At 52.7% G+C, this 276,610-nt stretch overlaps 15 protein-coding genes, 1 long non-coding RNA gene and 1 other non-coding gene across 34 annotated transcripts; 4 read left to right on the forward strand and 13 right to left on the reverse strand.

Moving 5' to 3' along the window:
* On the reverse strand, positions 2,236-26,996 carry EML2 (echinoderm microtubule associated protein like 2). 6 transcript variants are annotated; one of them, XM_018062613.1, is made up of 23 exons: positions 26,671-26,996; positions 26,394-26,460; positions 23,831-24,049; positions 23,615-23,738; positions 23,326-23,433; positions 21,239-21,267; positions 20,908-21,037; positions 16,961-17,110; positions 16,144-16,213; positions 15,919-16,029; positions 14,399-14,494; positions 13,369-13,503; positions 12,498-12,597; positions 11,565-11,719; positions 11,122-11,247; positions 8,858-8,989; positions 6,003-6,070; positions 5,643-5,731; positions 5,311-5,408; positions 4,691-4,778; positions 4,157-4,252; positions 2,957-3,087; positions 2,236-2,656 (listed from the first exon to the last, which is right to left on the reverse strand). In XM_018062613.1, exons 1-23 carry the CDS (start codon positions 26,863-26,865, stop codon positions 2,531-2,533), a joined length of 2,643 nt encoding a protein of 880 aa, XP_017918102.1. In that variant the 5' UTR covers positions 26,866-26,996; the 3' UTR covers positions 2,236-2,530. The 6 variants fall into 6 exon arrangements, with proteins under 6 accessions (XP_017918102.1, XP_017918103.1, XP_017918104.1 ...); XM_018062614.1 differs by lacking the exon at positions 26,394-26,460 and having other exon boundaries at positions 20,908-21,040; positions 26,671-26,902; XM_018062615.1 differs by lacking the exon at positions 26,394-26,460 and having other exon boundaries at positions 26,671-26,842.
* Positions 21,424-21,531, reverse strand: MIR330 (microRNA 330). The gene has a single exon (NR_129705.1). It is a non-coding gene; the product is annotated as a microRNA 330 (primary transcript).
* GIPR (gastric inhibitory polypeptide receptor) lies at positions 35,585-46,813 on the forward strand. Its single transcript, XM_018063190.1, has 14 exons — positions 35,585-35,751; positions 36,592-36,856; positions 37,289-37,388; positions 37,885-37,992; positions 38,648-38,751; positions 39,600-39,703; positions 39,890-40,034; positions 41,416-41,575; positions 41,786-41,846; positions 42,172-42,241; positions 42,361-42,449; positions 42,529-42,667; positions 44,700-44,741; positions 44,834-46,813. Exons 1-14 carry the CDS (start codon positions 35,585-35,587, stop codon positions 45,038-45,040), a joined length of 1,761 nt encoding a protein of 586 aa, XP_017918679.1. The 3' UTR covers positions 45,041-46,813.
* On the reverse strand, positions 48,874-51,752 carry SNRPD2 (small nuclear ribonucleoprotein D2 polypeptide). Its single transcript, XM_005692647.2, has 3 exons — positions 51,642-51,752; positions 50,111-50,290; positions 48,874-49,140 (listed from the first exon to the last, which is right to left on the reverse strand). Coding segments are annotated over exons 1-3 (357 nt in total). The 5' UTR covers positions 51,644-51,752; the 3' UTR covers positions 48,874-48,965.
* Positions 52,241-61,476, forward strand: QPCTL (glutaminyl-peptide cyclotransferase like). 3 transcript variants are annotated; one of them, XM_018062623.1, is made up of 7 exons: positions 52,241-52,667; positions 53,143-53,286; positions 54,023-54,304; positions 55,920-56,072; positions 56,173-56,272; positions 56,804-56,920; positions 59,823-61,476. In XM_018062623.1, the coding sequence occupies exons 1-7, from the start codon at positions 52,458-52,460 to the stop codon at positions 59,825-59,827; spliced, it is 1,011 nt and encodes a 336-aa protein (XP_017918112.1). In that variant the 5' UTR covers positions 52,241-52,457; the 3' UTR covers positions 59,828-61,476. The 3 variants fall into 3 exon arrangements, with proteins under 3 accessions (XP_017918112.1, XP_017918110.1, XP_017918111.1); XM_018062621.1 differs by lacking the exon at positions 59,823-61,476 and adding an exon at positions 57,375-58,145 and having other exon boundaries at positions 52,256-52,667; XM_018062622.1 differs by lacking the exons at positions 52,241-52,667; positions 59,823-61,476 and adding exons at positions 52,715-52,880; positions 57,375-58,145.
* On the reverse strand, positions 61,647-77,444 carry FBXO46 (F-box protein 46). 2 transcript variants are annotated; one of them, XM_018062620.1, is made up of 2 exons: positions 77,372-77,444; positions 61,647-64,617 (listed from the first exon to the last, which is right to left on the reverse strand). In XM_018062620.1, exon 2 carries the CDS (start codon positions 64,509-64,511, stop codon positions 62,694-62,696), a length of 1,818 nt encoding a protein of 605 aa, XP_017918109.1. In that variant the 5' UTR covers positions 64,512-64,617; positions 77,372-77,444; the 3' UTR covers positions 61,647-62,693. The 2 variants fall into 2 exon arrangements, with proteins under 2 accessions (XP_017918109.1, XP_017918108.1); XM_018062619.1 differs by having other exon boundaries at positions 61,647-64,588; positions 77,372-77,442.
* BHMG1 (basic helix-loop-helix and HMG-box containing 1) lies at positions 80,886-101,038 on the forward strand. Its single transcript, XM_018063191.1, has 14 exons — positions 80,886-80,956; positions 84,521-84,581; positions 85,981-86,148; positions 90,602-90,713; positions 91,949-92,083; positions 93,102-93,347; positions 94,704-94,812; positions 95,664-95,764; positions 96,712-96,867; positions 97,284-97,357; positions 98,285-98,449; positions 98,540-98,781; positions 99,599-99,688; positions 100,293-101,038. Exons 1-14 carry the CDS (start codon positions 80,886-80,888, stop codon positions 100,456-100,458), a joined length of 1,896 nt encoding a protein of 631 aa, XP_017918680.1. The 3' UTR covers positions 100,459-101,038.
* On the reverse strand, positions 101,079-105,581 carry SIX5 (SIX homeobox 5). Its single transcript, XM_018062624.1, has 3 exons — positions 104,368-105,581; positions 102,612-103,408; positions 101,079-102,354 (listed from the first exon to the last, which is right to left on the reverse strand). Exons 1-3 carry the CDS (start codon positions 105,168-105,170, stop codon positions 101,738-101,740), a joined length of 2,217 nt encoding a protein of 738 aa, XP_017918113.1. The 5' UTR covers positions 105,171-105,581; the 3' UTR covers positions 101,079-101,737.
* Positions 106,068-116,703, reverse strand: DMPK (dystrophia myotonica protein kinase). Of its 6 annotated transcripts, none has more exons than XM_018062626.1 (15): positions 115,464-116,703; positions 113,262-113,353; positions 112,916-112,999; positions 112,730-112,825; positions 112,290-112,438; positions 112,068-112,161; positions 111,561-111,767; positions 111,231-111,479; positions 110,451-110,536; positions 109,024-109,132; positions 108,088-108,245; positions 107,902-107,999; positions 107,695-107,741; positions 107,288-107,373; positions 106,068-106,952 (listed from the first exon to the last, which is right to left on the reverse strand). In XM_018062626.1, the coding sequence occupies exons 1-15, from the start codon at positions 115,621-115,623 to the stop codon at positions 106,793-106,795; spliced, it is 1,875 nt and encodes a 624-aa protein (XP_017918115.1). In that variant the 5' UTR covers positions 115,624-116,703; the 3' UTR covers positions 106,068-106,792. The 6 variants fall into 6 exon arrangements, with proteins under 6 accessions (XP_017918115.1, XP_017918117.1, XP_017918114.1 ...); XM_018062628.1 differs by having other exon boundaries at positions 107,288-107,377; XM_018062625.1 differs by having other exon boundaries at positions 111,216-111,479; positions 115,464-116,702.
* On the reverse strand, positions 116,975-124,118 carry DMWD. 2 transcript variants are annotated; one of them, XR_001919524.1, is made up of 5 exons: positions 123,480-124,118; positions 122,045-122,227; positions 118,752-120,020; positions 117,871-117,945; positions 116,975-117,528 (listed from the first exon to the last, which is right to left on the reverse strand). It is a non-coding gene; the product is annotated as a dystrophia myotonica, WD repeat containing (long non-coding RNA). The 2 variants fall into 2 exon arrangements; XR_001919525.1 differs by lacking the exon at positions 117,871-117,945.
* Positions 124,722-150,114, reverse strand: RSPH6A (radial spoke head 6 homolog A). Its single transcript, XM_005692787.3, has 6 exons — positions 149,331-150,114; positions 141,753-141,987; positions 133,659-134,423; positions 130,751-130,895; positions 129,881-129,998; positions 124,722-126,244 (listed from the first exon to the last, which is right to left on the reverse strand). The coding sequence occupies exons 1-6, from the start codon at positions 149,987-149,989 to the stop codon at positions 126,007-126,009; spliced, it is 2,160 nt and encodes a 719-aa protein (XP_005692844.2). The 5' UTR covers positions 149,990-150,114; the 3' UTR covers positions 124,722-126,006.
* SYMPK (symplekin) lies at positions 150,311-183,570 on the reverse strand. Of its 3 annotated transcripts, none has more exons than XM_018062631.1 (28): positions 183,401-183,570; positions 179,626-179,782; positions 179,297-179,420; positions 179,106-179,171; positions 177,819-177,872; positions 177,651-177,724; positions 175,814-175,940; positions 174,940-175,189; positions 173,449-173,619; positions 172,014-172,253; positions 170,168-170,322; positions 167,685-167,835; positions 166,313-166,517; positions 165,322-165,472; positions 164,149-164,384; positions 163,043-163,124; positions 162,778-162,891; positions 161,425-161,572; positions 160,203-160,363; positions 158,615-158,723; positions 158,183-158,283; positions 157,510-157,600; positions 156,334-156,435; positions 152,681-152,868; positions 151,599-151,775; positions 151,278-151,373; positions 150,722-151,048; positions 150,311-150,557 (listed from the first exon to the last, which is right to left on the reverse strand). In XM_018062631.1, the coding sequence occupies exons 3-28, from the start codon at positions 179,399-179,401 to the stop codon at positions 150,420-150,422; spliced, it is 3,819 nt and encodes a 1,272-aa protein (XP_017918120.1). In that variant the 5' UTR covers positions 179,402-179,420; positions 179,626-179,782; positions 183,401-183,570; the 3' UTR covers positions 150,311-150,419. The 3 variants fall into 3 exon arrangements, with proteins under 3 accessions (XP_017918120.1, XP_017918122.1, XP_017918121.1); XM_018062633.1 differs by having other exon boundaries at positions 179,297-179,417; positions 183,401-183,546; XM_018062632.1 differs by having other exon boundaries at positions 179,626-179,882; positions 183,401-183,546.
* Positions 184,330-190,980, forward strand: FOXA3 (forkhead box A3). 2 transcript variants are annotated; one of them, XM_018062634.1, is made up of 2 exons: positions 184,330-184,523; positions 189,311-190,980. In XM_018062634.1, the coding sequence occupies exons 1-2, from the start codon at positions 184,455-184,457 to the stop codon at positions 190,283-190,285; spliced, it is 1,044 nt and encodes a 347-aa protein (XP_017918123.1). In that variant the 5' UTR covers positions 184,330-184,454; the 3' UTR covers positions 190,286-190,980. The 2 variants fall into 2 exon arrangements, with proteins under 2 accessions (XP_017918123.1, XP_017918124.1); XM_018062635.1 differs by lacking the exon at positions 184,330-184,523 and adding an exon at positions 187,876-188,978.
* On the reverse strand, positions 198,369-202,567 carry IRF2BP1 (interferon regulatory factor 2 binding protein 1). Its single transcript, XM_018062637.1, has one exon. The coding sequence runs from the start codon at positions 200,535-200,537 to the stop codon at positions 198,783-198,785; it is 1,755 nt and encodes a 584-aa protein (XP_017918126.1). The 5' UTR covers positions 200,538-202,567; the 3' UTR covers positions 198,369-198,782.
* Positions 202,919-210,758, reverse strand: MYPOP (Myb related transcription factor, partner of profilin). The gene is given in 3 exon segments (XM_013971557.2): positions 202,919-204,401; positions 204,404-204,877; positions 210,188-210,758. Coding segments are annotated over 3 exon segments (1,212 nt in total). The 5' UTR covers positions 210,687-210,758; the 3' UTR covers positions 202,919-204,162.
* Positions 217,548-218,766, reverse strand: NANOS2 (nanos C2HC-type zinc finger 2). Its single transcript, XM_005692650.3, has one exon. The coding sequence runs from the start codon at positions 218,697-218,699 to the stop codon at positions 218,283-218,285; it is 417 nt and encodes a 138-aa protein (XP_005692707.2). The 5' UTR covers positions 218,700-218,766; the 3' UTR covers positions 217,548-218,282.
* Positions 237,280-266,689, reverse strand: NOVA2 (NOVA alternative splicing regulator 2). The gene is made up of 4 exons (XM_013971571.2): positions 266,532-266,689; positions 255,854-255,997; positions 250,685-250,851; positions 237,280-241,844 (listed from the first exon to the last, which is right to left on the reverse strand). Exons 1-4 carry the CDS (start codon positions 266,614-266,616, stop codon positions 240,762-240,764), a joined length of 1,479 nt encoding a protein of 492 aa, XP_013827025.1. The 5' UTR covers positions 266,617-266,689; the 3' UTR covers positions 237,280-240,761.

The raw sequence follows: 276,610 nt of genomic DNA on the forward strand, positions 1-276,610 counted from the left end.
GTAGGTGCTGTCAGTCCCAGGTATCATACATTAACCCCTTCCTAAGCAAAGAGATGAGCAAATGACCCAGGCCTGGCCAATCACATGACCCTAGCCCCTAGGCCGGGGATCCCCAACCTCTGGGATCTAATGCCTGATGATCTGAGGTGGAGCTGATGTAATAATAAAATGCACAGTAAACGTAATGCACCTGAATCATCTCCAAACCACCCCCCTACCCTGGTCCGTGGAAAAATTGTCTTCCACAAAGTCAGTCCCCTAGTGCCAAAAAGGTTAGGGACTGCTGCCCTAGGCCATAGAGACTGGGCACAGGATCCAAGCTGAGCCAATCTGATTCCCCTGGAGACAGGAACACTATGAGGGAAAGACTTCCTCTGCCTTTGTTATCATGTGGCCTGGCAGAATGCCTGCAGTCACGGTGTCTGTGTTCTCAAGTGTAAAAATAATCAGCCAACATTTCTAGAAGGCTTTTTATGTGTCAGGCCCTGTCCTAAGCTTGCCGCAGGTATTTAAGTCATTTTCACAGCACCCCTAGGGGGCAGTTGCTATTATTAACTTCTATTTTATACACCAGGAGACTGAGGCCTTGAGAGGTTAAGAACTCCGCTCCAGGGGAGAAGCCAGATCCCAAGAGTTCATGAAAGTGAAGTCGCTCAGTCGTGTCCGACTCTTTGTGACCCCGTGGACTGTAGCCCACCAGTCTCCTCCATCCATGGGATTTTCCAGGCAAGAATACTGGAGTGGGTTTCCATTGCCTTCTCCAGGTGATCTTCCCAACCCAGGGATTGAACCCAGGTCTCACTGCATTGCAGGCAGACGCTTTAACCTCTGAGCCTCCAGGGAAGCTCATACTCTCTGATTTAAGTTCATACGCTCTGATTTAAAGCAAAAGTGGGCAAACTATCAGTACCACTGTGGACCAAATTGTATCTACTGCCCATCTTTGTATGGCCCATGAGCTAAGATGGTTTCACACTTCTAAACACAATGAGACTAAAACAATGGTATCTCATGACACAGCAAAAATGTTGCGGAACTCAAGTTTCGGTATCCATAAATAGCTTTATTTGAACACTGCCAAGCTCATTCATTCACGTGTTGTCTGTGGTCACTTTCACACGGACAAGGTCAGAGTTACTTGGGACAGAGACTGGGTGGCTTCTTAAGTCTAAAATATTTACTAACTGGCCCTTTTTGGAAAGTTTGCTGACCTCTGATTTAAAGTTCAAAAATGGGTAAAAGTGTTCTATGGTGTGAGGAGTAGGGTAGTGATTATTGAGAGGAGAGGGGAGCAAGGACTAGGAAGGGACTCAAGGGGGCTTTCTGGGGGCTGGGGATGTTCTATGTCATCACCTGGGAGATGGCTGCATGGATGGGATCCGTTTGTTTTTGTACATTTATGATGAGGGTACTTTTCTGAATGTAACGTATCAACACATCAGTAAAAGGTTAAAGTTCAAAATTTGCTCAAGATTACAGATTTAAAAAATTGAGAAATCCCCGATGGGAGAAACCCAATTACCACAGTCCAGCTAGACCCCTCCTGGACTACTCAGTTTCATGACCTGGCAATTGCTTCTTATTGTTTCTGCTGGATGAAATTAGGTTTCTGTCTTTTGTAATGCAGAACGCTCATACCTCATCCACCAGATCTCTATAGTGTCATCACTCCACTTCTCTGAAAACTTTCCTTGCCCTATTTCAACCCTATGGTTCAAATGAGGCTTCCATGTTTTTAATGATTCCATCTTCCTGGCCACAATCATTGGTCCAGGACTGGTCGGCAAATAAGTAGAACTAGCCAATCACAGTAGACCAACCAACAGTCCAAGTTGATTGATTTGCAGATGGGCCAATCATAGCCCTTCTCTGGGATTTTTGGGCTTGGGGTTCAAGCTGCCGGGTGCCATCCTTCTATTGAGTGGAGACTACTGTTCCCAGAGGAAAATGCTGGCTTGCAGAAGATCAGAGAAGGTATGGAATACCTTGATTGCCCTCAAACCCTTGGTTCATGGGTCCTGAAAGCCAGAGGGGACAACTGCCTTTCCTTGTTTGGGTATGTCGGCCAACTGGGTACTCCTTTGGTTTAAGTTAGAGCTAGCTTGGTTTCTATCAAGCTTAAAGACCAATTAAGACCTAATAATGGTCTCTCATCACAAACACTAATACACGCACACATACTTATAGACACACTCAATCTATGGATACGCCCATACACAGACCCTGAAACTCCACCTCAGTGCACATGTTTTTATTTCTGGATGATATAAAATAATAAACTTAAAAAAACACTCTGAACCAAACACTCTAATGGCTCCCCCAAATCAATGTGACCCCTCTTCCCACCCTGATAAATAGAGACTTCTGTCTGTCAGTCCACCCACCCACCCCCATAACCCCCTTTGCTATAGACATACTCTGGGTATATATTACTCTACTCGGCAATAGACATCTCCCGAAAATAAAATTGCAGCCTCACCACCTGACTCTACCTGGGCCCCATGTTCCTGGGAACCCCACCCTCCTCAGTTCAGACCACCCGCCACTGTAGCACGCTGGTGTCCTTGCCCCCCGTGGTTAGGGCCATGCTGTCATCCCACAAGAAGGCCACGTTTGTCACATGGCTGCTGTGTCCGCCGTATTTGTGGCTGAGGGCCTGTGATAGGGGAAGAAGGAAAGAAAAGGAGTCACCTGTCTTGTCCACTGCTGTATTCCGTGTGCCCCAGTGTATAGTAGGTACTCAATAAATATTCCTTGAGTTAACAGGATAACAGAACCAAAGGTTTCATAATGCAGATGCTCAGAGCTTTAGCACTACAGACTCAGAAATTTGTCAAGTTTCAAGTTAAGAAAGGCCTTTGGGATCAAGTCACTGCCCTCTTTGTATAGATGGGAAACTGAGATCCGGAAAGGGTTGCTTGGTACCTCCACCCTGCCAACCCCCACAGGGACTCACTCGAGGCTGACAGCAGGGGTAGCTGAACAGGTGGACTTTGCCAAAGTCATCAGCTGAAGCCAGCAACTTCCCATCATGGGAGCGGGCCACAGCATTGATGTCAGTACCATCCGCTCCCTCGGACCAGATCCCTGTGGAAAAGATTGGGGGTGAGTGGTGATGGTAAGATGTCAGTTGGGGCCAGGAAACCCCAAGGCAAGCAGGCCCCAGCTGCAGCCTCCCTGCCTTCCTCTCATCTAGCCTGTCTCTAGCCAGGGATGAGAGTTGGAATAATCTTTTGGAAATGTGTATCTGACCCTATCTTCCATCATTCAAAACCTTCTCATGGGGAATTCCCTGGTGACCCAGTGGTTAGGACTCCATGCTGTCACTGCCAAGGGCCTGAGTTCAAGCCCTGGTTGAGGAACAAAGATCCCATAAGCCACACAACGTGGCCCAAACAAAACAAAAACCCTTCCACTGTCCAGGCTTCTCACCATGACTCCTGTGCTCTGCCAGGCCCCTCACACTGCTCCAGCCTTGCCCTCACCAGTGCTTCCCTTGAACTCTGCAATGACTTGGCCATTTTCTTGCATTTCTCCAAATAGTAAGCTCTGTCACCTCTGGGCTTTTACACATGGCTATTATTCCCTTTGCCTAGAGACTGCTTTCCTTCTTCACCACACTGGAATGTAACTCCTCATCCTGCAGGGCCCAATTTGGATGTCCCTTCCTCCAGGAAGCCCTCCCTGACTCCCTCCTAGACTGGGGCCAGATGTCCTCTCTGGAGTTCCCTGCCTCCGACTGATCTATTCTGGGTTGTCTGGGGACAGGTCTATCTTGCCCACTGGATTGTGAGTCCCACGATGGCAAGGCCAGGGCTATCACGGTCACCACTGGGTCTCGGCACTGCCCAGCTGTGCAGAGAGGTGCTCAGGGAGTAGGTGTTGAGTACATTAATGCCTGAATGAACTCATGACTGGGACACAGGCCGTGCAAATCTCTCTGAGCCAGGCGCCACCTCTCACTTGTTCTCATTTCATTACAGCTACCTTGAACAGTCATCTCACCCTCCTCTTTCCTCTGACACAAATATGTCTGCTCACATGGGTAAAGGAATGAGTTTCCCAGCCTGGTAATAAGAGGCTGCAAAAACCACCAGTCAGGGATATTTCTCAGAACTCCTGTCCTCAGCAAGACTCTGTCCATTCCACAACTTACCAAACACCCCAAACCCTAAGACACAAGTAGCCGTGGCCCATTCCACATTCCTCACAGTTTCAGCAGTAGTGATCTGCTTACAGGTAGATGAATCCCCTGGGGCAGAAAATGGAGAAGAGATGTTCAGAGCATAAAGAACTACTGACAACACACCCATTTCACAGACAGTGGACACTGAGGTCCGAGACAGGAGGTTAAGGTCCCAGGGCTTATTCTACCTCTTCAGACTGGCTGAGGGGACTAGATCCTGGGAGGTGATGACACCCTAAGGCCAGAGCAAGGGTATCTGCTTAGAAAACTGTACCCAACCCATCCAACCAGGGAGGGGAGGAATTGGTTAAAAGCTGGGTCCACCAGGGAGGAAACCAGAAGTCAGGAGACCAGCCCAATAGATCAGCCCCTGAATACACCAGCCAAAGGAGAGGGACTTGAATGCCCTGCCTTTTCTGCCAGAACCCAGGGAAGGCTATGCAAATCGCACATGCGCAGTGGAGAGGCTGAGGGAGGCGTGCCTTTGGGTTTCAGAGAACTCACAGTACAGAATCTCGTAGTCCCCAGAGTTGGTGACAAAGCAGCTGCTGTCCTGGGCCCAATCCAGGTGGGTGATAAAACTGGAATGGCCCTGCAGGGGAGGGAAGGGATGGGTTAGAGCTGGAGAGGGCAGGATCCGCCCAGGATGGGGGGAAGGCAAAATATGGAGGTAGAGTGAAAACACGAGGGGTCTAGAGGAAGGGTACACAAGCCTTTGGAGTGTGGGGCCAGACTACCATGGGCAGGGGCAGACCGTGATGGGCAGGGCTAGACAAGGAGGGCTTCGAACACATGGGGAGTTTAGAACAAGTGGGCCGAGCTAGACACAGAGGGGGCGGGCTTTGAATGCAAGGGGCTGGGCTATAACACAGAGGGTGTGTTTAGAACGTGAGGGGCGGGGCTACACGAAGGGGCGGGCTTAGAATGTGAGGGGCGGGGCTACACAAAGGGCCGGCTTAAAACACAGGAGAGGGTAAATGTGTGTGTGCCCGGCTAAGACTCCTAGACGTAATCAGGGCAGTCAGTTGAGTGTTGAAGCTGCGCTCCCTTGAGGTAGAAAACTGGTTAATCCTGCACCCCCCGGACGGGGTGGCGGCGCGGGCTGGGGGCCATGGCCCACTCACCGAGCACTTGCCCAAGCGGCTGACCTTGCGGCCGCCTTGGTCCACCGTGTACACGTACACCAAGTTGTCGTGGGAGCCCACGGCCAGGTACGCCCCGTCTGGGGGAGGGGGAGGGGGCTATGAGGAAGCACCCAGGTTCTACCCCCTCCTCTCTCAGATTCAGCCCCCCCACTATCCCAGACAACTCAGTAGTCCCGAGCTCCATCCCTACCACAGTCCTGGCCCCACCCTTAGGCCGGCGCCACACAGGCTCCAACCCTTCCTCCTGCCTGTAAACCAGCTTTTCTGTTCCCAGGCCCTGCCTCTCCAGCATCCCCAGTCGCGTTCCTTACCGGGAGAGAAGCTGACCACTGAGATCTGTTCATTCCCATCAGTATGGATGGCCACCAGGTCATGGGTCTCCGTGTCCAGCAGCAGCCATCTTTAAGGAGAAGGCGTGGTGGGGGGAGGAGGGGTGAGCTGATCTGGTAGAGAGGGGTGGCAATCTGTGGGGGCCTTGAGGGAGGGACCCCAGAAAGACGTGGGAGAAAGCGGACTCCCAAAGAGGAATGATGGGAGATCAAGTCCTGGCAACCAGCTGGGACCTAATTATCGTTCTCTGTAGGCTTTGGGGCAATAGGGAAGGAGGGGGGAATCAAGGGATAGTTCCTGGGGGAGCACAGAAGCCCACCCCAAATGCCCATCAGTGTTACCTGCCAGTCACTGTGCCGACGGCCAGGACAGAGCCACTGGGGTGGAAGCCAGCAGAGCGGGCAGGATCCTGAGGAGGGAGAGAAGAAACGGGGCTGGAAGCTGGGGTCCCCATCCATCTGGCCCACCTTCCCGGCCTCGGAGCCTGCTTAAGGGCTCTCACTTCCCTCTGCTGCCCTCTGGTAACCCCCTGCCGCAGACACTTAGAAAACACTCTCCTTCCCTTTAACATGTTGGCTCGAACAGAAAACATTCCTCCTATCACTGTGGACTCTGGATCCTTTATCACTCCTGTTCTAAATTCCCCCAGTTTTATTCACCCAAGATGATCTCCTTAGGGACTTTTCTAGACATGAGACTGTTGGGATCAAGACTGTCCACATTCCTAAGACTTTTGATATATCGTGTCAATCTGATTGCCATAAAATTATATCAGCTTATCACCAGGTGTGTCTGAGTGCCTGTTTCCCCGCATCTTTATCTCTAGCAAAAAAATATTTAATTGGGGTGTGGGTATGGGGGGGATTTGGTTGATTTACAGGCAACAGAACACCATGGAATCAGACCTGGCTTCAAACAGTGGCTCTGACACTTCCTAGTATGTGACATCAAATAGGTTTCTCCACTTTGGCTGTGGTCGTCTCAAATGGAGAACATAAACACACACACTTCCCAGGACTGTTATAAGCAAGGTGTAAAGCCCTGAGAATGGTAAGCAAGATGGCCCACAGGAAGCACTCAATAAAGGTCACCTATGATCGTAATTTGAGGAAGGCAATGGCACCCCACTCCAGTGCTCTTGCCTGGAAAATCCCATGGACGGAGGAGCCTGGTAGGCTGCAGTCCATGGGGTCGCTAACAGTCGGACACAACTGAGCGACTTCACTTTCACTTTTCACTTTCATGCACTGGAGAAGGAAATGGCACCCCACTCTAGTACTCTTGCCTGGAAAATCCCATGGGTGGAGGAGCCTGGTGGGCTGCAGTCCATGGGGTCGCTAACAGTCGGACACAACTGAGTGACTTCATTTTCACTTTTCACTTTCATGCATTGGAGAAGGAAATGGCAACCCACTCCAGTGTTCTTGCCAGGAGAATCCCAGGGACGGGGGAGCCTGGTGGGCTGCCGTTTTATGGGGTCGCACAGAGTCGGACACGACTGAAGCGACTTAGCAGCAGCAGCATGATCATAATTACACTTGTTGATGATTTTACCTTTCTGGGCCTGTTTCCAAGTGAGGATCCATCATTCCTACTGCCTTGTGGAGGTTGGGGGCGGAAGCGGTTAAAAAGATGATGTTATCTGCCAGCCTGGATGGGAGCTAGGTTTGGGGGAGATTGGATACATGGATACGTATGGCTGAGTCCCTTCGCTGTTCACCTGAATCTACCACACATTGTTAACTGGCTATACCCCAATACAAACTTAAAAAAAAGATGATGTGGGTAAAGTGCTAAGGTAGTGTCAAGCATGGTAGGGAGACTGCCTGAATCAGAATAGCCTAAGGGAGCTTGTTACAATCTGCAGAATCTGGGACCAAACTCAGACTTCTTGAATCAGACTTCCTGTGCTTGGAGCTCACGATTCGATTCTTTGTTTCTGACATCTCAGGTGGTTCTGATGCCCTGGCTAGAGAACTGCTGTGCTGAACATGGAACCTGGCATATAGCAGGTGTTCAGTTAGCAGCCAAGGTGAGGATCATTACATATGGCCCCAGTAATTTCTAGGACACACCATCCCTGACTCCTAGAAGTTGAAAGGCCATCAGGTGTTCCAGGATCACAGGTAACCCTGGATTCCTAGAGCAAAACCTCAAAAGGTGGTGTGAAGACTATGACAACTGACTTTCTACTCTCCCATACTGCACAGGCAGGGGAGCTTAAAAACTACATTGCCCAGAAGCCCATGCGGCTAGGGTCAGCTGTGATTTGCGTCCAACAATCAGTTACACTGCTGTGGGCTCTGGAAGACGCAAAGTAGAGGCCCCACTCTGCCACTTCCGCTGATCAGTTAGGTTGTGAAAACATTTGCTGTGCAGCTGAGCAGTCACTAGCCTTGAAAGGCAACGGCACAGAGGATCTGCTTCTGGTCAGTGCAAATATAGCCAGCACTGAGTCACTCTAGATCTCCCCACTGTCTTGCTAGACAGTGCAACAGAACTTTCCACGACGATGGAGATGTTCTGTATCTGCACTTGACAATTTGGTAGCAACTAGCCGCATGTTTTGGCTCAGCAGGTAAAGAATCCGCCTGCAATGCAGGAGACACAGGAGATGCAGGTTCGATCCCTAGGTCGGGAAGATCCCCTGGAGAAGGAAATGGCAACCCACTCCAGTATTCTTGGCTGAAGAATTCCATGGACAGGGGAGTTGGACATGACTGAGCAACTGAGCATGTACACACACATGCAGTCACACGTTTGGAATGTAGTTAGTGCAAAGGAGAAACTGAACCTTTCACTCGTACATTTAAAGCTAATTTAAGTTGGAATAGCCACATGTACTAGACAGTATAGCTCTCGAGCCAACACTCGAGTGACCACAGCATCCTGATTCCTGGATCGCAGTTATGAGGACAGCATTTTCTTGAACCCAGTGGTTCCTGACTCCCCACCTTCCTGACTGTGGAAGAGGCAGCAGCTCCTCAGGCACGTCAGGTCTGGGGTGTTGTTCTAGGCTTCCTTCCGGTCAAGAACTCACTCCCCCCAGCCCTCCCAAGTGAGTTTGTAAGCACTCAATTCCCTGCATTAAATCTCCTTCTGCTGAAAGACACTGGGTGTGGTTCCTGTTTGATCCCTGACACACTGAGACAGGTGGTCCTGTTAGAAGGGCGTATCAAGTCCCCCAGTCCCTTACCTCGATGGTCCTACTCCAAAGGGGCTGGTGGGACTCCACACTCCACAGATGCACCAGCTTATCCTGCCCACACGTCACAAACTGTGCCCGGCTGGGATGTGTGGCCAGGCCCCACAGCTCTTCCATGTGGCCCTGGCAGGAAGGAGAGATTATAGCATGGAGATCACCGATCCAGATCTTTCCTCCGCATCCCCCACCTCTGATGCCAGAAAGAAGTGCTGGACTAGCCTCAGCAACACACTCTCCCCACAGGTGACCCAGGGACGACGCTTTGCCCAGGGTATCCGAAGGAGGCAATGATTGGGCAGATCCCTGCCCCAGTGGGGGGCTCCAGGCAAATGTGCCCCCTCCCCTCAGACCTCTGCTTTCCAGTTTGCACAATGAGAAGAGACGTGGTGCGTAGGAGCTTGATCTTAGGAGTCAGATGGTGCCCAGAAGGCTGTGGGAAACCATGGAGGGTACTCAGCCTGGTGTCTGACCACATCTCACTTATTGACTATGGCAGTCACCTGCGCAGGTGACTTCTCCTTGAAGCCTTGGTTTCATCTTCTGTAAAATGGGTCCAATCACTGTATGTGTCTCATGGCATTCTGCTTACTCAAATTGTGGATGGAAAGTGCAAATACAAGAAGATGGATGAGGCTGGTACAAACTGCTCATCAAATGAAAGTGGCTGACTATTATTGGTAATAATAACATATCCTATTAATATAGTATTAAAATAATTAACTATGATAATCAACAGAAGTGTAATTATTGATAGCAGCATAATGATCAATGCTAAATAATACAATTCTAGTAATATACTAATCATATATAACTTGGGAATTCCCTGGTGGTCCAGTGGTTAGGACTCCGCTTTCACTGCTCAAGGGCACAGGTTCAATCCCTGGTTGGGGAATTAAGATCCCACAGGTGGCCCAGTGTGGCCAAAAGAATAAAAAATTTAAAAATATGTATAACTAATATTGTAAAACATTGATGCTATTATTAGGGGTCTTTAAGGTCCCTTCTGGCCTTGGGACACCTAAGAAATCTCTCTAGCCCTTGTTTTTCTTCATCTTCTTCACACACGTGTGTGCTGAGTCACTCAGTCACGTCCAGCTCTTTGTGACCCCATGCACTCTAGCCTGCCAGGCTCCTCTGTCCATGGGATTTCCGAGGCAAGAATACTGGAGTGGGTTGTCATTTCCTTCTCCAGAGGATCTATCTTCCTGAACCAGGAATTGAACCCATGTCTCCTGTGATGCAGGCAGATTCTTTACTACGGGGCCACTGGGAAAGCCCCAAAGAGCCAGAAGGGGGAATATAAACTCAGTTGCATGGATCTCAGCCACCTTGTAAGAGGGAAAATGCATGTCGGGAATGAAGGAAGGGGAAAACCACTGAACAAGGAACTTTTTTTTTCTTTCTCTTTTTGGCCATGCCATGCAGCATGGGGGATCTTAGTTCCCAGACCAGGGATCGAACCTGTCCGTGCCCTCTACAATGGAAGGTCAGAGTCTTAACCACTGGACCACTAGGAAAGTCTCAGCAAGGAGCAGTTTTGGCCAAGATTCTTTGTGCACTTACTCTGTGCCAGGCATCATTCAAAACGCTGTATATGAATTGACTCACAGAATCCTTATAAAACCCTGTGAGATCAGTTGTGTTACTCTCTCGTTGCATAAAGGCACAGAGAAGTTACTCATTTGCCTCATATCACACAGCGAGTGAGCGACAGGGTTGCCTTTCACCCCCAGGCAGTCACTCCCCAGAATTCATATTCTAAGCCATCCTTCTAGACCACCACTTGGTAGCTGGGCTCTTTAAACTGGATGTGGGGTCGGGTTGTGGGAGGAGGGAGGCATGGGCGTCTGAGCAGACTCGAGAGGGCTTTCCTGAGCCCTGGAGCCAGAGACCTGCAAGGTGTGTGGCCCGGGGCCTGTGGGACAACCTGCCAGGGCACTTACAGAAACAGCACACTGCCCTGACCAGCAGGGGGCAGCATAGCTGGAGCAAGGTCCTGGGAAGCCCCTGCTGTGCTACCAGTTAACTCACTGCTGGGCCATGGGGTGTTCTGGGGCAGGAGTCCTAGGGCAGGGGTGGGGTTACAGGTCACAAGCAGGTAAAAGGAAGGTAAGAGGTGTTAACTAGGCCAGAGGATAAGGAATGGGGCAGAGAGGTGAGGAGAAATGGGAGTGGTAAGAGAGAAGTGAATGGTGCAGAGGAGGGAAGAGAGGCAGGTAGGGTCGGAGCGGGGCAGGTGCAGAAGAGATGCTCACCTGGACCAGCAGCGAGAAGCCGGTGTGGACAGAGCCCTGCAGGATGGAGTTGCGGGTGGTCCCCACGTACAGCGTGTCTCCCCGGCCCTCGGCCACGGTGCGCACGGGGCCGAAGTCCTCAGGGACCTGGAGGGGGGTGGCGGTGGGCAGATGTTTAGAACACACATAGAGGTGGGGGGTGAGATGGCTAGACAGCACCAACGATTCAATGGACATGAACTTGGGCAACTCCAGGAGATAGTGACGGACAGGGAGGCCTGGCATGCTGCAGTCCATGGGGTCGCAAAGAGTCGGATGCAACTTAGCGGCTGAACAGCAACAACAGAGGTGAGGGCAGGGTGGGGATGGGGGACACAGGCTGGGAGAGCAGGGTCTAGTGTTAGGAGCCCTGGTGCAGTGGTGGGAGATTCCTCACCTTTGTATGAGCCTCTCCCCCTCCTCACCTCCACCTCCTGCAGCTTGCTGTAGTCGGAACCCCAGAGGACCACCCGCCGATCGCGGCCCCCTCCGGACACCAGCGTCCCGTCCCGCAGGGCGCAGAGCCCAAACACGCCGCCATCATGGGCACCCAGCACTGCCTGCGTGATTCGGTTCCCACCTGCGGGGTGGCCAGGGGAAGGGGTCAGCAGGCAGAAGCTGCCCCACACTGACCCCAGAAAACACCTTAAACTCTCACTCCCACATCCAGCCATTCACTCACCTTTTCTTCTACCTGGCGTCCCTTCTACCCAACCACCCTACCATCCGTTCTAATAAGCCATCTGGAAAGACAGTGTATTCATTTACTCATTCTTCTATTCACTGAGTAGGACAACCCCTACATTCATCCACTGCCTTATTCATTCATTCCTTTGTCTGGAACAAACCATCTTTCCATCCGTCTAACCTGGGTTAACCCATTCATTTACAGTTCAAACTTGATCACCACCAAGGGGTTTGCAGGGGACAAGGGAAGGGATACGTGAAGCTTTCGTGCAGGTGGGGATAGAGCTGAACCTTGATGGAGGCATTAGACTTGGTCAAGTAAGGATTTAACCTGTTGTATCATACCCAGGGCTTCCCAGGTGGTGCTAGTGGTAAAGAACCTGCCTGCCAGTGCAAGAGACGTAGGATAAGTGGTTTGGACCCCTGGGTTGGGAAGATCCCCTGGAGGAGGGCTTGGCAACCCACTCCAGTATTCTTGCCTGGAGAATCCCATGGACAGAGGAGCCTGGCGGGCTACAGCCCATAGGGTCGCACAGAGTTGGACACGACTGAAGCGACTTAGCGCGCACGCATGCACATCATACATTCCAGCAAGGTCTGAGGAAGGAAGGCACAGCCAAAAGGAGTCAGGGAGGACTGGGTTGGGGACCAAATGGTGGGGTGACACTGACCTTTGCCCCAGACATAGAGGTTCCCCCCAGAGTCCCCGGTGACCACATCGCCACCCTCCAAAAAGGTCACACACAGCACGTACTTCGGTTTCTCGTATTTCTAAGGTGAGGGGAGAAGGGGATGGTATCAGAGGGTCACTGAAGCCGGGTGGCCTCCCCGAGCTCACCCACCAGCCAGGACCATGGTCCGGGGGACGTCCTCCCTGCTTCTAGGTGCAGCCCTGTGAGGAGCATCCTTGTCTCCAGTGTACATCCATGGAGCATCACATCACCGAGAGTTTCTGACCCCACTGTCTCCCTTCCCCACCCCAGATTCCCTTCCTCCCTCCTCTCTCTCATCTTGACTTCTGTCCCAGTCTCTGTCCTCAGTTTCCCCTGCGGTCTTCCCCTCTCTGCCCCACCCCTCTCCTCTCCTTCCCTCGCCTCTAGGTCCCTCTCCCTGCCCTGCCCCACCTTCTTCTCAATATCTCCATTTCACCTCCATCTGAGCCTGGTATTCTCAGGGCCTCCTCTGTTGGGGTGGAAGACCCAGCTCTCACCAAAGGCAGGCCTCTGGTTCCTGCTGTTTTTCTCTCTCTCCCGGTCACCAGGCTCCGACCTCTCTATTTATCCAGACTATCAACAACCACAGCAACCCATTTACCCAGCATCCCCTATCTGATAGGAGCTGCTATACTCTTCATCCCATTGAATCCTCAAAACTTAAGAGTTGAGGAGGACCATCCCGGGTATGAATAAGGGAACTGATGCCCCAGCAGGCAATACCTCAGCATCCCTACACATTCCAGCCTGTGGGGTGTCTCCAGCTGTCTGGGGGGGTCCCTGCCAGCCTCCCTCAGGGCCAGCCAGTCCTGGGACCCCTGGCACTCACCTCAAAGAGGCCCTGCCGCTTGCTCAGGCTGCCCCCCTCCAGGTTCCAAAAGTAAATGTGGGATTTCCCACAGGTGATGAGCATGGTGGGATCTGTGGGGTGGAAGGTAGCCACCAGCACGGCCTCGTTGGAGCACTTTAAGGGGTGGAGGAGATTCAGAATGAGGACCTCAAAGCCACCAGGACCACCACACCCATCTCAGGAAGGACTGCCCTAAATACAGCTGTGTGGGTTGTGTACTGCACAACTGACTTGCCTGTATCTCTCCTATACAGGCAAGCTAAAGCACAGGAGGCAGGGCCAGTGAAGCTTTATTGCCTTCTTCACCAACCTAATGGCAGACACGTGGAGAGCCCTTACTTTGCACCAAGCTCCGTGCCAAGCCCTTTACATCCATCAACTCATTTAACCCCACAGCACCTTATGAGATAAAGCTCATTAGTACCTCCCATTACAGATGACAAAGTGAAGCTCAGAGGGGAAGTCACTTGCCTAAGGACACACAGCCAGACTCCGTCTGGAATCAAATCACTGGGAGCCCAGCCTCTCAACTACTTCTTCCCCAGACCATGGGCCCCCCATTCTAGGTCTCTTGCCCCCAGCCCAGAATGAGCATGTGACCTTGGGCAAGTAGCTCTCCCCTCTGCCTCGGGTTCCTCATCTGTAAAACCAGCCAGAGATGCAAGTCAAGGTCTATCTTAGACATCACAGAGCAATTGAAACAGCAGCAGCCACCTTGTACTGGTCCTCCTGTTTGGCCTGGTCTGCCCACCCCATATCCCAACATCAAAGCCAAATTTTCCCTACAGGGGAGATGCTACCATAACTCCCATTTTACAGATGAGGCAACTGAGGCACCGAGAGGGCAAGCCACTTGCCTGAAGTCACATTGCTAGCAAATGGCAAAGCCAGGACTTCAAGGTGAGTCTGACTCTGGACTCATGAACACTGAGATCTGGCCACCACAGAGGGACCCCAAGGAATGAGGATTGAAAAAAAAAAAGGGGGGGTTACAAGGGGGTTACTTCACCTTGACATCCACCACCTTGGTCTCCTTGGCCCAGTCCCACACAGAAAGCACGTGATCGTTGGATTCATCTACTGCACACAGGAGGTTGCCTCCATTCTAGGAAGAGGAGAGAGGATTGGGGAGGGGCAGACAGCTCTGGGCCTACCCCGCCTCCCCGCTCCCAACACCAATACCTTGCCCACTGGGGCATTAGCCACTCAGGCCTGTTTCAAGATTTTCAAAGGCCCTGGCCCAAGGCATATGGAACACATTAAAATACACTCCCCATCCAGGGCCACACACATTTTAAAGGCTGTTTATAGTTTTCCTTTTGAAATGACTAGTCCCTAAGAAATTCACCTAATTTCCCCTCAGCAACAATTTCTCTGCAACCAGCACACCCTCAGGGATTCTCACTAAGAGCATCTAACCTGCCTCTTTATCTGTAATGACTTGTATGACTATGAAGTTAAACAACTAATAAAGTTGGGACAATGCTGCTGTTTTATATCTTTAGTTAAGCACAGGTTAGTTTTGATTTTACTGGCAACAAAATAGCTTTATTTCTCCAAAGGTTTCAGAAAACCTGTGAGGCTTTTAAATGGTAGGTGGGAGGACCAGTTGTTTTTTATTTCCTGATTCGCTGCAGCCACTACTTTGGTGAAATGTGATAAAAATGTAAAATATGATTTTAGGAAAAAACCACCAATCACACACTTGGATGTGTGGGAATGTCAAATTGCTCTACAAGTCACTAAAGCCTTACTCTTGATTTTTGTGCTTACCTCCCCCATATCTGCCAACACCCATGTTCCGGATGGTACTAGGAGCAGGGCTGCGGTAGACACAGGGCTTAAAATGCCTACAGATAAGGATCCTTCCAGGATGAAGTGAAGTCGCTCAGTCGTGTCCGACTCTTTGCGACCCCGTGGACTGTAGCCCACCAAGCTCCTCTGTCCATGGGATTCTCCAGGCAAGAGTACTAGAGTGGGTTGCCACTTCCTTCTCCAGGGGATCTTCCCAACCCAGGGATCGAACCCAGGTCTCCCGCATTGCAGGCAGACGCTTTAACCTCTGAGCCACCAGGAAAGCCCAGAACGGAAGGTGGTGTGAAAACGTGAAAAGCATTACCTGATCTACAAAGGACCACTGCGGAGTCTGTCTGGGGGCAGACATGCTGTTTTACTGTTGTTTCATTGCTAAGCCGCGTCTGACTCTTGCGACCCCACAGACTGTAGCCTGTAGGCCCCTCTGCCCATGGGCTCTTGCAGGCAAGAATAGTGGGGCAGGTTGACCACTTCCCGACTCAGGGATCAAACCCACATATACCCACATAGGCCAGCGAATTCTTTATGATTGAGTCACCAGAGCAGGCCGGTGAGGCTGCAACTGCGGGCACCCAGCCTGGAGGAGCAGGAGGGCCCGGAGTTTGGCCGGGGGCGTGTCCAGAACCCGTGACGTCACGATGAAGGCGTGGCCTCCAACCCAAAGAGGAACCAGGGGCAGGAGAGGGCCCAGGGCCAGGCCTGCACAGGACTTACAGATTTAGAAAAACCCACACAGCATACAGCTCGGTCAAACACCCCCAGGCCCAGCACGTGTAAGGTGGAGAGGGACACCGAGTCCCAGATGCGCACGTGGGGCGGCAGCGGCTGCAGGAAGGAGAGAGGCCAGTTACCTGGGGGGCCTGGCTCCCTGACACCCCCCACCCCCCACCCCAACAACTCCATCCCAGCCTCCAGGTCCTGCCCGCTTCACTCTGTTACCTTCCCCTCCTTAGTGGTGCCTGCCACCTGTCCAGTGGCGATGGTGACCATATCAGGGTGGACAGCCAGGCTGAGGAGAGAAGGGCAGGTGGAGGAGACTCAGGGAGTGAGGTGGGGGGCAGGGATGACAGCAGCCCAGAACCCCTCCAGCAGCAGCCACAGTCATGATGCCTGATTATTCATTCCACGGGTGGGCTCAATGAGCTATTTTTAATCCAGCAGTCCCCAACATTTTTGGCCCCCGGGACTGGTTTTGTGGAAGAAAACTATTCTTCAGACGGGGAAGAGGGAGATGGTTTGGGGATAATTCAAGCGCACTACATGTATTGTGCACTTTATTTCTATTATTATTACATCAGCTCCATCTCAGATCATCAGAGATTAGATCCTGGAGGTTGGGGACCCCTAAATTAGTCAATGAACATTGATGTAGTTCTTCAATAACAATTAGAGAACACTCTCTGGGTACCCTGGCTCAGAAGCAAGACTCAGTCCTCTGGCCTCTAACTCAGGGGCCCACAGGGCTCAAGCCTGAACCACAAATGGCCAAGAGAACACACTCATCGAAAGGGTGGCTGCCACCACAGGATTCCAACACACTGCAGGACTGTCTGGTGTATCTGCTTGAAGTTTTCAAAAGAAGTAAAAAGTCCAGGTATCAGAGTGAATTCACCGACATCTGAAGTACTGATAATTAATCCACGGTGTTTTCCCCCGACTTCTGCCTGAATTCAGGCCAAGTGAAGACGTGGCCCCACCCACCTCCCCTTCGATGCCCTGTGCTGGAGATATTTGGCACCCTTCTCCCTGGCCTCACCACTTGATGTCATCGTTGTGTCCCAGGTAGTGCCGCTGCCTCTGGTCCTCCACACTGTACAGAACAGCCACGGAGGCCACAAAGTACACTATCTCCCCCGTGGGCAGCAGGTAAAGGTTAGCTCTGCAGTCTCGGCCACGGTAACCATAGCTAGAGATGCCCCGGGGCCAGTTAAGGAGTGTTCTTTTCATTGCAGCTATTGGCTGACTCCCAGATGAAGGTCATGGGAGCTAGGTTTTCCTGTTTCCACTCTTACCCCTGCAGGAGGTTGAATAACTGCCCCTCCCCCCAACTAAAATATGTCTACTGTGGGACTTCCTTGGAAGTCCAGTGGTTAAGACTCTGAGCTTCCAATACAGGGGATGCAGGTTCAATCCCTGGTGAGGGAACTAATATCCCACATGCCACCTGGCCAAATAATGAAGAAAAAAAAAGTGCCCACCAAAATATTACCACCTGGAAACTGAGAATGTGACCTTACTTGGAGAAGGAGTCTTTGCAAATGTAATTAAGGATCTTGAGATGAGATCATCCTGGATTATCTGGCTGGGCTGTCTAACTCCAATGACAAATGTCCTTGTAAGAGGCAGAGAACAAAAGGACACTGACACTGGGTGGGATAAGGCAGTGTGAGACTGGAGTAGATGGAAGAGCTGAAAGGCTGTCAGCAGCCACCACAAGCTAGGAGCCGGGGAAAAATTCCCCCAGGACCTCCAGAGGGACAGTGGCCCTGCTGACACCTTGATTAGGGATTTCTGGCCTCCAGAATTGTGAGATTTTTCTGTTGTTTTAAGCCACCAAGTTTGTGGGCATTTGTTAAGAGCAGCCACAGGAAACTAATCTGTCTACCCTTCTTCCCCAGAGGGATCCTGTTAAAACCTATTATCACTAAGTCAGTTTTCATGTGTCCTCTGCTCAGGCTCTCTACTCAACTGTCAGCTCCTTAGAGAGGCCTTCTCAGCCTCTCTTAAATAGTTCTGAGATATTTAAAACTGCAAACCGGAATTCCCTGTCGGGTTAGTGGTTAGGAGTCACACTTTCACTTCCGGGGCCCAGGTTCGATCCCTGTTTGGGGAACTAAGATCCTACAAGTCTTGCAGCATGACCAAAAAGATCCTGCAAACTCAAGACTTCTTGGCAAGCCAGTGGTTAAGACTTCCCCTTCCAATGCAGGGGGTTCGGGTTCGATCCCTGGTCAGAGAGCTAAGATCCCACATGCCTGGGGTCCAAATAACCAAAATATAAAACAAAAGTAATATTGTAACAAATTCAATAAAGACTTAAAAAAAAAATGGTCCATGTCAAAAAAAAAAATCATAAAAAATAAAGAAAACCCATACACCCTCAGTGCCCCCATCCCCCTTCCCTCTTAATTTTCCTGCAGTACATTCATCAGCATCCCACATGTTCTGTTTTTGTTTTCACCACATCCCAGGGCAATTCCCCAACCAGGGATCTAACTTGTGCCCCTTGCATTGGAAGCACAGCGTCTTAACCAGTGGACCACCAGGGAAGTCCGTCTCTTTAACTTATTGTGTCTCCCCAACTAGAGTGCCTGCTCCAGGAGGGCATGACCTCTATTTATTCTGTTTACTGATGTACCCCTGGTACACAGCAGACATATGAGTTCAATATTTGTTGAAGGAATGTGACCCCTCTTCTGTTCAGAACTTTCTGTAGCTCCCCAGTTCCCCTAAGAGGAAGTCCAAGCTCCTCTTGCTGGCCTTGTTTGCCCTCCCCTGGTCTTAGCTTCTGCCCTCTGACGCTGGATTTCCCCAAAACACCATGATCATGACCATCACCCAGGTCTTGGCACTAACCGTTCCCTTTGCCTACTACACGCTTCCTGCCACCTTTCTCAGCTGTCACATCCTCAGAGCAGGCCTCAATCTCACTTCGTCTGCTGGACTCATCCTACTCATCTGATCAATGTGGTAACTGCACCTAGCCCTTGATGAGACTGTGAATTGCATGGCAGCCAAAACTGGGCTGTTTTGCTCTCTTCTGTAACTCCTCCTCCAGGAAGCCTTCCCTGATGCCCAGGCTGGGTCGGCTGCCCTCTCTGGGTTCCCCCATCCCAGCTTTGCCCGCTCTGAGTTGTCATTTTCGTAGATTCTGTCCCCACACTGGACTATAAGCCCAGGAAGGCAGGTTGATACTAATTTGGGGACTGTTGGACTACTTAGTCCAATAGAATGTCCTTAGTCCCAGAATGTTCACGAAACATTTGAATGGATATCAATATGCCTATCCCAACCCCATAGAAACTGCTTCACCTTGCAGCCATTTTAGGGCTGGGGAATGAGGCCCAAATGGACTTTTGCTGTCTCAGCTGCTTTTCTCCTGATGCTCACTTATCAAGCCAAGCCTGGCATAACAGCATGGTATTCTTCAATTCCTGTGAATATTTCCAGCTGCCTTAAAGAGGTTCCAGGCTCCAACTATTCCTGCCTCCTCCAGAGAAAAAAACCAAGGCCAAGAGAGGAGGACAGGGAGTGGGTCCCCAGGATGCTAACCCCAAACCCCAGTTTGTGTTTTGAAAAAAGCTGCCGTGCAATTGACAGTCTCATCAAGGACTAGGTGCAGTTACCACACTGATCAGAGTCAGAGTTCTGGCCTCAGCTCTGCTCTGACTCCCTAGGACAGGGCTGGGACCCCTCTCGTGGCCTCAGTTTTCTCATCTGGAAAGTAAGGGTAATCATTCCCAACCTGCAGGCCTCAGAGGGCTCTTGGAGAACACTGGCTATAAAAATATATTCTAAACCCTACAAAAGAAAAGGATATTATTCGATGTATTTATATTGAAAGAACTTTGAACAGTGCCTGGCATACAATAAGCACTCAATAGGGACTTCCCTGGCAGTCAAGTGGTTAAGACTCCACACTTCCAATGCAGGGGACGTGCGTTCAATCCCTAGTCAGGAAACGAAGATCCCACGTGCCATGTGTCAGTATGTACTCACTAGTGATTAGTTATTATTTCAATCAATTTGTTTATAGGGCACATATTATGAGCACATTGTTTCACAGTCTAATGAATCTGAGATCATGACACCCACTTTTCAGAGGGGGCTAATCAGGTACAAAATGGCAAGGTGATTCGTCCAGGGTCACAAAGCCAGCCAGAGGCTGGGCTGGCATTTCAACCTATTTCTGCCAGGCTCCAAAGACAGGGTTCTTAACCAATGCCAACATTGGTTTCATTTCTCACATTCACCAAACTCACTCTGGCCACAGAGTCCTTGGACCTGCCGTGCCTTCTGTTCTTCCCGTGAAAGTGAAGTGAAACTGTTAGTCACTCAGTTGTGTCTGACTCTTTGTGACCCCATGGACTATAGCCCACACGGCTCCTCTGTCCATGGAATTTTCCAGGCAAGAATACTTGAGTGGGTAACCATTTCTGGGGATCTTCCTGATCCAGGGATCAAACTCAGGTCTCCTGCATTGGAGGCAGATTCTTTACCATCTGAGCCACCAGAGAAGCCCTGGCCCCTAAATGTTCAATTCTCAGCTCAAATGCCCCCTCCTCAGAGAAACCCAGTTACTCCTCTCACTTGAGCTTAGGTTACTGTATGACCAGCATTTATTACTTAGCTGAAATTATCTTATTTGTTGACTCCCTGGCCTCAGTCTCCCCCACTTTAGAAGGGAGCTCAGGGAACCTAGCCTGTGTGTAGAAGAGAATCTGATAGATAGAGGGCACTCAGCAAATGTCTGGAGCTCTAATGAAGCATAAAAGTCACGTGAGCTAATCTGCCTCCCTTTGCTCCCTGCAGACTCCAGGCTCTTCCTGATCCCTCATTTCACAGATGCCTGAGAAGTCCCTTTTCCGTACAAAGACCCTCCCTCTAGCTGCCGTCCCAGGGAAGGGCTTCCGTCCCTTCCGGATTGGGGGGGTGGGGGTGGGGGTGGGGTAGCGGGAGGAAGAGATTTAAGTAAAAGGATACACCCAGTCCAACTTGAATCGGCGCGAAGGCAGCTCAGAGCGCGTGTCCAGGCTGTAGGTGGGGACCAGCTCCTCCGGGATCAGCATGGGTACAGGGCGACCCCTCAGGAACATTTTCACCGAGCCCTCCTCTGCTAGGATGCATATTCCCAGGGGTCAGGTGCTGACACCAGCCTGCAACCCCGTAACCTCTCCCCTTCTGACTTCACTTTTTAAATGTATTTTAAGTAAAAGAGGGAAGGGGTTGGGGGTGGGGATGAGGTCAAAGAGGTTTCCTGACCTCCAGCTCTGGCCTCTCACCCCAGCGAGGCCCTCCCATTCTCCCTACTTACCCATGCTGAAGATAACTTCTTTGGTTTTGCTGTCAGGAAAGGATAAAGAAGGGGCGGGGCGGGGGGAAGAAAGAAAAGAAAGCCCTAATTAGCAGGCAAGTCAGAAACTGGAAGAAACCACTTCCCCCACCCCACGGCTCTCCCGAGGTCTTTAATGAGTAATGGGGGGATGGGGGGCGAGTAAGGAGCGGAGCGCTGCCTCTCTGCAGGCCGTGTGCTTTGCTCGGTTGATCTTGCAGAGCCTAAGACACAGGCCCAGAGAGGCAGTGATCGCCAAAGATCACACAGCACGAAGTGGCAGGGACGCGATCCTGGAAGCCGGGAGTCACAAGGTACCCTTCCCTCCTGTCAGCACAGTTCTCCCAACGCTCTCCACCCCCAGTCCCACAGCGCCCCAAACTTCTAACAAAGGGACGAGGTGAGGATTTAAGGGAAGGGGCGTGTCTCTACACTCCTTTTTGCTGACCGAAAGAGGTGATGCCCGCGGGTCTGGGTCCTGCTAGTGCAAGGAGGAGGGGGTGTGTACAAGAGGGTCTCACCCAGGTCCAAAGCTACTCATGGCGGCGGCTGGCGGCGCTTCTGGGCTGGGGGTGGAGCCGGGACCAGCTCCGCCGCTTCCGGCCCTGGGAGGCGCCCGCGCCGCCGCGCCCTGCCCCGCCCTCCGCGGAAGACCCCGCAGCCGGAGGTTCGTATTCCGGGGCTGTGGGGGTCCTGACACCAGGGTCTTTTGTCGGGGGAGGGAGAGTGTTTTTTGAGAACACGGACTCGAGGACGTGTCTGCCTGAGTTCAAACCCAAGCTTTGCCAGTTCCCAGCGTTGTGAACAAGTGGCCAAACCTCTGCCTCGTTTTCTTCACTTTTCACTTGGGGATAATAAACCTCTCAGGCGATTGTGAAGCTTCAATTGCTTAATTCATGTAAAGTGCCTTGTGTAGTACCTGGCACATAGCTCTGTGTACGTGTTTGCTATTATTTCAGTGGGGTGAAATGTGTGGGTTTTTGACTCCGGTCCAGCCTTAGTCCGCCCCACGCCCCAGCCTTGACCTCGCCCACCGCATGGGACTCCACATTTAGGTTTTTACACCGCCTAGACATTCAGTCTGGCCCGGCCTCTGGGAACTTGACCTCTCCCAACATTCTGATCATAGTCCCACCTCTCCTTCTGACCCTACCCCTGAATCGACAGCTCTCCCATGGAAACTCCTACCGTCTTCAGGTCTGGACAAGCAAGCAGACCAAGATAACCTTTACCCTTAGTCCCTGCTGACATACTGAGGTCTGTCCACGTCCACCTATGACCGCAGTTCAATTCAGTCGCACAGTCGTGTCCGACTCTTTGCGGCCCCGTGGGCTGCAGCACGCCAGGCTTCCCTGTCCATCACAATTCCCGGAGCTTGCTCAAACTTATGTCCATCGAGTCGGTGATGCCATCTAACCATCTCATCTTCTGTCGTCCCCTTCTCCTCCTATGACCACACCCAACCTTCAAATTCAAACCGCGCCCATTTCCACCTGGCAGCGCCCAGGCTCCCCTCATCCCTGTTTCTTGCACCAGACACTGCTGCACATGATCTCAGCCCGTTGCTCTCACCCCAGGTTCTGATTCTGCCCAGTTTACCCTCTGGCCACGCCCTCAAATTCCTTTCACGCTCGTTCCTCTGATTACCCCCCTTTCCTGCAGAAACTCCTCTTAGAGCCCTGACCTGGCTGCCTCCCGGAGGCTCAACGCGGATTCTCCCTTCACCTTAATAGTCACGCCCACAATCCTGGCTCCTCCCTAACTTCTACTCAGGCTCCTCCGAGAGACTCTGACCATCCGTGCCTCCTACGCTCTAGTCCAGCCTCTAAAGCTTTGACCACGCCCCTCAATGTTGGCTCCGCCTTCCCGTGCCTTTCACTACTACCAAGCTGTTTCAAGATTGGTCTCTCGGATCCTCCCGCACCGTTTCCGCTTTCAGAACTAGATGACCATGCTTTAGATCATTACCTCGTGGCCTGGGGCATCACCCTAGTCTCCCCATCGTTTTCTAAGCCTAACTGAGGTCTTGGTCCCACCTTTTGCTGTACGACCCCGCTTTGGACACTTACCCTTCCTTTTTGGCGCTGCAGTTGCTGCTAGAGGATGTGGTGCGGCTGCGGGGGTCCTCGCGGCGCACCGAGGCGAGGCGCTCTGGTGACAAGTAGCGCCGGGCACTGCTAATAGAGAGCACACAGTTAGGGTCAGAACCTGCGAAGCCAGCAAGCGAGTGCCAGACGCGGGCGAGAACTTTTCAGGACCTTCCCCTGCTGATGTTCAGACACCCGAGTCCATCCCTTTTCATATAAACAGCCTCCGAGGTCTTGGAAGAGGCTATGGATCCCGATTTCCGCGCCTCACCTGCGCCCAGAGGTCGCCTCCTTTTTGGGGGAGGATGGGGATGTGGCATAGCCGCCCACGCGCCGCGGGGGTCCCGAGCCATTGAGGGGCGTCCTGGTGGGAAGACCTTTCAGGAGCTGACACACTAGAGAGATGGAGTTAGAGGACAGAAGAGGATGAGTGTGAGGTCCAGGCCCCAGCCCCGACCACCTCACCCCTCTAGCCTAGTGAGGATACCGGAGGCAGTGGTGCCTAGGCGAGGAGGAGCCCGGCCCTTGGGGGTGCCCCGCGCGCGCAGCGCTGCGCCTTGCTCTTCGCATGCCCGCAGGCGACGCAGCGCGTCAGCCAGCGCCGCCTTTAAGACCGCCAGCTCATCTTCCTGCAGCTGAAGCCGCTGCTCCAGCGCCGACACGCGGTCGTCCACTTCCATCCCGCTCGTGCCTGACAAATTGTCATCTGGAAGGCAAGAGATCACTGCGAGGGCCACCCAGGAGCTCCAACGCCCAAGGGGAAGTGTCCCTCCCACCTGCCCGGGGCTAGGTCTGGGGCAGCCACGCCCCCTTCATCTCCCGCGACCTGGGGCTGGAACGCCTGGATGTGGGCCAAGAAGAGGGGAAGGAAATCCCCACGGCTCTCAACCCTTGCCTGCACACTCCTCTCTGCCGCAGCGCCCTGGAGGCGTGACCTTAGGGAAGTCCCTTCCTGGCTAACTTTCTAAGAGAGTCTACAAATCAAGAGCCTCTCGACTCTGGTTTTAAGATTCTATGACTAAGATGCTAAATACCTATGAGTGATATCAACATCTTAGGGATGACATCAACTTTTCCCGAATGACACCAACATTCTAGAATTGATCCCCAATATCCTCTGACGAATATCGAGATTTTTTATCACGGGTACTAACATTTCCTCTCTGTTTCTAACACTTTTCAAGCCAAAAAGGTCTGTGCCTGGTTCCTCTCCGCTTTCTCTCCTCACCGAGGGGTTCGACCCCAGAGGCTGCTGCAAGGACAGAGTTTCTGCGGCCCCTGGCGGCAAATTTGGGAGTTGCAGGCAGCTCCTCGAAGACCCGAGATTCGCGCAAGAGAATCTGACACCCAAACTAACTTCCCCGACGCAAGCTTCTCTCCTCTGATCCTCTTATAAAATGTAGCTTCTGTACTCCCACGCCCCTGACTCGGCTCTCCCTCTCCTCTCTACATGCAGCCAAATAACTCCTCCTCCATCTCCCGCGGTCCTCATTTTCCCGAAGTGGGAGGGGCAGAGTACCAAAGTGTTCCCCCCTCCCCCTTTCGTCCCAGACCACTCATACCCAGACTCATTGCTGGCAAGAACCAAGAAGCCCTGGCTCCCAGTCCGGTGGAAATAAAGGTGGTAGCCTTAACAGGAACGGGGCTTGGAAGTAGCACCTGCTATCCCCCGTCCATAGGATGCCCCGCCCGTCCGCTGGGCTCCGCAGTGCAGCCATCGGTCCCTCCCCTCCCTCCCCCACCCGCTGCGGCCCAATCGCTTGCCTGGCCTCGCCTGCCCTGCCCCCCACCCAGCGCCACTCTGGTCGGGTGCCTGGACCTGCATTGGAAGGTGGGGGTTAGGTCTGAGGGAGTGAACTGTCAGGACTCGGAACTCATAAGAAAAGCAATCTCAGGGGCCTGTTGGCATTGCGTTTTGCAAAAGAGGAAACTAAAGACGGAGAATGGGGATAGTACAGAGATCACCGAAGGTCAAACAGCCAATAGGGGAGGTGCAGGAAGGCCTGATCACCTCCTTGTGCCAAGACCCCTCTTACTTACCATTAATAATACTACCCCCCAAAATGAGATTTGTCACACAGAGCTTACACGTGCAAAACACTTAGCATCTCACCTGGCTCTGGTATGTGCTCAATAAATCCAGAATATTATTAAATGTTATTATGGTACCACACTGGAGGAGGGCATGGCAACCCACTCCAGTATTCTTGCTAGGAAAATCCCATGGACAGAGGAGCCCGGTGGGCTACGGTCCACAGGGTCGCAAAGACTTGGACACGACTGAAGTGACTGAGTACATGGTACCCAATGTCCCAGCAACTTTAGTAGCTCTAGTATTATACCCATTTTAGGAGGCAAGAAGATAGATGGGGATTGAAGCCCAGAGAGATGAAGTTATTCGAACATGGACACACACCCTTTCAGCCCCAGAACAGGTATTTGATCCAGGTTTAGGCACCCTGTCAGCCTGCCTCTCAGAGGGGCTGAGGAGGACAAAAATGAGCATTCTGGTCCCTGACACTGGGGTGTATGCCCAGAGGTAAGCCTCCAAAAGGGAGTTCCTTCTCAGGGCCTCAGAGTGAAGTGGAGGAACTGTTACTTTGCCCCTGCAACACCCATCCAGGGAGCCAGCTCATTCTGAGGCCTTGACCTGCCCACCCACCCCTCACCCACCATGACTCAACTCCTCGGTTCCCTCCTGCCGGTTCATCCCCCCACCTTCAGCTCTTTGGCCCAGAGGGCAGCCCCCACTTCCCACTTCTCCCCTCTGTCTCCAGCTCCCTTCATCCGGGTCTGACACACACAGTGGCGTTTCTTTTTCATACCCATTTGTCTAGGGAGAACGGATGAATCCTAATGGGCGGGAGGGGTGGGGCCTGAGGACTTGGGGGGTAGTGTGGAGGCAAAGTCCTCTGGTCATCCTGCCTGGTCCCACACCCAGCCCACAAGCCAACACCCAATTCCACTCTCCCTCAATCTGCCCCTCTGCTGAGGAGAAGGGAGAGGGTCCCGGAGGATTGAGAGGAGATGGAGAGAGCAGAGTTCCACACCTCCAGGCCTTCCCTCCTTCAACCCCAAGCTCCTAAAGGCTCTGCTCTCTTCTCTCGGTTCAGCCACCTGGGGAAAAAGCGGAGGGTGGAAGAAGGTGGGGGACTGGGATCAGGGCTTTGGGGATCAGGCACCTTGCTCTGGGGTCAGGGTCCTGCTAGGGGAGAAAGGAGAATCTTCAGCTAGGGGCGAGGATGGGGACTTGGAAGGAGGTTGGGGTAGAAGGAGATAGGTCCAGCCCTGGGCGGGGCCAGGGTCGGAACTGAGGAGGGGTCTCACCGTTGCAATATTGAAGCAGCGAGGACGTGTCGTAGAGGCCGCAGAAGGCCGGGCCGCGCTCCGCCATCGCCCCGCCACATCCACCGCCGGCCCCCCCGGTCCCAGCTCGGGCCCGGTCTCCCCCCACAGGCCCTGCCTCCCGTTGCCATAGCAACGCCCTTCGTTCCAGCATCCCCGGCTCGGCCCGCCCGGCATCAGGCGGCCGACGCCGGGCCTGGCACCGGGGTCATCCCCCAGGATGCCCAGAAAGGGGGAGGGGGTCGGGACACCCCCTGCCAGGCCCCCCAACACAATCCTCGGGCCAGGATTGGTTGAGCCGAGATCCCTCTCGGTACTGTCTGGTACCGCCCACAACAGGCGCGTATTCTCTAGACCCCCTCCTCGCCTGTTCAGGACCAATGAGAGCCTGTCGCGCAGGCCCCCTCCACCAATAGGGATGCAAAAGGATTAGAAGGGGCAGGGCCTTCTCTGCTCTTCAGCCCGAAGCATAGCCCCCAGCTCTTAGAGAAAGGTAGGGTAGAAGAAGACACTCCCACATCCCCCCGACCTTCCTAATCTTTTCCTGGGTTTTCGAGAAGCCCCCTTGCAAGACCAAATCCTGGAGCCTCAAACCCGCCCAGATACCCACAAGCTCCGCCTTGGAACTCTTATTCTAGCTCATTTCTTCGAGCTCTTGTTTATTCTATCTATACCAACCCTCAGGGCTCTTAGCTCCACCCCTCCCCGCACCCCGTGGGGGGAGCTAAAGTTCTAGTCCCTCCCTCAGAGCTTTTGGCATCGCCCCCTGAGCATCCCAGGGCCAGAGCCCTAGACCCAGCCAACCGATAGGATTGGCTCCACCCTTGAAGTTTAAAGCCCCCGACCCAGTCTGTTAGTCCCGCCCTCACCTTTCCTTCCACTTTCCTATTGGCCAGCCCAGGCCCTTAGCTCCTCCCCCACAGGCTTCATCTCCCACCTTATTATCCAGTCCGGGTTTTGACAAAGGCCCAGTTGTGATGCTTGAACGGCTGGCGGTGTCAGTCGGAGCTGGCTCCGAAGTTGTTGGGAGAGAAAAGGGAAGAAGACCTAACAATGGATTTAAAGAATACTGGACCGCCTTCTCCAAGTCCCCATTGAGAGTCAGCCCCTAGAAATGACCCAGACCATGCTTTATAGTGGGGGGCCAGATACATAGCGACATATGTATGCCAGCCAGCCAGTGCGTGCTCAGTCGTGTCAGATTCTCTGCGACCCCATGGACTGTAGTCCCCACTAGTTTCCTCTGTCCATGGAATTTTCCAGGCATGAATACTGGAGTAAGTTACCATTTCCTTCTCCAAGGGATCTTCCTGACCCGGGGATCGAACCCGGGTCTCTTGTGCCTTCTGCATTGGCAGTCTGATTCTTTACCAACTGCCCCACCTGGGAAGTGACCATAAATCAGAAGATATTTGCTTCTGGACACAGGCAGGCCTTGAAGCTCAGGGCTTTGGAACCAAATTGACCTGGGTTTGAGTCCTGACTCCACCAGGGTCTGATTGTGACTCTGAGCCTCAGTTTCCACATCTGGAAACAGCGGGGAAGGGGGGAGTGGAGGTTATATATCGAACCGACTTCTTTTATTCATTAAAAAATGTTTACTGAGTGCCTATCATATGCCAAGCTCTGTTCTAAGTGCCTGACTTAAGCAAGTCACCCCCCAGAATTTGCCCTCATGGACCCTGCAGTTTGCAGAGGAGGTTAACCCACAATACACAAAACAAATAAAGAGTGTTAATAATAGCTAACATTTACCGAGCACTTCCTATGTGCCAAGCACTCAGTTATCTTCACTACAAGCCCTATTTTCATCACCATTTGATAGATGAAGAAACAGGCACAGAGCTTGTAAGATCATTTCAGCTCTTGGCATTAGAGAGATAAGACAGAGTGATATTGTCAAGGATGGGAGGCTGAGGCTAATTTAGAGAGTGTGGCCAGAGAAAGTCTTTCTGAGAAAGTGACATTTGAGCTGAGATGTTAATGACAAGCAGGAAGCAATCACACAGGGGCAGGGGGAAGGGGAGTGACTTTCCAGGCAGCGGGAACATGAAGTACCAAGGTCCCGAGGTAGGCATGAGTTTGGCAACAAGAAGGCTGTTGATGATGGAACTGTGGAGAGCTTCCATGTGAAGAGGAGAGCAGGAGGTAGATGGCATCAGGAGATAATGGGAGCACCAAATCTTGTAGGACCTCGAAGGCTGTGGCAAATGTTGGCGATTTGTCACTGTATTCTCCACGAGCCCCAGGGAGGCCACATTGGTAAATCTCACAGGAGGACAGTGCCTGGCACACAGTAGGCACACGTAAAGGGCAGCAACCCCTGTTCGTGTCCCAGTGAACAACTACTATGTGAGGTCAATAGGGGCTTACTTCCCTAAGACTCCACGCTCCAAATGCAGAGGGCCTGGGTTCGATCCCTGGTCAGGGGACTAGGTCCCACATGCTGCAATTAAAACCCGACACAGCCAAATAAAAGTAAATTTTAAAAGATCAATAATACGTTCCAAGTGATGACCAAAATAGACGTGGGCCATTATCATTCTATGATCACAGCTAATTTTCTTACTGGAGAAACAAAGCAGGAACTTGGATTTCTTGCCTTCCCAACTCCCATTTCTCCCAGCCTCACCTCTCTGAGCTCTGATTCTAGGAAAGGGGAAATCAGACTCCTACATACAGAACGATATGCAACGGGCTGAAATGTGCAATGTGCTAAGGGCTGTTACTGGAGTGTCCCCAGAGCATGGAGGGAGCCCAAGGGACTTCAAATCCTGCAGTTGGGGAAGGGGAGGGGAGCAAGGGTATGAATGAAAGAACCACAGGCAGAGGAGTTTAGGCTGCTGAGCTGTTGAGGGTGGGGTGGGGCAGTAAGGATGAGATACCATGATGTCAGGATTTCCCTGGTGGTCCAATGGTTAAGACTCTGAACTTCCACTGCAGGGCACATGGGTTTGATCCTTGGTCGGGGAACTAAGATCCCATATGCCTTGCAGTTTAGGGGGGAGAAAAGCCTCTGCTGAAGGTCTATTATGAGGATCAAGTGAGATACATGCATGTAAAATGCCCAATCTGGTGCTTATTAATAAATATGGTACCTATTATTATTATTTGTTAATTAGTAGTAGTAGTTCTGTGGTGCTGGAGAAGACTCTTGAGAATCCCTTGGACAGCAAAGAGATCAAAGCGGTTAATATCAAAGGAAATCAACCCTGAATATTCACTGGAAAGACTGAAGCTGAAGCTCCAACACTTTGGCTACCTGATGGGAAGATCTGATTCATTGGAAAAGACTTTGATGCTGGGAAAGATGGAAGGCAGGAGGAAAAGGGGGAGACCGAGGATGAGATGGTTGGATGGCATTACTGACGAATGAACATGAGTCTGAGCAAACTCTGGGTTACGGTGAAGGACAGAGAAGCCTGGCATGCTGCAGTCCGTGGGGTCGCAGAGTGGGCCACGACTGAGCAACTCAGCAACAGTAGTAGTGGCAGTACCTCTATTTCTGATTTGGGACTGTGTGTTTTTTTCTCTCTCTCTCTCTCAGCGTCTTTTTTTTCCCTCTGTCTTTCCAACTCTTTCTGTCTTCCTGTTTCTCTTTCTACCTCTCCTTCTGTTTGTTTAGGTCTATGTCTGGGTGGGGAGCTCCGTGAAGGCAGGGCAAGAGCTATCTTGGCCATCGGGGTCCCCAGCATTGTCAAGCCCAGGGCCTGATATACAACAAGTACCCAGTGAAGGAACCTCTTTATGCTGGTAAAGTAGTTAAGACTCTGAGCTTCAGGTTTGACCCCTAGTCAAGGAATAAAGATCCCACATGCTTCACACGATGGCCAAAAAAATGAAAAAACAAGTACCCAATAAAGTAAACCGAACCCAGCTCTGTGCCGAACCAGTGTTGGGAGATGCTGAGGACCCAGCAGTGACTGAGACAGCCCCAACCCTACTTCCTCAGAGCTCACGATCCAGGAGAGGAAATCATTATTTGTTGAATGAATGAGCTAATTTTGAGGTGAGCTTGGAAGACTGGACTGAAATTGGGTGGAGGTATTTGAGGCAGAGAAAACTGCTGGGACTGAGGTAAGAGGGGGTGGGAAAGAGTCTGAAGAGTTGGGAAGTGATGGAGAGAGGGCTGGAGAGCTCAGCAAAGGCCTGGAAGGCTGTGGAGAGGAACCTGAGCTTTCTTCTCTTGAGGGCACTGGGGAGCCATGGCAAGTTCTGAGCAGGGGAGGGACCACGGCAGGTTTGTGCTTTAGCAGGACCACTCTTACAGCCTGGCTGCCCTGGCGAGGTCGAGGCGGGGGGTGATGGATGGAAGGAAGAAGGACATGACTGGGGCAGCAGAACGGGGGGCCAGAAGCGAACTGGATCAGAGTAGGGGCTGCGGGGAGAGGGAGGAAGAGCCAGATTCTAAAAACCAGGACAGGAAATTCGCTTTCACTGCCGAGAGCCCAGGTTCAATCCCTGGTCGGAAAAATAAGATCCCAGAAGCCCCGCGCGGCCAGAATAAAATAAGTAAATAAATAAATAAATAACCAGGAGGAAAATGTCTCGGTCAGCCTGCTTTCCGTGATGCCAAAAAATGGGCTTGACGGCTCACGCACCACCACCAGGGGGCAGCCGGGACTTCAGGTTTGCATATCCCAGCGGCTTCTCCCCCGGGGAGGGGGGAAAACTGCACCTAGATACCGAGGTGTGGAGAGGTTGAAGTTGTCTTCCCGGCCCCAGCTGAGAGTCCCTCTGCTTTCCTGCTCCACCCCTCAACACACACACCGATCCTGGCCTCTTGGTTCCCTGGAGCCCCTATCCCACCAGCAAGAGATTATGTCAACACAGTCCGGCTGATTCTGTCCAGGACAATATTTGCCCTTAGGATCTGGGAAAGTTGCTATGGAGACTGGGGACGTGCTGCGGGGCGGGGGGCAAGGGAGGAGGGAGGAGAGGCAGAGCCAGAGGGAGCACCCTCCCTCCTGGAAGAGGGTGAGGGGAGCCAGGCGTCATCTCTGCCTCACCTCTGCCTGATCGAGCCTTGGGGAGTTGATCCATTCCCACTTATCTGCGTTTTCCAAGTCTTTCCCCCCCACCCTCTGCGCTCTCTCTGGACGTCTCTTCGTCTCTATCCGATTATCTCTCTGGATACCTCTGCTCTCATCTCTCCGAGTCTCTCTCTCTGTCCTCTTGCTTTCTCTCTTTGGGTCTCCATCTCTATATCTCTCCACGTCTTTGTGTCTCTCTAGGTATTTGTCCTGTCTCTATGTCTCCATCTCTCTGGGTCTTTGTCGCTCTCCAGGGTCCCGTGCTTTCGGTGTTGGCCTCTCTAGGCCCTCATCTCTGGATCTCTGTCTCTGGGTCCCTGTCTGTCTCTGGGTCCTCTGTCCACCCTTCTCTCTCTGTGTGCCCCATCTCTGGAGCCCTGTCTTTCTCTGGTCCTCTGTCCCCCTTCTCTCTCCGGTCCCCATCTCTGACTCTGTCTCTGGTCCCTGTCTGTCTCTGGTCCCTGCCCCCTTCTCTCTCCGTGCCCCTCTCTGAGCTCTGTCTCTGGTCCCTGTCTGTCTCTGGGTCCTCTGTCCACCCTTCTCTCTCTGTGTGCCCCATCTCTGGAGCCCTGTCTTTCTCTGGGTCCTCTGTCCACCCTTCTCTCTCCGTGTGCCCCATCTCTGGAGCTCTGTCTCTGGGTCCCTGTCTGTCTCTGGGTCCTCTGCCCACCTTTCTCTCTCCGTGTGCCCCATCTCTGGAGCTCTGTCTCTGGGTCCCTGTCTGTCTCTGGGTCCTCTGCCCACCTTTCTCTCTCCGTGTACCCCCATCTCTGGAGCCCTGTCTACTTGTACCTCACCAGATCCTGTGTCACTCCTAGGTCCCTCTCTGAATCTCTGTCCCTCCTTCTCTCTAAGGATCTCTCTATTTTCAGCTGCGTCTTTCTCAGTCTCAGTCTGTCTCTGACATTCTGAATCTCTTTCTGTTTGTGCGTGTGTGTGTGCGTGTGCACGCATGTGTGTGTCTCTCTCTGAGGCCTTGTCTCTCCGCAGTCCTGAATCTCAGGGGGCCATCTCAGCCTCCCATTTCTGGCCTCAGTCCCTATGGGGCCCCCCTCTCCCCATCTCTCTCTGCCTCATTTCTCCTGCACCATCTGCCGGCACTCCAGGCCCCCGCCTGCTCCCTGCAGGCTCTTCTTAGCTGGGCAGCCCCATGGGGGGAGGCACAGCCCCCCCAAAATTCCTCCCCACCATGGCATCCTGAGGTGTTGGTGGGGGCACACTGCCTGGTGGTCATGGCTAGGGTGGAGGGAGCAACAGTCTGGAGACCCGGGACCAGGGGACATGGAGAAAGGGAAACAGACAGACACCCTGAGAGGCGATGGGAAAAGAGGCATGAGAAAGGAGAAAGCTTCAAGACAGGCAAGAAGAAACTGAGCTGGAGGATGGAGTGAGCAAGAGAAATGAGGAGGGGGCAGAAGGAAATCCGGAGGGAAGAGAAGAGAAAAGACAGCCCAGCCAACAAGGGAGGAAGATGGAAAAACTGCACGCAGGCTTGGAGGAAAGGAGAAAGAAGAGATTCTCGGATCAAAGGGACTGAAGGGGGCATGGAGAGAGACAAAGGGCAAGGGGAGAGGGCATGGCTGCTTCTCTACCTGCAGCTTCCAAAGCCCTCAGCGTGGAGACTGGAGAGGGCCCGTGTGGCTACCCCTGAGGCCCTGTTGCCTCCTCCCCAGGCCCTGGGAGAATGTAAAAGCCCCCAGGAGGGCTGAGATGAGCAGGGGGCCAGTCGGGGACCCAGACACCCCTCCTCCTGTCCTCCACGCCCACCCCAGACCCAGCGCTCTATTCTGCCCAGAGGGACTGATGAGGGAGGGGCCAGCCCGCTCATCCCCAGGCTCCTGGCCGGGTTGTCTCTCCTCAGGGCCCATCTTTACAAACTGTATCTCTTCTTTCTCTCTCCCTTTCTTGGTCCATTTTGTCTTCCTTGATTTTTTCTCTCTGTCTCTCTCTTTTTGTATATTTCTCTCTACTTCTCTGTCTCTCTTGATTCTTTCTCTCTCTTTCTCCTGGTCTCCCTCATCTCTGCCTCTTCCTGTCTCTGCTCTTTCTTGGTACTTGGCTTTTTTTCCTGTCTTCCTCACCACCTCAGTTCCTCTCCCCTGCCTCCCCCTCCCACCCCCAGTCTCTCTCCTCCCACTTTCCAGCCTCTCCCCACCTTCCCATCCCCAGCAAGTGACCCCAGACCCTCTTGGGACCAAGGAGAGGCTCCCTCCCAACCCCAGCCTCTTCCCGAGGTGCCCGGCATTCTCAGACTCCTCTCCTCTCCACTCCATGAACCAAGCCTTTCCCAGGACCCAGAGGGCGCCAGGAATGTGGGGCAGAGAGCAGGAGGCCAGCTGGAGGTCAGGAAGCCAGGAGCCCCCATGTCACTCCCCCTCCCCGAGACTGGTTTCCTTCCAGTCTTTAGTGCTGGATCTCACGCCACTCCTTACTCTCTGCCCCTCCTGGGGCCTCTGAGCCTCAGTTTCTCCCCTGCAAAATGGGCAGGCTCACCTCTGCCCCATTTATCTTCCAGCTCCCCGGGGACTGTGTGCTCATGAATGCTACTAGCGTGATTAATGTGCAGGAATTGGTGGTTTGCATTCAAGGGGGAAGTGAGTGCCGAGAGCCGGGATTCAGTTTCTAAGCCAAATATTTTCCATATTTTAGGGCAAAGGAAGAGACTGGAAGTGGAGACTCTGAGGAGGTGTGTGATTCAGTGGTGACTGTGACCCGGAGACCATGTGAGGCTGTCGGTTCGTGCATGGTGGTAGGAGGATAGTGTGCAATCCTGTGCACAACTGTGTGACTGCAGGTGGCTGTATACAACTTGTGAGTGCAAGTGAGGCTGTGATGGAGTTGTGAGTGCAAGTGAGGTTGGATGGTTTTATCCGCAGCCAGGAAAGTTTGATAAGGTCAGGTTCCTATCCATGATTTGAAAACGTTTTGAGCTGGGAGAGTGGGAAGTCCAAGAGTCAATTCGAGCTACATGCCCTCCTCTCCAAGGTGGTCACCAGGTTCCCTCGAGTCTCAAAGACAAAGAGGCTGTGATGGACAAACTGAGCCCCATACTGTGATGGACAGTATGTCTTAGCACTGGGCGTGAGTAAGGATGACAGTGTAACATCCAGAGCTCATGGGAGTGTGTGCCTTAGTGACACTTGGGGAACATGTGTCGTTGGAATGTAACTGAGGACTCTTGGTAATTATGTGAAGTGTGTGAGACGTTGTGTGAGCATGTTAATGAGTGGAATTGTGTAACATTGTATATATAACTTTCAGACTGTCATTAAAGGATCGTATGACAATCGCCTATAACTGTTGGCCTTTCTGTCATCAACAGCCTCTGCTCTAGGCTCCAAATTGCGCTGAGTGACACTGGGGCCCCAGTGGTGACAGATGCCTTCCCTGTCCTCTTGGGGGCACTCAGGCCAGTGGGGGCAGACAGACAGTATCTGTCTGACAGTATGAGTTAATGATGGCGTGAACGTATGTGTGGTGGACAAGCATCATGGGAACTGTAGCAAGCTGTGATTGTGTTGCTGTGTGAGTGCAGGAGTCTACGCCCAGAGTGCATGGCTGGGTGTCACTGTGGACGACTATCAACCTGTAGGGGAGAACCTGTGGTTCACGGGGTGTGACGCTGGATTGTGGGACTCTGAATGAATATGAAGAACATGTTCGGTGAGGCGCAGTATTTAAGACTCTGTGCCTCTCGGCAGCTCAGTGTATGGGATCGTGTGTGACATGGCCCTGCGTGTGGTGGCTGGGTGGGACAGGTGGGACAACATGAGAGGCTGTGCGTGCTGGGAGAGGGGGTCCTCGGGATGCTCACTCTGTGACTCTGCTCCCCCACTGACCCTGAGTGGCTGTGATACTCAGAGATGACTGGCCCCCTGCGCCAGGTCTCTGCCCCAGCTCCCCGCTCCAGTTCCTTGGCCCGGCCTGGCCCCGCCCCCTACCCCTACCCCAGGCTGTCACCTCCTGCGGAGACCAGGCGAGGCCGGCAGCGGCGTCAGAAGCAAGTGCTTGAGAGGAGAGCTGGGAACAGGTGAGGGCTCCCCCATCTCAGCCATTCCCCTGCCCCTGTCCCCTCACATCTCCAGATCCCTCTTGCTCTGTGCCTTGGTCTCAGCGTCTCTGTGCCCACGGTCTATGTCCTTCTATCTATCTCTCAGTATCTCTGTCTCCACATCGCAAATCCCTGTTTAGCTGCAAGTTCTATATCTCCATCTCTTTCCCCCATTCTCTGTGTCTCTCCATGTCTCTACCTCCTCTCTGTCTCGGAGCCCACATTTTTGTCTCTGTCTTCCTCTCCCTTTTGGTCCCTGATCTCTGGCCGTGTCTCATTCTGTCTGTCTCTGTGTCTCTCCATTTCTATGTTTGTCTCAAGCATTTCTGACTCGTGTGTTTCTGGGGCTCCAACCGACATCCTCCTGTTTCCTCCTTTCCCTGCATGGGGCCAGATGTGGGGTGTTGGGGGTAGACTGATTTCCAAGCATCTGGGCCCCTCATCTTCCTAGTCCCTAAGGAGAGCCATTGTCCCATTAACTCTGGGTTTTACCCGCAGCCAGGAAAGTTTGAGAAGGTTGGGTTCCTATCCGTGATTTGAAAACCCTTTGAGCTGGGAGAGTGGGAAGTCCAAGAGTCACTTCGAGCTACATGCCCTCCTCTCCAAGGTGGTCACCAGGTTCCCTCGAGTCTCTAGGTCTAGACTGCGGGTGACCCTGGAGTTTCCCTTCCAGCGCAGCTCTAAGGCAACCGCACCCTCCGCAAACACCCCCCTTCCATCACCGCTGCCCCAGCAACAGCCGGGGGCGGGCCGGGGAATCAGGTGTTGGAGATCGGTCTCCGCCCACTCCTCAAGGCTCACCCCCCTACCTGGCCCCAGATCATCCCTCGTAGTTGTGGGGGGCGCTGTCTCCGGGGTACGTGATTCCCTGAGAGGAGGGCGCTGGCGCTGGGAGAGGAGGGCGCTGGCGCTGGGAGAGGAGGCAGAGGCTCCTGATTCTTCCTCGGACCCCCAGACCCGGCTGCCCTCGCGTGACCGGACCCTTCGTTCCCCATGCCCTGCTGCCTACACGATGCCCACCTGTCCACCCTGGTGGCTGCTGCTTCTGCTCTCGCTGTGGGAGCCGCTGCTCCGGAGCGCGGAGGTGAGAACCAGAGGAGCCAAGGATCTCAAGGCTTGGAGGGATGTTGGGGCCGGTTTTAAGTCGTATCCCACCGGGAAGATTGTTTCAAGACTCCCCACCAGCCCAGATTCAAATTTTGATGGTTGTTTCTAGTCCTTCATCTTCCCCCACCCCCCACTCCCCTCAAATCCTCCTGATAATTTCCAGCCACCTCTGTCTCATTTTCCTGAAGGTTTTTAGTTCCCCACAGCAACTCCCCTGGTGGTTTCTAGGCACCCCTCAAGACTTAAAAGAGGTTTCTAAGCCACCCAAGATGCCTGAGCAAAACAGGACAGCCGCTTCAAGTCCCTCCAGGGTGTCTCTGGCCCTCAGTGATTTTGCTGCCTGGGAGCTGGGGTCGGGGCGCGGGCCGAGGTGTGGGGGTGTGTGGTCCTTTCTTTTCTCTTTTTGTAGGCAGGCTCTGAGGGGCAGACAGCGGGAGAGCTATATCAGCGCTGGGAGCGGTACCGCAGGGAGTGCCAGGAGACACTGGAGGCCTCGGAGCCCCCAGCAGGTGTGACAGGGGTGGAGGACTAGGGGCAAGGGAAGGGCTGGGGCTCAGAGGGATGGGCTTGAGGCCGGCTTGGGACTGACACGCCGCCGAGGCCTGAAAGAGAAGTCTGGGGGTCTGGGGTAAAAGTGGGCCACGTGGGAGAAGCCAGAGATGAAGCTTGAAAGGGGAGGTGTCTTGGGCGGGGCTTACACTCGGTGGGTGGGACCTAAAGTGGACGGTGAAGGGGGCAGGGTTTGGGGTGGAGTCTAGGAAGGGCCTTGCAGACTGGGAAGCATTTGTTGCGGGAACTTGCTTGGTGGGAGGAACCCAGAGCAAGGCTCGAAAGATGGGCGGGGCCTCGGGCCTGGTGGGAGGAGCTAAGAAGGAGCTCCTCTCCAGGGACGCGACCACTCCAGGTGGGCGGGGCTTGTGCGGGTCTTGTGTGTGCGGGGCAGAGACTCCTTGGGCTCGAGTTATCCCAGGTCTGTCCGAACTCTGGCCCCCACGCTCACCCCAGGCCTCGCCTGTAACGGGTCCTTCGATATGTACGTCTGCTGGGACTACACTGCACCCAACACCACTGCCCGTGCATCCTGCCCTTGGTATCTGCCCTGGCACGGCCACGGTGAGCTGCCGGGTGGACCCCAGGCCCACTTCTGACGCAAAGATCTCCCTCCTAACCCTGGTCCCACTCCCCGCAGCTCCCCTGGTCCTCTTGGGCTGGGTGTCTCTCCACATAACGTCCCTTCTCTGTCTCTGTATCTCTCTGACGGCCACCAGGTTATTTTTTTTTCCTTTTCATGAGTCTGTCTCTGCACATCTTGGTCTTCCTTGCCTAACTAGCAGTGTGACCTGGGGTTGTTGTTCAGCTGCTCAGTTGTGTCCGACTCTTTGTGACCCCATGGGCCGCAGCACGCCAGGCACACCTATCCTTCACTGTCTCCCAGAGTTTGCTCACACTCATGTCCATTGAGTCAGTGAGGCCATCCAATCATCTCATCCTCTGTCATCCCCTTCTCCTCCTGCCTTCAATCCTTCCCAGCATCAGAGTCTTTTCCAGTGAAATTTCTTTATGCCTCAACTCCTCATTTGTGAATTGATGTTTATGACAATACCAAGTTCATAGGCTTGTTATGAATATTAAATTATTAGATGTAAAATGCTATATTATGGTTTATCATCATCATCACTGGATCTCTCTCTCTGCCTTTGTCTCAGTTTGTCTTTCTGTCTCCATCTCTGTCTGTGTGCCTCTGATTCCCTCCCTTGTTTCCCCTCAGTGGCTAAAGGCTTTGTCCTCCGCCAATGTGGCAGTGATGGCCAATGGGGACCTTGGAGAGACCATTCTCAGTGTGAAAACCCAGAGAAAAATGGGGTTTTTCAGGTAAGAAGAGGAGAGATTTAAGGGTATGATTTCCAGGCAGCAGTAGAACAGCTCAGACAGAGCCTGAAACCCCTTGTACCATTCAGGACTCTGGGTTCCAAGTGATAGCAATTTCAACTCCTTTCTTGAAGGAGAAAGAAAAATATATTGGCTTTTGTGATTGAAAATTATAAGGCTACAGCTTCAGGTACAGCTGGATCTAGGTGCTAAAATGATGTAGTTGGGAATCTCTCTCACCATATTGTTCTTCTATTTTTCTCTATGATGGTGTCCTCTTTTGTGTGTGTGTGTGGGGGGGTGGTGGTGGAAAAGGTGGCCCCCATCAGTACCAGGCTCACATTCCACCTGCAAGCAATGCTATAGGCAGACTGAGCTTTTTTCTCAATAGCTCCAACTTAATGTCCCAGGACTGACCGTCATTGGCCTGATTTGAGTAGCATACCTGCCCTTGAGTAGTCACTCTGTGTGTGTGTGTGTGTGCGCGCGCGCGCGTGTGGTGTTAGATAGCATGCTTTGATTCTTTGGTCACATGCCCAGCCCTGGGGTTGAGGGGTGGAATGCCCCACTCAAAAAAAGGTTGATAGATCCCCCCAAAAATTGGGGTGCAAATATGAACAAAGAGCAGCTCCTTTATGGCCTGAGGGCAGGAGTTGAGCTCTATTTCTTTTTAAAATGTATTCATTAATTTTTGGCTGCACCGGGTCTTCATTGCTTTGTGCAGGCTTTCTCTAGTTGTGGTGAGCGGGGTCTAGCTGCGGCATGCAGGCTTTTCGGTCCGGGCTCAGCCATTGTGGCTTGCGGGAGCTGAGCTCTATTTCTGTATCCTCTTCCCCCACCTCCACCCCCAGGACCAAAGGCTGGCCTTGGAGCGGCTGCAGGTTGTGTACACCGTGGGCTACTCCCTGTCTCTTGCCACACTGCTGTTCGCCTTGCTCATCTTGAGTATCTTCAGGTGGGAACCCCCAGCCCTGAACAGAAGCAGCAGAGACTGGGCTTCAGTTTTCCCAGAAAGATGGGGTAGTCAGGCTCCACCGGCAACAAGTATCCAATGGTGGTTCTGTGGGGAGGGCTGGGACGTAATATAAGGGACTCTGTGTGGCCAAGGACAGGCCCCCAGACTGCCTCCCAAATCCCTCAGGCGGCTGCACTGCACTCGCAACTACATCCACATCAACCTGTTCACGTCTTTCATGCTGCGGGCAGCTGCCATCCTCACCCGAGACCGTCTGCTTCCTCCCCCTGGCCCCTACCCTGGGGATCAGGTCCTTACCCTGTGGAACCAGGTGAGCAACATCCTTCTCTTTCTCAAATTGAGATCCTGCCTCCTCTGGTAGGGCCAGAGGGTTCCCATTCCCGGCTTCCCTTGTGGCTCAGAACGTAAAGAATCTGTCTGCGATGCAGGAGACCTGGGTTCGATCCCTGGGTTGGGAAGATCCCCTGGAGAAGGGAAAGGCCACCCACTCCAGTATTCTGGCCTGGAGAATTCCATGGACTGTATAGTCTATGGGGCCACAAAGAGTCAGACATGACTGAACAATTTTCACCCTATCAACCGGGCTTGCCTGGTGGTTCAATGGTGAAGAACCTGTCTACTAACGCAGGAGACATGGGTTCGATCCCTAGGCCGGGAATATCCCCTGGAGAAGGAAATGGCAACCCACTGCACTTCTCTTCCCTGGGAAATCCCATGGACAGACAGAAGGGACTAGTGGGCTACAGTCCACGCACAAGGAAACAACAAAAAGAACAATAATGTTATCCATGGTTAATCTCTCCAGACCCTTCTGACACAACTAGAGAGGGACCCTCCCTACTCAGCCTCCCCCATCATTGAACTCTCTCATCCTGTTATCTCCTCTACTGGAACATTTCCATTCCTTTCTCTCGGTATCTCACCCGTCATTGGAGTTTTGCACCAATAAGAGAGGCCCCTGCTAGAGGCGAGAAAGAAGTTGGCAGGATGGGAGAAAATAACCGATGGGGGGATTTGGCAGATACCAATTTGTTCCAGGGAGACAAGGTGGGAGAGACTAGGGGCGGGTGGGGAGAGAACCTGTCGGGCAGCAAGTTGGGCCATACCAATTGTTGAAAGCGAAGGGGGTGGGAGAGTCCACGTGCTGGTGGGTGATGAGAAAAACGTTTTGAAAGGTGTAGTTCAATTCTCAGGAGATGGGGTGGGAGAGTCCATATTCAGGGGAATCTGGGGGGAACTCATGAAATTCTCCAGGCCGGAATACTGGAGTGGGTAACCGATCTCTTCTCCAGCGGATCTTCCCGTTCCAGGAATCGAACCAGGGCCTCCTGTATTGCAGGCTGATTCCTTACCAGCTGAGCTTCCAGGGAACATAGATAGATAGTGAAGTCGCTCAGTCGTGTCCGACTCTTTGCGACCCCATGGACAGTAGCCATCCAGACTCCTCCGTCCATGGGATTTTCCAGGCAAGACTACTGGAGTGGGTTGCCATTTCCTTCTCCAGGGAAGATACCAATCGTTAAAGAGGTTAGAGTAGGAGAGTTCATGTAGGGAAAGAGAACAGAGTGAGTGAGGAGAGGATAGCTTTATCATCCTTCGGTGATACAGAATGGGAAGAGAATATTTGATGACAAGAGATGGGCTTGGAGGGGACCCTGACTGCCCCCTCCCCCTGTCTGGTCACCCCCTAGGCCCTAGCTGCCTGTCGCACGGCCCAGATCGTGACCCAGTACTGCGTGGGTGCCAACTACACGTGGCTGCTGGTGGAAGGCATCTACCTGCACAGTCTCCTCGTGCTCGTGGGAGGCTCCGAGGAGGGCCACTTCCGCTGCTACATGCTTCTCGGCTGGGGTGAGCCCCGACCCTGCCCCCTGCCCTGCCCAGCGCGCTTCCCCTCCCGCAAACTACCCAGCTGGTCTGCCTGAGGGGGTCTCCTCCCCTCTCTAGGATTTTCTGTCTCCCCTTCCCGGCGGGGGAATTCCGCGGGTCTTGGGCCTGGCAGGGCCCGTGCGCTCTCTGACAGCTGCGGCGGGGTGGGGGGCGGGGGTTGGGTCTGCACAGGGGCCCCCACGCTTTTCGTCATTCCTTGGGTGATCGTCAGGTACCTGTTCGAGAACACGCAGTGAGTCGCGGGGCCTGGGGGGGGGGTCGGGGGGCGGGTCTGGGTGGGCGGGGCTTTGAGGGATGTGGGCGGTCCTTGGAGGGACGTGGACGGGGTGAGACGGAATCGTGGGGAGGTTCTAATTGCTTCTAGGAGCCTGGGAGGGTGTCTAAAGGAACCAGTCGCTTAGGAAGATGGGTTCCAGGACTACTGCAAGGGGCGGGATGAGGGCTGGGCCTAAATAGTAGAAGTAGGTGTGGCCTTAAAGAAGGTGGGGAAGTTAAGTGCTCAATTCTGTGAGTCTAGGGTATTCTAGTCTATCTCAGCTCTACGCCCCCTCCTCCAGGTGCTGGGAGCGGAACGATATCAAAGCCATTTGGTGGATCATACGAACCCCTATTCTCCTAACAATCTTGGTACGGCCTGTCCCACCTCCTCCAGGCTGGTCTCAAGAATTTCCCATCCTGGGAAGCCAAGGTGGCGGGGAACTGGCTCAGTCTCTCTCTCTCCCCTACCCCCCCCCAACCCCCCGCAGATTAATTTTCTCATCTTTGTCCGCATCCTTGGCATCCTCGTGTCAAAGCTGAGGACGCGACAGATGCGCTGCCCGGACTACCGACTGAGGTGGGGACGCAGGGGAGGGTGACTGCGGGCAAGGTGGGGGACTCAGGCCCCCGGCACCACTGCCACCCTCTACCCGCAGGCTGGCTCGCTCCACGCTGACGCTGGTGCCCCTGCTGGGCGTCCACGAGGTGGTGTTTGCTCCTGTGACTGAAGAACAGGCCCGGGGTGCCCTGCGCTTGGCCAAGCTCGGCTTTGAAATCTTCCTCAGTTCTTTCCAGGTGCCTAAGTGAGGTGCAAGAGCTACACCCTTTGAGTTCGGGTCCTCCTACTCAGAGAGGAACGAGGGTTAGAGTCATCCTCTGGTGCAACCGCAGAATGGGCTGCGAAGATGGGATTTTTTTTCATTCATTCTATACTTCCGTCCTGACTGGGGAAGCAGGGAGAAGGCAGCAGACCCGGCAGCCGCAGCAGTACTGCCTCCTGGTTAAGATCGAGGGCTTTGAGATCAGCCAGGGCTGGGACCAAATCTGGGTCCTCACTTCCCAGGTCTGTGACCTTCACCTCAGGGCCAGGGAAAAGGTGAAGCATATGCAGTGCCTAACATGCCAAATGGAAAGAGATGTCCACTGATATTTAAGGTCAACCCTGCCCGTGCTTGTCCTACCCTAGCCTCCATCCTGCTTTACCTTGTTGGGCCTCAGTTTTCTCATCTCTAAAGTGGGGACAATACTAGTTTCACTTTAAAAGGCTGTTCATTTATCAATTCAGCAAAAATGTATTGAACACTTACTATACCAAGCACTTTTCCAGGCTTACTATGGGGATATGGCCAACCCAATGGTCCCTCTCCTTTAGTGGGAGAGACAGATGCTAAAGATGCTATATAAGTAAAATACACAGAATGTCAGATGGTGAGATGTGCCTAAAGGAGGGAGGGATGAGAAGGCAAGAAAATAGAGATGACAAAGAATGGGATAATGGACAGGGGTCAGGGAAGGCCTTGCTGAAAAGACACTAGAGCAGATACCCGAAGAAGATGAGGGAATGAGCCAGGAAGATATTGGGGGAAATGTTCCAGGAAGAGAAATGCCAAGTGCAAGATCCCTGAGGTGGGAGAAAGTACCGATCACGATGGCACTCTCGCGGCCAGCAGGCCTGAAGCAGGGGGTGGGTGGGTAGGACAGAGGCGACATACCTGGGTAGATCCTTGGGCCTAGAGAGGACCTTTTGCTTTTCCTCTGAGTCAGTTGGGAGCCATGAGAGCACAGGAACGTAATCAGAGCTGGATTTTAATGGGATTGTGGAAAGTGATAATAAGATAAGCGATATCTTACTGCATGCTTAGTCAGTTGTGTCCGACTTTGCCAGGCTCCTCTGTCCTTGGAATTCTCCAGGCAAGAATACTGGAGTGGGTTGCCATTCCCTTCTCCAGGGGATCTTCCCGACCCAGGGATTGAACCTGGGTCTCCTGCATTGCAGGCGGATTCTTTACCATCTGAGCCACTAGGGAAGCCCTTGTCTTGCATTAATGTATCAATTACTTTATTAATTATAAATACATTTTATATGTATCTAAATTTCTAAATTATTATAAATATAAAAATAATTTCAAAATTAATTTTTTGGATGTGCCTATTAAAGTTTATTATTATGGAATTTCTTGGCACTACAGTGGTTAAGACTCAGCACTTTCACTGTCAAGGGCCCAGGTTCGATCCCTGGTCTGGGAACTAGGATCCTGCAAGCCCCGCAGCACGGCCAAATAAATAAATCCAATATGTCATGTAGTAAGTTATGATAAGATTTAGAAAAAGGTTTAACTATGTCCATGCACTAGAGCTTCTTGTATAGTAATAATACCTTAAATCTCAGCTGCTAAGTCACTTCAGGCGTGTCCGACTCTGTGCGACCCCATAGACGGCAGCCCACTAGGCTCCCCCGTCCCTGGGATTCTCCAGGCAAGAACACTGGAGTGCTGTATTATTGTTCCATTTTCCAGATGAAGAAACTGAGGCACAGAGGGGTTAAGCAGCTTGCCTAAGTGGGGAAGAAAGTGGGAAGCCGTGATCACATCCAAGCAGTCAGCCTCTGGGGTTACATGTTCTTAATCTCCAGTCCTGATGGCTCTGCAAATTGGGGAGGGCAAGCGGAGGGGGAAAGTCAGGAGCCAGGGAAAGGGTGACTGCAATAACCTAGGACCGTTGTGGCGACGGGCGAGGTGGTTTGGGCCTGTAAAGGATCAGAGCTCATTGAGGGGTGTTTATAACCCTGCCCCTGCTCCCAGTTTAACCCCTGCTCTCCCCACGGCAGGGCTTCCTGGTCAGCGTCCTCTACTGCTTCATCAACAAGGAGGTAGGGAGAGCCGCGGCCCGCCGCCCGCGCCCTCTGCCGGCTGCGCAGGGAATGGCGCGCGCGCCGCCGCCTCTGAGCGCCTTCCGTTTCAGGTGCAGTCGGAGATCCGCCGGGGTTGGCACCGCTGCCGCCTGCGCCACAGCCTCGGCGAGGAGCCGCGCCAGCGCCCCGAGCCCGCCTTCCGGACCCTGCCCTCTGGCTCCGGTCCGGGCCAGGTCGCTGCCGGCAGCGCTCTGTGCTCGAGGACCCTCCCAGGTCCTGGGGGTGAGGCCAACGACGTCTTAGAAAGTTACTGCTAGGTAGCGGGATTCTTGGGTCCACGCAGCATGTGTTTATTGAGCGCCTGCTGTGTACCAGGCTTGGCTTGAAGAGCGCTGGGCAAATGGCGCGGATTTGGGGCTGGGGGCGGGGAAGCAAACAGAAAAGCCCCTGTTCTCCTAGAGATTACAACTGAGTGGGGGAAACAGGAGGTGAGGCCAAACCAAATTAGACTATGTACACTGTGGAATGGTTTAGGAAGAAAGGTTAGAAGGGGACCTAATGTGGTCCAGGGCTCTCTGATGAAACGACTTTGAAGTCATGCCCAAAAGAGGTGAAGGAGGCAGCTTTACAAAGAATTGGCAGGCGAGGTTTTAAGGCAGAAAGAACACCTGTGAAGGCCCTGGAGCAAGAAGGAGCTTGGCTGTGTCAGGAAAAGAGAGGTGACCTAGGAGGCTGGAGCGGGATAAGTCAGAGCCCACAAATGGGGAGAGAGAACCAGGTGGGGTCAGAAGAGTGGGCATTTTATTCCAAGTTCATGGAAGATTCTTTGGAGTGCCTCCTAGTGGAATGGGCTAAAGTGTTAACAGACCGCTCCATCTGCCCTGTGGGGTGATGGATTATTAGGGGCTATTGGGGCAGCTGGGAGCCCAGTCAGGAGTCTGATAATGGTGGGAGGTGATGTTAGCAGGACTGGGGTGGCAGCCACATAGGGTGTGAAATGGTTGGATTCTAGAGCTAGTTTAAAGGTAGAACTGAGAGCATTTGCTGAAGGAGAGACTTCAGGGATGACTTCTCAGTTTGGGATGGAGACAGGAAAGAGGGAGATGGGGTTTGAGGTGGGGAGTACCAGGAGTGCTCTCTGGACTTGTTAAGCTGGAAATAAGGGTCTGGAGCTCACAGGAAAGGTTAGAGATAGAAATGTGAGTGGGCACTGAGGTCCAGAGAGGATTCTGAGTGTGGAAAGAAGCAATTTCATGGCAGGCATCAGAGCTGAAATCTACAATGGGAGGCCAGGCCCACTGCCACCTGGAGACATACCCACCTTTTTCGGTAGCCCCTGGGAACTATGAGATTTAGGAGGGAAGCCAGCAGCCTCAATGTGGCCGGGCCACATATATATATATACACACACAAGACTCTCACTCCTAAATCGCTCCCCACCACAGACACACACTTAGATTCAGTTAGCACCTGGGTGTTGATTCGCTTCCTTGGGGTCCCCAGCTCTCTGGACAGATATGGCTCACAGCCGCTGAATTCAATGTGCTTTGAAGCATGCGGCCCTCCTGGGCCTCTCTTGTGGGTTCTGGGAAGGTGAGGGCCTGAGAGCTGTGTCCTTGTAAATAAAGCATGAGAAAACAGTTGTTTTCGGGGTGGGGAAATCTTGGCCAGGCCATAAGGGAGATGACAGTAGGGAGGGCAGGCTGTGTGGCCAGGTGCCGGTGGTGGCCTTGTGCCCTCTGGAGAGCAGTGCTGCCTAACTTCCAAGAGATTCAAGAGTCACAAAGAGATCATGGACACCATGCCGCCACCATTCTCCATGCCTAAAAGAAGCCCCAACTGGGAATGTTCCTGCGATCTCCTGCTATTCAAACTATTTGTAGTGTGTACGATTAAAATCGTGCCCATGATGATCATGTTCTTTTCTTTAAAAAATTAATGAATTTGTGACTGTGCTGGGTCTTCGTTGCTGCACGCGGGCTTTTAGTTGCGACAGCTGCGGGCTACTATCTAGTTGCAGTGTGTGGTGTCCTCACGGCAGTGCTTTCTCTTGCTGCAAAGCTTGGGCTCTAGGCACACAGGCTTCTCAGCAGCGGAGGGCTTCAGTAGTTTCAGAATCTTCCCAGAGCAGGGATTGAACCCATGTTAGATTCGGACACAACGCAAGTGTCCCCTGCATTGGCAGGCAGACTCTTAACCACTGGACCCATCAGGGAAGTCCACAGACCCAACATTTTCTGAAAGCTGCTTCTCTAGGAAGATGGTGGAGGAATACTAATGCTGCAGGAACCAGCCTGGTTCAAATCTTAGATTGGCTACTGTTTAGCTGTGTGACTTGAGGAAAATTCCTAACCTCTCTGTGCCTCAGTTCACTTCAGGAAAATAGAAATGATCACACGGACATCCTAGGATGGCCTGCAGTTCCTGAGAGGATCTCACCAGTGCACAGAACACATTGGGCCGGTTTGCCTACTGCTTTTCCTGCAACCTGTTGTCACTTTCATTCACTTGAACTGGAAGAGGGGATTAGAAACTATTTGGGCAGATGGTTGGATAGCGATGACTGATGACAGGCAGGGTCAGCAGTTCTAGCCCTAGGCTAGAATCTTTGCTGTCAGCCTGGCAAAGCAGGGAAAGGACCTGCTACTTCCTGGGGAAGACACGAGGGATGTGTGACCGGGACTCCAACCCAGGACTGTGACCCCAGGGCTTGTGCTATCCCAGGCTCTGATCAATCACCAAATCCAGGGGGAAGGTTTCTGCAGCAGCACTGTCCCCAACCCCCCGGCCCCACCCCGGCTTTATAAGTTAGGATATCATGGCTCCATTCTGCCCCCCTCCCAGTCACAGGGTCTGGCTCCCTGGGTTTGAATTCGGCTCCACTGTTTCCTGAGTGATTCTGGGCAAGGCGCTTACCCTCTCTGGGCCTCCGCTGTCTCATCGCTAAAATGGGATGGCTCTGGTATCTATCCCTCAGATGGGTGTTTCCATTAGATATGGACGTGCGCCCTTATAACTTCACAGCCACCGCCCTGTGTCAGGCCTTCTTCTACTGCAGGGTCCTCAGCTCTGTTGCTGATGGGCTCTTGGGATAACTCAGGCTGTGCCTTCCAGAGCTCAGTGTCAGACATCTCCTTGGATCCTGACCTCATGCCTGGGAACTGCACCAGCCTGGCACTTGGCCCTCTCTGGAGAATACAGAGGGAGATGCAGAGACAGAACTCAGAGAGAGATGCGGGTGGGAGGAGCATAATGGATATGCTTCAGAGAAAGACTAAAAGGATTTCCCTTAATCCACCCACAATAAGCCAGGACCACCTTTCCCACCTCCACCTGTCTACATGTGTCAGAGAATTTCTCTCAGGGCTCATGAAGCTGTGATCTGAGGACAGCAGAGTTCAGGGGTTAAGCCACTGGCTCAGGAACAACAGGGGTTTGAATCACGGCATCACCACTTTCGGGCTGGATTCCCCTGGGGAGGCACCATCACCACTCTTTGCCTCAGTCCCTGCCCCTGGAATTGGAGGTGATGGATCACAGTGCCTGCTCAGAGGTGTACAGACGTAGGAGCAGACAGAGCCTAGGGCCTGGCGCTCGCATAGCTCAGCAGGTATCAGCGACAAATGCCATCAGTATTGAGTACTAACTGCTCTAACTTCTGCAACCCACTCCAGTGTTCTTGCCTAGAGAATCCCAGGGACAGGGGAGCCTGGTGGGCTGCCGTCTATGGGGTCGCACAGAGTCGGACACAACTGAAGCGACTTAGCAGCAGTAGCAGCTGCTCAGTGAGGGCAGATTGGGGGCTTTTCTGGGCCCTGCTGTGTCCCCAGCATGGCAACACAGGGCTGGGCACAGACTGTTTGAACAAATGGGAGAAAAAAAAAAAAAGAGTGAAAAAAATTTTGAGTGAGAATGACTTACTGAGAGGCGGGGAGGAGGAGGAGAAAGCAATGAGAAAGTAGAAAAAAGCTAAAACACAAAAGACCGCAAGAGCTCTCTCTGCCCAAGATGGGAACATTAAGGCCTGGAAGGGGCAGAGACTGGGCCTCTTCACCTGTTCAGAGAGGCCTGAGCCCATGCTTGGCCCCACACCCTGCCACCCCTCTCTGGGGTCTGTTCCGCTCTCTAGGCCCTGGGAACAGGCAGAGGCTGCTAGAAAAAACGCACAGTTTTATTATTTCAAGTACAGAGGGCAGGTCTTCGCAAAACCAGGGGGAAAGTGCTGACAGCAGGGAGGAGGCCCTACTTGCCAGCAATGAGCGGGTTCCTCAGGACCACGATGACAGAGTCCCCGCGCAGGAACATCTTGGAGATGTAGCGGTCCTTGTTGACTGGCTTGGACTTCTTCTTGCCCTTGCCGCTCTTGGGGACCTCCGTCCACATTTCCTTCACATTCTCCAGCACCATGTTGCAGTGCCTGGTGGGGACGGGGAGGCAGCAGGACTGAGTGAGGGGTGTGTCCTGACCCTTCCTCTGGGCGGCACTGCCTCTGGGAAGGGGGAGAGCCAGGGCTCCGAGGCTCGGGCAAAGGACTTCACCTCCTGTGCCTCAGTTTCCTCTTCTCTAAACTGGAGACATTCATGGTGCCTGCCTCCTATGGCTGTTGTGAAAATTAAGTGACTCAACACACTATTCTTCTTATGGGCATGTGTGATGACAGTGTGGAATAGCTCGGTCAACAAACGTTTACAATGATCAGAGCCATGAAAAAAAAACCAGGTAAGAGCCCTGTCTTCATGGGCTCTGCAGGCTAGTGAAGGGAGAACACGAAGCAGGTAAACAAACACACCTGTAATATACTGTCAGGTGGTAGTAAGTGCTATGAAGAAAAACTAAAGCAAGGTAAAGGGATAGGGGGCTTCCCAGGTGGCTCTAGCGGTAAAGAACTTGCCTGCTAATGCAGGAGACATAAGAGATGCAAATTCAATCCCTGGGTTGGGAGGATCCCCTGGAGGAGAGCATGGCAACCCATTCCAGTAGTCTTGTCTGGAGAATCCCATAGACAGAGAAGCCTGGTGGGCCACAGTCCATAGGGTTGCACAGATTCAGACACAACCAAAGTGACTTAGCCCTCATGCACACACACAAAGGGATAGGAGGATACAGGGAACTATGACTGAGTGAAAGAAAGAAAAGAAAAAAGTTGGGAAAGTTCTGTATCTTGCTGTATAGTAATCTACAGTGAGGAAAGCACTTCCCAAATGCTAACTAAAGGCTGCATGTGTTTACTGAGCATTTATCATGTGTTAGGTACTGAGCCAAGTGCTTTTCATACATAGTATTACTGAAGGCTCGTTACTGTTCTGAGGGATATTATTATGATGCATATTTCACAGGTAAGGAAACTGAGGCCCGGACAGCATACCTCCCCAGACCCTGGTGCTCACCTGTCGAAGGCCTTCACGCGGCCCAGGAGCTTCTTGTTGTTACGGCAGTTGATGAGCACTTGAGTGTTGTTTTTGACTGACTGCGTGAGCACGGAGAGCGGCCCCGTGTTAAACTCCTCCTCCTCCCGCTTCTGCAGCTCCTCTGGGGTCATCTCACTCTTGGGCTTGTTGAGGAGACTCCTGAAAAGACAAGTATGGAACCCAGAGGTGAGCAGGCCCATAGCCTGCGTGCTCATGGCCTCTCCCTCGGTGTCTTCCCGACACATATCCCTCTCTTCGTACTCAGTCCTCTCTCTTGCCATCACCACTTGGATGCCTAAAGGATATTTCCAACCCTCGCATGACCTAGACTGAACTCCAGACCCCCCATAACCCCAACTTACACTACCCACAGCCTTCCTCATCTCTGTCAGTGGTGACTCCATCCCTCTGGTTCTTTGAGCAACTTGACTCTTTCTTCTCTCACATCCTACATTCAATCTGTCAGCAAATCCTGCCATCTGCCACTAAAACCTATCAGAATCTGAATTTCTTACCTTGGCTTAAACCTCCATCATCTCTTTCCTAGGTCTTCTTGCCTCCACCCACGCTCCCCAACAGTTTGCCCTCCACAGAGCAGTCTCAAGGGTGGTGTCAAGAATCATCCCACTCTTGAGTACCCTCTCAGTGTAAACAGTAAAGCCCAGCTTTTACCCTCACTCTGTTCCAGGCACAATGGCCTCTTCAGTGGTTCTTGAAGCTATCAAGCAAACCTTCTTGGGCCCCTCTATTCACTTTTCCCTCTGCCTAGGTACGTCCCCAGGTACCTTTGCAGTTTGCTTTCTCACTTTCTTCAGGTTTTTGCTCAAGTATTGCCTCCTTCATGCGTTCTGTCTCTCACAAGTGACATTCCACGCTGTTTTACCCTGCTCTGTTACTTCTTTATTCAAAACCCTATTCCCTAACACATTCTAGAATTTACGGATTTATTACCAGCACGTTTCCTGCCTGCCTCTTCCCATCCCGTAAGATGTAGAAGAGGATTTTTTTTCCCTTGGGGAGAGTGGAGTAATTCAGTGATATAAGCTATGCGTCTAAAGCAGCCTAATACAAACACTCAATAAATAACTGTTGAGTGAATACATAAGTAAAATCATCCCCATAACTCGTTATCCATACCAATGGCGGATGTGATCGAAAAGCCAACTGTCTCCAGCTAAGCCTCTTACCTTAAGACCGCTTTTCCTACAAGTCCGTACTCCTCATCTCCCAGGTTTTTAATTCGTAAAAACGCTTCCTCTTAAAATTCACTTCAATAAGATTGCTTATTTGGGAAAGCCCAGCCTGTTATCTGATAAAGCTGTCCCCGCTCCCGAAGTCAGGATCCGTCAAAGGCCCCACGTCCCTTCGCAACTCATCAGTAGAAAGATACGCCACCTTACACCCAAATGTTTGCTTCCGCGCCCATTTCTGCCTACCCCCTTCAACCGGTAAGCGGCCAAACTTACACCCTCAATCCCACTGCCGCCACCCAAACCCAGCCCGGCCTCACATGATGATGATGGTGACCGCGTTTTCAAGCCACTACCGTCTCCTCCGTGGTGTGCCTCCCGAACAGAGAGCCAGAGGCGGGACTTCCTCTTCCTACGGCCCACTTCCGCGCGCGCCTGCGCAAACCCAACCAGCGAGTGGGGCGTGGCCCGTTGCTTTAGCGATCTCCGCCCTCGGCGGAGGCTGCCGAGTAGAAGCATTACTTAGTAAGTAGCTCCAGGCCACCATTCAAGACAGTACTGGGCAGATATTCACGACCATGGAGAGGAAAAGAAGGCGGGACTGATTCAAACCATTTTGTTGCAGAACCGCATAGGTTGAAAGAGGGGAATACTAGCCATTTCCAAATGCCCGCCCGCTCTGCCTTTGGGGGCGCGGCCTTCGCGAAGCCAATCCCCTCCTCGCTTCAGGGATGGGCACCTCCCCTTTCGTTCGGGAACTGTTGATTTACGTGTATATTGGTTTTTCTGGACCGGGGAGAGGGTCCATCCGGGAGCGGCGTGGATTTGCGCCCAGTAAGGCTAATGTTTTCGGTGATCAAACGCTTCTCATTGGCTTCCCCTCCTGCGCTGAGGCGGCGCCTACTTCTTACGCTCTCCCTTTTGGGTTGTGCAACCCGGGGGAACCAACCCCCAAAGCTCCCTGAAGACAAGGAGCCGCGTCCTCAGGCCGAAAGTCCCATTGGCTTTACTGCTCGCGGGAGGGCGGATGGTGCAGCCGCTCTTGTTGTTCATTGGTCTGGCTATTTCATGGGGCGGGACTTGGCTCGGCCTTAACTCTATCCGCCGTCTCCGACCGGTTTCAGGGCCAAGCTGCCATGCGTTCCGGGGGCCGCGGGCGGCCCCGACTCCCGGTCGGGGAACGCAGCCTTTTGGAGCGACCCTCACCGCCCAAGCGGCGCCTGATACCGCGGGCACAGCTGTTGCCCCAGCTGCTGCTGGCTCTGACAGTAGCCTTGGTGTTCTATACCATTTGGAGCAGCTGGCATAGCCAGACTGAAGAGCTGCCGCTGGGCCGGGAACTGCGGGTGAGGACGGGCGGGGACACGGGCACTGCGGAAGCCCTTACTCCTTGCCTCCCCTTCCCCAAGGTCTCATGGGGAAGACCCTAGGTTGGGTTGACCTGGCTTTGTCTTTACCGTATGGCCCTAGCTGCAGGTGCCGCCGTCTCCGTTCTTAGAGCGCATACCCCTTTCCAACGCAATGAGGCTTCGGGCTTGTTTTGTAATAGCGGTTACCCGGTAAGAGAGTCTGGAGTAGTAAGACTTGGAGTTCTGGGTTCTAATCCTAAAGTCAGCTATTTGGAAGAGTCCCTTCCTCTCGCTGGGCCTAGATTTCCCTCATCAGGATTGCCGTGGGCTGCGCAGGATGGGTTTGGAGGGACTTCTAGAAACCTCTGATGCTGGAGGCTGCGGCTAGGAAGAGGAGGGCAGCCTCCAGGATATGGTTGGAATGAGGGTCGTTTTCATGCTCTGCTCTTCTCTTCCCTACCTGCTTCCTCAGGGCCCTTTGATCGGAAGCCTCCCCGAAGCTCGGGTGCGGAGGGTACTGGGGCAACTGGACCCTCACCGTCTCTGGAACACTTTCCTGCGCCCTCTGCTGGTTGTACGGACTCCGGGCAGCCCGGGCAATCTCCAAGTCAGAAAGGTAAAAGGACCCCACCTCTAACCGCTGACCCCACAGCCCATCAGTAAATAGGAAATAGGTATCCTGCCCAAGTGGCAGAGCTGGGGGTCTGCCTAGAGCTAATAGGAGCTCTATTCTGCTAACCACCAGACCACTGCCCTCTATACTGCACACCCCACCCTCAAATCTTATTATATGCATCAGCAACAGCCCTATGAGCCTAATAAGGTGGGTACCAATCTGATCTTCATTGTGTAGATGAGGCAACTGACACCCAGAATAGTTAGGCATTTTGCCCAAATCCCACAGCTAATAAATGGTATGCTTTCAACCCAAATGGCTTGGCTCTAGAGCTCTATATTGCTCCCCAGAAGGCATTGAAAGTCTTTTGAACACTACATGACTTCAAATCCACCTCAGCCACTTGGTATGACCTTAAACTAATTTCAGCTTCTCTGTGCCTCAGTTTCTTCATCTGCAAAATGGAACCATTGTCAGTCCCCACTCCATAGGGGTTCCTAGAACCAGGACTGGGCACAGAGTGAGTGCTCTGGAAGGGTGAGCTGTGCTTCATTTGGGCTTCAAGAGATGGGGGCACTCCATGCCTGGCACTTAGTCGGTACTCAGAGTGTCTCAAGGGAACGATTCAACCAAAGTGGTATTGGTGGGCCAACCTGACTGCTCAGCATGGTTCACATGGCCCTTCTGACCTTCTCCCCAGTCCCCACCCACCCTCCCTCTTTTCTGTTGCCACTAGTTCCTGGAGGCTACACTGCGGACACTTTCAGCAGGCTGGCATATAGAACTCGACTCCTTCACTGCCTCCACACCCCTGGGGCCATTGGACTTCGGCAATGTGGTGGCCACGCTGGACCCTGGGGCTGCCCGCCACCTTACCCTTGCCTGCCATTACGACTCCAAGCTCTTCCCATCTGGCTCAGCCCCCTTTGTGGGGGCCACGGATTCAGCAGTGCCTTGCTCCCTGCTACTGGAGCTGGCCCAAGCCCTTGACCAGGAGCTGGGCAAAGCCAAGGAGAGGGTAAGGAGAGCAGGGGTAGGGTGGGGGTGGGTGAATGAGGGATATCTCTTCCTTGGTCCATACCGCCACTCTCCCTTGCCTGGTCTTATCTTCCTCCACTCCACACCAGAGTCCAGGGGGTCTTTGCATTTCCCGAATGTCAGATTCTGTCCCTTCTCTACCTAAAACCCTCCCATGGCTCCCGCGTCATTCCGTGAGTAAGCCAGAGTCCTTCTCTTAGCCCATGAGGTGTGCCCTCTCATCTCTCTGGTCTCCTCTCCCACCCCTCATCCCTCACTCCCTCCATGGTAGCCTCCCACCTCCTCTGTGGACCTCACCCTCAACCTCAGGGCATTTGCACTTGCTGTTTGCTCTGCCTACAGTGTGCTTTTCTCAGATACCTTCCTGACTGGCTCCCACCCTTCATTCAGGGGTCCACTCTGATGTCAAAGAGACCTTCCCAGCCACTATAAAATAGCTCCTTGTCACTATCCCATGCCTCATGGGGCTTTAGGTTGATTTGTCTGTCTCCCAAGCTCAAATAAGCTTCGGATAGGTGAGCCCTTGGCTGTGTTTATTTCCTGTTGTATTCCCTGAATACTGCCCAGAATACTGCCTGGCATAAAGTAGGATGTCAGTAAGAATGTATGGAATGAATGGAGACACCTCATGCCTCTATCCTGCTCAGATCCCTTCCGTGGCTGAAACCCCAGTGCCCTTGTAACAGAGCCCAAGCTCCCTGGCCCTTGCTGGGCCCTAGGGCCTCTTCTCAAACCTCTCTGGCCCCTTCTCTGTCCCCAGTCCTGGTCCATCCTGCTGTCTCACCGGGGAACACGCTTCCCTCTGCTCCATTTTGCCAGGCCAGGTCTTCCTCAGCTTCAGTGCAAACATCCCTTCCCAGCAGACCCAACATTTTCCCCAGGCCAGGTTATGCACCACCCCCTTGGAGGACGTTTCAGGACCCTGTTATTCTTAGAAGCGTTTGCCCAACTTCATTTCATGGTTTGTACAATTATTATTTGTGGGTCTGTCTCTTTCGCCAAATGAACTTAAGGAATGGCTCTTACAATCAGAGCTAATCCTTATTTAGTTACTCTGCATTAGGCACTGTCCTAGGCTGTTTTATTGTTGTTGTTGTTCAGTGGCTACGTCCTGTCCTACTCCTCCCAACCCCATGGACTATAGCCGGCCAGGCTTCCTTGTCCATGGGGTTTTTCAGGCAAGAATACTGGAGTGAGTTGTCATTTCCTTCTCCAGGGGATCTTCCCAGCCCAGGGATTGAACCTGCGTTTCCCACGTCTCCTGCATTAGCAGGTGGATTCTTTAGCACTGAGCCACCAGGGAAACCCGTGCTGTCTTAGGACCTGGGTTCAAATCCTACCCTGTAAAAAGTGGTATTAACTCTGTTTCTACATAAGGAAGTCGATGCTTTGAGAACTTAGTAACTGACCCACTGCTGCTTGGCTACCGAGCAACCCAGCCAGGATTTAAATCCAGGCAGACTGTACTTTTGGCTATCCGGTTCTACAAGTGAGGAGACTGTTGGCCCTAGTCAGCTGTGCAAACAGGCAGGAAATGTGGGTGCATTGAGGTGGCAGGCTGGCACTGAGCTCGCCCTGACCACTGGCCCCCACAGGCAGCCCCAGTGACCTTGCAGCTGCTCTTCCTGGACGGTGAAGAGGCACTGAAGGAGTGGGGACCCAAGGACTCGCTTTATGGCTCCCAGCACCTGGCCCAGCTCATGGAGTCTACACCCCACGGCCTGGGCTCCACCAGGATCCAGGCTATTGTAAGACTAGGGCCCTGCTGGGTGCCGGTGAGGTGGGAGGAGGGAGGCATGAGGTTGGCAGCATCCCGCTGGGCTGTTCAGTCCTGGCTTCTCTCCCTAGGAGCTCTTTATGCTTCTTGATCTCCTGGGAGCCCCCAACCCGACCTTCTACAGTCACTTCCCTCGCACGGCCCGCTGGTTCCATCGGCTCAGGAGCATTGGTAAGGGTGAAGGTATAGGCAGACACCTGCCTGGGATGCTGGAGAGAGGACCAGGCACCTGGCCTCTGAGGGGCCATCCAGCTTTCCCTCTACCTCCCTAGCCTCTCCCTAAAGCACTGGGGCAGAAACACAAAAAATCCCATAGCAGTCAAATGAAGTGATTACAGACAGGGGTTCTAGGGTCAGAGAGCTCTGGGTTCAGATTCTGGCTTTCCTTCTTACCGGCTGTGTGAGCTTGGGCAAGTGGTCTCCTCTCTCTGAGCCTGTTTCCCACCTATAAAATGGGCATGATGCTAATAATGGGAGTGTCTGCCTCCTTAGACTCGAAGGGATTAAATGAGACCAGGAACATAGTCAGCCTGCAGTCTGGGTAACTAACATTATCCCAGAATGATGAACTAAACATTCATCCTTATTGACATAATCAATGCTTCACCCCCAAGGCCTCCCACCCTCCTCTGATCTGTGAGCAGGGGAACCTTTGACCCTTAAGGGGCTGACCTTCTGCTTTCTAATCCCTACCACATCCAGAGAAGCGCCTGCACCGTCTGAACCTACTGCAGTCTCATCCTTGGGAAGTGATGTATTTCCAGACCGGGGAGCCCCCTATCTCTGTGGAAGATGACCACATCCCCTTCCTCCGCCGAGGTACCTGCTATGGGAATTGGGGGGCAGGGAGGCCACAGGTAGGACCTGGCCCCTTCCTAGATTTGGGGACTAGTGGCAAATTGCTTAACCTCTTTGTGTCTCAATTTCCTCATCTGTAAAATGGGGATAATTAACAGCCCCCCATCTCAAGAGTTGCCAAGGGGACTGAATGTAAAGACCTTTGACCAGTGCCTGGCACTAGCGAGTGTTCAGATCTTCTAGTCTTTTCATAATCCATGAAGTTTTTAATTTTTTTGATTTGTGTTATGAATATATTGGATGTGTTTTTTTTTTTTTTTAACGAACACTTACCCTCACACACTTAATTGTTCAGAGTTCTTCAAGTGGCACAATGTCGGGGGCGGGGGAGAAGGCAGACTTCCCCAGGCGTGGGCCTGGGCTCCTGGGTCAGCTGGGGCCACACATGGGCCTGTGCCTCCTCTTTGCCCTGCAGGAGTTCCTGTGCTCCACCTCATCTCCACACCCTTCCCCTCTGTCTGGCACACGTCCAACGACTCCGAGGCCAACCTGCACCCACCCACGGTACACAACCTGAGCCGCATCCTGGCCGTGTTCCTGGCTGAATACCTGGGGCTCTAGCCTGCCCAGGGGATGCTCTGAGGGAGAAAGGCCCAGCAGGAGACAGGCCCAGGCCCTCCTGGGCTGTGCTGGCTTGCCCTTTTTAACCCCTTCGGCTCTGTTTGTGCTCTGACCAGAAGATGCTCTTTCTCGATCTCAACCTGCCACTCCTCAAAGACGTGGAAGAGAGAGATCACTGTGGGGTGAGAGCCAAAGGAATGAGCCCGGCCCCTGCCCTGAGGAAACGCTCGGGCTGCGCAGCTACAGGGGACCGAGTGCCGTTCGCAGTTTTAATCAGCAGACGGTGGACTGGCATCTGGACCAGCAATACCCTCGACCAAATGAATTCTCTGTGGCTTCTGTTTCCGTGGCAGTTCATTCTCCAGAATGGCAGCCTTGCTACTGCACCAGTCCAGACCTAACTCCCACAGGAATGTGGCATGCGGGGTCCACCGAGGCGCTGCTCATAAGCAGGGACAGAGGAGGGAGAAGCCATTCCTTGGGAACTCCAGATTCTGCCACCTCCAATGGGTGATAAACCAGTGTTTCTGCAAAACATGTTCTGCACAACTAGCATACATAGGTGTTGCATGAAAAAGGGGACCAAAGCAGGGTGAGACAATATTAAATGAATTTCTTCATTTCATGGTGTGCCATTTTCATACAGAGTAAGAATGCAATGTTTCCCCCAAGGATTTCACCACGGAACTCCTTTATTGGGAAGCACCTCACAGAATCTGGGTACCTCAGAAGATACGTTGGGAAACATTGGGTTTTGATTGTTTGAAAGTGCTTATGGTAGAAATGGGTCTGATCCAAAACTCACTATAAAATAGTTACAGCAAACCATCCTTTCCTTTTTGGCTGTGAGCACAGAAGCGAGAGACGACATGTGTAACTGTAAACTCTAGTGATGGCTCAAGGAATTATTTCCCAGGCCTATCTAATTTTCAGATGCAACTGGGGTGCTTTTTGAAAAATACGGGGAATTCTGTGGCGGTCCAGTGGTTAGGCCTTGGTGCTATTACTGCTGGGGCCCCTGGTCAGGGAACTAAGATCCTACCAGCTGTGCAGCGAAGCCAACAACCAAAAAACAAAAAACAAAAGGATTTAGAGGCTGGGACTGTATAAGCACCTGGGGAATCTTCACGATCAGCACTTTGGGACATGCTGTCCTTAAGGATATACGTTTGGTGCATTTTAGCTGCTTAGCAAACCTGCTCCAAAGAAAGCCTAGGAGAGCACTTAGGCAGAGAGTGTGGTGCTCAGCTCTGTGCCTGCTGACTTTGTGACTTTGAAGGAGTCTTGGTAGGCCGCAGGGAGGCCAGGCCAGGGTAGAGGGTTAGAGAGTGAAGGTGGGGCCCTCCCTGGTGGTCTAGTGGTTGGGACTTCACCTTCCAATGCAGGGGGTGCAGTTTCAATCCCTAGTTGAAGATCCCACATGCTTTAAGACCAACAAACCAAAACAGAAACAGTATTGTGAGAAATTCAATAAATGGTCCACATCAAAAAAACCTTAAAAGAGTGAAGGTGAACATTGGCTTTCCCAGACAACTCAAGGCTGACGCAAGAGGACTGACGCAAGAGGCTGAGGGACAATTTTGGTTCTCATTTTCCAAATGAGGCAGCCAGGGCTGAGAATTACAAACTTTTGTTTACAGAGTTCAGATCCTCACCCACAGCTGTGCTCCTAAGCCCGTGTCTCACCTCTTTCTAAAAATCACCTGTGCTGGTGCAACAGATGGTTGACCAAAAAAGTAGCTCCTCCTGAGGCTTTTATTTGGCTGCAAGTTACAGTGAGGTTTAGAAGGGCGGGGACTAACAGCCTTTTAGAAGTGGAATTGACAGAAGTCAGAAAGGAAATTGCCAGATATCAACAACTAGGGTAGTAAGAGGGTCTCAAATCAGAGAGTTCCTGTTTGTTCATTTCATGATGCCAAGCACTTAAAACTACATGTCTCCTTATCATCACAGCCATCTCAGAGGTAGGTGAAACCATCACCTCAGTGTTAGATGAAGCAGTGTGTTCAGTTCCATCCTGGGCCTCCAGGCCTCCCTGTAAGTCATCTTGCTGAGTGCACCATACCCAGGCACTGGGCAGGGCTTTCCACTTGAATCTGGGGTCAGGATCATGAGCCCATTTTACAGATTAGGCTGCTGATGCTTGACAAGTTAATGCTTTCCCCTGCTCCCATCCGTCCCTGAAAGGCAGCCTCCCCCAGCTTCACACTATGAAGGGCCCAAGAGGGGTCTTTGATGGGCACAACTGGTGAGCACTCTAGTGTATCAGCCTTCTGAGGAACTGTCCAACATTCTTTTTCAGATTAAGAAACTGAGGTTCAGAGAAGTCAATTGCCGAAAATCACAGCTGGACACATTCATTGCATATGTCTAGGTACTTGTTTCTAGATTTATTGAGATGATTTATCAATAAATCACCTGCCTGTGATTCATTGCATGTACCCATCTTTTTATCAGTCTGGAATTTGCAGTCGTTGTGTCTTGACATACTATCATTGCACTGTTTCATTTTCTTTTCTGATTCTAGGATGCCAGTTAAATGTGTTAGACTTCCTCTATCCTCCAAAACCATTTACATTTTCTTTTTGGTCTCTCTGCCACTTTTTCAGACCTTGCTCTAGCTGAATAACTCTTTCATTGTGTCTAATTTGTTTAGCCTAGTCTCTGATTTTTTACTTTTGGTTACTGTATACCTTTGTGGGTTTTTTCCTTTCATTCTGGCTAGGCCATTATCAGGTCTGGGTTCCCTGCATGTATTTCCAAGCTCTCTTTTTTCTTCTAATCTTGACTGATGGGTCCACCACCTGCAGCTTTTGTGGGTCTGTTTTTGCTCTGTGGCCACAGCTGCTTCTTGCTGCTGCTGCATTTCCATGTGTGTTTGGTTATTTGGCTCTTACTGCTCATTGGTGGGGATTCTAGGTGTCAGCTCCTCCCACCAGAGGATTTTTCCGTTTCTGCTAGACATCTTAGTACCCTGGATCACAACAGGTGATGCAAAACCGGGTTGCCTGTGGCCGCAGATTCTCAGGGTTCATTCCCCCCACCCCTTTCCTTTAATTTTGTGTTTCCTTCAGCATTTAAAACACCTTCTCTGCAGTGTTCTGGGTCAGTCTTACCTGAGCTTGTAGTTTGGTGGGATCCCAGCTCCTATTATATTCTTCACCTTGGGCAGGCTTTGACTTCTGCTGGCCTGTCCCAAAAAGGCTACAAATTAGAAACCCAGGGTTGTTAACATCGGCAAATGCCCTCAGAGCAAAAGTGGCTTTAGGACCCCTATGGACCTTTCCCTTAAATTTTTGGCTTAGTATATCCATAACTGTGTTTTATTGGCTATTTGAGGCTTTCCAGATTTTACTTCCTGTTTTCAGCAGGATAGTCCAAATAACCCAGCCTTCTCTTTACAGGAATCCAAAATTCCACAAAACCAAGCCAAGTTATAAATCCAGGTCTCTTTGATTCTAAAATCTAAGTATTAAATAACTACTCTGACATATCCCCATCTCTGGAAATTTTGATTCCTTGGTAAGAATGTCAGAGACTGTTAGCCACTGTTCAATATCCATTTTCCCCTCTTCTGTTAGTTAATAATTAGCTGAATATCTTAAAACTTTTATTACAGGGATCTTTATGAGTTTCTGTGTGGGCATAATGCATCTGGCTAAGCACCTGCATTTCCCAGTCTCCCCTGCAGTCCTTCCATGTGGCTAAAGTTCTGATCAGTGAGCTGTGCATAGAAGCATGGTATAGTATTTCTGAGGATACTCCCTTCCCCACAAAATGGTAATGGGTGGAGCTGTGGCAGCCATCTTGGACCATGAGGCTGAGGGCCAAAGGCAAAGAATAATGGAAGAGTGGGCTTGAAGGAGTCTGGGCTCCCAGTGACTTCAGGGCCACCATACCTTCCCAATACTGGGTTTCTAAAGAAATAAAAGCTACCTTGTTTGAGTTTCTGTTAATACTATTTTGAGATTTTTGAGTCCAAACTGACACAGAGTCAAAAGTCATCTCAGTCCAAGGGAATTGGCTAAGGATTCTTTCAGCTTTTTCCATCTCACCACGAACTGGCCCATGACTTCCTTCTCTTCCAAACAGCTTCCCTTAACAACACACAAACCAGTCTGGGCCCAGCCTTATAAATATTGATTTTATAGAAAGGACCAATTCAAAATTGGTCAGATGCCACACATTAGAAGCTTTCCAGAACCACAAGGATGAAAAAACAAAACCAAGAAAAAAAAACCCCAAACAGAACAAACAAAAGTACTCCAGATCAAACTGCCTGAAAGTCAAGGTCTTGGTTCACTAAAGGAATCTTTAAAAAAAATATGTGGCTGGGAGATGGAGAGACCTCTAACACCCGAACAAGTACCCAGAGTGGAAGGAAAAAAACAGAAATTGAAACCCTTAGTTCCCGCCCACCGCCAACCCCCCCCACGCTGTCCAGAGAGAGGCAAAGGGTTTCACAGCTTTTTTTGTGGGGGTGGGGGTGGGGGTGGGATGGGGTCATGGCAATAGCTTAAATATTGGAAGAGAAGTTTTGCACTTCAACTTTTGTTTTCCTCTTGGGGACCTAGAGAGACTGATAGCTTGAGGTTATGGAGAAAACTGATTTTTATTGTTTTAATGGGGAAAATGTCTAGAAATGGCAGGTGGCCATGAAAAGTGTCAAAATGTGATCAGTAATCTGATGGCCCCCAATTCCTAAAGAGGTGAGCCCTGGTGTAGCAGGTTAGGAAGGGTACCAACGCTGGGTGCTGCGGCCTCTTGGGGGAAAAGAACAAGTCCAGAGAGAAAGAACTGGGGGAAGGGATGCAAGGGGGCCAGAATGGGGGAACCCTTAAGTAGTACCAAAATTAGCTGCCGTCTGCTCCCTGCTAGTGGGTCCCTGGGGTATGGAAGGTGGCAGGGAGGGCATTGGGACTGAATGGAGAGGAAATTGAGATGCTCATTAAAAAAAAAACACCCAACTTGAGGATCTGAAGAGTAGAAAACCAGTAGGGGTCAATCGGAGTGCTTTCTTGGTCACCCCCATGAACCCCATCTTAGTTCTGGAGGGGGATCCATGCTGCCTGGGCTGGGGGTATGGGCTGGTGACCCAGTCCTGACCCTCGGCTCCCAGGGGGAGGGGGTGGGTGTGGGTGTGGTGGGCTCTTCCCCACCCCCTCCCCCGGCTTCACCTCCCCTCCTCGCGGCCAGCCCGGCCCCCACCAGTGCCCGGCCCGTTGCAGGGCAGCACCCAGTTGTTATCATGCAGACCCAGGCGGCAGCCGGGGGTCTCGCGATCGGCTCGGCGGCAGCACATCCAGTAGGAACGTCCGTAAGGCAGGTCGTGGTGGTAGGGCTTGGGGTGCCAGCGGCAGAGCGACACATCGCCCTTCTCGTATCTCTTGCGGCACTGCTTGCAAGGGTCATCGCGGTAGAGTGGGTCGCGGCTCCAGCGCGAGTCTGTGGCCCGCACGCCGAATGCCTCAATGATGCCCTTGAAGTGGTGGCAGGTGCACTTGAGAGCCGCCAGGGCCCGCGTGGGCAGGAAGCTGAAGATCTTGACCAGCACGTGCTCTGGGAGCACCAGCATGTACTGCCGCGGCTCCAACAACCGCTGGATCTTGAAACGGATCTCCAGGAAGTCGTGGGACACGTGCCGGTACAGGCGGCACAGGGAGGTGTCGGCCGTCCCCTCAGCATCGTCCGGGCCTGGCGCTGTGGTCGGTGAGTCGGCTGGCGGAGGCTCGGGGGGCCCGTCCGGCCCCCGGGACTGGAGGAAAAAGAGCTGGCCAGGGGGGGGTGGCTCCTCGGGGCTGACAGTCAGGCACACCGTCTCCTCTTTCACGTTTTTGGTGCTGTCCTTGCCAAAGAAGATGCACTCGTCCACCACCCCTGTGACCACCACATCCACGTGGAAACCTGACGCTCCGCAGTCCCGGGCAGGGGGTGGCGGGGGCGCTGGGGGAGTGTCCTCGGGCCTGGCAGGGGCGGGGGTCTCACCCTCACTGGCTTCGTCTGCCCTAGCCAGCAGGAACTCCACGTTGCTGGGGAGGGCGTCCCGAGACGGGCTGATGAGCTGGTACAGGTCGCAGGTGATCTTGTCCTTGGCCCGGGCTCCAGGACCTGGGCTGCCAGGGTAGGCGCAACCGGGCCGGCCCCCGCTCCCATTGGGTAAGCTGCCATCCGGTGCTCGGGACTCTCGGCCGTTGGAGATCCGGAAGGCGATGCGCACCTCCCCGGGGCCTGGCCCAGGCCGCTCCTCCTTGCGGAGGCCCTTGGCCGGAGGGTTGTCCCGCTGGGCCTCAAAGTGGGCCACTGCCTCGGCTACACGGCTGCAGTCCCCGCCGCCAGACCTTCGTTCAGATCCCAGCCCCTTGCCAGGCCCACCCTGCTCAGCCGACACGAAGACCACAGGCGCTGGGGTGCTAGGGCGCGGGTAGCTCTGCAGTGCCAGGGCGGCCCGCTGTTCCACCAGGGCCACCATCTCGGCCACAGAGAGCAGGTCCACATCCTCGCCGGTGGAGACTGGGGCCCCCTCCGCGGCAGGGGGCCCGTCCTGTCCCCCTGGGTCGGGCGGAGCCTTCGTAGACTCGAGACAGCGCCTCCTCCGCTTGGCCTTGGAGCTGTCACTGCCCCAGTGCCCCTTGACCTTCATGGAGCTGGCCCGACTGCCCCCACCACACTGGTGGGCCACAAAGAAGGCCACCTTCTCCTTTGTATTCCCTGGCTTGATCACATACCATGTGTCCAGCAGGACTCGACCCTCGTCGCCAGCAGCGGCTGCGGAAAGGAGCGGGGCAGGCTGGGAGGCAGGAGCATCGGAGGCCAAGACCGGGGGCGTGTTCTCAGAGTGGGCAGGGCCATGTTCTGGCTCCGCCCCACCACCAGGCTCGGAGCAGGCTGAGGGCTTGAGAGCTGCAGAAGGCGGGCGTGGCTGGTTCTGGGAGTAGGTGCCAAAGGGCCGAGGGCACCAGAGCTGGAAGGGCAGAAGGCCACCTCGGTCCATTCTGGGAATGGTGGCAGACAGGCGAGGGTTCACCACATCGCAGGGCCTGGATGGCGGTGGGGGGCTCCACAGGTCACCTGGAGACACGGAAGAGGGGGTGGGGGAGCTGGGGAACAGCCAGCCCTGTCAGTTCCTCTCTGACCTCAACCTCTTGGACCTGAGGAGACAGGCCAGGCTATACCACTCAGATCCTGTTCCCGCCCCGCCCTGACCCAGATGAGCAAATGGAGGGCTGCAGAGAGGTTGGGACCTGCTTCTGTAATACCCCGAGTGTGACAGGAGCTGGCAGTTTGCTCCAACCCTCCACTGCCTGACTGGTTTTACTCACGATCCACAGGCCTTCTGCTGCCAGAACTTTAAACAGAATTTAAAGTACCAACTGATGGAAAGCTCCTCCTTTTTCTATTTGATCACCCAATAATAAGTTCCTGAAAAGAGAATTCCCAGCCCTGCCCACAGCTATAGGAGCCTGAACCCATGGAGGAAGGAACAAGGTGGGCTGGGCAGGGGACGATTGGAGGTAGGAGACAGAGAGGTCCTTAAGAGTGGAGCTCTTCACTCGGTTCTGGTTGTGAGGCTCTTTGGGGATCTATTATAGCTGTGGATCCTCACCCAGAAAAATGCACACACTTGCAACAAGACTGCAGGTTAATTCCTTTAAGCAAATACATTGACCCCTGGCATGAGAAGGCCTTTCTAGTCTAGCTTCTTCAAGCGGTTCCCAACTTGCTGAGTTTGAGGCTCAGAGTGGGGAAAGTTTATATGTTGCAAAACCAGGCCTTCAAACCTGGTTTCCAGATTTCTCAATTTAGGGCTTATAATAGTGACCGTTTTATTTTGCAATGACTTTGTGTGCATGACCTAATCTGGAGGCAGTCTTGCTAATAAGCCTGACCCAACTATGTTCTGGGCTTCCCTAGTGGCTCAGAAGGTAAAGAGTCTGTCTGCAATGCAGAAGACCTGGGTTCGATCCCTGAGTTGGGAAGATCCCCTGGAGAAGGAAATGGCAGTCCACTCCAGTATTCTTGCCTGGAAAATCCCATGGATCGCGGAGCCTGGTAGGCTACCATCCATGGGGTCACAAAGAGTCGGACACGACTGAGTGACTTCACTTCAACTATGTTCTACTGCAAAACTAACAGTCTCAAATCCTCAGTCTTTCCCTGGGGCATCTCCCTCCAGATATCTTAAAACCAAGACACTCTTCAAATGCCGAAACTTCCACATGCTTACAGACCAGTGAAAGCAGTCTGCTGACTCCTGGTTGTACTATTTTGAGCCACAGGCCAAATCCAGCCCATTGCCTGTCTCTGCAAATAAAATATTATTGAAACATGTTCCTTTGTTCATGACTACTTTTATGCTACTATGGCAGAGTTGAGTAGAGGTGACAGAAAATATATGGCTTGCAAAGCCTAAAATACTGATTATCTGGCCCTTTACGGAAAAAGTTTGCTGACCTCGGCAGTATATATGGTTCCTCTAAATTGAGGCAATACCACAGACACCACTAAATCACCATTTATTTCATGGCCCTATAGCTTTAAGATCTAGACAGCCTCCAAGCACCTCCAAGCACTCACAGATACCAGAGTCTTAATCCTAAGAATCCTTGCCCCCCATAATTCCCAATCCCACCTACTACTCCTAACACAGCCCCTGCTGAAATCTCTTTCTTGCTAAAAAAAAAAAAAAAAAAAAAACAAAAAAAAAACCCATACAGCCCCTAAAACCTATAGATAGCTAAGTTTACCAACAACTAACACATCTAAAATGTCCAGGAACAGGGTTTCCTTGGTGGCTTGATGGTAAAGAATCTAGAGTCTACCTGCCAATGCAGGAGACACGGGTTTGATTTCTGATCTGAGAAGAACCCCCATGTCTCGGAACAAGGAAGCCTATGCACCACAACTTTGAGCCTGTGCTCCAGAGCTGGAGAGCCACAACTACTGAGTCCATGTGCCCTGGAGCCTGTGCCTCGCAACAAGAGAGGCCCCCACAATGAGAAGTCTGTGCACCGCAGCAAGAGCGGCCCCTGCCTGCTGCAACTGGAGAAGGGCCTGCACAGTGATGATGACCCAGCACAGCCGAAAGTAAATAAACAAGATTATAAATAAATAAAATGTCCAGGAATAGAAACTACCACAGCAAAAGCCACTCATTCTCTATAGATGCAAATATATCCTGACCCAAAACATCCAGACCCTCTCAAAATCTTAAAACTTCCAAACCTAAAAATATACCCTCCAGCTCAGAAAGCCTCAATCTCAATGTAGACCCACACAAATCCCATGCCTACCAAGAACTCCAACACACACAGCAATTTCCCAACCTCACAGATGACCCAAAAGACCAGTTTTCTGAAATTCTATACTTAGCTCAAACTCTCTCTAAACCTCCACGTGCATTACCTAATCCCACAGAAGGGCCCCCGACCGCAAAACAACTAACTAAAACATCAATGCTTCCTAATACAGAAAACTAATACAAAACCATTTATTTCTCAAAGTCAAAAGAAACTCCAAAATTCTCCCAAAGAAACCTCACAAAATGTTAATATGCAGACATGAGCTTATGGCACGCTCACTGGCAGTTTACTGGGTACTGTTTTAACAATTCCTGCTAATTCTCCCTCCTCCCTAGGAAGCAGGGAGTGTTATTTGTCCGAGTCCAGATGAGGGGCAGAAAGGTTAAATCCCTGTCCGGAGCCAGACAGGGAGGAAGTCGGGAGAGCTGAAAGCGTTTACATTCTGGGTGCAGACATGGGACTCTGCTTCTAAGTCTCTCCGTGGCTCCCCAAATCCTATACCCACCAAACACCCAAACCACATGGGCGATTCCCTACAATACATTCGAATCTTCCACAGTACATAGGAACCCAAACTCAAATCCCAAGGCACCACCTAAACTCAAGAGAACCCCAAAGTATTCCCATACCCACGAAAAATGTCCCCACTCCCTCCCATTACAGCTTCCCTGGCATTCGCCAACCTCTAAGGCTACTCTCGAAACCTAGATACGCCCCCTCCAAGCGCCCCACCAGCGCGCCGCGCCCCCTGCGGGGAGGAGGAGGCACCCACGCGTGCGCAAGAGAAGAGGGCCCCGCCCCCTCGCTCCTTCCCTCCAGCTGTCGCGCCTGCCGGGCACCCAGCTGGTTTCCCTCCGCCCCTTTGTTGACAGACGTGCGCGTGATGGCCCCAGCCAATGAGCGGCGGCCATTCGGAGCCATGCCCATATAAGGCAGGCCTTGGCGAAGGGGCCCAACTTCGAAAGAGGGTGGAGTAGGCGAGAGGTGACGAACGGGGTGTGGAAACAGTCAAGTGCAAGAGAGTGTGGAACAATTCCTAACTTCCTGCTAAACGGAAGAACAGGGCCAGCACCCAAGCCATGACAATCAAGGGAAGGTTTATTACGACGTTTCCTCTAAACCGGAGCCCTGATTGACAGCTGAGATTTAAAGGGCCAAGCAGTTCAGGGATTGAGACTCCAGGTCCGGAGGAAAGGAAGGGGGCAGAAAGATCTGGAAGTGCCTAGCTTTGGTAGGGAAACCTGGAGGGAGAGATTTCCCGCGGGAGAAACGGAGCAGCAGGATCACCTCACCCTGGAAAACAAATGGGCAGAACAGTCGTCACTAGTCCAAGCCTCTGGGCCTGGCATTCAACGCTCAGGCCGTGTGGCCAAAAGGACCTCTCAGGCCTGCCCTTCCAACCAGGCACCGCAAATAGTACAAGAAAATAATATACTTTAATAATTTTTAAAAATATTGGCTACCTGTTAAAATGAGACTATTTAGGATATAAATGAGTTAAAATGTTTAAAATTGACTTCATCTCTTTCTTTTGACTTTTTAAATGTGGCTACTAGATTTTAAATTACATGTAAGGTTCACCTTTTTTCTATTGAACAGCACTGGCCTAGATCCTTTCAGTGCCAGGCCGGCTCAAGAGACACTCCACTCCTGGCATCTGTCCATTCCCACCACGCTGTCTGCTACCAGCCATCCTGCACATCAGAGCCAGAAGGGTATTCTCAAAATATAAACCTGACTTTGTCCCTACCCTGCTCAGAACCTACCATGACTCCCCAGTGCCCCTGGGGAAAAGCCCAGATACTCTCTAACTCTAGCCTCATCCTTCCCCACTTTCCCATGCCCCCAGTGGACCCAGGTAAGCACCTGCTCTGGCCTACAGAATAGTTAGAATACTGAGGCCTTCTCTGATCTTCAGGAGGAGTGGTTATCTCCATTGTATAGATGAAGAAACTGAGGCAGGTCAGGTTGCCTAACTAGCTCAAGGTCACACGTAACTGGTGGGACTTAGAGCAGGGATGGGAACCCAGGGAATCTGATTTTAGATTGCTGTGCTCTTTTGTTTAATTATATATTCTCTGGGGTTTCAGCTCAGCCATCCTCTCCTCCAGGAAGCTAACCCCCTAAGGCTGGGTCAGGCTCCAGCTCTGGGGTTCCACACTGGCCTCCTTGCTGGATATTCCTCAGAGTCACCAAGCCCTTTCCTCCTATGTTACCTCTGATTGGCATGCTTTCCCCTCAGAAAAGAAAGAGCAAGCCCATATGGTTCTATCCGTTCTATCATTTGGGTCTTAGTTCAAATGTAACTTTCATGGGCCTATATCTTTAACCAGGAGGCCTTCCCTGAGCTCCCTTTCTGGAAACCTTCCACCTGCCCAGAGAGGTCCTCTGGGTTCCCCAAACCTAGCCCTGTCCACTGTCACTATTGAGGGATGGATCCGTCTGCTCCACTGAATAGTGAACCCATGGGAGGAAAGGTCAGAGTTATCATGGTCATCATGGTGACCCCAGCAACAATGCCCAGCACGGGATGCAATGGATCAAAGTTCCCTGCCCTAAGGCTCCATGTCTCAAACTCTTGGAGGCCTGGCAGTGTAAACTCTCTTTCACACCCAAATATTCTATCTGGGTCAGAGGTTACTAGGGCAGAATTCTCTAACTTCCCAAACACGAAGCTCCGAACAAGGCCATACCCTAAGGCAATGCTCCGTGAAGATCCACTTATTGAATCTGGAGCTAAACAAACTGAAAATCAAAAGATGGAAAAAGACTGACCAGGCAAATAAGAACCAAGAATCAAGTAGAGAGGCTTCCACAGTGGCTCAGTGGTAAAGAATCCGCTTGCCAATTCAGGAGACACGGGTTCGATCCCTGATCTGGGAAGACCCCACATGCTGTGGAGCAACTAAGCCCGCGTGCGCCACAACTATAGAGCCTGTGCTCTAGAGCCCAGAAGCCGGCACTACTGAGCCCATGTGCCTTACAGGGCTGTGCTCTGCAGCAAGAGAAGCCACCACAATGAGAAGCCCGTGCACCACAACTAGAGAGCAGCTCCCGCTTGCTGAAATTAGGGAAAAGCCCCTGCAGCAACAAAGACCCAGCACAGCCAAAAAAAAAAAAGAGTCAAGTAGAGAAGTGACAGTGCTGATTAAAAAAGACAGTTAACAACTGACAAAAGGAAAAAGGGATGATTAGGGACAAAGAATGTGACAAAACAAACCGACCCACTATACACAAAAGTTCTCAACATACGTGCTCCTAATACTATGGCACAAAACAGACAAGGCAAAAAGCAACAGAATGACAGCTTGGCAAGTCCACCACTGTAGTGGGGAACCTTAATGTATCTCTTCATAAGACAGTGGTTGAAAAGAAAAAAATCAGTAAGGACCTGGACCACACAATCAACACTCTTGCTGGAATACCCACAATTAGAGAATCCAGCTTTATGTCCCTCATCTGACATTCTGAGGTCCTCCTGTGTGCGGGCCCTGGGTTGGGTGCTGGAGCTACAGAGATGACACAGAGATCACCAGAAAGAGCTCATGGGAAAGGGGGCAGGCATCCAAAGAAACAGTCATGGCCAAGATGAATGTATTACAGAGGAAATGATGATCACAACAGCAGTTAACACTGGAGCTCTCACCGTGAGCCAGGCTTTGTTCTGAGTGCTTTATAAATATTAACTCGTTTAATTCTCACATCGTTTTACTACTTTTTAATCTCATTTCAGATGTTAGAAAGTGGGGGCATAGAATGGCTAAGTAATTGCTGTCGGACACAGCTTTGTGGCCAAGCTTTGAATTAGAGTCTGGCTGACTCCAGAGTGCAAGCAGCTCCTTCATGGAGTATACGGAGCGATTTTCCTGGATCATCTTGTTCTGTCTGCAAAGCCTTTGCACTCTCTGTTCCTTCTGCCTGGAATACTCTTTCCCAGGTATCCAGAGGGCTCACCCCCCTCCTCAGATCACCTTCATGAGACCTTTCTTTTTAAATTTATTTTATTGAAGCAGTGTCGATTGGGGCTTCCCAGGTGGTGCTAGTGATAAAGGACTCGCCTGCCAATGCAGGAGATTCGGGAGACTCCAGTTCAATCCCTGGGTCAGGAAGATCCCCTGGAGGAGGGCATGGCATCCCACTCCAGTATTCTTGCCTGGAGAATCTCATGGACAGAGGAGCCTGGCAGGGTACAGTCCATAGGGTCTCCAAGAGTAGGACACGACTGAAGTGACTTAGCACGCGTGGTTGATTTACAATGTCATGTTAATTTCTACTATACAACAAAGTGATCCAGTTATACATATATATACACTTTCTTTTCCATAATGGTTTATCATAGGATATTGAATATAGTTCCCTGTGCTATACAGTAGGATCCTGTTGTTCCAGAGAACATCTTGATTGAAAACTTCAGTCCCCGCCACAGACAGACATACACACTCTCCCTGATTTTTCTCTTTAGCATGCATTACTATCTACTATACTATAAACTTTATTATTGTCAGCTCCCCTCACTAAAATGAAAACTCCCCCAGACTGGTATTTTTTGCCTAGTTTTTCCTTCCCCACCTCTGCATCCCCAGCTTTTAGAATAGCACCCAGTGGTTGGGTACTGTGAGTGTGGTCCTCAGAGCAGCAGCTGGAGCTGGAAGTGTATTAGAAAGGTAATCTTGGGCTCTCCCCTACACCTGCTGAATCAGAAAGTGCACATCAGCAAGATCTCTGGGGGACTGCACGATTAAGTTGGAGAACCTACGCCCAGGCACACTGCAGGTGTGCAGCACTTGTTGGTTGGAACAAACCCCTAACACTGCCTTACTGTCCGCCTTCGGCACAGATGCTACCGGGGACCTCTTGTGAAAAATGAGCTGGTCCAGCCAAGTCCAGTGGTGGAAATCCTGCTCCCAGGACCAAGGCAGGAGGCCACCTCCTCCAGGAGCTGTGTTGGTGCCCTCCTAAGCCACACAGGGTCTCTTCCTCCTGAGGCCTCCTCTGGCTACACCTGTCATCTGTCCTGGCTGAGTGACAATGACCTGGGTTAGGGCCTCTCTCTCTTCCCTCCATCCTCTGGGTTTCTGGAAGGCTGGATTCTCTCCCCAGAGGCACAGCTGCTCCAGCCTCCGCACTTGGCTCCCTGGCCTGGTTTAGTTCTTCTGGCTCCATCCTTTTCATGGTAGCCAGAAAGATCTTCCTAAACACCAATCAGACCACAGAACTCCCCTGTTTAAAAATCCTTCTATGAGAGGTGCAAGTTGGCAAAACAAAACGAACGAACCAACAGAACAGGCACAGGAACCCTTTTTCGGGAAGCTGCCAAAGGATTTGCTTCACAGAAGGAGTAAACCAAGAAAACGGAAGCTATGAGATCAAGGAGATAAGATGCAGTTCAGAAGAAAGACAAAAGGAAGGACTCCCCAGATGAAGATAAAGGGAGCTCCGAGGACAGCTGTGTAGCAGGTTAAGGGAGAACCTGCTTCCATAAATGCACAGAGAAAGGAAAAAGGCTGCTAATTAACAAGCTAAGCCTTGGACTTCAGAAGCTGGAAACAGGAATTCCCTGGCAGTCCAGTGGTTAGGACTCTGTGCTTTCAATGCCAAGGACTTGGGTTCAGTCTCTGGTCAGGAAACTAAGATCTTGCAAGTTGGAGAGGTCAGGGTCATGCCAGGACAGGGCTGGGCACAGAACAGTGCCCAGGGAGTGTACTTGCCCATTACTACAACAGGCATTGGTGGCAGGACCCTCATGGCACTGCTCCTGGTCTTACTCCTTCAATCCTCCACTCTCTCCACCCTGTCACCCCCCTCTACAACTGTGTCCACAATCCTGATCCATCCATGCCCCTCTATTGGTTTTTTTGCACTCCGGGTCTGCTGGTCTCTCTCCTCCTCTTAAGTTTTCCTTTCTAATAGCTAGTCAGAATCATACAAATCCTCAGCATCTAGAGATCCAGGACGCAGACAGAATTCAGGCAGCTTTCTCACTTTTAGGGCTATGACTACAGGCAGGGTCCTTATCCCTCCATGCCTCAGTACCTCCCACCATAAAATATAGATAGTAACAGTACCCATCAATGGGTTGACTGCTAATTCATTGAGATCAGATCAGTAGAGCGCTCAGTGCCAGTGAGGCACCAAGGAGAGGTTCAGTATGAAGGGACCAGGATTATTAAGAAAAGGTGAGACATGGCTTCCCCGGTGGCCAGTAGTTAAAGACTTCTCCTTACAATGCAAGAGGTGAGGATTATATCCCTGACTGGGGAGCTAAGATTCCATATGCCTGGGGGCCAAAAAATCAAAACATAAAGCAGAAACAATATTGTAATAAAATCAATAAAGTCTTTAACAACAGTTCACATAAAAACAAGGTTTTAAAAAAATAAAAGGAAAGTAAGAAAAGGTAAGACAGGGAATTCCCTGGCGGTCCAGTGGTCAGGACTCTGAACTTCCACTGCAGAAGACAGGGGTTTGATCCCTGGTCAGGGAACTAAGATCCCATCAGCATGGCAAAAAACAAAAGGGACCACTCAAGAGTCTGACAACCACTTGATGGAGTCAAAGACTTCTTCCCTGTTTATTTTACATTCTGAAATTAAACTGGTCCTATTCCCCCACAATAATCAAAACGAGAGCCATTACTTTGTTACTGTCTGATACTGGCTCTCACCTAGTAATTAAACAGCATTCACAGAGCAGTTAGTATGTGTCAGACACTGTTCTGGGCATCGGGGACATGCAGGACACAGGAGACAGAAATCCTTGTCCTCATGGATTGGAGACAGGGTAAATTTCACAGTGCTACAGGAAAACAAATATAGTAAGTGAAAGGGCTCAAGAGTGTAAAGTGGGGATTATAATCTTAACTTAGGGGTCGGGAGCAGGTGACAAGCCAAGTCTTTTAGAAAACCTGGGGACTTCCCTGGTAGTCCAGTGGTTAAAAATCTCCCTTCTTATGCAGGGACACTCAGGTTCGATCTCTGGTCTGGGAACTAAGATCCTACATGTCACAGGGCAACTAAGCCCAAGTGCCTCAAATACTGAGCCCGTGTGCTCTGGAGCCCATGTGCCACCACTGAGACCTGACACCACCAAATAAATAAATAAATATTTTTAAAAAGAAAAGAAAACTTGCATTTTTAGGAATAATGCAGCTTTACCAGAGTTTCTAGCAATATACCACTAGCAATAGTTAAAAAAAAAAACAAACAACTATATATATATATAATTCTGCACTAGTACGCAGTTCATGCGGTCACAAAGAGTCAAACACAACCAAGAGACTGAAAAACAACAAAGCTTCAGATAAATCCAGGTTGGAAACACATTTAAGATTTGAGGAAAAGGCAAAGTAACTTGGAAAGCAGACACATTTTTGAAGACAAACAAATAAAGGAAGGAGGCAGGGGAAGCACTGCATCACCAGGGGGCGCCCAGATGTGACAAATGGGTACAAGGAGGAGAGGCTGGCAACTTTTCCCTAATCCAGCGGGGTTCCAGATCCTTCATTGCGACCTGGAAACAAAATGTTAAAAATCCAAGAAAGCTGGGAAAGATTGAAGGCGGGAGGAGAAAGGGACGACAGAGGATGAGATGGTTGGGTGGCAGCACCGACTTGATGGACATGAGTTTGAGCAAGCTCCAGGAGTTGGTGATGGACAGGGAAGCCTGGTGTGCTGCAGTCCATGGGGTCACAAAGAGTCGGACACCAATGAGCACTGACTGAACTGAACTGAATGACAAACAGGCAGAACTGGCATGAGGGGCTGAAAATGAATCAGGAGTAGAGTAACCCACACCAGAAAAAGGAGCACAGATGCCACCAGAGATGCAAAGCTGCCCCAGAGTTGTGACAGCCGCAAGCACCCCAAGGGGAGGGTGGCAGCCTGTACCTGGGACAGGTGCTGGCAAATAGTAGGTGCTCTATCAACACGGTGGATGAGTCAAGGGATGAACCTCCATTTTCCAGAAGAGGAAACTGAGGTCCTGGGGGGTTAAGTGCCTTGCCCAAAGTCACAGAGCTGGTGGCTGATGGAGCCAGTGTTCAAATCTTGGTGTTATGGTTCTGGAGCACATGCTCAATAAATTGTTCTGGAAAGAATAAAATTAATCAAAATACATCACACTTACAAAGAACTTAATATGCACTAGGCATATTATACACAAGATCTCATGAACTGACAAGAGTTTCATGGTTGGAATGTGGCCCATTTTACATATGAGAAAACGGAGGCCCAGAGTAGGCAAGTAACTTGGCCAAGGACACACAGCAGCAGAGGTGGGGATGGGAATGTGGGCCTACCGGACGCTGATGCTTTTAACCATAAGCTTTCCTATTAGAGCCAGACAATTTAGGGGATAAACTCCGGAAGCCTACAACAAATGAACCAAACTATTTTAACATTACTTACATACAAAGTTGCGAGGTCCCAGTGACCAAAAAGTCGGGAGGGAAAAAAAACACAGTTGTTAGAAATATCTCCTATTCACTGAAATACCTGGAGTTGGGCCAGGCTGGGCATTGGTGAGTGAATTATTTATATTTGGCTGGGGCTAGGAATGGGAATGGGGACAGATTGAGTTTCTGAGCACCCCCTCAGGGAGTCAGGCCTGGGCTTAGGTGCCAGGGACAGAGGGTGGAGAACTAGAAGAGTCAGGACACAGGAGCAACCTGGGAGAGAAAGAAAAAGGCAGTCTGGCTGGTGTCTCACTCACCAGTCTTTCTCTACCACCCTCTCTAAGGTCTGCGTTTCCCATTCAAAAAAATGACAACCCACATGCATCAAGCACTTATTCAAGCACTTTATATGCTTACCTCCCTGAACTCTCTAACCTTCCTAGGGTTACTGACCCCATTTTATAATAGAGGAGAGGCCAAAAGACTTGCCCAAGGTCACAGAGAATGTAAGTGGCAGAATCAAAATTTGAACTGAAGCCTGCTTCAGACTTCCCTGGTGGTCCAGTTGTTAAGACTCCGGTCTTCTGATGCAAGGGCATGGGTTTGATCCCTGCTCCAGGAAGATCCCACACGTGGTGGAGCAACTAAGCCTGTGCGCCACAACTACTGAAGGTGATGTACCTTACAGCCCATGCTCTGCAACAAGAGAGGCCACTGCAGTGAGAAGCCCAGGCACCGTAACCAGAAAGTAGCCTCTGCTCACTGAAACTAGAGAAAGCCCATGGGCAGCAATGAAGACCCAGCACAGTCAGAAGTAAATAAATAAACAAAAAACCTGAAGATGGCTTCAGTTCTCACTCTGCCCTACTCATGACGTTGAACCTCAGTACAGGAGCACAGATTCTAAGTCAGGATGCCTAGGTTGGAGTCCTGAGTCTGCCATTTAATGCTGGATGACCTTGGGAAAGTTGCTGAACCTCGATGTGCCTCTGGCTCCTTTCTGCAGAACGGAGCTAATAACAGTACCTACAACTTAGGGGTGTTGTCAGAATTAAAGGAGTTAGCACATACAAATAGCTAAGAACAAGGCCAGGCACTTCCTAAACAATAAGTGTTAGCTGGAATTGGAAGGGCTGTGGGGAAACCCTCTCCCTGCCCACGCATGTTTCTGAACTGGGGTGTGCCCAGATCAGTGTCAGGTTTTGAGAAAACGCCCCGGGGGGCTCCACTGAAAAGGAGGGAATCCATTAGCACCTGTGACCAAGTCACATTCCTGGGGTGGGGAACTTTCCACCAACTGCTCTGAGACTAAGGACTTATCCTGAGCCAGGAGGACGATCTTATGAAGACTCCTCTCTTCTCAGTGGCATGTTGTTCCCACAACAGATAAGGGCACTGAGTTTCAGAGAGAGGACACTTGCCCAGATCATAAAGGAGTGAAGAAAAGATCTGAATGCTGGACTGCCCTAACACACACACCACCATACTTTTCTAAATCCCACTGGAGAAATGAGTGCAGAAGTCGTCTCTATGGCCTCTTCTGGCCATATTACCCTACAGTTGTGTGGCTGTCCAGTTTATCGCGAGTTTCTGGCTGGACTAAGCAAACTATCGCTACAGGCAGGCCCCTAATCTCTTGCTCCCTACGCTACCCACAGTCCTGGATCCTAACCTACACATCACTCTACCACTGATTTATTTCTTTCACCGTCTCATCTTGCCCTCCTGCCCACAATCCGATCCAGAGGCTCCAACCCACCGCTTTCAGAACTGGCCTCTCCCTCGGAGCCTCCAGACCTTCTCATTCATCTAGCACTGACTCCCATGCCTTTCCACATCCTCCCGGCTAAACCCCTCGAAATTGCCCCCTTCTGGGCCTCTGCCTGGACGCCAACTCCCTTCTCCAACTCGGGACTCCTTTCCCCAGCTCTGAGCTTCCTTACAATCAATCCCAAAGCTCGAGTCTCTCCCCACCTTCAAGACCCATCCCCAGCCCCCATTCTACAATTCCCTCCGGCTCCCGTCTCCCAATCCCCTCCCCCAAGCGATCTCCCCTCACTCCAGCCCCTTCTTTAGCCCCTGCCTCTTCCCTCTCGCTACCAGGTCCCGAATTCCCGCACGGGTTCTCAAGCGCCCCCGGCCCCGGCTCGAGGTTCTCACCATCACCCCGCGCTGCAGCTCCCTCGGCTACGCGGGTTTCCCCCACTCGCTCCTCTCCAGCCTCCCCTTCCGGGTTCCCGCCCCGAAGCCCGCTGGGAATTGGAGTCCGGGTGGCCCCGGACTACATCTCCCAGAAGGCAGCACGGTTAGGCGCGGAGGTGGGGAAGGTAGCAAACTGGGCGGGCTGAGGAAAAGAATGACTCCAACTCCCAGGAGGCAGAGAGGGCGCCTGACAGCGCAGGCGCACAGAGCGCCCCCGCCAGGTGCGCTGGGAGATGCAGTCCAGCCTCCTCCATTTTGGCCCGGGGCCCTTGGAAAAGAAACAGAAAACTGTAAAGGGGCGTTTGTGAGGGGTGGAAACAGCAAGTTTACCGATTTCTTTAAACTGATTAACATGATAATTAGCAGTGCTTTGTATTTTCTCAAACACTTTCCCATCTACTTTTACCCCTGATTTTCTTACCACTAATTTACAAATAAAGAAGTGAGCCTTAAACCTTAGGAGGGAGAAAAGCTCCATATACTAGAAATTTGTATATATTATAGTTATAATAGAGGATTCACGAAGACAGGCACCTTTGTGTATCTTGTTCAAACATCCAGAACAGTGTAAATGTGTTGAGTAAATATTTATTGCATGCTAATTATATGCCTATTGAATTTGCCTGCAGTGCAGGAGACTCCGTTTCGATTCCTGGGTCAGGAAGATCCCCTGGAGAAGGGCTAGTCTACCCACTCCAGTATTTGTGGGCTTCCCTGGCGGCTCAGACAGTAAGGAATCTGCCTGCAATGCAGGAGACCTGGGTCATTCCAGGGTTGGGAAGATCCCCTGGAGAAGGGCATGGCAACCTATTCCAGTATTCTTGCCTGGAGAATCCCCATGGACAGAGGAGCCTGGCAGGTTACAGTCGATGGGATTGAAGAGTCGGAGACGACTGAGCAACTAAGCACAAATATGTGCCAGACACTGTGCAGAGAATCCAAGCATTATACCAAACTTATAAAAGCTAAGGCAGAAATAAATTGAGAATTTTCTCCATGGCAACACAGCCAGAAAGTGATTTAAACTGAAATGTGCTGGACACCAGTACCTCTACTTTCCTTTAGGTTGCTAGATCGCCTCCCTTTAAGCAGTATTTTCCTGTCCATCCTTCTCATAGGTTGTGAGAGCGAACTTTCTAAAATGCAGAGTTTGCTATATTAAGAAACATAACTTCATGAGAGGAACTGCTATTAAGGTCTGATTCCGGCGGCCCTCTTCTTTGAAGCTTTTCTCAATTTATCACTCTTTAACGCAGCCTCTACCTCACTAGATTCTCACAGTTTGTGAGCCTTCCCGACTGCACGAGGAAGGCTGTGGCTAAATCCTCAACTTCTAGCATGGGTCTTGGCACACAGTAAGTCCACATTGCTGCTGCTGCTGCTAAGTCGCTTCAGTCGTGTCCGACTCTGTGCGACCCCATAGACGGCAGCCCACCAGGCTCCCCCGTCCCTGGGATTCTCCAGGCAAAAACACTGGAGCGGGTTGCCATTTCCTTCTCCAATGCATGAAAGTGAAAAGTGAAAGTGAAGTCGCTCAGTCCACATTAACCCTGTGCTAAAGGGAAAAGTTGGAAACCGGACACCAGAGGGCAGGAGGGAAGATCAGTCAGATCTCCCTTGCTTCCTTATAGCTGGCAGTTGAGGAGACCCCGCCTCCTCGCTCGGCTCCTTTGGCCTCGGACCTCTGAAGTGGACTAGGGGCGTGGCCAGGAGGGGCGGGGCCTGCTGAAAAGGCGGGAACTGGGCGAGCCCTGATTGGTCGGCCTTTTGGCGCGCACGGGCAGACTGACAGGAGGCGCGAAGCCAGGCTCGCGCTGTGCTGGAAGACTGGGACCTTCCCCAGGCGCGCGTGCGCACGGCCACTTGTACCCTGCCGTTTCCTCTCCAGTCTGGCGCCTAGCACACCTTGGCAGGAACTGGTGGGGGCGTAGCCTGGCCGCAAGCGCTCACTTTTGCTCTTCTCTTCAGGCCTCAAGCAGGAACCTCACGCCAAAAGGGACTGCGCCCGCCTCACGCCTGGGCTCGGAACGTGGTGGCCGAGGCCGGCGTGAGGCTCCGGCACGCGAACAGCCTCCGGGGGCCAGCGCGAGACACTGTCCAATCAGGCTTCCAAGTTTGGGGCTGGCGCAAAACCAGAAGGGGGGTCTCTCGAGGCGGATGCTGGAGGCCAAGGGGAATAGTTCGGGGGCTTGCCGGTCAGACGGGAGCCTGGGGTCCACTCAGGAACGGCATTTCCTGGCCGTGGTCACTCTGGGAGTTTCGGGGGGCGGGAGGGCGGGTGTGCCTTGGGTGCCCAGGCTGTATGCGAGGTGGGACCTGGGCAGCAGAGCCGGAGTTTGGATTTGAGGGAGGGCCTAGGTTTGCGGGACCAGGCTCAAGTTTGACGTATGAAGTCTCTGAATAGTGTTGGGGACTTGGGGATCACCAGTTAGGACCTGTAGTCTTGGGATTTGTGTCTGGATAGAACTAGTTTTGGGAAATCTGAAAATCTTGGGTTTTGTCACTGGAACTTTCCTGTTGGAATCAGAGATACTAATGTGGAAATCTAGAAGCCTAGAGTATAATTTGGGGGCCTGAGGTCTAATTTTGGAGAATTGAAGTCTCAATATAGATTTAAGGTCTAGAATCTTAATATAGAGTATGAGATGTGAGATTTAGGGTTTGGAGTCCCAGTTTAGAACTTTAAGAACTGTTAAGGCCTGGAGTCCCCCACATTGAGTATGGGGCTGCAGTTTTAGAGTTTGGGTTTTAGATAGAACTCACATGTGAGATCTCAGTTTAGGCTTGGGGGCACAGTTTGGGGGTCTGAAGTGACAGTTTGAGGGTCTAGAGGTCTTCGTTTTCAAATCTGAGGTAAATTTGGGGGGGGTGAGGTTTGCTTTTGGGAGCTCGGGTTTCTTTGTTTAGGGTTTGGGTTCTCAATATTAAGGTTTCTGGTCTGTGTTCTTAATATTAGTATTGGGCTTATATTTGGAGATCAGAAGTTGACAGTTTAGGGGTCTAGAATACCTCAGTATTAGAGTTTAAGGCTTTTAGGTTTAGGAAAGTCTCCTTTTTAGGCTCTAGATCCTCATTTTGGACGTTTAAAATCATACGGTTGCTGTCTTAATATCATAGTTTAAATATCTTAAGCCACAGTTTTCAGGTCCGCTCTCCACCGCAGAGTCTGACATCTCATTATTAAGACTAAAGCTCTGAATCAAAGTTTGGAAATCTGCTGCTTTTAGTTTTAGGTCTGGATCATGATTTACAAGCCCAAACTTCCAATTTGAGATTCATGGACCTCAGTTTAGACTTTGGACATTTTCGTTTGTTCTATTGGCCTGTGTTTATGGGGACTCAGGACTCTTTTGGGGATCTCTTGAGTGCTCAGAGGAGCACCGTGGAGGGAAATGAGGCTGCCTATCATACTGTGCATTCTTCTTGGAATCCCAGAGGTCACTAATAATTCTTTCTTTTCCCCTCTTTGCAGATGTGGGATTCCAGCAAACATGTGTGTTCTCCTGAACAGCCCAGAACCAACTCCCTGAGTCCCAGTGACAGGTAAGGGCTCCCCCTGGCCCACCTCCCTTGCAGCTCTCGCCACTCTGGTAGAATGATAATAACAATAGTGTTTACTGAGCATTTATTAGTTTGCCAGACTTTTTGCTAAGCTTTTTGTTTGTATACTTGTTAATCCTGACAACAACTCCAGGAGGAAGTAGGTGCAAATATTACTGCCATTTCAAGATGAGAGAACTCTGAAGTAGTTGGCAGAGATCCTCTCTAAGCCCTTGCAGGTTTTGACATTCTGATTTTTTAAAAATGCCCTTCCTTCCTTTCTTTTATTTACGTATTTATTTTGCCATCAAGCCCCGACCAAGTGTCAGGAATCTAATAGAGAGGTTTTCCCAGCAGATTAGGGTTGGATCAGATTTCTCCCTTCCTCCAACATCTGGATAAAGAAGAGAGCCAAAATTCATCTTATCCCTTATTTTCTTCCCCAGTGACTTTTCATCTACCTGTCTCTTCATTTATTAACTCCAAAAATCAGCATCCGCTCTATTTAGGTTCTCTGCTTAGGAACTGTGCTCAGAAGGAGCACATGAAGACAATGAAGAATTTCTCTCCTGCTTGCCTATTCTTCCTGGAATTCCAGAGGTCACCAACAGTGCATTCTCTTTCCTCGCTTTTTAGATGTGGAGTCATTGTATTAATAAAGACTCAATTGCAATTAACAGAAACTTAGCTAAAACTGGCTAAGGCATAAATGGGGATTTATTGGATCCTTTAAACAAAAAATTCTGGGGCATCAGGCTAGGCTGGTTCCAAGTGAGGGGTTAAATTATATGGCCAGAAATCTGCCTGTCTTGGCTCTGCTGTTGTCTGGGTTGGCTCTCCATTTGTGTGGGCAAGATGGCTCCTAAGCCCCTCCAGGTCCATGTTCTGCCAGCCTGACAAGTCTGGCAGAGATTTTCTCCCCAGGATCCATTGACTCTGATTGGTGAAGCCTGTGTTACTACCCAAATCCTCAACCAATCCCTTGACTTCTTGATTAGACTTTGTTTCAGTGCTCCCTAATGGAAGGGAAAAGTCAAGTAACTGGTTCAGGATTTGGGTAGTAACCCAGACGTAGCTAATCAGAGTCAATGGATCCTGGAAAGAGAATCTATGCCAGACTTGTCAGGTTGGCAGGATGTGGACCTGGAGTGACTGAAAGGTCTCTTGCCCTCACAAATGGTGAGCCAACCCAGACAACATCAGAGCCAAGAGTGGAAGGGGAGGTTGGGTTCAAACTCTGTGAACCACATGGACTGAGAGTGGGGGAGGGATCGTAACCCAAAGGAAATTATTACCAGAAAACGGGGATTGGATGTTGGTCAACCAAAAATGACAGTTTTATCAACCATAGTCATCCACTACAATACCTCCACCCTATTCTCCAACATCCCTTATACCTAAATCGTTCCAACAAATGACTGTCTACCTTCTATCTTGAACAAACCTTTCATGAGCACGCCCTTGGTGCTAAACACCTGGACAAGATCACGCTTTCCAGCCAGCTCCATTTTATAAATGAATTATAAACAGGTTTGGAGAGATGAAAGCACTTGTCCAAAATCACACAGCAAGTGGCAGAGCTGGAATTTCAACCAGATCTGTTTGCTTCAAAAGCTGAAGTTTATAATAACCAACTGTTATACTGCTTCTTGGGACTGCCCCTTGCTTTCCCTCATTTTGAGGTGGCTTTTAAATTCTTGCACATGTTAAGCAAATTAGAGTCAGGGCCTTGGATTTCACATAGCTGATATGAGAAATTTGGACTGGCTTTTTTTTTTTTTTTAAGATTTTTTTGATGTGGATCACTTTTAAAGTCTTTATTTAATTTTTTACAATACTGTTTCTGTTTTACGTTTGGTTTTTTGGCCACAAGACATGTGGGATCTTAGGTCCCTGACTAGGGATTGAACCTGCATCTCCTGCTCTGGAAGTTAAAGTCTTTACCACCAGGGAAGTCCCCTGGACTGGCTCTTGATTAAAGCTCCTTCCAGCTCCTGTAAAATAAAGGAATAGTGAGTGTTTAGGCTGAGTAGCTCAGGGAAAAGGAAACCCAAGAATTAGAGTGATTTGCCACTTCAAAGACTGAAAGGCAATCATAAGACAGAATAGCATTCTTTAATTCAACACAATTTTTTGTTGAGCACCTACTAAGAGCCAGGTATTATTCCAGGAGTTAGGAATATAGCCAAAGCCATATATGACTTTTGTGGGTCGTAGGCAATTTTGCTTTCTTGGGCTCATTCTTTCATTAAAAACACATTAAAAGCTGTCATTTATGACAGCATTGGTATAAAGATGAATGTAATCCAAGTTGAATTATATTAATTTTTTTCTCTTCTGATTTCAAAAGAAAACACTTCATGAGCCCCTAAAATTATCACCAGCCTTTGGCACTGTGCTTACCTGTGCCTAATGGAGAAGTCAGTTCAGGATATAGCAATAAATAAAAGGGACAAAAATCCCTGCTCTTGTGTTTATATTTATAAGGGAGAAAGAAGGAAAGGAAAGAAGAAAAGGAAAAAGAGAGAAAGAAAGAGTTTGGATGCCGATGGATGATGTGAGCATGTGACAAAGAACGTGCCTGTTTAGATCAGGTAGTCAGGAAAGGCCTTTCTGGGGTTGTTACATTTAAGCTAAAGGCTGAATGGCAAGAAATCAGCCATGTGAAAAATCAGGGCGAAGAAACATTCCAGGTGGTGGGGATGGGAAAGTCCCTGAAGGCAGAAATAAACTTGGCAGTTGAGAGAAACAGAAAAAGACCTGTGTGGCTGAAACTGACCTGTTCCCCACAGAATCAGAGGGCAGAGCTGGGATTAGTGAGTGAAAATCATAGAGACTGTGAGGAAGACTTGTCTGAAACCAGAACCATCCAGCAAGGAAAGAAGCCCCCTTGGGAGGGAGTGCCCCATTCCCAGAGGCCTCTGTGAGCACAGCCCCGGGTCACACCTATTCAGGACTGTTGCCCAGGACAGACCAAGATTTTGCAATTCCTAGTTACCCTTATTCTCCCTCCAAATAAAAAATACATATTTATATATATTATTCATATATAAATATATATATGTATTAAACATATAAATATAGATGTTTATATGTATTATTTATATATTTATATATAATTTGTCTGCGCCGGATCTTAGTTGCAGTGTGCAGGATCTTTGATCTTTGTTGCAGCACCTAGGATCTTTTTAATTGGGGCCTGTGGGATCTGGGTTCCCTGACGAGGGATGGAAATGGAGCCCCCTGCATTGGAAGGTTGGAGTCTTAGCCACTGGACCACGAGGAAAATCTTCTTATCCTCAGCAAATTATATAGCTGGTTTTGCTTCTAGTTGCCATTTTATGTTGTTTGTGGAACAATTTGATAGATGGATACCTGGCTGTACTGTGGACTCTAGAAAGTTATTGTTTTATAGATTTTTATCCCTGTCACCAATCACATTTCCTGGCACACAGTAAGGGCTCAATAAGCAATTGCTGAATGAATGAGTAAGAATGATTCTTTCAACTTCAGAGTTTGGTTGGGGAGATAAGAGTGCCTCCCACACTGGTCCCTCATGTCCTTGAGGACAGCGAATCGATTTCTCTCCCTTTCCACAGTGTCCAGCACAGGACCTGGCAAAGAGGAGGTATCGAGGGACTTCCCTGGCAGTCCAGTGGTTAAGACTCGTCGCTCCTAATGCAGGGGCAAGGGTTTGATCCCTGGTCAGGGAACTAAGATCCTGCATGCCACACAGCACAGCCAAAAATAAAAGAGGGGGTATCAGTTTGTGGGTCTGAGTAGGAATCAGAAATACATATGTAATCAATTGGAGTATGTTTGGCTTGATCCTGCTTTCAGTCAGGGAGAAAGACGGGAGGCTTCCTGGGGTGGATGGCAATTGAACCAGGCCCTGAAGGAAGATGAGATAAGGATTGGTGGAGACGAGGTGTTCGGGCTTTCCCAAACAAGTAGCAGGAGTAGTGCCAGAAGTGTGTAATTTGGGAGAGAGGCGCCAACATCTTTGTGTCTCCATCTGTCAGGAGAAAGAGGTACAGGTGTGTGTACATGGATATATTATGAATTATGGATTCAGGGATTATATCCTGAAAGTTCTGCATCTGCTCAGGAGTTAACTTCTTTCACACCCTTATTTATCTGTTCATTTAGCAAATAGGCAGTGAGTTCCCGCAATGTGCCAGACCTTGTTCTAGGTGCCCCCAACTCAGCTCTCAGCCTAGTGCAGGGATCAGAGAAATGCATGAGCTCAGGGTCAGGGGCCCCTTAGCAGAGGTACCTCACCTGTCCTGTGGAGTTGGGGGCTGTTGATGGGAGAGAACGAAAGGAAGTAAGAGATGAGACCAGAATGATCAGGTGGGCCAAGCCGTGGGGGGAGGGGCGGGCATTATAAGCCATGTTAAGGGTTTGATTTTTGATAAAATCAAGGACTTGATTCTTAATAATGGGATGGCATTGAGAGGTTTGAAGTACTTCTTAGGTAACTAAGGTATTCAGTCCTATGGATAACCCTCTGCGCCTTGAAAGAATATCCTCATTCATTTTGCACAGATGAGAAAACCATAGACATTTTTGTGTTTCAGAAAGATCACTCCAGGGACTTCCCTGGTGGTCCAGTAGCTAAAATTCTGTGCTCCCAATGCCAGGGGCCCAGGTTCCATCCTTGGTTAGGGAACTAGATCCCAAGTGCCTCAACGAGAGATTGAAGATCCCACGTGCTGCCACTAAGACCTGGTGTTGCAAAATAAATATTAAAAAAAAGAAAGAATGATCACCCTGACTCTCAGAGAGAGTATGGTTTGGAGGAGGCCAGATGGGAGGCTGGGAGAACTATGAGGATGTCAACACATGGACTAGAGTAGAGGTGAGGGGATGGAGAGAAGGGATTGGAGGAGGAATGGGCAAAATTTGGTGACTGGGAGTTCCCTGGGGGTCCACTGGCTAAGACTCTATGCTTCCACTGCAAGAGGCATGGGTTCAATCCCTGGTCAGGGAACTAAGCTTCTCTGAGATGGGGAACACTGAAACAGGTGGATTGGGGGGTGGTGTCAGATACCAAATTCCATTTGGGATGTCCTAACCAAAACCGGCTCTTGTCCCAAAACAGGAAGCAGAGGAAAAACCATACCAGCAAACTGCAAGAGCTGGCATTGATGCTGCCAGTGACCCTGAAGACTGGTACCAAGAAGCTCACCAAGGTAAAGGGGCTGAAGGAGAGGAGGTGAATTTGGGAGGCAGATCGGAACATTTCAGCAATTGGGCTGACCTCCCTTGTCCTGGGAAATCTAGACAGACACACAAACCCAGTGACAGCACTGAGATGGTAAGAGTCCTGCTCTGAGTGGGAATTTCTGGGAGTCTGTGATCCCATGACCAGAAGTCTGAGGAATTCTTTCCTGCAAAGGAGGCAGGGGGAGGGACCTCTCTGGTGATCTAGTGGTTGAGAATCTGAATTCCCAATGCAGGGGGCACAGGTTTGATCCCTGGTTAGGGAAGATCCCACATGCCATGTGGCATGGTGACCAAAAAAAAAAAGAAAAAGAAGGCGGGAGGAATTGACAGAGGAAAAAAATAGGCAAGGCACCAGGTCAAGGTCATCTCCCTGGGAGTCAAGACAGTCTGGATCTGAGCCCTCCAGCTTCACACCTGCAGAACTCTGGGCAGCTCACTCAGATTATCAGCCTTTCAAGCCTCAGATTTCTCAGCTATAAATCAAGGAAAAATAACTACTCCTACTCATATTGTGAGACCAAAAAGACCCGATAGCCGTTACAGGGCCTGAATAAATGTCGGTTCCCTTTCTGACAGCCTTCTTTTGTGATTTCATTGGGATGATTTCCGAATTTGGTTCTTCTCAGAGGTTCCAGGAGAGCATCTGTTTCCTCCCCCTTTGCCAATTTCTGCACATGTGCGAGCTCAGTCACTTTAGTCGTGTCCGACTCTTTACAACCCCATGGACTGTAACCCGCCAGGCTCCTCTGTCCATGGGATTCTCCAGGCAAGAATATTGGAGTGGGTTGCCATGCCCTCCTCCAGGGGATCTTCCTGACCCAGGGATCGAACCCAAGTCTCCTGAGTCTCTTGCATTGCAGGCAAGTTCTTTACCCCTGAGACACTGGGGAAGCCTTGTCAGTTTCTAGAGGCAACGTATGGTTTTTGGTTCATGGCCTTTTCAAAGCTAGAAGCATAACAGCTTCTGGTCTCACCTCTATCTCTGCTTTGGTCAGCAGTTTGCTCCCTCTGCCTTTGGCCCTCCTGCCTCCCGCTTATAAGGATGCTTGTGATTGCATTGGGCACACTCAGATAAGCCAGAATCAAGAATCATCTCCCTATCTCAAGATCCTTAATCACATCTGCAAAGGCCCCTTTGTCATATAAGGCAACACATGCACATGTTCCGGGAACCAGGCCATGGACACCTTTGGGGGAGGCATTATACAGACCACCACAGTGCTCAAAATTAGCTGAGAAATTTTGCCCTTTTGCCCACTGGAGAATTTGGTGTGCATGGGCTCTTATAGTTCTTGGCAGGGAGGGTGGAGATGGCTGAGACAATCCCTGCACTGGAGGAATGACAGTCAAGTCAGGGCACAGGCAGCAGCATTTCATCACGAGCAGAGGACCACATCCCCATGGTAGAATCCTCTCCAGGTCTCAGTCCACTGTCCCCTCTCTTTTCGTGGCTGCACTGTGCAGCTTTCCAGATCTTAGTTCCCTATCTAGGGACTAAATCTGGGCCCTCAGCAGTGAAAGCACAAAGTCCTAACCACGGGACCACCAGGGAGTTCCCTCAGCTGTCTGAAGGATCCCATTTCTTTCCCGTTTTCAGTTCAGTTCAGTTCAGTTCAGTCGCTCAGTTGTGTCCGACTCTTTGCGACCCCATGAATCGCAGCACGCCAGGCCTCCCTGTCCATCACCAACTCCCGGAGTTCACTCAGACTCAACGGCCATCGAGTCAGTGATGCCATCCAGCCATCTCATCCTCTGTTGTCCCCTTCTCCTCCTGCCCCCAATCCCTCCCAGCATCTTTCGCATGAGGTGGCCAAAGTACTGGAGTTTCAGCTTCAGCATCATTCCTTGCAAAGAAATCCCAGGGCCGATCTCCTTCAGAATGGACTGGTTGGATCTCCTTGCAGTCCAAGGGACTCTCAAGAGTCTTCTCCAACACCACAGTTCAAAAGCATCAATTCTTCGGCGCTCAGCCTTCTTCACAGTCCAACTCTCACATCCATACATGACCACAGGAAAAACCATAGCCTTGACTAGATAGACCTTCCTCTCTTAAATTAAGTCCTGGGCCTCCTGCTTTACATACGACCTTCATCCCAGTCAGTCCTCAGTCTCAGTCATCAACTAAGCATTTATTGGTCAACGAATGTATCAGGCTGTATGCTGGGCAATTTCACACACTCAAATTTATTTCATCCTAATGATACGCCTCTGAGCCTGAATGAATACCCTTGTGCCCATTGCACAGATGAGAAAACTGAGGCTCTAAGGAGGTAAAATGACCTGCTCCCAGTGCACAGCCAGTAAGTGGCAGGTTGGAGCCAGGACCTAAGCTAATAGTCTTTGGGCTGTGTGCGGTGTGGCCACACATTGTGTGGTGTGCGTGCTTGGTTGCTAAGCAGTGTCTGACTCTTTTCGAGCCCATGGACTATAGCCTGCCAAGCTCCTCTGTCCCTGGGATTTCCCTCAGGCAAGAATACTGGAGTGGGTTGCCATTTCCTTCTCCAGGGAATCTTCCTGATCCAGGAATTGAACCCGCATTGGCAGGTGGATTCTTTACCTGCTGATTCTTTACCCACTGAGCCACCTGGGCATCAATAGCCATTAATCCTTAAGTAAATTATAACTCCCTCTGTGTATCAGGTTCCCTGGTGGCTCGGACGGTAAAGAATCCACCTGCAGTGCAAGAGATCTGTGTTCAGTCCCTTGGTCAGGAAGATTCCCTAGAGAACGAAATGGCTCCCCACTCCGATATTCTTGCCTGGAGAATTCCATGGGCAAAGGAGCCTGGCGGGCTACAGTCCACGGACTTGAAAAGAGTCAGACACTACTGAGTGACTATTTTTTTTCCCATGGATCAGATTAAACATGTTTAGTGACTATCCGTATTACATTTTATGGAAAAGTTTCACGTATGTCCCTCTTGAGACCATGCTTCCTCTTTTTAAATTAATTTTTATTGGAGTATAGTTGATTTACAGTGTTATGTTGGTTTCTGCTGTATAGCAAAGTGAATCAGTCATACATATACATATATCCACTCTTTTTTAGGTTCTTTTCCCGTATAGGTCATTACAGAGTATTAAGCAGAGTTCCTGGTGCTAAGTTTCCTTGTTAGTTATCTATTTTATATACAGCAGTGTGTATATGTCAATCCCAGTCTCTCAATTTATCCCCCACTCCCGAGACCATGTTTCCTGATGTGGGGTTTGGAAGATTCCTGCTCACAGTTTTGTTGTTATTCTAGGGATCTATTTCAATCCAAAAAAAAAGTTATAGGTATTCTTTCCTCACCTCCTTACCAGGCTAACTCCTTACACTCTTCGGTTTATTTTTTTTTAATTTCAATATTTTTAATTTTTTGGCCACGCCACACGACATATAGAATCTTAGTTCCCCAACCAGGGATTGAACTTGAGCCCCCTGCCCTGGAAGCACCGAGTTTTAACCACTGGACTGCCAGGGAATTCCCCACTATTCAGTTTCAATGCTGCCACTTGAGAGAGGCCTTTTTGGACACCCAAGCCTAATTGCATCATGCTCTTTTATTCCTAATGCTTATCACACAGTCAATAATTTTATGTGAATTATGAGTTTATTAAGGTCTGCTGCCCTCCCTATATTGTAAGTTCTGTGAAGGCAAAAAAAAAGTTTGTATAGTTCACCCTCCTTGTGGCTTACTGGTTGGTATCTTTTTTAGCTTAGTATCTCCAGTGTCAACTCAGCCTTGACTTAGTGGCTGGATGGGGGATGCCTGCTGATGCTATGGGGAAAGAGTCATTCCTTCAGTGATAACTGGCTCCATCACTTCTGCGTTCTGTGTGCTCAGGATCCAGAAATCCATCAGCTACATTCTCTTACTCTCAACGGGTTCAAGGTCAATGGGAGAGAATGACACATCAATGGATAATTATAAAACAGTGTGGCAAGTGCCTTGGTGGAAACAGGCCCAGGGTGTCACAGGAGTGCTGAGGAGAGACATCTGAACAGCCTAGGTGTGGGGTCAGGAGGTCAGGAAAGCTTCTGGAAGGCGGGGAACGCTGTGCCGAGGCTCAAAGAAAGAAGCCAGGGAGGAGAGGGGGACTGTGCACGTGCCTAAGGGCCAGGGGCAGGAAGCCCAGCAGCATGTGCCCCCAAAACCACAATGGGAGGCAGGCAGGCCTGGCTTCACACCCCAGCTCGGCCACACCTTCTCTGTAACCCAGCGATCCCTTCAGCGCTCTGGGCCTGTCTTCAGAGCTGAAACCGTTGGCTCCCTGGGCCACGGTAAGGACTGAAGGGCACAACAGGAACCTCTCTGCCCATGGTGGGAGGATTGCTGGGATGGGGCCCCAGGGGTCCTGGAGCCTGACTGTCCCTGGTCCCCAGCAGCCTCACGTGATCTTGAGTGCCTGCTCAATCCCGTCTTTCTTTTGGGAGCAGAAGGAGGTTCTCTTGCACGTCCTGCAGTACATTCACTACCTACAGAGCAGCATCAATGTGACCAAGGCCTTGCTCCAGCTCCACACCAACCATGGGCACGGCGGGCTCAGGGGTAAGTAAGCTCAGCCGACGTTCCCAGTGCCTGCTATGTTCAGGCTGTAGGGGATGTTGAAGTGACCTAAATGGTTCCCATCCTCCCCGGATCTCACAGCCTGGCGTGAATCCAAGATGCTGTGACCTCAGAGGAGTGTGTCTTGGGAAGCCTGTAGGGGGAGGGCCCTTAGAGCGGGCCTTCAAGGACAGGGGGGCACCATGCCAGGCAAACAAGAAACAATGTGAGCAGGAGCCCGCAGGCACAAGAAGACACAAATGGAAAGTCTGGGGACAGGTGAGCCATCGGGTGTGACTGGAGGGGCCGTGCAGCACCCAGATGACGTGCACAGACTCCAGAGCCAGGTCCAGACTCAGACATATGTGTCTCATGACCTAAACTGCTCTGTGCCTCAGTTCCCTCATCTGCAAAATGGACCAGTACGAGTACTTCCTTAATGTTTGTTGTGAGAATTTAATGAGTTAATACACGCAAGGAGTGCTGTCACACAGTGCCTGGAACATGCCAGTCGTCCCACATTGTATGTGCTGGGTGGTGGTGTTACTGGTGTGAGAAATACCCTGGCAAGAAGGGTAGGAGGTGAGGCAGAGATGAGATTCTGAAGGGCCTCGAGAGCCTGGCTCGGGAGGGAGATAGAGAGGATGAAAACGACTGAAGGACTGTAAGCCAGAGGAAAACCACCGTCAGAGTGGCTGTTTAGGGAGAGGTCCCTGACATCTAGTGTGGGGGTCATTAAGTAAGAAACGAGTCAGGGAGACCAGAGGAGACACTTCTAGGAGGGACCTGGGCAAGAGACCGCAAGCAAATGCAGCACCATGGCTGAGAGTGTGGGCTGAAGAGGGTCAATTTGGGAGATGTTCACGAGGAAGAATTGCGAGGCCTGGGGGAGAGGCCGCGGGCCACCCACCGTCTTGAGGAGGTAGGAAGAGGAGTTGGTTTGGGAGCGGAAGATGGGTAAGCATTTGGGAAGCACTGAGTCAGTCTTCTGTCTGGGCCGAGGCCCGGAATGGACCTGCAGATACCTGAGTTTTCACCTGTACTTCTGCCACCTGGCTGTGGAACTTCAGACAAGTCCCATCTCCTCCCGGGACCTCAGTTTCCACTTTTACAAAGTCTGTCTGGAGACTGCAGCAGCCTCCCTCCCCCCGTCCAGTGGGAAGCATTGTCCAGAGGCAGGACTCAAGGCTGGACGAAGGTGAGGCCGTCTGACCTGCCTCCTTCTCCATCCTCTGCAGGGCTGGGTTGGAACCCTGCTGCAGGCCCCGCAAAGCAGAGACTCTCCACCCCATCCAGCTCCCCACACTCTCAGAAGTCCCGTCTTTGGGGAGCATGCCGGAAACCTCGGAAGAAAAAGCCTACCCGAGCATCAGGTACAAGTCTGCAGTAGAACAGGTAGCAGGAGTCCCACAGGAATGGGGCTCCTTCTCCAGGGTCGTCGCCACTCCAGGGAGGCCAAGTCAGCAGTCCTGAGCCTGGACCAGGCTCTAGATTCAGACGTGCCTCAGTTCAACTCCTGGTGCCCTCCTCCTCCTAGCTCTGAGGCCTGGAGTGGGGGTGGGAGGGTCACTCCCATCCTCTGAGCCTCCGTTTCCTGGTCTGGATATTGGAGTGCCTGCCACAGGGTGGGCCTCAGGATTAGGAGCCCATGTGCACACCTCTCAGCAGTGCTTAAGTGGCGGGGCATGTGGCCAGCGCCCAGCAAATGGAATCTGCTGTCAGCATTTATCATCCCTCTGTCCTGTCATCCATCCCTAGGCCAGGGCAGCGGGGCGCATGGGTGATGGAAGGACCCCTGTGTGGGAGGCGAGGGTCCCAAGTCCCACCTCAGCCATGCTACTGACTCACTATCTGTCTCTTCCCCCTTTTGAGCTCCATTTCCCATGTCTTTAAAAAGGGAGTTTGGGACTTCCCTGGTGTTCCAGAGGTTAAGATTCCGCTTTCAATTCAGAGGGCACTGGTTCAATCCCTGGCTGAGGAACTAAGTTCCTGCATGCCACATGACCTAGCTTTAAAAAAAAGTTGGAGCGGGGAGTTGGACCTAATCAATGATTTCCAGCCCTGGCTGCACATCTGAATCACTGGGATGCTTTCCCTGCCTGTGCCTCACACCCAGAACGCTGGGCTTCAGTTATCTGGGTGGAACTTGGGCATCAGTATTTTTCAGAGTTTTCAAAGTGATTCTAACATGTGGGCAGAGGAAGGGGCTATCCGACTAGATGGTCTTTAATTGAGGATCTGGGCTTACCTGAGAAGGACTGAGTGACCCAGCCAGGCAAAGCTTTGAAGCAGGTCATTGGGACCAGAGCAGAGTGTCTCCACCCCAACCCCAACCACCTTCTGGAGACAGTGCCCCCCGCCCTGTCTGATGCCATCTCTCTCCTCTCCCAGAACGCCAGACCCGGGCCCAGAACCCTCGTCGCTGTCTGGCCCTGGAGAAGCCTGAGAAGCTGGAGACCCCATCTCCAGACCAGAAAGGAGGAAATGTGGTGGGGACCACCACCCCTCCAAGATGCTGGGACTCCTGCAGTCTCCCCAGGGCTGAGGCATCCTCATTTCAAGGTGACAGGAAGGGAGGAAGACGCCAGCTGACATTGCTGGATGTGGCTGAGAACAGCGTCCACTGTGACATCTCAAGTTGGTCTCTTTCCTCTCCACTGACTTAGCCAGTCATTTACACACCACTGATCAGGCACCTCCCAGCGTCCTGGACACAGTCCTAGGAGCCGGGGCTTGGACCATGCACAAGAGAGGTGCTGTCTCTTGGCTTCGTTCCCAGTTTCCTCTTCCCTTCAGTCTCGGCTGTGGGTGTAAGGCCAGGGACAGGTTCAGTGCAGCCCTCACGTGAGGGCTGCAGTTCACAGAACTGGGGGCAAGAGCCGGGCCTCCTCCTGAGCCTCCCTTCCCTTGAAGCAGCCAGACAAATGCTCCTGTGAGCCAGCTTCAAAGGTGTGACACCCCTAGCAGACACAGGCACGACTGGAAGGCAAGGCCTCGGGGTCATCCTCTTCCTCTGCCCATTCATTCAGCCCTTCCTCCCAGACCCTATCCTCTGGGCCAGGCCATGGGCATGGTGCTAGTGACTGTCCAGTGATCCCATACGCTCACTTCCTGGGGTCACCCATGAGTGGTGGGTGTTCCAGATCGCCTGCTAATCTTGTGACCTTGGACAAGTTTCTTTAGAGCTCAGTGCATCCATTTACTGAACTGTAAATGGGTATTGGACTTCCCTGGTGGCTCAGACAGTAAAGCGTCTGCCTACAATGCAGGAGACCCGGTTTCAATCCCTGGGTGGGGAAGATCCCCTGGAGAAGGAAATGGCAACCCACTCCAGTATTCTTGCCTGGAAAATCCCATGGACGGAGGAGTCTGGTAGGCTACAGTCCATGGGGTCGCAAAGAGTCGGACACGATTGAGCAACTTCACTTTCACTTTCAAATGGGTATTATAATAACCATATCCTTTGGCCAAGGGGTGCTGAGTAGTACGTAAAATGATTAAAACTGCTGGCATGGTAAGTACTATACACTTGTTTGCTACCATCATTTCATCATCATTATTGCACTGAAATATTTTATCTTCTTTAGAGCTTCTAATAGAGATGTAGGATTCCAGAAACCTGGGGGTGATTCAGGGTACCCTGTGGCTCAGATGGTAAAGAATCTACCTGCAATGCAGGAGAGTTTGATCCCCGGATTGGGAAGATCCTCTGGAGGAGGGAATGGCAACCCACTCCAGTATTCCTGCCTGGAGAATTCCAGACAGAGAAGCCTTGCAGGCTACAGTCCATAGGGTCACAAAGAGTTGGACACAACTGAGCTACTAACACCTTCACTTTCAAACCTAATTCAGAGTCCCCGCCCCCAGCCTGAGGTTTTGGCTGGAGTGGGAGGAGGCAGAAGGCTGTGGGAGACCCCGGCACCTCTCCGTGTCCCTGTGAGCCCTGGCATCTGGCCCCGTCACAGGAGTGACCATCCCAACTTGCCCCCGTAGGCTGCTGTGTCAAATATGATACTCAGGATTCGGGGTCTTATCCTGCTTTTGAGGCCCAGCAAGGGGTCGAGATGATCCATTTTCTCAACAAGACCCAGCCTGGTCCCAGGTAAGGGAAGCTCAGGAGATATGAGTTGGGGAGCTGACGTGTTCCAGGGGAATGGTTAAGGCCTGGGGAGAAATGGGGTCAATTTCCACCCTCTGCTGGTATTCGGGGTGACCACCTCTGAGGGCCTAGCTTTGCACCAGGCACTGGGAGCCCAAGGGAAAGCCCTGCTTCCTGTGTGCTGACCAGGGCCACAGCCCCTCCCTGGCCTCCTGTCCTACCCTTCTAGCCTGTCAACACCAGTCACCTGTGTGGCTTTTTTAACAGAGTCCTTGATCATGTTGGGTTTTGGCTTTAGGCTGCTCCCTTTTATTGAGTAGAGCCCAGATATCTTAATTTGCATTTGAGACCCTCTCTTGCCCCAGCTCATCTTGCCAGCCCCTCCCCATGAATCTTATCCTTACCACTAAATATTCACCACTTTGGAAGGAGCCCCACCCGTGTCCCAGCGGGCTTCTCATCCTTGGTTCCCTCTTCCTGGAAGCCTGTTCCCCTCGTCCACCTGGAAGAAACTACCCATCCTTCTACCTATCCTTCTAGCTCAGCATGGTTCTGTGTCCTGCCCTGCCCGCCTTCTCTCTTCCTCCTCAAACCCCTCTCACAACTGCCCCCTGTGTCATCAGCTCTGATGACAGCTGGCCTCTCATCTCAAGCCCTGAAGGTCCCTAAGGGCAGGCACCTCAACTGACTAAGGTTTCTGCCCCAGCACTCCCCCAGCGGTGGGCACAGAACCATCCCCGTCTTACTCCACAGTGGGCAACACTGAGACACCCAGAGGGGAAGGGCTCACTCTGTGTGCCACAGTATTTCCAGCCAGGGCTCCAGGTCTGCCTCGTGAATTCCACCTCTTGCAGGCAGAAGCTGGTGTTCTATGATTCTGGCGAGGAGGTGGGCAAGGAGTCCCCAAATGCTGACCCTTGGATTCCTGCCTGGACTGCAGAGGGCAGCCCCCAAGGTGACTGAAGCTGTCTCTCCCCCTTGTAGGCGGGTGTGGGGCCTTCTTGGTACCTTCTTCTGAGGATGGCTGGGGAAGCGGGAGAGGGATGGATGTCCACTAGACATGGGCACACAGTGTACTTGTTGTCCCTAGCCATTGGTTGCCATGGCGGATGTTGCTAATCAATCCTAACTCTTTCTCTTGATCCCAGAAACTACTTCAGAATCTTTCTTAACACGGAGCTCCAGCTAGCTCATATCGGTCTGTTGGATCTAGCACAACATCATACACATATATAGGCACCCCACTCCAGTGCTCTTGCCCGAAAAACCCTATGGACGGAGGAGCCTGGTGGGCTGCAGTCCATGGGGTTGCTAAGAGTCGGACACGATTGAGCTACTTCACTTTGATTTTTCACTTTCATGCATTGGAGAAGGAAATGGCAACCCACTCCAGTGTTCTTGCCTGGAGGGTCCCAGTGACGGGGGAGTCTGGTGGGCTTCCGTCTATGGGGTTGCACAGAGTCAGACATGACTTAAGCAACTTAGCATAGCATGCCATCCCTAACATAATCCTGGGCTTCCCTGGTGGCTCAGTGGGAAAGAACATGCCTGCCAAGCAGGAGAGGTGGGTTTGATCCCTGTGTTTAGAAGATTCCCCTTGAGAAGGAAATGGGCAACCTGTTCCAGTATTCTTGCCTGGAAAATCCCATGGACAGAGGAACCTGGCGGGCTACAGTCCATGGGGTCGCAAAGAGCCAGACACGACTTAGCGACTAAACCACCACCACCACCAACATGAATCCAGGCACCGCGCCTCTTAATTTCCTCTTCTAAGCACTCACACTGAGGAACTGACAGAGTCACCTTTCCCCAGTGTGGGGCACCATCTCCTCAAAGCCAGCCGTTGTGTTCTGGGAAAGGGCAACGCCTGACACAACCTCAAGCCTGACATTTCATTTTCAGAGAGCCCACTGGCCTTGGGGCCTCCCCAGATTACCAACCTGACGGAGACAGACCCCCTGAAGGAGATCCTAGGGCTCAGCCCCTCCCTCTTCAGCTCCCCAGGGAAATTGCTGCCTGAACAGATCTTGGAGGATGGCAATGAATACCTGACCCAAGGTGAGCACCCAGGGCTGGACCTGAGGTTTGGTTCACTGAGAAGGAAAAAACCCGCAGTGATGCCCACCAAGTATGTAGCCCTTTGCTCGGCAGCACTGGATACCCAGGGGTGAATCCTCCCAGAACAAATCCCGTCCCATCCCTGGAGCCCACAGCCTGGTGAGGAGTTGCTCCAGGCCAGCCTGGTGTGGGGAAGGCTCCGGGACCCTATAGTAGGGACCTACTCACTCTGCCCAGGCTGGAGGTTCCCCACAGGAGCTGGACTGTGAGCTGGACTTGGACTTGGGCAGTAGATCCCAAAGCACAAAGCCAGAGAAGGGCACTCCAGCTATGGGGATGGCAGGACAGCAGCCCGGTGCCCCGAGAGGCGTTTCTGTCCCAGCCACCCTTCTGGTCTCCCTCTCTGTCCCCGACAGCTCTCTTTGAGGAAATATTGTTAGATTCTGCACCTTCACCTTCTGCCTGCATCCTCGAGGAACCACAGAAGAAGGTAGGTGTCTGCCCACACACCTGTCACACACCCGTCCATCCTTCCCACCCACTGATTCACTCATCCGTCCTCTCGACCTTTCTATCACCCCCACCCCTCAACTCAGCCGTCTGTCCATCATGCTTCTCCTGGTCCTTCCAGAGACTCACCCTTCCATCTGTGCCCTAACCTATCTGCTGGCCACCCGGAGCCCTGCTCTATGCTGGGCCCTTGGAATGAACCGCCTGTAAAGAATAAAAGCTAAAAGCTGCCAGGTGCCCAGAAAAGACCCCACATAATCTTAGGACTGTTCTATGAGGCAGACTCTCTTGTGACCCCATTTAACCAGGGAGGAAAGTGAAAACAGCAGGTGACCCCTGGGATCCTTGGTGCAAAAGACCCTCCCTCCCAGGCCCCAGAGCTGACTTCCGCAGCACCGTCTGCTCCAGCCGCTCAACCTCTGACTGACAAGAGGCGCAGCCTGGCTCTGGTCCCCAAAAGGTTCTCTCTCCATGTGTGGGAAGGTGGCCTCTGCTTTAACGAGTAGCTGATTTCACAGTAGAAACAAAGATAGACAGCCTTAGTGGAGCTCTTGTAAACACTGGCCTGGCCTGGCAGGGGATGCGTGATGACACCATCGTGGATGAAACTGACGCTCAGAGGAGTTAAAACTTGCCTAGGTTGTGCCAGCTCCCTCACAGGGGAATTGAGAGGGAGTGCCCCAGAATAGGAGGCAGAAGCCCCCAGTCCACCTCTTCCCAGACCCGCTGTGGGAACTGAGGAACCTTCGCTTGAACTTCTGAGGCGGTGTCTGGATGAGGCTGTTTTGAACCTGAGCTGTTTCCGATGCTCGTGTGACATCCCAGGAAAGCCGCGAGTGGGGGCCATGAAGGGACACCACTGGCCCCCTCTGTTCCTCTCCTCCCATCTTTCTCCTTCATGCCCCAGGACATGCCCCCTGAGGTCCCCAAAGACCCCCCTGACTCCCACGACCTGGGCCAGTCCTCGGTCTCGCTGGACCACTGCTACCTCTCGCTGAGTGAAAACAGCAAGGTGCCGTCCAGCCCCGGCTCGGAGGACATGGACACAGACTCGGTGTGGAGGCAGCAGGAGGTGAGGGAGACGGACAGCCATCGGCCGGGTCAGTCCAGGCCTCCTGCCCGCCCTCACCTACGCCCCTTCACCTCTCTGTGCCCCCGCCAGGACACTCAGGCTGACTTCGAGGGCCTGCAGTCCTCCAGCGAAGATGGGGACTACACGTGGACCCCGACCCGGCGGGTCTCGCCTCTGCCCATGGCTGGGAGGAAGGCCAGGAAGGGCCGGGCCAGCCGGCGTCCCTCCAAGTCCAAGGAGAGCAAGAAAGCCCCTGGCACCCCCCAGATGAAGAAGAAGTGTGTCAACGGCTTCATCATGTTCTGCAGGATGAACCGGAAGCAGTACATCCGGTGGGTGGGCGTCCTCTTCGACCCTGACAGGGGTCCTGCCTCACTGTCCATCCACTCCCAGGGCTAGGCCGCCCTCTGCTGCTGACACTCTCGCCCCCGCCTCCCCTGGCTCCGTGCGTTGTAGGCAGTGAAACTCGCCTCAGACTTATGAAAAAAAGGAAATTAATTGGCTAATATTAACTTATATAATCGATATAACTGATTAATATAATTAATTAATTACTATAATCTGAAAAAAGAGGCTCCACCTTCAGCCGTGGCTGGTCCTGGGACTCCCATGATGCTCTTGGATCTTCACCCCCTTCTGGACTCTGCGTTCCTCCCTGCTGGGCCGGGTTGGGAGTGGGCTCACCCCTACCTAGGAGTTTCAGGCTCATGTCCTGTCTCCCACCCCAGCAACCCTGTGGGAAGACAGCTCCTCATTTCTAAGGTTTCAAGCAGTTCTTGGAGCTGAACTTGATGGGATCTGTCAAGCGCCCAACCCTGAACAATCATTGCCAGCCTGCAGCCTGGGGTAGGGGTGGGGGAGGCCCCTCGCGCCTCAGTGGGGAAGAGCTGGTGCTCCTGAGCTGCAGATGCAGACCCTGGGACACCAGGTGGCCCCTCTCCAGCCACCCTTTAGTCCAGCTCCCTCCTCTGTCACCTCCATTCCAGAGGGCACGAAAAGGGAAGCCTTTCGGGCAACATGGGAGGATCTGAGCTCTCAGATAGGAAAGTCAAGGCTCTGGGAGGGCCAGGGCCCCTTGTGTGGTTGCCCCTTGCCCAAGCCAGGCAGGAGTGCAGGCACCTCCTCACCTCCTCCCCACTCCTGCCACAGAGCCTGCCCTGGGACCGCATCCACGGCTGCCACCAAGGAGCTGGCCCAACTCTGGCGGGTAATGACCCTGCAGGAGCGAAAACCATACTGGTGAGAAGCCCCTGCCCAGAGGCATGGGTGGTGGATGCTAGGGCCCTCCCTGCTCCCCTGAAAATCATCAGAGCCTTGAGCTTCGTGATGTTGGAAACAGGGTGGGAGTCTCCTCAGGTGGGAGATCTGGGTGTCTCCAAAGTTTATGGAAGAGCTGGGGGACAGAAGCAGAGGGGTGCTCTACGCCTGCCTGGAACTTAGAGGGGCAAATAGCTGAATTCTCGATTTGGACCCCCTTGGCCCTAAACTCCCTTTGTGCTCTCTGCTTCAGGGAGTTTCTCAGAGCAGGAAACTGAGTCTTAACTCCCTGTCGCTTGGCCTCCTCCTCTCCCCGTCTCGATGCCCCATCCCTCCTGAAACCCCTCTTCTCTACCAACTTCAAATTGCTGCCACCTGCCCAGTCTTCAGTTGCACCCCCCTCTGGAAAAACAAGCGCACGCACAGATCTTAACAGGTCTCCAAGGAGCTAGTGCTTTCCTGGTGGAGCCGAATAAAGCCCTGGCCATCCCCAGCCCAGGCCCTGGTCACTACTGAGCCCAGAGCACCGGGGCTGGGACGGAGGTGAGACGGAGGAAACCCACCCATCCTACCACCTCTCCCCCAGCACCAAGGCACGCAGGTTCAGTCGCCAGCACAACCGGATCGTGAAGCAGGACAGCTCCAGCAGTGAGGACGAGAACTGGGAGACCCCCAAACCCTTCTACCAGCTGCTGGCCGAGAAGGCCCGAGGCTCCCCAGACCCAGTCTCTCCGGAGTTTCAGCAAGGATGAGGGTGCCGCGCCCTCCCTCGGGCCCTGCTGTTGTTGAAACCAGGAGCCCGTGATGGTTTCCTGGGCCTCACTCCCGCAAGTGCAGGCCCCCCAGGTTGGCAGGTGGTATTATTTATTGATCCTGATGCTTTGTGTTTGCCTTGTATGGGGCAGTCTGAACTTCTGCCCCAAGGTTGGCAAGCCTCTCACAGCCCCCGTCTACTCTGGGCGGGGGAATCAGAGAAGCTACAGAGAGGGTGGAAGGAGCACCCTCCCACCTGAATGAAATGCAGGGAGGTGAAGGTTCCCTCTGCCTGTCCACTGCCCAGCCCAGAATCCAATGCTTTCCACCTTGTTCAATCTCACCTCACTTTCCTCCTCCTACCCTATTCTATTTATAGATTATTTATTGTTTTCAATGAAATAAAACTTTGTTACCAGCAAGAGACAAGGCCAGCTGCTCTGGGCCCTCTTCCTCAGCTCTGTTCTCCGCAGACACCTCCCCAAACAGCTCCTCCAATCTGACCTTCAGGCCTGTCCCCGCTCAGGGAGCATGGATCACAAAGCCAGAAACTCAAGGTGTGCTCTCTCTACTTTAGCTTTTCCTTGGGCAAGTTGTTGGAAGGTAACCCACACCCCTGGAAGGTTCTAGTTGTCTGTTTATTTTAATGGAAATGAAGGCATAACACGTCCTAGAAAAATAAAGATTTAGGATACAAACTAGACATAGGGGTCAGGGTTGCCCCAGTGGTTGGGTATCTTTGGTCTGGGGCTGGACAAAGTACCGGGGGTTCTAGTCCAGGAGGTGCTAACCGAGGACCCCGGCCCACACCCCCCATACCTGTGGGCAGGAAGAGCCCAGCTGGGAGGGTCCATGAGTCTTTAGGCACAGGACTGCCCGTCCTCCACCCTGGATTCCAAGCAGTTCTGAGAACGCTGGACATCGGTGGAGCTATTAATAGTGTTTCAGGGAGTGATAGGGAGAGGGCTGGGGGTAGGGGGCAGGGGAAATTCAGCCATTTGGCAGGGCTTTCAGCTCACAGCTAGTACCAGGTCGAAGGGGGGCAGAGCCCCCAAGTCAGGACCCCCAAATCTCCCCATGTAGACCAAGGAGAGGGCTGTAACAGAGGCAGCATCCTGTCTGAGGAGTGGACCTCCAGGGCACGGAGAGATTGAGCACCTGGCCAGGGAGGGTGTAGTGTGTGTGAGTAGAAGGCAGCCGCTGTGTTTATGAGAGGGCCCCCTCCTCCCGGCCTGGATTTCGAGCACCATTGTCAGGGGAGGCCTGGGGGCCGGCGGGTCACAGTTCCAAGGGCTCTTCCACAGGCACTGACTGTAGCTGCGTCAGGACCTTGGTCTCGGCTTCCAGCCCCTCGTCCACCTCACCCCCTGCGGTGGCCCCCAGGAGCAGCCCCTCGGGGTCAGGGTCCGGCAGCCTCAGCACGGTGTGGGGGGCCTGTGTTCCCAGCCCCTTCTCTTCCTCTAGCAGCCCCTCAGTGCTGGCGCTCAGTTCCAGCCCGGCTGGCCAGATGGGCACGGCTGCGGGCGATAGCAGCAGCCCCTCAGTCGGGGGCGCCGGGAAACCGGGCAGGAGGCCAGAGGAGTCTGGGGAGAAGGGCAGACTTGGGGTGGGGGTGGCGGGGGTGGGGGGCGGCTGGGGTGGCTGCTGCACAGGAAGCGCGCCTAAGGCGTGGGCCTCCGGAAGAGCGGGGCTGGTGGCCACCGGGAGGGCTCCTTCGGGCACCGAGATGGCTGTGTCCGGCTTCAGGGGCAGGGCCAGGCTGGGGGCGGGCGGCAGAACCTGGGAGACCAGCATGCTGGTGGGGAAAGTGGCGGTGAGGATGATCTTGCCCTGCTGAACGGCCACACCTGTCACGATGGGGCTGCCAGACACGGAGTTGGCCAGCAGGAAGTTTCCTGTGGGGAGAGGGGGGAGCCGAGGCGCCCAGGTGAGGATGAAGCTGCTGGAGGGTGGGCACGGGGATTAACCAGAGGCAGAAGGAGCCCCTTCAGGGTAAGGGTGAGGCCAAGTCTTCCTGGCCTGAGCCTCAGGAGGGTCTGGGACCTGCCAAGGAAGAGCTCCCCTCCCCCCACTGCAGTCCCAGGAAGCCCACCAACACCACTCCCCTCTCCCAAACAAGTGCACCCCCCACCCAGCCACCAGAAGGGGTTACCTGGGGTAGTGGCCGAAGGCAGCTGCAGCGCAGTCACACCCACACCGGAGTTTATCAAGTGCACATTGGCAGGGCCCGAGGCGCCAGCCACCTTCACTGGGCTGCCTGGCCCAGCTGCCAGCAGCTGCAACGGCCCCACGGCCTGGGGCAGGGTCACCACCTGTGAGGTGGGCACCACCTGGGGCAGGTTCAACAGTGGGGAGGTGGGACCCAGGCCGGCAGGGTAGCCAGGGGGTGGGGAAAGCGGCACCACTTGGGGAGCAGCCATGGAAGTCACCGGTCCTGGGGGCAGTGGAAAGGTGGCTGCCGTAGGAGGGCCAGGCACCACCTGGGGCAGAGGCGTCGGGACCTCCTCTCCAGGGGGCCCTGAAGCAGTCACCTGAGCCCCCTTGGTCTCCGGGGCTTCAGGCTGAGCCTCCTCCAGTCGAACCTCTCCAGTCTGAGGGTCCAGGACCAGGGAGGTCTTGCCTTCGCTGGGCCCTTGGGGGCTGGGCTGTGGAGCAGGGGCACCCCCAGTGAGCAGCAGGGGGCCCAGGCCGGAGGCCTCGCCCAGGGCCAGGCTGTTGATGATGACGGGGCTCCCATTGAGGAGCACTGCTGGAGAGCTGCCGGCCGCCAGGAAGCTCCCATTCACCAGGATGGAGGAGGAGGCAGGGCACGGTGCGGGAGGGGAGGCCCCGGCCAGGAATATGGAGCCTGGCGCTGGGCCCTCGGCCGCCGCCGGAGCCGCCCCCCTCTCCAGGTCTTCAGGACTGCGGCTGGACTCGTCCTCAGTAGTGGGGTTTCCATCAGACTCGCTGGCCAGAGAGAGGATTGTGAGTGGTGGACTCATGCTGTGTTTCCCCACGGGCCAGCCCCATTCCTGCCGGAAGCCAGAGGCAAAGTGCTCGGAGAAAGCACAAGCCGCCCACTGCCTCCCATGTCCCCCAGCCCAAAATTTTGTGGGCAATTTCAGGGAGTTAATGAAACCTCCTCTCTGAGACCCAAGGGAGGAGTCTCTGTAAGCCTGGTCCTGATACCACTGCCCAAAGGTTCAAGCTGAACGCTGAGGGTGAGAAGGGGCCCTCCTCTCCCAACTCCTCGGCTGTAGGGTCCGAGAGGCTGAGCAACTGGGCTGCCCGAAGTCTCCAGAGTCTGCCTGAAAACAGCCGAGTGGCTTTGGAGACACTAAGGAGGGAGTCGCCAGCTCAGTTCCCGGTGCCCAACCCCCCTTCCCCTCCCCCCGGGCGTCTGAGAAGGAGCGAGAGGCCGGCGCGCAGGGTGGGAGGGGAAGGGCTTGGGTTACAGGGAAACCGGAGCTGGGGAAGGTTCACGTTTCACAACAAAGACAGACGACGGACCACGCTGTTTGGGCCCTGGGGGGGCGGGAGAGACGATGAGACAGCCGCGGTCAGGGAGGTACTGGCTGCGAAGGGGTCTGAAGAAGCCCCTACGCCCAGGAGCGAGGACAAAGGCCTCTCCTTTCCCGCAGCCCCTTTTTCTCACTGCCGCCCCCAAGCCTAGCCGCGGGCGCGGATGGTATCTGAGACGGAGCCTTGAGTGGAATAGAGGGAGGCGGTCTCCCCAGCCTCTGCGAGAGGAGTAGCGGTGTTAGGGTGGAGGGCAGGGCGAGTGCCTAGTTAATCCACGCGGATTCCTCGCGCTCAGCGGGCGCCTGAGGGTGTGAGCGGGGGGGGGGGTGTCCGAGGACAACGGGTCTGGGAGAGCGGGGTACGTCCCCGGGAAAGCCGGACTGGCGCCGCCCCGGGCCCCTCACCTCTTGCAGGGCGCGCCGCCGCCGCCCCCGGTCCGGTCGCGCTGTCGTCGGTTCTTGAACCAGTTGCTGACTTGCGTGAGCGAGAGGCCGGTGAGCGTGGCCAAGCGGCGCTTCTCGTCCGGCGTGGGGTAGCGGTTGCCGCGATAGCAGGCCTTCAGCGCGGCGCGGGAGCGCTCCTTGAAGCAGTAGACGGTCTCCTCGCCGTCCCAGATGGTCTTGGGCAGCGGGAATTTCTTGCGCAGACGGTACTTGTCCACTGCGCCCAACGCGCGGCCGCGGGCCCGCTCGGCCTCGTGGTAGCGCGCGCGCAAGTAGAGGTCCTGAAGGAAGGCGTGGTGGGCGGCGGGGAAGGGGCGGCTCTCGAGCAGCCGGTAGAGCTCGGCGTACTCGCCTCGCTGGAAGGCAACCAGGGCCCGAGCGCGCAGCACAGGATCGCTGCCACGTAGGCGCTCGGCCGGAGGCAGTGCGCCCAGGAAGCGGCTCAAGCGGCCGGCGTGGCCTGCCTGTAGCAGCGCCTCGCACACGCACGCCACCTGCTCCGGCGAGAAGCGGAGCCCCATGGGCGGCTCGGCAGCGGCCTCGGGGGGCGACCCGGGGACGCCTGGGGATCCGGGGCCCTCCACTTTCACCGCCGTTTCGCCCGCCCCGGCCCCGGCCGCCGCCGCCGCCTCACCCTCGGCCGCCTGCAAAGTCTGCAGGAGCTGGCGCGCTTCCTCCTCCTCCTCTTCGGTCGCCGCCGCCGCTACCACTGCCTCCCCCCCGGCCGCCGGCCTCGCGCTCGGCTCCGCAGGCAAGGTAGCCATGTTTTGCAACTTTGGGAAGTTCCTCCCTCCTTCTCCTCCTCCCTCGGGCTTTCCCCAGCCCCCTCCCCCGCCCGTCTCCCCTCCCCACCCCACCCCCCACTTCGTGCTTCCCGATCTTCTCCCGCGTACCCGCGTCTCCCCTCCTCAGTACCGATGCCAGGCCCAGCTCTCTACTAGGGTCTCTGTCCCAGTGTCTGTGTGTGTGCCCGTCCCCCTCCCTGTCTGTCCGTGATTCTCCCTTTGTTTTCCCTCCGCCTCAGGCCGCGCTTTTTGCCTCCCCCCGCGTGTGCCTCTGGTTCAGGGCCTCAGTTTCCCCATCGGGACAACGGAGAAGGTAACGGGCCGTCCTGGAGGGCTAAGGGCGCGAAGCCACCTCTGCCCCGAGACTAAGCTTCTGCACGCCGCCGTCTCCAGGGTCCTCCAGAGGCCCCCCTCACTCCCCATCTCGGCCCACGCTCCACCCCTCGGAATTCCCGGCTCCGCAGGGGGGCGGGTCTGGTTGGGAGAAGGGGCGGGGGAAACGGGCTGGAAAGTTTGCACCAACTTTTCTCGAGCTTAAGTCTCAGGAACGGATGAGCGTGGCCCGCGCAGGCGCAGTGGTACGAGGACGGCGGCGCTAGCTGCCAGTCCAGCCCGCCTCTTCAACGCTGTCGAATGGCACAGCTGGGCCACAGCTGGACAATGGGCGGTGCCTCCGAGGGGCCCGCTCGTCTTCTCCTATTGGCCGGGTGCCTAGGCCACGCCCCTCAGCCCTACCCCCACCCGATTCGTCTGCTTCGCCTCCCGCTAGCTTCCTGCCAGGCCATTGGCCGCCTCCGCTCGCCTTTCGATTGGCCCGCTGAGCAGCCTCTTGCCCTCGACTCAAGCTGCAGACCCCAAGGAATTTCAGAATTTGGGGCAGACGGAAGGGCCTTTTATTCGCGAGGATCGGGGGTGGGGGTCCTAGGTGGGGAAAGACAATAAATATCGAGGAATGTCGGGGTCTCAGTGCATCCAAAACGTGGATTAGGGTGCTGGGGTCCTGGAGCCTGTCAGCGGGTCAGAGGAAAGGTCAATAAATACCCAAACTGCCGAGGCGGACGGAGCCGGCGGGCTCCGAGAGCAGCGCACGTGAGAAGGAGGGCGCGAGAATCCCGGAAAAAGCGGGGCTGTCAGAAACAAAGATTCCCAAGAAAGCAGGCGGAGCTCGCGCTAGACTTTCGCTGCGGAAAGAGAGCCTTCCTGAGGGGGCGGGGCCTCATGCACAAGGAGGATTTGTGGTTTGCGAGCCGATGTGGGTGGGGGTGCCTGGAGGGTGAGAAACAGATGAGCCCTGGCCCTGCTGCCTTCTCTAGGTCGCAGCTTGCCCATCCAGATCGGGGGCCTCAGCTAGGCAGGCGGAAGAGGTCTGCGATCCCCCCAGCAGCAGCAGCAGCATTCCCCGCTACAAGCCTCCCTGGAGCTGCTGCCCCGGCTCTTCCCTCCCCGGCCGCCAGGGGGCGGGCCCGGATCACGGGGCTGAAGCTGGGGCGGAGACCCACGCTTGGAGTGTTGTGAACTGGAAGGCGATGGGAGGGGCTTCTGGGCCCTGCCTCGGTCACCCAACCCTCCAGCGGAGCCCGAGTGTAGGAAAGGCTCGGGTTCTAGGGTTCAGGCGGAGAAGACGGCTCCCGGGCGGGGTCAGACTGCGGCGAGATGGCCGGCGCAGGCCACCAACCCAATGCAGCCCAGGGCGGCGGCAACAGCCAGAGCAGCGGCGAACAGGAGCAAGGAACGCGCCTCCGATAGGTCAGGCCTAGGGACCTGCAGGGGGAGAGCGAGGGTCAGCACCCAGCGACACGAGCCTCTGATTGGCTCCCGGGACTTGCCCCGCCTACGCCTAAGGGGGTCCACAACCCTGGCACCCGCCCCGCCCCCCTCACAGGGCGGGTAGCTCTGGTTGGCCGGCTCGCAAACCTAAGTCTTGTCCGAACTCATTATTGGCTGCTTCCTAGAGACCTGTGTTGATTGGCTGCCCGAGAATCCTCCCTCCCCACCGCAGGCCTAGCCCCGCAGAGGCGCTGCTAAGCAGAGGCGACTTCGGGTACGTGGAGCTGGGCGGGGGCGCGCGGCGGGCGGGCGTGAGCAGCCGGACGTACCCTGGCAGGGAGCAGCAGGTGGCGGCGGTGCATGGGGCCTGGCCCCACCAGCGGGCATTGGCCCAGAGCCACGGCCGGGGGGCCATCTAGCTGGAGAGAGAAGGGACAGGTGACCCGATCTGAGCCCAGCTCGGCCCGGCCGCCCTCGGCGGGGGGCGAGAAACAGCGAGGGGAGTCGAGGTCGGAGAGGTTATCTAGGGAGACCCGAATGCGATATCCCGAATGGGGATATGGTGAAAAGCCTAAACGAGGGAGATCTGGTCGATGTGGGGTGAATGGAGAATATCTACTGACTGCAACCACATAGTGAGGGGGGCCCTAAATCTGGACGGGGGTACGGGGTGACAGAGACAGGGGCAGCAAAGAGGGGCAGCAGGCTTGTCGCAGGGGAAAAAGAGGGGTCTTACATGGGAAGGTGGATCCGTAGCCCGGGGACTGGGGACCCCCGTGACAGCTGGAAGGAGAAGAGAGAGGCGTAGGGCGCGTGGAGGGACGAGGAGGGCGGTGGCGCGGCGTGCCCCAGCCTGGCCCCTCGCCCTCCCCCAGGTGTGTACACCTGCAGCGGGCCCACCTCCCCCGGGCACCTCAGGGAAGGGGGCAGGTGAGGGACTCGCCTGCAGCTCCCCCGGCCTGAAGCAACTCCATCCTCTCCTGCAGCTGCCGGACGTGCGCCTCCAGGTCACGGTTCCGAGCCTGGGCCTCGCGGAGTTGACTGCAGGGAGGTGAGGACCGTGAGCCCTTGAGGCTCTGACTTGAGAGGCTGCTAAAGATGGTGACTGCCCCAGGGCCCCGACCCCGACCTGGCGAAGTTCTGGTTGGCCTTATGGATGGCCGCTAGCTCCTGGCTCAGGCTCTGCCGGGTCAGCACCTCCTCCTCCAGGGCCTCCTGGAGCTCCCGCAGCGTCACCTCCGGCTCTGCCACCGCCTCCTGAATGGTCTCCGGAACTGCCGCTTCAGCCTGGGTATGGAAACGGGGCTTAGGGCGGCCTGAGGCCTGGGGAGCATTCAAGGCAGGACTGGGATCCTCCCTCGACTTCTATTCCTGCACCCCCTAGATCCTTCTGGAATCTCCACAGCTCCACAATGATCCAGACAACCTCCTTTGGAGGGCTAATGCCAGCCCAGTCCTACTCATCTACTCATCTCCAGCCTCTACTCATCTCCAGCCTTTACTCTGTTCTCCTCCCATCCACCATCCACACCAAAACCAAAGGGATGTTCCTATAACACTGCTCAACTTGACCAGGTCCCTCCTCTGCTCAGATTTTCTCCAGTCCCTCAGAGCCCTCAGGAGGAGGCATACCACACTGAAAGGCCCTGTCTGGTGTGCCTGGGCTGGCCTCAGCCACCCCACTCTTCATTCTTCACGGTCCTTTCTCCTGGAACAGTGCAGCCGTACTACCCTCCTTTCACATTTAAGAGCAAATCAGCTGGTTCCCACCTCAGAGCCCTTACTCTTAAGGTTCTCTTTGCTTTTCCTCCCATGGGTGGTCCTCCTCCTTCTCCGGGGCTTCCCCTCCCTTGAGAGTCCCCCTCCATGCATTAGAAATTAGAACTCAGTGACCTGTTCTAATTTCTTTGTGAGGGTCACGTCTGACCGAAGTAGCCTTGTCTCTACTTGCTCTTCCATCCCTTTCTATGGAGGAAGTTCCTAGGAGGTCCAGCACTCCATGGCACACGGTATCCCTGAAAGCCTCCCCTTCTCGTCTCTCACTGACTCTCCTCCAGGGACTCACCGTTTCCTCTGGTGGGGGCACTGTGGGTTCCAGGCTGGGCTCTTGCAATGGCTCAGGCAATGGCTCGGCCTCCAGTTCCATGGGCATGGAGCCCAGGATCTCATCATCCCTGGGGAGAGGAGGCGGCCGAGGGGTGGGAGGATGAACTGGCCTCACCCCAGAGGCTGCTAATCCCCTGGGTTTAGAGCCAGGACACCTTAGCCTGTGCCCTGGGGCAGCCAGACCTGAAGTCTCCGAGGTTTAAGGAGGGAGAGAGGCAGAGTGAAGGGGACAAATTGCCAGGCTGGGGTGAGGGGAAGGGAACAGGTCCTCCTCTTGTTAGGAAAAGGCCAGCCCCTGGCATGGCCTCAGGGCCCTGGAAGCTGAGCTTCCCTTCTTTGGGAACCTGGAGTTAAGACACCCATGTTCTAAGATCTTCCCTTCCCCTCCGTCTCCATGTCCCCTTCTCAGGCCCCTCTCCTTAGGGACTATGGAAGTGAGGGGCACACTGCCCGGCTCCGGCAACCTCCAAAGAGGTTGTGTTCAGATTGGGTGTAGGATGCCAAGACTGACAGTAGAGAGCAGCCTACCCCCTCAGACCCAGGTGCTGGGAGGAAGACAGATCCTCCCAAGGAATATGAAATTGCAATAAAAGTGATGTTCCCTCCAACCCAGCAGTCCCTCTTACGGAAATGGGCCTCAAGGACCCAATGACCCTGGACAAGGATAAAGACCTTTGCCAAGACCAATTTATGGCTGTTCATCCAGCTTAGGTCAGGACAGAGAGGCTGGTTGACTAAGTCCTGCCAGTCCAGTGGAGAGAGCACTCCCCAGCAGGTCAGGATTGTGTGGTAGTTTGTTCATGATAAGAAATGGCATTTGCAGTACATTGTCCAATAACAGAACGGGTTAGAATACAGCATGTTCCCACAGTTGTTAAGGAGGTGTGCGTGTGTGAGCCAGGGACCGCCGCTGCTGGCGGGCTTCGTATTTTCTGATATACTTGTGATAGGCAAATATATTATTTGCAGAATCAAAGTTTTAAAAAGGCTTTGTGGTTATGTAATTCAATGAGTCTGTGTTCTTTTAAGACTGACTTAACAATTCTAAACTCCTAATTTTCTAAGACTGTGAGGTCCCATGACTGTACGCTAGACATGGAAAAGTGGAAAGTGAGAAGATTCTGCAAGGCCAAGTCTGTGACTCAGGTTTTACAACTGAATCTAAATTTCAGAGTTCTCAGGGTCTGAGAGTTTAAGGTTGCAACTCTGGACTCCTAAAAGTCCTTACTTCCCAAGATGATAAGGTTCCAAGACTGACCCTGCAAGTCTCCTGGGCGCCATCAGGGCAGCATGTGATAACCTGGAGTAGCCCCCCAGGGCCTCCTGGGGGGGCCTTTCCGCTCCCCCCCATCCACTCCTCTCCGGCTGCAAAGGGGCCATGCTTACCTGAGGGCCATGCAGGAGTAGGAGTAGCCCACGAAAGGCAGGTGGACGCCCAGTGGCATGCCTTCCTGCATGTCTGACAGCGTCTCCTAGGCGAGAGAAACACAGGTGTGAGGTGAGCAGCAGCTGTCAGGGCTGGCCCCTCACCCATTCCCAGTGTTGGCTTAAGTTCCCACCACCCCCGACCCCAGCCCTGTGTCTATCTAAAGTGGACTCCACATCATTTCATTGCATCCTGCTGCTTCCTTCAGGGCACCTGCCACAGTAAAGGTATATCTTCTCCTGACTGTAAGTAGGAGGGCAGGGACCTGGTCCATGAGTGTCCCCAGCAGTGCCCAGCACAAGGGCAGTCAGACAGAGCAAGCCTGGGGGAGCTTGTACCAACAGCTGAGGGAGAGAAGGCCTAAGGAAGGGAGGGAGGTTCCTCTATGGTACTTTCTCACCTCTCATCCTTCCAGGTCACGTAGCCCCCTCCTCCAGGAAGCCCTCCAGGACCTTTCATGATGCATCAGGAGGCTGCCCCCTGCACCTCCCCGCCCGTCTCAGCCCTGATCTCTCTGGGGCGTCACTGTCAGGGACAAGTCTGGGTCTCCCACTGGACTGTGAGTCTAGGTCACTGCTGGCTTCCTAGTACTCAGCCCCCACAGAGCAGGGGTTCTGGGGAAGCAGTGATTTCCGGACCCCAGGAGGAGGGTACTCTCCTAACCTCAGTGTTATGGCGGAGGTATGAGGGGTACCTTCTGCAGAGCTGGGGTCGCAGGTACCTACCCCGCCCCCGCTCACCATGGCAGTGAGCCCGTCCTCCACCATATCGAAGTTGCACGTGTCCGTGGCACCCTCGAAATCTGGCGTGAAAGGGGGAACGCTGTCTCGGAGGCTGTCCCATTCAAGGCCAAAGAAGAAAGGATGCTTCCGGAAATCTCCTGCTCCGTTCCGGCCCAGGCGCACCTCCGGAGGACACAGCAGCTGCTGGATGAGGTCTCGAGCCTCCTCGGGGACTCCTGTGTCGGCCAGCGGGAGAGAGAGGTGCTCCTGCTCGGAAGGGGCGGGGAAGAGGGACTGTTATCTGGGAGCCTTCGCGGAGAGGTCACGGGCTCCCCAGGCGGTGCTCACCCTGTAATGCACGATCTTGCCGTAGGTCTCGGCGGTGGAGTCGGCGTAGAAGGGCGTCTGCCCGTAGAACATTTCATAGGCGAACACGCCCAGCGCCCACCAGTCACACTCGGGCCCGTAGCTGCCAGTCCCCGGCCCGCCGCCCACCGCCTGCAGGATCTCGGGAGACAAGTAGTCCGGGGTGCCCACAGCCACCAGCGACCGTACCTGAGCCAAGAGGACCACAGCTGAGCTTGGCCCCGCGGCCCTCCTATCTCTGACTCTGCCTCCTCCTAACCTCGACCCTGCAGCTTAGTCCCTCCTTCTGCCTGTTCTAACACCGAGCCCCCACAAGGAGGCTTAGTCCTGGGTCTCCTCTTTCCCCTCCATATCTGGTCCTGCCCTCACGCTGGCTCGGCCTGCACACCTCAGGCCCGCCCCACACCCTGCACCTCCGGTTCCGTTCTCCACCCCGACTCCACCCCTTATTGGTCGCCGGAGCTGCCCCAGGACCGACGCACGGCTCACCGTTCCATCCGCCCTCAACTTGAGGCAGGAGCCGAAGTCGGCCAAGCGGATGTGGCCGCAGCGGTCCAGCAGGATGTTGTCCGGCTTGATGTCCCTGCGCGGAGGGAAGAAGGAAGGGGAGGGGGATACGCGAGCCTCTCTCCCGTCGTCTCACCAGGCCCCCGCCCTCTTAAGGGTCACAGCTCTCCGATTCCCGCGCCCCTGGGCCCCGGCAGCGCCCACCTGTGCACGTAGCCCAGCCGGTGCACCGAGTCTATGGCCATGACAATCTCGGCCAGGTAGAAGCGCGCCATCTCGGCCGGGATCCGCTCCCCAAACTTGCTCAGCAGCGTTAGCAGGTCCCCGCCCACGTAGTACTCCATGACAAGGTACTGGGAGGGGGCGTGTTATGGGGGTCGGTACCGCGACTGGGCACCGATCTCTGACATCCCAGGACAAAGACTCCCAGAGACGCCCCATCCCTGGGCAGAGACCCCGCAGGCGCAGCCACGAGAGATTTCCCAGGCCAAAACAGACAGCCCCCACCCCCAATCCGCGTTCCTCTAGGATGTCACTAGACAGAAATTCACTCCCCACCAAGAAAGTCAGGGAGAAAGAGAACCCAAAGACCTTCTCCGATGTCCAGAGTATGGAGCCCACAGTCACCCGGCCCTGGGGCTCACCAGGTAGTTCTCGTCCTGGAAGGCGAAGTGCAGCTGCGTGATCCAGCGCTGGTCCCCGTTCACCAACACGTCCCTCTCTTCGCGGAAGCACGACACCTGCGGGACACCCGGAGCTGAAGGGGGCGAGGGAAGGGGGCGACGCAAGGGGGGATCCTCAGTACCCTACCCACACAGCGCGGCCCTCACCTCGCCTCTCTTCAGCATGTCCCACTTATTCATGATCTTCATAGCGTACACCTGGCCCGTCTGCTTCATCTTCACCACCGCCACCTGAAGGCCCAAACAGGGTAACGGGGTGGAGGTGGACGGGAGATTCCCGGACCCGCGGGGATAGAACTCCGCCCCGTAACCCGGCGCAGACATGGCCCGGCCCCCACAAGCCACGCCCACTGGCCTCAAGCCCCGCCTTAGGCTCTAAACTCAGTCATTCATCACTTTCTCAGGCCCGTCTCAGAACTCCTACGTCCCCCGCCCACTGTAGGAAAAGGCAGGTTCCAGCCCCACTGAGCTGCCTCGGCTGCTCCAGGCTCACCTCGCTGAACGCCCCGCGTCCGATCACCTTCAAAATCTCGAAGTCATCCCTCTGCAGTCGGACCTCCTTAAGCCTCGCCGCGATGGGCTCCACTGGAGGCGTGCAGGGAACCAGAATCACAGGGACTGACGTTGGAGACGAGGCAGTCCCGCCCTCGGTCCCCCGTCCTTGCCTCTCCCCTTAGGGCTGTCTGCCTCCGTCTTCACATAAACGTTTTGTAAGGTTTGGGGGGCCCTAAACTGCCCTCCTATGGAGAGAGGTGTGTTGTCTGCGAACCCCTTTCTGGGACAAAACATTAGGCCAGAGGGCTCTCCCGGGTGCAGGATGAACGGGTTGAGGTAACAAGTCTGCTGAAAGGAGTCTGTGATGAACAGAGAGAGAAGAAACAGGCCCAGTTCACAGAGCTCCTGGGGCGTCAGTCCCTACTCCCAGTGACCTGGCCCACCCCCAGGGCACTCTCTTCATTCAGTCTGTCTTGCGTTATGGCCCAGAGCCTGCAATTTAATCCAGCACCTTAGGCTCAGATACAGGTGGCTTGTGGCCCACACTTTGGGAAATCCCGAGTTTAGAGTTGGGGCCAGGAGAAGGAACAGGAGAGGGAGACGAAGCCAGCGTGGATCTATCTACAGCCTGGGCACCACTGCTGCAGACGCGGTCAAATGCGTGCTGTGTTCTCAACTCCAGGAGGAGGTTTTACTATCACTCCTTATCTACAGATGGGGAACCAAGACCCAAGACAGGTGAAGTCCTCTGCCCAAGGTCCTAGAGCCAGCAATGTGGCAGGGGGCAGTTTGGGAGAGAGCGGGCAGAGGGTGGAGGCAGGAGACTGAGGCAGGAGAATAGGGAGGCCTGGAAGAAGCTGGGAGCCTCCGAGGCAGGAGGGAGAGGGAGATGGGTACAGCTAAGGATGAGAAAGATACTGTGGACTACGGAGAGGGTTTGGGGTTCAGGGAGAGTGGGCCTGCCGGGAAGCAGCAGCCAGGGCCCAGGATGGGGGAGGGTGGAGAGAGCCAAGACATTGAGCCCTTTTAAGGCAGCGGGAACCCAGGCCCCCTCCCCCGCCCCGGCAGCCTGGCAGGGGAGGGGCCGCAGGATGCTGCCCGGGCCACAAAAGGAGCGCTCCTTACAGGAGTGCTGATTCCTGTCCCCGCCTCAGGTCTCAGTTTATCCTGCAGCAAGAAGGAGGCTGAGAGAGTTACTAAGGGCTGGGGAGAAGGTTCTCCCAGAGGCCAAGTGGTCAAGCACTTGGCCTCCACATTCCCGTCTGCAAAATGGGAAGGAGAGAAGCAGGGCCTGGGTCAGAAAGAGATGGACACGAGAGGGAGCAGAAAGCAGAGAGAGAGGACACAGGGACACCCAGGGCCCCAGGACCAGGAGCAGGCCACTGAGGGCCAGAATGGCAGATGTCAGAGAGACAGAAACCTGAGTGCCCCAGAGCCCCGGCCAGGAAGGGCTGAGGGCAGACAAGCAGGAGGCTGAGGCTAAACCATTTTCCCTGCGGACCTGGCTCCAGGGGAACACTCAGCCAGAAGGGACTTTGAGGGGGTGGGGGCATGCAGCATGGAACCTGCAGAGAAAGTGGGCCCTCCCAGAAGACCCCTGGTTGTTCCTCCTCCAACCAGGGGGTGCTGGGTGATGCCTGTCTGCAGAGCTGGTTCTCCCTGGGGCCTGAGTCACCGCGCCCTCCCAGGGCCTGGGCACCTGTTGGGGCAGCTGGAGAGGCTGGCGCCGAACACCTGCCCGTTGGCCGCACCCCTGGCAGCTGCTCTGTTCTGTCTCTCCCGCTCCCCCTGCACTCTGGCAGGGTGGAGGGCCATGGAGCCCATTTTGGTGGTGGTGGTGGGGAGTTCCCCAGGAGACAGGGCTCCCCAGCAGGTCCCTAGGCCGAGACTCGGGGAAGAGGTACAGGGGGGGACCACAAAAGGCAGCGCCCAGCCCAGCTGACCACGGCTCCCAAGTCTTGGTTGAGTCATGGCTACCCGGGCCTCTGCTGACCCTGCTCTGCCCTACGCAGTGGAGTGCAGGGGGAGGCACACATCGCCCCAAGTACTGGGCTCCTGAATGCGAGGCTCACCCCATGTCCATCCTGCCCCCAGCAACCAGCCCAGACCCACCTCCTCCCTCTGCCCTGCCCCCATCCCCAAACCTGGGCCAGGGGTGGGGAGTTGGAGGGGGAGCCCCTGCAGAAAGGTGGGCACTCACCCCACTCCAAGAAGTCGGCCACATACTTGTCCTGGGCCAGGTCGGAGGCGCCCAGCTCCTGGTGGACGCCCAGGAGAAGGTCGAGCAGGGGCTCCAGCCCCAGGAAGCCGGGGTCCAGCACCAGCTGCTGGAGCTGCCTCAGCCGCACCTCGGCTGACATGTCGGGCAGGCAGCACCATGGCCCCCTCCCCGGGCCCGGGGCTCAGGGTCCTCCCGTCACGGGGCCTGAAGGGCCCTGTGGGGGCCCCGGCCGCATGTCTGCCTGTCCCTGGCTGTCCCCTGGGCCTCTCTGGCCACTTCTCTCCGCTGGCTGCGAGGGCCTCCTCCCTTTCTCCCCACCCCTCGGGCCGGCCCCCTCCAGCCTCTTGGCCTTAACCCCTCACAAGCCAGGGCCCCCCTACTCCCGCCTCCCAGGGCCCCTCAGAAAGCCTCAGCATGAGGTGGGGGGCAGTGGAGAATCTCAACCCTCAAACTCTCCCCCTCTCCCACCGAAAAGACCTGGCACAGGTGTGACCAATGCCAGAGATGAGCCCTCCCATTCCCCGGAGGGGACCAATTGAGGTTCAGAGTGATCTGGCAATACCCCTCCCAAGCTGTGGAGCTGGGAGGGGAGAAAAAGGGGTGAGGCCTGGGAAGGGGGGGCGGGAGGCCAGGGCAGCTTTGCGGGTGACTCAGCCAAGGATTCAGACTTTGGGACGGTTTAAATTTAGCCCTCAGGCCCTCTGTTTTACACTGCCTTTTTTTTTTTTTTTGGCAGGAGGTGGGGAAGGGGCGGTGAGAGAAATGGGAACAGAGGCCCTCAGCAGCCAGGACCAGGGGTGACCCACTGGCCAAAGCCGGGGGAGCCAAAGGAGCCCCCAAAATAGCTCCCTGGACCCTGGCTGCACAGCCACATTCCTGCCCAGGCTAGGATTAGAAACAGAAACATTTCGGGGGGTGAAGGGCGGAGCGGGAAGACACTACTCCGTGTGGCTCCAGAGAGCCGCCAGGAGGGATTGTCGTTGTTCTTTCCAGTGCGGATAGTCCTCCCAGAGGAAACTGTGGTCTCTGGGCAGCCCTGGGTGCTGGGCCCCCTGGCAGAGCCGGCAGCCCAAGGCTTGTGCTGGCGGCAGGCCACTCAGGGGGACCTCGGGGGCTCCCTGGGGACCCCTGTCACTTCTGATTTGCACACTTTGAAAAGGCAACTTTAAAAATGCCCACTGAAGACCTTGAAGGGGTCCTGGCAGCTCCCTTCCCTCTGAGAGTTTGGCGGGGGGGGTGGGGGGTGGGGGGGGTGGGGGGTTGAGGGATCCTCCCCATCTGAAGGGCCCTGCCCCCAGCCGGCCAGAAACTGACCCATCAGCTCTGTGCCCCTGGCACCGCCCTCCTCCAGTCTTTTTCCTGCCATTGAAAGGGGGTTTGGGGGGAGACTGGGCCTAGCTCTTGCTCTGCATAAAGTGGACTGATTCTAGGACTGCACTGCACACACACACACTCCCTCCACACCTCCCCGGAAGGGAACAGAGACGGGGTGAAAACAGGGAACTTTAGTATAAATAAGAGGTCCCAGGGGACAGGGAGGGCCCCCAAGGGGCTTCCATAATTTAACACTCTTCAAAAGCACAAGGAACAGCAAGGGCAGGGCTGGGGCCAGGGGAGGGGTGGGCCACCCCCTGCCCTGCGCACAGGACGGAGGGGCACACTGCAGAGCTGGGGCTCTTGTGGGGGGCAGTTTCTCCCCCAGGAGTGACCAGTCACATGCTGGGGACAGGGAGGCTAACACTGATGTCTCGGAGGAAGGGGTCATTGTACTTGGCAGTGGGTGGGGACGAGGTGGAGGCCACACAGGCCACTACATCCCCCCAGTGTCTGGGCCAGTCTGAGGGACCATCTACCCCCAAATCTGTGCAGGGCGAGGGACCGGAGCAGTCCATCTGTCATGGTTAGTCTCGTTAATACGTTGATCTGTGAGTTCAGCGGGAAGGGTTACACTAGGAGGCTGGGGGTGTGGTGTGGGGGGACTCCGACATCCACGGCTTCACACCACTGTGCCGCTTGGGGAGTTGCCTGGCTGGGAGGAGATGCCCTGGGGAAGAGGAGAGGTGAGACAGGCAAGGGTTAGAGACCACCTGGAGTTCTCACCAGTCCCGCGGGGAGGGAGCCAGGCTGCTGCTACCCTGGCCTTGCCCTTGAACCCACCCCAAACACCATCAGAGAGGCCACTGCTCTGGGCTCAGGAACTTAAATCTCGGCTAGCTTCCCAGTCCCAGCAAGTGGAACTTTTATACAATAAAGTCCTCATTTGAGCCTGAGCAGAGAGGATGGGGAAGGGGTGGGGGAGAGGGAGGAGGGGGGAACTGGGGTCCCCTTCTGACTGGGGGGGGAGGACCTGAGATTCTGGTGGGGAAGGACTTAGGGACAGTCCTACCTCTACCACTGACTCGCTGGGTGACCTGGGCCAACTTCCTTCCCCTGTCTGGGCCTCGGTCTCCTCGTCTGTGAACTAGGGAGATAGAGGGGTCTCTTTCAGGGCTCACCAGCTTCCCCAAATCTCGATGCCCCTGCCTCAGAGACTATGCTTTAAGTTCTAGGGATCCAGGAACCTACAACTCTAAAACTCTTCCAGGGAACCAAGGCACAGCCCTCCCATCTGGCCTCCTGGCCCTCGAGCCCGAAGCCCAAGGAGACTCTTGACACCCCAGCTCCCAAGTCACACAGCACCAAGCCCCAACTTCACTCGCTGGGGCCTCTCTGCACCCCAGAGCCAATCCAGGAGGTGGGCACATCCACCCGCCACCCACCTTCAGGCATCCCTGTCCTCAGAGGTGAGAACGGATAGGAAGAGGCAGTGCCTCACTTGAGGTCACACAGGGAGCCAAAGTGCAAGCTGGAACCCCGAGCCTGGATCCCACAGCCCACGCCTCCGGCCGTGGGCTTGCATCCCAGGAGTCTGACACCCAGGCTGGAAGCTGGGGCCCACAGGCTTAGTCTTGCCCATAGAACTGGACCTGCAGCGTTAGAAACATCTCACCATTCTGGTAAGACCTGGCCATGCGGGGCCCACTGACTGCCCTTCAGACAGCTGGCCCCAGTCTCCACCACTCCCAGAGACTTCTCCTACCTGACCTGCTGCTGATGTTGCCTGGCAAGCATTCTAGAAGCCACTCTAAGACCTGGGGAGCCTTTTTCTGGGACAAGATTTCCATGGCCTCCCCGAACCCCAGGGGGCTGGAAGCTGTGCACTAACGAAGCCCTCTGCCAAGGCCCGCCTCCGCCTGGGTCCTGGTGGGCCGGCGAGGAGAGACTCACCGCCTTGCCCGGCCGGGCCCAGGTGCAGATGAGACCCTCCTGGCAGGCAGTGATGATGCAGTCCTCCAGGAAGAGGAGGACCGTGAGCCGCTCCTGGGCGATCTTCTTGCACACCAGCGGCTCCAGCAGCGGCACCTCGTGGATGCGCGGGCAAAGCGCGGTGCCCAGCACCTTGGCGGGGTCCAGCCGGCTTCGGGGGGCGGGACCGCTGGGCTTGTCCCCGCCGCCCCCGCCCCCACTGCCACCCCGGCTGATGTTGCCCAGACTGTGGTAGCGCTTGTGCTCTTTCTCGGCCCCGCGGTCCCGCCGCTCCTGCAACGTGAGCGTGGCGAAGCGGCCGATGCTGAAGGGCGTGCCGGGCTCTGCCGCCGTGCCCGGGCCGCCCGCCTTGCCGCTGCCCGCGGGGTGTGGAAGGCTGTTGGAGCGGGATAGTGAGCGGGGCAGGGGCCCGGGGCCCGGCTCGCCGCCCCTCGAGCCGCTGGCGGTAGGCGGCGTGGTGCCGGGCGTGCCCGGGAGGGTGCGTGTGCGGGCCAGGGGAGGGTGTGGGTAAAGCACGTCTTCGGTGAGGTCCCACAGGCAGAACTGCGTGTCCTGGCCGGCCGAGCCGAAGCGGTAGGTGATGGAGCCGGCCTTGGGCAGCGGGGACAGGGGGGCGCCCCCGCCGGAGCCTGTGCTCCCAGCCTCCGGCTCCTCCTCCTCCTCGCCACTCCGCTCCCCGTCGGCGCCCGCGGCCGCCGCCTCCTCCGCCCTCGTGGTGTAGGGGTCGAAGGCCACGGCGTTGACCCAGGACTTGTGGCCGTGGCCCCGGGCCACCACGCGGCCCTCGGCGAAGGACCACACGGTGACCAGGTCGTCTTCACCCCCCGTCACAACGTAGCGCCCATCGGGGCTCCAGCACACGCAGAGCAGGCCCCCAAAGTAGCTCTTCATGAGCCCCCGCAGGAGCATGGAGTCGAAGTGGAAGACGCGCAGGCAGCCATCCTGGCTGACGCAGGCCAGGTGCCGGCCGTCGGGCGAGAAGGCGAACTCGTTGAGGGGCCCCTCGCCCACCGCCCACTTGGCCAGCGGGTTGCGGGGTGCCTTGCTCTTGGCGGCGTAGACGGCAAAGCCCTCGCCCTGCTTCAGCAGGCTATACTGGGGCGGCGCCGAGGCGCACGGGTGGCCGACGTTGTACAGGTACAGGTGGCCGCTGGCGTGGGACGCCAGGAACAGGCTCTCTGACTCGGGCAGCCACTTCAGATACGTCACCTTGGTCTTGTCGATGAGCCGCTACCAGGGGAGAGAGCGCGGTTGGGAGAAGGCCACCCTCCCCTGGCCCACCTCCCCCTGAGCCTGGTTCCCAGCAGAAAGTCATCGTCCCCAGCCTGGGTCTCCCGGGAGAGGAGGGGCTGAGGGAAAAGGACAGACACCAGCACGGGAAGGAAGGGGGAGAAAGACTGTGTGAGGGGCACTGTAGAGTCTCAATGTCCCTTCTTCGGCAGGAGGGCAGTCCTGCATTCCAGAGCAACGTCTTCTGTCTAAGCCCCTCTACCATCTTTACCGTGTCGTGCTTAAGGCAAGAAATTGATTCACCGACTATCAGCTCCCCTGAGGGAAGGGACCTTTGCTTATTTGGTTCATTGTTCTGGCCCCACAGCGCAGAGCTACGAAGGTAGGAGCCCTGGAAAGTAGTTCCTGGACTCATCAATGACAACCCCCATCCTATCCGCTGAGCATCTCTGCTCCTTTTTGTCCTCAGCACTCTCTTCCACACCTGCAAGAAATCCTGTGGGCTGGAGCTTCAAAATTCACCCAGAAATGGACCTGTTCTCATCTCCCTGCCACAGAATCCAACCACCCTGGTCTCAGCCCTCATCAGGCTTGTGATGGCCTAACCGGCCTCCCGGCCACCACTGCCCAGGTCTCTTCTCTACACCATTGCCAGAGAGATGCGATTAAAACCTAAGCCAGCAACCTAGCACTCTCTCCCACTCTGAACACACATGGCAGCCTTTATCAGGCAGGGCTCTGGAGAGAACCAAGTCTTAAAGCCCTTAGGCATCCAGTGCCTGTAACAAATTAACTTCTTTCCCAGGTATCTAAGTGGATTCCCATTCTGCATTCTCTGGAGAATTTAGAAATCAATCAAATCGTTTCTGCTTTCTATAACTCAGGTGAACCCGGGTGGCAAGCATCCATGACCTTCCAGACCCTCCATCTCCTCTCCCTTCCGAGTTGTTTCTGAGAACTCCTCTATTACCCTCCCCCTCAACACTGCTCTGGCCACCCAGCCTTTCTGCTCTCCTGCTTTGGGCATCTGTGCTAGCTGTTCCCTCTATGCAGAACGTCCTTCTCCCCAGTAACTTCTCCTGCCTCCTTCAGGCCCTTTATTTCCCTGTCACCTTCCAGTGAGACCTTTCCTAACCTCACCAAGCACTCCCCATTCGCCTCCCCTGCTGGATTTTCATCCACAACTTGCTGACACACAGCATACTTAGGTAGTTGATAACTATCTGTCTCTGCCAGCGAGATGAAAGCTCCACGAACAGAGGGCCCTCTGTTTTGTTCACTGAGATATAATACTCCTAGTGCTTAGAGCAAAGTCTGGCAATGAACGAGAATGCTCAGTTAATATTTTGTGAATGGATAAACTAGTCCGTTTTTAATCCATTCCCCGTTCAACTCACTTTCCTCTGCCATTCATGCTTTCTGTACATGTGGGACACCCTCTCTGAACACAGGAGAAAGAGAGGACAAGAGTAGTTCTGGACACAGAAAAACTCGTCCGCTGACATTTCCCCTTACGCCAGGACTGAGCAATCTCCACATGTGATTTTACAACAGTCCTGTGAGGTAGGGACAGGAATCCCACTTTGCAGTGGAGGAAAACTGAGGCTCAGGAACAGGCACCTTCCCAAAGCCACATAGTGAGTAGATGATGTAGTCCAGAATTTGAAGAGCAAGGGCTCTGGCTTCAAACAAATCCCAACCAGTGACCAGCCTCAGTTTTCTAATTTGCAGAATGGGTCTCACAATCCTAACCTATTGGTTGATGAAAATGCCAGGAGTAATGTGTCCAGCATAGAGCTAACACCGCACAGGGCCTGGGCACCAGAGGTGCACCTGTCATCGCTGGCTGTCATCAGAGTAACTGCTGTCACCCCCCCCAACGTATCTGTCAGTCCTCCCCCGTCTCTCCCTCACCCTGCCCCACTCAGGCCGACACTGCTCCCCAGGCAGCTGTAGTCTCACACAAACAGCCTGCGGGCGGGTGGGGCGGGAAGGAGCTGTGAGCCATGGGGCCCCATAATCACCTCCTCATTGAATAGTTTGCTGGTATCCTTCTTGATGAGATCCAGGTACTGGACTTGGCCGGCTGAAAAGCCCACCAGCAGGGAGATGGTCTCCGTGGCAGCAGTGAACTGGTTGAAGTCATGGCAGGTGGGCTGAGTGCCCTTATAGATCCGCTTGTCAATTGGCTTGTTGAGGTCAATGGACTTGAGTGGTGGGAGAAAACGAGTTAATGGCTTCTACCACTGAGAGGAAGGAAGAGGGTGTTGAGGTTGGGGGAAAAACCACTAAGAGGAAGCAGGGCTAAAGCCCTGAGGGAAGTGGGTAGGTGGATGGGTAAATGAGGAGGGAAGGGGAAACCACAGACAGGAAGGACGACCCAAAACACAAACAGAAGAGAGCGCCAGGCAGGAAGGTTCCCCTGCTGCCACCACATGAGACCACTAAGTGCCTCCTTCCCCAAGCTGGACGCCCCTCCCCACCCAACTTCAGGGACTCTTGCCTACAGTATCAGTGCAGGGTCCCCACAGTTCCTGAGCTTTTATACCTTTCTTGTCCTCCTCCATAATTTCAGCAACTCCCCTAGGTCTTAGCACCACAATATTCCAAGACCACCAAAACTCAGGATCACCCAGTCCCCAGAATGCTAAAGCCCAATGTTGCAGGAGTCTCTTCACTCTGGAGTTCCTAAATCTCAGAATTCTCATCACACAGTTCAGGAACCCATTAAATCTCACAGTCCCCCCAAATTTTAGGTGCCTTGATCACCTCTGAGCTCTCAGGATCCCCAACACTTCCGGAGGCCACCATTTACTCCAAGGGTCTCATGTCCTCTAGGACCGACATCACTTTAGAGACACCTGTCGTACCTGAGGATATCACCTCCATATTTCCCATCAGCTCCAAGATTCTCATTTCCTCCAGCACTGTCATTAATCTCCAGAACCCCAATTTTCTCTACAGTCCCATTCACCTTCATGATCCTTATTACCTCTAAGCCCCAGTCACTTCTAGAATCCTCCTTATCTCTGGGTTCCCTAAGTCCCCCGGACAACCCCAGAATGCAATATCCCTGGGTATCACTTATGAGCCTCCAATTCCAAACACCTGCAAAATGCCTGCCAGCCAGAACCCTGGAGGACCCCACAATCATCTCGAATTCTCCATCACCTCCACAACAGTCACCATCCCAGAAGGCCTACGCATAACCTGGGGATCTCACGTGATCTCAAGGCCTCCCACCACCTCCAGGATGGTCAGCACTCAGGGGGCCTCCACTCACCTTTTAGAACCCTGCATCACCTCCAAGAACCCTTTCCCCCTAGGACTTGCATCACATCCAGGATGCTTGTCTCCGGGCCCTCTGTCATTCAGGTACCCTCCTGTCACTTGTGAATCACCTCAGGGGTCCCCATCCTCTCAGCCTGCACCCAGGGCCCCAAGGTGCAGGCCGCTCACCCGTTGGCTCCCACGGCGACAGCAGCCCGGGTAGAAATAGAGCTCGCGGCCCAAGTTGAAGCAGACGCGGTCTCCCCCGGCGCCCAGCCCCGCGGGCGTGGCGGGCGGCTCCCCGGCCCCGGCGCCGTCGGGCTCCCCGAGACGCACGAGGCTTAGGCGCACAGCAGGCAGCGCGGGCCCGGGCCCGGGGCCTGCAGGCGGAGGGGACGGAGCGGGGCCCGCGGCGCCGGGGCCCGAGGCAGAGGCAGGGCCGGGCTGAGGTTGCGGCGGCTGGGGCGGTGCCGGGGTCTGGGCGGAAGCCGGACCCGATCTGCGGGCGGCGCCGTCGCCAGGGAGCAGCTTGTAGAAGCCCTCGCGGGTGCGGAACTGCGACTTGATTTCCGCACAATCCCCCATGGCGGCGCCGGGGCCAGAGCCGCCCTCCGCGCCGCCCGCCGCCATCTTGGGCGCCCCCCCAACCCCAGCCCCGGACCCCGCTGCTGCCGGACCGCCAGCCCGCCGCCGGGCCCCCTGCCGGAAGCCGGGGTCCGCACCGGAAGAGGTGGGGTCGTCGCCCGGGCAACGCCTTTTCGATTGGCAACAGGGTAGGGAGGCGGGACGACCTCCTGCCGTCGCTCCGGTAACGGTTCTGGGTCTGAAGGCGGGGCTACAAGGTGGGCGCGGCCTTCGTGCCTGCGACCATCTAGTGGCTGGCTGTGGGGGCGGGGCCCTCAGGGAAAGAGGCGTGTCCATAAAAGAGCCATAGTCCCTAGCAACGGCACCCTGGGAACCGTTTGCCTAGCAACGGGAGTACCCTCAAGAGCAGGCCTCGTCCACAACTTGTCCTTCCCATGACGTCACAGAAATGACTTCAGGTGACCCTAATGTCTCCTGAAGACTCCCAACATACACCCTCCAGTGTTTTCCACTTACATTTTAAAGTCCCCGACTGGCCACAGCATCTCCAACCCTTCCTCCCCACCCTTGATGATCCTGCAAATTTCAGTGATCTCCAACGTCTCCATAAAACTCCAGTGACTTCATCTGACCCAATACTGATTAATACTAACAGCAAAAAGACCCTGATGCTGGGAAAGACTGAAAGTAGGAGGAGAAGAGGACGACAGAGGATGAGATGGTTGGATGGCATCACCAACTCAATGGACATGAGTTTGAGTAAGCTCTGGGAGTTGGTGATGGACAGGGAGGCCTGGCGTGCTGCAGTCCATGGGGTTGCAAAGAGTGAGACACGACTGAGTGATTGAACTGAACAGCTCCACATTTTCCACCAAACTCCTATATATTTCCACAACCTCACTCACTTCTCCAACACCCACCAAAATTTGACTGATCCCTGCAATACCCTCGGTGTCCCAATAATCCACTGGTAATCCAAAATCTCTTCCTGATCCCAACAGCTCCCTAATAGTCAGTGTCCCTCCCTTCCTGCTCCCATCACAGATCTTAAATGAAACTGACAATTTCACTTCAAATCCCACTCCTCTCTTGAGTCGTTTTAGGGGCAGCACTGCCATTCCTTCCAGTCACCAGGCTGCAGATTTTGGTGTTTCCCTAGATTTCTGCCATTTCTCTTCACTCCCTGATTACAATCCCCAAGTCTTTTGCATTCTGTCACCCGAATTCCTCTATTCCAGTCCATTCCTCTTTGCAGTCTCCGTTGAAAGTCCTCTCCTGCTTGGACTCTCCCTGTATCAGCCTTGTCTCTGCTCTCCCAGACCCATGTCTCACCCTTCTATCTACACTACACTTCGGATCTAGAGAGGTCTTTCTAAAGCACAAATACGATCAGGGCCGGCCCACCACTGTTCAAAGCCCATCCACGGCCTCCCTAGGGCTCTCAGGACAGAGTTCAACCCTAGGTAATCTGTTTCTGTCAACTTCTCTTTCCAGCCTTATCTGTTGCCACTGACTCCTCACACCATGTCTCAAAAATGAGGTTTGAGCATCTACCCCAACACATCACACTCTCTCTCGCTCTTGGATCTTTTCACACCCTGTTCCCTCTGCTTGGAATGCCTTACTACTCTGTTCTTGACCGTTTATGAGCCAGAGCTCAGGAGCTCTGTCAGTCCTCTGGGCTCCCCCATCTGGGCTGTCATTCCCTGAGGAAGGCATCTGTCTCTCCCATGGAGTATCCAGCCCTGGGAGAGTAAATCTGGGGTCACTTGGTGGCTCCTGTGTCCCCCGCACAGGGCTGGGCTGCACTTCAGGAGTTGTTTGATGGCCAGATGAATGAATAAAGGAACAGATGGGAGAGACTATGGCGGGCAATGTCTGGGTTCACAGCAAAGTGCTACAGTCCTGACTCTGAGGTCCTGGCAACAGTCGTGGTGAACAAATGACTGAGTGACTCACCCAAATGCCCTGGGGAAATTTTATTTAGAGCAGCTGTCTTCCTCTTCTACCCCTGTCCTCTAGGGGCAGAAAGCAAACCTACAGTGAAAAAAAAAAAAAAAAAAATCAAGCCATAACTCTGTATAAGGGGAAACCTGCTGGCTACCTGCTTGAGGAAGGGGGCTAGGGGGCCTCAGTCATCCTGGTCCTCATCCTCATCTTCCTCTTCATCTTCTTCCTCTTCCTCCGCAGCCGCCAGGGCCTGCTCCTGGGCAGCCTTCAGGGCCTGCTCCTCCTCCACTGTGGGGTCGCTCATCTCTATAGTGTCCGGGCCGCTGGGGTACTCGTGCTGAATGGGGGCTGGCAGGGATGGGTTGAAGTTCTCAGGACTGTACTTGTGGCCCCAGCCGATGTAGATGTTCTCAAATTTCCTGGAGGGGCGGAGAGATGCTGGCGAGGCCTCCCTCAAAGACCCCAGCCTGGACTCGTGCTAAAGGTGGGACCCAACGTAGGCACAGCATGCCTGCAGAGCTGTGGGCGGTAGAGAGCAATGTGCCCGCCAGGGTTCCCTGTTCGTTTGTTCTTTCACTACTTCCTGGGCATCTTCCTACCTGCCAGACTGTGTCCAGAGCTGCAATGTCTAATAGCACACACAGCTGGCGAGCGCCTGAAACGGGGCTGGCCAGATGGAGGGAGTGAATTTTGAATTTTATTTAATTTTCAGATTTCACTTGTGGTTCTTCTTTGACCTGTTGATTGTTCAGGACTGTGCTGTTTAATTCCTACATACTTGTGAATTTCCCAAATTTCCTTTTTTTAAGAGAATTTTTGCTGTTGTTGTGGACTAATTTTTTTTTTAATCGTGATTTAATTTTTTACAATACCGCTTCTATTTTATGTTTTGGTTTTTTTGTCTTCAAGCCCTGTGAGATCTTAGCTTCCCAAAGGGATCGAACCTGCACCCTCTCCATTGGAAGCTCAGAGTCTTAACCACTGTGCCACCAGGGAAGTCCCTCAAATTTCCTTCTTTGATTGATTTCTAATTTTATTCCAGTGTGGTAAGAGAAGATATTTTATATGATTAATCTTTCTAAATTTATCATTTGGTCTATCCTGGGGAATGTTCCATATGCACTTGAAGGTGTGTTCTGCTGTTGTTGGATAGTGTGGATTTTATTTAACGTTAATTAATCTAAATTATAAAACCAATACTTCATTTATTGGAAGACATCCAAGTATGTCTGGGACAACTTGGGCACGTGAATCTACTTTTTCAACTGTAAATGTTGTGAAATCTGAATACAAGTCAAGTATTTCTGATAAAAATTTAGTACCTAAGGGACTTCCCTAGCAAGCCAGTGGTTAAGACTCTACATTTCCAAGGCAGTGGGGTGTGCGTTTGATCTCTGGTTGGGGAACTAAGATCCCACTGGTGTGGAAAAAAAAAAATTCAGCACTTGAACTGAGATCTGCTGCAAGTATAACCTTCACTCCAGATTTTGAGACAGCATGAACAAAATACCAAGTAGCTCATTCACAATTTTTACATTATTGACTTCAAGTTGTAGTAAGAATAGTCAGGATATTTGGAGTTGAATACATTATTAAATGAATTTTGCCTATCTATTTTTATTTCTTGAATGTGGCTACTAGAAAGTTTAAAATGACATATGTGGCTCATATTTTATATACATTGGCCAGCACTGGTTTAACTGTGAGAGCCTAGCAGTGAACAAATTAGACAAGAATTAGAATTGCTGGCAGAAACCAAAGCAATATTGTAAAGCAATTATCCTTAAATTAAAAACAAATCAATGTTAAAAAAAAAGAATTAGAATTGCTGCTGCGGTGCCTACATTCCAGAGGGAGGAGACTAATAATCAAGGACAGCAATTGGTTGGGTCCCAGCCCCACCAACTCACCTCTCCCCAGACTTTTAATGGGTGAAGCAAAAAGGAGTAAGTGCGAGAAAAGGGAAGAGACTGAGAGACAGGGAGAGAACCAGAGAGTTTGTCCTGGTGAGCAGTTTGGATTTGACCTTATTTTTCACAGCCTTGCTGTTCCCTCGAGAATCCTTTTCCTCCAAATGGCTTTGTCAGAGGCTTCAAAAATCACTGCTTCCTTGGAAACCCCTGACCTCTGCCAGCCCTGGTTCCTGGGGTCCAGGAACCAGCGCCTCACTCAGGAGGCTGCACTTGCTAGGAAGGCAGAGTCTTGGGCTCCAGCCCAGACCTGCTGCTGCTGCTGCTGCTAAGTCGCTTCAGTCGTGTCTGACTCTGTGTGACCCCAGAGATGGCAGCCCACTAGGCTCTCCCGTCCCTGGGATTCTCCAGGCAAGAACACTGGAGTGGGTTGCCATTTCCTTCTCCAATGCATGAAAGTGAAAGTGAAGTCGCTCAGTCGTGTTCAACCCTCAGTGACCCCATGGACTGCAGCCTTCCAGGCTCCTCTGTCCATGGGATTTTCCAGGCAAGAGTACTGGAGTGGGGTGCCATTGCCTTCTCCAGACCTAGGGCACCAGAAACTGTGCTTTAACCAGAGCCCCTGGTGAGTCCTATCCACTCGCAGTTTAGGGAGCTCTGGTCTAGAATGTCCTCCTGGGGAGCTCCCTGGAGGCCCAGTGGTTAGGACACAGTGCTTTCACTGCCAGGACCTGATTCCGTCCCTGGTCAAGGAACTAAGATCCTGCACGTCTCTCGGCCAAAATAAATGAATAAGATGATTTGAATTGTTAAAAAAAACAATAATAAAAGAAGGGGAATGTCCCCTAGTTACTTCTCTCTTTCCCTCAAAGATTTCAGATCAAGGCTGCTTTTCCCAGGAATACTTCCTTGATCCCTAGACGTGACAGTTGCGAGCTGTCATCTGTCCCTCCACTCTCTCTAGTGGTACTTCTCTCAGTTTGGAACCAGATATTTGACTGGGGTGGGGATTGGGGTGAGGGAGGGTGAGGCTCCATGTGCAGTTGACAGCTATGTCTCCTCTGCCTGCTCCCAGATTCATATCTGCTTTTTCAACAAAGTGCTTGGGGCCCAGCATACAGCTGGCAAACAGTGACATTCCAGAGTCTTTTATAAAGAACAAAGTGGGGATAGATGGATGCCTGATTGGGTGGTGGATGGGAGGGTGGATGATGGGTGGTTGGGGACACGGGGGTGGAGGATGGGTGGGTGAGAGGAGCTCCAAGTCTGGATCTTTTGCTTTCAGAGGAATGTTGGCAAATCAGGGTGTGGCCAGAAGGGCATTGGTAAAAGAAAATATGTCTCTTCCACGCTTCTGGAAGCGAAAAAGAAATTGCCAAGAATGTGGATAAATTATGAAGATTACATGAAATCCCACCTTTCTTTGTGAATCCCAGTAGCGAACCCCGTGCAGGTTCATCACTGAGATGGAAAAGGAAAAGCTCTGAAAAGTCATCGTGCCATCTGGTGGACAGCGCTGGTAAGTGCATGCCCCGTGAGCAGAAAAGCTGCGATGTACCTGGTGAGAGGCGGAGGGACTGGCTGGAGTGTGTAACTGTGGTGGGAGGATATGGAAGTGACTTTGGCTTGCAGACCTTTTGGAAACGACCGGTGAGGGGATCCTGGTGGGGAAGATTTCTGCCCATAGAGAGAAGATCCTTCAGATTGGAAGAACTGTCCAGGAGACTTAGGGAAGGAGTTAGCTTCCCAGAGATGAGACTCTGTCCCTCTAAAGGCCACCCCAAAGGGGACATCTGAGTCCTCTCTGGCTTCATGCCTCATACAGCACGGAACCCTGGGCCAGGGGGGTCAGATATCCAGGTTTGAATCTTGCAGGTGCTGTGTGACCCTGAGTCAATTCCTCCCCCTTTCTGATCCTCCATTCTGTCATCCCAGAGGCTCACATCCTCTTGGTTTGGGATTTCTTGGTCTGGGATTTTAATCCTAGTGGGACTCCTCGACTCTGAGTGAAGACAGCAGCCTCTAGGGGCTTCCTTAAGGGAGCCGAGCCGATCTTTGCCCACCCTAGAGGGTTGCCCCAGTACGTCAGACTCTGAGGAAGTTGTAGGAGCGCCCTCTGCTGGGAAAAACTAGGAGTAGACCTACTTGCCACTGGCGTATGCATAGGCCCCTGGCCAAAGATTGGAGCGCACGACCGCCACGGAATACTGCGGGCTGAAGGTGCAGGACAGGCGGGCGGTCCACGGTGCCATGTGCATGATTTCTGTAGGGGAGCAGAGAGCACCAGGGAAGTCAGAGACTGGGCTGCAGCCCCCCTCCCCCCTGCAATGCACAGCCCACCGCACCGCCCCCCCCCCCGCCAAGGGAAAGCAGCGAGAAGGATGGGAGGGAGCAAAGAGGGAGGAAGCGGAAGGGCATGAAGGGAACTGTGGGAACCAACAGCTCTGGCTTCCGTGTTTGAACCCTGGCTCTGACCACTCTTTCTGTGTGGCCCGAGGAAGCCACTCCACCTCCCTGAGCCTCAGTGATCACACCCAGGCAATGGAGACACTCACCTCCTGTGCAGAGTGGCTGGGAGCCCCAAGGGCCCCTGACAGGGGAGCCGCTGTGATTCCCCTTCTAGGTTGGCTGTCAGTTTGAACCAGGGCTCAGAGGACGGAGTACTGGCTCCAGACCCATGGAAATCTGCGTTCACATCCTCACTCTGTCTGCTCACCCACTCTCAGGCTCTCCTCCTTCCTCCCTTCAGGTACCTGAGGTCCCAGCCTCAGGAAATTCCTGTCCAGTCTTCCAACATCCAGCTCAAGGCCTGCCTCCTCTGGGGAGGCCGCCCTCGCTCTCGCTCCCTTTTTCCAAGCCCACGTGGGACTCGAAAGACCACGTGTTACCATCTGGGCCATTGCATGGGCCAGATACGGCTCACAAGACGGACGTGCTCCTACAACCCTATGGGCTGCCCATTTTATAGATGAGAATGTAACAGAGGCTCAGAGAGGCTCTGTGTGGGGCTGTTACCTGCGTCTTCTGAGAGTGGGGTCAGCAGCGGGGGCCCGACCTCCTGCTCCACTTCCTCTACGCCCTCATCTGCCTTCTCTTCCTCCTCCCCCAACTCCTCCTCTTCTTCTGTCTTCTGCAAAGGGTTCACCCAAGTGCAGCGGCCCTGCAGGTGGGGAGGAGGAGGTCAGCTGGTAGCCACAGGGAACAGCCCGGGCTCTGTTCCCTGGGAGGCGGTGAAGGGCCAGGCAGGATGTTGGGGACCAGGCCTACTCCCAGGGAGCCAGGTGTGGGTAAAGTTCAGGGTGAGTTGCACAGGCAGGAGGGCGGGGTGGACTGGGCCGAGACAGCTGCTGCGGTGAGACCGGAACCCCTCCTGTCTCAGCCTCTGTGGGCTCTGTTTAGGCAGCCATCCATCCATCCATTCATTGTATATTTAAGGAGCACCTACTATATACACTCACTGCTCCTGGCGCTGGAGTTACGTCCTTGAGAAAAAGAGACCTCCACATCTCTGCCCTTGTGGAGCTGACATCCCACAGCCCACATGATGCTCTGTTTGCTCGTCTGTGAAATGGGGGTGTCATGGGTGCCTCTCTCATTGGATTATCGTTGGGTTGAAGGAAGTACTGAAGAGTCAGTAAATGGTTGTTGAATGAATGAGTGAACCAAAGTGCAGAGCATACAGCAGACCTCAGCTGCAGCAACTGAATGGGGATGGCCATGATCGGTTCAGTTCAGCTCAGTCGCTCAGTCGTGTCCGACTCTCTGCGACCCTGTGAACTGCAGCACGCCAGGCCTCCCTGTCCATCACCAACTCCCGGAGTTCACTCAAACTCACAGCCATCGAGTCCGTGATGCCATCCAGCCATCTCATCCTCTGTCTCCCCTTCTCCTCCTGCCCCCAATCCCTCCCAGCATCAGAGTCTTTTCCAGTGAGTCAACTCTTCGCACGAGGTGGCCAACGTACTGGAGTTTCAGCTTCAGCATCATTCCTTCCAAAGAAATCCCAGGGCTGATCTCCCTCAGAATGGACTGGTTGGATCTCCTTGCAGTCCAAGAGATTCTCAAGAGTCTTCTCCAACACCACAGTGCAAAAGCATCAATTCTTCAGTGCTCAGCTTTCTACACAGTCCAACTCTCACATCTATACATGACCACTGAAAAAACCATAGCCTTGACTAGACGGGCCTTTGTTGGCAAAGTAATGTCTCTGCTTTTCAATATGCTATCTAGGTTGGTCATAACTTTTCTTCCAAGGAGAAAGTGTCTTTTAATTTCATGGCTGCAGTTGCCATCTTCAGTGATTTTGGAGCCCAGAAAAATAAAGTCTGACACTGTTTCCCCATCTATTTGCCATGAAGTGATGGGACCAGATGCCATGATCTTCGTTTTCTAAATGTTGAGCTTTAAGCCAACTTTTTCCCTCTCCTCTTTCACTTTCATCAAGAGGCTTTTGAGTTCCTCTTCACTTTCTGCCATCAGGGTGGTGTCATCTGCATATCTGAGGTTATTGACATTTCTCCCGGCAATCTTGATTCCAGCTTGTGCTTCTTCCACTCTAGTAAAGTGATGTGTGCTTCTTCACACGCTAGCAAAGTAATGCTCAAAATTCTCCAAGCCAGGCTTCAACAATACGTGAACCGTGAACTTCCAGATGTTCAAGCTGGTTTTCGAAAAGGCAGAGGAACCAGAGATCAAATTGCCAACATCTGATGGATCATGGAAAAAGCAAGGGAGTTCCAGAAAAACATCTATTTCTGCTTTATTGACTATGCCAAAGCCTTTGACTGTGTGGATCACAATAAACTGTGGAAAATGCTGAAAGAGATGGGAATACCAGACCATCTGACCTGCCTCTTGAGGAACCTACATGCAGGTCAGGAAGCAACAGTTAGAACTGGACATGGAACAACAGACTGGTTCCAAATAGGAAAAGGAGTACGTCAAGGCTGTATATTGTCACCCGGCTTATTTAACTTATATGCAGAGTACATCATGAGAAACGCTGGGCTGGAAGAAGCACAAGCTGGAATGGCCATTATAGCAATCTCAAAAGCGGTTATTCGGAATCCATAATCAATGTTTATCGAATACATGAATAAATAAAAAAGTTCCTAGCACACAACAGGTGCTTCCTTGAATGGATAAATAAATGTATGTAAAGTTCAGACAGACTAGGCATTCAGTAAATGTAGGCCCACCACCTTTTATCCTCACTTTCAAAATTTGGAAAGCTTTGAAAACCAAGTTTTTTCGTGAGTCATTTGGCTGCAGTCCTGACTGACTGATGAGAGGCTTTTCAGTGTTGCTGCAGAAAGTGACACCTTTAAAACTGGGCTGCAGCCCCAGCGCCTCCTTGACGTGTTACGTAATATATGGTATGTGTACTGTGTCATCTTTTTGTGTATTTTTAAAGTATTCTTATTTTCATAAGTACTTTTTGCTTTATTTGCCGTGCCACTTGTCTTGTCAGATCTTAGTTCCCTGACCAGGGATCAAACCCTGGCCCCCAGAAGCCTGGAGTCAGCAAGAATACTGGGAGTGGGTTGCCATTTCCTCCTCCAGAGGATCTTCCCCACGCAGGGATCAAACCCAGGTCTCCTGCATTGCAGGCAGATTCTTTACCGCTGAGTGACCGGGGAAAGCCCCTCCTAAGCACTGGACCACCAGGGAATTCCAATATCACCATTTTCAAATCTGAAAAATTCGGGATTCCAAGAGGCATCTGGTTCCAAAGGGTTCTGACTGGGGACTGTCAACCAGTATCTGTTGAATGAATGAATGGATGGATGCATGGAGGACTGTTACCGGGGACAGATGCCTCGCTGCCATCAGGTGCTCGGTATAGCTAGTTCTGGAATCACACCCGGTTCTACACCCTGACCCGCCACCCCTGGGGCCTGGGCGGCTGGAGTCCCGCCCTCACCTGCGGCAGGATGTGCTGCGTGTGGTGCACCCAGTTGGCCATGGAATCCACTAGCTCGAGGACCGGGATGCCCTCAAAATCGGGGTTCTCCTCATAGGAGTCGCGCCCTGCTCCACCTTCCTCCTCTTCGTCGCCTTCCTCCTCACCAAACTGGTAGAAGCCGAGGGGACTGATGTGCGTGGCGGCTGAGATGCGGGCGATCTGGGCCCGCAGGTAGTTGGCCTCGTTGCCCGGGAAGGGCGGGTAGCTGATGACCGGCGCGTCCAGGTAACCCGTGAAGAACTTCCTGATTTTGCGGGCCTGCACGATCTGGATCGGCGTGACGTGGGGCAGCCGCATCCACGGCCGGCCCGGCTCGTTGCACACAAAATACAGGTACCTATTGGTGCCGGTTCGGCTGTCTTCCTTGGGGATGACGGGCGGCGGCTTCCACGTGGGCTTAGGGACGGTATCCGTGGCCTTGTCCTCGTCCTCGTCGCCCTCCTCCTCGCCATGTGTCTCCATCCCCTCGCCGCCCTCCGTCATCTCCTCCACCTCCTCCTCCTCCGCCTCCTCTTCGCCCTCCCGGAATTCCACCTCGGCCACCAGGTAGCTGCGGCTGAGCCCCAGGACCTTGCCCCAGAAGCGGCAGGTGTGGACGGGCTGCTGCTCCACCAGCTGCTTCAGGGCCATGAAGATGCGGAAACTCTCGTCAGAGCTCAGGCCCACACCGGCCTGCTCGAAGTAGAAGGCCTTCTCCATGATGTTTGGCACCGGGGTCTCAGCCTGCAGCGGGGTGGGGCAGGGGGCAGAAGGCAGAGGGAACCAGGTTGAGGCCCTGCTCCCCATGCTGACTCTCCTAGAGTCCAGAGACTTAAACTACTGGGTAACCCAGTTGCTCAAGCAACCATTTCTGGCCGCGATGTAGGGGTATGCGTGCCAAGGCACGATGATGCTTGCTTAAATTGTACCTGCGAGAGTGCTCAGTTGCTCGGTTGTGTCTGATTCTTTGGCAGCCTCCATGGACTGTAGCCCACCAGTCTCCTCTGTCCATGGCATTCTCCAGGCAAAATACTGGAGTGGGGTTGACATTTCCTCCTCCAGGTGATCTTTCCAGGCCAGGGATCCAACCTGCATTTCCTGCATTGGCAGGCAGATTCTTTACCACTGAGCCACCTGGGAAGCCCTTAAATTGTATAGCTGATGTAAAAGATTTGGGGACAAATGTATTGCGTTTTTTTCTTAAAGTGCATTTCCATATACATAATGCATAATCCATATTCCAAACGCATAATGCATTTCCATTTTCTTCAAAGCTCCATTTGTGAGCTAAGTGTTATTAATAAAAGGAACAAGTCCTGTATTTTCTTTCTAAGAATGCTAGACTGGTTCCTTATTCACAAATATTAGAAGTCCCTCTCCACAGGCGGATTGTATATTCCCACCCCCACCCCTGCACATTCAGGAGTGGTCATGTCACTTGCTCTGACCACTTGAAATGGGAGTGAAAGGGACAAGGTCACACCCAGGCAGGAGCTGTAAGAACCCGTGTGGGGTTTGCTATGCCTTGACTTTCCTGCTCTGCAACTGTGGGAGCCTGAGTCACGGTGGCACCTCCATCACCATTCATCTCAAGCGGCTGATGAGCCGAGCCTCCTAGCCCAGCCTGGATGGGTAGGAAGTGTGAGCGAAAAATAAACTGTGTGATGTTAAGCCGCTGGGCTTGTTGCGCTGTTTGTTACCTCAGCTCGACGCGGCACACCCTGACTAATACTCTATAGGAGGAACACCATGATTTTGAAAGTGATTCCGGCAGTTTCCCGCAACTAAAACACAGGCCAAAAGCTTCTCTGCCTAATCAACGTTTACACCAGCAACTCAGTGGGACAGAGTCAAAACTGAATCCCCAGGCTCACTGGGCTGCCGGCAGGGAAGCTAAGCGAATGAGCAAAGGAAACCCTCTCTGGAGTGTGTGCCTGGCCCATGAGCCAGTGGCCATCACCTCTTTCCGGGAGTGTCTTCCACCCACTTGGCAGTGGAGTGGCCTCACCAACCATGATCAAATTATGTCACCCTGCCCTCTGGTCACTGTTGATTGGGGCAAGTGAGGACAAAATGGCAGCTCAGGCTCGCCTTCTCTCCCCCTGCAATTTGTAACTGGGTGGAGAGAAAGTACAGCTGGTGCCCCCTGCTCAGAGATTACTTCTGTGGGTTGGCTGGGTTTGAACCCAGGTTGGTCTGGCTCCAGAGGCTATAGTCTTAGCCCCTACTCTTTAACTCCTTTATTAACTGTGGAAGCTTCCTTTTTCTTTCTCCCAGTTTCCAGGAAGATCCTATCTATAATCTGAGGGGAAAGATTTCCTACTGGTAACTGGATGGAATTAAAAAAATTAGGAGCAGAGGGGAATCTCCGAATGCCAGCTTGGCCTGGGGTCCAGGTACATTCCTGCCCTTGGGTTCGTTGGGTTCAGTCCACTGAATCAGGACCATCCTCAACCCCCTTCTCCATTGCTTGCTTTCTCCAGGCTGGAGAAGTGGAGAAGTTCCACAGTCACTTTCCCAGCCTCCCTTGCAGCCAGGGATGGTCATGTGACCCAATCTGGCCAATAAGATGCAGGCAGAGATTTTCTGAGGGGCTCCTGATTCACTGATTGATTCACTGGACTGCACTGCCCAGCTTGTGGGATCTTAGTTTCCCAACCAGAGATTGAAGCAGCACCCTCAGCAGTGAAAGGGCCAAGTCCTAACCACTAGACTGCTGAGGAATTTCCTTGCTCCCTGGATTTTTTTAAAAAGGGGGTCAGTGGGTGGGAGGGAATTTCTTGGTGGCCCAGTAGTTAGGACTCAACCCTTTCACTGTGTGGCCTGGGTTCAGTCCCTGGTCAGGGAACAAATATCCCACAAGCTGCATAGCTCAACCAAAAAAAAAAAAAAAGGGGGGGGGTACATACTGAGAAGAGCTCCCCACTCCCCTTTCAGGGCACTGGTGTGGAAATGTGATGTCTGAGGCTGTAGTAGTCATTGTTCAAACATAAAGTGATAAACTCAAGGTACCAAGCGTCAATATGATGATAGCAGAACGGAAGGGAGGGAAGTGCTGGGACTCCCCATGATCTCACAGAAATGCTGCCCCAACTGTACCCACTCTCAGCAAGCGAAGTAACGAAATGTTCTGCTGGACTGCTTGGGCCAAGTCCCTGAAGCCCAAAGTGAGCTTTACTGACTGCCTTGGTCAGGAACAGGGTTTATGCCCAGACTAATATGATCCTGAAAGGTGCTTTCGTGGTTTGGATGGAGTAAGGGTGAGGGACGAAGGGGAGAGAGGGGAGATGATAGCCCTCAGTATCCCTTCGCTGGGGAGCCACCTTGCCAGCCATAGACTGCTTGCACCTGACTGTTAGGTGTGAGAAAAACTATCTTGTCTAAGCCACTCATCTTCATTTCTGTGACATCTATTTCCTGTCTTAAAGTGAGTTCTGTTGACAAACAAGTACAAGAATAATACTAAAGTTTCTTTAAAACTATAAATGTGAGACTAGTGAGGAACTTTTCAAAACAGAGGTGAAGTGATGGGGAGCCAAATCTGCTTTGCAGCGATTGTACACAACAAGCAGGAGAGTCCCAGAACAGAAAACCATCACAGAGCAAGGCACAGAGCAGGGGCTCCAGGAACACACCGGAGTCCACACAGCTGTAAACCAATGGCAGGTGTGGCATCGTCAAAGCAGGGCAAGGACAGCTTTTCCATAAATGCTATTGGGGAGCATAAAAGAAACAGAAATTCTTTCCATTTGAAATAGAAAATGAGAGGAATGAGAGCCCCTCATACAGAAAAATAAATACAAAATGCTGAATAACAAATTCGATTTTCTTCCTAGAATCATGCACAGGCCACAGATACCCACAATAATTTTGCCCTTTTACAAACCTCATATTAGGAATCAGCAAACTAAAATGGACTGGAATGGGTGAATTTAACTCGGATGACCATTATATCTACTACTGCGGGCTGGAATCCCTTAGAAGAAATGGAGTAGCCATCATGGTCAACAGAAGAGTCCGAAATGCAGTACTTGGATGCAATCTCAAAAACAACAGAATGATCTCTGTTCGTTTCCAAGGCAAACCATTCAATATCACAGTTATCCAAGTCTATGCCCCAACCAGTAACGCTGAAGAAGCTGAACGGTTCTATGAAGACCTACAAGACCTTTTGGAACTAACACCCAAAAAGGATGTCCTTTTCATTATAGGGGACTGGAATGCAAAAGTAGGAAGTCAAGAAACACCTGGAGTAACAGGCAAATTTGTCCTTGGAATGCGGAATGAAGCAGGGCAAAGACTAATAGAGTTTTGCCAAAAGAACGCACTGGTCATAGCAAACACCCTCTTCCAACAGCACAAGAGAAGACTCTACACATGGACATCACCAGATGGTCAACACCGAAATCAGATTGATTATATTCTTTGCAGCCAAAGATGGAGAAGCTCTATACAGTCAGCAAAAACAAGACCGGGAGCTGACTGTGGCTCAGATCATGAACTCCTTATTGCCAAATTCAGACTTAAATTGAAGAAAGTAGGGAAAACCACTAGACCATTCAATTATGACCTAAATCAAATCCCTTATGATTATACAGTGGAAGTGAGAAATAGATTTAAGGGACTAGATCTGATAGATAGAGTGCCTGATGAACTATGGATGGAGGTTAGTGACACTGCACAGGAGACAGGGATCAAGACCATCCCCATGGAAAAGAAATGCAAAAAAGCAAAATGGCTGTCTGGGGAGGCCTTACAAATAGCTGTGAAAAGAAGAGAAGCAAAAAGAAAAGGAAAAAAGGAAAGATATAAGCACCTGAATGCAGAGTTCCAAAGAATAGCAAGGAGAGATAAGAAAGCCTTCCTCAGTGATCAATGCAAAGAAATAGAGGAAAGCAATAGAATGGGAAAGACTAGAGATCTCTTCAAGAAAATTAGAGATACCAAGGGAATATTTCATGCAAAGATGGGCTCGATAAAAGACAGAAATGGTATGGACCTAACAGAAGCAGACGATATTAAGAACAGGTGGCAAGAATACAGAGAGAACTGTACAAAAAAGATCTTCATGACCAAGACAATCACGATGGTGTGATCACTCACCTAGAGCCAGACATCCTGGAATGTGAAGTCAAGTGGCCCTTAGAAAGCATCACTACGAACAAAGCTAGTGGAGGTGATGGAATTCCAGTTGAGCTATTTCAAATCCTGAAAGATGATGCTGTGAAAGTGCTGCACTCAATATGCCAGCAAATTTGGAAAACTCAGCAGTGGCCACAGGACTGGAAAAGATCAGTTTTCATTCCGATCCCAAAGAAAAGCAATGACAAAGAATGCTCAAACTACCGCACAATTGCACTCATCTCATATGCTAGTAAAGTAAAGCTCAAAATTCTCCAAGCCAGGCTTTAGCAATACGTGAACCGTGAACTTCCAGATGTTCAAGCTGGTTTTTGAAAAGGCAGAGGAACCAGAGATCAAATTGCCAACATCTGATGGATCATGGAAAAAGCAAGGGAGTTCCAGAAAAACATCTATTTCTGCTTTATTGACTATGCCAAAGCCTTTGACTGTGTGGATCACAATAAACTGTGGAAAATGCTGAAAGAGATGGGAATACCAGACCACCTGACCTGCCTCTTGAGAAACCTATATGCAGGTCAGGAAGCAACAGTTAGAACTGGACATGGAACAACAGACTGGTTCCAAACAGGAAAAGGACTACGTCAAGGCTGTATATTGTCACCCTGCTTATTTAACTTATATGCAGAGAATATCATGAGAAATGCTGGGTTGGAAGAAGCACAAGCTGGAATCAAAATTGCCGGGAGAAATATCAATAACTTCAGATATGCAGATGACACCACCCTGATGGCAGAAAGTGAAGAGGAACTCAAAAGCCTCTTGATGAAAGTGAAAGAGGAGAGGGAAAAAGTTGGCTTAAAGCTCAACATTTAGAAAACGAAGATCATGGCATCTGGTCCCATCACTTCATGGCAAATAGATGGAGAAACAGTGTCAGACTTTATTTTTCTGGGCTCCAAAATCACTGCAGATGGTGACTGCAGCCATGAAATTAAAAGACACTTACTCCTTGGAAGGAAAGTTATGACCAACTTAGATAGCATATTGAAAAGCAGAGACATTACTTTGCCGACAAACGTTGGTCTAGTCAAGGCTATGGTTTTTCCAGTAGTCATGTATGGATGTGAGAGATGGACTGTGAAGAAAGTTGAGCACCGAAGAATTGATGCTTTTGCACTGTGGTGTTGGAGAAGACTGTTGAGAATCCCTTGGACTGTAAGGAGATCCAACCAGTCCATTCTAAAGGAGATCAGTCCTGGGTGTTCATTGGAAGGACTGATGCTAAAGCTGAAACTCCAATACTTTGGCCACCTCATGCGAAGAGCTGACTCATTGGAAAAGACTCTGATGCTGGGAGGGATTAGGGGCAGGAGGAGAAGGGGACGACAGAGGATGAGATGGCTGGATGGCATCACCGACTTGATGGAGGTGAGTTTGAGTGAACTCCGGGAGATGGTGATGGACAGGGAGGCTTGGCGTGCTGTGATTCATGGGGTCACAAAGAGTCCGACACGACTGAGCGACTGAACTGAAAAAAACCCCGCCTCCAAGTTCTAAGGTCTGGGGCCTCTGGTGACTTGGCTTCGAAAAGGGCAGAGCCTCCCTCAGGATTATATTTCAGGGGGTGGAGCCGGGGGTGGAGCCTCCAAAGGCATAGCGTTCTAAGGAGGCGGGGCCATCAGGGACTGGTGATAGATGCGGGTGCGATCTGGAGGAGTTGGGGAGGAAAGGTGCAGTTTTCTGCAGTTTCTCCTTAGAGACTTCGAGACTGCTGATCTAAAATTTAAAACCGTACTTTCAGGTAAAACTGTTCGTGTCTAAGACTTGGATTCCCACCTGCGCTCTGCTCACCCAAGGGCTCATTCCTTGGTCAGATGGTCATTCCCGGTTCTCTCAGCATCTCACCCCATTGTGGCCAGAATCCTAGAATTTCAGAAGCATGAGACGTGAGCACAGACCAACAGCATCTGCAAAGATGGCCGAGATGATAGCCCAGGCTTTGGAGGACACAGCCCTGCCTTCTTCGTCCTGGCTTTTCTAGTTTTGAGCCCTCTAAATCCTTCCTCCATGAACAGGAATAATAAATGGCACTTGCCTTAAGGTCGCTTCAGGGATGACCTGAGCCTACACTCCTAAGCCTAGGAGATGTCAGAATTATCATAAACAGAGAGTTCTCAGCAAATGTTTCTTTATCTTTCTTTCTTTTTGGCTGTACCACAGGGCTTGTGGGATCTTAGTTCCCTGACCAGGAAAGGAACTTGTGCCCCCTGCATTGGAAGAGTAGGGTCTTAACCACTGGACCACAAGGGAAGCCCCCCCAAAATGTTTCTTAAACGAGCGAAAGAACATTTCAGCCAAATTTTAAGCCATCATCCAATGCTGTATCCAATGCAGCAGATACCATCCAATGCAGGAGACGCAGGTTCAGTCCAAGGGTTGGGAAGAGCCCCTGGAGAAGGAAATGGCAACCCACTCCAGTACTCTTGCTGGGAAAGTACCATGGACAGAGGGGCCCGGCGGGCTACAGTCCATAGGGTCACAAAGAGTCAGACACGACTGAGCAACTGAACACAATGCTGGGAAGAAAATCATGGAATTAAATATTCCGAGGATAGTAGAATGTTCATGAGTCGTGGGTGGAAGACTTGTTAGCAGGTCTCAATTTGCAAAAGAGGAAACTGAGTCCAGGGGATAGAAGGCACATTCAGTGTTGAAAAACTCCAGAAGGTAGCAGGCTTCACAGAAAATATCCACGAAACAGTTATTCTGCAGAAAGGAGGAAAGGACGGCAGGAGAAACCAGCCTCTACCTCCATGTGGCGCCGGAGTCAGGTTTCTACAACTTCCCCTCTGCTTCAAACCCTCCGGTGGTGCCCCAGTGGCCTCGGGAGACAGCCCAAACCCCTTAGCCTGGCGTTCAAGGCCCCCAGTGACGGTCCCGCCACTCTGGCTCTTTCTGCCGCTGGGGCCTCCGCACTGGCTCACTCACCGTCTCCTCCTCCATCTCCTGCTCGCCCTCGCCGCTGCCGCTCCGGCTGAACATTGCCTTTTGCCTCTCGGCCATCTCGTAGGTGGGCTGCATCTCCGGGTCGTCCCGAAGCGTATCCAACTTGGGATGGAACCATTCCCACTGAGCGGTGCGGTTCAGCGACTCCAGGAGGAACAAGGGGTCTTCCGGCCTCTGGTTCAGAATCTTGGTCAGCAGGTTCACCAGGTGTTCATACCTGCCTCGGGGAGAGGGGCGTAGGAGGTGGGGGACACTGATCACCCAGCTTGCTGAGCTCGCTGTTGTGTATCTGGCCGTGTCCCCGGCACTGGGGACATCATAGATAAGAGAAAAGGTCCCTGCCCTGATGGACCTGACAGTCTGGTGATAGAGACAGATATTAACCAAATGGGCAAAATACACAAAATATACACAAGTGTGTAGTTACAGGGAGGTAAGCAAAGTCGGGAATGGGGACTGGGAATGCCAGGGATAGGGGATGGTTTGCAGTTTTAAATAGGGAGGCCAGGGAGAGCCTCACTGAGGTGACTTTTAAGCTGAGAGCTGAATGATCTTATTCAGTGAGGGGCAGGGTACTGTGCAAATATTAGAAGGAAGAGTGTTTCAGTTGGAGGGAACAGCATACGCATAGGTCCTGAGACATTTCATGAGTCTAACATAATCTTGATATCAGAACTCAGGGAAAGTAGGAGAAAGGGAAAGTCCATGCCAATCTCATGTAGAACTGTACATGCTGAAATCCCAAGCAAGTGGTGCCTGGCATTCTTAAAAGGATATTATTATTGCTGTTTAGTTGCTCAGTTCTGTCTGAATCTTTGCAACCCTATGGAAAGCCTGTAGGGCACCAGGCTCCTCTGTCCATGGGATTACCTACTCAAGAGTACTGTGGGATTATTCAAATAGTTCTGGAAGTCCTAGCTACAGCAATCAGAGAAGAAAAAGAAACAAAAATAATCCACGTTGGAAAAGAAGATGTAAAGCTCTCCCTGTTTGCAGATGACAAGATACTGTACATAGAAAACCCTAAAGATAGTATCAGAAAATTACTAGAGCTAATCAGTGAATTTAGCAAAGTTGCAGGATACAAAATCAATACACAGAAATCACTTGCATTCCTATATACTAACAATGAAAAATCAGAAAGAGAAATTAAGGAATCAATCCCATTCACCATTGCAACAAAAAGAATTAAATATCTAGGAATAAATTTGCCTAAGGAGACAAAAGAACTGTACACAGAAAATAATAAGACACTAATAAAGAAAGGCAATGCCAAAGAATGCTCAAACTACTGCAAAACTGTACTCATCTCACACGTTAGTAAAGTAATGCTCAAAATTCTCCAAGCCAGGCTTTAGCAATATGTGAACCGTGAACTTCCAGATGTTCAAGCTGGTTTTTGAAAAGGCAGAGGAACCAGAGATCAAATTGCCAACATCTGATGGATCATGGGAAAAGCAAGAGAGTTCCAGAAGAACATCTATTTCTGCTTTATTGACTATGCCAAAGCCCTTGACTGTGTGGATCACAAAAAACTGTGGAAAATGCTGAAAGAGATGGGAATACCAGACCACCTGACCTGCCTCTTGAGAAACCCAAATGCATGTCAGGAAGCAACAGTTAGAATTGGACATGGAACAACAGACTGGTTCCAAATAGGAAAAGGACTACGTCAAGGCTGTATATTGTCACCCTACTTATTTAACTTCTATGCAGAGAATATCATGAGAAACACTGGGCTGGCAGAAGCACAAGCTGGAATCAAAATTGCCAGGAGAAATATCAATAACCTCAGATATGCAGATGACACCACCCTGATGGCAGAAAGTGAAGAGGAACTCAAAAGCCTCTTGATGAAAGTGAAAGAAGAGAGTGAAATGGCATCTGGTCCCATCACTTCATGGCAAATAGATGGAGAGACAGTGGAAACAGTGACAGACTTTATTTTGGGAGGCTCCAAACTCACTGCAGATGGTGACTGCAGCCATGAAATTAAAAGACACTTACTCCTTGAAAGAAAAGTTATGACCAACCTAGACAGCATATTAAAAGCACAGACATTACTTTGCCACAAAGGTCCATCTAGTCAAGGCTATGGTTTTCCCAGTAGTTATGTATGGGTGTGAGAGTTGGACTATAAAGAAAGCTGAGTGCCAAAGAATTGATGCTTTTGAACTGTGGTGTTGGAGAAGACTCTTGAGAGTCCCTTGGACTGCAAGGAGATCCAACCAGTCCATCCTAAAGGATCAGTCCTGAATATTCATTGGAAGGTCTGATGTTGAAGCTGAAACTCCAATACTTTGGCCACCTGATGCAACGAACTGATTCATTGGAAAAGACCCTGATGCTGGGAAAGATTGAAGGTGGGAGTAGAAGGGGACAACAGAGGATGAGGTGGTTGAATGGCATCGCCGACATGATGAACATGAGTTTGAGTAAACCCTGGGAGTTGGTGATGGACAGGGAGGCCTGGTATGCTGCAGCCCATGGGGTCACAAAGAGTCAGACATGACTGAGTGACTGAATTGAACTGAACTGAATGACAGAAATCAAAGATGACATAAACAGAGGGACAGATATTCCATGTTCCTGGATAGGATGAATCAATATTGTGAAAATGACTGTATTACCAAATGCAATCTACAGATTCAATGCAATCCCTGTCAAATTACCAAAGGCATTTTTCATAGAACTAGAACAAAAAATTTCACAATTCATATGGAAACACAAAAGACCGTGAATAGCCAAAGCAGTCCTGAGAAAGAAGAATGGGGCTGGAGGAATCAGCCTTCCTGACTTCAGATTATACTACAAAGCTACAATCATCAAGACAGTATGGCACTGGCACAAAAACAGAAACATAGACCAATCAAACAAGACAGAAAGCCCAGAAATAAACCCAGGCACCTATGGGTACCTTATTTATACAAAGGAGGCAAGAATATATAATTGGGCAAAGACAGCTTCTTCAATAAATGGTGCTGGGAAAACTGGACAGCTACATGTAAAAGGATGAAATTAGATCACTTCCTAACACCACACACAAAGATAAACTCAAAACTGATTAAAGACCTAAATTTAAGACCAGAAACTATAAAACTCTTAGAGGAAAACATAGGCAGAACACTCGATGACATAAATCAAAGCAAGATCCCTAGGACCCACCTCCATGAGAGTAATGGAAATAAAAACAAAAGTAAACAAATGGGACCTGATTAAACTTAAATTTTTTTGCACAACAAAGGAAACTATAAGCAAGGTGAAAAGATAACCCTCAGAATGGGAGAAAATAATAGCAAATGAAACAACTGACAAAGGATTAATTTCCAAAATATACAAGCAGTTCATACAACTCAATGCCAGAAAAACAAACAGCCCAATCAAAAACTGGGGGAAAGACTTAAACAGACATTGCTCCAAAGAAGACATACAGATGGCTAACAAACACATGAAAATATGCTCAATATTGTTCATTAGTAGAGAAATGCAAATCAAAACTACAATGAGATATCATCTCATACTGGTCAGAATGGCCGTCATCAAAAAGTCTACAAACAATAAATGCTGGAGCAGATGTGGGGAAAAGGGAACGCTCTTGCACTGTTGGTGGGAATGTAAATTTATATAGCCACTAAGACGGTATGGAGATTCCTTAAAAAACTAGGAATAAAACCCCATATGACCCATCAATTCCACTCCTAGGCATATACCCTTAGGAAACTAAAATTGAAAAAGACACATGTATCCCATTGTTCATTGCTGCACTATTTACAATAGCTAGAACATGGAAGCAACCTAGATTTCTATCAACAGATGAATGGATAAAGAAACTGTGGTACATATACATAATGTTCCACCTGATTTTAGAAAAGGCAGAGGAACCAGAGATCAAACTGCCAACATCTGCTGGATCATGGAAAAAGCAAGGGAGTTCCAGAAAAACATCTAATTCTGCTTTATTGACTATGCCAAAGCCTTTGACTGTGTGCATCACAATAATCTGTGGAAAATGCTGAAAGAGATGGGAATACCAGACCACCTGACCTTCCTCTTGAGAAACCCATATGCAGGTCAGGAAGCAACAGTTAGAACTGGACATGGAAAAACAGACTGGTTCCAAATAGGAAAAGGAGTATGTCAAGGCTGTATATTGTCACCCTGCTTATTTAACTTATATGCAGAATACATCATGAGAAACACTAGGCTGGAAGAAGCACAAGCTGGAATCAAGATTGCTGGGAGAAATATCAATCACCTCAGATATGCAGATGACACCACCCTGATGGCAGAGAGTGAAGAGGAACTCAAAAGCCTCTTGATGAAAGTGAAAGAGGAGAGGGAAAAAGTTGGCTTAAAGCTCGACATTCAGAAAACGAAGATCATGGCATCTGGTCCCATCACTTCATGGCAAATAGAGTGAGAAACAGTGGAAACAGTGTCAGACTTTATTTTTCTGGGCTCCAAAATCACTGCAGATGGTGACTGTAGCCATGAAATTAAAAGACGCTTACTCCTTGGAAGGAAAGCTATGACCAACCTAGACAGCATATTGAAAAGCAGAGATATTACTTTGCCAACAAAGGTCCGTCTAGTCAAGGCTATGGTTTCTCCAGTGGTCATGTATGGATGTGAGAGTTGGACTGTGAAGAAAGCTGAGCGCTGAAGAATTGATGCTTTTCAACTGTGGTGTTGGAGAAGACTCTTGAGAGTCCCTTGGCCTGCAAGGAGATCCAGCCAGTCCATTCTGAAGAATTAATTCATCACATTAACATGTTAAAAGAGATTATGTGAGATCACCTCAATAGGTGCAGAGAAACTAACATTCAATATCCACTCATGATGTTTAGAAACCTAGGATACTAGGAATAGAATAACATTCTATAATCTCATAAAGAGGAGATGTGTGTAAGCTGCAGCACACACCAAATGTAATGGTGAAAGACTGAATAATTCCCCTATGAGATTGGAAAGGAAGAAGCCTTCTTTTACCACTTCTATAAAATGCACTGGAGATCCCAGTCGATGAAATATGACATGAAAAGGAAAAGAAGCAAAACTACCATGGTTTGCAGATGACATGATTGAGAATGGAGTGTAAAGACCTTGAGCTGAGGGTGTGCCTGGCATGTTGGAGGAATATTGAGGTCATTGTGTCTGGAGCAGAGTGAGGAAGAGGGGTTGAGGTAGGAAAGGAGGCTGGAGTGTTAACAGAACCAGCATGACTTCCATTCCCCTGAGTCAGGCACTATGCTGGGCCCTTGAATGCAATGTTGAATTCTCACCACATACACCTGAGAGAAAATTATGATCCTCACTCTCTGGAAGAGGAAACTGAAGCTTAGAAAAGTTGAGGTCATGAGGTCACCCAGGGGTAGCACAGCCAGGATTGAAAACCAAGTTGGCCTAATTTCTGAGCTACCTGGTGGCTCAGATGGTAAACAGTCTGTCTGCAGCGTGGGAGACGCAAGTTCAATCCCTGGGTTGGGAAGATCCCCTGAAGAAGGAAATGGCAACCCACTCCTTTATTCTTGTCTGGAAAATCCCATGGAGAGAGGAGTCTGGGGGGGCTACAGTCTGTAGAGTCACAAACCGTCAGACATGACTGAGCAACTCCACTTCCACTTTCACTTGGCCTAATTTCAAATCCTGTATGTCTAAGCCTCTTCAGTGTGCAACCATTTGGCAGCAGTGCTGGGTGTGGTTGAGAGCCATCACTGACTTGGGAACGGTAAGAAGGAGAGAGAGCTTTTCAATAGGGGACTTGAGGGAGCTCACTGGTAACCTACTGGTTAGAATTCAGGCTTTCATTGCTATGGCCCAGGCTCAATCCCCAGTCAGGGGGACTGATATTCTGCAAGCCATGTGGCATGACCAAAAAAAAAAAAAAAGGAAAAAGAAAAGACCCATTAAGGGACCTTGAAACTCCCAAGGGCTGGGTGCTGTTGGGGAAGAGCTGTGGGTTATTTATTTATTTTGAGGTTAATTTTGACTAGATTCTAGGATCTGAGGTAGGAGCTGACTAGAGATGATGTTTGGAGAGGGAGGAGGGGTTGAATTACATAGGACCTTGAGGGCTGTTATGAGAAGCAGGAACCTTCTTCTGAAGGCACTGGTGAGCCATGGCAGGCTCTGAGCATGGGAGGAATGGGGGTCAGCTTTGTGCTTGAGCAAGACCTGCTACTCTTCCCAACTCTTTTCTCATTCTCCTGCTTCCTCCCTTGGTTCCAGTTAGACCAGTCTCCTTGCTGTTCCTCAAACACAGCAAGCTCCCAAGCCTTTAAGCTCACTGCGTCCTCAGTTCAGCTCAGTTCCGTCGCTCAGTCGTGTCTGACTCTTTGCGACCCCGTGAATCGCAGCATGCCAGGCCTCCCTTGTCCATCACTGACTCCTGGCGTTCACTCTGTGTCCTATGTCTGGACAATTCTTCCTCCAGTTTACCCATATGGTGCTCTCCCTCACCTCTTTCAGATTCCTGATCAAATGTAACTTCCTCAGAGAGGACTTCCCTGACCTCATACGATTTAACATCCACTCCCATCCCCCTTACTCTGCCCTATCGCTCACCTTAGCTGTTATCACCTTATATTTATTGTCCATTCTCCCACTAGAGTGTCAGCTTCATGAGGACGTGATGAGGGCCTATGACTGCATCTACATGGCCTTGGCAAATGCCTTTCTCAGGCAGGAAATGTTAGTGGATAACAGGGCCTCAGGAGCCAAATCATTTGTGCTGAAATCCTGGATCTACCATAGCTAAGCCGTGTTATTTTGGACATGGGACCTAATTTCTCTGTATCTCAGTTTCCCTCCCTGTGGCTCAGACAGTAAAGAATCCTCCTGCAATGCGGGAGACCTGGGTTCAATCCCTGGGTTAGGAAGATACCCTGGAGAAGGGAATGGCTGCTGCTGCTGTTGCTAAGTCGCTTCAGTCGTGTCCAACTCTGTGTGACCCCATCGACGGCAGCCCACCAGGCTCCCCCGTCCCTGGGATTCTTCAGGCAAGAACACTGGAGTGGGTTGCCATTTCCTTCTCCAATGCATGAAAGTGAAAATTGAAAGTGAAGTCACTCAGTCGTGTCTGACTCTTCACGACCCCATGGACTGCAGCCTACCAGGCTCCGCCGCCCATGAGAAATTTTCCAAGCAAGAGTACTGGAGTGGGATGCCATTGCCTTCTCTGGAAGGGAATGGCTAGCTACTCCAATATTCTTGCCTAGAGAATTCCATAGACAGAGGAGCCTGGCAAGCTACAATCCATGGGGTCATAAAGTCTCCGATTGGACTGAGTGACTTTCACTTTTCTTTCAAAATTGGAACAGATGTGCTAAGCTCAGCCAGGAGAACCAGCTGTTAACCTGTGAATTGCTGGCGCAGTCTGGTAAGTAAATGCTAACTAGTGTTGTTATTTATTCCCTGACTCCCAGTCTGAGTTAGATGCCCCCAGAGGGGTCGCTGGTTCTCAGTGAAGAGCAATCTCGTCTAGACGAGGAGGTGGGGCCCTGGCTGAGGTGTCTCCCTGCCTGGTCCCTCCCTCGCCCCACTCCCGGGGCCCTCTCTCACAGGCTGAGGTCGCTGTTGATGCTGGTCTGCAGCAGGTAAGCCTTGGCGTTCTGCACGGCCAGCTCGCGAGGTTCTGGCTCGGGCAACTCCATATTGAAGGACATGAAGCCCAGCTCAGAGGGCGAGAACTGAAGAGTGGGGTCATCCCTCATGTAGGGCCCATGCTGGGTGCCCGGGCTGAACGGCAGGTCTTCTCTCTGGTACATGGTGAACTGGCCCGGGAGGTCTGCCGCGGGCCCCTGGTAGGCGGACTCCAGTTGCTGGAATAGGCTGCCTTCACTCTGCTGTACCTGCTGCAGCATTAGGCTGCCGCTCTGGCTGGCCTGGAGCCCGCCCTCGCTCAGGTAAGCTTGGGGCTGCATCTCTGCGGGAAAGCCCGGGTTCAGGTAAGGGTCCTCGGCCTGGAAAACCAGGTTCTCGTTTGGGGTCAGGCTGGCCCTCTGTGGCCAGCCACGGAGGTTGCTCCGGTTCGACGGCGCCTCCTGACTGCCGCGCAGGATCTGGGGGCCAAGGCGTATCTGCTGCAGCTCCTCGGGGACCAGGGGTGAGACCTGGGGCCTGCTGAGTTCCCGACTGTGCCGCCGCTCGGAGACCTGCGAGCTCCTACGGCTGGAGGTCGGCTGAGAAGGGGGCTCAGGGTCAGGTGGAGGGTCCCCCATAGTTCAAAGGGATCTCAGACTTCCAGGAAGAAGGCTTGCAGATAGGCAGGCCGGATCAGTGGCCCGTGTTGTGTGCACCCAGCAGCCGCTGGGCTAGCTGCGCCGGTTGCTAGGGACGGAGGGGGCGGGCCGTTACCAGGACAGGGCGCGGGGATGCGCGGCCAAGCAGCTGCTTTTCGCGCAGGCGCAGCCCCATGCCAGAGGGGTTTGCAGTCTTCCCTGGCGAGTTGGAGGGCCTCCTGGGGACGCCCACCAGCCTGTGCACAATCCCACAGCTGACACGGAGGAAGGCACCAGAGACGACACCCATACCCCAGACCAGTGATCTTTTTTACTTGTTTAATTTTTAAAGGCAAAGCACCTTCGGCCAAGCCCCTCCCCGGCCTCCCTGAGCTCCCAGTCCCACTCCCCCAACCCCCAACAAGCTCCGTCAGCTATTCCCCTTGGTTTCCGGTTCGCCTGCTTCCTCAGTGGCAGGGCTGGGGGTCTGCATTGTGTCTTCTCCAGCAGCTGTGAGGGGCTGGGGGCTCCGCTCCTCCTTTGAAAGCAATCCACCTGCTGCAGTTTCCTGGTGACAGAAGAGGGGGCAGGTTAGACAGCGTGGTCGCACCTCCAGTACTTCTTCAGGCCCTACCCTTCCCGCCCCCTCCCCGCTTGGACACTAGGCACACACACTTAACCCGGGGCCCTGATTTTTCTCGCCCTCTGTTGCTCTGGGGCGGTCGTCCCTACCTTAGGTAGGGGTCCCTCAAGACTAGAGTCCAGCAGTGCGGCCTCAGTCAGCCCCGAGTCATCGTCCATGCTGATGAAGATGGCCGGGGTCTCACACTCAGGCCCCTCCTCCCGGAAATCAATGGCTTCCTCCGACTGGGGGGGGCCTGGCCGCACCGAGGAAGAGGACGAGGACGAGGAGGGGGCTCCCAGTCCCCCAGGCTTCAGCTTCTGTTCTTCCTCCAGTTGCCGCTTTAAGGCCTTCTCCTGGGCCAGCCGCAGGCCGATGAGATCTTGAGGGGGTCGGGGGGCCGGAGGTGGTGCCAGGGCCAGAGGCTCTAAGTCATCCTGGGGGTGCGAGGCGACACACAAAACCTCAGGGACGGCTGGGACCCAAGACCCAGGTTGCTCTCAAGGGGATGGTGGGGGAAAAGATGGAAACCATCCTGAGGCAGACAGCAGAGAGGGCACGGGGGTAAGGGGCTGCCGTCTCCCCAGCCCCTCCCCGCAGAGATGGCTGGTGTGGGTAGGAGGGGTGCGGGGACTTCTGGCTTGGGGAGGGGCTGCAGACCCTCACCTCTTCCAGGGGCCCGGCAGGTGCTTCCTTAGCCTCTGGCTCCTGCTTGCCGCTGGCCTCCAGGATGGCCATGATGGAGTTGGGGATGTGTGCTTGCTAGGGGAAAAGCAGATGGGGGCGCTGTGGAGAGCTCTGACACGGAGACACCCCCCTCCCCCAAGTCCCACTCACACCCTTGGTGTCCTTGACTCTCCAGACTCCAGGACCTTCGTGATACTGCCGGGCTGCCCTCCGCACCCCACCCCCCCCAACCCCCCGCCCCGGCACCTCAGTCCCACAGGGCTGGACCCATGGGGCCACCCACCCCACACCTGAGGGTACCTGGTGCGGGGTGAAGGAGCGCACGTGGGCCAGCAGGGGCTCCCGGAGCTCTGGGCACTTGTCAAAGACGGCCCCCAGCTGCTGGGGTGGGAGCTGCAGGATGACCTGGAAGCTCTGGGGCTTGGTGCGCTGACAGCACTTGATGAAGCCCTCCCACACCTTGGGATACTTCCACACCTGGGACCGGGCAGGGAGGGAGCAGTCGTGAGGGGGCCTGCAGGCAGCGAGCCGCCCCAGAAGTTGGGACAAAGACCTTACCCAAGGCCATGTCTCGCTGCATTCTCACCGCCGCCTCTAGAGGGCGACGTTAGCCCTGCTAAACCTACGAGGCCCGGGGAGGTGCGGGACTCGTCTAGGGTCACACAGGTACCAAGGGCAGAACTGACCGCCAGATCTGCCTGCATCTGCACTTAACCTCTAAGCCAGATGTTGCAAAGTGGCAACCCGTGGTCTGAATCCAGTCTGAAGGCTTGTGGATAGACGTTTTTTGTTTCATAAAACATTTCCAGCATCTCTTGAAAACTGGGGCCATCTTTCAGCTCAAGATGCCTCTTGTCTGACTCAGTGCCAAATGATGGGGGACAAGGGGCAGCCCTGGTGGCTCAGATGGTAAAGAATCCGCCTGCAGTGTGGGAGACCCAGGTTCGATCCCTGCATCAGGAAGATCCCTTGGAAAAGGGAATGGCTGCCTGCTCCGGCATTCTTGCCTGGGAAATCCCAGGGGCAGAGGAGCCTGGTGGGCTACAGTCTACGCAGTTGCAGAGTGGCACACAACTAAGTGACTAGCACTGTGAAGGGGCAGCCACAGCGCCTGGGACGTGCGCCTCTCGAAGTCCACTCCCACCACCCAACAGCCTCACTCGCCACCCTGCCCCGCTACAGCTGTCTGATGCAGTGACCCCTAGAGGGCTGTACTGTCTCGGCAGTCTGCCAGTCATGGTAGAGCTTGTCCTCTGCACCAGGGCTCCCTTGGGACAGGGGCCAAACCAGCTGAAAAAGCCTGGGGTTCTGCCCCAAGTCTCCGGGCAGCGCATCCTGCGGCAGTCCCCTGCCTGGGAGCCCAGGGTGGTCGGGCGGGTTACCTGCTTCATGATGAGCCGGGACAGGATGTTCATGACGAAGCCCCCCAGGCGGGGGTACATAGTCAGGGACTGGATGACGGTCCTCATGAGCAGCATGGGCAGGGGGCTCTGCTCCATCAGTTGCTGCATCACCACGGCCAGCACCTCCGACGTGTACACGTTCCGCTCCGCAAAGCACAGGTTGGTGGCTGTGAGGAGGCGGAGAGGGGACCTGTCCCCTTTGCCCAGCAGCCCCTGGGAAGTGGGAGCCCCACCACCCCTTAGAGCCTCAGCCCTGTGATCTGCCCGCATGAGAGGAGGCCCAGCCCCAACTCCCTCAAGCTCCAGGCAAGTCAGATTCCCCCCTACCCAGAAGCGGACACTGTGGTCTGATCCTTGGAAAGCCTGGGAGCTGGGGGTGAGGGAGAGGACACGTCCATCTCCTGGAAGCCCCACCGGGCCTTGGGAAGACGTTGGCCCTCTCTCTTGGGGAACAATGCCCAGAAAGGGTGAGGGGAGAGACATATGTTGCCTACCCCCGGGGACCCACTGTGGCTGGGCTGGGATGGCGTGGCACCTCCACCTCTACTGGAAGGAAGCAGCTGGGACTTCCATAAGCAATCCCTCAGGGGACAAGAGCCATGGTCTCCACCAGCAGACTGGTCAAGAGACTGCCTGCTTTCAACCCAGTGCACGAGGCTCGTGCTGGTTCGGGCGCTACCAGGCCTGGAGGGACGTGGAGGTCACAGGCCACAGAGTCACGAGGGAGGGGCAAGAGGAGGAAATCTGGGCACACAATGAGCACCAGGAAGGGCCTGAGGGGGGCTGGTGCGGCACAAGCACCGTGAGGGTAGGCCCCTCAGGAGCGCACTACGGGACCCCGAATCAGTGAGATCAGTGGTGCTCGGATCCACTGTTAGTGGGAACTGCCTCTGAACCCCTTCTGCCCCAAACACCACTTGCCAGGTGAGTCTGTCAACCAGGAAGTCTTTATTGAGCTAGAAGAGAGGCCCCCCCAATCCTTGAGAGGCTAATGGAGAACAGAGGTGGGCGCCTACAAAGAATGGGGGCTGGGGAGCTCCCGTAAGGAAGAGAGGGAGGCTGGAGGCATTGCAGGCAGACAGGCAGGGAGGAGGTTGGAGGCGGGTTACAGGGGGCATCTAGGCTGCAGGGAGCAGAAGGTGAACAAAGGGCAAGAGGACCCGCCCGACAGAGGCTGTTCCTCCTCCTCCTCCTCCTCCTCAAGGTAGCTGTTGGCTTCTGCCTGCTCTGCCAGAAAGCTTCCAAAATCAGCCTTCTTCCCTCTCCTCCCCTTCAGCTCCACCCCAGCCTCCTCCTGGGCCTCCCACCCACCCTCTAATCCACCCTCCATACAGCAGCCTGAGGGGGTCTTTCAAAAGCTCAACCTGACCCTGTACGTGCCACAGGACCTCAAGAGAGCAAGTTTGACCTTGAACTGGGGTCTATGAGAGACCAGCTGTGGGCAGGGCCTACACCACTATAGCCCGACTCCATCCCCCACCTCCATCCTCAGCCAGATCCAGCTGGGTCTGCTCTGTAGTTCCAGGACCAGGCCTTGCTAGCATGGATCACCTCTCCTGCTTCCTCACCCCTGTTCATCCTGTGGTCTCAGCTCAGGTGTCCCCTCCTCCAGGAAGCCCTCCCTAACATCCCACCCAAGGGAGAGTCAGGGGGCCCCTTTGGGCCCCCTGCCCCAGTCCTGTTCACTCTGGACTGTTACTGGAGGTATGGCCTGTGAGTCCAGGGAGGGCAGGGCCAGGACTGTCCCCATCCCTGCTGTTCTCAGCAAGGCCCAGCACAGGGCTGAGCAGAGGTGCGCAGTGAGTCTTAATCGCTAGACAGGTCCAGCTATAGAAAAACTCATCAGAGAGAGGGTGGTTTAAGGAAAGTGAATGCCAGTGATGACTGTCAGATACTGGGGAGTCCAATGGGGCACAAAACAGGACCTGAAGCTAACAGTCAGGCAGGGTTACTGGTGCGACGGAGAGGAGCACGGGTGCCTGAGCAGAGAAGGTGCTCTGGGATGAACAGCCAGTAGGGAGACCAGCTGAAGGGCTGCTGACAGCTAGCAACACAGAGGCTCCGCGTGGGCCTGGGTTTGTAGGGAGAAACCAGGCGGGGCGTTGCTGACATCTCCAGGGCCTGGGTGCTGGCTGCGCGTGTGACCTGTGGTCAAGCCCTTTCCCCCACTGGGCCCCGGTTCCCTTGTGTAAGATCAAGGACTAAACCTAGATCCGTGAATGGGTGTCACTGGAGCGGTGGGCGGGGCCTGCACGGTTACACCCTGACCTCCTTTCTTGACCAGACCCCCGCCCCCAAACCACCAGATCCAGCCAGGATCCGCTCTGCAGTTCCAGAACCAGGCCATGCTAACACAATTTGAGTCCCCTCAAATGGTACACGAGGTCACATGTGGGTACTGTCCTTGGGAATGGGCTCATAACTTTCAGAGGTCACCTAAGGGGCCAGGGTGCGTAAGACGACCACTCCCGGAGCCTCAGCTTTGGGACACTTCACCGCCTCCCCTAGAGGCCTGAGTTCCCTCTCAGTTGTAGCGTGTGGTCAATATTTTCAGAAGCTCCTCTCTTGACCTAAAGGTTCCTGAGAGAATCTGCTGAGGAAGACTAGGAAATAAGTCAATGACGCTACTTCAGGCGGGACAAGAGACTAGCAAGGAGGGAAAACCCTCCTCCCTGCTTTTCAAGGAGAGAGGAGGAAACAAGGCCAGCTGTCTTCTGAGAAGAGCAGGGGACAGTAAGGGCTCCAGCCTCCGTGGGAAAGCATGGTTTCTGGACCTGAAGCCATGGAGGACGTGGAGGGGAGCGCGGAGGGAGGGAGGGGAGCGCGGAGGGAGGGAGGGAGTGCGGGGGGGAGGGAGGGGAGTGCGGGGGGAGGGAGGGGACTGGGGGGGGAGGGGAGCACGGAGGGAGGGAGGGAACGCTGCCCTGGGACCCAGGAGGCCATCTGCAGGCAGAACCAGGTCCCTCAACTTCCGATTCTGTTTTGTCCACTACACCACTTAGCTTCTGGGTGGCCCTGAGCAAGTTACTTAACCTCTCTGGAACCTCCACTCAGACTACAAAACAGAAGTCGGCATACTTAGCAGGAACGGAGTGTTGTGGCTGGGCGGGTGGGCCTGTGAGGCACTTAGGAAAGCGAAGCCCAGACTAAGCGCTAGGTGAACAGTGGCAGTTGCCACTGGGAAACTGCTCACTGTGATGAGTCGGCCAGGTTGCCACCTACTGCCCGGCCGGGAGGGCCGCTCTCCGGGCTCAGCTCTCCCGGTCCAGTGACGCCTGCTGCGTGCTGTCTGCCCTTGCCTCTGACCAGCCTGGCCAAGGGCTCTGTGTTTTTCACTCCTCAGGCCCCTGGGGACCGGGGAGGAGGGCTCTCCCATCTTTCCTGAGGGCTGCAAGCTGGTGCGCAGGGGGTGCATCAGTTCCTCAGATGGGGTGGGGGGGAAGGAAGGAGAGGAGGAGGGATGGAAAGATCGAGGCTGGCGTCCAGAGCTTTGAGACGGGGCTGTGCGGGGCACAGTCTCCGACTTGGCTGATTCCAGAGGGGGCCGACTCCAGCCCAAGGTTCTTCCCTGGGTCCGCAATGGCCAGGCCACTGAAGAGGGGGTCGGGGCAGGGCGGGGTCGGGGGCCTCACCTTTGATGATGGACTTCATGTCACACTTTGCTGAGTCAATGTTGTGTAAGGCGATGAGCAGCTCTCCAGGGTTCAGGGGGGACAGGGCTGAGTTCCCTTCACCTGCAGCAGGGGGAGGCGGGGGAGGAGGAGGAGATAGTATGGAGGCCTGAGAGACAGGTCCACGCCCCCCTAGACTCGGGGAGCAGCAGAGGAAGACAAGGCGCCCTCTAGGATTAGGGGTACAGAGGGCTGGAGCAGCGGAGGAGAGACTGAGAACACCAGGAGGCGCCCCAGTGAGGCGGCAGCTGGCGACCATTCCAGCCAGAGGCCTTCAAGCCTTCACTGTGCCCCCCCGCCCCTGCACCGGGGCCCCAGCATCTCTCCCCTGTGACTCGACCACTCTCCCCTGTCCCGGCCCAGGCTGTGCACCCACAAGGGCAGGGCGAGGACAAGCTCATCCCAGGTCCCCAGCACAGCAGAGAGGCGCAGGGGAGTCTGCTGGACTGAACAAGAGGGCCAGGCAACAGTTCTTGCAAACAGCGCCTGGGCTGAATGCCACAGGGACGAGGCTGCGGGAGACGGCACTCTTCTGGGGGGTGTCGAGGGTCCCAGACACTCGCCTGTGTGTCTTGAGTCCCCAAGTCACAGGCGGAACAGACAGCTTCCACCCTCCCTAGCTCCAGCCCCTGGGGTGAGGGCTGAGGAATCTATCCTACGTCATCTGCTAGTCTGTCTAGGTTGAAAGTTTTCTTTCTTTTGGACCAGGGCGAGTCCAAACTCGAACAAAAGGCCCCTCACCCACAGCCGGAGGGGTTCAGGCAAGACCTGAGGAAGGGCAGGGATGGAGCCCATGTTTGAGGTCCTGGAAGAGAAGATGCTTATAGAGAGTCAGCCCTCAGTCCCAGAGTTCTGTCCCCAATGTGGATGAAACCACCCCCAAGTGTCATGGGAGGGTGGCCCAGGAGCTTGGGACAGATGTCGAGATGTCGCCAAGTCTAAATGGCAGCCTCAGAGAGCAAGATGAACACCCCCTCACCTAAAGGTGGAGGCATCCCTCCCCCAGCATTCCACATCTCACCTCCGGGATCTCTTCCTCCTGCACCTGAGGTGGGGTCTCCTGGGAGAGCCGCTGGGAAAGGAAACGAGGGCCAGGGTTAAGCTGGCCCCTGGCAGGGAGGCGAGCACATCACCTACCGTGCTGGGTTCCCAGCAGGCGGTTGAAGACTTCTTTCACCACGATGGGGTTGAGCTTGATGAGCTTTGGCAGGGCCTGGATCACTTCCTTCTGCAAGGGCAAGGCAGAGGAGGGCAGGTCAGATACGGCCCCTGCCCACTCCAGAGAAGCCTCCCCACTGCTCACCCTGGGGTGGTGAGGGGCAAGCTCTGGCCCCACCTAGCCCCCCAGTGCCTTCCCCCTCTCCTTCTCTTCGGTCCCTCAAGGTTTAGCTTTACCAGCTCACTGGGCCTGACCCAGCCCCAGCCTCATCACCCCCGGGTGAGCCCCTGGGCTGGCCTGATGACTCCTCCTCCAAGAGGAGATGGAGGTTCACCCGAGGTCCCACAGCCTGGGAGGAACAAGACTGGGGCAGCGGAAGCACACGCACAAGCGGAGGCGCCCCTGCCCTGCTTCTGTGGCTCCACTTTGTGTATAGGGCGGGTTGGGTCGTGGTGGATCACTGGGATATTCACTTACAAGAGGGAGAAGCTGAGGCTCAGAGAGGGGCGGGGCTTGCCGAGTTGAGAGTGACCCAGACAAGACCCAGGCTGTGCTGGCTGCATCTGACGAGGGTGCCCGGGTGCCTCCCTCCTCCCGGCCCTGCCAGGCGTGTCCCCATGGGTCGGGGCATCCAGGCGTGCAGCTCCGTACCTTCTCCAGCCCATTGAGCACTGGGATGAGGAACCGGACGTCTGGCAGTCGCTTGTGGTAGAGATCCCTGACCCGCTTCACCAGCTCCGGGGACGGGGGCACTGCAGGCGGAGGAATAAGCAGGAGGCTCAGGGGCTGGCGGCGGTGGGGTGAGAGTGGACATTGAGGAGAAACGAATGGTGGTGGGTGCGTGGCAGGGGCGGGGAGGGCCTACTCCACTTCAGAGCAGAAACCCCTGGCCCCTTGGTTTCTCAAATGCGTTTTAGCAGTGCACCCTTCTGCACAGAGAAACTGAGGCCCAAGGATGGGGAGAGACTCACAAGAGGGACAAGTGTCTAGGGACCCAGCGGCTCTGATCCCCAGGTCCTGGGAAGGGAAATGGGGAGGGCTGGGACAGGAGAGGAGAAGGAAGGATGGGGTCCTGGGAGGCACCTTTGTCTGTGAGGCTGTGCAGACAGCGTGTGACCAGTGTCTCCGCCCCCTTGGGACAGTTCTCCACCAGCAGGAGCAGCTCTGGTGAGTTCATGCCCATCCCCCGGATCTACAGGCAAAAGAGAGGGGAGACGCAGAGCGGTGTGAGGGGATGGGGGCCCAGGGGGAGAGCTTGGGGAGCTGTCAGAGACCAGGCAGCTGGCAGGACGCTGGGACTCTGGAGGAGGAACTGGCAAGAGAGGGCGGATCTCAAATATTCTCATCGTTAGACGAAAATCAGTAATTCTTTGAGGTGATGGATGTTAATTAAACTTATGGTAATAATCATTTCATATACATGTATCAAATCACTATGTTGTAGACCTTAAGCTAAGATAATGTTGTATATCAGTTGTATCTCAATAAAGCAGAGGGAGAAAAGAATAGGTTTCAGGCTTCAGAGAAGTGGGGGAAATCTGGGGAAGGTGGGCAGGGTTGGCAGAAGCGTCCAGGTCTCTTCCACCCAACCTCACACACACACAACCTCTGCAGCTCCTTCCAGCTCTTAGCATGCTGCCCTCCCAGCGGGCAAGCCAGGCCTGGTCTCTGGGACTCAACCTGACCTTTGATGCCCAAGCTGTTCTTCAATTCCTTGGTGAAGACTTTTTTGGCTTCTGCAGGCACAAGTGACCCCTGCCCACCTCCCCCTGTGACCACCCGGGTGCCAGCTTTGCTGCTGGCTCAGATCAGGGCTCGAACTGTTAGTGTCTGCAGCCTCCCCCTAACCCACCCACGGGCACCAAACACAGGGAGTGGAGGAGGGCCAGGTGTCAAGGGCTCGTCCCTTCCTCTGCCCAACTGCAAGTGGAGCAGACAGTCGTTGCCCTCAAGGAGCTCACAGTCCGGTGGGCTCACAGCGACAATGGGGAGAAGAATCTGCTTCCTCCTTACAACCAGATTATTACCCCCACGTTACAGGTAAGGACTCTGTTGACTCTGGGAGGCAGGTACGTGGGAATTAACCTGCCACGTTTTCTCCTGTGGTTTACGGTGGAAATTCTCAGTAATAAATGTCAGGAACAGAGATAGAGAAGAGCAGTTTCAAATCTGGCGACAGAAAGGAAGAACAGACATTCTGCATTTCACAGGCCAGCCTGGACCTGCGCTGCTTCTCTTGTGGGTGACCCTGTGGCTCCAGAGCAGCAGGGACTCGGGCCACGACAAGGAAAGATCCCTGTCAGCAAGGCAGGGGAGGGATGGCTCATACATGACAACAGGGACACAGGTATTCCCTGGCATGAGGCCACAGAATTGCTCCAACAAGCTTGCTGGTCTGAATTATCTGCTTGGGTTTAACTGAAGGGTGCAAGGTCACACAGTGAGAAGGAGAGAGATGGAATGCGAGCCGAGGTCTGTCCCACTGGAAGCTCTTAACTACAGGGCTACCCTGCTGTCTTCTCAGGAGTGGATGGAGGTGGGTTGGGGGTGATGACCCTTAGCCTCCGCACTCAGCAGGGGGAGGACATTCGGGGGAGGGGCAGGGGCAGGCTGGAGTTGGTATTCAGCCCCGCCCACCGGTGGGCAGAGCCTGGCGGGCCAGGGGCCTCACCGGCTGTTCAATGACCCTCAGCACTGTCCTCTTGATGTCAGCGATGGCCTCCGTGTACACGGCCGCCAGCTCATGGATCAGCTTGTGGTTCTGAGGTAGGAGAGCCAGATAGAGGTACAGGCACTGCTTCACCGTCTCCTCGGTCCAGGGTGCGGCCACCTCTAAGAGGGCAGGGGTGGGGGGTGAGGATCAGACGGGCCTCACTCCCCCTCACCCCTGCCCAGAGCCTGGCTCTTCTTGGGGGGCGACAGGCACAGAAGGGAGTGGGAGCTGGGCCTGGGAAGCAAACTGTCCCAGGGCAGGAAGCCAGTCCTCTGGGAAATGGGGTGCAACCAGACCTGCTCCCCTTCTAGAAGTCTCTGCCCTACATTCCCATCTGGTCTCCTGACCACCAACCCAGACGGATCTTCCCAAGAGCACATCAGGCCCTGCCCCTCCCCTGCTCAACGCTCTCACCACCAACCAGGGCCCTCAGGGGCGCCTGGCCTCGCTCTCCCTGCCAGCTCCTGTTGAGGGCTGCCCTGCCTCCGGGGCTGTGTGCTGGGTCACAGCCTCCTGACGGGCTCCTGGGGCCCCTACTTTGGAGCCTGTGCACGTGCTGCTCTGTTGCCTAGAACCCTGTGCCCAACTCTTACTTATTTTTAACCTTACTGTGTGGCAGGATCTTAGTTCCCTAACCAGGGATGGAACCTGTGCCCCCTGCATCGGCAGCATGCAGACATAACTACTAGACCACTAGGGAAGCCCCCCAGTTCCTCTTTCTGCACCACCTCAGGGTCACAGAGCCAGCACCTCTCCTGGGAAGCTGGCCGGGCACCCAGGCTGCACTGGGGCTCCTGTGCTCCTAGAAGCCCCCTGCTTTCTGCCACGGCCAGAACCTTTCAGGTTAATGGGCCCTTACCTGGGGGCCTGGGTCTCCTAGTCTGCCATGCTGGAGGACCTAGAGCTCTGCTAAGGGAATGGTCTGCAAAGAACCTGCCTGGCCCTTCCTGGAGTCCCATCACTGGCTCACTCTCCTGGTCCTCGGCTTCCAGCCCAGCTGCTCCCTCTTTCAGGACACTCTCCCTGACCCCCCAGGCTGGGCCAGGCACCCGTTCTGAGTTCCCACAGGCTCCTGCTTTTGCCACCTTAGGCCTGCTCATCCAGCTCTTGCTGTCTGGCGGTCTCCAGCAGCAGGCCATCTCCCCCAGCTCACTACACCTCTGGAGAACCTGCGCCAAACCTGTGTCCTTGTCGGCTCCAAACAGCACCGACGGCGGGTTGGGGTGGACCAAGAGCTGCAGGTAGTTGAGGGCAAACTTCTCCACGTACTCTCGCAGCTGTTCCTTTTCGTACATGCGCTTGATGAACAGCAAGGCCTGGGAACGCACCTGAGGAGCGGGGGTTGGGGGAAGGTCGGCTGCTCTGAGCTTGGCGGCAGTGGTGTGAAAACAAGCGGAGATCTGAGAAAGGCCCGCTGTGGCTGAGTTACCATGCCCAAGGCTGGTTACCAGCTTGGGAGAGAGGCTTCCTGGCCCAACTCAAGGCCCTGTACTACCCCACCATCTACCCGCCCCATCCCATCTCTTATCGTTCATTCTTGTCTTGCTACACTCCAACTGGAAGCAGCTTTCCTTAGCTGCTCGAAAAAGTGAAGTCGCTCAGTTGTGTCCGACTCTTTGCAACTCCATGGGCTATAGCCTACCAGGCTTCTCCATCCATGGGATCTTCCAGGCAAGAGTACTGGAGTGGGTTGCCATTTCCTTCTCCAGGGGATTTTCCCGACCCAAGGATCGAACTCAGGTCTCCCTCATTGCAGGCAGACACTTTACTGTCTGAGCTACCAGGGAAGCCCTCACTTTTCTTAAAGTGACTGCATTCTCCCCAGCTCTGAGACTTGGCACAAAAGGTTCCCACTGCTGGCATGCCTGTCACTGGCTAGATCCTGTTTCACTCAGACATCCCCTGCTGGGAGCCATGTGAACAGGGACCAGTCTTGGGCACCACATTGTCCCCAAGAGCACCTCGGGGCCGAGCCAGCAGGGAGGGTTTGCTGAGTGAATGGCCATGAGATGTCAGGAAGGAGCTGGCGGCAGGCAGGTGCAGGTATGGACCGAGGGCCTCTCAATCACACGCTGACCCTCTGTGCAGGGCACACCCGTCCACTCAGTGCAGGTCTTGGCTCGCGCGACCCCTCCTCCGGAAGTCTTCCTTAGACCACTTCCCTTCCCTGGCTGCACACCCTACTCCACTCCAGGCACTAGACACACTGTGTGGTCACAACGGCTCCCCTCCTGGTCAGTGGCCCCCGGGTCCCAGCACAGCACCAGGCCTTAAGAGGGAGTGCACCAACACGGGCGGAGTAAGAGCGAAATGGACTGCCATCCTGCGGGGGGGGGCGGTGTGCGTGTGTCTATGTGTGTACATTCTAAGCAGCCTCGTGCCATCAAAAGCAGAAAAGCCACCACCACCAAGTTGCACAAGAAGGGCAGCAGGCCCAGAAGCCTTCAGGGGCATGTGGAAAAGATGGGGCTGGTTACTAGGGACAGAGGACGGGCTGAGTGTAGCCCAGCACAGAGCAGGGGTGGGGGGTCACCTTGTCCTTCTCGTGGGAGCTGAGGTCTAGCAGGACATGCAGGTACTGGAACTGGCGGGATGGGCGCTTGAAGATCAGGTCTCGGAGAGTGGACATGCCCAGGTAGGTGCGACTCTGTGGCAGGAAGGAGGGGAACCGGAGCTCACGGCACCCGCAGTGTGCCTCTGGGGTGTCTCCCTTGCCTCAGTCAGATCGGGGCCCTCACAGAAACCCCCACCCCAGCCCAGGATGCAGTGAGCACGGCTCCAGTCACGCCCATCCTCACCTCGTCCTCGCAGTACTTGCGAATCACCTCCAGGGCGCTCTCGGTGATCAGCGGCGCCTCCAGCACAACCTTGGTGAAGATCCTGCCAGAGGGGGAAGGACGGGTACAGCTGCAGAGGAGAGGCCCCTGGGCTTCCCCCTCCTGCTGACTGCAGTTCAGAGCTGGCAGGACCCCTTACAGAGTGCTTGCTCGACCCCCTGCAGACAGAGCTATGGAAGCAACAGAGTCGGGTTCAAATGCTGCCTGGGGAGGGGGTGGTGACATGGGCAGTGACTGCCTCTCTGTTTTGTCCAATGGGGATTCCTAGCTTGTTTAAAAGAGCAATGGGAGGGAATGGTGGGGGGAGTTGTGAAGGGTGTTGTATTTCAGACACAGTGACCACCAAACGCTGCTCTGAGATGCTTTAGCCAATGCTGGTAGCTAAGAAAGAGCTGGCCATGCAAGGAGTAGGCGGAGAGGACCCCAGGCAGCGAACAGAAAAGTGCCCACCTAAGGCATGTGTGAGAACACAGCACTGAAGGCCGGTGCGGCTAAAGTCGGGGCAGGGCGTAGGGGGTGGGCAGGGAAAAGCAGAAAGGCCAGAAAGAGGCTCGAGAGGGTTGGTGGCGACTAGATTATACAAGATCTCACGAGGCCTATTAAGGAAGTGGCATTTTATCTTGAGGACGATGGAAGGTTTTCAGTGGGGAAATAAGAGGCTTTACATTATCAACTGTCACTTGTGCTGCTGGAGAATGGATACGCTGGAGGTCAAGAGCAAGGAGGAAGCTACAGAACCAATTCAGGCAAGAGATGGGGATGGCGAGAAGTTGACCCCCAGAACAGGCCTCTGCAACAGGCAGTTAGCACACATCATGGGAGAAAACGGAAGCCCAGAGGTGAGTGACGCCGCTCAGTCAGAGAGCAAGCCGCAGAGCTGGGGGACAAAGCGACACTGCAGAGACCTGTTCTGTGCGTGGGGAGGGCGGGGAGAGGCGGCGGCTCAGGACAGGCGCATGGAGGACCTACTCGGGTGCTGAGGAAGAGCTGCTTGGAACCCAGAAAGCAAAGGCAGGACACGGACGGGGGACCCCTGAGGACGGCGGGCTGCAGGGCCGCCCCCTCACCCGTCCTTCTGGTCCGGCTTCTCCTGCAGGCCGGAGAGCAGGCGGATGAGGCAGTCCTCGTACTTGTCCAGGGCGCCCTTGACGCCAGCTGCGAGGTAGGCGTTGTACTCCTGGTAGAGCCAGGCGAAGGCCAGGTCCAGGCGGGCCCGGACGTCCTCCAGGATGAAGGACAGGACCTCGGCCTTCAGGCCCGAGTCGAACTGCGTCACCAGGCTGGCCAGGATCTTTATGCGCACCTGAAACGGGAGTGAGGATCTGTGTCGGCGTGGGGTGGCGAGGGCAATGCCGGGCACCCCCAACCGTGCCCTGCGTCTGCTCCCGCCTAGCCTCAGGGAGCCAGCGCAGACCCAGTGGTAATGATGAAGGAAAGCCAAAGAACCTTATTTTCAGGAGGTCTCATTTATATGGAAGGAAAAAAACTGAAAAGGGAGAAAAAAATAACAGAATAAAACTAGGAGTAATAGCTAAAATTTCTAGGAGCAATATCTAAATCATAGATATATAAAATTCCAAACAGCTACACTGTATCTCAAGTGCAGCTACAATATAAGTATCTAAATTTTTAGTATTATCTTGAGTACACAGAAAATGATCCTGAAGGACTCCCCAAGTGTGTTTACTGGTTGCTTCTGTCGGGGGGATGGCTTGCAGATGGGGGCCAAAGGAGACTTATGGTCCCTCTATGGCCTGGAAATAACTGGAACAGAAAGCACACGTTCATATACTATTTGGTTAACTAAAACTAAACTTCAAAAACTGGGGAAAAAGCCACTTGACTGAGGCTGCAATCCCTAGCAACTGGCGGAATCAGGATTTAAAGCAGCTGTGGGTGTATAAGTGTGTCTGCGGCGAAAGAACGAGAATGCTGTGAACCACAGCAGGAGCAAGCACCCCGACAGCCCCGTGCAGGGGGCCCTTCCTTGCAGCCCCCTGTGCTGGGGGACAGAGCACGCGTGTCCACACACGTATTCTTCCACGTCGTCTGAGGAGCTGCTGCTGTCGTATCTGCTTTATGGGAGGTCAGAGTGAGGCTGGGAGAAGCGGCTGGTGAGCTCCAGTGCTGGAGTCTGGAGCCAGGGAGGGTTAACCCGGAGGCCCGTCTCTCCGCTGGGACGTGCGGCAGGCTCTTGGAGAGAGGGACTGGGAGGAGGGGCTGGGAGGACGGGGGCATACCTGGGCGGCCCCACTGCAGGCCACAGCCTTCTCGGCCCGCAGGATCCGCTTCACAGCGCCTAGCTTCATGGCCTCAACCTGCGCGTCCGTCAGGGGCTTCAGCACGTCACTTAGGCGGAAGATTTTCTTGCGCCCACCAGCGCCCGCCAGCCTACGTGCAGGAGTACGGACAGGGACATGGTGACTCTGAACATCCTTTCTGGAACCCGGGCCCCACCCCAGGCCATACAGACAGAGACAACCCCACGCTGTCCCTCCAACTCCCCCATGACCCCAAGGCACTGCAGGGCAACGGGAAGGCAGAGGGTGCTGTTCAGGTTTGGTACATGGTATCTGAGGGGAGGCTGCTGTAAGAAGCAAGCAACGGATGACAATGTAAGTAAGACTTGAATGAAGTGAGCGAATCAGACCTGCAAGTGTCTGGGGATGAGCTCTCTAGGCAGAGGAAACAGGGAGTGCAAAGGCCTCCAAGTGGGGACATGCTTGGCCGACCAACAGGTTGGTGTGACTGGAGGAGGGAGCAAGGCGAACAGAGAGCCTGGAGGGGCAGCAGGTCAGGCCCTGCTGGCGAGCCTAGGTTGGGGACAGGGCAGGGAGAGGCTGGATTCTGTGGTCTGTAAGGCAGGTGATGAAGGGGACAGTGATGGGAACAGCCAGGAGCACTTCCTACGTGCTAGAAACCACGCTAAGTGCTTTCTACCTCGTGATCCCTGTCCACCAAGTGCCATCCGATTTAATCCTCTAACCAGCACTGTGAACTCATTTAATTCTCTCTCATCCTCAAAGACAGAGAGATATGATCAGCCCCATTTTAGATATAAGATGGTAGTTTTATATACATGAAAACAGCAGATAAGGTTCAGTGGGTACGGCACTGACTCTGGAATCTGAGATCCTGGCCCAGACTGATCTCCGTTTATCTGCCTTTGCCTGTCACATACACACCAAATCCAGGCCCCAGTTTCCTGCACCGTGCCGTCAGGGGACTCACCGGGGCTGCGTGACGGGGATAATGGGCTCCGGCCTCCTCTTGGCCTGGGGTGCCTCCTCCTCTAGGGAGGACATGGAGCTCAGGGAGCCCACTACCGAGATGGCCTGGCCCTGGGCGGGCAGGCGCCGCTTGATCAGGACGCTCTCTGGCTTCACCACCTTCTCCTCCTTGGGCTCCTCCTTGCACTGCTTGGTCTGCTCCACGCCTGAGGGGAAGGCAGCAAACGGGCTCTGGGTGTGTCAGAACCACCTGCTCCCACCCAAGGGCCTCCTGTGGGCCAGGTTCCACTCTAAGCCTTGCACATCCGAAATTCATTTAAATCTGTAAAGCGTGGGTTGGATCCCTGGTTGGGGAACGAGGATCCTGCAAGCTCTGTGGCATGGCCAAAAGAGCAAAAAATTAGGAAAAAAAAAAAATTCTGCAAAATGCTTTTCTGGAGCAGGAACATTTTTCATCCCCACTTTGCAATAAAACGACTGAGGTTCAAACAAGAAACTTCACTGTCTTTTGGTTGGAGTAACACCAGGTATCGCCACTTTAGAAAGCTGATGAGCAGTTTCAAACAGCACCGAACATGCCCCAAATCAAGACCCAACAGTTCCACTCCTTCGTATAAACTCAGCACAAATGAGGGCACAGCAGCTTTACTCGTAACAGCCAACAACTGTATAAAGAGCCCACATGTCCGTCAACAGAGGAGTGTGGATAAACAAATGGGGGCCTATTCACATAAAGCAAGTCTAATGAGCAATAAAAAAGTAAACGCTTGGCTTACACAGCAACATGGATGAACTTCAAAAACTTATGCTGAGTTTAAAGTAAGCCAGAGGCCATGATCCCATTGCTAGGAAGTTCAAAACGAAAACAACTCACCTACGGAGACAGAAGTGGGGACAGGGGATGCATTGAGTCTCTACTGGAAAGGAGCAAGAAGGAACCTTCCAGAGTGCTGGTGGCAGCCCTCCTCCACCCGGGTAGTGCTTATACTGGCGTGTTCGCTGTGAAAATCCACTAAGTTGTGCACTTTGAGCTGTGAGTTTCACTGTACATCATTTAAACCTCAGCAGCACCGTGAGAATGGGAAACCACCCGAGGCTTGTAGAGGTTAAGCAACTTGGCCAAAGACACACAATTATTAAGTGGCTGAGCTAGTCTGAGTCCCCTCAGACCTCAAACCCAGGTCTGCTGGGCCTCAAAGCCCAGGGCCTGCAAATATTGAGCACTCACTCTATCTATGGGGCCTGTGACTACTGACAATAAGATCTCACATGGTTCTCCATTTGCGCTTCGACCAAGAGGTGCTCTTCCAGTAAGGAGAGCCCAGCGGCCACAGTGCCAGCCCTGGCCTCGGTCAGCTCCCTGCGGCACTCACCTGGCCCCAGTCCTGCGGCCGTCATCTGCGTGGCCATGAGCCGAGCCAGGTGCTTGATCTGGGCTTCAGTGCCTGCTGACTCCACTGGGGTGTAGATCGCTTGGAAGGAGGCGGGCATGGCCTCAGGCAGGTACACCATGCTGATGAGGACCTGCGAGATGCCAGGAACCTTCCTTACTTATTGACCCAATGGACGCTGGTTCCACACCCAGACCAACGCTGGCAAAATGGCAGTGATGAGGACAGGCCTGGGCCTCATGGATCACAGATTCTTGTGAGAGCGAGAGAGAAAACGAGTACTGATGCAGTGTGGCTGGCATACGAGAGAAGGGAAGGGGGCCAGGTGTCACACCAGGAAGGCCAAGGACAGCTCTGGCTTCTCTGGGCGGTGGCATGTAGGCTGGGAACTGAGAGGTGGGCTGGAAGCAGACTGACAGAGAGTGAGGCCTTGCAGCGGTGGGGGCAGGTGGGTGGGGAAATTCCAGGTTGTGGGAACGGCATGAGAGAAGGCTAAGAGGCACCAGAGCTGGTACTCTGCCCAGAGACTGGAAGGAGGTTCAGCGACAGAGTATAATATAAGCTAGAAACTGATTTAAAACAAACAAAACACAAAATCAGTACCCTAACAGAACACATCCACGTCTGTCAGGAATCGGTAACAAAAGATAACTTCAACCCCCTACAGGCTTAGAAGTTTGAATGCATGCTCTTAAATAATAACTACAAGAGAAAGATAATGAAATAAAACACGGAAGATACAGGTACTTAAATGGAAAGTCGGACCCTCAAATGCTTACATTGGAAGAAAAGTAAAAGTGAAAGTCACTCAGTCGTGGCCGACTCTTTTGCTCCAGGCCAGAATACTGGAGTGGGTGGCCTCTCCCTTCTCCAGGGGATCTTCCCAACCCAGGAATCGAACTGGGGTCTCCTGCATTGCAGGCGGATTCTTTACCAACTGAGCTATCAGAGACTGGAGACTAATAAGCCAAGCATTTACCTTTGGGGAAAAACATTGAAAGAAAGTTACATGAAAGAAAGACAGCAGAAAGAAAGAAAAAAGAAATAAAGACAGCAGAAATAAAACAGAAAAGGTTACGAAAGACGATCAAAAAACTTAAGAGCCAGTTCTTTGAAATGGCTTAAAACAAGCAAATCTATGGCAAGAATATACAAAATAAAGAGGAAGGACACAGTATCAGGGACAAAAAAATGGCACGTTACTACAGAGACAGCACGCATTACGAGTAAAAGAATCCTGTGAACAACGCCATGCCAATAATTTGAAAAAGACAATTTCCTGAAGTGTGACAGGGATAGGTAAGGTACAACAAGTTGATGGGAGCCAAATCAGACAGGGCCGAAGGCAAGTTGAATTTAAGTTTTATCTGGAAGGAAGCAGAGAGCCCTGGCAGGGATTTGAGCAGAGGAGCTTCATGACTTGTACTTGACAAAGATGCCTCTGGCTGCCGCAGGGAGAGTAGAAGGCAGAGCCAGGAAGAAGTGGTCCTCTGTGGGAAGAGGGCAGGGCCTGGATAGGGCAGGGGTCAGTCACAGGGATGGGGAAGAGGGGAAGGGCTGGAGGGGAGGCGGAGGAAAAGAGCCGAACTTCCAAGTTTCTGGTGTGGGGACAAGAGGCATGTGTGCCAGGAACACAGGAGGGGCTATGGGCCTGTACTGGAGTGGGAGGAGAAATTTCACAAGCTGAGATTTGACATGTTAAGTCTGAGGTGCCTGTAAAACACTCAAGGAGAGAAAGATGCAGGTGGCCAGACATCCAGGCCTGGAGCTCACCCAAGAGATGTGAGCTGGAGAGTAAACTCACTGCCCCAACTGCCCAGCAACTAACCCCCTTGGAGCCTCTAGGGAGAGAGAAGGGAAAGCTGATGGGGACTGCCGTCAAGCATGGGAAGAGAGATTCTCCAGGAGCATCCAACAAAAAGATCTCGGTGCTGTTACAGCCTGAAGACTGATGTGAGGACCACCACCCTCCCACGTTCCCGCCCCTCCCCCAGTCCAACTGCCTCCTCAACTCAAACCAATGGTTCTGTTACTTCGGAGCAGGACATCTTTGAAAATCTAAAAATAACACTGGTCATCCCAACCCCCCCAATGCCAATCCCATACCACATAACAAACAAGTCATGGGCTGATGCTCCAGTTAACAGACCTAATAGGCCCTCCCTGCAAAGGAAAGGAGAGAGAGTGGGTGGGTCTAGACCGAGACTTAGAAAACCCGAAGGGGAACTGTGATTGGGGGGTGGGCGGTGTGACAAGTGACCTCTTGAAGGAATAAAGACCATCTAAGAAGAGGTCCATCCACGGTGAGGAAGGCCCAGTGGACCACACCCTCCCAGCCCTGAGAACAGAAGGGTCTCAGGTCTGATGTTATGTGCAAAAGGTGGGCAGTGTAGAGCGGAAAGGCAGGGGGAGACTGGAGACCCTTCCTCCCTGCCTCGTGGGAAAAGGCCCCTACGCGTCCTCACCAGATTGGCCACGTTGTCGGGTGTCAGCAGAGGCTGGAGGAATTCGGCCGTGATGTCTGTGTCTGACTGGCCTGAGATCTGGGCTGAGGCCTTCGAGGTTCCCGAGGGGCCTGGCTCCAAGTCCTTGTCCTCATCGTCTTCCCCCAGGTTGGGCTCTGGGATGGAGGAGACGATGAGATGCTGGCTCTCTGGAGGGAGCACCCGGCCCTTCTCTCCTCTCAGGTACCCCTGCCCCCAAGCAGCTTCAGCAAACAGCAGCAGTGTGCCCATGTGACCCTGGGGAACTACCCACCTCTCTCTAGGCCTCAGTTCTCCTCATCTGAGAAATGTAAACACCAGCCTGGCTGACCACACTAAGCTCCAAGAAGACAAAAAGGCTAACTAATAAGCTCACAGAGCTTTATTGCTGAAAAACACCTATCTTTGAAATAGTGCTCAGCCTCACAGAGAATCAAGAAAAAGTAAAACATCCTAATAAGACAACAGATTTGCCTAAATGATGAACAACAACAACAAAAAGTTAGTAGTGACAGTTGTTAGTGGGGGTGTGAACTGTGGAAGTATAAACTGGTATGGCCTTTGGGAAAGACAGTTTGATAGTAGGTCAAAATTTTAAACGTGTATACCTCTTCAACACAGCAGTTTCACTTATAGGATCTACCCTAAAAACTTACAGATATAGCTAAGGTAAAATGCACAGCGAATTCACAGCAACACTGACGCTACAGAGATACAGCACACAAAGTCTATCAAGAACAGGCTGGGTTGAATACAAGCACAGAGGTTCTAGCTCAGGGGGAAAAACTAACTTAGTATGAACCTTAGAGAAAAAGCTTTGTGTGCAAAGATGTTCCCTGAAGCTGTAGTTATAAAAGTGGGAAAGCTGGAATGTTCAATAGAATGATGATTTAAGTAGATTAAGGCAAAAATATGACATGTTACACAATCTCGTCAAGTCTGCAACACACGCAACAGAGCTGATACCCTGCATTAACCAAGGGCACCTCCAACTCAATTACAAAAGGCTGAGTAGCCCGATAGGACGGGTACTTCACATAAATGCAAACAGCTAATAAATGTAAAACTCCAAAACAGGCAAGAAAGCAAATTTAAACCAAGGATACCATTTATACCCAGGGTTTACCCAGTGGGGTACCTGACACTCACACACTGCTGGGGTGGCATACACTGATGTGATGAAAACTGTGGGAAAGCTGCTATCAGACATTCACAGAATTCCCTGGAGATCCAGTGGTTAGGACTTCCTGCTTCCACTGCAGGGATCGTGGGTTCAATCCCTGGTCAGGGAGCTGAGATTCCACATGCCACAAGGAGTGGCCAAAATAAAGAATAAATAAATCACGTGGATAGGTGGAGAAAAACAGATCTCTACCTCAATCTTCATACTCAGCAAGTTATTTTTCAAAAAAAAAAAAAAAATCCCATCCTTTCTTTTTGGGGGGGAGCATCATGGGCTCTGTGTATTGCAACACAGCCCCCACCCCCAAGATTACTTCACAGGAAAGGAGAACTCTACATATCAAAGGCATTTCTGAAAGAAAACCTAAGTGTTAATACTTGTGGCTTTGTTACTTTGGGGGAGAGGGATGAAAGGGAGACTATTTTCATTTTACTCCTTTCTGTATAACTTAAGTAATTACTTTTGAGTATATTATATTCTTTAATAATTTTACTTTGACATCACTTATTATATATCATCATATTTATACAATATAATCTATCATGTAAATTAAGCTTACAGTTTCCTATAAATAATTAGACATTTTGGATGTGGTCAGTCCCTGCCACCACCTCCTGCCCAGCCTGACCCGGCTCCTCAGCTCACCCAGCTTCATCTTCTTGAGCGTGGAATCCGAGTCGTCTCGGGGCCGCTTGCGGGCATCCTTGCTGCTGGGCATGTTGCGGGCGATCTCCACCTGAGGCGTGCCCAGGTCCACCAGCAGGGTGGTGATCTGAGCCTGGAACTCCAAGGACGCTGGGTGCTTCAGCACATTCAACAGGTGCAACTTGAGGTTCTTACGCACGCTGCTCACCTGAGATTTGGCCAGCGTTGGGGGCAGATTGGCTGCGAGCAAAGTAGCATGAGCTTTATGCTGTGGACAGAGCTCATGGTGCCCTGCCCACCTGCCTTCCTAAGCCCCACCTTGGGCAGTGGTGGCGGGCATCTCCTGGCAGAGCTCCTTCACTCTCAGATCTACTATGGCCTTCCTCCTGTACAAGCTGATATTCCCCTGAGAGGTCTCCCTCGGTATTAGTCAACCTTAAAACAGAAAACCCGGCCTCCCTTTTATTAAACATTAAGTCTCATCTCCCTCTACCTTTGGTCTGGAAATTCCAACACACTGTTCCTAGGGAAAGCAATAATCACCTGCAGAATGTTTCAACTGAGCTGCCACAACAGTTCATTGTTGGTCCCTGACACCAGAATGACCTTCAAACGTCTAACAATCACCTTGAGAGGTGAGTCTCTCCTGTTCCACAGCAAAAGAGGATGCCTGCAATTGTGCCTGCCCAGCATCCTTTCCCACTTCCTTAGCCAACAACACTCCCATTTTCCTTTGAGGGAACCACCCGGGCTCCATTCTCAGTCCACGGGGGCAAGAGCCTCAGAGCCAGTAAGAACACTGCAATTCCTTGGCCATTGTGATTGGTTGGGAGATAGGCTCACAATGTCTTCTTGGCCAATCAGAAACAATGAGCCCTTGGACCTCTGTTGGAATGGCTGGGAAGGAGACATTCTCTTCCCCATGGGGTTGCCAAGAAGATGGAATGGAAGTCTGGAACAATTGGGGGCCATCTTTTCTACCCTAGGAAAGAGACACATTAGAGCCAGCAGAGGGACTCTTGATCTTCACACATTCACACCTCAGCCCCGCACCTTTCAGTCTCACACATGCACAGAAGTAGAGACCAGGGTAATGAATCACCATGTAGCCATCAACATTTCACTGATCTTGGCACATCTTTCCTCCTGCTTTTTTAGGGGAGACAGGGGAAGAGCTGGAGTATTTTGAAGTACTTAAGACACCAGGTCACTTCACCCACACATACCTCAATGTTAAAAGCAGCTCTGAACTACGTTTCTGTCACCTGCAATCACTGAAAGATATGTGTCTAATCTGGAGAATCCTTCCTTATGTCCATAACCTACTAGATTAACGATGGTGAATGCTTTAGGGGCCTGATATTTAGCCCACATTTTCTCAGAAAAGAGGAGACTGGTCTGTGGACAGGGGAAGCAGGGGAGGGGACCAACCTACCGTGGAGGGTTTCATAGGCCTGAATCACCTCCGACATGAACATGGGCCTCTGGCGGGCAATATTGGCCAGGGAGCCCAGGGCTGTGGTCAGGTTGATGGAGGAGATAGCAGGGTGCACCATGAACTTGAGCAGCTGCTCCAAGGCTGCCTTGCCTTCTTCCCACAGCACATCTAACGAGGGAGAGAAGAGGACCAGTTAGTAGGGGGCTTTCTCCCTGGCCTCCAGAGAGAGCAGTCTTTGGGACCAAAAGGAGAGAGATCCTCGTACATGGATACGCTGTGACTGGCTGAAAAAACTCAGGAGATTTAGTGCGTGATGAGTCTGACTATAATACTATTAATAAAAATCGAGAGATGACGCTCAAAGCGTGGGCTTGCAATACTGACAAAGTAGAAATAATTTAACATATCCAACTATAAGGAATCTGTCTGAACTGCACTGATGTAAAACTCTGAATATGTATACATGTGGCAACACACAGATAAAGGACTCGAAATTCTCTGAACCACCATGTTCCTTGATCCAGTCACCAAAAGTGACTAAACAACTGTGGCAAGTATCTTTCCTGACACTTATTATGCAAAAACCTACTGGATCCGACATAATACAAAACAGTGAATAAAATATAGAATATAATATAGCCATTCTAATGGAATATTTTGTAACATCTGAACATGATACTGTTTGGAAAAGATGCAACTTAATTTTTGTTGAGTTCAAAACGTGGTCAAACAATCCAGAAGAACAGCTAGTATCTGTGGAACGCTTACTAGGCCAGCCATATAAACTCATCAAAAAGCTCGTACTAACACCCTAAAGGAGATGCCATAGTAACAACTCTGGATTTACCAATGAAGAAACAGGCTCAGAGAGAACAGGTCGGGTGCTCAAAGGCAGAGCAGGGATTCAAACACAAGCCATTCCACTTTCATGCCTCTCAGCTGGGAGTATTAAGAATGGCCCTGTTTTCTGTAAACAATAAACCCAACAAACACAGAAACTATGAACACACACATATAAACACCTGTCTCTGCACAGAAAAGGTCCGAAAGGAAACAATACTTTTAGCGGTATTCATCTCTGAGGAGCAGGACCGGGGAAGGAAGTAATTTCCCTTTCTACTCCTCCGTATTTATTGCTTGACACTAAAGCGTGCCTGTGCTACTTTTATAGTTTGCAATCAGAAAAACTGTGTAACTAGCTGGTATTTACTACTGAGTGCTCACATTCTCATGGAACAGCACTACAAGCCTGGAAGGGTACCATTACCACTTTCATTTTACAAAAGCAAGACAAAGTTCAGAAAGAAGTAGTTTGCCCCAGCTCGCGTGAGTAAGAGAGGTAACGCTGAGATCTGAACGTGGCATCAGGGCTGTATTAAACTGATTCCAGAAATGAAAAACTAAGAAGAGAGGGGGAAACGGGGAAGGAGGAGGAGGAGGGAGCTGGTGCAGTGCCAGGCCAATGGGACCAGCTGACGGGGCACTCACTGTACTGGATGTAGGGGTGGTCACGAGGGATGCGGTCCAGGCTGATGTCGTGCTCCTGGCGTCGGGGCACCTCCGAGTCAGCCATGCGGGGCGAGAGGGTGACGATGAGGCCCTCCACGAACTTGATGGCATGGGTACGGATGCCGTCGTTGTCAGAGTCCAGCAGCAGGATGATGTCCCCAGCCATGGCTGACACCATATCCCAGCAGGCCTCCTGGAGCTCACTGATCACCCGTGACTTCACCATCCACTGTGTGTGGGCCGGGGAGGGGCGGACAGACAGGCAGATGGGGACAAGACACCAATCACCGACTCCGCCACAACTCAGAGATCCATCAACGATGATAAATACATTCACTGGGGACATGTTCACTGAGTTAGAACTCCGTCCCTGGCCCTGGGCTAGGTGATGCGGGGGACAGGACCCAGTGGTGACCAGGCCAGGCCTGGTCCTGCCCTCATAAGGTTCAGAGGTAGTGACAAGGCTGAGTGTTGGAGGCTCAGATCTTAAAGAGGCCAAAGGAACAACAATGCCGACCTCTCAAGGTGGTGGCAAGAGAGTAAATGGATTTCTTCCTCTCAATAATGTTAATGTGCATCACACCACAGTGTGGACCCAGCTGGCCCATTTGGTCACAAGACCTGGTTCTCAGGGACCGTTTGAGGAATGCATAAATGGATGGATGGATGCAGGGAAAGATGGGTTAATGGCAACTCCTGGGCCTTTAGAACTTAGAGCCCCTCGTTGTCTGTCCCTAAAGATCGACAGCACATCTTGACCTTGGAAGACGGGATCTGACGCTGGTTGTGGGCTCTAAGAGGCGAATGAGGCCTGTCAGGCTGGGGCAACCCCAGGCGGGCAGGGAGCCCCTACCTGCAGGGCCACCTTGTAGAGCTGGGTCATGGTGAGGATGGCCTTCTTCACCACATTCACATTCTCATCCCTCAAGAGCATGTTGAGGTTCGCGATCAGTTTCAGCAGCAGCTCAATGTCTCGCTTGCTGGGGATGGAAGAAGAAAGGCAAGGTCAAGGTGGCCTTTGTGCAGGTGAGGGGAGCCTGCGGCCTGCCAGGAAAGGGAAATCAGGGCCAGTGTGTCAGAAGACTGGAAGGCAGATAGGCACCCGTCGTGTCTGCCAGCATCTGGTACCTTCGGACATAGGTGAGCTCAACCGTGGTCTAGGTTGGTCCTGCAACACCCACTCTCTCGTACTGTTAGGGCCCACACAGTTCACCTAAGATGCAGCAGTGCCAGACCACTGGTGTGAATCTGAACAAGCACCTTTGTCTCATTTTGAATAGGCCTGGAGGCCCTGTTGTGAAAACTGCAACAATACATGTAAAGCTCTTAGAAGGGTATAAGAAAGCATTCAACAAATATTAGTCATTAATATTTTAAAGCACTCTGTCTTATGTAATCATGAGTTTTGTTTACTAATTTGTTTACCTAAGATGGAGGGCTCTGAAAGTAGGGGATTCTTTCCCATCTGAGTACTAGCAGATTCTCATTTTTTGTTGAAGGAAAGAATGAAAAGGCCTTCAATAAATATTTGTTCAGTGAATGAATAAATTCAAGGCTACACCCAGAGCTCAGAATGTGAATTTTTACATCACGTTACAATCTTAAGTTAAATATTAAGCTAATCAGTCGAAAAATATGAAACTCAACTATCAGCTACATGAAGGCAGAAACAATATCTGTTTTTATCCAGTTCTATTTCTACAGCCTGACACAAATGCCTGGCACATAGCAGTCATGTGATACATATCTGGAACAAAAAGTGTTTTGGCAAACTCAGAAAACATACCATGGATTGTCCCAGTGATCTATGAAAATTCTGAAATACTATGTTACTTACCTGAAATTAATATATTATAAATCAACTATACCTCAAAAAAAAAATCACTCTTTTTTGCTTGTTTGGAAAAACAGTTAAATTTTTAAAAATCAAAAGTGCTATATATGCTAACATGTTAAAAAAAGACAAAATAAGCGTTTATCAGTGAGGAGAGGGAATGGGGGAGGGGCAAGATGGGGGAGGGGGATTAAGAGGTACAAGCTACTACATACAAAATAGATAAACTTCAAGGATATATTGTACAGCTCAGAGAATATAGTCAATATTTTACAATAGCTGAGTGGAATATAATCTATAAAAAATTTGAATCACCATGTTGTATATCTGAAACTAATATATTATTATAAATCAAGTATACCTCAATTGGACAAAAAAAACTCTCCCAGTAAAAGATGGGAGATTGAGAATCTGGGCAATGGTGTTATGGACATGGGTTAAAATCCCAGCACTGCCACATACTGGCTGTGTGACCTTAAGAAACTCACTTCACCTCTCTGATTCATAGTTTTCTCTTCAGTTAAATGGGCCAAACAAATAATCCCATGTGTGAGGCTTGAATAAAAAAGTGTTTGGTACAGCAAGGGAAATGGTTGAAAAATGGTCGGATGTTGTTTACAGTCTGGAGGCAGAGTCGACAGTCCTTACTGATGATGTAGATGTGAAGTGTTGAAGAAGCAGAGGAAGAGTGGACGAGTCTGAGACTTGGACCTTATTAAGTATCTGCTGGGGAATCAGGGAGGGAGAATGCGTGTGGGAAGCGGAGGGCAAGACTCTCAGGGCAGGAGCAGGCCAGGAGCCCGAGAGGCCAACTCCAGCAGGGGCGCTCCCACACGTGCCCTGCAGCGCCCCGTACCAAGCCTCCTCGATGAAGCCGATGACAAACTTGCGCACTTCGATGGACTTGTCTGCCTGGAAAGCGATGATCTCCTGCCAGGGTCAGGAGGAAGGTGGGTCAGAGTTGCACCAGGATCCCCTCCCTTATCCCTACACCCATACCCCTTCTCTCCTGCTGGCCACTCACATCCAGGAAGTTGTCCAGTAGTGTGGGATCTTTGTTGATGATCAGTTCCTGCACCTGGAGGCAGATCGGGAAAGAGGGGGGACACAAATATAAAACCAGGGGCCGGTCAGTACAGACAGGCACACAGAGGAGAAACCCGCATGGGGGCAGCAGATACGTTCAGCTCAGGTTCAGCTCAACTCCCAGCATGGCCTAGGCAAGCGGCTTCCCTTGAGCCTCAGTCTACCCTTCTGAGGCTTCAAGAAGAAGATGCTACAAGGTGGCGCAGGTCCTAGTGGACCAGTGAGCATGTGAGAGGTGCCGTGGGACTCCTACCTTCCTGAGGCTCATCCAGCAATTCTTTCCTCGCCCCTTCTGTTTCTACTCCCCATTAAACTGCTGCAATTCAGCAGGCATTTTATCACAGGGAGAGCCCATTTCTTGAGGACTTTGTGTAATACCTGCCAGGCTCTTTGGAATAAGCCCCTTCCAAAAACACTCTCACAGAAGCTCGTGCCTACGAGCCAAGGCACTGTTGGTGAACAACCCTGACAACCACCCCATAAGGGAGGCCCCGTCAGAACCCCACTCACTGCTGAGGTGGCGTTGGCTACCCAAGGCCATGTGCAGAACAGGCAGAACTGGGGTCCCCTGAACTCCACCTGCCTCCTGTTCTGAACCACACTCAGCACCCCCTAATTCCTCATCCTCTTTTGCTTCTGTACAAGCTATTCTGCCCTCTGCTCAAGACACTCTCCCTCTTTCCCTTGGCCTGGTTCTCGACTTCTCCTCCAGGTCTCAGCTCAGACATCCCTCTTCCAGGAAGCCCTCCCTGACTGCCCGCCACTAGGCTGGGTCAGAAGCCCCCTCTAGGTTCCACCCCGCCCCCCCCCCCCCCGGGGACCTCCATCTCAGCCCTGCCTACTCTGAGTCCCCACTGTTGGGTCACCTGCAGGTCTTCCCCACTGGACAGGACTCTGGTGGAGAAGAAACTTGAGAATCAAAAGCATAGCATTTGGAGTCTGAATCCAGCATTCAGGCCCTAATTCTGTCAGGTCCTAGCAGAGTGACCTTGGGCTAATTTAAGCTCTGAGACGCTACTTCTTTCTCTGTAAAATAGAGAAGAAATTACCCTGCCTCAGAGAGCTTTTGTGAGAATTAAATGATGGTGTGGCCGAGCAGCGCTGAGTGCCATATCCCGAGCTCTTAGACGTGGATGCTAGCGTCAGTACCCGTGCCCTCTTTGCCGAGGCTCCCACCCCGGCTCCTCTCGTCCTGCTTAGCCCAGCGTCACCCTCTTCCCCTCACCTGTTTGAGCACTGTGATCTTTGAGTCGTTGGTGATCAGTGCCGCCTGGTTCAGGAGATCTACCACCTGGAAGGAGGGTGGAAGGCAGGTCAGCCCAGCTCCTACGGCACTCCTGAGCTCTTCCAGCTAGGGGTGGTGCCCCTAGAGAGGGCCCAGGCCTCCCCATTCCACACCTCTCTCTCGGTACTCACTCTCTCTGATGTGGTCATGCCATCGATGCCAGGCCCCTCCTCTTGAGTGAAGAACTGTGATGCCACACTCCGGCGTGTGACGCTGTCCCCACTGCTGGCTGCCATGGCTGCGGCCCGGTACCTGCTGGAGAGGAGGATGGAGCAAGCTCTGGGCCGTTACTCCACTGTCTGTGAAGGACCCAACCCCCCTTCCCAGCCTGTTGGGTCCTTTTAAGCCCCTCCTCCTTCCAGAGTCTGGATATGACTGTATGTATTCTTGGGGCTATAATCTGGGGGAGACTGATGTCTCCCGGCTCAGAGGCTGTACCCCGTGGAGAACCAAGCCTCACCTCCAGTACTTTACAGAGAGCAGGCTGACCACAAACAACCGCTGGAGGACTGAAGAGATGCACGCAGAGCAGCCACCTCTCTCTGGTCTCAGTGCCCTTCGTCTCTCCAGCTGGGTCCTCCACACAGTAGGTAAGTACTCAATACATCAGAGAAGGCCTAATCAAATAAATTATACTTCTGCCATTTTCTGGAATATTATGACACTGTGTTTCAAAAGAAGTGGGGGATATTTCTGGACATCTCTCCCAAAGTCACACTGGTAAAAATCAAGAAATAAGAAGGATATCAATTACAACACTATTCCCAGTAGCACAAGACCGCTGTCAACCCGAGTCTTCTCAAATAGGGAGACGGGCTGAAAAACTGTGATACATCCACAAAATAAAATACTACGCAGCTGTAAAAAGGAATGAGGCAAATCTCTCTGTGTGCTGATAGACAGTGGGCTCCAGCACATACTAAATTAAAAACAAAGTGAAGGCAATCGTTACTCTATGTTCCCTTTTCACAAAAGAAAGGCAAAATATATGTATTTGTTAAAAAAAAAAAAAAAAAAACGAGTGGAAGGAAAAACCAAAAAGTAGAAAAGGGAGGAAATAGGGAAAAAAAGGATGGGTCTCAAAGAACTATCATCATGAAAAGATGACAGTGACAGTCTGCTGCCTCACAGAGGAATGTATACGATTCAACTGATTTTTGTCAAGTTTGTGATGTATGTACACAGAATGACCTGAGGCAAGAAACAGCTGGGTCTCAGCTGTCTCTTCTGTAAATCAGGGATGGCAACAGTGGTGATCTCCCAGAACTATTCTGAGGATTGGATGAGTTAACACACATAGTAAACATAAGTATAGCTATTTTCACGTGCAGGGAAAGAGATCTGAAGGCTATTGCAGAAAACTGTTAATAATTTGAGGAAGTGAAAAAGATGCATCTTTTGAAAGAACCATAATATACCGTACACAGCAGTTTATACTCAACAGGTATCTGCTGAATGAATGACCGTCCAACAGCCTCCTTCCTGGTCTCCCTGCTGCCTGTCACCCCCACATCTTGCTTAGAGTCAAAGCCAAGTTAAGTCCTCACCACGGCCGGGCAGACCTTACATGAGCTGGCTCTTCTGTTTCTGCTCCTTCTCTTGGCTCTTTCTGCTCCAGTCACTCTGGCCTCCTCGTCATCGCACCAACATACCCCTTCCTCTAAGCCTTTGTGCTTCTCTTCCTTCTACCTGGATTACCCCTCCCTTCAGATACTGCCGCAGCTCCCTTCCTCCTTATCTCCTTCAGGTCTCAACTCAAATATCCCAGCAGCGAGGTCTTCTCTGACCATCTGATTTCAAATTTCCACTTACTCTTCCTCACCGTCTGTGTCGCTTTGTTTTTCTCCATGGTATGGATCATTATAAACACACTACATATTTATAAGCTCCATGAGGGAAGAGGTGTGGGTGTTCACTTTATCCCCAGCATGGAACAGTGCTTGGCACCGAGTGAAGAAGAAGAAGTGAAGTCACTCAGTCGTGTCCGACTCTTTGCAACCCCATGAACTGTAGCCTACCAGGTTCCTCCATCCATGGGATTTTCCAGGCAAGAATACTGGAGTGGGTTGCCATTTCCTTCTTCAGAGATCTTCCCAACCCAGGGATTGAACCCAGGTCTCCAGCACTGTAGGCAGACCGTCTGAGCCACCAGGGAAGTCATCTAGTAAGTACTCAATAACAATCTACTGAGTGTGACTTCCCTGGTGGTCAGCGGTTAAGACTCTGAACTTCCAATGCAGGGGACACAGGTTTGATCCCTGGTAGGAAACTAAGATCGTACATGCCACGCAGTGTGACCAAAAGATTAAAAAAAAAAAAAATCTGCTGAGTAAACGTCAAAGGGCTTCAACAATCACTGGGCTTAGGATCCCTCAGTATCCTTAGTTTGCCCTTTGGCTCTGGGAATGCTTGAAAAATAACAGCTAATATTTATTGAACATTTAATATGTGCTGGGCACAATTCTCACCCAGTAATTTATTTAAACCTCACAACACCCTATAGCCCATCAAGCTCCTCTGTCCAGGGGATTTCCCAGGCAAGAGTACTAGAGCGGGTTGCCATTTCCTCATCCAGGGGATCTTCCCCAACCTAGGGATTAAACCTCAGTTTCCTGCACTGCAGGCAGATTCTTTGCCACTGAGCCCCCAGGGAAGCCCCAATTCTCATATTACAGATGTGGATATATGAAATCCAAGGAAGTAAAATCACTTGATCAAAGGCTCATAACTTGTAAGATGCAGACCCAGCAGCCTGGCTGCAGAACCTAGCCTCCTCAGTAGTGCACTGGACTGCGTCTCTAAAAAGAACTGCTTCCCCTGCCCCCCAGCTCTGTTCATGCAAATTAAAGGTCACGGCCACCCAACAATTCAGTATACTGCTGTTTCCCAGCAGAACACAATGAACGCTTTCATGATGAATTTTCTTCTCTTTTCATGATGAGAATACACTGAGTCACCCAAACTTTTTACCTGGTGTCCTTCCTCTTCCACTGTTGGTTTGTTTTTTTTTTTTTTTTTTAATGTATATCCATATTTCATTTGGGCTTCCCTGTGGCTCAGCTGGTAAAGAGTCCACCTGCAACGTGGGAGACCTGGGTTCGATCCCTGGGTTAGGAAGATCCCCTGGAGAAGGCAGAGGCTACCCACTCCAGTATTCTGGTCTGGAGAATTCCATGGACTGTCGCAGAGTCGACACAACTGAGCGACTTTCACTTTCAAATATTTCCTCTACTTTTGTCAAAAAGGAAGCATATGATAAACATTGTTTTCCATTCTGCTTTTCCCTTAATATATGCTGCAGTACATTCTTTGTCTCTGGTTCCTTTTTTACCCCCTTCCCTCATTCCTTTTTACAGTTTCATATTTTATTTTCTGACGGCTATCCGTTTTTTCCCTGCCAATCTCCCTACTACAGAACATCTGGGGGTGGCTTGTAGTCTTTTGCTATCAACAATAATCATCGTTTCCCCTTCCGTCTCGCTGTGCTCCTTATAGAGTCCTGCCGCCCCACTTCCACCTGGAGTACGACGACTTCCCTTACATACACAGTGGCCCCCCGAGAATCGTTCATTCATTCAACGAACCTTAACTGGGAGTTTTCAGCGCGATTCCGCAGTGCTGGGAACACAGCGGAGACCGACAGACACCCAGTCCCTAAACACCGTGGGGCTCATGGTCACAGACAGGACTCACAAGCCACACAAATAAAGGTTCAATAACAAGTGAGACCCCCCAGTGACATGAAGGAAAGGAACAGCGACCTATGAGATCGTCCAACAGGCGGATTTCGGGATGGAGGGCGGGAAAGGAGGGCTTCGCAGAGGAAGTGACGTTGGTGCCAAGATCAGAAAGATGAATGGGAGTCAGCCAGGCGGAATGAGTAAAAGGATGTTGCAGACAGAGGGGACGGCATGTGCAAAAAGCCTGAGGCGGGAAAGCGTATGGCGAGTTTGAGGAAATCGAAAGGCCAGTGCAGCTGGGCGAAAAGAGGGACCAGCAAATTGGTACAGCTGAGGCCGGGCGGTGCGGACGCGCCTTGGCGGCCACGCTGGAACTTTGCCCTGAGGGTACTGGGGAGCCACGGATGGGTCCAAAAGCTGGGCAGAAACTGGGGTCCCGAGCGTCACTGCTCCCTTCTCCTCTCAGTGTCCTCACTGCCCCCGACAGCGCCCCTAGCCTTTCAGAGTCCTTCCTCCCTTCGTCCCTGGCGCCCACGCTGCTCGCCCCCCGCTCACCGCGGCTCCGGCTTCCGTCCCCCTCGCGCCCCCTCAGCAGCGCCTCTTCACAGACGCCGCCGCCATCTTCCGCTCGCCGCCGTGACACTACGCAATCACAGCACTCGGCGGATCGCTGGGAAATGGAGTCCACTCTGTACCAGCGCCTCCGCCCCTACCGCGCGAGCGGCCTTCCGCCCTCCCCCTCTGCGAGGCCCGGGCAGACCTTCATTTCCGGCTTTCGGGCGCCATGCCTCTTGGGAAATGTAGTCCTGTGACGGGAGGCGGGACGGAAAGGGGGCTGGAGGCTTCTGGGAAATGGAGTTCACGGAGACTCTGGTTCCCTGGACGGCTGATGTTTGATTGAACAGAGTCGGGGAGGCGAAGCTCCTAGGTCTTGCAGGTTGTCTGCAGTCTCAGCGGGATCTGAGCAGAGGCCCCGATCCCCTCCACCTTGTGTCCTGGCCATTTGCACAATCTGGAGCACTCCCAGTTATCAGACGCTTCAGTCTTCCAGTCCGTCCAAAGGGAAATGTGGTTTCGAGGGTCTTCTACCGGTCTTTATAGTAATAGTAACACAGCGGAGACCACTCTGGAGACCACTCAGTTCTGAGCCCCCTTTCCACTCCAACAAGTCTTGCTGGCTGTTCGCCTGCTCCAGTTGAGATGATGAAAACCCTAAGTAGAAGCGACCTAGAGTTCTGCCCTCGAGGCTTTTAGCATGAGCAATTGTTTCCCAGTTAAAGCTCCCGCACTCTTCAGCCGTCCCCAGCTCTCTCGTCCCCGGGCTGCGGATCCCGGCGCCTGAGGTCTGTCTCCTCGCAATCCCGCAGGGGGCGCCCCAATCCGGGCGCACCGCCCTCGGGGAGGCGGGAGGGGAGCCCAGGGCGGGCGAGGGCGGGGGTGTCCCGGCTATAAAGCGTGGCCGCCACCCGCGGCGCCCAGGACGACTGGGACCCTGGGCGGTCGGACGGACGGGCGCGGGTCGGAACTCGGGCAGTGCCGGCCAAGAGATCCGAAACTCTCGGTTCTCCCCCGGCCGGAGCGGGGGCGGGTGGGGGCGCAGGCCCGGGGGATGCTGGGCTCGGTGAAGATGGAGGCCCACGACCTGGCCGAGTGGAGCTACTACCCGGAGGCGGGCGAGGTGTGTCCTCGGGGATGGCGGAGCGGGAATTGGCGGGGGAGAGGGGGCGGGCAGGAATCAGGGTGCGGGGTTAAATGGGGGTAAGGACCTGGGTGTGGACTCCAACGGTGGCCCCAAATAGAACCTGAGAGCGGGGGAACTGGACACACGGAGACCAGGTGTAAGGAGTCAGAGACGGGGGACAATGCATGGGAGCGCGGTTTAGGCAGGCTTGTCGCCGTGAGGGCTTAAATGGGAGTAAGGAAGATTCTGCCAAGGGTCAAGTCATAGCTCATACGTGAGGGCTGAGTGTCAGGGACCCAAAGTAAAAGGAATTAAAATGAATAAACCAAAGATAGGAATCAGAGCTCCGGGATACGGACAGAGCTGAGGGATTAGGCAACCGGGTTCAACATTAGGGAGAAAATAGTGAATAAGAGATGGGAGAGGGAGGTCACCATTAAGAGAAGTCTGAGTTGAGAGTTCAGGGTTAGAATTTAGTGTTAAAGAAGGGGGTCTGGGGTAGATGTAAGAATTGGGGTTCTGGGATAAGGATTGGGGTTGAGTTCTATTTTAAAGTTAGAAATAGGGGTAGGTGCTCAAGGATAAGAGATGAAGGTGGTCAGAGATGAAGCTTGGTTTGCAGAGTGTGAAATAACAGGTAATTTAAGAGCTGGGGCTCAGATAGATAAGGCGCCAGATGCAGTCACAGTCGGGATCCTGAGAGCAGGGGGTAGGGGCAACAGCATTGGCAGCAGAGGGGGTCAGTCTCCACCTAGCAGGTCCCTACTCTTGACCCTCACCCCTCCCAGCTGAACTTCAGGGGTCTAAGTGTTATTAGAGAAACCCTCAGCAGGGATTCTCCTTGCTGGAGTCTGGAGGGTTTCAGATTTCGCCCACCCCCAACCCACCCCACCTTCCACTGATCACAAATTGCTAATGTCCTCACCAGTCCCATCTCGGACAGGATGAGACTTCCCTGGAATAGGGGGCAGAGAATAATAATTCGCTTGCCCTAGCTGATGGAAAGTCCTTCCCCAGGTCTAACTTGCTTTCCTCTTGCTGCAAGGACTCCGTCTTAGCCTGCTTGCTCTCTAGTCAACATTATGAAGTGGAGGCGGGACAGGGTCCTAGCCAGAAGTTTATGGGGGTCTAGATACTTGGGTTTCTAACCTGGATGGGGACTGTGGGCTTGAGGTGGGATGTGGGACTGCAGGGGTTGAGTTCTCCAAAGACACTAAGATCTGGGGTTTACATGGGCCCCAGCGTGCCTGAGTTCTGGGTCTGGGGTTTGAAGCTGTAGGGTGGGACTCCTGGATACCCAGGCCTGCAAGGCTTGGCAAGGTGCCCAGGAGGGGCCAGTCCTGGGGCTGTGGAGGTGTGAGGTGCACGTGGGGTGGGGCAGGGAAGGGATTGAGAGCATTGAGAGGTGGAGGCGATGTTGGTTCTAGGGTGGGGAAGGCAGAGACCAGGTTGGTGGTGGAGGCTTCCAGACAGTAGGAGAATCTCAGCTGAATGTCTTGCATAGTTCAGATCCTGGGGGTGTGCTCTAAGGATACCAACTACAAATCAGTGTTTTGGAGGTGTATCTTAAAAAGTAAATTGCGGGGCTCTAGGCTTAAGGAATCATTATTTGGGGCACAGCCTGAAGCTTAGGGGACCAGGAGTGTGGAAGTTGTCTCTGAAATTGAGGGACAGTCTAGAGATGGTCATCATTTGGGGGCATATTTTGGAAGAGATGACATGTAGGGGGCTGGAAATGGACGTACTGTGTGAGGGTCTCCTCAACCTTCCCATCAACAAAATCACCTCCTCCACCTGGGTCAGAACAATGAGAGGAGAAACTTCTGCACTCACTCAGCAATTGAGCACTGGGGAGAACCCCACACTGCTTCTTGCCCACCACACCCTTCTGCTGGGGTCATGGCACCCCCCTCCACCAGGCTAGCTCTTTGTCTGGAGAGAAATTGGAAAGTTAGTCCTCAGGCATCCCCCCAGTTCTCACAAGTCAGCTGGTCCAACTGCTCCCCCCACCCCATTTTCTAGATGGAGAACCTAAAGCCTCTCAGTGTAGGGGCCACCTGAGGTCCTAGGCTGGGACCAGGATTAGAAACTAGCTTCTGGCTTCACACCGCCTCCCTCTGCTCCCTGTCACACCCTCCTCCTGAGACAATAAGGAAATGAAAGGGGAGAAATTCCAGCCTCCTGGGGTGGGGGTGCAGGTCCCCTCAGGGCTTCCCCCCCAGTCTCAGCCCCGCCCTCACAGGGGAGATCCGGTTCAGACCCGGACACTGGGGGTTCATCCCAGCCCCGGGGCGTGTGAAAGCTGACGGTGGATTAGGGCAGCTGGAGGCTTGAGGTCAGACCTCAAGAAGGACTTCCGTGTGGGTGGGGAGCCAGAAAAGAAGGGCTCTGGGGTCCCAGTCTGTCTTCCTCTGCAATACAAGAGTCTGACTGAGCTGGAGAAGTGTCAGGGGTCATAGAGGGATTCAGGAACTCTCTCTGTGGATCCCCCTGAGTTCCGACACCTCCCCTCTCTCCAAAGGACCCTCTTCCCTTACTTTTGGGGAGGGACCAGAGCCAGCCAACCACAGGGGAGACCAGTGCATGGGGGAGGGGAATAGCTGTGGCTCCAATTTCAATGTGAGACTTCGAGAGAGACGGTAGTGCCCAGGGAAGGGGCAGAGAGATGCAAAGATGTACTGAAGGAGAAAGAAAGAGGGGTGGGTGGGAAAGGAGGAAGGTAATCAGAGAGTTCCAAGGACTGGAGAAAGAGATGTGAGAGAGATGGGCGGGGGCAGAGGAAGAGAGAGGTGGGGGCTGTGAGTGTCTTTTTATGTGAAAAGAAAGGCAGAGGAGGGAGAGAAAGAGATGGAGGAGAGAGACGGAGATAAAGGGAGAGAGCGTGGGGGCGGGGGTGAGGGGGGGAGAGAGAGACAGAGGAGGGAGGGAGAGAGGGAAGGAGTGTAGAGGTACCGAGACGGGGAAGGAGATGAACAGACACATAGAATGCCAACAGGGAGAGTCAAAGAGACCTAAGTAGAAAGAGCTACCTGGATAGACACGCGAAAAGACAGGGGAGAGTTTCTCTACTGGAATGCAGACCTGGGGTTGGTTACCACCTGTCTCTGGCTCCCTGAGTGATCCTGGCAGTTCCTTTTTCCCTCTGGGCCTTGGTCTGTGCAGACTTAAGTGACAGAGGGGTGAGATGGGACACACTGACTCAGTGGTGATTCCCATCAGAGCTAGAGCAGCACCCCCAGTGCCATGAGACCCACCCTACCCACCCACCCCCCCGGACAGGAAGGCAGGACAGACAGACAGATGGAATATTGCCAGAGAATGGATGGAAGACTGGATGAAAGGGATAAATGCTCACAGAATGAGAAGTCCCCATCCACCAAGCTTTGTACTTTGCTTACTTACCTTGTTCACTTCCTGCTAGACTGACAGCTCCCTGAGAGCAGGCATTTCTGAGTCTTAGTCACTGCTTTTATAGCTAGATCTAGAACACCCATGTGGAGCCAGACTGCCTGGATTCAGAATCCCAGTTCTTCTCCTTCCTTGCTGTGTGACTCCTGGACAACCTCTCTGGGGCCTCAGCTTGCTCAGCTGATGGGTGTCATGATAGCGCCTCCCCCATAGTGTGGTCACAAGGATGAGAGCAGAACTTTCCTGGGAAGTGCCTGGAGTAGTGCCTGGCACACAGTAGGTGGTCAGTTGAATATTTGAGAGACAAGATAGTTTTACTTACAAAGACATAGCAATGTCTACCTTATTTCCCTGAGAGAAGATGCATGTTTTCCCCCCATTTGAACCTTTCTGAAAATGGAATGGATTTTACAGTCAGTGGTGTCTGGGGATTATAATTGACAATGTTTTTTTCCATTCTTATTGACACTTAAAATACTACTGAAGCTTAGATTTGATGACATTTAATAAACAGATGACATATATTAGGTGGAAATATGTGATTTCTGATTTTCAGGTGCTTTGACTTATAAAGCTATGATTTTATAACCTAAAAGATGGTTAGAAAGGACACACGTAGATTCCATTATTAGATAAATCAGCAGTTCTCAATTTTTTTTTTTTTTCTTTTTGGTCTCAGGACCTCTTCACACTCTTAAAATTATTGAGGACCCCAAACAGTTTTTATTGATCAGGGTTATATTGGTTGTTACCACATTCAAAGTGAAAACTGAGACATTTTAAAAATAGGCATTCATTCATTTAAAAATAGCAACAATGTGTTAGAATAAGCAGTGTGTATTTTTATTAAAATAACTGTATTTCAGGACATTGAAGGGGAGGAGTGGCACAGTGGCATTTTTGCCCGTCTCTTTAGTGTCTGGTTCAGTAGAAGCCAGTTGGATTTTCCTAGCTGCTTCTACGTTTGGTCTGTTGCAATATTCCATGTCATGTGGACTCTGGAAAACTCCACTGTACGCTCGTGAGAGTAACCAAGTGAAAAAGGTTAGTCATATCTTAGCATTATACGAAAATGGTTTGACCTCGCTGATCCCCAAAGAGTCTCAGACAACTCCCCGGGGTGTCCTGGACCATACTTTGAGAACCACTTAAAGCATGTGCACTCCAGGACATGAGATGTGGGAGATGGGGTCAGGGAGAGGGGTGTGTGAAGAGGGGGCAGAGAGAGAGACTTGAAGAGACAGCCATTTTCAGAGGCAGGTAACGATGGAAGAGCAAGACGCACAGACAGAGGGTCCCCAAATGGGCCCAGCAACGCTTTGCTTACCAACAGAGTAGAGACTCACCACTTGCCATCTCTCCTTCTCTCCCTATAGGTCTATTCTCCGGTGACCCCAGTACCCACCATGGCCCCCCTCAACTCCTACATGACCCTGAACCCGCTGAGCTCTCCCTACCCCCCAGGGGGGCTCCCTGCCTCCCCACTGCCCACTGGACCCCTGGCGCCCCCAGCCCCCGCAGCGCCCCTGGGGCCCACCTTCCCAGGCCTGGGCGCCAGCACGGGTGGAGGCAGCAGCTCAGGGTACGCGGGGCTGGTCCCCGGGAAGGAGATGCCGAAGGGGCACCGGCGGCCCCTGGCGCACGCCAAGCCGCCCTACTCCTACATCTCGCTCATCACCATGGCCATCCAGCAGGCGCCGGGCAAGATGCTCACCCTGAGCGAGATCTACCAGTGGATCATGGACCTCTTCCCCTACTACCGCGAGAACCAGCAGCGCTGGCAGAACTCCATCCGCCACTCGCTCTCCTTCAACGACTGCTTCGTCAAGGTGGCGCGCTCCCCGGACAAGCCGGGCAAGGGTTCCTACTGGGCCCTGCACCCCAGCTCAGGTAACATGTTTGAGAACGGCTGCTACCTACGCCGCCAGAAGCGCTTCAAGCTGGAGGAGAAGGTGAAGAAAGGGGCTGGCGGGAGCTCGGCCTCCAGGAACAGTGCGGGGTCGGCCTCCGCGGCCGCCGCCCCTGCCGCCACTGTGGCCTCCACGCCGCAGCCGCAGCCCCCGCCCCCGGAGCCGGAGGCCCAGGGTGGGGACGAAGTGGGGGCTCTGGACTGTGGCTCGCCCGCTGCTCCCTCCACACCCTATTTCACAGGCCTGGAGCTCCCAGGGGAGCTAAAGCTGGATGCGCCCTACAACTTCAATCACCCTTTCTCCATCAACAACCTGATGTCGGAACAGTCGCCAGCACCCCCCAAGCTGGACGTGGGATTTGGGGGCTACGGGGCAGAGGGTGGGGAGTCTGGGGTCTACTACCAGGGCCTCTATTCCCGCTCTCTGCTTAACGCATCCTAGCAGGGGTGGGGTGGGAGCGTGGTGGGTGGGATCCGGCTGTAGCTCATACCATCGGGCTCGGGGCCTGACCTTTTCCCCCCGGGACGCCTTGCTCGTCCAGGCTGTCAACATCTTGGTCCGCCTACTGCTCACCATGGTGACTGCCATCACTGGGCATCCTGTTGATCCACTGAGTACTATGATAGCTGCCACTGACATCGTGGTGGGCCCACTGAGTACTGTGAAGACGGCCATACTGATCGATGTGATGAGGTTGACCTGTTGGGTCCTCAGATGGCCACCCTCTGGGATGACTTCTTGGTTGGCTCCTCGGGTGCTGTGATGCCCAGCCTCTCGGCTGAGCCTCTGGATGTGATGGTGGCACTGTTTTGGTTACATCTTTGGCCCATTGGGTGCTGTGATGGCCACCATATTGACCGCCTGCCATCACCCGGGTACCCCTGTGCAAAATGGTGGCCACCGCAGCCCCGGGGCTGGCCGTGTCATCCCTGTCTCTGGTGTGAGCTGAGTGAGAGGTAGAGATGAGGATACTCCTTGTTTTTTGTTTTTTTCCTGGAGCCCATTCTCCCTCTGATCCTGGAGAAACCAGAAAGGACTGGTTAGGGTGTGGGGGATTTCTACTAAAGTCTGGTTCTTGCCGAGGAAGGGGGTTACTGGCTGTGTTTGACCATTAAAGGCACCATTTCTGCCTCTTATTGAATGTATCTTTTCCTTAGCCAGTGGGCCCTTCGAAGCTGAAACAACTGAATTGCTGTGTCCTGTCCCCTCTCCTTCCTGCCCCCAAGAGCCGGTTGCCTCTGGGGGAAGGGCTGGGGGAGGCATCGACCTGACCTTTGGCTCTTTGCTGTCCCTGACCCCAAGGACAGTTTGCTCACAGATAGCAGCCCCCGCAGCCATGGGGCCGGGGCAGCAGGCGGAGGTGGCTCTGAAGTGACCAAGGCCATCTCCCTGCCCCCACCCTCTCGACACATGCCTCTAGCACTGAGGTTCAGAGAGCCCTGGGACTGCTCAATTTTTGGTGAAGCTGGAGAGGAGGAGGGACAAATGAGGTGCCAACTGAAGGAGGCTGTGTGTGTGTGTGTGTGCATGCGTCCGTGCGCCTGTGCCTCTGTGGGTCATAGGGTATCGCTACAGCCATTGAGGTCCCCGTGGTCTGCTGTGGGTGTTATCTGTGGCTTGTATCCCTTAACTGTGTTAGTTTCTACGTCCATCTTCCGTTTGCTCCCTGGAGATGTCTCAGGATACCAGACTTCTGTGTGTCTGCCTTGTGCTTTGTGTGTGTGGTTCTCTTACACACCTGTCCCTGGGACCCTCTGGGTCTCACACTTGGATGTGTGTCTCCGTATGTCCCTTTGTCTACTTGCCTGCTGCCTCAGAGAGTCTACCTACGCCTACATTGGCGTTGTGGGTCATTGTGCGTTTCATGTGTACTTCCGTGAGTCAGCATCTGTCTGTATGTCTTCCAAAAAGTTATGTCTGTGACTTATGCCTGGCTTTGCCACATCCCTGTCACTGTTGTGGCTGTGTGTGAGTGTATATTGGCTGGCTCCAGTGTGTCTCTGTCTCTTTCACGTGCAGGTGTGGGGGAAAGGAGCTGACCCTTCCTTTGGGCGCTGGGGGGCTTCTGGGGGCCTCTGGGTTTGGGGTCTCGGGGCTTCTATTTGTCCAGGTCTCTGAGTCTGCCTAGGCTCTGAGTCTGGTATCTGTGGCTCCAGTGTTGCCGAGGGCATGGCTCTCTGGGAAACACAGGTGTGGTCTTCACGGCCCTTATTTCACAGGGTGGAAACTGAGGCCCAGAATGGGAAAGGCCGGGGCCGAGGTCATGCTGCCAGGCTGGCTGGGGCAGGTGTCTTTTCCTTAGTTTCTTTTTGCTTTTCCTGGCCGTTGGCTCTGTAGCCACTCATTCATTTAGTCAGTCCATTCAAAGACCAAAAGCTGTTTCTTTATGTGTGTGTGTGTGTGTGTGTGTATGAGCAGGTGACAGAGACAGTCGGAGGACAGAAGGGAGAGGGGTGTTTCTCCCACTTCCTGTGTGTCCATCTGTCTGTCCCCTAGTGTCATCTATGTCCCTACTTGTCTCTGTCTTAATCTCTGTCCTTTGGTTTGTGGGCAGCTCGCACATCCTCTGCATCTGTCTCTCGAACATTCTGCCTTGCTCTCTCTCTCTCATCCTCTCCATTCCTCTGAGTCTGTCCCTCCCTCCCTCTCTGAATGCTCCCTCCTTCCCTTGGGGCTCTAAGTCTTCCTCTCTTGGGGTCTGCCTCCCTCCACTCCCTTGGTTCTCTGGCTTCTCTCCTCCTCCTCCTTTGGCCTCCCTCTCCCGGCTCCCTGAGTTTCCGCCTCTACCTGCCACCTCGCAGGCCAGGCCCTCTATTTCTGTCACCATGCCCGCCCCGCCGGCTGCGTGTCACCCCCCGCCCCCTGCCGTGCTGGCTCCCCATCAGCCGTCCCACCAGCCTCGCTGTCCTGGGCAGGCTGGGGAATTCCTCCCGGTTCCTGGAAAAAACAACTGGTGCCGAGAGAAAGGCCCTCAGTCTCCCCTGGTGCCCGCCCCCCTCCCTCGGGCCTGGGGGTCTCTCCCAGAGTCGGCCGGCCCGAGGCAGGAAGCCCTGCGGTTTCTGGCTTCTCCCAGGCGGCCTCCGGATCTGGCCCCCGCCCCCCGGCCAACAGCCCAAATATTATTCCGCAGGAGGAGTCGGTGGCGGCCGGAGGAGGCCCAGGCTGAAAGAGGCTTTCAGGGCGGCCAGGCCTGGGGCTTCCTGTCCCCAGGCTCAGGCCTCAGGCCGCCCCAGTGGGGACCTCAGGTGGCCGGAGGGGCGGGTGTTGTTGTAGGGTCCTGGGGGGAGGGTGGGGCCATCCGTCAGGGTGTCTGGTGGCCACTGGCTCAGCCGGCGTGGGCAGGTGTGACCCCCACCCCAGGGACAGCCGGCGGGCGGCCAGTATGGAAAAGTACCACGGTCACACATGGGACACAGGGCAGACATGAAGACGCTGGGGGTCAGGGATGGAGGGACAGCACAGGGACACGGAGAAGCCTGGGCTGGGACAGATGGACCTGGGTATGGCTTGTGGCTGTGGGTGATGTGGTCCAAGGGAGGAGCCCGTGGGTGGGGAAACAGGGCAAGGCAGGGTCCCTGCTGTGAGCAGAGAGCCACCTGCCTCAGAAAACGTGAGATGATGATGGTGAAGAAGGAAGGAAACGGAACAATAACAACAGTTACTAAGGCGCACCACGAGTCTGGCATCGTGGAAGCACCTGGCAGTTAATGGAGCCAGTCCTTCCCACCACCCATTTTATTACTGGGGAAACTGAGGCATGAAGAAGTAAGTTGTCCAAGGTCACACAGGTGGTGAGTGGGGAGCTAGAACTTGAACCCAGGCCCAGAGCCGGGGCCCTAAATCAGGGCGCTGTTCTAGAGGGGTAAGAGCAGCACAGCGGGGCCCTGGGGTCCCGAGCCCTCCCCCGTGCTCAGCCCCGCTCACACCCCGCAGCCGGACGCCGAGGGGCACCCCAGAAGCCAGCAGTCCGGGAGTCAGCGTCAGCGTGTCCCTTGGTGTCAGCGTGTCGCTGTCATGGCGTCTGCAGGCTTCCGTGTTACTCCGTGATCTGCGTGGTCAGTGTGTGAGCGTGTGTGGTGTGCGCCCGTGTGTCTCAGCGTCAGCGTCTTGTTGCTGGGTTTCCGTGGGTGTTTGTGTCGCGGTGTCTGCACGCATGTCCCCGCGCTGCCGTTGTCTGCAGCGTGTCTGACTGTGTCCTCGGTCTCTGTGTTTTGTCGCCGCATCTAAGCTCAACACCGTGTTTGCCTGCTGCTGTGTCCCGGTGTCTGTCACCGTGTCTATTACAGCGTGTCTCTGTCACTGGCTTCTGTGGGTCTGTTTATGTCTCGGACGCTCTGGGTCTGCCTATATCTGTCCCGGTGTGTCACTGTGTCTGTCCCCCTATGTGTCACCATCTACCCAGGTGTCCCGTGTGTTTTACTCACCATCCAGGCCACAGGTGGGCGTGTCAGGCCCACTGGTGCCCAGAGCTTCGGCCCAGCCCATCCCACCCTCGCCCTGCCATGGGCCAGGCTGGGCGCCTGTTTGCAATGCCTGCCCCAGGTAAACACCAAGATCCGGAACGCAAGGGCCACCTCCCTCACCTCCGCTCCCTGCCCCTTAGCCTGCCCTGGACTGGGCTGGCCCAGAGCCCCACAGGCGGCACCCCTAAACTGGAGATGTGCCCTGACCTTTCCCCCACCCATGGTCCCCCACCTTCCCAAGCCCCCAGCCTTGGCCTTTGCCTGCCTGCCTGCCTGCTTTTTGTCGCTCCCTGGCTGTCTGCTGGCTTCTCTGCTTCTTTCTGTCCCCACTTCCTCTCACCTGCATTTCTCTGTGGTTCATTCTCTGGAATGACCCTTGTCTTCATTCTGTCCCATCTACCTTGGACTCTTTCTGTCTTTTCTCAGGGAAATCTGATTTCTCTCCTTTCCTGGTCTGTCTCTGAGCCCACCGACTCTCTCTGCCACCTGGTTTTTAACTCGGGGCCACGATCTGCCAGTCTCTTCCTGTTTCTCTCGAACCTTGTAAGCCCCCCTCACCCGGAACCGCTCAGTCTTGGTCACTGTCTCTGAGGCCCCAGACCCCACAGAAGCAGACCTTTCCCAGGGTCCTTAGGCGGGGACTGTGTGGCCCCCAGCCTCCCACCCCAGCCCACTGGTAGATATATATATATAAAGGTATATGTACATATTATTTATATCTGTACCCAGGGGCAGGAGGGGCAGACACTGGGGCCTTTGTGTAGCCGCTGCCCGCTGCCTGCCCGCCCGCCCGCCACTCCTCTCTCTTCGTCCCTGTGCCCGCCCGCCCTTACTCCCCCCGCATAGAAAGGTTCCTGTGGGGCCTGCCAGCTTCCTCTGCCTGAGGTGTGAGTGGGCACGCCACAGGGCAAGACGGGCAGGGGCGACTGGGGGATTTTTCCAGCTCCTGGTAAGGTTTCCGGGTGGGGAGGCCTCTGGAAGGAATGGGACTTCTCAGCTGGGCTGTCGTCTGTCTGTCTGTGTCTGTCTGTCTGCTGTCCCTGGGCGTCCTGGGTTCTTAACCTGGCTTCTCCCTGGGAGTTTGTCCATCCAGCTAATGTCATTCTGACTCTTTTCTCTGTCAATCTGCCTCTTATTCCCTCCTGCACACACTGTCTCTGGGCATATATACTAGGCCCTCTGTTGAGCCCTGGACACAGAGCTGAACAGGATGCTGTCCATCTCAGCTGATTCTTTGCTTTTTCTGTCTCATTTGCTTCATCTCTTCTCTCAGGGCTTGAAATCCTCTACTTATTCCCATTAAAAGAAAATCCAAAGTCCTTCCTGTGGACCACAGGACCCTCAATGTGCCCCTATGATCCCGCTGACCTCAGTTGTATGTCTCTCCCTGTTGCCAGAGCTGCACTGACTGCCTGGCTGCTTCTGGAGCGAACCACACAGGTGCCCACCTCGGGGCCTTTGCACATGCTATTCTCCCAGAGTGTTCCTGGCTTGCTCCCTCACCTCCTTTAGTTTTTAGTGTCATCTTAGAAAGCCCTGCCTCCCCTTTTAAAATACCAATCCCTGGCACTTCCCTGGAGGTCCAGTGGTTAGGACTCTGCACCTCCACCACAGGGAGCGTGAGTTTGATCCCTGGTCGGGAGCTGAGATCCACATTTTATGGGTCTGTATCTCCCACCTGAATGTCAGCTGCATGAGAACAGAGATGGCTTTCTGTTCCCTGCTGTATCCCCAGCACCTACAGCAGGGCTGGTCACACAGTGGGTGCTGAATAAACATTTCTTGAAGGGAAGAAATCCATTAATCTATCCATCCTTTAAACAGCCAGTGCTGGGCAAGACTGGGGATTCGGTGGAACTGAGACAGCCTTGATTCTGCCCTTATGGGGCTTGCAGTGCAGTTCTATTAAGATTTAGAATGCTCAAGGCTGGGATAGGGGAGCAGGAACCCAGAAATGGCACCTAACACAGACTGAGAGTCAAGGAGGGCTTCCTCGAGGACATGTCAGCAGAGTTAAGACATGGAAGGTGAGGGCTGAGCCAGGTCTTAATATAGGGACCAAGTGACTGAAAGACCCGGCCCTGCCCTTCTTATGCATTAACTCTTTAGTTCAAACCTGTTCCTTTTCCTGATTTCACAGCCTCCCCGCTCCCGCTCCCCTCTTTATCGTCCTCTTTTTGACTCTCAGTCTTTTCTCTCTCCTTTCTCTCTTGTTGGGGTTTCCTCAGTGTATCTCAGCCTCTCTTAACCAGTTGGGATATTTCTCTTTTCTGAATGTTTGTCTGTCTCTGTTTCTACATCTCCCTCATCTCTGAGGGTCTCTCATTGATCCCTCCTTTTTTCTCTCTGGGTCTCTATCTTCTCTCAATGAGCCAGTCTCTACAGCTCCTTCATCACCTCTGTGGCCTCCATCTTTCCCTCGGTCTCTCTCTGTGTCCCTGTTTCTCCTTTCATGAAGCCTCTTCATCCACTCACTGATCCCCAAATCACTCCAGAGCCTTTTGGCTCTGGCCCCACCCTGGCCCTGAATGAAGAGGGGCTGATCCAGCCCCCCACACCCACGCAGTTCAGGCTGTCGGCTCTGTTAATAGTTAACCCAACCTCTATCTAGAATACACACCGGCCAGGCTGGGGGTGACTCCCCTGCCCCCCACCCACCCACCAGCTGTTCTTAAAGGACCCGGTGTCCTCCACAGGTCTTTAGCCCCTAGTGGGGCATAGTGCCCTGGCGTCTGGAGTCCTCTTAACTCTGAGGCTGGGGGCAGGGGGAGCCACTCAATACTTGGGTCTGCAGAGCTGGGTCAGGGGAGGCCACAGATTGCCCAGAAGGGGTGCTCAGGCTTGGAGCTCCAGCCAGCGTCTCCCTTGCCCCACGCTTATCGCCTTGGTGTATTTAATCAGGGGTGGTTTTCCCAGCCCTGCCCAGAGCCCAGGCTGGCAGTGCCAGGGGTGACAGAACACCTGAGACCTGGTGGCTGGGGGTAGGGAGGGGACCCCTCAGACCAAGAACTGAGGGTGCTCCAGCTACAGAGGACCAGGCCCCAGGGTCCCTAATATTTGGGAGCTGGGACTTGTGGGTGAGACACCTGGGTAACCAAGATGGGTCGGGACGTTAAGGCCTTCCAGAGTTGGGTGATATAACAGCTGGGTTCCTGACATCTGGGGCAACCTAGGGCCTCACAGCCGTCTGACAGGGCTGTGAGGGGGGGTGGGGGTGGGCAGGACAGTCACTCCCCATCTCTCTGGCCATCTGCTGGCCTTTGCACCCCGCTTTCCCCCCTTCCCGGAATCTTCACGTCAGGGTCGCGCGAGGGGCGGGGGGTGGGGTAGGGAAGGCCGCTGGGGTGGAGGTTGGGCTCTTGGGGCTCCCCCTCCCCTTAACCCCTGCTTTTCTGCAGCCCGCTCAGGCCCCGCCCCCTGACGCCAGCGAGCAGGAAGTCCTGGTTAATAATCAGCCTGCCGGGACAGGTGCGGGACAAGGCCGCACACATCAGAGGTGACCGCGGGGGGAGTGCCTTCCACCCGGCCAGTCACGGTGTTTCAGGGAGGCCGCCCTTGAGGCCGATCTCGAGATGGGCGTGCAGTTCAGGGCACCAGCAGGCGAGCAGCAGTCACCGTCTTCCCAGGGACCCTGTTTAGTGCACTTCAGGAGGTAAATGTCCTCGCGCAGTTCCCCCTAGCAATCTGGCCTAATTTTCTCCCTACCCAGCAAGAACTCACAGCTCGTCCCTTCTGGGAAGCCTCTTTCCACTCCCCCTCGGGGGCACTGTGTCCTCTACCTTCCGGGGATGGGCCAGACGGGAAACCTAATTCCCGAGCTTGGCTGTGGCTACCATTCAAGAGCCATCCCCTTCCCCCACCCGGCTCCCCGCGTGAGCCTTAGTTCTGGCATCTGGAAAACGGGCTGATGACTAGAAGGCTCCGCCAGCCTTTGTAAAAACAGCCGGTGAGCCCACCTGAGTGAAGGGCGCCACCTGGAGGCTACAACGCGACGTCCTCTCCCTTGCAGGTTCAGTTTAGTCCCAAAGGGGGCGCAGCATCGCACACAACTAAGGGACCAAGAAGGAAAAAACCCATCTTTCGGTTTATTGAAGGGGGAAAGGGGGTAAGATGGGGGGGGGGCAATAAAATGCTTTTGCTTCATTTATAAAGAGCGAGATTTCAGGAGGCCCCTTCTCAAGGAGGAGGGGGCCACCTCTCCCTCAACTACAAGCAGCAGCAAAGCCAAGCCAAGGAGGGGAGAGGGAAACCAGAGGGGTCAGGGGACCCCAAACACCCCCTCGGACAGCTTTCTCCCCCCACCCTCAATGCATCTACCCCAGGGGACCCATCTGGGATAAGGAAGTGGGTATGTACACAGGTGAGGGAGGCACAGGCCTGGGTGGGGAGGGAATAATTTATCCGCAGCAGCGGTGGGTGGCAAGGGGTGGAGGGGGGCGGGGGTGGATAGGCAGTAGACTGGTGGCAGTGGTGGCCTAGGGGTCCCGTTCTTTCTTAACCTTGATGTCTCCAGCAAGGATGGTGGCGATCTCTCCCTGCATGAAGGCCCAGGGGACAGAGGAGCCCACTAGCGGGCACTTGTCTCCGCTGGGGCAGTACACCTCTCCAGCAGGGCCCTGAGCCTTGATGAACTCGCGGGAGCAGGGGAAACAAAACTTATGTCCGGGCACTGAGGGGCACTGGACGAAGTGGGTGTCTTCCAGACGCTCCCGGCAGAGGGTGCAGCACAGGGGGGCCCCAGGGGTCGCCCCGGTGCCACTACCACCCCCGCTAACAGCTTCCGCCCCTGCTGTGGGGCTCACTTCTGCCTCACCGTTGCGGGCCACTAGACGATGCTGGGCTGGAGGTGGGGCCGTGGAGGAGGCGGCGGGGCTGGCACCCCCGGCACGCACAGGGCCCCCACTCCCGGCAGGGTCCTTGGGGGAGTGGCCCAGGGCCTCGGCTACGTTCTTCAGGGCGGCGATGGGGGAGGGCACACCAGGGGTATCAGCGGAGAATGGGCCACCGGGTGCCACCCAGTGCCGCTGCTGCTGCTCCTCTGTGGTCATCTTCCCAGCTGCCTCGCCCTCGGGCTCAGGGGAGGCCTTGCGACGGCGTGGAGTGGGAGCCAGATTCCGGGATGGGGCTCGTGGGGGAGGGCCGCAGAGGGCTGCAGGGGCCGGCTCTGGATACTGCTGGGGCAGGGCCTCGGCGGGTGCTGGCTCGCGGAAGCTGCGGACCCCATCCGTTAGCAGCTCTCCCAGCTGGCGCCATTCCCCAGAGCCGTGCCGGCGTTCATATTCGAGGTACTTGAAGCCTGATGAGGCCAGCGCCTTGCCCGGCTCGCGCAGAGCATCATGAAACATCTGGCGAGCAACTGCCAGGACTCCCGCGTACACGTTGCCAGAACCACAGGGGTATTCGGTGAAGAGCTTCAGCTCGAACTCGTAGCCTGGTGGGCGGGCAGTAGCATCGAAGGCGAACACACGTCCCACCAGCCCGTGATCCTTCTTGAAACGGACATTGAAAGGGGCGCAGGCGGACAGCGCCAGCAGTTGTTCCCGCACGGCTTTGGGGCGCCCGTGCCATTCCTCTGCCCGGCCCCTCATGGCCTCGTTCAGTTCTGCCAGACAGTCCGCATTCCTCTGTTGCTTCTCCTTCTCGAAATCGGAGCCAAAAGCTGGACGGGCAGGACTCAAGCCGGGTGCCAGCGTCAGCCCTCTGCTTCCCAGGCCAGACACCGCAGCTGCTAGCAGCCCGGGGGGCACCAAGCCGGGCATGGAGCCAAGCAGGGCCCTTCGCGCCCCCTCCGCCACAGCCTCTTCACGGCCCAGTCCATTGGCCAGGCGGGACCCCAGGGTGTACTCCAGGGCGGGCGAGGGCAGGGGGAGGCGGCCCGACGATGTGGCCCTGTCATAGCGGTCCTGGCCCGAGACAGCGCCGCCTGTCCCCGACGGCTGGGGCTGGGCCTGTGGAGGCGGCAACTGAGGGCCCTGTGCGGCGGCGGCAGCCAGGTCCTTAGTGGCCGGGTGTTTGAGGGCTGGGGGCCCCGGAGAACGGCCCTCGGGGAGCACGTGGCTGCGCTTGAGCTGGCGGGCGGCATCAATGAGCAGCTCGATGCGATCCGCGCCCTCGAAGTTCACGCATCCGCGGCACACGGCTTCACTGAAGTCCCACACCATGGCCCACGGCATCTTGGGCAGGTCGCACAGGTAGCACCACTGGCGGCGGGACGCCTGCACGGACGCCATAGCCCCCGCACGCGCCCGTTCGGGCTCTCGCCTTCCACCCGCCGCCGCCGCCGTTCAATCCGCGCCGCCGCCGTTTGATTCGCGTCCCCGGGACCGCGCGAGCCACGGCCAGGCCTTTCGCTCGGCCTCCCAGTGGATCCAGGCCCGGCCCCCCTTCCCCGCCCCCTGGGCCCTAAGCCTTTTTCCTCACTCCCGCCTCCTCGAAAAGACTGGCAGAGGCACGTCGGCGCCCCCGCCGGGTCCAGGATCCGGGCCGCGGCGCACAGCTCGGGCCCCGCGATGGGCCGCGGGCGCCGCCGCCTCGGGCTCCCGCCTCTCCCGCCGCCGCAGCCGCCGCCGCCTCTTTCTGCCCCAGAGGCCGCTTCGCAGGGAAAGTTACATAACGCACAGGCAAAGCCTTCTGGGAAACGTAGTCCCGCAGGGGCCTGTTCTTAAAGGGGACCGCAGGCTGCAGGAGGGTTGGGGCTCGCTGCCTCGCCGCTGCGCAACCGTGATTACTCCTCGCCGCGGGGGAGGGAGTTTGGTCGCTCCAAGCAGCTGGAGACCAAGGTTGGGGGCGAGGATGTGATACGGATGGTGAGAGCCACCGAGGATTCAGAAATTGCGGGAGGTGGACAGGCATCCGGTTTCTACTCCGACTTGCTGTGCAACTTTAGGCAAGTCTTGCCTTCTCTGAGATTGTTCCCCGCCCTTCAAAAGGTGGGCCGGCTACCGGTTACCGAAGGCAGCAGTTCGTGGGACGGGGGCGGAGGGGCCTTAACTGGAAGGTTTCAGGGTAGGGGGGCGGACAGGAAGCTGGCGACTCAAGCGTTGGGTAGGGCTGTCCACTTGGCACTTCGTCTTGCCTAGAATCTTGGGTATCAGACTCTTGACTGGGGCAAGCGAAAACCGGAGAGAGGAGAAGCCTCAAGGTCTCCGCGTCAGTTGCTTTATCTGCCAAAGGGAGTGGTCGAATGCCCCTAACTGTTCCAGTTCAGCCGGCGCGCTCTGGTCTCCAAAGGGTTACACTGTCAGTTTCTGCGCACCCCGCCGAACTTCACTACAATCCCCGAAATGCTCCGCGGGGCCGACAAACCGACGCACTTCCGCCGCCTGAGAGGTTGATTGAGGCCTTCACGATTCCCGCTGTCTGTCCACAACCCACCCCCCACCTCAATTTCTGGGGTTTCGGAGCGCCGGGTTGAGAGGAGCTCTCGACCTCGACGGCTCACTAATTTGGAAGGAGAAAATGAGGCCAGAGATAGCAAGAGTTGGAAGTGGGGCATAGTTTCTGTGGAGAGCGAGAACCAGACCTCGTTTTTCCAACCTTGAGTGCTTACTACCTGATAGGCAAAAGCAGGCTTTTGGGACCCTCGTGCTTCCCGGCGATGGAAGGCTGCAGGGCATGCTTGGAGAAGGGGGCATGTGGAGGAGAGACAGGTTTCCAGATTCTAACCTACATCAGCCTCTTTTCTCTAGGCCTGGGTCTGTTGTTCTCCAGTCGCTAAGCCTTGTTTGACTCTTTGGCTACCCCATGGATTGTAGGCCGCCAGGCTGCTCGAAGAAGTAGGCATGAAGACTGGAGTGGGTTGCTATTTCCTTCTCCAGGGAACCTTCCTGACCCAGGCAGGCATCGAACCTACATCTCCTTCATTGGCAGGCAGATTTCTTTACCACTGAGCCACCAGGGAAGCCCGGCTCTCTGTTGTGCTCCAAGTATCGTAATAACTTGCCAGGGTTGCATTCATTAGCAGTTTTCAGACTAATCAGGGAGTGCCTGCTTCCCCTCTCCATCCCGCTGCAGCCATAGCAGGTCTGTTTCTGTTAACCCAAACTTCAGTCTCGATGCACAATTCTGTTTACCACTGTTATCATTAACATTTTTCTTGAAGTTAACTCCTATGGAAAAAGGCTATTTACTTCTGCCTTATCCAACACGGTATTATGTGCATAATTACAGGTTTTAAGTACTAGGTTCATTTTTACAAAATAAAACTATGTGCATATAAAGCCATTAAAAACGCCATCTATGTATCATGTAAAATCATCTTTGGGTTATTCTTTAGTAAATATTAGAGTGGGATTCAAGAGTTCCAGCCAGACCAGTGAACTGCATTGGGCCCTGACAAATTTAGGGCAAGCCTCTAAACCTTCTCAGGAAAAAATGGAGACTCTGGCTTTTCATTGGGTACCTTCAGGTAAAAATGCACATTGCTATCAATGCTGAACATGGAGCCTGGCATAGAAAAGGAGCACCATAAATGAAAGTTGTTTTTAAGCTCCTGTTACTTCAAAGACAACCTGTGATGGGCAATGCTGAGGACGCTGACTAAGATAGCTCAGGCCTTGCCCTGACAAGGCTCACCTGGAGGCAGACATTCAATTTAAATGTACTCAAATGATTGTTTAACTCCCTTTCTTTTATAACTGTTGGGGGAGAAAGGAGGTGTCGGAAAGGCTTTCCTTGAGGGGGTGATATTTGAGCTGTGACCTGAAGGATGAATAGGATGTAGTTGTAGCCAGTAAAAGACAGCTAAATCTTTATACCCATATTACAGATGAGGACAATAAAGACCGGTAGTTACACAGCTGGCCGGGCAGCACCAGGGCTTGAACCAGGTCTGAGTCCAGGGTGATGGCTATTACCTACTTAGCTACCAGGTTCTGCAGCCAGTTTGGGAGTAGAAAAGAGAACCAGCTCCCCGACTTCATTAAACTGTAGGGGAAGCAGGCTTTAAATAGATAAAGGCATGTGTTCATTTAGGGACCACAGGATGCTGAGGGAAAATCTAAGCAGCAGACCCATCCTAGCCCAGAAAAAGGAATCCAAGACGTCCTCCTAGAGATCACATTTAGCAGGGGGTGTCTGAAGGATGAAAAAAATAGGGTAAGATTTCAACACAGGACTTGATGGCTTTAAGGAAAAAAAAAAAGTCTAGAAAACTACCAGCCTCCAACTTCAAGGGAGTGTCACCTACCCACAGAAAGATGGGGCTGGTATAGGTGGTGCAATTCCAGGCCTGTCTCAGGCAGAGCCCCAAGTAATTGTATTAAAAAATAAGTTTATTGATATCTAGTCACCACTGGGGAGAACAGAGCGGGTTAAGCTCTGGAGGTCAGAGACCTGCAATGGGAGGCAGAAGGCTCAACCTCCATCTCCCCAGTGAGAACTCCACCCCCTCCTCCCTAGGGTACAAACTGCAGTCTCCTCTTCATCCTGATTTGTCTTGCAGCCCCCACCCCCTCCAAAGTCTGGGCTGGGGAGGTGGGTCAGTTCTCTTCAAGTCAAGGCCAGGAGTTGTTGGGGGCAGGGGCGTGGGGTAGTGCAGTTTTCCCTCCGCAACCCCCCATATTATTATGTTATATAATAAATAACATAAAATCCATGGCTTAGAAGTTGGGGTTGGGGGAAGCAGCCAGGCAGACAGCGCTGTACTGGAGAAAGGGCTGGGGGCCCATCCAGGAGGCCTCCCCGCCCTAGAATCAGGCACTAACTAGTACAGGGGGTGGGGTGCGTGTGCCCCTGCAGCAGGGAGCCGGGGTGCAGCTGGGAAGGGAAGGTGCATCGCCCTCCTCCACAGGGCTAAGGTTGGGGAGGAGGTGCAGGCAAAAGGTGCGCAGACAAGCTCGAACCCCATGGCAGCTTTCAGGGACATTTCCATCGCCCCCGCCTCTTCCGTGTAGGGAAACTTTTCCTCCTTTTGTGTGGGGGGGAGTCATGGGGTGGGAGAGGGGCAGGGGGTGGCCGGGGGGCCCCCTCTTCGCTCCTCGGGGCAATGATCACCCCCCTGGCTGCCACCACCGCCCCATCCACCACGGCTGCCACCACGGACACCGGCTCTGGGGTGACCTCCACCTTGGGGGAGGGTGGGGGCAAGATGGGCCTGGGGGCGGGGGTGGGGGCGGGGGCGGGGGCAGAGGTGGGGGCAGTGGGTCAGCAGGCGTTCCCGGCAGAAGGGGCAGCAGGGCACTGAGGGCCTCGCTCAGTTTGGCCAGTCCCTGGCGCAGGGTGCCCGCCAGCTCCCGGATGGCATTGGCAGTCTCCTGCTGAGCCCGCAGGAAGTCCAGGGAGGGGTCTGGGGCCGAGGGTGGAGGCAGCGGAGGGCGTGGGGGGCTGGGGGGCGAGGGTGCCACTTGGGCCTGCTGCAGTGGCTGGGGGGGCGAGGGTGGTGGCGGCGGTGGTGGAGGAGCTGAGGGTGGTGGAGACAAGGCCAGGCGGGGCAACTGGACGGTCTGCAGGGCTGGAGGGGGCGAGGACTCACGCTCCTTAGGTGGCTGGCAGCCCCCTTCCTGGAGATTGCAGGAGGCTTTGGCCCAAGGCTCTGGGCTGCTGGAGCCCCCCTTGCTGTGGGCTGGTGTGTCTGTGGAGAGAGAGATGTAGGTAAGACAAGCGGGACCTGTAATGCTGTCATGATTTCCCCTTTCCACCTCCCACCCAGCCTGGCCCCAAAGTCAGCTTTTGGAAACCTAAGTCGGATCATGCCTTGGAGCAGAAGCCCCATGACCCAAGGGGGAGAAACAATATATTTAACAATAACCTGGTGGCCGATGCCAGCCTTAATGGAAACTGGGTCTTGGAGGTCTCCTGTTGAGCCAGGTAGCTCTGCTCTCATTCAGAGTTAAGAACCAACATTCTAGAAGGCTCTGAACTATCCAGACAGAACCATCTCTGGCCACATCCCTGGATACTGGGGAGAAGAAGGGAGGGGGTAGGAGGGCCTGGAAGAGAGGAGAGGTGGCTGGAGCAGAAAAGGGGGACTTCTGGAGGAATCGGGGGTCTCTCCAACCAGGATGGCAGTCTCAGCTCTGGCCTGTGCCAGGTCAACCGCAGGCCTGCGGGGCTCCTCCGCCTCTTCTCACCTGGGATGTCATTCATGCTCGTGGACACGAAAAGTCTGCATGCACAGGCTCCCAGATTTCCCAAACCTCTCTCCGGCTGTGTATATCCCTCCAATAATCTCATCCATTAATGCCTCCAACTCACTTGCTTGATCTGAGCTCCTGGTCCTCCCCTATACCTGCTCCTCCCTCAGCCACCCCCATCTCAGATGATGGCAGCTCCATCCTTCTAGCTACTTGGGATAAAGTCAAAAAGTCACTCTCTCTTTCCCAAGACACCACTCGTGTACAAATAACCCTTTGTTCAACATCTGTCTGGCTCCATGACCCCCATCCTGGTCCAACCGCCATCATCGCCCCACCTGGGATTATTCACTGGGCTCCCAGCCCCACCTCCACCCCTGAAGAGTCTGTTCTCCACCAGCAGCCCTCAAGGGTCCAACTAAAATACAGGACAGTTATGCTACAGGAAAGTAGCTACTCACAAAGGACCTCATTATCATTCATTTACATGGAATGTCCAAAATGAACAATCTCATAGAGTCAGAAAGTGGATTAGTGGTTGCCCAGGGCTGGGCAGAGATGGAGGGACATGGCGGGGTTGATGGCTAAGAGGTATAGGGTTCCTTTTTGGAGTGATGAAAGTTTCTAAAATGGACTGTAGGGATGGTTGTGCAAGTCTATGAATACACTAAAAGCCCCTGAATTGTACACTTATTAAATCACTGGGTTGTATGGTCTGAGAATTCTCCCTCAATAAAGGTACAAGTGAGATCTGTCTTTTACCTGCTCAAAACCCTCCTGTGGCTATTTTCTCACAGTAAAAGCAAAGTTCTCAGGTCCCCACGATCTGCCTCCATTGCCTCCCTAACCTCACGTCTCACTCCTTCTCTCGTTCCTTTGGTTCCAGCCACATTGACCTCCGTGTAGGTCCTCATACACTTTTTGTTTAAATTTTGGCCACACTGGGTGGCATGTGGGAGCTTAGTTTCCCAACCAGGGATCAAATCTGTGCTCCCTGCGTTGGAAGTATGGAGTCCCAACTACTGGACCACCAGGTAAATCCCAGATCCTCATACACTGTAGACCCACTCCTGCCCCAGGGCCTTTGCACTTGCTTCTCAGTCAGCCTGGAAAAGATCCCCCAGTCACCTGCCAGGCTCCCTCCCTCACCTCCTTAGGCTTCTGCTCAAACCTGTCTCCTTGGGAAGAATATCCACAACCCTCTGTCTGAAGCAGCTCTGTCCTTTTCTCTCTCCTAACCATCCCTGATTTGTTTTATAGCACTTATCTCCACCTGGCATGGGATCGCTCTGTGTTTGTGGTCTGTCTCCTCCTCCTTATGTCAGCTCCATCAGGCAGGGCTTTGTTTTGTTCACTGCTGTTTACCCAGCGCCTAGAACAATGTCCAGCACAAAATTTTGTCTTTAATGAGAAAACAACCAGGGCTTCCTAGGAGTCAGTACTGACTGGGCACCAGGCCCCAAGTCCTGGTAGCACCCCTCCCACAGCTCCCAGCACCCAAGGGGGACAGTCCAAGACTTTCTCTAGGGCTACAAAGTCTCAGCTTTTGCCCCTTCCTATTCTTCTTCTTTGCCTCAAGCCCAGTGTACACACTGTTCCCTCCACCAGGATCACCACCCCCTCCACCCTCTTAGGCCAGGCAGCCTGGACAGGTGGGAGAGGCTGGCATAGCACCAATAACCAGAGCTAAAGGTGGTTGGACATCTTCCTGGCCAGCCCTGAGTGAAGTGGCTAAGTTCTCCTCTTCTGTTATTTCACTGAGTCCTCCCAGCCAGTCACTGGGGTAGGTGCTATCATTATTAGCCCATTTTACAGATGAGCTGACTTGAGGCCCAGAGAAGTGTCACAGAGCTGGTGAATGGGAAAAGAGGGCTTTGAACCTAGGTAGGTTTCAGAACCTATGCTTTTAACCATCCCTTGGGCCAGTGCTATGGGATCCACGGTGGCAAGTCTTCTTCATAAAGCACATGGGAATTGCAGCCTCTTGGAAATAATATATGACTCCTAGACTCTTCTAGTCTAGAAAGATCCCCTGGAGGAGGGCATGGCAATCCACTCCACTATTCTTGGCTGGAGAAGGCCATGGACAGAGGAGCCTGGAGGGTTACAGTCCATAGCGTCACAGAGAGTCAGACACGACTGAAGTGACTTAGCACAAGCACAAAAATAACAGAAAGGGGCCCAGCCTTCACGCTCACAGGGCTTACGGAAGGACCACTAGGAGAGTTAAAAATCAGAGTTATTTGCAACCTTTGGGCCTCAGTTTCCCCACCTGTAAATGGATGCCTGTGAACACAGGACCAAGTAATCCTGTACCAGAACATCTCCCCAAGGGTGGTTACAGATGTTAAATGAATCACCATGGGTACACGGTATAGGCCAGTGCCTGGCACACAGTTAAGGTCTCAATGTTGTTATTGTTACTGTTCTTTCATTCAAATATTAGGTCACAAGATAAATGATCCTTATCTGTCCTTCCAGTGTCAGAAAAGATTCCTCAGGCTGCCCCAGGCTCTGCTCCTATGCTTCAGAGCAGTTCCTCTTTTAAGAGTTTTACACAGTGGGTAATCTTGGTGTGAGATTCTAATCAAGGATACTTTAAGCACATACCTGCCTCAGGGCCTCTGCACCTGCTGTTCCCTCCAGCTGGAGTACTCTTCCTCCAGATATCCACTTGGCCCAGTCTCTATTCAGGTCTCTGCTCAAATTTCACCTCCAGAGAAGCCCTTCCTGACTCCCCTGTCTACCGCGGCCATCCCCCTCCCATTACTCACTATCCTCTTAACGTGCTTTGTCTTACCTCTTTTACCACTTCTTCATGTAATTTGAGGGTTTGCTTTGAGGGTTACTTCTTTGTGGTTTGTCTACCATAGCTAGAATGTCAGTTTCATACGGAAAGGAAAAATTGTCTTTTTCTCCCTAGTATTCGCAGCACCTACCGTGGTGCCTGTTGAATGAATGAATGAATGGAGGGGTTGCACAGCTTTTGAAGTAGTAAGTTTGCCATCTTTGTGCTGGTTCAATGGGGCCATTTCACAGAAACACTGACGTTTGCTTCATACTGAGGACAAGGGTCCCAAGTGATTGTGTCTTTCTCCTGCTTAAGACACTGTCTGCCTCCCAGATGCCGTCAAGATAAAATCCAAAGTCCTGACCTTTATTTACAAACCAAGTGTGATCCAGTTCCTGCACACTCATTAACTCTCAGTCAATATTAATTGTCATTGTTGTGTGTTGTTGTTGTGGGCTTCCCAGGTGGCTCAGCAGTGAAGAATCTGCCTGCAATGCAGGAGCCATGGGTTTGATCCCTGGGTCAGGAAGATTCCCTGGAGAAGGAAATGGTAACCCCCTCCAGTGTTCTGGCCTGGGAAATCCCATGGACAGAGGAGCCTGGCAGGCTACAGTCCATGGGCTTGCCAAAGAGCTGGACTTGACTTAGCAACAAACAAATAAAAAAACACAATATACATATATAACATGTATATATCAGGCCATCTAGTCCAGAGCATAAGTGAAGTTCACAGACTTAACTTGAGTTGGACACAACCTGTACTCAAGTTCTTACTGCTTACTTGCTGTGTATCTTGGGTGAGTGAATGCACCTCTTGAAATTATAATACATGATCCTGAGATGCCTTATTGGATGACGTGTCCCCTCTTTCTCTAAACCCTTCAGTGGCTCCCCACAGTACTTAAGATAAAACTGAACTCCTTATCTCAGCCTAAAGGAACTGCATGGTTTGACCTTTGCTGACCTCTCTGCCTCAACTCAAAAATATGTTCTTTTTTCCTTCCTCTCCTCTCAGAAGGCAACATCTCTCAGTTTCCTAAAGTGGCCAAGCTCTCTTGCCTCCAAACCACTATACACGCTCTTCCTTCTTCAGGAACACTTTTCCAGCTCTTTTTCATCCTTGCTCTATCTCAACTCTGATGCCTCCTACTCCGGGAAGCCCTCCTTGACTGCCCAGGCTGGATCAGGTACCTCCCCCTCCCCACCGCAGAACTCCCACCACCCAGTCCTGCCTGCTCTGAGTCATCGCCGTCTATGCATGGATCTGTCTCCCCCACTGAACTGTGAGTCCAGAAGGGAAGACCCAAGGATGTCTCAGTCACACCTCTGTCCCCAACCCTCGGGGGCAGTTGCCTGGGGAATAGCTGTAGAAAAAAAATCATCATTCAGAGTCAAGGCTGCGTGGGAAGTTTTGTACTCCACTCTCCCAGGTTCCTCTACTCTGGGCATGACCTTGGGAAAATTACCAAACCTCCCTGAGTCTTTGATTTACAAAATGGTGAAACAATTCCTACTTAACAGTGTTGGTAATTGTATCTGGAACTAACAAGGAGGCAATGTGCTAAGCAGTTTACACATATTAGGCCATTTAACTTGCCCAGCAGCCCTGTGAGGTGGGGACAATCTTTTATTCCCATTTCACAGATGCAGAAACTGATGAGCAGTAACTTATCCCAAATGACACAGCTGAGTGGCAAAGTAGTAACTGGAGCCCAAACCGTCTGCCTCCGGAATCACTCCCTGCACTACAATTATAGTGAAAATCGTGGGCGGGCTGATGATCCCAGCTGTGGATTTCTGGAGCCAGATCTCCTAGGTCTGGGTTCCATTCTTGTCTCTGACAGTCACTACACTTTTCTGAACCTCAGTCTCTGTAGATGTAAAATGGGGATTATAGCAGCATGCCCTTCACATGGTTGTAGTGAGGAGCTGAAGCGCCATAGAAAGGGCTCGGAACAGCGCCAGACACAAAGTAGAATTCGGTTGCTTTTACTAAGGTGATGCTGAAGGAACTCACCTGCGCGTCGATCCTCCCTTCGATCCTCAGACAGCACATAGCGTTGGGAGCAGGCACTCGGGGCTGGCGGCTGTGAGGAGGCAGCAGCGGGGGGCTGCTCTGCCCCTGCACTAGCTCCTGACCCCGCTACACCCGGTCCCAGGATGGCAAAAATGGTCTCCTCCTCAGCGGAGAAAGAGTCCTCGGCGGCAGGCCCGGCGCCTTGCGTGGAGTGCGGCACGCGGGCCAGCTTCTCTTTGGTGCGGCGCTTGAAATCGTTCCAGCGCTTCTGCACCTCCTGGCCCGTGCGCTTCCAGCTGGTGATGCCGTTGATCTTGGCGGCGATGCCGTCCCACACTCGCCGCCGCTCGGCCACGCTCACCCGACGGCTTTGAGCGCCGTAGAGCTGCGGGTAGTGGGCGCGCACCTCGCGGATCAGGATCTGGTTCTCTTCGAACGAGAAGCGCGGCTTGCGCAGCCGGGTGGTCTCTTCCGCTTCGCCCGCCGCCGCCGAGGCCATGGCGCCCCCCGACGCCGCCGTCCGGCCGCCTGGCGCATGGGGGGCGCCGGCGCTGCGGGCACAGGGCGCATGGCGCTGGCAAGGGGTTCAGCGGCCCCGCGCCTCCCGCCCCACCCCGGCCGCCCCGACACCGGCTCCCGGGTCCCCGGGGACTGGGTTGGGGGCGAAGGGCAGACGGAGGAGACGGGCCGCGGGGGGCCGTCAGAGTGCCTAAGAATAGATGACACCGACTGAGCGCTAGTCTCGCGCCAGGCGCGGCGCAAAGTGCCAGGCCAGGGAGTTGATGAAAATGGGGGGAGGGTCTGGAGGAGTGGAGGGAAATGAGAAAGAGCGGAAGAAGAGGGGGTGTCTGCGGCATTTAGAGAACTGGAGGCATAGAAGAGTGGGAAATGCAAGGAGAATGAGGGTGTCTCGGGGGTCGATGAAACACGAGGGTGATGGGGATAAGGAGATCCTCAAAAGGAGATGCAGCAAGAAGAGGGCGAACTGGATCAGTGGAGCGCTCTGGGGGTTCGGGGGTAATCGAACGTCTGCAAGACCAATAATAGAAGTGGTCCTTAGAAGGGCAGTCCAGAAATAATGGTGAGTTGGAGGCTCCTAGGACAGTGGAGGAGCCGGGAATATAAACTCTTAGGGATTAAGATCTGCGGGGATTGTGGGGGCTCTGGGGATTGCCACGAATCAAGGGGAGCCCTGAGGGTTATGGGGGTGCGGGACTGGCTCGCGGGGCAACGGGGGCTAGGGGAGACTCCAGGAAGAGTGAGGGTCACGGAGGGTGGGGACTGAGTCGAGCCGCGGATCACTCACCGGCGCCGCCGCAGCCCCCGCCTGCCCGTCGGTCAAGGTTCGGGCTTCTGCGGCCTCTTCCCTCCCCCTGCCGGCTCTCTCCCTCCCCTTCTGGGCCCCGCCCCCGGCCGCCCCGCGAGCCAAGGCGCAGGCGCACCTAGCGCCGGTCGGTCCCCCAACCCCCTTACCGCTTCGGTTTCACGCCTCCCGCCCTAGCGCAAGCGCAGAATTGCCCTCCTTCGGCCTCCGTCAGCGGGCTGCAGTTGCGCAGGCGCAAGGTTAGCGCGGCGCTCGTCCCCTAGCTCCCTGATACCACCAGGGCGCACGCGCAAAACCCTCATACGCATGCGTGCCTCTCTGCCCACCAGCCTTGGTACCCAGACTCTGTCTCCTGCGCAGGCGTAGCAATCCTTGGAGGATCAGGGAGGGGCCGTGGCGAGCGATGATACTGCGTAGCTTCATAGCGTTTCGGACAATCTTCCAGCCCACTCAACCCTCTAACTTTGTCTGTGTGTCTCTTAGAGAAAGGGGAGAGAGATGGTGCTGGTAGCTCTTTGTTTCTATGACAACTGTGTGGGTGGGGTGGGGAGCGTCAGAAAACTAGGTTTGCAGCCTCACATACCCGTCCGTGCGCGGGGCTGCTAAAAATCTGCAAACCACCTATTACCCGTAGAGGCGGGGCACCCAGGGGATATTCCGCTCCAGGCGGGTGCAGTAACCATAGTAACTCATCTACCTTCAAGCCCTGCCTAGGGGGACCCTGTCCACTTACGTCACGACTGACACGCGGGGAGGGAGATCAGAGTGAGAGCTTCTTGGCTGGTAAGGGGTGATCCCGGCACAGACACGACTTTAAGCAAATGCATGGAGGCAGAAATGAAGCTAGAACACGGGTTCTAGCTGAGAGGCAGGATGATGGAGTTAAGTCTACGCCGAGAAATTTGTAGCTTACATCCTGCTGGAGTCCTCAAGGTCATTCAACAAACAGTGCTTCATTGATCATTCAAACAAATGTTTATTGAGCGCCTGCACAATTCTAGTTGCAGTGAATACAAAAGACAAAATTTTATACCTTCATGGAGTTCACTTTTTACTGGGGAGAGTGAGACAATTAGCAAAATAAGATATATAAGTGAAAAAGTGGTAAGTACTATGAAATAAATACAAGTGGGCAAAGGGGTTGGGCAGTGTGGTGTGCATGTGTGTGTGTCTAATTTTAAAATAAGGTGGTTGGGGGAGGCCTCTCTGAGAAGGTGACATTTGAGTAGACACATGAAGGAGGTGAGGGGACAAGTGCAGTCAGAGGTAAGACTAGCGGGAGGCTAGTGGACTGGAGAGGAGGGAGCCAGCAGGCAGGGTAGGGTGAGGAGACAGAGGTTTCCAGGGTCTTGTGGGTCACTGTAAAGATTTTGGGTTTTACAGGAGGTGAGAGCCATGAGCAGAGGAAGGACATGATCTGACTGGTATTAATGGTAGAAACTGACTTTAGGGAGCATGAGTGGAAGCTGAGGCCCCATGAAGAGGTAGTGGCTCAGGTGAGAGGTAGTAGTGGCTCCAACCAAGGCAGTAGCTGCTGAGATGAGCTGAAGTGGAATTGGGTAGAGGAAGTGAGAGAAAGAGGAGTTGAGGATTACTCCATTGTCTTTGGCCTGAGTAACAGAAGGATGGAGCTACCAGAAGCAAAGACTGGCAAACGGCTATAAGAGGATTAAGAGTTCAAGTGTGCCCAAGTACAGATACCAGGTTGGCAGTTGAATATTTGAGTCTGGACTTCAGGGGCGAGGTTCAGTCTTGAGATAGGAATTTAAGAGTTGTCAGTGAATAATGACATTGAAGACTGGGAGAGGCTGGCGAAGGAACAAGTGTAGATAGAAAAGAAATCCATGGCCTTAAGGCTGGGCACTCAGATGTAGAGGGCTGGGATCAGCCAAGAAGACTGAGGAAGAGCAGTCAGGGAGTGAAAGGGGAGATCCAGGGTGGTCTGCTGTCCTGGCAGCTGAGTGAGAAGTGCAAATCGAGGGTTTTATGGTTCATCAGCTAAGTCTTGTCCAGTTCTTTGCACCCTGATGGGGCTGTAGCCTACCACGCTCCTGTGTCCATGGAATTTCCCAGGCAAGAATACTGGAGTAGGTTGCCATTTCCTTCTCCAGTGTATCTTCCTGACCCGGGGATCGAACCTGTGTCTCCTGCACTGGCAGGCAGGCAGATTCTTTACCACTGAGCCACCTAGGAAGTCCAAGCGAGGAGGGAAGGCTTAATGAGGCCAAATGCCGCCTAGAAACCAAGTTCATTGAAGGCTGAGAACCAATCGCTGGGGCTGGTGACACAGAATTCATCAGTAATCCTGGAAAGGGGAATTTTGGAGGTGTGGTGGGGGCAGGAGCTTAATTGGGTGAGTTCAAAGAGAGATTATAGAGAGATCCAGTGTCGATGATCCTTTCTAGGGAGGAAATGGAGTGGTATCTGGAAGGAGGCTCAGGATCTCAAGAGGTTCATTTAAGATGGGAGATGTCACAGGTATGTTTGGGTGCCTATGGGGTGATCCAGAAAAGGGGAGATTGATGCTCTGGAGGAGAGAGGAGAGAATCACAGCCTCATGTCCTTGAGTGGGCACGATGGGTGGGACTCAGGGCACAAGTAGGAGTTGGTCTAAGGGGCCTGGGCTGTTCGGCCACAATAGACGGGGAGGGGCTATATGGGCACGGAGACAGGCAGGTGTTGATGTAGTGTCAACAGTGTCGGGAACATGCTCTCTCCTGGTTCCTTCTGTTGTCTCAGTAGCGTGGGAAGGAAGGTCAGGGGTGAAAAGGAGGTACTGAAGTTAGCGGAGAGAAAGGAGAAAGCATGAAATAGTGAATGGCCAGGGAAATGGAGACAAATAGAACCAGTTACTTGAGGTCATTGGATGTAAAAGTGTTGGGTCCCCATGATTGTGTGATCTTCTCTGTTCGTATTTGTTTCTGAGGGGGTGCAGGCACAGAGTGGGGTGGCAGGCTGACTTTCACCAGGGCTGGGTTTAGATGAGGTCCCACCATGTGCCCCATGAAGGATCCATGAATCAGAGGCAGCCCATGCAAGGACCTTATGAGCAACGTTTAAGGAGCTTGAATGAGTCAGGATGGGCAGGGTGTGATGTGTGTGTTGGAAAGAACCCCGCCATGGTGTGGAAGGTGGGTGGGAGAGGCTGAGATTATTGGCCAGAGTCAAGGGAGAAGTCTAGGGGGGAGGGTGAAGAGGGGGTGGGAGAGCCTGAGCCAGGGCAGGGACGGTGGGAAATGAATTGGGAGACATTTGAGAGGCAGGATATATAGAGTGTGGTGACTGTCAGGTTGGAGACAGAAAGGGAGGTGTCTAGGTGACATCCAGGTCTCCAGCTCAGGTCCCAGTTGGGGAGATGAGGTCAGTTAGGACCTGGTGAGTATAAGGTGATCCGTGGGTTGAACTGTGTCCCCAACTCCCCTCCCCCCCCAAAATAATATTGAAGTCCTAACCCCTTCTTCAGAATGTGACCTTATTTGGAAAAGGGGTCCCTGCAGATGTAATTACTTAACGTGAGGTTGTGCTAGAGTAGGGTGGGTCTTTAAGCCAACATGACAGTGTCCTTATAAGAAGAGAGAGACACACGGAGGGAAGAAGACAGCTCTGTGAAGAGAAAGGCAAAGATGGGAGTGAAGCTGTCAGAAACAAGGAAGGCCTGGGGCTACCAGAAGCTGGAAGAGGCAAGGATCCTGCCCTAGAGCCAAGGAAGAGAATGCAACACTGCCAACAGCTTGATTTCAGATTCCTAGCCTCCAGAACTGTGAGAGAATGCATTTCCAGTGTTTCAAGTCCCCCAGTTTATGGTCCTTTGTTATGGCAGCCCTTGGAAATGAATACACTGCACATCCAGGGCAGGCACCCAGGATGCTGGGGCTCCATGAGTGTGTGGGCTGAGCGGCGAATTGGGTCTAAATCTGGTCTGGAACTTGTGCAGAGGCTGCTGGTAGGGAGCCATCGGCAGAGCGGTATGAAGCTCTTCAACAGTGAGGTGCTGCTCCGGCTCCTTGTGTCCTCAGCTCTTGTCAGAGCTCCCCTGCCACTTAATTATCTGCTGAATAAATGAAAATTCATAAAAAAGCAAAACCAAACTTTGGTCACTAATTGTCTGTCTCCATCCTGTCCTCGGAGCCCCAGATCAGGTCTCCTGGACGCTTTCATCTTGGATGTCCCCAGGCACTTTGTATCTATCCTCCATCCCAGACTGACCTGAACATCCTCCTCTCACTTGTCTGGTCTAAAGTGTGCCTCCTCCACCTGACATCATTGCCCTGAGTACTATCACCCCCTTGTTGCTTTCCATAACTCTTGCCTACCCTTTGCCAGAGTGCCCCCACTTCCTCCAAGGCTCGACCTGCCCGTGTGGGCACACCACAGCTCTGGGTTAGGGCATCCCTTCTGGCTGTTTGAGGGATTTGGGGATCTCTGTTGTGGGCAGATCTGCATTTTGGAAAAGGACCTGTGAGCAGAGGTCTCTAGTTTTTTCTATGTAACTAATAGAGTATGTGAGAGCGGAGCCCAAGGTGAATTTCAGAGTGCAAATGTACAATGAAGGTCAGATTCTCACCAAGGTCTGCAAGATTCTGAACTCTTTGCCTACCCTTTATGCCTCTCTGATCTTACTCGGCTGGGCTCCTGCTTCTTCTGCAAAGATTCAGTTTGACCTTAGGGCGTTTGAACTCACTGTCACCGATCCATGGAATGCCCTTCTGGTTTCCTCAATTTATATGGACTCTGCTGAAGTGTCACTTCCACAGAAAGACCTCCCCTGACCATCTCCCATACAAAACAGCCCTTCCTTCACTCTCTACCCCTTCGCCCTGCCTCTTATCCTTCACTGCGCTTATCACCCACCTGATATTATGTTGGCCAAAAAGTTCGTTCCAGTTTTCCAAAGATTTTTAAAACCCGAACGAACTTTTGATTGTCACCTCACCCCCTTCTCCACTAGAATGTCACCTCCATGAGGGCAGGAACCTTGTCTGCTTTGCTCATTGCTGTAACCAGCAATGTCCAGAACAGCGCCTGGCACAAAGTAGGAGCTCAATAATTATGTGTGGAGTGATGGGAAGAAAAGAAGCGCTGGTATCATAGGCAACGTTTTGTGGTTATGTGTGTTTCCCCCACCCCGAGCAGGGGCCAGTCCTTTTGGTCACCTCTCCAATGGGCTCTGGGAGTTTGAGAAAGAAAGTGAAAGTGAAGTCACTCAGTCGTGTCCGACTCTTTGCGACCCCATGGACTGTAGCCTATCAGGCTTCTCCGTCTATGGGATTTTCCAGATTTTCCAGGCAGGAGTGCTGGAGTGGATTGCCATTTCCTTCTCCAGGGGATCTTCCCAACCCAGGAATCGAACCGGAGTCTCCCGCATTGCAAGCAGACGCTTTACCGTCTGAGCCACCAGGGAAGCAGATCCTGGATGATCTGGGTTCTAGCAGGGGTGGGAGGGGACCCTGGACAGAGCCCAGAAAAAAAAAAAAAAAAGACGAAGAAGGGGATTCTAGGGTCGAGGTGGAGGCTGGGATTTAGGGAACACTCCACAGGTGACCTGTGTCGGACGATGTATGGGGAGGCACGTTCGTGGGAGGGACCCGGGTCTTCTTCCTGCTCCGCCTACTGCTTCCCATGTTTTAGGACAAACTCGGGTCTCCCCACCCTCCCCCCACCCCCAGCCTCGGAGGAAACAGACATAGCAATTTCAAAGACAACCAGCAACGCGTTTTATTTATTCACTAAAGCGCAACACCCGGGCCCAGCCCTGAGCTAAAAACCAAGCAACTTAAAAATCTGACTGGGGCTTTTTCTTTGCCCCTAAAATAAAATCTAGGCGGTTGCCATTCCCCTCCGGGCATTAAAACCCCTTTCTTGTGGGAGCTTCGTTTACTAAACTGTTGGAGGTTGAAAAAAACACGGGAGGACAGAAAGGACCATTTTACAAACTGGGGGCATTTGTGGGGGCGGGTGGGAGGTGGCGGAGAGATGCCCTCTCGCTACGGAAAAGATCCGTCGGTGATTTGCCATCACCGTGGGGGCAGGAGCGCAGTAAAAGGAATGAACGATGGGAAGAACAGCGGGGGTGGGGGGAGTTCAAGGGTACTGGCTCACCCCAAGGCTCTCCAGCCCCAGACAAGCTTGCGAAGACGTGGTGTCCCTCTAACGTGACCGCTCCTTCCCCCAGCTCTTGATGGATAGGATGCTGAGGGCGGGACCCATCCGGTGCCGTCCACGATGAAACGATGGGTCTGCCGGTGGCCCGAAGGAGGCGGAGAAGGCTGGTTTAAGTCAGAATCCCATGTTGAAGTTCTTGTGCTGGAAGGTCCACGCCAGCCTGTTGACTCTCTCCAGATTCTCAGGGGTGTCCCTGGGAGAACACAGCGGAGTCCTGCAAGCCCGACGGTCCAAGAATTCCCCAAGGAATGGAACCCTGAGGACTGAGAAGTCAGAGGCAGGGCAAGCGTCCCAGAAGAACTAAAGATCCATGGACTGTGGCCCAGGAGGAGCCACAGGGCTGTGTGGTCCAAGGAGTAGGGGATCCCGCTGCACCGGAGAATCCACAAACACTCCCAGACAGAGTCCCGAGAGCTGAGAGTTCTAAGGGGCGGCAGAGCTGGCCTGCCTTCCCACTGCCTGCGTTGTTCCAGGATCCAGCAGGGATCGAGTACTGAGAGTCAGACGTTCCAAAGGGCCGGAAGAGTCCAGAGATGGGGAGAGTCCAGGGGCTTGGGAGGGCTGAACCAGGGAGGGTTGGGGCTGCTGCGGGTGGGTACCTGACGGTCTTCAGCGCTTGACCTTGCGGCCGGCTGAGTTGCGCCCACTGCGGCGATAGAGAGACTGCTGCCCCCCGTTGAGCGGGCAGTACTTGAGCGTGTGGGCCTGGTCCCCGGTGGCCCCGCACAGGGGACACACATAATGCCGCAGGATGGGACACACCACCACGCCCTCCGGGGTCTTCAGCTGGTGTGAGGAGTACACGTGGCGAGACTCTCCATTGTGTTTGCAAAAGTTGCACAGGGTGGCCAGGCCCCCGCCAGTCCCCCGTCCTCCCTGCCCCTGATCCTGCTCCACATGGGGCCCGGGTCTCGGCTCCCCAGTCCCTTGGGTCTCCAGCCCCTGCCCCCGACTCTGGATCAGTGCCAGCACCACCTGGCTCAGGTTGAAGTAGTCCTTCCACATGTCAAAGGGTGGCAGCTGCATGGCACCCGGGGGAGTGTTGATGGTGGGTGGCTGGAGAGAAGTGGGCTGGGGGCCCGCAGACAGGAGTAGCTGATGGTTTTCAGGAGTGGAGAGGAGCTGCACCCCCTTTTATATTCCCAAAGACCCTTCTAAGCAAAGGTGGAGCTTAGGATTTAAAGGGCCCACTCCTTACCGAGACCCTTCTGACTTTAATTCTCCATGGAGATCTGGAAGGCGGTCTTTCCTGTTGTCTCTGGTGCTTGCTGGGCCTGCAAGGTGCTCTGTGACCTCTGGAATGACCCGGGCCTCAGTTTTTCTGGGCCTCAGTTTTTCTGTCCTTTCAACAAAACTTCATGTCTGCAAATGCCCCCACCCCCATCCTCCCTTATTCCAGGGCTGGGAGCCTGCTCCCTCCATACACTGCAGAGCCATTCCCAATCATAACAACATAACCCCTTACCAGGAGCCAGACACTGTGCCGCACAGTCTCATTCACAATCTGATCTCATTTTCACAGCAATGCCAGGCGGGTAACACACTTATGATCCCATTTTATTGACAAGTCACTAAAGCTCAGAGAGGAAAACTCAGTGGCCCAGAGTCACATAACAGGTATATGGCAGAGCTGGGGCTTTAAATCGAGGCCATGTGACTCCACAGCTCAATGCTCCTCCAACCTATTTGGGGTTAAAATTTCATTTTTCATCACATCTGGAACTAGGAGCCACTTACTCACCAAATATCTACTAAGTGCACACTAGAGTGTTCAATGTTTTGCAAAAATGATCTCTTTGAACCTTGTAACCACTCAAGGAGGCGGATACCATCGTTTCTATTTTATAGAGAAGAATCTGAGGCTCAGAGAGGTTAAGGAGAGTACTCAAGGTCACACAGCAGGAAAATTGCAGAGTAGGGATTTGCACCCAGGTCTGACCCCAGAGAATGGCACTGGGAATTGATCTGAAAAGCAGCGGAGAACCTTGGTATGGCACAGTCTCCCTTAGAATGCCCACCTTTCCCCCTTGGGCTGGTATATTGTCCCAGATCCTTCCTGACCTTCATGTCTCCTGCCCATGTCACCTCCAGGAATATTTCCTCCATCTGTGGTTCCCAGTTGGTCCCCTTGATCACTCAACACAGAAATCATTGAGGCCCCTTATACTGGGTTCTAGAAACTCAGCAGTGGCCACAGCTACTTTGTGCCTGTGTCGTGAACAAGCAGTCCAGTGAGGGAACAGCCAGCAAATGAGAAACAATAGACCATAAAGAGCCAACTATTAATTCATAGCCTGGACTGGGAGAGGGGACCTGGAAGTTGAGACCACATGGAACAATCTTCCAGGAAAAGGAGCACAAGCTCTGAAGGCATGAAGTTTGGGGACAGCAAGTGGGAAGGGGTAGCTAGAATGGAGTGAGGGTCCCAGATGAGGCCAGCCCAGTGTGCAGGGGCTGCTCTCAGACTATGACCTCCCTCAGGAGATGTTTTGGAATTGACGGGGTGTTTGGGGGTTTGATACAGTGATTGGAGGTGTGATTAGATGTAAGACCCAGGGACCAGCAATGCTGAATGTCTCAACCATCCATTCAACCAAGGTCTGTCTCAGACTCCATTTAACTTTCCACTGTCTCACTGGCTCAGGGGCAAAGAACCCGCCTGCCAATGCAGGAGATGAGGGTTTGATCCTGGGGTCAGGAAGATCCCCTGGAGAAGGAAATGGCAACCCATTCCAGTATTCTTGCCTGGGGAATCCCATGGACAGAGGAGCCTGGTGGGCTGCAGTCCACGGGGTCACAAAGAGTTGGACACGACTGAGTAACTAAAGAACAATTACATTCCTCTGGACACTCATGTGTGTAGGAAAACCCATTTATGATGAACTGAGTCTAGAGCTCAGCTATGTTTTACATATAAACACTAAGTGCTTCTCTCTGACCTTTCTTGGAATGCAACATCGGTGTCCATCATGGCCTGCCTGTTCTTGATTTGCTGAGAAATTGACCCAGAGTTGTTCACTCTTTCTAGAAGCCACATCACCCCACTTGCTGTTAACTGTGGTGACCTTCCAAACAACACACAGATTATTCCTGTCTCATTCATGGTGAGTCTACGCAGAGATGCTATCTGCCTGAAGAGGTGCTTTGTAGAGTGGCCATGCCTGAGCATCTCTAGATCAAAATAGACAATTATTTGATTATAAATTGTTCCCTTTTTATTAATAGTTAGCCTGGTGGGCTACAGCCCACGGGGTCGCAAAGAGTCAGACATGACTGAGCGACTTCACTTACTCGCTTAAGACTATTTTGGAAAATATTAATTTTGGTATTAATTTTGGAAAATGCAATTTGTGTTGGTGGGCTATATTATCTGTGAGTTTAATTTCAGAATATCAAAGGGACATCTTAAAATGTTAGATACAGTGGATGTCAGATCTCACCTGGTTAAGAACCTGTGGGACTTCCCTGAAGGTACGGTGATTGGGAATCTGCCTGCCAATGCAGGGGACACAGATTTGATACCTGGTCCAGGAAGATTCCACATGCTGCTTCAGAGCAACTAAGTCCGCTAGGACCGGCGAGCCACAGCTAATGCGTCTCTGAGCCACAACTGCTGAAGCCCATGTGCCTAGGGCCTGTGCTCTGCAACAAGAGAAGCCACCACATGAGAAGCCTGTGCACCGCAGCTAGAGAGTAGCCCCCACTCTTGGCAACTAGAGAAAGCTTGTGTGCAGCAATGAAGACCCAGTGCAGGCAAAAAAAATAGAGTAGTGTGTACCTGTAAAAAAATTACCAACAAAATGAACCTGTTATGAAGACTGAGACCATCCCATTGGTCTTTGCCTGCAGAGCAATAGGGAACCTCTGAAGGGTATAAGCAGGGGAAGGACATACAAGAAATACGTTTTAAGCTGTTCCTCTGGTTGTTGTCAATTGAATAAAGGCAGTGGGGTTGTTCCCACTAGCTCGTATCAGATCAGTCTAGTCAGAGAGCCAAGTCCGAACGAAGTCTGTTGAGGACTTCCTTTTGGCAGACACTATATCTTACCTTTAGAAAGAGCTTATGACTCCCCTCGGTGGTCCAGTGGATGAGAATCTGCCTCCCCAGGGCACAGACTGCGACTATTTGTAAATAGCACAGTTTGGCTGTGGGGTATGCATATTCAGTGTTGTTGCTGCTGTTTACTCACTTAAGTTCTGTCCAACTCTTTTGTAACCTCATGGCTGTAGCCCACCAGGCTCCTCTGTCCACGAGGTTTCCCCAGCAAGAATACTGGAGTGGGTTGCCATTTCCTTCTCCAGGACGTCTTCTAGACAGGGATCGAACCTGAGTCTCTTGCTTTGGCAGGCGGATTCCTTATCACTGAGCCACATGGGAAGTCCTATTCAATGTTAGCCATGATAATTAAGACACGATTAAAGTAATAATCTCTTTTTTGGGGGGGGGGCATGCCACACAGGGCATGTAGAATCTTCGTTCCCTGACCAGGGATTGAACCCGCACTCCCTGCATTTGAAGTGCAGAGTCTTAACCACTGGACCTCCAGGGACGTCCCTAAGCTAATAATCTCAAGAGCACTTATTTACTGAGCAGCTTCTTAGGCCCCAGACCATGCTCAGGACTCTACCTGGGTGCTTTCCTTGCTTCCTCCCCAAATCCTGCGAAGTAGTGTCTAGCAATGGCCCCATTTTACAGATGAGCAAAGAGAGGCTCAGACAGGCTCAGGGCTTGTCCAAGGCTGGTGAATGGTAGGCTGGAACTCAAACCCAGGGCTCGAAAAGCAAATCGAGCAAGAGGGGCTTGCCAGGCCCAGGGTCAGAATGAGGTAAGAAACTAAGAGAGGGACGGGGCGACTGGAATGACATAATTTTCACAGAGAGAACTGTCAATCATTGATGGACGTACCCCAAGGCAGAAGAGACCTGGCTCTGCCTCATGGAAGAAGGAGGAGGCTCCTGGAGGAAGGAACTGGGACGGGTGTAGGGGGTCTCTACACTAAGCGTTCTCTATAAAGTTACAGCCGAGACCTCCAGCTGGAGAGGCGTTGAGTTCCCTGTGTCCAGCATGGCCGGTCCCAGTGACCCAGTCAGTCTGGTCGCTGCAGCTGTGGCATCTGCAGGAAGTCTGAGAATTGATAAGGATTCTTATTGATTGTAACCTCAGGGCAGCAGCTTTGTGACTCCCCTAACAACCTCACCTATTGTTTGGAAACTCTTCATGTTCTGCTGTTTGTATTTTTTATTTTTGGCTGCCCCAGGTGGGCAAGGAGGATCTTCATTCCTCAACCAGAGATCGAACTCGGGCCTGCTGCTGTGGAAGCGCAGAGTTCTAAGCACTGGACAGCCAGGGAATTCTCAGTATTTTTCCTTTATTATTTCTTTGCCCAGATTGTTTTCTTCAAGACTCTGTTACTGGGGCTATGACTACCCTTCCTCCACCCCACCCCACCCCACCCCCATCCCCTCTCCAACCCCTACCCCCACCCTGCTATGTTTTATGGGATAAGTAACTAAAGGACATCCTCTCCAGACAAGTCGCTTGGGGTGCGGTTGCTGCTGTGTACCAAGAGAAAGTCAGAGATGATACTGATGAGAAATTCATCAGCCTGGTGTTTACTTGATCATAACCTCCACCCCCACAGCTCCCCCTCACCACTCTCAACGGACCAGACTCCACACCTTCCCTGTTTACTTGTGAGTTTCCATCTCAGGCTCATGTCTGCCAGAAACAGCTCATGGAGTGGGTGGAGGAGGGTTCCAGAGAGGGGTGGGCAGGAACAAGGGTAAGTCAGGAGAAGAGAAACCTTGAGAAAGAGGGGGAGAGACACAGAGGGGCAGCAAAGAATCTCAAAGGGACAGAAGGACACACCTGTGCAGAGACCAAGATGGGGGAGATGGAGACCTGAGTGAGATGCCCGGAGACCACGGAGGTCACGGCCATCGTCCTCATGGTCTCCATTTAGTGGGTGATGGCCTGTGCAATCTCAGGAAACCCTCAACACAACCCTGTCAAGTGGTGGGGTAGTATTCCCATTTTACACAGCAGGAAACTGAGGCTCAGGGAAGTGATATCTCTCATCAATGTTATCCAGTTAGCCTGGACTCCAATACAGGTGTGCAGAAAAAGGCACATATTCACCCTCACAGGGACTGACAGGGACAGAGGTTCCAGGAGAAAGAGATGGAAATGAGAGGCAGGAAAGGAAAATAAAGTGGCTAGGTGTGTGGCCCCTGTGGCCAGAGGGCTTGGGTTTAATCTTGGCACGGCTGCTTCCAGATGTGTGGCTGTTAGCAAGTGATGTCACCCCTCTGGACTTCCATTTCCTGCATTTCACAAAAAGGAAGAGCATTGAAGACCCCCTACTCTGAGGCTGTTTTGAGGAGGACAGCTGACAACACAGGTGAAGTTATTAGAACAGGTACACAGTGAGCTTTAGCCATCATTTAAAATTTTATTTCCTTGCTAAAGATTTGTAGAAGAGTTCTAGGCAGAGCAGAAGAGATTGTGCAGGCACTGAGAGATGGAGGAATATTTGCTCATTCATTCAACGAATATTTACTCACTACATAACTCGTGTCTGGCCCTGTTCTAGGTGCCAAAGATAAAGCAACGAACAAGAAATACAAAAATCGCTGCCTTTAGGGAGCTGGAATGTTCTATAGAAAATAAATAAGATAGACAAGTGAAATGTATCGCAGGTAAGGCTGTGTGCTATAGAAAAAAATAGAGGGGTAGGGACACAGAGAGTGGTCAGTGGGGACTTCCCCGGTGGTCCACTGGTTAAGACTGCACACTTCCACTCCTGAGGGTGTGGGTTCCACCCCTAGTCAGGGAACTAAGACCTCGAATGCCACATTGTGTGGCCAAAAAAAAAAAAAATTATAAAAATTATTTTTTAAAGTATACATGTTTAAAATGTCCTAATCATCCCAACTTACTAATAATGTCTTATTGCAGTGTTTGATTTTTTCCTTTATATCCAGGACCCAATTTAGAATTCATTTAGTTATATCTCTTCAGTCTCTTTTAATTGACAATTCCCCCTTTTTTTCTTTCATGATTTTTTTTTTAAGACAGCTAAGTAGTTGGTAGAATGTCCTTTACTTTGGGTTTGTCTGATAACTTCCTCATCATTATATATAGGCATCTGGAGCAATCATAGTACATAGTGCTAGCCTGTCCTGTGCCAGGAGGGCTGTCACAAGGCGGCGGCGGGGGGGGGGGGGGACACAGGCCATCAGGGTCTCTGTCACTGGTGACGTCCTAGATCTCACCTCTGTGTACACTCCCTCTCCCCTTTGTCATTACCAAGTATAATAATTGGTGGGATAACTGTTGGAGGCTAGGTAAAGATCCTGTTTAGGATACATTTTAACATTTTTTAAAAGTGCCTACCATCAGATGGGAGACAGAAATTCTCATTCTCACCGAGCAAACCTTTTAGCTGGGCGTGAAGTCGGAGGAGGAAGACAACAGACCAGCAAATAAGCGAAAAGTTACACGATGTCAAAGGTGACCCCTGGTGAAGGCAGGGCGTGTGTCTTGTTTACTGCTCAATCTGTGCCTAGAACAGCATCTGGCACACACACTCAGTAAAGACATCTTGAATGAATGAATGGATAGCATTAAGTGCTATGAAGATTGTAACACAGACTTTGTTAAAGAGGGGTGGGGTGAGGCAGAGTTTGAGGTAGAACGTTAGGAGTGTCAACCTCCCTGTACCTTATAAATGTTTTGTGTATATATATATATATATATAGCCATGCTGGGTCTTCCTTGCTGTGAGCGGGCTTTCTCTAGTTGCTGTGAATGGGAGCTACTTTCTACTTGCAATCCATGGGCTCAGTTGCCTCTCATGGGCTCCAGAGTGCAAGCTCAGCAGGGGCACAGGGGCTTAGTTTCCCCGTGGCATGTGGAATCTTCCTAGACCAGGGATCGAACTCATTTCACTTGTATTGGCAGGCAGATTCTTAACCACTGGACCCCCAGGGAAGTCCCAACATCCCTGTGCTTTAGAGTAGGAAAGAAGGGGGGAAAGCAAATATAAGAGGTTCTTGAGACTAGACAACATTTGATATATTTGATGAGCAGAGAGATTGCTGGGGGAGGGAATGGGGGCTCAGGGGAGCAAGTGAGGCTGAGTCCAGGTCCCCTCTAGATCAGGCTGGTGGGCTGGTCTGTGTAGTGGGACTCTGCAGACCACGTGGGTAGTGAGGACTTTAAGTGCGAACCACTGAGGTGGGGGTGGGGGTTGTAAGCAGAGAGTGATATCTGAGGTCCCTTTCACCCTTGCTTAGAACAGGTCATGTCTTTGTCTCTACCTCTGTGGTTCTCTCACCATTGGGGAATCTTATAAAAACTGTATGGAAACGTATGCAATTTTGTGTGTGATTTCTGGGGGTTCACACTTGGAATGCTCAGGTGCAGAGTGGTTGGGTCTGTGCTGTGCCCCTCACGCAGGTCACCGGAGGCTCATGGCTAGTTATACTACCTCACATCTACATTTAGTGTGTGCCGTGCTTTGCTCTGTGTGCTCTAGGAGCACGAACTCGGTGCTCACAACCCAAGGAGGAACGTCTTGGGAAGGTGCTTGGTGATCCTCGTTATCCAGACAGGAAAATGAGAACCAGAGAGGAAAACTGCCTTTCCCACCATCACGCAGGTAGTCAGAGACAAATCTGAAGTCTGTGGTTTTAGCCATTGAGCCAGGAATCCCTCCAAGTTAATCTCAGTGATCCAGGACTCCGCGGAACTATTCGAGTCTTAGTAAATCAACGCGTTGACTCAGGAAGGAGAGTGTCTGGCTTCACCTCCAACCTCATGTCTCACCAGCTGGGTGGCTTTGGGGAAGTTAACTTAGCCTCTCTGTGCCTCCTTTTCTGTAAAATGGAGATAATCATAGTTTCTACTTCACAGGGCCTTGGAATTATTTCAAGGAGATGGTGCTTGTCAGGTGTCAGGCATAGGGCTCAGCTTGTGGTGGGGGTTCCTCAATGTGGGCGGCCTGTTCGATTCAGTGTGTCATTATGCAGTGCGTTCTGGGTGCTTCACTGTGTGTCAGTTGGATGTTATTTTGTTTGTCATCCTGTGCATTCCTGAGAGGTTGGAACCGCCACCTCGATACTTTCCGGATCTTCCACTCCCCGGACTAGTTACAAAGTGGGTTGCCATTGCCTTCTCCGAGTTACAAGATTAACCCTCTGCAACCTCTCTCCCATTCCAGCCCAAACCTCGCAGGGCCCGGAACCACGCCCCCTCCTCAACTCCCCAATCCCAGGACTAAAGAAGTCAGCTACCTCCCCTTACCTGAAGTCCTGCCCTCCTTAGTCACGCCCACAACCATTTGGCCACGCCCCTCACCGCTCCTCCAATCCCAGACATAAACTCGTTAAGTCACGCCTCCCTGTCAATTCCAGGTCGGGGTCCGCCCAAATCCGCCCAAGGAACGCCTAGCCGGCACCTCTCCCAGTCTATCACCGTCTCCTGTCCTCTTGCGTTCTACATCCCCACCGTCTCTCCAGGCCCCTCATTGCCCTAGACCTTGAGTAGTCACTATTTTGGATGGATGTGGGTCCTGGAGACTTAGTTGCCCTTGGAAAGGCGTTGCTGTGGGGGGTTGGCGAGGTACACCATTTCCTAGAGCCACATGTATCTCGGGGTCTTGGGATGGATCACTTTTGAAAGTGATCTTTCAAAAACATCTCAGGAATCGACCTTCTGGTGGGCAGAGAAGAGCTACAGGCACCTGGGGATGTGGGGAGAAGTCAGACCTCAATAAAAAAAAGAGGAAAAGAGGGTGAGGAGTGAGTTTCTGGGCTCCACCTCTAACCACTCCTCCCTGGATTTCTCTGATTTTGTTTTTTTTCTCTCTGGGTCTCTATCCTCCACCTTTCTGGGTATCTGTGGGCTCCCCCATCTCCCTCTCTCTCTGACTCTCCATCCTCTCCCTCCATCTTTGTTCTCATCCCTCTCTGGATCTGTCTCCTCCTGTCTCTGGTTCACTTCTCACCCCTGCTCAGTCTCTGTCCCCTTCTCTCCAGGTCTCTGTCTCTCTCCTCCCTGCATCTCTGTTCCCTTGTCTCTCGAAAGTCTCTATCCCTTAGTCTCTCTGAGTTTTCCCCCAATTCTCTCTGATTCCTGATCACTTCTGTCTGTCTCTGGGTTTCTCTTTAATCCCAGTTCAGTCCTAATCTTAGCATAATCCTGGCTTTAACGATGATTTTCGCTATAACCAGAATCTTACCCCTAAACCTCATCTTTACCCTTATTGTACACACTTAAATCCTGACCTTAACCATGATCATAACCCATACAACCAGGGCTAGTTGTCATCTTTACCTGAGTCTTAACCCTGTTTTCAACCCCAACCAAACCACCGATATTGATTGCTGCTGCCGCTGCTAAGTCGCTTCAGTCATGTCCAACTCTGTGCTACCCCATAGACAGCAGCCCACCAGGCTCCCCCGTCCCTGGGATTCTCCAGGCAAGAACACTGGAGTGGTTGCCATTTCCTTCTCCAATGCATGAAAGTGAAAGTGAAGTTGCTCAGTTGTGTCCGAGTCTTAGTGACCCCATGGACTGCAGCCCACGAGGCTCCTCCGTCCATGGGATTTTCCAGGCAACAGTACTGGAGTGGGGTGCCATTGCCTTCTCTGATATTGATTGCTACTGATCCTTAACCTTAGGCTTTAGCCTGACACATTAATATTCCTAACCCTAACTGGAACTCCAATCCTAAGCACTTTATGTGACTTGGAGTCCTCCCTGACTTCTTTTTCTTTCACTCCCCACATCCGGTCTACCAGTAAATGCTGTCAGTGCTACTTTCAAATTCTATCAATATCCAACTGGGCTTCCACGGTGGCTCAGTGATAAAAATCCGCCTGCAATAGAGGAGATGTGGATTCAATCCCTGGGTTAGGAAGATCCCCTGCAGTAGGAAATGGCAACCTGCTCCAGTATTCTTGCCTGGAAAATTCCATGGACAGAAGAGCCTGGTGGGTTACAGTCCATCGTTTTGCAAATTGTTGGACATGACTGAGTGACTGAGCATGTATGAATGTGCCATCCAACTGTTCCTCTCCATCTCCAGAGCTGGCATTTTGTCCAGCCACTTGGACTATAGCAGTCACTTTCTCACTGGGCTTCTCCTGTTTATTTTACTCTCTTACTCCCCATTCCCTGCAGAATTTTCCCACATGATGGTCTGAGTGATCCTGTTAAAACCTGAGTCAGCTCACATCCCTCTGGAATCCTCCCACGGCTTCCTTCTCACTAGGAGTCAAAGTCTTGCACTGACCCACAAGACCCTAAATAACATGGCCCCCTTTGTCTCCTCTCTGACCTTATGTCCTTCCACCCTCCCCTTGCTCACTCTGTCCCAGCCACTCTTGCTTCCCTGCTATTCCACACCTTTTCTAAGCACATCCTACCCCAGGACCTTTGCACTTGCTGTTCCTGCTGCCTGGAATGCTCTATTCCCAGATAGCCACAGACCTGCTCCCACCTCTCCTTCAGGTCTTTGATCACATGTTGCATTTTCCATAAAGCCTTTCTATTCACCTTATTGAAAATCACAGTGTCCCTCCCTTCCAGCACTTTCTATTTCCCTTCTCTGCCTCATTTTTCTTTATGACATGTGTCATCATCTCGTGTACTGTATACTTTGGTTATTTATCCTTCTTATTGTCAATTTCCCCCAGTAAAGTGTAAGATCCTCAGGATAGGGAAATTTGTTATGTCTTCTTATTGCCCAATGTCTGGCGGATAGTAGGTACTGATTAAATGTTTCTGGAATGACCCTGTGCCTCCTGAGAAGGATGTAGCTCCATTTCCCTGCAGTTCTAAGATCACTGGGTAAGAAGAACGGTGAAAAGGTAGAAGGTGGAGGTCGCCACAGTTTCCAGGAAGCAGGTTGAGTTGTTAGTTACATCTGACCCACTGAAGACCAGGCTGGGTTCCCATACCCCTGCAACCAACCCGGCTGGGAATTGACCAGCTCAGGCTGGAAATTCACCAAACTCTTTCAGTTCACGTTGCCCGCCTGGGGGCTGGATTTTTTCCCACCTGCAGGGAGAGCAGCTGAGAAATTCCATAACTTGGGTCCTCTTTCTGGCTTGTCTGTTGAACTGGGGAGGGGAGGGCACCCACATTTTCCCTCCCTATAGTTCTGAGCCTCCACTTCAACTTACATGGTGTGTGGGTCAAGAGAGAAAGTCCCTTAAACTGGAGCTGGAACGGGGGAAAGAGGTGAAGGGGAGGCGGGGAAACCAGCAGTGAAGAAAGAGAACAGAGAACAGGCTGAAATAAAGTCAGAGGGTGTAAAAGAAGCAACAAACACCCAAACACAAAAACCAGATAAGAGACAGAAAGACTGAATGTTAGAAACACATACACATAGGAACAGAGATGGTCAGAGTGGATGCAATGATGGGGAGTCGGTGGACCCCCTCAACATCTTTTCCCCTTAGTTTTAGCTGTTTCATTCTGCTGTTAATAATCTGCCTGCAATGTAGGAGACCTGGGTTCGATCCCGGTCTTGGGAAGTTCCCCCGGAGAAGGCAATGGCTACCTATACCAGAATTCTTTTTTTTTTTTTTTTTTTCCCCACTCACTTCAGTATTCTTGCCTCAAGAATTCCATGAACGTAGGAGGCTGGCGGGCTACAGTCCATGGGGTCGTAAACAGTCGGACACAAAAGAGCGACTAACATGCATAACTTACATACCGCGTTTTCTCGGGATTGCAAAGGCTGGCAAGCTAAAAACTACATTTCCCAGAATGCCATGTGGTTGGGCGTTCCGGACGGAGGTTTAGGTTTCACCAATCAGATGCCTTCGCGGGAAGCTTGAATTTCCAACCAAGGTAAGTGGGGTGAAAGGCAGCCACGAGGCCCAGGCCTTGCCAGTGTATGTCTCGGAGAGCTGGTGTGGTTGTGGGGCCAGTGGCCGGCTTCCTGATCGCGGAGAGGAGAGCAGTTCCTGCCTGGAAGCTGTTTCTTCTGCCAGGTCCTGCCTGCGTCCCTTGTGTGTGTGTACTTAGTTGCTCGGTCGTGTCCGACTCTTTGCGACCCCACGGATTGTAGCCTGCCAGGCTCCTCTGTCCACGGGGGTTCTCCAGGCAAGAATACTGGAGTGGGTTACCATGCCCTCCTCCAGGGGGTCTTTCCAACCCAGAGGTCGAACACAGGTCTCCTGAATTGCAGGCGAATTCTTCATCATCTGAGCCACCTAATAATCCTCTTTCTGCTGCATTTTTTGGCTGTCACTGAGCAATAACAGGTACAGAGACAAGGTAGAAAGAGAGCCAGACACAGGCAGAAACAGGAAAAGTGATCAGAGAGGCACGCAGAGACTTCATCTTCTAGCTGATACTAGGAGAGAGACAGACCTTTCAGGTATCTGATGGGATGAAATGAAAAGGAAAAAAGAAAGAGCGATGGCAAGGAGGAAGATGTGCTGAGTGAGACAGACATCCAGAGAAATACTGAAGGTAAACTGAGGCAGAAAGGAGCATAAGCAGAGACAAGAACAAGGGAGCAGAAAGTGACAGAGACCTTCCCTGAATGCTGGAGTGGGAGTGTTGGCAGAGAGGACCCGTTAGCGACTAAACGCGGGAAGGCATGGCAGCTGGAGGCAGGAGGATGGAGAGGATGCTGGAGAGGGAGGTCTCTGATTTGTCAGAATCCCCAAGGCCCTCCCCCCATCCCAAGTTTCCCAGAAGAATGATGGAGCATTCTTTTGACAGAAGGTCTCTTTCCCCAAAGCCTAGACCCAGCCCCAAGTTCAACAACCCTGCCCGAGGAAGGAGTAGTGACCCTAGATGCAGCCCTCACGTCTGTCACTTGTCCCTCTGGCCTTACCCTGAAAGACCAATCCCCTGATGACTCGGGAAAGGGTGACAATGCCGACGTAACCACTTTTGATGTCTGAGGCAGATTCCTGAGGGTAGTGGAAAGCTGAAGAACTGAGAGGAGTGGAGGCATCAGAGGGAGGCTTGAAGAGAGGGAGGCTTTGGGAAAAAGAGGGGGCCTTAGAGACAGAGAGTTAAGGATAGTGAGACACAGAGATGGAGACCCAGGGGCATAGAGAGGCAGCGAGCCAGGCATGCTGGATTTAGGATTCCAGAGCTTGGATGACCCAGCTCCTCTGACTGTCTCTGGTTTTATTGTGGTTACTCAGATCTCTCTCTGTTCTCCTCCCTCTAGGGTTGCCAGATAAAATACAAGATGCCCAGTGACACTTAACCTAATATATTTAAAAAACCCTTCTGACTTAATTAACTTGGCCACACTGCAATGTGGAATCTTAGTTCCCTGACCAAGGCTCAAACCTATGCCTCCTGTAGTGGAAGCGCACTGGACCACCCGGGAAGTCCTTTGAACTAATATTTTAAGAACTAATATTTTAGTAGATGGATGGCCCCAATATGGCATGGGATGTACTTACACTTAGGAAAATTACTGTTTTATTTGAAGTTTAAATCTCACTGGACATACAAGATTCTTATTTGCTACGTCTGGCAACTCTGTCTCCATCTCTGTTTCTGCCTTGTTTGTGCTTCCGGTTTGCCCTTGGTCTCCCTCTCTGCCACCGTTCACGCTTAATGGCCTTGTAATGGCCCCTCAGAGCCACCCTGACACCTCTCCCCCACATCCCCACCCAGGCCCCCTCCTCCCTCCATCCTCCCACCCCTGCTCCGTCTCTAGGGCCATCTCTCCAGGCAACTCCTCCATTTTCTTTCTTCATCTCTCTTCTCATCGAGGTTCCTCCCCTCAATTCTACCGCTCTCCTACCAGAGGAGAAGATCTAGAACCTTTGGGGAAGTTAGGAATGCCCCCGTACTCACCTGCATCCTGATTTCATCTCCTTTCTTTTCCATCTCCTGGACCAGAGAGGCCATGGGAGTTTTTCCAAGTCACACAGCAGAACTGAGACCAAACTCCACCTCCCCAACCCCCCAGCCCTTCAGCCCTTCCAAGTTTCCAGGTTACTGGTGGAACATTCCTTTACTTTTCCTGAAAATGGGCCTGGCTTGGTGATATTTCTGAATTATCAGATAATCCTGGAGGGTCAGAGGCCACGATCAGAAGTGCCTGTGGCACAAGGGACCAGAGACTTTTGAGCATCTATACTACGTGCTGAGTTGGGGATATGATGCTCAGCCTGTGCACACAAGAGCTATGACTTACAGCAGTCATTGCCATGTCCCCAGGACTGAGAACATAGTAGGTGCTCAATAAATGTCTGTTGAATGAATTAATGAATGAGTGAATGAAAAAACACACCCCAAGCAGTTGAGGATGACTCTCCATGTCTGCCTTGCTCCTCATCCCCGCGGATGTCTCTTACTTTGTCCTAGCCTCACTCTCCTTTTTCCTCCCATCCTGTCTCTTGCTTTCTGCCCTCCTCTAGAATCATTTCTATTGTTATTTTTCAGCTGGAAGGGATGATCCAGTGAATATGATGTGCTAGGTACCATGTATCAGGTCCTATGAAGTGATTTGCTTTTGGAGTCTTTCTGGAATATTCCAGAAGGTAAGCACAGCTTGATTAGGTGTTTTCCAGATGTGGGGATGGAGACCCAGAGAGAGGAAGTGAGGTGCCCTGGTTGGTCACACCACAATTACAGCATGTGTGCTCAGTCATGTCTGACTCTCTGCGGCCCCATGGACTGTAGCCTGCCAGGCTCCTCTGTCCATGGGATTCTTCAGGCAAGAATACTGGAGTGGGTTGCCATTTACTACTCCAGGGAGTCTTCCTGACTCAGGTGAAACCCAGGTCTCTAGTATCTCCTGCATTGGCAGGTGGACTCTTTATCACTGCGCCACCTGGGAAGCCCCTAAACCCATCTCTTTGTCTCTCCACCTCAAACTTCATCTTTCCTCTTGCCCAGCACATCATCACCTGCCAAGAGGCATCTCTGACACCTCCAAGATGTAAGGATGTTAGCATTAAACATTTACAACATGGGTTGCAAGCAAAAATGCATCCAGGGGCCAGGCGTGGGACACAAATGAGCAGTAAGGGGGCTGAGACCACCTGGCCCAGATGTGGGGGTGACTGCTTCACTGCCCATCATGACCAGGTGACAGTCAACACTCAGACCACATCTGATTTCTCAAGAGGGGCCCATCTGCAGGAGAAGTCTCCCAAGGTTTAGATGCTGGCACCACATTCACAGGAAATCCTCTTCAGGCCGAATGAGGTGATATGTGCACCAGACCTGCCTGCAGGCCGACGGTTTGCAACTCCTGAATTGTTTGCAGTCCCATGTGCCAGGCTCTGGGCTAAGGAAGAATCCCAGGTCCCAGCAGTAAGTCTGCTCCAGGAAGGCAGAGCTATTTGAGTCTCTTCTGCTAATTGTTTTATCTTCAGCACCTAGAACAGTGCCTTTCTCACAGTAGATGCTCAGTAATTTTTTTTTTAAGTGAATCCTAGCATAAACTACTAGAAATAATATTTTTAAGAAATGTTAAACGGAGGTTCAGCACCTCAACGTCCCAAGGTGACATAGTAGCACTGGGATCTAAACTCGCCTAACTCCAAAACCTTAACCCTGGGCTCTCCTGAGTCTTACTTGGGGTTGTACCTTTGCCATGCTGTGTGTGTGTGAGTGTGTGTGTGTGTGTGTGTGTGTTGGTGGTGGTGGTGGTGGTGATGTTAATTCTGATTGGACACTGAGGTCCTGGGAGCTAAACCTGTATCACTGGCTCTCTTCAGACACACTTGCTCTGGGGGCTCACCCAGTCCAGAGAGAACAATCCGTCCCTCCCCTCCCCCCTTTGGGGCCCATCTTCAGGGGTCCCCCCACCCGCCTCCCCTAGATGCCCAGAGCCCTGGGGGAAAGAATTCAGGATGAGGGTGGAGGTGGGGGTAGGAGGGAGAGGGAAGGGGATGGGTTAAGAAGGAGTGTGTGATGTCAAGCAAAAAAGACAACATTAGACACAGATGCTGAGATGGCGTTTATCGCGGCAAAAAAAGGTGAAGTCGCCGAGGGAGCAGGGGTGGGGGAAGGGGGTGTGGTGGGGGCTGGGGTGGGGCCATGGAAGCTAATACATGGTGCACTAGGTCACACGACGGACACTGGGCGGGTGGGTGGGGAGGTGGGGGGTGGGCATGGCCCAGGCATGGCAATGGGGGGAGGGGAGAGGGAGGGCAGTGGGCTCCAGCCAGGAGCTTCTGAAGGTGGGTGGTGGGTGGGGGGGTGGGCGGCGTCTCTGGTCGCAGAGGATGGAAGGAATCAGTTAGAAGGGGTTGAATGGAGGCACTGGAGGCATGGCCACATGGCAGATGGTCTGGACCCAAGAAGTGGAATGTGGGAATTGGGCAGCAGGGAGGGGACCAACCCTGGGCTTCAGGCTCTGAATCTAAGGATTGGGGTTATCCCAGGAGCCTTAGAGGTCCTCCAGTTCCCCCCACTTTCCAAGACAGAGAACAAGCCTGGGAGAAGCTAGAGGTCCTAACAAGGATTTAGCAATCAGCTTTCCAAAGATAGTCCTACCCCATCCCCAGTCTTCTCCTCCCCTATCTGTCCCAGAGAAAGGGGAAAGAGATTCTAATTCCTCTGACTCCACCAGTATTTCATGCAGACTCCTTACTGGACTTAGAGGATGAGCCCACTTCATAGATGGGGAAAACTGAGTCATCCTTTCCACACCTCTCCCACCTCCCTGCCAGGTGATTTGTGCACCCCATCCCTTTAGGAATTAATACTGATATACTGAAATCCTCAGCACTGGGGGCAGGTGAGGGGGCACGTCTTGGGATTCTCCCAAATCAAACTGGGATGTGGGCCATGCCTCCAGTGGCCTGAGATGCCAACACAAAGAAAAAAAATGACTCCCCACGTCCCCTGGCTCAAACCAGTACAAAAGTGACTATTTACAATGAAGGGGTGGGGAGCCGAGGGGGCCACAGAAAGCGGTGGGGCCAGAGTAAGCTCTCCATTCGGAGGCAGCCGCGCCCGACCCTGCCTTTGAAAGGGACCAAGCCAAACAGCATAGTATTTATAAAGGGTCTCTATCCCCAGGCTGGGGAGGACCCTAGGGGTGAGGGATGGGGGTGGGGCATGGGATGGGGTGCGGGTGGGGTGGCAAGGGCGGTGGGAGGAGATGGAGGAAAGGTAGCCATTGCCCCTCGCCTCCCCCCTACCCCCCGCCGGACACACAGTTTTCCGTGGGATGAACACAGAAAGGGTTAATCAAAAAGAGTTCGATGAGCGAGTCTGACGGTCGAGTGGGGCGGGCTGGAGCAATGAAGCCGCAGGTCCCGGTGGCCGGTGGTGATGGAGTCACTTAGAAGATGAGAGGTTGGTGGTTTTGGGGGTGGGGAGGGGAGGAGAAAGGGGAGGGGAAGGGGGATAAGGAGGTTCCCCCCGTAGTTATCTCTGGGAGAAAAGAGTGTCCTGGACTGGCTGAGAAGGGGTTAAAAACCAGCAGCCTTCACCACCCCCACCCCCACCGAGACTGTCCCCAACTCCCTCCCTGCCACCCCGCAATCCCCCACGCAAGGGGCATAGGGCACTGACCCCATACACACACCTGCAGCGGCACCGCGGAGAGAACACCCGCCCCGCCCCCCCCGCCCCCGCCACTACGGCGTCCAGGCGGCTGACTGCAGTGGAGCGGAATCGCGATAGCAGGGCTGGCTGTCGCGACTCCACGAGAGCCAAGACCAGCCTCCCCGGCCCTGCAGCGCCCCAACTCGGGCATCGCGCTCCGGTTCTCCCCACCATAACATCCAGTTCAGGTTTTCCAGACAACTAGCTTTTGGGGTTCCTGACAGCAGGGCGGGCAGGTGCGTGGCCAGCAGCGAAAGCCTGCCTGACTCTGGTGATCGATGTTCACCCAAATCAGCAGCCTGGACGCCCCAAATGCCAAACTCATCGCCACTCTTAGTTAACACCTTTTTCCACCGTTCAGTCCATCACAGCCTCTATTCCTGGTACTGAAAGAGCAATACTCAGCGCGGGGGAATCCTCTCACTTTCCAAACCAGCAGACCACCAATCAGAAACAAAATCAGGAGGGAGAGGGATGGAGGAACAGGCAGCAGAAACAGAACAAGGGGATGTTGAGTGATTTCAGGTTCGGAAGGGGTAGAAGAAATACCACTCTGAGAAAAGTGGTACCGTATTCTTCTGAGTATAAGTCCCCCACTGTCTATTAAGTCGACTCTTAGCAAACTCCCTTTGGGCTACCTATAATTCCCACCTACATGGCATTAGGGCAGATAAAGATGGCACGATCTTTGCCTTCTGATCCCTTAATAATTATTGCAGTGAAGCCTCCTTGCCCATGCAGAGATGGCTGGGACAGGGTGAAAGAAGGTAGCTGGGGCAGGTTGGCTCAGAGCCCCCTGGGACGGGGGATGAAGGAGGTGAATTTGGCACATTGAACCCCTTCTTGTCATAAGTGCTTTGAAGTCCTTCTCTCAAATCCAGTTGGCACCATCCCTCAGGCCAGCAGAGGAGGGGTTCAGCTTGTCTCCCCCTCCCCAATTTCTACAGATTTGCCTGAAGGAGGTGAGTGGGGTTCTCCCCGGCTGGTGGAAATTGGGGGAATCCAAAAGATTAGGAGTTAAATGAAGGGGAAGTTTTTTTTTTTCTCTCTTTTGTTTTTTCTTACAAAAGATCCTAAGAAAACTTGGGGGTGGGAGGGGCGAGGAAGGGAGACCCAGTTGAGCTAAGTGTCCCACAGTCTTTTTTTCAATGCCTCTTAGGGGCCTCCTCAAAGAGAGATGGTCCCATTTCCTCTCCTCTATCTGAGGTTCCCTCCCCCCCAGAGCGGCTCAGTTCCAAGGAAGTTTGGCACTTTTTTTTAATTAATGAGAAACAGAGGAAAGGAGAGGGTTGAGAGTTGAGGAAAAAGACAGACATAGACAAAAGATAGAGACAGGACAGGTAACAATGGGAACCACGGGGAGAGAAAGTGAAAGTCTTAGGGAACCAGAGAGGAAGGAAAATGCTGAGATGGGGTGGGTGTTGGGGGCTGGAGGGCAAATAGGAAAGAACAAGGAAACAATTCAATGCAGCAAACACTAAGCACCTGCTGGGTGCTGAAGAGCAGGGTGCAGGGAGGCCACTCAGAGTCTCTCAGGTCTGATTGGCTAATAGGGAAGGTGGCGGGGGGAGAGGTGATGGGTTTTTCAATGATTCCCCATCGCTGACCCCACATCTGCGTCCCCTCTGGACAAACTGCAGCACAAAAGATTGAGGTCAGATTGCAGAAGGGACTTTCCAGGGATGGGGAAGACAGTGGAGTGGTAAAATGGGGAAAGGTGTGTGGCTCTCCACTCACCAACACAGTGAGTGAACTAGCTGACTGAGCTAGCAAACTACCTTTCAGATAGCCCTGGCTGGCGGGGTGGGGGTCCCCGAAAAATGTGAATAGGGAGGGGACTGTCACACAGACACCCCAAGGGAACACTTTTCAGGAGGCCCAGCCTCCAGAGATGTGTCTGTGTGAGAGGAGTACTGGATCCCACTGATTGGGACCCAGAAATAGGTCTACAGAAAGCATCTGACAAACTAGAAGGGCAGCTGAGGATGCAAATGATATGCAAATGAGTGCTTTCAAATCCCACCTCCCCACTCCCAGACCTTACTTCACCCTTCCTGGCTCCTTCCCCTGCTTATGGGGGCCTGGGGAGTTGTAGAGGGGGGATATTCCAGCTCAATACTGCAGTCTCCACATGTGGGTGGAGATGCTGTGAAATACTGTAAGGTCTTTTGAGAGGTGGAGGGGAGCAGTGGCCCGTAGGACCACCTCCACCTCCTACCCCAAGAGCCCCCAACTGCAGAAGATATGTACAAGGTTACATCAAGAATTGTTTTGGCACTCAAATCTCCATCCGGGTTTAGTCTGGAGATTAGGGGTGACGGCAGCAGCGATGGGAGGTGAAGGATGGGGAAATGGGGCCTGCCCCCTACCCTGGAGATGAAGAGGGCATGGAAAAAGTCACCCTAGTGCCCAAGATACAGCCTCCCATCAGGGCTGTGGTGGGAAATTCAGTGCAAGGTACCTTGAAGGCTATTGCTTTCTAGGGATTTTCACATTTTGATTTGGGGGTGGCTCTCTAGCAAGGGGCAGGGGTCTTCCAGGCTTTAGGGGTAGGAATTGTCTCTGGCTTTTCTCCTCTCCTTTTTTGGGAGAGAGACGAGGAGGCCGGATTCCCCCAAAGCCATGGAGAAGAGAAGGGTCTGGAAGACCTGTGAGGGGGACAATTGGGGGAGACGGTGGGCAGGGGGTGCCCCTCCCCCAGAGATGCTGATGATGGAACCAGGGCACTAGGGTCCCTGCTTTGGGCTGGAGGAAAAGTGGAGGTGGTCTCCATGAGGGTCGGGGAGATGGATGGGGTAGAGGTGGGTCTCAGCTCTCCTAAGTCCATAGGGTTGTCAGGCCCTGAAATCTCAGCCTGCCAACAAGGCCTTAGAGCTGACCACAGCCGCAGTGCCCAGGGAGCCACTCTCAGACCAACTCTCAGGGCTGCCTGGCTTGGCAGACTTCATCAGAACATTCTAGATCCTCAGAGCCTATGGTGAGAGCACCAAAACATTCCGATCCATCAGAGACCACCAAAGTACTCCAGTTTGCCGGAAACCACAAGTCAATCTAATGCATTAGACCACACAAAGCATTCCAGCTCAAGGGACCCTACCATGGCTCACTGCATTCTCCTGGGCCACCGTGGCCTGAAAGAGCCACCATACATTTGGCTCACCAGACTTAATGAAACAAAGCCACGCAGACACAAGCATGCACACAAAAGGCGGGGGTGGGAAAGAGGGTCTTTAACAGCTTTCACCAGCTCCATCTCCCACCCCTCCCTGCCAGGTGAGTTCTGACTTGGTGTGTTTGGATGGAGGTGACCCCGAAAATAGTGGGTCTTTTTCCTTATAGTCCTCCAGATTAGATCCAAGTCCCACGCCTTATTCTTCTTCTAGGAAGACCCCCAGGCCAAGACCCACCACAGAGGGGTGTGGGTAGAGGAGGATCAGTGACTGGCCATGGCCTGATACAGGAAGTACATACTTCATCCTGATGACGTCATAGGAAGTAACCTAGAGACACCACAGGAAGTGCATGCCCCTATGACATCTCAGAAGTAACCTTCAAGGAAGGCTCATTGAGACATCACAGGAAGTACCTGTCTCTCCTATCATCACAGGAAGTAACCTCTGGGGAACTACTTCCTAGGACATCATACAAAGTGCCAGATGCACCCCAGGAAAGTACTTGACTCAGTGACATCACAACAAAGACCTTCATACCCATTATTCTAGGAAAAGCCATAGGAGATGCCACAGGAAGTTGTTCCAGCCTCTTGCCAGTCTTGCCCACCGGACTGGCCCAATCCCAGAGCCGGCCTTATTCCCAGCAGCACCGCACCCCTCCCCCCGCCATACAATCTGACAAGAAAAGAGTTGAAAAGTCCCACCTAGGAGGGGCAACTCCAGCAGGGAGGGAGAGTAGCCGAGAAAATCTAGGAACTCTGGGGTCCTTGCTCCAAATACCCCATTTCAACTCGCACTCCTCCGCTACCTCTGCTTCCATCATGTCCCTCAGATCCGGAGCTGAAAGCAGGAGAGGCGGGTGTTGTTTTGGGGAGGCCCCTCATTCTAGGTGACCCAGAGGCTCCTCCCCTCCTCCCATATGGAAACAAAAAGTTTATAAAGGGGGGAGGGGAAATCCTTATCAAAGGAGGGGAAAAAAAGGAGGGAAAGAAAAGAGAAAATAACGCTTTGTTTTCTATTAAAATCAACAAAATGCAATATATACAGATATCACACAGACCTGGGCCCTGGGAGAGGAGGGTCAGGCCCAGTCAAGCATAGGGAGGAAGGAAAGAAGGGGTCAGTTCAGGGCTGGGGAGGGAGCTTCTTGGCCTCGTCCCCAGCCATCACTCAATCCTGCCTATGACTACCAGAAAAGGGGTGGGGGGGAGTGCAGTCAGGCCTACCCCAGCCCCATCCCAAGAGGAGCAGGACTATACCGAGCTGAGGTCAGGAGTTGGGGAGGGGGAGGAGGAGAAGGAAGAGGAGGAGGAGGAGGGGCAGGGAGCCAGGTGGGAGCACACACCACAGGCCTCATCCCACTTTCTGGGGGTTTGAGGCCCTCACTCCCTGCTCGTAGGTGACCCGCTGGCTGATGAGGTATTGAGCGGCTTGCGTGGCCGCGGGGCTGCCCGTGATGGTGACCCGCCGGTTCCGCGTGCCTGGCAGGAACTCGCCCTTCTTGGAGATCTGGATGCGGGCGCCTGTTAGCTCCTGGTACTCCACCAACGTCTTGCCCCCCTTGCCCAGGATGGCTCCCACCAGGTTCTCAGGCACCGCAATCTCCACCAGCTCCTTGGCACTCTCGGCGGCCAACTTCTCCGCCGTCAGGAAGCCCCCAGCCGCGCCCGCGGCGGCCGCAGCGGCCACCAGCGGGCCGCCCCCGCCGCCGGCCCCGCCGCCCGCCCCGGCCCCGAGGTAGCCGTTGGCGGCCGCGGCCAAGGCGAAGGACCCCAGGGCTCCCGGCGGCGGCGGTGGAGGCGGCGCAGCCCCTCCGGCTGGCCCGGCCCCTGCCTCACCGGCGTAGGACGCCAGGAGGTTGGCGGCCGCGGCGGCGGCAGGGTTGGCACCGGCGGCCACGGCGGCCAGGACCCCGGAGGCTGCGGCCGAGTTGAGCCCCAGGCCGAGGGAGTTGGTGTTGTAGCCGTAACTGGCCAGCGTGTTGAGTGCCGTGCTGATGGCCAGCAGGTCGGTGCCCGAGAAGGCAGGCAGGGCGGCCGGAAAGGCCCCCACGCCCGCCAACCCCGCCGGGCCCAGCAGGCCCGAGGCGGCGGCGGCCGAGGCGGCGGCGGCGGCGGGCAGCACGTCGGCGGGGCTGGCGTACGGCGAGCCGGTGGGGTTGGAGTTGGCCACTGGCCCAGCCACGTTGGCGTAGCTGATATTCAGGCAGCTGCTGCTCTGGGGATCTTCCTGTACCTTCTGCACTATGGCGCTCACGGCCTTGTGCACCTGCTCAGGTTCGCCGCTGACCGTCACCACGCGCTCCTGCAGGTTGATGCCCTCCGGCTTCTGGGACAGCTGCACCCAAGCCCCCGACTGTTCCATCACGGCCTTCACGGTCGCGCCCCCCTTGCCGATGATCAGGCCCGCCGTGCTGTTGGGGACGATCAGCTTGGCCTGCGTGGGGAGCCAGAGGGAGGGTCTTTAGGGGCGGGGTCATCGGAGACTGAACCGCAATACTCCTCTAAGACTGGCGGTCTCAAGGTACTTCCCACCCCTGGCTCTCAAGTGTCCAAAATCAGACCCAGCAAGCCCCCTGGATATGCACCAGTATGGTCCTACCGGTTAGGGAAAAAAAAAAAATTGTTTAATTCAAATTTATTTTTTTGGCTACACAGCATACAGGATCTTAGCTCCTCCATCAGGGATCGGACTTGTGTCCCCTCCAGTGGAGGCATGGATTCTTAACCCTAGACCACCAAGGAAGTCCTTGGCTAGAAATACTGACTTTCTTCGTGGTCCATGGTTAGGAGTCTGCACTTCCACTGCAGGGGGTACAGGTTTGATCAGTGATGGAGGAACTAAGATCCTGCATGCTCTGCAGCACAGCTAAAAGAAAATAAATAAATAAAAATAATAGTGCAGAAATACTGAAATTTTCCATATTTATTAGTTAAAAGAAAAAAGGCGCTAGTATTCCCAACTCCCCTTGGTAGCCTCTCAGCCACCCTGTCCTTAGGACCCCTGGGTCCTCCTTACATCCAGCACCTAAAAGTTTAATGGCTGACCAAGTGGGAGCCCGCCAGGACCCCACTCCAAGCTTGAATTGGTGCCCATGTCCTTCTATATCAAGTACTCTGACTCCCAGCCTCAGAAAAGGCATCATTAGTTTCACTTTACAGATGAGCAACCCAAGGCCTAAGAGGTGAAGGCACTTGTCCCAAAGTTACCCGGAAGGAACTGAACTGCAGCCTCATGGATTACTGTTCCATTGAGCTTTCCACCCCATGACATGGTCACCTGGATTAACCCTTCTGTTGTTATGGATTGAATTGTTGCTCCCATCCATTCTAATTCACCTCTTGAAGTCCTAACCCCTAGTACCTCAGAATATGACTGTATTTGGAGATAGGGTCTTTAAACAGGCCTTAAAGGTTAAGAGAGGTCATTAGGATGGACCCTAATCCAATATAGTTGGTGTCCTTATACGAAGAGACTAGGACACAGACACACAAAGGGGGAGGACGATGAGAAGACAGGAGTTCTCTGGTGGCCTAGTGGTTAGAATTCCTGGCATTCACTGCCAAGGCCCTCTGGGCTTTCATTGCCATGGCCCGGGTTCAATCCATGGCTGGGGAACTGAGATCCTGCAAGCCCATGAGGTATGGCAAAAAAAAAAAAAAAGAGAGAGAGAGAGAATAAAAATCCATTTACAAGTCAAAGACAGAGGCCTCAGAAGAAACCAACACTGCCAACACCTAGAGCTCAGATTTCTAGCCTCCAGAATTATGAGAGAATGAATTCTGTTGTTTAAGCCACCTAGTTTGTGGAACCTTGTTATTACAGCCTCAGCAATCTTATACAGCTGTCTTATCTGTGAAATGATGGTAACAAAGCTTACATCAGAGAAGATGGAGAAAACTGGTCATGTTATAGGATGGTCCCCCTTCTCAGCTGTAGAGCAGCGCATCCTTTGTAGCTATAAATCAGATCAATCTTAACACCAGTGGGGATATTTCAAAACCAAATGTCCCCTTTCACATCTCCAAGAGCATTTCTACAGTGCTTCTCCTTTCCAGTGCTTCCCACATCCCCCCAGACCTGCGGGTTCAATCCTTGGAAGCTCTCATCTCTGCCTCTTTGTTTTAACCCCTAAACCTGACCCCAGGGGTGTCTGGGAAACTGTGGGAGTGGTTTTGGTTGCCAAAACAACTGGGGGCAGATGTGGGCATTCAATGGGCAGGGCCAAAGATGTTTGCACACAATAATGTGAGAGTCAGTTCCTTGCAATGAAGAACTGTCACAGGTTCTATATGACTTTTGAATGTCCCCCTGGACATTCATGTTGGTGAATAGTCTGTTTACAAATCCCCCAACCCAGAACTGAACTTCATGCTACATGTTAAGTACCAAGTATTTTTTTTTCTTTTGCACAGTTTTAAGATCTATTGAAATTTTCAGGAATGTAACTACAGTATCAGTAAGTCAAGATAAGGCTGTGTTTTGTTTTGTTCTGAACTTTACCAAGAGTCATTCATCATTTTAGAAAACTATGACATCATGCAAACTATTATATATAGAACGGATAAACAACAAGTTCCTACTGAATAGCACAGGGCACTATATTCAATACTCTGTGATAAACCATAATGGAAAATAATATGAAAAAGAAGGTATATATACGAATAACTGAATCATTCTGCCGTACAGCAGAAATTAACATAACAATGTAAATCAACTATACTTCAATTAAAAAAACGAAAACCATGACATTGGTAGTAATGCTGTCTGTATCATTTAAATCTCCATTACTACGCTCTGGATCACCATGTTTCTTGCTGTGTCACTCAGGCCATGTTAGGTGTGAGCAGCTATTTCATTATTTCTTCTACTGTGGCCCTGCCTGAGCATTTACATATTAAAATTCATCATTAAGTGTTAGCCGCTCGGTCATATCTGACTCTTTGCAACCCCATGGACTGTAGCCCACCAGGCTGCTCTGTCCATGGAATTCTCCACGCAAGAATACTGGAGTTGCCACTCCCTTCTCCAGGGGATCTTCCCCACCCAGGGATCAAACCCAGGTCTCCTGCATTGCAGGTGGATTCTTTACTGTCTGAGCCACCATATTAAAACTCATTTTATAACAAATCACCTTCATTTCTCCTTTATGAAAAAATATTTAGGGATATGAGAAATGTACATCTGTACAATGGAAGATTACAGTCAATTTAGGACTGATGCTTGCTACAACATGGATGAGCCTAGAAAACATTATGCTGTGTGAATGAAACCCGGCACAGAAGACCACATATCGTATAATTTCACTTATATGAATGTTCAGAACAGGCAAATCTATAGAGACAAAGGAGATTAGTGGTGGCTTAGGGCTGGGGTGGGGAGAGCTGGGAGGATTGAGAGGTGGTGGCTAAGGGGATCAAGATTTCCTTTTGAGGAAATGAAACTTCTAAAATTGATTGCGGTGATGGATGCCCGACTCCGAATACAATAAAGCCACTGAACTGCATACTTTAAATGGGTCCGACGTATTTTTGTGGATTATATCTCAATACAAGTGTTAAAGATCTTAGAGATATAGATATGCTTTCTCTTTATATTAATAGGCTCATTGTATATGTAATTTCAGAGAGTAAAGTGGGCATGGTAAAATATCGGGTTGGCCAATAAGTTCGTTCTGGGTTTTCCAGAAAATGCAATGGAAAAACCCAAATGAACTTTTTGGCCAACCTAACATATCCAGGAGAAAGCGGACATTGGATCCGTCAAACAATCAAACAGGGCTGAGAACTGATACTCTCTACATGCTGTGCTCCCTGTTGATCTGACTTCAGTCTTTCCTCCCTCTTGCTTACTTCACTGCAGACACACCAGACTCCCTGCAGTCCCTCCAACTCGCCAAGCTGTGCCCAGACTCAGGGCCTTTGCACCTGCTGTTCCCGTACTTAGAGTGCTTTTCCTCAGAAGAGAGGGCTTCCCACTCTCTTCATTCGTTGCACAGATGCACCCCCCCAGAAAGCCCTTCCCTGCCCAACCAGATTATCAAAGCTCATGTGTGTTTATTTTACGTCTCCATCATGGATACCTTCAGATTCATAACTGCTAATTTCACATCTCTCGCATGATGTTGAGTGGACCCCTCAAAAGTCCAAAATGAAACTCATCTTCCTCCTCAAATGTGTTTTTGCCACGGTCTTCTTCATTACAGCACAAGGAAAATGCATCCTACCACTACTTGGTCCCAACCTTTTGGAGTCCTCTCTTTCCTTTACACTCAACATCCAATCAGCAATTTTGTTGGCTCTGCCTTCAAAAATATATCCTAGATTATGCTAGATTAAAAGAGATTAAGGAGGTATAACAGCCAAATGCAGCGGGAACATTGACTGAATCTTTAATAAAAATACTCTATACATTTAAAAGACATTTTGGACAATCTGAATATGGACTTTTTATTAAGCAATATTAAAAATCCAGTGTTAATTTTTGTAAGTGTGATAAAATAATATAATAATATAGAAGACTATCTTTGTTTTGGGGAGCTAGACACTGAAGCATTTAGGGGTGAAGAGTCATAAGATCTACAACTTATTTTCAAATAGATCAACAACAGGGACTTCCTTGGTGGTCCAGTGGTTAAGACTGCATGCTTCCAATACAGGGGGCACAGGTTTGATCCCTGGTTGGGGAACTAAGATCTGGCATGCCTCTCAGTTCAGCCAAAAAAGAGTCAAATTGATCAACAACAAAAAGAACACCAAAGTCAATGTGTATGTCTGTGTGTCTGTGTGTAAAGCAAATGTTAATAACTGGTGAGCCTAAGTGCAGTGTATAAGGAGTTCATTGTACTGTTCTTTAAACATTTTCCAAATAAAAAGAGAAAAAAGGTACCCATACTTCCTTTCCTTTTTCTCCATCTTGTCTTCATAGTACTTTTCACTCTCTGACACCCTATACAGTTTATTTGTTTGCTTCTTTTCTGATTTCCCAGGGGAGAATTTAAGGACCACAGGGTAGAAATTTTGTCTTTATTGCTTACTGCTGGGTTCTCAGTGCCTAGACGAATGCCTGACACATACTTAGCCAAGGGTGGGTGAATGATAGTAGGTACACATGCAATCCTGCATTTAAATCCCACATCTGTGGTACAGCCACCTAGGAAAACAGTCTTGCAGTTCCTCAAAAAGTTAAACGTAGGTTTTATCATATGACCCAGAAATTCCACCCTACGTATTTACCCAAGAGGACTGAAAACAAATCCACACATTTGTCCATTAGCAGCATAATTCATAATAGCTAAAAAGTGGAAAAATCCTACATTTCTATCAGTTGATGAATAAATAAACAAAATGTGGTCTATCCATACAATGAGGTACTATTTGGCCACAGAGAGGAATGAAGTTTTGATACACACCACAGTGTGGATTTGGGCTTCCCAGGTGGCCCTAGTGGTAAAGAACCTGCCATCAATGCAGGAGATGTAGGAGTTGAGGGTTTGATCCCTGGGTCAGAAAAATCCCCCGGAGGAGGGAATGGCAACTCACTCTAGTATCCTTGCCTGAAGAATGCCCATGAACAGAGGAGCCTGGCGGGCTACGGTCCATAGGGTCACAAAGAGTAGGACACGACTGAAGCGACTTAGCATGTATGCACACACAGTATGGATGAATCTTAATGACATTATGTTAAGGGAAGGAAAGCACGACTCAGCATGCCACATTATATATCATTATGTATCTTTCAATTTACATAAACTATTCAGAATAGGCAAATCCATAGGCACTACAAGTAGATCATTGGTGAAGGGGCTGGGGCAGAGGCACTGGGAAATAGAAAATGACTATTAATGGGTATGGGGCTTTTGGGGGGATGGTGAAAGTGTTTTGAAATCGGACAGTGTTGATCAACGCATGACTTTGCGATTATACTGAAACCACTGAATTAAACACTTTAAAATGGTGAACTTTACAGTATGTGGATTCTCTCTCAATATAGCTGTTATTTTAAAGAAATCACTGGAAAAGGGGAAGTCTGACAAGTCAAGGGGATAGAACAGAAGAATGTGCAAAACCAGGCCTAAGAGTAAAGAGGGATTTAGTATGTGATACAGCATTTCAGAGCAACAGGAGAAGGATCAAAACTTTTCACCCAAGAAACTGTGTCCACCAAGGGATGGTGAAAGCAAAAGCTGTCACCTCTCTGTGCCTCCGTTTCCTCACTGCTGACATTGACATTACCACAGCTGCCCTATTCAGGTCTTGGGGATATTCAATGACTAAGGTGACTCCATGGTGGTTGGCACAGGGAAGCCCTCAGAAAACAGTAGCTGTCTTCACGATAGGCCCAGATTGCAAGACCACAGCATCTTAGATCTGCAGATGCAGTTCTGTAGAATCCTGGATGTTAGAACAGTAGAATGTTAGAGTAATACATTCCTCGAATCTTGCGATCACAGAGCCATAGAATTGTAAGTGTCTCAGAGCCAGAAGGACCTCAGAGACCATCTGCCTCAGACGTTTGCAAGTCTGGAGATTTAAAAACAACAGTAACAATAACAGCAGCAGCCACTAACAACTGTATAAAGTAGGTACTATTATTAGCACATTTTATAGATTGGGTGGCTCAGATGGTAAAGAATCTGCCCACAATGCAGGAGACCCAGGTTTGACCCCTGGGTCGGGAAGATCTCCTGGAGAAGGAAATGACAACCCACTCTAGGATTCTTGCTTGGGAAATCCCATGGACAGAGGAGCCTGGCGGGTTATGGTCCATGGGGTCGCAAAGAGTCAGATATAGCTGAGTGACTAACACACATAGATTGGGAAAGGGAGGCACCGAGAAGTTAAGTAAATTACTTAAGATCACAGAGATAGTGACTAGTAAAGCCAGGATCTGATCTCAGGCCAGAGTTCATGTTCAGATCCCCAGGACTTCTCCCCAGAAATCTGGATTCAGTGGTCCCAGGCTGGGACTCAGGAATCTGTGTTTTAACCTAGATGATTCAGATACCAGCCAGGGCTGAGAACCACCCGTCTAACCCAGAGGTGGCAAACTGGTGGTGCTCAGGCCACAGCCAGCCCACAGCCACATAATGTTTTAAGAACTGAACCAACCTTGAAAAATCAATTGATTTCAAATATGTTTGACTTCATTTGAAAAATGTAGAAGACGTTATAGGAAAACTCGAACAAACTTTTGGGTCAACCCAATAATGCTCCGTCCTCATTCCCAAAGAATAAGAATCAAGTGGAGCTGAGCAGCAACTACCCAGTTGAGGGATAGCATGATACCTCTATGATAAGGCCACATCCTCAGTCCTTTATGTTCCCTTTCTGAATTCCGGAGACATTTCAATTTATAATCCCAGTCTGACCCAGCTTCCCTACTGTAAAGAAAGGGAAGCTGAGCATACATAATAGAAGAAGATACAGGGCAACACAGCAAAGCCAAGGCAAAAAGGGAACAGACTTGCCTCCTGACTCAAAAATCCCATAGTAACAACAATAGCAAACATTTTTGGATAACTGTTTTTCAAATATTAATAAACACTAGCCACTACCCTTAAATAGATACCATTATGAATCTCATTTTACATGGAGAAATCAAGTCACTTGCTCAAGGTCCTGCAGGTAGGAACTATCAGAATAGAATTCAACTCAACATCTGACTCCAGAGTCTGAACCTTCAGCCATTCTCTCTTTCATTCTTTGAAGCCCCTGAGTAACAAGGCAGAGAAAAAAATCCTGGTTCTATAACTGTTAGACTCCACTATTTCAGAGTTCCTGTGGCTTAGGGAGTGGAGTAAGAGGCTCAGGTGCTAATGGTGCTGACCCCATTTTCCCTGCAACATGCACAAACTTTTGATGAACCCTGAGCCCCTAGCGGCCACGACCAAGGCAGAGAGAAGAGGCAGTACCTTCGCTTCCTTGCAAACTGTAGGGAAGCTGTGGCCTGCTGGTGGGAAGGGATTTAGGAGAGGGCCGGCTGCACGCGAGGGGCGGAGCTGCTTCAGCACCAAGGACAGCAGCCACGCTCCAAGCCTCAAACTCGCACGTTTTGGGGGGATCGCTCTGATCCGCAGTATTCTACCAGGGTTTGCTGCCCACCGTTTCCCCCACGAACTGGTAGAAACTCAGACCCGTGGGTTCTCCCATTTCAGGGCAACAGGATTTCTCAGGAATCCCAGATTCCTTTCCCCGAGGCCCTGTCTCTTTGCTTCCAGGCAGACATCTGTTCAGGAACCCTCACAAGTGGCCTGTCCGCCTGCTCAGGGCTTCTCGCCCTTTTGCATTGCGTGCACACGTCTACGGGAGTGGAGAGAGGGAGAGCAAACGGGGAGTTTACCGCAGCCAACCCCGAGCTCTGCTTCTTCTGCTCGGCCCGCTACCCAGTCAGGGCCATGTTGTCAGGGGCTTTACAGGAAGCCCACCTGCCCAGTGTGCACAGCGGTCTGGTAACCCGCGAGGCCCAGGAAGCAATTGATCCACTCTTGCCACATCCCTACCCCACGGCTTCTGATAATGCAGGCAACAGAAAGGCTCTGCCCTCCTCCTTCCATCCCTCCTCAAGAGGGCTGTGTTGGAGAAAGACCCGCCTCCTCGCTTCCTAAGGAAACACCATTTTCCCAAAATGGTGGCTAAACTCCTTCCTATCCAATAACTTAGTGAACAGAGTGGGTACCAGTACTGTGTTGTCTATGGGTGTGGTGGTTACTTCTGGTGAGAACAGGAAGTGGGAAGCAGGTGGTTTTGAGAGACAATGGGATGAGGTGGAAGAGAGAAGGGGATCTGGTGAATCCTAGGAGGGAGGGATATTTCAGGGGGTCTCGGTCAGATTCTCCCAGACCTTCATGCTCCCTCTGAATCAAGTCACTCTAGTAAGAGGTCTGGCATCCTTAGGCTGACTCTCTTGACGAACCACTACCATGTATTTGATTGATAAATGTTTTGTAACTATTATGCCATTGAAGCAGGCTTCCCACGTGGCTCAGTAGTAAAGAATCTGCCTGGCAAACAGGAGACGTGGGTTCAATCCCAGGATCAGGAAGATCCCTGGAGAAGAAACGGCAACTCACTCCGATATTCTTGCCTGGGAAATCTCCCAGACAGAGGAGCCTGACGGGTTACAGTCCATGGGGTTGCAAACAAGCGGACAGGACTTCACAGCCAAAACACCACCACCATGCCATTGAGCTCTCATCGCAATCCAGTTACATGGAAGAAGTGCTTTCTCTCAAATCCCACCAGCTTTACGAAAACCCAGCCTCTATCCCTGCTAACCTGCTTGGCTCTGTCAGGATTCATTGTGGTTTGGGGTTGAAGGATATTGACCACCTCAGGCTTGGTCATTGCTTGTGGGATTTCTCGGACCTTCTCGGCAATAAAGCTGTGCACAGCATTCAAGGCCTCTGCTGTGCCCTGTACCAGGCATACTCTCTCTGTGGTTCCTGTTGAGCAAGGAAGAGAGGGGTCACACTCATCAGAAGGAGAGTGAGTGGAATTCTTGTTTTATTATTTTCACGTCCTCTCCCTCCCTTAAAACAAACCCAGGGGATGGAAGAATGATGCTTAAGTGCTTTGCTATGCCCACAACAGCCCTGGGCAAGGGAGACAGGGCTCAGCTGCCTCTTCCCAGTCCTTGCTGGCTCTCGGTTGCTTTGGTAACCATTCACTCACTGCCCCCCCTCCACCTCCTAGAAGCCGAGAGCTCAGGCCTGCAACGGTTGCCACAGTAACTGGAACCCCCTTATCGGTGTGGCTGGCCGGGTCCTCAGCCCACCCCCAGGGGGATGAGGGACGAGGCCCCGTTGCCTTGGCAACCCCTGAAAGCCTGCAGCGACGGCCTCTGGGCTTTTGGAGAGGATGGGGAAGGGCTGGGGGATGGGGGAGACAGCAGAGAGGCCTGAGTGCCTGCCTGGACCCACCAGATGGAGGGCTGAGGGGTGGGGGAGGGCAAGGGTGGGGAGAGGGGAGAGCAGAGTGGGTCAAAGACAACTCATGGAAGAGTGGAGATGGGGATGCAGAAAGGACGGCAGGGTGCCTCTGCTGGCGATTCTCCAGATATTCATGGTGGTTCTGACCTGGCATCCTTGGTGTGTGTGTGCGTGTGTGTGTGTGTACTGGGGCGGGTAGCAGAGAGAAGAGGTGCTAATTCTAGGTGATGTTGGGATATATACGTATGAGAGAGAGACTCTGGGTGTCACTGACCAATGCAAATACATCTATGAGTATTTGGGTGAGTGGGGTGTATGTGTGTGTGTGTGTGTGTGTGCATGTATTTTCTTGAGTAGGACTGGCTGAAATATCTATCTGTGTATGTGTGTAAAAGAAAGAGCAGGAGAGACCAGGATACAAACAGACTGCAAGACACAGTGATTTCAGTAAAGATGTCTGTGGGGCGGGGGAAAGACTTTGGATGTCGCTGTGATGTTCAAGGTTATGTACACTCTAAGACTGAGCTGGGTGTGCACGAGGGTTTCAGAGTAAGAAACAAAGAATCCCAGGAAGTGGCATTGACGTTGCAGGATAAATGCATAGCACTTGGAGATGGTATGACAGTGTGCCTGTGTGTGCGTATGTGTGTGTGTTTATGTAAGGGAGAAAGATATCCGGACGCCTCTGGGTGTTCAAAAGACTACCTGGGCAAATGGTGTGTGGACTGCATATGTACGCGCAAAGGCACCTGTACAAGTAACAGGCAAGACACTGTGAATGATGAGGGTGAAGATGAGGAAGAGAAAGAAACCGACAGGCAGACCCAGGGGTCAGTATGTAAGAACTGATATTTGGAGAATTCATGTATTTGTGTGCGTGTCTGGGGGTCTGAATTACAGCCAGACAAAGAAGACTCCACCAGGACTGGCCGGGGTGAAGCTGTGAATGCCTGGATGATACAGGTGTGCTAGGTGTGGGGGGTGTGTATGTCCCTGGGAAGGACTCTATTTGCAGGACCAGTTAGCTCCTTGGATCTAAAAAGGGTCCTGGGTGCCCAGGCTCCATGTGCCTGCGTGTCTGGGACACTTGGGGGTGAGTGTCCAGTGTCCTGTGGGTAGACCAGTGCAGCGCACTGGTGTTACACCCTGACCCCTCGCTTGCCGTCGCTCAGCCTGGCATGCCAGTCTCGCCATGTGTCTGGGTGTCCCCGTCTTGGGTCACTGGTGTAGCTGACATCCTCCATGTCCTCTGGGCCGCTGTTCCTCACTCTTACTCCCCTCCATCCCAGAACAATGGCTTGGTCTGAGCCAAGCGTGAGTCAGCGCATAGGCTGCCTCCGTCTGGGTGTAAATAGGAAAGGGTGTGGGTCAGGGTGGGAACTTGGGGGGTGGGGTGGCCCCAGGGAGAGCCTGGCTGAAGTGGCCTGGCTCTCCATCTCTGTGAGGCTTCCCTCCAGCTCAGGGAGTCTGTGATCTCACATCCCCTTGTAGTTCTTAACCAGGATCCACAGGGGCTTTGGGGGACTCAGTTAAACCCTGAAAGAATATCTAATAATAACAGCTGGTGCTTACATAACACCAATTGCCGGGCATCATTCTAAGCATTTTATATGTATATATATATTTGTTCACTTTAATATATGAGGCAGGTGATATTATTATTCTTGATTTATTGCTAAGGACACTAAGGCACCTTGGTTTTGTCCAAATTCATTCAGCCAGTAGTGGAAAATCCGGGTTTTGAACCCATGTGTCTGGCTTCAGAGTCTGGGCTTTTAAACATTTAGCCACGTTGTGCTAAACTTGGTGTGGGTGGAGTGTATGTGTGTGTATGTGTTGGGGGGAGGCATACAATGATTGCAATTTTGCTTTTGTATTTTTGATGTTAAAGAATACATAAGATGTTCAACTCAGCCGCAAAGATGTTATAAATCAATACATTTTTTTTTTAAGTGTCTGTTTTTCTTCTGGGGTTAGGGTCCAGGGCTTCAGGCAGCTGTTTAAAATCTGAAGGAATTTTAGAATCAGGAGAAGGTCTGGGTAAGCTACACAAGACTGCGCGGCTTGGAGCAGGTGCCTGCTTCCTTCAGGGTCTAAGTTTCTCCATGTATGACTCGGAAGACTTGAATCTGGAGCTTGGGGGTTCCTGTACCAAGCAGGGGGCACCCTTCATGTGTTCTGGCCTCCACACAGATTTTTGTTTCATGGAGTAGATACCTAAGTGCAGACATACGTGTGCATATGTGTGTGTGTGTGTGTGTGTGTGTGTGTGTGTGAGCTAACTAGGCCCAGAGGTCCCTTTCAGTTTCTCCATTCTCACCTGTCCTTTCACCAGCCACACTGAACAACTAACCCCCACCCCGCAGCCTTTGAACACGCTCTTTCCTCTCCTCTCATCACACTTTACTGCTCTTTACCTAGCCCACTCTTTCATTATTCTGGCTTCCTCCTCCAGGAAGCCCTTCCTGATCATCTCAGTCTGGGTCAGGTGCTCTGTCTGAGCTCTCTCCATTCTTTGGGCTTCCCCAGTCCCAGCCCTGACCACCCTAAGTCATGACTGGTATTCGGTTTATCTTCTCTACTGGGATGTGAGATCCATGAGGGCCAAGCTGGGGTGTCTCAGCCACTGCTGTGTCCCCATCTCGGTCTGGCATGGGGCTGGGCTGGAGAAGAGGCTCAGAGAATATGAATGAATGGAGGGTATCAGCCAGAAGCAGAGAAACTGCGAGAGCAGCAGCATCTCCATTTCTTATGTTCCTCTGGGCCCTGGGAAGTCCCAGGGACAGGACTGGGATGTAGAGGGCTATTCCTGCATCTCTGAGCCAGGAGCCGGCACATGCTGTATGATCTGGAAGTTCCGAATTGGGGTGGGGGGTGGGGAGCAGGACTGGGTGCAAGTCCAGGGGCTGGGGAGAGATGCTTAGCTCACGTTGCTTGTTTGAGCAGTGTTTGGCCCAGGAGAGAGTCAATGACTGGCCCATCCTTTGGGGTTCTCAGCTGCCTGGCCAGTGGGGCGTGTCACTGCATTGGGAGGGGATGACGTGTGTTATGTCACAGAATGAGATCCAGGGGCAAGGAACCAAGTGTCCTTGGATGGGTGTCGTAAGCAGAGGTCTCATCCGTACCTTGTGGGCTAGAGGGGTGAGGGGAAAACTGGGCCAGGGTGGAAGAGAAAAGGGGGTTGTGCCAGGTTCCCTGGACTGTTCTCTAAACCTCTTGCCAAAGCTGCTTAGTGAGATGGGAGGCAGAGGGCGGGGTGGAGAGAGAGACACACAGGAAGAGAGAATATGAAATTGTCCTGACCCTGGGCTTCAGCTCTGGTGTTTGACCTAGAAAATCCAAGGGGATTAAGGATGAACTAGAACCAGCACGGGACCAAAGACGCAATTCAGTGGACCTTCCCTGGATTCCTAGATGTTGAAGCTCAGGCATTGGTCTTGGGAGAGAATTATGAAGGGGGTGAGAGATATTGAGGGGGATTAGTGAGAGGGGAGGGGCCTGGACAATTTATGATTGGAGGAAGGGAGATAGAGCTGGAGAAGAGGCAGAAAATGGGCTGATTGGGGAGAGAGAGGAAAAAAGATACGAGGAAGCTGAGACTGAGGAGAAAAAGAGGACTGTAAGGGGAGAGATGGGCGAGCAGGGATGGAAAGAAATGAGGAGCAACCCCCTGCAGAGAATGAACCCATTGAAGGGTGCCACTAAATACTGGTTGAATGGGTGACTGGAAACAGATAGCTGGAGAAAAAAAAGTGAGATTAAGAGGTGGAGGAAAAGGAAAATATAGGGAGAGAGATGGGAAGACAGAAAGGGAAGAGAAGAGGAGAAACAGGGCACGGGGAGACAGAGAGAAGCCGGTGGGAGTGGAGCCTCAGGCAACAAGAGATGAGGAGGTCAGAAACGGAATGAGAAAGGGACTGCCTGGCGGCCCAGTGGTTAAGACCCTGCACTTCCAATGCAGGAGGCATGGGTTCCATCCGTGGTTGGGGAACTAAGATCCTACACGCCGTGTGGCTCGGCCAATGGACAAGAAAGAAAGATGATAGAAACAGGATGAGAGACATGGAAAGAACCACACAGATGGAGAACCAGTGTGACTCAGATCGGGTGAGATGGGGTGACAGAGAAATCCAAAGGGAAACACTGAGGGTCTGTGTAACACGGATGGCTGACCCCCAAGCCTTGAGGGACACCCCAACACCTGCCTCCTTGGCCAACCTCCCCCCCCAGCTCCTCCAACAGACCCAACGGGGCAGGTGTGTGGGAATGGGTACATCTGCCACCACATCATGCAAATGAGCTCATGAATATGCAGTAGTCCATTGTCTCACCCTGCCCCCACCCCCATCTGCTCAGGCCTGGCCCCTGGGGCCCAGGGCTGCCCAGTCCCCTTAGCGGGAGGAGGAGAGGCCCCCTACCACTCTCAGTGCCCCTAGGGGAGCCTTCCCCGCTCCTGGAGGGCCCAGATGGGAGGGCTGGGAGGACGGAGCAAGCATGCCCCGGGGTTGGGGCTCACCCGGATAGAAGTCTTTGGACTTGGAGAGCTTGATGGTGGCTCCCGTCTCCTTCTGCAGCTGCACGATGGTCTGCCCACCCTTGCCGATGATAGAGCCCGCAGCGTAGCTGGGGATCAGCACCTTCAGGAAGTATTCACCTTCCTCTGCAGGGGCACACAGCAGGGAGGGGAGTCAGGAGAGAGGGGTCTTCACCTTCGGATAGTACCTCCTGGGAGGCACTGGCATGGGCTGGGCTAGGAAACCCGCTGTGATCACAGTAACATACAGAAGCAAGGACTCAAGAGAATAGCAGTAGGGAAATAATACACGTAATGATCCTCACTCACTCACTCATTCATTCATTTCACCAAGAATTCCTGAGCACCTGCTCTGGGCTTGGCACCATTCTAGAGAAACAGCCATGAAGAAAACAAAGACCCCTGATTTCACAAATAAAGTCAAGAGTTTTAGTGATTCAGCCAAGAGCACACAGCTACATTCTTCTAGAGCAGGGGAGACAAGACAGTGCATTTCATGTTGTCGGAGGGTGGTAAGTACTGAGGAAACAAAAAGAGGCAGGAAAGAGGATGGGGAGTGCAGGCGCTGGACTGTCAGATCCGGTGGCCAGGAAAGCCCTTCCCAAGCATACAGCATTCTTTGTCGAACAAACACTTCCACAGTACCTAACACATACTAGACTCTGTTCCGAGTAATTTACAAATATCATTTTCACACTGATGCTAAGAGGGAGATACTTAAAAAAAAAAAAAAAACATTCCAGAGATGAGGAAACAAAGGTGAAGGGATTTCTCCCACTCACACAGCTAGTAGATGGTGTCACGTATGTGCTCAGTTGCTTCAGTCTGACTCTGCAACCCCGTGGACTGTAGCCCGCCAGGCTCCTCTGTCCATGGGATTCTCCAGGCAAGAATACTGAAGTGGGTTGCTATTTCCTTCTCCAGGGGATCTTCCCAACCCAGGGATCGAACCCACATCTCTTGCATCTCTCACACTGGCAGGCGGATTATTACCACTAGCAACATCTGGGTACCCATCAGGCACCACCTGGGTAGTGCCACCTGAGAAGTGGTAGAGCTGAGATTTGAGTCCCACCTGGTTCCAGAGTCCCTGCTCTGAACCATTAAAATACACTCTCTCTCAGCTGTGGAGGAGAGAACAGAACAGAACCATGTGGCCATGTGGAGGAAGGGCAAGTGCAAAGGCCCTGGGGTGAGGGTGTGCCTGGGCTGTGAGGGTGAGATGTCTAGTGTGGCTGGGGCTGAGTGAGATAGGACAGTGGGAGTAAATGAGGGCTGAGAGAGGTGGGGATGGTGGTGGGGTGTTCAAGCTTGTGGACCAAGGTGGTTTTTCTTCCAGGTGAGACAGGAGCTTCAGGAAGGCTCTGAGCAGAGGAGTTGAACTCCTGCTCAGTTGTGTCTGACTCTTTTGTGACTCCATGGACCACAGCCCATCAGGCTCCTCTGTCCATGGGATTTTCCAGGCAAGAATACTGGAGTGGGTTGCCATTTTCTTCTCCAGGCAATCTTCCCGACCCAGGGATCAAACCTACATCTCCTGCATTGCAGGCAGATTCTTTACTGCTGAGCCACCAGGGAAGCCCCATGTGTGATGTCTTAGGTTTTAAAAAGATCCCCCTGAGGCCCATGAGGGGAGCAGACTCTGACAAGCACAGGTGGAAGACCCCAGCGAAGAGGCAACTGCAATAGTCCAGGCAGGAGGTGACGCTGGTCTGACTGCTGGAAGCAGTGAGGCGGGAGGGGAGCAGAAGGCTGGACTCTGGAGAGGCTCTGACACTCATTACTGACCTGGTGCTGTGCTGAGAGCTTGGCCAGCTTGATCTCACCCATTCCTCACAACCTCCCAGTGAGGTAAGGAAAATGCGCTCCTTTAAAAAAAATTTTTTTTTTCCATTGCAACATGTGCTTAGTTGCTCAGTTGTGTCTGACTCTCTGCAGCCCCATGGAGTCCGCCAGGCTCCTTGGTCCATGGGGATTCTCCAGGCAAGAATACTGGAGTGGGTTGCCATGCCCTCCTCCAGGGAATCTTCCCAACCCAGGGATCAAATCCAGGTCTACCACAGTGCAGGCAGATTCTTTACTGTCTGAGCCACCAGGGAAGCCCAAGAATACTGGAGTGGGTAGCCTATCCCTTCTCCAGGGGATCTTCCTAACCCAGGAATCGGACTGGGGTCTCCGGCATTGCAGGTGGATTCTTTACCAGCTGAGCTACCCGGAAGCTCCCTCATTGCAACATAGTTTATATATGTGTTGTTGTTCAGTCACTAAGTGGAGTCGGACTCTTTGTGACCCCATGGACTGAAGCCCGCCAGGCTCCTCTGTCCATGGCATATCCCAGGCAAGAATACTGGAGTGTGTTGCCATTTCCTCTCTATTATGGTTTTTATTATTGTTTTACTTATTTTTATTTTTATGTTTTGATGTGGGCCATTTTTTAAGGTCTTCATAGGATTTGTTACAATATTGTTTCTGCTTTAAATTGTGTAGCTCCCCCACCAGGGATTGAACCCACACCCCCTCCATTAGAAGGCGAATTCTTAACCACTGGACCACCAGGGAAGTCCCCTCCATTTTTACATAAGGGGAAACGGAGGCACAGAGGGGCACAGAGAAGTTAAGGTACCAGCCCAAGGGCACCAAGACAGTTGCTGGGTTGAGATTCAAATGCAATTCTGATTCATTCTTGGTCCGCCCATGCTTAACACTCTTTCCTGCTGGCAGCTGAGGGCCGGTATACACCAGGACAGTCTCCAAGACCTTGAGGTGGGAGGCAGCACCAAGGGTCCTTAATGAGGCTTTGGTTATTCTTTGTTACGAACCAATTCTCTTGGTCATGCGCAAAGCACTTTGTTAATGCAGTCTCAAGGCAACTGCCTAACCTCTGCGATCTTCTAATCAAACTGTTGCCCCCGCGTCCTCCCAGGGAAAAATTCAGGAACCTTCTGAGAATGATTTGTGATTTGGCCCCGCCCTGTTCTCCAGCTTCACATCCTTATCTTTCTCCCAGTACACTAGATCCACCTTCCTTTTTGCTCCTCAAACTTCCCTTCTCCCTCCCACCTCAGGGCCTTTGCACATTCTCTTTGCCTATGACTCTGCTCCCCGAGGGGGCTCAGTGGTAAAGAATCCACCTGCCAGTGCAGGAGGCACAGGAGACACGGGTTGGTTCCTGGGTTGGGAAGATTCCCTGGAGGAGGAAATGGCAGCCCGCTACAGTATTCTCGTCTGAAGAATCCCATGGACAGAGGAGACTGGTGGGCTACAGTCTGCAGGGTCGCAAAGAACGCCCCTCCCCCAGTGAATTCCTTTTGTGCTTCAGGTCTCCCCTCAAATGTCCCATCTTCTTGTAACTTTTCCTGGAACCCTAGGGAGGGGATGCATCTCTGTTTCATGCCTTCAGAAGGATGTACCATGGTCCAGTGTGGGCCATGTCACTGAAGCTCTGCCTCATGTCCAGGGACTCATGCAGTGCCCAGCCCATAGTAGGCATATAAACCCTGGGAAGGGCTTCCCTGTTGGCACGAGTGTTAAAGAATCCACTGCCAATTCAGGAGATGCAAGAGACACAGGTTCAATCTCTGGGTTAGGAAGACCCCCTGGAAGAGGAAATGACACCCCACTACAGTATTCTTGCCTGGAAATTTTCATGGGCAGAGGAGCCTGGTGTGCTACAGTCCATGGGGCCGCAAAGAGTGAGATGCGACTGAGCAACTGAGCACACACAAATTCTGGGAAAAAGAAGGGACAAGCCAGGCCATTTGGTTTCCGAAGCTTAAGGTCTTGGACCATCAATCCCCCAGTGGTTGTCAACTTTTTCTTTTAAGCAAAGGAAATGTAGTTTCAACGTCTCCAATGAAACTCCAACATCCAGAGCAGATAAAAGAGAAACTGCTCTGTTAGAAGCATGGGGCAGGGTCCTGGGGGCTGGGAGCCCTGCCCATCCCCATTTGGTCCCTTAAGATTGAAAGTTCTGGGTTCCCCGGCAATTCCCTGGTGGTCCACTGGTTAGGACTGTGTATTTCCACTGAAGGGGGCACAGGTTTGATCCCTGGTCTGGGAAATAAAATCCTGCATTATTGCATGGCATGACAAAAAATAAATAAATAAAGAGAATGAAAATTCTGGGTACCCTGCCGTGTGAACACGGAGGCATGGGGGCGAGGGGCTAGATGTGGCTTTCCAGGCAAGGGAAGGAGGTCCAGAATTAAGGGGTTTCCTTTAGCCCAAGGCAATCCTCTTAAATGTGCCTAATCAGATCATTAAGCCTATTAGGTAATTAGCCCCCCAGGGTGCCTCTCCATCCATCTTTCTAAGCAGCCCCCCAACAAATGACTTCCTTCCCTGAGCTCACAGAGGTGGCCCCTTGCCTGCTCTGGCCCTCAACCTGACACAGAGATGGGGCCGGTTCTCCATCTTTGGCAGGTTCAGAGGATGGGGAGGGTTTCTCACAAGAACTTCATCCTCTTTCCTTCTTTGATTTCATTCCCCATCTTTTCTCCAGCCAGGGCCACTTCCTCAGCTTCCCTCTTGAAGACTGTTCCGCAGAAAACTGGGGACAACCTCACTCCCCTCGCTCACACTTCCTCAGGTTTTGTCTGAGAATCTCTGAATGAAATGACAGAAACAGCCCTCGACTGAGCACAGACTTCTGTCACTGACGGGTGGTGTGGCCTTGGGTGAGTCACCTCACCTCTTTGGGCCTCTGTTTTTTCATCTCTAAAATGGGGACAGGATAGCGCTATCTTCTGGGGTTAACTGTCATTCATTCAATGCTAATCCTTGGAGTACTTAGGATGGTCTCAGGCATGTAGACCACTTTAGAAATGTCAGGTATCTTCATCATCACAATCATCATTTTTACTATTACCTATTTCATGAACACAGGCAAAGCTCTTATGACAGTGTCTGGTGCACACCAAGTGCTCTATCAATGCAGAAATGCACCTCGAAGGTTTGGGGTTTTGTTAGGAAATAAGAGGATGGGGGGACGCCACTTCCTTCATCACCTCTCCCCAGGCGTCTCCCTGCTTTTCGGAGGAGGAACGTGTTCTCATTGATAAGAAACCAGGCTCTGCTTCCACTCACCCTCCAGCATCTACCTCTCTTCCTGAATTGTTGCATCCCTCTGTATTATTATTTCCTTGATTTTCTCTCCCTCCCTTCCTTTCTCCCTCCCTCCCTCCAACAGATCCTTCCTGAGCATCCACTACGTGCCAGGCCTTGTTTTAGATCCTGGGGACATAGCAGAGAACAAGACAGACAGTCCATGCCTTTTAAGTCCATTCCCTCTTAAAATGTAAATGCATCTATTTAAAGAGGACATTGAAAAAAATTATTGCTAATAGAGTTCGAAGGACTGGTTTTATTTTTTTCCTCCCAAAGCACAGTCATCTAAACCCAAAATGATTTCCCCCAAAAAGTCTGTCCACGGAATCCCCGCTTAAACCACCTTGTGGGTGCCTGGTGGTCCCTATATCAGACTAGTGGAAGTTTGGAGGCCCCTCCTCAGAGGTCAGGGTCCAACAGAGAGTGACCAGCCGAGACCGCCCACCTGTAGAAGCTCAGAATCCTAAGGTCCTGGAGTCCCCATGGCAGCCCATAGTCTGCTCTAGTGCTCTTCAGATTCTTCTCCATTTCCCATTGTGGGAAGCTCACCTCCTCCAAGAAGGAGCCAGGCTGCTATCTGCCAGCCTGCCTCGAAGCAAAGGGCAGACACGTGACATCAGCTGAACCCGGAAGCCCCCAGACCTCACATATCCCACCCTGTTTGAACCACCAAGGTTCTGCCTGTGAAAAACTTCTTTCTACTGAAGCAAAATGCCAGAACTTTCCACCCACCTACCCTTCCCCCACCCCCTTAGCTTTTCCCTTGGGGTCCAGCTAGTTGCTCCCTCTACACAGGACGGCAACTAAAGATGCCAATTTCAGCTCTCCTGGTTCCCCTCTGCTGCAGTTTCAACATTTCCTCCTTGGGATCGGGCTGTCCTCCCTTCTTCTAGTCATTCTGGGTTTCTGGTCTCCTCCAGTCCCATGTCCCTGATCCTCAGGAAAGCTTATAAAAGCTTCCAACAAGGAACCAATACTCCTCTACCTCCATAAATAATGTTGACTTACCCAAGAGATTTGGGGTGCTATGTATGGGAAGAGTGGCCCTCTTTTTTTGTTTTTTTTTTTGTTTTTGTTGTTGTTGTTTTTTGGCTGTGTTGTATGGCTTGTAGGATCTTAGTTCCCTGACCAGGGATTAAACCCATGCCCTTGGCAGTGAAAGCAGATTCCTAATCACTGGCCCACCAGGGAATTCCCTTCACTCAGCACTGACGCTGAAAGGTGGTTTGGATGCAGGATGAGGCTGTTCACGACACAGGTAGGACAGAAGTGAATTCGGCAGAGGTGGGGTTTTTGGTGACCGTACGTTGTGGGGGACCAAAGCAGGGGTGTTGTACTCACGGTACCTGCTCTTGTGTGGGGGTAGGGGTGGAAGCATCAGTGTGTTCTGTGGAGGTCTGAGGAGGCTGGGGTGGGCTGCTGATATTGTCACTGGGAGTGTGTGAGGATGCTGGTGGTGGAAAAGATGCCAGCGTGTGATCGGTACCACTGAGGAGGGGCGGGACACTGGTGGGTGATGTCTTTCTATGAATGATGGTGCTGCCCGCCCTTGCGAGAAATATAATACAACCAAGACATGCTTCTGAAGGGATGAGATGCTGAGAGGTGCGATGCTGTCTTTGAGCTGTGACGCTCTCTCCGACAGAGAGATGGATGGGGCGTGATTTCCTTTGGGCAAATCACCAGTGGATGGTGAATCGGGAACGTGACATTCTCCAGAGCAGTAATAATAACAACGATGGCTATTATTTATTGAGAGCTTACTATCTGCCAGACCTGATACTGTGTACCAGGCATCTTGCTGAATTCACACAATGGCACTGAACACATACACGATCTCACTGAACCCACACGACAGCCTGGAGTGGTAGAGGTGGATATTACAGTTCCCATTTTCCAGATGAGGAGACTGAGGCTCAGAGCAGTGAAAGAACGTGCCCAAGGGTCACACACCAAGCACGTGGCAGTGACAAGATGAACCCTGGAGGCTCTCACTCCAGGGCTAGTAACCTTGGTGATAACTGTTAAAGATCGAGGATCTCAGGAGCAAGGCCTGGCTGGTGTCAGCTACGACTGGGGCGTGAGGTCTGTGCCTGTATACGGGGGAGTTGATGTTTCTGAATATGTAGGGGTGAGAGAGATGGGAATACAGTCAGGTGTATAGGGGGCAGTCCAGTGGCACCTTAAGAATTATCACCTGTGGGACTTCTCTGGTGGTCCAGTGGTTAGGATTCTGTGCTTTCACTGCCGGGGCCTGAGTTCGATCCCTGGTTAGGGAACCAAGATCCCACATGCCTCATGGTATGGCCAAAAAAAAAAAAAGAATTATCGGCTATACTCAAGGGGGACATCTGTTACTGTGCCACCAGACTGGGACTGTGTTTCTCTGGTGAATTTCCAACTGGAGTCTCCACTCGGCCTCTTCCGTTCACGCCTGCCTGTCCATAGCGCCTTGCCTCCCTCTCAACAACGTCTGCCTGCCACCCACAGCGCCCAGAAGCCGCTTTTAACAGCCACCATCTCCTCTACAAGCCCCTAAGCTGGCCCCGTGGGCAAGAGTTCAGTCTGCTGGGACTTACTGCGAAAGTTTCTCACCCCCGAGCCTCAGTTTCGACTGAAAATGGGGTTCACTATAGTGCCTACTCATGCAATGGACCCAGCCTCCCGAGTTCAAATCTCGGCTCTGCCTCTTATTCACTAACTAATCTTGGGCAAGTTAATTAACCTCTCTGTGCCTCAATGTGTCACCTATAAGATGGGTAACATAATAGAATTGTAAGGCTTATTAAACGATTGAGTGCCAAGTGTTTTCCATAATACTTCTGATGTACTGTGGCATCATAAATGTCATTGTTACAATTTACTATTATTATTATCATCACATCATAGAGTGTTGGGAGAATTAAATGAAATACTGCATGTAAGGTATTAAGCAATAAAATTGGTAGCTACTATCATCATTCTGATTATTTTTATTTCCCCATTTGGCAGATGGTGACAGTGAAGCTCAGAAAAGGAGTGAGGTTGACCCAGCATCCCACAGACATGAAAGTATCATTGGAAGGAGCCCTCAATCTTGAGATGAAAAGTCCTGGACGCTTGCCCAGCTCTGCCCCTGAGCATTTCTGTAAATGGAGGACTGTCCTTTTGTATCTCCTGGCCTCAGTTTCCCCTGGGCCAACAGACGGGAGGTGGACGAGTCGGGAGGACAGGGTCCCTAAGGGTTCATCCGTTTCCCTGCTGCTGGGGGAGGGCTGAGCACATGGGAACTGGGCAGCCCAGGGTTGGAGAGATCCCACTTCCCCCACTTAGGAGCTGTGTGACTTCAGGCAAGTGGTTTCATTTCGCTGAGCCTCAGTTTTCCTCATGTGAAAAAGCAGCTCAAATCATCTCCCCCGAGGATTGTATTGGGACATTACCCCATGTTTCAGAGCCTGAGTCGTAGTAGGTGCCAAGCACTAGGACTTCACCGTCCTTGGCAGCATCACTGTTAAATGGTGCTGTTTTGCTCTGACTGCTCAGATTTTGAACATCTCAGCCCCTTTAAGAGAAGACAGGGATGAGATCTTTTCCCTCCCCCCAGCAGGGGTGGGGCTGGACCACCGGACTGGGCTCAGGACTGACCGCCTGGGTCCCGCAACCCTCTCCAGGACTGGGAATGGCAGTGAGGCAGGAAGGAGGCAAGGAAGTGGCCGGGACACATTCATGCATGTGCTGGGGGTGGGGGAGCAGGAAGAAGGACAGGAAACTCCCTCCCACCCCTCCCCCAACTTCCCTTTCCTCCAATTTCTGCTGGACACCCTCAAAGGCAGCCAGGGGTTCCCCAATTCCTATCTCACATGGACAGGGGTGGCAGGGGGCTGGGATGGGAGGGAGAGATTCAGCTCCCCGTCATCCGAGGAGAGGAGGTGGGAGGTCCCCACCGCACCCACTAGAAGAGTTGCGCTCTGCCCCAGGCCACCCCTTTCCCATCCGGAGGAAGAGGCCAGAGGAAGCGTTAAGATTTTGGCCAAGGTGACCGCTGGGAGGGGCATGTCTGCTCTGGGGTCTCCCTCCTTCCAGGGAGCTAATGGGCTGGGCTCTCTGAGTCCCCTGACTAACCCTACCCCACGGGCAGACATACACCTAGAGTTCCCAGCTCAGCTTTTATTCTCTGGTCCACATACCTCTTCACACACACACTGTGAGGGTCCCTCTTGTCTTTTACACACACCCTTTCCATGTTGTCAAACATTCAGCCATCACGCACACACACACACACACTCTCCCTTGTCATACGCACAGAGAGTCATCCCCACGCCAACCATTTCACACACAACCCCTTGTTACACATATACACACACTCGGGTGTCACACACAGACCTTCCCTTTTCCAACCCCTCGGGTGTCACAGGCACACGCTCCTGCTCCTGTCACACGGGCCCCCATCCTTCCCTCTCCCTGTTACACACCCTTGTGAATTTCACCCAGCCTCTCCCCCTTCATACACCCACCTTCCCTTGTTGCACACACCCCCTCTGATGTCACCGTTGCACACCTCCATGTGTCACACCCAGCCACAGCCTCTCTGGAGTCACACCCACACTCTTTTCTTGTCATATACCCTCACCAGCTTCTCCTGGTTCCACCCCACCAGGGACACGCCTGTGTCACACACACTGAATTGCCTTCTTCTCATCCACACGGCCTCTCATGGCTCACACCCAGAGCCGGCCCATTCGGCAGCCCACACACACCCCCTTGCGTGTCACACAGACCCTCTCACTCATGTGTCACACTCTTCCACAGTCCCCTCTGGGGTGACATGCACACACTTGTCACACATACCCCTCCGAGGGTCTCAAACATGAAGCCCAGCCCCTTTCATTTCTTACACACACACAGAGACACACACACACACACCCTTCTTCCTGTCATATCCATGATCCCTAATGTCACACATCCAGGCCTTACAGGGCTCACACGTATACACATGAACACACACACGCACCTGTCCCGACCACACATTCTCTCACTGAGCTTTCCACACCCACCCTTTCCCCCATGTCACCCAACACACCCACCTAGCTTGTCCCCAGCACAATCCCGCCCGTGGCCCACACATGCCTCCCTCGGGCGCAACCCTGGCTCAGGACATCCCCAGGGAGGCTCCGGGTCCACAGGCCTCCTCAGCTTCTTCCCCTCCCCCCGCCAGGACACGCCAGCTCGGGAACACCCCTGCCCCGAAACGGTCACATCACACACCCCTCAAGGACACAGAGACACCCGTTCGGAGGGACCCACGCCCCCCATCCTTTGCGCGCCCCCAAGGACACTTACCACCCCCTCCCCCTCAGCCCCTCTCATCGCAGACAAAGCTCGCGGGCCCCGGGCCCGCGGAGAGAGGGGGAAGGGGGCCGGTTCCCTCCCCAACTCCCCTCTCCTTTCCCCAGTCTAGGGAGGGGCGCCCTTCCCCTCCCCTGAGCCCTTGCACCTGCCATTTGCGGGGGAGGACGCTGGAGAAAGGCGAGGCCCCCTGCCCGCTCCCCCACGCCGAACCGCAGCCCTTTCTCACCTCCCGTGTTGCTGCGCTTGGTGCAGACCACCTCGGGGGGCGTTTCGAGGGGCCTCTTGCGGGAATCCGGGGCCTCGGGCTCCATGGGGGGGGCCTGGGGCGGCGGCTGCTGCTGCTGCGGCGGCTGCGGCGGCGACGGCGGCGGCTGCTGGGGAGGCTGGGGCTGCGGCGGCGGCGGCGGCGGCGGGGGCGGCGGCGGCTGCGGGGCCGCGGAGGCCGTGAAGAGGCCGTGCACCGCGCCGGCGGCCATCATCCTCATGGTGGGGGGGGCGGGGGGACGGGGGAGGGGGAGGGGAGGGATGGGATGTGGGAGGGGGAGGGGGCGGCGGCGGCGGGATGGGGGAGGGGGAACCCCGGAGAAGGGAGGAGGGAGGGAGCTGGTTCTGGGGGGCTGACAGAGCCCGGAGAGCGGATGTGAGCGGGACGGGAGGGAAAAGGGGGTCTCGGAGAGGGCCCAGAGAGAACTGAGGGGTGGGGTCTGTCGCAAGATCACAGAGGCCGGGGACTGGCCACGCCACTGGAGGGGACGAGACCCCCTTCTTTGCTCCCCGGGCAGAGGGCCGAGCCCCCCAGACCCTGCCCGGGGCGGGGGGCCGGAGGACGGGGCTGGAGGTAGGAGGCCGAGGCGGCCGCTAGTGGGGACTCGGGGGGCGGCGAGGGCGGGCAGCAGCGGCGGCTGGGTTGGCGGTGGTTGCTGGCCCGAGCATCTTCTTCCCGGAGACTCCCACAGCGGCCTGGCCCCTCCCACCCGCGCAAGGTCACGCCCATGCAGGTCAGGGCTACGCCCTTCGGCGCCCCATTGGTCTGCCCTTGAAGCCTGGACCACGCCCCCTGGGTTGACCACGCCCCTCCCCTCAGGCACAAGAGGGACCAGGCTACAATAAGGACCCTGAGCTCCTCCGCACGTTCCCCACGCCTCGCCGTAATGAGCGTTTATTGAGCACTTACCTTGTGCCAGGTCCCGCTCTCAGTAAGCACGTCACAAACATTTAACCTTACAGCGACCCACTCTGTGAGGTATTCCTGTTATCTCCATTTTACTGATGAGGAAACTGAGCTTCAGTCATCGGACATCACTTGGTCGCGATAAGAAAGTCTCCCATCCCTGACAGCTGTGAAATTGTTCCTCAAATCTTTCTTCTCTCACTTAAAGAATCAACAAAGTTACTGCAAGGGCTCAGGGAATCGAGTCAATGGACACCTGACTCAAAACATGGAGCGCTGATCCTAGCACCCAACTGACAATCAGTTCAATCGGTAGTACTTAATAAGCCTTCCAAATGCCAGGCACTGTCCCAAACACTGGGACACAACAGGGGACGAAACAGTTTTGGTCCTGAAAGAGTAAGTATTACTATACATGGCATTAAGAAAACGTGATTTTCAGATGACAAGATGGAGGTCCAGGAACTTGGAGTGTGTCTTATCCAAGGGCACACAGGTAGATAGAGGGAAAGCTGGGATTAAAACACAGGACAAGCTTAATTTCAGAGCCCAAAGTCACTGTAAGTAGGGGGCCCTTCCTGAGAATGGATCATTACTAATATTCGATTTTGTCTGATACATGAAGATTTTCTTCTCCCTGGATTTCTGGTCTCCAAGGATTCTTGTTCCTTCCTAGGTCAGCCACAGGCAAGATTTGGCTCAGAGGGGGCTTGAGTGGGGGTAACTGTGGCAGCGGGGGGTCCCCTCCTTCTGTTCTGTCCCACTCCTGTCCCTCCTCTGCCACACTCTCAGGTCCCCAGGATAGGATGGGGAAGGTAGCAGATGGCCTGGGGTGGATGGGGTGGCCGCCCATCTGTCCCCTCCCCTTGCATTGTCCCCAGAGCCAAGGGGGATGGGAGGGGGTCGTGGTCCACTGCAGTCTGGATCCTCCCCTTCCATCTTCTTGGAGGGAGCTGAGGAGCTGGTTGCCATGGAGACAGGGAAGAGGCAGGGGGGTGCAGGGAGATACTGGGGTCAGGCAGAGATCCACACCTTCGACCCTTCAGGCCACATATACTCACATCACACAGGTATATATACTCCAACATCCATGGCGTCAGATGTGAAGTTCCCCCCAACACAGAGTCACACGGGGCCCCCCTGCAGACACACAGGTGCACACTCAATAGTTTGACACAGGCACACTCTGATATATGAAGACTCACAGGAGATAGGCATACACTAACACACTAACACACAGATGCCCATAATACATAATGTGCGTTCACTCATGTGGACCCAAAGCCACATCACAGGCTCTCCTGCACAAAAAGATACATATCTAATATCTGAGTGTGTCCCAGGTGCCCCTGTTCAGAGCCAAAACAACTCCACACTTGGCCACACACACACTGAGAAGTTACAAGTATATGATCAAAACCACAAGACATACACAGCCTATGTTACATAAGGCATACATGTTAGTGACATGTGATATACAGACTGACAAACAGACTCACTTATGTCTTCTACACTAACTGGGGAATCACATACATTTAGATACACAGCCCATGTAGACGAGAGCTCCAAATGCACGGGACTTCACAGGCTACTCAGCGACACTCGTAACACACACAGAGTTCTGTTCAGGGCTCAGCCCCCACCCTCAAGTCATGCCTGCAGTCCCAGCTCCACACCGCACCCCCCAACAAGCCCTCCCGTTTGGACACATACAACAGCACGGTCGGTCACGCACTCACACTCACACACAAACACAAACCTCCTCCTAGATATTTTTAAACCCAGGCTAGTTCTGCTGCTATGGCAACCGCCCCAAACCCATCACCATAGCAACCTAACGTCAGCTTTCCAAGCACCAAATCCTGGGGGATTGCAGGGCCCCAATCAGAGGCTGGTGGAGAGGGTTGTGGCACCCTCTGCCACCATCCATGCCACCCCAGTAACCTCACCTTAGACCCTTTAGGGAAGCACTCACCCTAGGCTGTAGAAGAAGGGCTATAAGACCCCTGGATGGAGCTGCAGGCGAGGGCAGATCTCAACTAGCTTTGTCCTCCTGCCCCATCAGAGTTTTATAGGACTCATGGGACAAAGGTCAACCTGGGCTGGACACACACAAGCCTACCTTTGAAACCTGGCTCTGCCATTTACCTGCTGTGTGGCTTGGGCATGTCCTTACCCTCTCTGAGTCTCCTGTTCCTTAATTTGGAAAATGTTCTTGCTGCTGATGCTCACATCCTGAAGTACTATTCTGACTTAGCGGTTAGAAGCTCAGGCAAATGTGCATCCACATTCTGACTCTCCCACTTCCTAGCTGTGCTAACTCAGGCAAGAACCTCCTCTTTTCTGTGACAAAGTTGGGGGTCAAATAGCAGTCCAACTACACAGGGCAGTTGGGAAGATTCCCAGTCAAGGTGTGTGGCCACTGATCTAAGAAGTTTGCACAAATCCCATCGTATTTAAGTCTTAAGCATGGCTTTATGGGTAGGTATTATCATTCCTATTTTGCAGAAAAGGAAATCGAGGCTCAGCGAGCTTGCCTGGGATCACACAGCTACAAAGTTTTGAAGCAGGTAATTTGAAGCCAGGCAAAGATGCTTCCTTAGCCATTTATCTCTCCTGACTAGAAAAGAGTGGATTCTTGGAAATGCTTTCTAACCTGAAAAATGGGGGTTCAAACAGTCCGGCTGGATAGGGTGTTGAATTTGACAGGCTCTGGAGATAAGTTGTTTTTCGGGTTGGTGGGGAAGAGACTGGGAGGGGTAGGGTAAGAGGGCAAGTGGGCAGGCTCAAGAGGGAGGTTGGCTGGGACCTGAGCCCTGCTCTCCTTCTTCCCAGCCTGGGGACCTCAGACGTGAGCGTTCTCCAGTATGAGCCTCAGTCTCACCATCAGTCAACTGGGAGTCTCAACAGCACTCCCAGTGTGGCTCAGAGTCCAAGACGAAAGCCAAGACGAAAGCAGGTAAAATCACTTGGCGTGGGTCCCGGCAAAGAGAGAACTCTAAGCCGATATTAACATCATCCATCCAGTCTGTGCATGGGATTTACGAGAGGCAGTCTGTGTCGTGCAGGGTTTGGCAAAATATTTTGACCCACAGTAAGAAACACATTTCCATCGTGATTCCAATGCATAAAACACTGAAACAAAAGTTTCTTAAAATCATACTTCTCCTGTACCTTCACCCGTACTACGTCTATACTGTGTGCCCAGACTCTGATCCATTCCAGACTATTGAAAAATGCTGGTTGATTCCACGGTCCCTTAGTGTATGAAAAATCCTGGTAGGGAGTTTTCAAGGTGGAATCCTGGAGTCGTTGGAGGATTTTAAGCAGCGGAGTAACATGGGAATTAAAAGGGCAATGGAGGGGAAGGGGCCAGCCTGAGACAGGAGAGGTTTTTTGCCTGAATGCCAGTGGAGGGGTGCGATCTCTTTGCAGGGACACGTGCCAAGTGATTTTACCTGTTTTGATCTTGGACTGTCAGCCACACTGGGAGCACTGTCAGGGTACATAGAATAATTAATGCGGTGGATTGAATACAGTGTATTGTGGTTATGAGCATCAGATCTAAAGGCAAATCTTCACTCAGTCCATCCAACAAAGAAATTTTTGAGCGCTTGCTACATGTTGGACATTGTTCTAGGCACTGGAGATGGGGCAGTGAACAAAACAGACACCAATTCCTGACCTCACAAGCTCATGTTTCAGGGAGGTAGAGGATAAAAAGCAAAAGAAGTAACATATAGTCTGTTGGATGATGCTAAGTGCCACAGAGAAAAATAACACCAAGGAGGGATGAGGGATTGGGGTGCAGGGGATGGGAGGGAGGCTGAAGTTTTGTTTTCTTTTTCCCTTTTGAATGAGCCAAGCAGCTTGTTGGATCTTAGTTCTCTGACCAGGGATTGAACCCGGGCCCTTGTCAGTGAAAGGGCAGAGTCCTAACCCTGAGACTGCCAGGGAATTCTCTACAATTTTAAATTGAGTGAGTGACAAGGAAGACCTTGCCAAGGAGGTGACCTCGGAGCAGAAGAGGAAGGAGGTGAAGCAGTGAGCCGTGTGGGTCTCTGGAGGAAGAGAGGGTGCAAAGGCCCTAAGGCTGGAGCGCACCTGGCCTGTTGGAGGAAGAAGGAGGCTCCCAGGGAAGCTAGAGAAGAGCTGGGGAGGGGAGAGCAGGAGGGGTCAAGGCAGAGACGAGTTAGAAAGGGAACACTGTGTCTGCCTTGAGGGCCATTGTAAAGACTTGGCTTTGACTTCGAGTGAGATGGGCACCGTGGGAGGATTTGGAGGAAGGGTTTGAGTCAACTTACAGGTTTTTTTAAAAATTTAATACTAGCAATGACTTTCTTTTTCTTTCTTTCTTTTCTTAAAAAATTATTTATTTGGCTGTGCTGGGCCTTAGTAGCAGCATGTGAACTCAATTGCAGCTTGTGGGATCTACTTCCCTGACTAGGGATCAAACCTAGGCCCCTTGCATTGGAAGCACAAGTCTTAGCCACTGAACGCCCAGGGCGGTCCCTGAGTTAGGTTTTATCACGAGCTCTTTCTGGCTGTACATGAAGAACACTAAGTGAGGGGCTGGGGTAGAAGAAAGGAGCCCAGGGAGGAGATGATGGGGACCATCCAGGTGAGAGGCGCTGATGGCTGGACCAGGGCGGTGGATAGCAGCGCAGCTGGGGAGACATCGCTGGAGTCCCTGTTCTCCCGTGTGACTTTCGACTGATCATTGCACCTCTCCAGAGCCTCTGTTTCCCGGTTTACGGATGGGAGTGATAATGAAGCACCCACCTCTCAGGGGGTCCTGTCTGGTCTCCGTGTGATAGAGTGTGGACAGCCGTTGGCGCAGCACCGCAAACATGGCCTGCCATTGTCACTGACAATATCTGCCAGGTTCCCAGACCAGGGAGGGTCTGTGTCCTGTCCAGTGGAGCAAGGATGGGCTTTGGGAGGCAGGATGAAGAGAGGAGATCTGATCTTGTGGGATTTGTGTTTACCTGAGTCAGAGAATCTTAGAGCAAAAATTCTTGTGCTGAGAGAGACTTCAAGGTCTTCTGTTCCTCATAGCTTTGTGTGGGGGGTGGGGGGAGAGGGGGGGGATGAGGAAGTGAAGATCCAGAGAACAGCTTTATCTTGCTGGGAGCCCACGGTGAGTTGGAGGCTGAGCCAGGGCTAGAGTCCATCCCCACCTGTGTTCCCCATCCTGGATGCCTCTCTGGTGATCACGCCTTCTGACCACATCCCTCCCTCCCCCTCTGCCCCAGCCTCAACATCTTTCTGGGACTTCCTACTGCCTCTGGGATAAATTCCAAACTCTCCCAGTCTCTCGGGCCAAAAACCTTGCATTCGCCCTTGACGTCCCCTCTTTCCCTCACACCCATATCCAATCTGTCAGCAAACCTTGGCTGTGGCACCTTTAGATTTCAAATCTGACCTCCGTCTCGCTGCCTCTATCAACACGACCAAGGTCCACGCCCCTATCTGGGTTCTCACCGGGAGCCCCTGTCCCGAGCTCCTCACTTCTGCCCATCCTCGCCTCTCCTTTTGACAGCAGCTGGAACCAACCTTTAAAAAGGCAAGTCAGGGACTTCCCTGGGGGTCCAGTGGTTAAGACTCCAAGCTTCCACTTTAGGAGGTGCAAGTTCGATCCCTGGTGTGGGAACTAAGGTGCCATGTGCTGCGCATCCAAAATTAAAGGCAAATCAGATCACACACTGTGTTGTATGCAAGCGAAATAAAACTGGGGTCTTTGTAAGAACACTGAGGAGTAATATAGAATTCTTGCCTTAAGCTTGGCGGAGGGAGGCGAAGCTTTTTGTGCCGTCTCTCCACCTGCTGTGGATAGGGAAACCGAGTCATCGAGAAGTGAAGTCACTTGCCGCAGAGCTGGGAATTGAACCCTGGTAGCCTGGCTGCTGAAGTCCCTGCCCGCCCCCCGAAACTACCGCTTCACTCTACTATACTACTTCTCTTCCTCACGAGTCCTTCTCTTCTCAGTCAAATTTTCTAGGTGCACTCCCACACCATCCATCATCTCTCCCCTCCCTGGGAACATCGACGCTTCTCGAGCTTAGAACCACAAGTGCAAAGACTGAAGCTGATTTCTGCACAATCATCTTTGGTGGGATTTAATTTTAGTCATTTCCCTTCCATGGTCTTCCTCCTCCTGTAGGCACCCACTCTAGTGGGCTTAATTTTTGGCCTCCAATCTTTCTTCTATTCTTTTACAAAGATCCCTGTGTATCCTTAAGGTCAGTTTTGTCGTCTGTGTTTTAAATTTGCAAAATATCACTGAGTGACGAACCTCATTATCTTTCTTTTCTAAGAGCTCTCTATGTGGCTGTGCTTATTTCCAGTTCCTGAGGAGTGAGTCTTTTTTTTTTTAATTAAAAAAAGTTGGCGGCGGGGGGGGCGGGGGGCGCTGTGCGGCATGTGGGATCTCAGGTCCCTCACCAGGGATGGAACCCACATTCCCCTGCACTGGAAGCATGGAATCTTATCCACTGCACCACCAGAGAAGTCCCAGGAATGAGTCTTATAGACTCTGAAGGGGCTGTCCGGGTTCAAGTCCCAGCCCAGGAGCCCACTAGCTGAATGACCTGGGGCAAGTTACGAACCTCTCTGTGCTTTGGTTTCTCTACCTGTAGAATAAAGAAAAGTGAAAGTGAGGTCACTCAGTCGTGCTTGACTCTTTGCGACCCCGCGACCCTGTGGACTGTAGCCCGCCAGGCTCCTCTGTCCATGGGATTCTCCACCAAGAATACTGGAGTGGGTTGCCGTTTCCTTCTCCAGGGGATCTTCCTGACCCAGGGGTTGAACCCAGGTATCCCGCATTGCAGGCAGGCACTTTAGCCTCTGAGCCACCAGGGAGGCCCTCTTGTAAGATGAGGGTTGTTAAATCGTGATGGGCTTCCTTGCTGGCTCAGACAGTAAAGAATCCATCTGCAATATGGGAGACCTGGGTTTGGTCCCTGGGTTGGGAAAATCCCCTGGAGGAGGGCATGGCAATCCACTCCAGTATTCTTGCCTGGAGAATCCCCATGGACAGAGGAGCCTGGTGGGCCACAGTCCATGGGGTTGCAAAGAGTCAGACATGACTCAGCGACTATGCACAAATCGTGGTACCTTTCTCATTAGATTGTTGCAAGCTGACATCTTAAAGCATTACTAAGAATGGCATGAATGTCAACTTCTACCTCTTTTTATGGGCTGTCCCAGGATATATTTTATATTCTACTTAAAAAATATTTTATTGAATTATAAATGATTTATACTCCACTGCTTGAGATTTCTTTGGTGGCTCAGATGGTAGAGAATCTGCCTGTAATGTGGGAGACCCAGCTTCGATCCCTGGGTTGGGAAGATCCCCTGGAGAAGGAAATGGCAACCTGCTCCAGTATTCTTGCCTGGGAAATCCCATGGACGGAGGAGCCTGGCAGGCTATAATCCAAGGAGTTGGAAATAGTCAGACACAACTGAGTGACTAACACTCTTGAGACTTAATGATGGGACATGAAATTCTTTCCAACTCTTTGCTACCTAAAGTCCACTCAAGGCTCATACTCATACCCACCTCATTTGGACGTTAGGGAAATCAGATTGTCTGGCATTCTCAGATTCAATTTCTCAAAGTATTGCCCGATTATTCTCTAGAAAGGATACACCTATTAACCCTTCAGTGCCCAATGACCTGTTCTTCCACATACTTCTCCAGAGCTTGGTGTTCTTAAACTGTCTTATTTTCAATCTAATCAAAGTATCACTTTATATACTTTCTTATGTAAATCAGTTAAGCTTCTCTGGGTTGCTTTAGTTTTCATCTCCACCTAGAATAACTACAAACTTACCTCTGTGTGTGTGTATGTGTGTATCTTTGAGTATTAACACGTCAAGGTTTTAGCCACTGTCACTGTGGACTTCCCTGGTGGTCCACGGGCTAAGACTCTGAGCTTCCAATGCAGGTTGTGCAGGTTTGATCCCTGGTGAGGGAACTGGGATCCCACATACCACAAGGCATGGCCAAAAAGAATAAGAATAGTACCTCCTTTCTAGTATCATTAAGAGGATTCAGGGTGATGATAATAGCCACTCTTTATTATGTATTAACTACATAGCAGGAGAAGGCAATGGCACCCCACTCCAGTACTCTTGCCTGGAAAATCCCACGGGCAGAGGAGCCTGGTGGGCTGCAGTTCATGGGGTCTCGAAGAGTCGGACACGACTGAGCGACTTCACTTTCACTTTTTACTTTCATGCATTGGGGAGAAAGAAAAAGGCAACCCACTCCAGTGTTCTTGTCTGGAGAATCCCAGGGACGGGGGAGCCTGGTGGGCTGCCATCTATGGGATCGCACAGAGTCGGACACGACTGAAGTGACTTAGCTTAGCAAGCAAGGATTTTACCTATAGTAACTCATGTATTCCTCGCAAAAACACTACAAGACCCATGCTCCTGATATCACTCTCATTTTACAGATGAGAAAACTGACACACAGAGACATTGACTAGAAGGAGCAGAGCTGAATTCAAACCCAGGCAGACACGCTCATTCACCACCTCATTGCCTCTGAATGAGTGGATGCAGAAAAGACACCTAGGGCTTAATGAAGGCTCTGAATTATCACAGCTGTAATCATCACACAGGACAATCCAGAGGGGGTTGGGGGATGTGTGCTAATTGCCTTGGCAAATTGGATAATGGATTCAGCTTTTGGGACATTTTACAAGTATAGTAATAATAGCATCTCGCATAAAAAAAAAATCATGCTAGAGTGTGTGAAACTTGAAAGAGGCTCACATGGACCTCTGTTCCCCATTTGTAAAGGGATAAAGTTGGACAAAATCCTGATCCCTATTCTTTTCACAGCCCCTCAGTTTTCCAAAATCAAAGCACTTACAACGATCACAGACACCTTCCTTCCCAGCATTCACCAAGTACCAGCTCCCGTCCCCAGCTTTTATGTGAATGAGATCAGCAGGCAATTCTCACCTAACTCTCATTCTGCCCTGTATTTGCACCTGCTGAACATGGCTGGACAAAAACACACACTTCGATGAATCTGGATTTACTGTAATTTCCTCCCTGGAAGCCCTGCTCATGTCCACTCACTCTCCCACAATCCTGGAAGTGTATTTCATGTATTC

Source organism: Capra hircus, chromosome 18 (assembly GCF_001704415.2).
Source record: "Capra hircus breed San Clemente chromosome 18, ASM170441v1, whole genome shotgun sequence".
Classification (NCBI taxonomy): Eukaryota; Metazoa; Chordata; class Mammalia; order Artiodactyla; family Bovidae; genus Capra; species Capra hircus.

Excerpts from the sequence above, each read along its gene's own strand:
- EML2 (XM_018062613.1), bottom strand. The coding sequence starts at position 26,865 with ATGCCGGGCGGGCCGAGCCGGGGATGCTGGAACGAAGGGCGTTGCTAT. Across the intron at positions 23,434-23,614 it reads GAGGCGACCTCTGGGCGCAG|CAGTGCCCGGCGCTACTTGT; the intron begins GTGAGGCGCGGA and ends GCTCTCTATTAG. Across the intron at positions 6,071-8,857 it reads TTTGGAGTAGGACCATCGAG|GATCCTGCCCGCTCTGCTGG; the intron begins GTAAGGGACTGG and ends CTCCCTCCTCAG.
- GIPR (XM_018063190.1), top strand. The coding sequence starts at position 35,585 with ATGACTGGCCCCCTGCGCCAGGTCTCTGCCCCAGCTCCCCGCTCCAGT. Across the intron at positions 39,704-39,889 it reads CTCATCTTGAGTATCTTCAG|GCGGCTGCACTGCACTCGCA; the intron begins GTGGGAACCCCC and ends CAAATCCCTCAG. Across the intron at positions 42,668-44,699 it reads TCTTCCTCAGTTCTTTCCAG|GGCTTCCTGGTCAGCGTCCT; the intron begins GTGCCTAAGTGA and ends TCCCCACGGCAG.
- SNRPD2 (XM_005692647.2), bottom strand. Across the intron at positions 49,141-50,110 it reads CGCGTGAAGGCCTTCGACAG|GCACTGCAACATGGTGCTGG; the intron begins GTGAGCACCAGG and ends CGTCCCCACCAG.
- QPCTL (XM_018062621.1), top strand. The coding sequence starts at position 52,458 with ATGCGTTCCGGGGGCCGCGGGCGGCCCCGACTCCCGGTCGGGGAACGC. Across the intron at positions 52,668-53,142 it reads CGCTGGGCCGGGAACTGCGG|GGCCCTTTGATCGGAAGCCT; the intron begins GTGAGGACGGGC and ends CTGCTTCCTCAG. Across the intron at positions 56,273-56,803 it reads CCATCGGCTCAGGAGCATTG|AGAAGCGCCTGCACCGTCTG; the intron begins GTAAGGGTGAAG and ends TACCACATCCAG.
- FBXO46 (XM_018062620.1), bottom strand. The coding sequence starts at position 64,511 with ATGGACCGAGGTGGCCTTCTGCCCTTCCAGCTCTGGTGCCCTCGGCCC.
- BHMG1 (XM_018063191.1), top strand. The coding sequence starts at position 80,886 with ATGTGGGATTCCAGCAAACATGTGTGTTCTCCTGAACAGCCCAGAACC. Across the intron at positions 92,084-93,101 it reads AAAGCCTACCCGAGCATCAG|AACGCCAGACCCGGGCCCAG; the intron begins GTACAAGTCTGC and ends CTCCTCTCCCAG. Across the intron at positions 99,689-100,292 it reads CAGGAGCGAAAACCATACTG|CACCAAGGCACGCAGGTTCA; the intron begins GTGAGAAGCCCC and ends CCTCTCCCCCAG.
- SIX5 (XM_018062624.1), bottom strand. The coding sequence starts at position 105,170 with ATGGCTACCTTGCCTGCGGAGCCGAGCGCGAGGCCGGCGGCCGGGGGG. Across the intron at positions 103,409-104,367 it reads GGCGGCGCGCCCTGCAAGAG|CGAGTCTGATGGAAACCCCA; the intron begins GTGAGGGGCCCG and ends CTCTCTGGCCAG. Across the intron at positions 102,355-102,611 it reads GCCTTCGGCCACTACCCCAG|GAAACTTCCTGCTGGCCAAC; the intron begins GTAACCCCTTCT and ends CTCTCCCCACAG.
- DMPK (XM_018062625.1), bottom strand. The coding sequence starts at position 115,623 with ATGTCAGCCGAGGTGCGGCTGAGGCAGCTCCAGCAGCTGGTGCTGGAC. Across the intron at positions 112,162-112,289 it reads CGGCTGGGCTACGTGCACAG|GGACATCAAGCCGGACAACA; the intron begins GTGGGCGCTGCC and ends CCCTCCGCGCAG. Across the intron at positions 111,768-112,067 it reads AGTTGAGGGCGGATGGAACG|GTACGGTCGCTGGTGGCTGT; the intron begins GTGAGCCGTGCG and ends CTCTTGGCTCAG.
- RSPH6A (XM_005692787.3), bottom strand. The coding sequence starts at position 149,989 with ATGGGGGACCCTCCACCTGACCCTGAGCCCCCTTCTCAGCCGACCTCC. Across the intron at positions 141,988-149,330 it reads ATCAACAGCGACCTCAGCCT|GTATGAACACCTGGTGAACC; the intron begins GTGAGAGAGGGC and ends TCCCCGAGGCAG. Across the intron at positions 134,424-141,752 it reads AGGAGATGGAGGAGGAGACG|GCTGAGACCCCGGTGCCAAA; the intron begins GTGAGTGAGCCA and ends ACCCCGCTGCAG.
- SYMPK (XM_018062631.1), bottom strand. The coding sequence starts at position 179,401 with ATGGCAGCCAGCAGTGGGGACAGCGTCACACGCCGGAGTGTGGCATCA. Across the intron at positions 175,941-177,650 it reads GGCTTCATCGAGGAGGCTTG|CAAGCGAGACATTGAGCTGC; the intron begins GTACGGGGCGCT and ends TTCCATCCCCAG. Across the intron at positions 163,125-164,148 it reads AAGCCGGACCAGAAGGACGG|GATCTTCACCAAGGTTGTGC; the intron begins GTGAGGGGGCGG and ends CCCCTCTGGCAG.
- FOXA3 (XM_018062634.1), top strand. The coding sequence starts at position 184,455 with ATGCTGGGCTCGGTGAAGATGGAGGCCCACGACCTGGCCGAGTGGAGC. Across the intron at positions 184,524-189,310 it reads ACTACCCGGAGGCGGGCGAG|GTCTATTCTCCGGTGACCCC; the intron begins GTGTGTCCTCGG and ends CTCTCCCTATAG.
- IRF2BP1 (XM_018062637.1), bottom strand. The coding sequence starts at position 200,537 with ATGGCGTCCGTGCAGGCGTCCCGCCGCCAGTGGTGCTACCTGTGCGAC.
- NANOS2 (XM_005692650.3), bottom strand. The coding sequence starts at position 218,699 with ATGCAGCTGCCACCCTTTGACATGTGGAAGGACTACTTCAACCTGAGC.
- NOVA2 (XM_013971571.2), bottom strand. The coding sequence starts at position 266,616 with ATGGAGCCCGAGGCCCCGGATTCCCGCAAGAGGCCCCTCGAAACGCCC. Across the intron at positions 255,998-266,531 it reads CAAGCGCAGCAACACGGGAG|AGGAAGGTGAATACTTCCTG; the intron begins GTGAGAAAGGGC and ends GTGCCCCTGCAG. Across the intron at positions 250,852-255,853 it reads GTCCAAAGACTTCTATCCGG|GAACCACAGAGAGAGTATGC; the intron begins GTGAGCCCCAAC and ends CTTGCTCAACAG.